The 262,962-nt window shown below is 44.0% G+C and overlaps 6 protein-coding genes, 1 long non-coding RNA gene and 1 other non-coding gene across 9 annotated transcripts in view; 5 read left to right on the forward strand and 3 right to left on the reverse strand.

Annotated features, from left to right (window-relative positions):
* The window catches only part of LOC128408521 (monoacylglycerol lipase ABHD6-like), an 11,546-nt gene extending 4,741 nt beyond the window's left edge, over window positions 1-6,805 (forward strand). Inside the window, exons 5-8 of the mRNA XM_053378386.1 lie at window positions 308-465; window positions 2,100-2,154; window positions 5,121-5,221; window positions 6,360-6,805. Of these exons, the coding sequence (XP_053234361.1) occupies window positions 308-465; window positions 2,100-2,154; window positions 5,121-5,221; window positions 6,360-6,536 (491 nt within the window). The 3' untranslated portion in view covers window positions 6,537-6,805. The remainder of the gene's footprint in view (window positions 1-307; window positions 466-2,099; window positions 2,155-5,120; window positions 5,222-6,359) is intronic.
* Window positions 6,806-19,327: 12,522 nt separating this feature from the next.
* LOC128408525 (monoacylglycerol lipase ABHD6-like) lies at window positions 19,328-25,925 on the forward strand. Its single transcript, XM_053378396.1, has 5 exons — window positions 19,328-19,457; window positions 19,922-20,037; window positions 20,960-21,014; window positions 22,398-22,498; window positions 24,521-25,925. The coding sequence occupies exons 1-5, from the start codon at window positions 19,379-19,381 to the stop codon at window positions 24,695-24,697; spliced, it is 528 nt and encodes a 175-aa protein (XP_053234371.1). The 5' UTR covers window positions 19,328-19,378; the 3' UTR covers window positions 24,698-25,925.
* Window positions 25,926-48,923: 22,998 nt separating this feature from the next.
* Window positions 48,924-67,810, forward strand: LOC128408528 (monoacylglycerol lipase ABHD6-like). The gene is made up of 8 exons (XM_053378401.1): window positions 48,924-50,157; window positions 56,108-56,264; window positions 57,131-57,247; window positions 58,167-58,299; window positions 59,423-59,583; window positions 60,527-60,581; window positions 65,138-65,238; window positions 67,543-67,810. Exons 1-8 carry the CDS (start codon window positions 50,036-50,038, stop codon window positions 67,717-67,719), a joined length of 1,023 nt encoding a protein of 340 aa, XP_053234376.1. The 5' UTR covers window positions 48,924-50,035; the 3' UTR covers window positions 67,720-67,810.
* Window positions 67,811-96,333: 28,523 nt separating this feature from the next.
* LOC128408719 (monoacylglycerol lipase ABHD6-like) lies at window positions 96,334-117,294 on the forward strand. The gene is made up of 11 exons (XM_053378743.1): window positions 96,334-96,443; window positions 97,165-97,321; window positions 99,130-99,243; window positions 99,651-99,783; window positions 100,145-100,302; window positions 101,842-101,896; window positions 103,231-103,331; window positions 110,435-110,456; window positions 111,884-111,901; window positions 116,051-116,116; window positions 116,519-117,294. Exons 1-11 carry the CDS (start codon window positions 96,334-96,336, stop codon window positions 116,695-116,697), a joined length of 1,113 nt encoding a protein of 370 aa, XP_053234718.1. The 3' UTR covers window positions 116,698-117,294.
* Window positions 117,295-119,241: 1,947 nt separating this feature from the next.
* On the reverse strand, window positions 119,242-206,379 carry PRKAR2A (protein kinase cAMP-dependent type II regulatory subunit alpha). Its single transcript, XM_053378384.1, has 11 exons — window positions 205,584-206,379; window positions 179,224-179,259; window positions 149,907-149,959; window positions 148,034-148,117; window positions 138,179-138,285; window positions 135,128-135,281; window positions 131,886-131,987; window positions 130,989-131,063; window positions 129,815-129,880; window positions 126,702-126,840; window positions 119,242-123,593 (listed from the first exon to the last, which is right to left on the reverse strand). The coding sequence occupies exons 1-11, from the start codon at window positions 205,846-205,848 to the stop codon at window positions 123,460-123,462; spliced, it is 1,215 nt and encodes a 404-aa protein (XP_053234359.1). The 5' UTR covers window positions 205,849-206,379; the 3' UTR covers window positions 119,242-123,459.
* Window positions 206,380-206,479: 100 nt separating this feature from the next.
* Window positions 206,480-210,825, forward strand: LOC128408529 (uncharacterized). 2 transcript variants are annotated; one of them, XR_008329119.1, is made up of 4 exons: window positions 206,480-206,704; window positions 208,223-208,335; window positions 209,270-210,188; window positions 210,560-210,825. It is a non-coding gene; the product is annotated as an uncharacterized LOC128408529 (long non-coding RNA). The 2 variants fall into 2 exon arrangements; XR_008329118.1 differs by having other exon boundaries at window positions 210,589-210,825.
* A 6,588-nt stretch (window positions 210,826-217,413) lies between these two features.
* Window positions 217,414-217,488, reverse strand: TRNAA-UGC (transfer RNA alanine (anticodon UGC)). Its single transcript has one exon. It is a non-coding gene; the product is annotated as a tRNA-Ala (tRNA).
* A 12,447-nt stretch (window positions 217,489-229,935) lies between these two features.
* Window positions 229,936-246,935, reverse strand: SLC25A20 (solute carrier family 25 member 20). The gene is made up of 9 exons (XM_053378402.1): window positions 246,708-246,935; window positions 241,132-241,224; window positions 239,557-239,684; window positions 236,485-236,575; window positions 234,316-234,433; window positions 233,615-233,687; window positions 232,524-232,633; window positions 230,896-231,020; window positions 229,936-230,798 (listed from the first exon to the last, which is right to left on the reverse strand). The coding sequence occupies exons 1-9, from the start codon at window positions 246,822-246,824 to the stop codon at window positions 230,736-230,738; spliced, it is 918 nt and encodes a 305-aa protein (XP_053234377.1). The 5' UTR covers window positions 246,825-246,935; the 3' UTR covers window positions 229,936-230,735.
* Between the last annotated feature and the right edge of the window lie 16,027 nt (window positions 246,936-262,962).

Raw genomic sequence — 262,962 nt, forward strand, 5'->3', positions numbered from 1 at the left:
ATGAGGTAGCCACCAGCAATATTCCTTGCTCCATTAGCTCACTCCAGTCCCAACTTCTATTCCAGACATTACCAACTTGGCCTTGCACGATATTTGCTGCACTACAACTCCCATCAGCCCTTGCCAGCATGCTCTTACTGCCTGGGGCTGATGGGAGTTGTGGCCCAACAACATTTAGATGGGGCCAGGTTGGCAAAGGCTATTGAGGACTTTCAGCACTGTTCTGTGGTACCAGACCTTCCATTTATAGCAACCGGTTGACCAGTAACTACATTTCTAAGCCACACATTTTCTCCCAACTCTTTAGGCCTACGGTATGCAGCAGATAATGAGTTCATCAAACATATGAAGGAGCTGCGGAAATCTACCAACTCACACAGCAACCCTCTGGTTCCTTTGACCGTAAAACAGGGAGAAAGTTTGCTCAGACTTGGCTTATACCATCCCAGCAGTACAAACATGCAGGTGAAGAGGTAGCACCCTGAAAAATTATAGGGCTCTGGCCTAATAGTTTGTAGCAATGTTCCAGACCTTGGCAAGCTTGTCCACCTGCCTGCCTGCCTGTCTTCTGCAGCATTTAGTGGTACAGGCAGGAGAGGCACGAGACGAAATCTGAAACAGAAGGGTGGGTAAATAGACTGTGTTTGGTGAACTTGCAACTTTTCATTTGTCAGGGATTCTTAAGCTCAGTTGGTTAGAGTGTGGTGCTGTTAACGCCAAAGTTGAAGGGCAAAAGAAAGCATCTAACCAGAATGGCAGTGCTGCCAGTTAAGGTCACTCCCCTCTCCGTCCATGTTAATCCATGTCATTCCCAGATCTTGTAATCTGAGTCTGCAGTCTCTGCACTTTCTGTTCTGACACTTTCTGAGCTCTCCGTGTCTTTGGGGAAGGGGGGGGTGGATACTCTCCAGAGACTGTGAATCTGTTAACTCTCTCTCTTCTAGTGTTTCTTCTCCTAGCTGTTCCCCCATCCAGTATTTCCCAACTTCTGCCTTCTGAACTATGCCCTTCTGCAAACCACGGTTCCAAGTCTATACTGTCCTCCTGCTCCTGGGAAGACTCAGGATCAGGATCAGGGGGGAGGGGGAGGTTCCCACCATTCTTCCTCAGTGCAGCCCTCCTCAGCAAGGTCCCTGACTGCTAGATGATCCTCAGGGTCTCTTCCAACTCCACAATTCTATGAATCTATGATTTTTAGCTGTGATTGCTGTATCGCAGAGAGTTGGACTTCTTCTTCTTCTTCTTCTTCTTCTTCTTCTTCTTCTTCTTCGTCTTCATCTTCGTCTTCTTCATTCTACCTCACCCATCTAGCTGGGCTGCCCCAGCCACTCTTGGCCACCCTTGGGATCCCTCACAAGACTACATTTCTATGCTTCTAATTAGGAGAGAGCTCCCACATCCCTTTCTCCGAAGGAACTGCACTGGAAACTTCATCCATCCATTCTACAGTGCCATCAATCTGCATGATGCTTTACAGAGGACAGGTCTCTGTCTGAAGAGCATAAGACAATATAAACGGCAAAATGGCAGGAAAAGGGGGCAAGTGCAGTCGGACTTAAAAGTTGCATGTGTTGAGGTTTGGCTTGGAACACGCGGAAGCAGCCTTATTTTGGTCAGACCATTTGAAGAGGCACATAGTGAGACCATTGATCCCCTGCTGTTGAGGCTCGCTGACCTCCCGGAAAAGCAAAAGATCATAAGACAAAGATCATAAGACGACCCGGATGATCGCCAGATTCTGTGTACAGATCTGTAGGCGCAGACCATCCCTCAACCCAAACTAGTTCGTTAAGAAAATCCCCAAACTCAGTTCCATGGATGACTCTGAGTCATCTCTCTGTGGTAGCTTAGTTTTAAGTGTCTATACGCTTATCGCATTTATAAATTTTTAATTTATTGTTGTACATTGTTTTAAATGTCTTCTTTCCTTCTGGGATTGTACCGCCAAGCGTGTTTTATAAGCTGGTCTCCGACCGTAATAAATTATCTATCTATCTATCTGGTTAGACCATTGGTGCGTGTAGCTCAGTTTTGTCCACAGGGGTTGCCAACTTTCCAGACCTTCTTAATTTTTTCCCTTTTTTTCTTCGTCCCCTTAGCTCCTAAAGGGATATCTGAAAGACAGGAGGCCACACAAGTCTTTCTTCTTAAAATGTAAGTTCAATAGCATTGCCTACGCTCTGCCTGGGGAATTTCACAGAGGCTGATCCTGGTTTCCTATCAATATGCTAGATGGAACAAAGATATGCAGCCCAGCCCAGCTGTTGTCTTGTGTTTTGTTTTGTTTTGAAATATATTTAAATTTTATTAACATATAAAACACATACAAATACATTTACGCAATACACATACACAACACGCTACCTTATTTTCATAACATAAAACATACCTACATTACTCTATATAATACCTACCTATGCTATACATATCAACATACCTACACACCTACCCCACACAGACACCCACCAAGGGACTTGACTTCCAGCCATTCTTGTTACGCTACTTTATTTTTCCAACTAGCTTAAACACATTTCATTATTTCTTTAATCTCTTCTTCTATCTTGACTTTACTCTCCTTTCACTCTAATCATTTTCTGGATTCACTCAATATCTGTCAGAAGTTCTACTTTTTCCACATAAATTTTGATGTACAGTGGTACCTCAGGTTACATATGCTTCAGGTTACATACGCTTCAGGTTACAGACTCCGCTAACCCAGAAATAGTACCTCAGGATAAGAACTTTGCTTCAGGATGAGAACAGAAATTGTGCTCCAGTGGCGCGGCAGCAGCAGGAGGCCCCATTAGCTAAAGTGGTACCTCAGGTTAAGAACAGTTTCAGGTTAAGTACGGACCTCCGGAACGAATTAAGTACTTAACCTGAGGTACCACTGTATTCCTTAAAGATAGCCCCCTCCTTATTCACTTTTTGTACCATATCTCCTCTTATCCTCCCTGTTAGTTCGGCAAAATGGAAGCTGTTGTCTTGAGGCAGCAGATTTGCTCTTGTACCACGTTTAACAGTCAGGTGAAACTCCTGGGAACTGCAGTTTGTTAAGGATGCTGGGAGTTGTAGGTCTGTGAAGTCAGTAGAGGGTGGTGTCTGTTGGGATAAGTAGAGTGTTAGGCAGGAGGCCAACAGTAGGTGGAGCCAGAGCCAACGGATCAACTAATTCTAGTTTTGCCCCTTCCCTTCTCCCTGCTTGAGTTCCACAAGGACAGTGCTAAGACTTAAGGTGAAGGAAACTGATAGCAGGTGCCACCCTCTGGACTGGTTGTAAGCAAGAAGGCAGATTTGTCATGAAAAACAGAGTTAGGTTCCTTTTTACCTTTACCGGAGCATTTTCAAGGAAGACCAAATGACACAATTACAGTGGTACCTCGGGTTAAGTACTTAATTTGTTCCGGAGGTCCGTTCTTAACCTAAAACTGTTCTTAACCTGAAGCACCATTTTAGCTAATGGGACCTCCTGCTGCCGCCGTGCCGCCGGAGCCCGATTTCTGTTCTTATCCTGAAGCAAAGTTCTTAACCTGAAGCACTATTTCTGGGTTAACGGAGTGTGTAACCTGAAGCGTATGTAACCCGAAGCGTATGTAACCCGAGGTACCACTGTAATTTAATCAGTTCTATATCTGTAATTCAATAACGTCTTTATCCTTGATTCTTCAGAGCCCAACCATCTGGTTCTCATTCCTGCTTCAGACATTCATGTCCATTCATATCTGCATTGAGACCCATCAAACATAATATAAGCAATTATAAAATGAGATCACATTTGATTCTCACAGACCATTCCTGTGACTTAAAAACATCTTAGTAAATCACATATATTCTGTAAGAGATTCAGCATATCCCTGAACATTAGGAAAATGCATGTTGTTCTTTGATAGTTTGGGAAGCCTGAAACCAACTGTATTGAAATAATACCTTTAATATTACCATAACACCTTTATTCACACACAATTTATAAAAAAAACAATTTCACCCTCACAGATTGAGGTGGGTGTCAGTGCCCCACTCGACCAGTTTCCACTGCACTCTTAACAAATTACAGTTCCCAGGATTCCGTAAGGGGAGGCCATGACTATGAAAGCGGCCTAAGAGTTCGTTAAATGTATAGTGTGAATGTGGCCTTGCGCAGAGGCAGATTTAGGGCAGTGCAACCAGTTCTGCTGCACCGGGTGCCAAGCCTAGGGGGCGCTGCAGGACATCCCAACTATGAGGTAATTAATTAAGCAGAACAGAAGGTTAGAGGGGATTTTGACCTTGTACAGGGCTCTGCTGAAATCTGAAAGACCAAAATCTGTCCCACCTTGCACATTTGTAAATAAACCCAAATATTACAAAACGAAAACAAAAAAAAGCCATACGTCTCCAGATGTCATTAATACTTGTTAAGTTGTGGGTGAACATATCAGACGACACAGCGATTCTTCAAACAGCTCTTGTTTATTCACAGGCCAGAACAGAACTGAACTGAAGGGTTTAGTCAGCCTGCTTATATAGAGCTTCAGTACAACGTAACTGTAACAATTTTCTAAAACTATCCAATCACTGAATGTCACTTTTGATCCCTTATTTGCATAACTATCTACAGTATCCTCCTGCTGGCCCAGGGTGAGAACTTCAGTACATAACAATACTCCAACTTCCATCAGCCTCAGAGAGCACGGCCAATGATAAAGGATAATAAGAACTGTAGTCCAGCAACAGCTGTGGGGAGAAGGGGGCACAGGGTTTTCAGGCCTGCTGACTTTAGGCACTCCTTTGCTTCGTCACAGAACAGTGTCAGGACTGCACCACATAATCACATTTTATGTCTGTAGCAATCTCTAAAGAAGGGTGCTTATCTGCATTTTCCCACCAACAATAAACAGACCAGGGGGGCAATGCACACAGCATTAAGATAGTACACACTTTTTCATGTGTAGAGCTGGTCCTGTGTTTCTAAGAAGACATGCAAAGTGACTCTCTGATGATTCAACATGGTTGCTGGGCTTCTGGGTTTCTCTTCTGCTGCAAAACAGACGCACACCTAACTTCAGGGCAACAAGCCTAGAAATGCTCAAGGGTAAAATGACCACAGAAACAGGCCTGACTCTGCTTCTTTCTTGGAAAAGGCTTTTTAGACATGTCCAGCAGGGAGTCCAGGTACCGCTTGCATGACAGCATGAGCAAGATCAGGGCTCCAGCGCAAATCATCTGGGGAAGGGAGGACAAGGTAAGCTAACTGGTTAAATCAGCAAGGGTACACTGGGCTAAAGATTTAGGTCATCATATTGACACAGCCTCATGGGAAAAAACTGTGGAGAGCGGATATGAAATTTACAGCCCGTTTTACTTTAAAGGAAAAAATTTATGAAAATGCTATACAGGTGGTAAGGTAAAGGTAAAGGTACCCCTGCCCGTATGGGCCAGTCTTGACAGACTCTGGGGTTGTGCGGCCATCTCACTTAAGAGGCCAGGGGCCAGCGCTGTCCGCAGACACTTCCGGGTCACGTGGCCAGCGTGACATCGCTGCTCTGGCGAGGCAGAGCTGCACACGGAAACGCCGTTTACCTTCCCGCTGGTAAGCGGTCCCTATTTATCTACTTGCACCCGGGGGTGCTTTCGAACTGCTAGGTTGGCAGGCGCTGGGACCGAACAATGGGAGCGCACCCCGCCGCAGGGAATCAAACCGCCGACCTTTCGATCGGCAAGCCCTAGGCGCTGAGGCTTTTACCCACAGCGCCACCCGTGTCCCCTATACAGGTGGTATTTAATGCCAAATAAATTAGCAAAGATGTATGGAGAGTGTCCAATAAACTCTGGAAATGTAAACATAAGGAATGGACAAAGCAAGATGTATTTGTACGTAGAGTTAGACGGATGTAACAAATTGAGAGAACTGTTCATGAAATGGTCCTGAACTGGTCTCCTGTAGTGTGCTTTGGTAATAATAATAATAATTTATTATTGATTATTGATTAGAATATTTGTGTGAGATTGTACGGGGAAAATACGGAATAATAGATACAATCTTGCTTAAAATGTATATAGGAAGTGCAGTGTAAGCGATGGAAGTCAATCAATGAAATTTTATTATTATTTTCATATTGAGATATTTGTAGAATAAATTTGGAAGAAACTCTTCCAACTTTTCTTCTTCCTTTCTCTTTATTTTTTCTTCTTCTTTTACCTTTTCTTCTTCTTTTCTCTTTTGTTCCTTTTTTCATATATATGTGCTTATTTGAAAAATATATTTATGTATGTATGTATTTGCAATATTTTGCTTATATTTTGTAACAATTATGTTAAATAAATAAAAAATTATTAAGAAAAAAAAATCGAAACAATGCACACATTGTTTTGTTGTTTAGGTGATGGATCCTTCCGGGGCAGAAATGTTAGCCAAAGCCATCCCTGCCTCCCAAGTGCATATACTGGAGAAATGTGGACATTTCATCACTCTCGATAGGCCCAGGAAACTGTCAAAACTTCTTCTGGAATTCCACTATTCAGTCTGTGGCACAGCAGAGAATAAGAAGATGGCGTAAACCTCGCCAAGGTTGGAGCAGCAGCTCATGAAGATTCAAAGCAACTTGGTACCTCAGAAAGGACAATGTGGAAACGACATTTTGAATGTTCCTCTCCCCCCTGCATTTTTCACAACAAAAGGTTTATGGAATATGGTATATGGGCTCTCCACAGGGCCTAAACAGAACTGAGGAATTTGCATGCTTCATTTTCCATGTCACAACTTGTAATTAGGTCACATCGGTGGGGAGAAACCAACCAACCAACTTGTGGGTATTAGATTTCAGATTGCGATCCTATCTAGGGGCGAGCCCCATTGAATGCACTAGAAGATATTTATAAGTAAACACGTGAAGGGTTGCACCAGATGGCTGCAATGTTATGCTTACTTAACTGGGAATAAGTTCTCTTGAACTCGATGGGTGTAACACTGCAGAAAAAGCATTAAAACTGTGGAAGATAAAATAGGTTTTCTCAATCTAAGGAATAATGTTTTGAAATACAGTGGTACCCCGAGTTACATGCGCTTCAGGTTACATACGCTTCAGGTTACAGACTCCGCTAACCCAGAAATAGTGCTTCGGGTTAAGAACTTTGCTTCAGGATGAGAACAGAAATCATGCTCTGGCGGCGCGGCAGCAGCAGGAGGCCCCATTAGCTAAAGTGGTGCTTCAGGTTAAGAACAGTTTCAGGTTAAGAACAGACCTCCGGAATGAATTAAGTACTTAACCTGAGGTACCACTGTATGGTGAAATCACCTAAGCTACATGGCATTTTTGAACACTTTCCCCCATTTTAAAACTGGACTGCATCCACTTTTGAAATCTTTGCTTAATTTTGACCTGTTGCCAGCAAGGCACCCAGCCGCCTCCTATGAATATTTGACTTATGCATCAGAGCAGGAGAACGCATTAGATAAAGGTGAGTCCCAGGGTGAAGTGGGATACTGCAGAAAGAACTGGGGTTGGTCAGAGGCAAAGCTGGGTTTATGCAAGATGGCATGATTTGAAGCAGGGACCCTTGATGTGCTTTGTGGTGCCTTGATGATGCAGATATTTTAAAAAATGCTGCAGACAAGCATCTCCTAAAAGTGAACATACCTGTCATTCACCCAAAGGTCCCAGAGTGGGTTACAACAATTAAAGCACAAACAAGTTACAGAAATGAGGTGAGTCCTAAAAATATGTATCTTGGGTGTTAAAAGCCAGGGTAAAGAGGTATGTCTTCAGCATTCACCAAAACCTATACAGTGGTACCTTGGTTCTCAAACTTAATCTGTTCCGGAAGTCCATTCCAAAACCAAAGCATTCCAAAACCAAGACACTCTTTCCCATAGAAAGTAATGCAAAATGGATTAATCCGTTCCAGCACTTTAACATGAATTTTACTATCTAACAAGACCATTGATCCATAAAATGAAAGCAATAAACAATGCACACAAAGTCACACAAGCAAGCAATCAATCAGTAGCTGAACTGGGTTCCACACAGTCACAAAAACAAAAAAAGAGCTGCAAAAACAAAAACGCAAAATAAATAGCAAAAACAGACAGACCTCGGTGTAACACTCAAAACGGAAGTGTGACACTCAAATCGTCAGTGTAACACTCAAAAAGGAGCATGCTCAGCTTCAGAAAATCATTCACAAACCGGAACACTTACTTCAGGGTTTGCAGTGTTTGGGTTCCAAGTTATTTGAGTACCAAGGCATTTGAGAACCAAGGTACCACTGTATAATGAAGATGCCAGACAACGCTGTTCTACAACATAGGGGCTGCCACAGAGAATGCCTTCTCCTGGACCACAACTACACTGTCTGAGGAGGGTGGAACAGCCATTAGGGTCCCCTTTGCTGAACAAAGCACCTGAGGGGATCTGTAGGGAAGGAGGCAGGCTTTCAGGTATTTAGGACCATATCAGGGTCAGATGATGGGGAAGGAGGACTGAACACCAGAACAGAGGGAGAGCTCCACTGTGACGGACAGGCCCAGCCAATCAGAGAGAATGCTTGTACCTGGAAATTTGTCTATTTGTCTGCAGGTAGGTAAGTTTCTTACCCAGAGGCACCTCTCTCACATCCAGTTTTCAGAGCAGTTGCCTACTAAAACTTTAATAATCCCTAAATCACAGGGAAACAACTGCAGCTATCTTTCTGAGATTTGGTAGGATTCTTATCACCAATTATTGCCTGGAAATGTCATCCAGTTCTGCTGAAAAATGAAAAGGGAACATGTACCTGCTTTATTTTTTTTGGGGGGGGAGACACATTTTAGAGGTGTCCAGTGTAAAAGCCCTTGGACCTATTTGCCTATTATTAAGTCAGGATTTATCCAATGGAGAGGAGTGGGGAGTACTTTGCCTGCAAATTTTATCCACTTCTGTCAAAATGGAGGAAGTGTTAGCCATTCTTTATTTGTTTCCCTATTGTGAAAGTGGGGGAATTGGAATAGACTCCAAAACTGTAACACCTGCTCTTGTTGGGGAAACCACTGCAAATTTCTAAAATTTGACAGGATTCGTGTGTATAGAAGGAATGACATAGTCTGCAAATTTCATCAAATTCTATTTTTTAAAGGGGGGGGGAGTGATACCGATTTTTTTTTTAGTTCCCAATAGTGAATGAGAGGGAAAAAGAAGTAGATATGATTGCCAAAGTGATGGATATTGATAAGCATAGAAAAGCCAGGAGAAGGCACCAAGCACAGAGAAAAGGCAGATGTGAGAGAGAGTAAAAAAAGATTCAAAAGATTTACAGGCTGCTCCCATACGTACCCTGCTGTGATACTGTTATACCAAAAGGATTTTTGTCCACCCTCCCCCCCAAATGTCCATTTTAAAGTTATTTTTTACTGACCACGTCTGCAGATTCCCTGCTTTGTTACGACCTCAGCTCTTAGGGTTGGGGCTGGCATGTGGGTAGCAGAGCCAGCCGGCCCATGAGGTGATGTAAGGCAGTCTCCTCAGTCAGCAGACCTGGCCTCCTCCACATGTGCTCATCTGCCGCTGCAGCCGCCTCCTCCATGTCCAGCCACTGTCTCCATGTACACCCAACCTCCTCCCCTGTGCATAGCCTCCTCCTCTGTGCATGCGCGCACATTGTGGCATCAGCACTTTCAATTGCTGCTGCCTTTCCACGAAGTCCTGTTTGTGGGCATCACAGAGACCTCTGTTTGAAAGGTTGTCTGGTCTACGTTTGGTTTCAAGAACCATAAAAACGGACAGCAGGGGGCCTTGAACCATTAGCACCTAGACATCAGATCAAGCAGGCACAAAGGGCAGCCACAGGCCCCATCCACACTACACATTTAAAGCAGTATCATACCACTTTGTTTGTTTGTTTATTGGTTTTCACATATTACATTACAATACAACTGTACCAAAGCCAACACCATTTCCTCCCCATCCCCCCATACATTTACATTTATATTTCCTCAATCTATCATATTATTCTTTTCTCCTTCCTCCCACTTCCCTCCACCCCCACTCGATTTCCTCCACATTATACAATTTACAATAATCTTTGCATTCTACAGTCTTCTCAAATCATCTATATTCTTATTATCTTTCCTTACTAATTTTTCTTTCATCCAATACTTCACATTTTAATTTAGGCATATTAGCGTATCTTTTTTTGAGCAATATTTTGCCATATATTCATCAAAACATTTCCACTCCTTTTTAAATTTTTGATTTGACTGATTTCTTATTATAGAAGTTAATTTTGCCATAATTAAAAATCATTTAGTTTACAAATCCATTCCTCCTTTGTGGGTATAGTTTGTGACTTCCACCTAGCAGCAATCTGTAAGCCAACCTTTTCCTGAAGTTCTTTTTGCTCTTGTTCTTGCATATTTTTTACCGTAAGTTTTGTCTTTTCCATATTCATTTTAAAGCCAGACCCCTTGCCAAAGTCATATATTAACTTTATTGCTTTAGCAATACTGGCTTCTGGTTCTTCTGTTGTTAACAAAATACCATCCGCAAAGGCCCTGATCTTAAAAACCTCTTTTCCCAATGTTATTCCTATAATCTCTTTGTCTTTCCTTATTTCCGACAGCAATATTTCTAATGTCAATATAAAAAGTAAAGGTTAGAGGACACCCTTGTCTGGTGCCCTTCTCCACTGGAAAGCATTCTGTCCTGACACTATTAATTATTAGACTAGCCTTCTGCTTCTCGTAAATCGCATTTATACCTCGTATCATACCACTTTGAACAGCCATGGCTTCCCCCTCCCCACAAATCCTGAGAACTGTATTTGTGGCGGGTGCTGAGAATTGTCTGGAGACCTCTATTCCCCTCACAAAGCTACAATTCCCAGAGTTCCCTGGGAAGAGTGGTTGACTCTTAAATCACTCTGTGAAGGGAATGGAGGGGTCCCCAAACAATTTTCCCCGCCCTTAACAAATTACACTTATCAAGAATCCTTTGGGGGAAGCCATGAATGCTCAGTGGCATGAGAGGCAAATGGGGTCTCCGTCTTCCCTGCAATGGTGAGATGGGTTGTCAATTCATAAATTTGCATCTATACATAGAAAATAGCACATGCAAGTTGTATGTTTATCTACTTCCTCCAGTGGCTTTGCCACTCTTCAGGCGAACAGCACAAAGCAGTTTAATATAAATGCTAAATCAAGTAAGCAACACTTATTGCTACATAATAATGCCTGCCAAGGAATTGCTTTGGGTGAGATCACTCTTCAACAGATTGCATCACCAATGAATAAATTGGGTCCATATTGGAAATGGAATCATCACTTTCTCTTGGAGAAATGAACACCTGGTCAGGTAATGGAAGAAACAACTGAATATTGTAAAACCAGTTTAAACTGTAGGGTTCCTGTGTGCTCTCAGTATACAGTGGTACCTTGGGTTACATACACTTCAGGTTACAGACTCCGCTAACCCAGAAATAGTGCTTCAGGTTAAGGACTTTGCTTCAGGATGAGAACAGAAATCATGCTCTGAGCTTATCTTCATCTCAAAAGAAATCACAGCAAAAGGAACAATGATCTATTTGGAAAACATCAGAGAACCTGAGAAATTGCATAAACAAAGGAATAACAAAAATATGAGCATTTGGAATTGGAGAGGAGGAAACAAGATTTGTTGTTGTTACAGTTTATTTATATAATAGGGTGTTGTTGCTGTTGTTTCTATACTACCCTTCATCTGAGGAACACAGAGTAGTTTACAATATAAAAACACAAAAATACGTAACATAGTAACAAATAAAAACAACACACACACTTAGTTCAAAAGGCCGTCGTTTGTTTAATTAGCCATAGGTAGGCCCTGAGTGCTCAGTGGAAGGACAGGTCCTGAAGCTGAGGCTCCAATACCTTGGCCACCTCATGAGAAGAGAAGACTCCCTGGAAAAGACCCTGAGGTTGGGAAAGATGGAGGGCACAAGGAGAAGGGGACGACAGAGGACGAGATGGGTGGACAGTGTTCTCAAAGCTACCAGCATGAGTTTGACCAAAGTGTGGGAGGCGGGCTCTGGTCCATGGGGTCATGAAGAGTCGGACCCGACTAAACGACTAAACAACAACAAAGGCCTGGGAGAAGAGGAATGTTGTTGCCTGTTGCCTACAGATATGCAACGAAGGTGCCAGGCGAACCTCCCTGGGGAGAGCATTCCACAAGCAGGGAGTCACCACAGGAAAGGCCCGTTCTTGTGTTGCTGTCTTCTAGAGGCCTCTGGTGGAGGAGGCAGATGAAGAAGGACCTCAAATGATGACTGCAGGGTTCAGGTTGCTTCATATGGAGAGAGGCAGTCCAAACAAAATCTACAGTAGCATACCAAAAATAGGCCCTGAAGCAAAACAATCACAGCAGAAATCACAACACAGGATGGCAGGAAGAGAATCTTTTCCAAAGGACTGAAGGATCAAATTGCACCCAGAACATTTTGTGGCAGCTTACGCAGATAATCTATGAGATTTAAAATATGCCTGCAGGCTACTATCCGGGAAACATTTTCAGAAATTCAACTTGGGAGCCTTGGCTCTTAAGATTTGTGTGAATGGGGTTTCTACCACTGAAGGTGGCATAAGAAAGACCTGGGAACAATTTAGAATTTGTTAATAAAATTCTGGCAAGGTTGCTCAGTGCCTTCCCTTTGTTATGGAGATTAACTGATGGATCTCAGCAGGCCCGGATTTAGGTTTGATGAGGCCCTAAACTACTGAAGGTAATGGGGCCCTTTATATGTCCAGCTGTCTTTTGTCAAGCTGTTTTTGGTGTTGAATATATGCTATATGGTAATTTATGGACCTAATAGGTCCATATACAATGCAAAACACTGTTGCTGTATGTAGGTTTTATTTTATTTGTTTTTTATCTTATATTTTGGAAATGTACATCCAGGTTTGTTTTACTTTAATGTTTTTGGGTGGGGGGGCCTAAGCTATAGCTTATATGTAAATCCGGCACTGGATGGCTGCTCTGACAAATAATCTTACTGGGATTCCTGTGCAAGGAGACAACTGCTTCTGCTTCCTGGGGCTGATGGATCTTGTCATCAGAAGGCAACTACAGGCCAGTTAGACCTGATGGGGGTTACCACATATGACGAAAATGCGGGCCTTATTTTAACAGATTATTCTCCTTTTTCCAAACCACGGGGAAAAGAACATAGCTGATTTTTGGCAAATACTACTGCCTCTACTACATAGGTCACCTAGAGCCATGTTCTTCAATTTTTGGTCCCCAGATGTTGTCCATGGTGAAATAAATGTATTTGTTGCAGGATTTGATCCTAGAAAAGAAAAAGAAAAACCATAATATTGAGTAACTGAGTCTGGATAATTCAGGAAACTGAACAGCAGTTAAAAGATCAAGTGTCTGTCTCTGAGCAGGGCAAATACTTTAAGCCAAGCGGCCTCAACCCGGGGGCTTCCAGATGTTTTTGACTACAGTGCCAAAACTTTAGGAAGTCATCTGGCTGGGGAAGGCTGCAAGCTCACCCCACCCCAGTCTTTGTGTGTGTTTCCATCATCTGATTAAAAGTGCTTTTGTAGGTATGTTTATGCTATAGTGATGAACGGTGGCTGCTACTTCTCAGAATATTTATTTTAAGAAATGCAGGGAGAGCTATGTATCAGCAGTATGATAAGGTGTGTTCCAGGGTGATCTCTGCTTTGGGCAACCTGGTATTTTGGAGAGCGAATTTGGTTCATTATTTCATTCATTTTGACTATTGGGATCCACTATCTATTTGTTGGATCTGGACTGGCTTTGACTATGCATTCATTCACATGGTTTTTTATTTTGTTACCCACGTTAATTTTCTAATCTTTTCCCCTCGATGGGGACAAACTCCCTGTGCTGGCCATTTCTGTAAAATAATCTACACTTGACAGCCTAAGTTTTATTTACAGAGAGCCTGAAAGCAATTAAGAAGTTCAATATGTTAGTCAAATAATTTGTGACAAGGTGCATACTCTGGTAACTCATGTTCTATTGAGCAAAACTGGAATATTGGCTAATTGCTAATTAAAGTGAGCAGCTGCCTAGCCCTCATAATTAAACTATAACCCTCTCGGGGAAGCATTGGTGACTTGAATCTTTGCCAGTGGCTGTATCCTGGGCAATACTGTCTCAATCTGGTAGTAAGTATTATATTTCTCAGTTCCTTTGACTGGAAATAAACTTTGGTGTACATGAGTGGGTTGTTTCAGATGTATTGTTGTAAGAGTCTAATTTTGCTTGCCTCTTGTTTCTGCTTGAAGTGGTTGTATAGCTATGGATTTTTTAATTCTTTAATATGCATGATAAAGCAGGTAATACTTGTTTACAAGCAGCTAGATCTCATCCACTCATGGTTTTGTTTCCCTATAGGAGCAGGCATTTTAGAACGGAGTATTTTAAGACGCATTGTTATTTTGTCTAAATCAGGGATGGGGAACCTGTGGCCTTCCATATGCTGTTGGACTTCAGCTAGTGTTTTCAGAAGATTTAGCTTTATCATACAGCAAAGCATTTCAGGAGCAAAATCTGAAATCTTTGTGAACAATGTTTGGCTAATACGCACAGCTTTTTTCCAGCTGGAACTCAGTGGAATTCAGTTCTGGCACCCATTCTAAGAGGACAAGGGAGGTGTTCATGGTGAGTTCCGGCACCCCTTTTTCTAGAAAAATGGCACTAATATGTTTGTTGTATGATGGGGTAGGTTTTAAGAACAGTAGATTTATAGGCATCCTAGAAATTGAAATGCTGACTGATTTAAATTATTTTGATGACAAAACATGAGTGTTCAGGTTTCTTTGAATGCACTGTATTCTTGGAAGCAACTTTACTGTTGCGTGTCAAGTGCACTAGGATCTAAAACAAATATGGTAAAGTTTCGGTCTATACAGATGGTTATTACAGTGGTACCTTAGTTCTCAAATGCCTTGGTACTCAAACAACTTGGAACCCAAACACTGCAAACCTGGAAGGAAGTGTTCCAGTTTGCACACTTTCTTCGGAAGCCAAACGTGCTCCGTTTTGAGTGTTACACTTCTGATTAGAGTGCCACACTTCCGTTTTGAGTGTTACACTGAGGTCTGTCTGTTTTTGCTATTTATTTTGGGTTTTTGTTTTTGCGGCTCTTCTTTTGTTGTTTTTGTGACTGTGTGGAACCCAGTTCAGCTACTGATTGATTGATTGATTCATTGCGTGACTGCAGTACATTGTTTACTGCGTTCATTTTATGGATCAATGGTCTTGTTAGATAGTAAAATTTATGCTAAATTGCTGTTTTAGAGGTTGTTTTTAAAAGTCTGGAACAGATTAATCCATTTTGCATTCCTTTCTATGGGAAAGTACACCTTGGTTTTGGAATGCTTTGGTTTTGGAACGGACTTCCGGAACGGATTAGGTCTGAGAACCAAGGTACCACTGTACTTTTTCTTTTTCCTTAAAAGAAGAAAGTAGATCTAAGTGTAATCCAAAACATCGCTACTCAGAAATAAGTCCATTTGGGTCCAGTGAGGCTTACTCCAAGGTAAGTGGGTATAGGATGGCACCTTAGTCTGACTGGTGGCCCTCCAGATGTTGGCCTCCAACTCCCAAAAGCCCCCCTCCAGCATGGCCAGTGCCAAGGAATGATGGGAGTTGGAGTCCCACAACCATCTCCCTCAGGAAGTTGTGGACTCTCCTTCCTTGGAGGTTTTTAAGCAGAAGATGGATGGCCATCTATCAAGGGTGCTTTAGCTGAAATTCCTACACTGCAGGGGGTTGGACTAAATGACCCCTGGCGTCTCTTCCAACACGGCAATTCTATGATTCTATAAACATCTGGAGAGCAACAGCTTCTTCATCCCTGGTACAGGTGTGTACTAAAATAGTTATACCCTACAACATGGGACATGTTTGCCTACATTGGAAAAAGTGGCTACAGCAACACATATGCTATGAACATGAATGAATCACAGGGAAGAATATCAAGGGCGCCCTTGCTCCTTGCAACAGGCCATCGTATCGTAAGGAAAGGGTGGGAAATCTGTGACTCTTCAGATGATGTTGTAATGCAATTCCCACTATCCCTGATACATTTCCAGAAACTTTGAGCAACATGTCAACGGTGCATTATTTTGACAACACCTCTAGGAAGTAGTTTCCTTCCAGTGGATCCAGACAACAAGCTGAAACACGGCAGGACAGAGTTAGTGATTATTAGAAGTCCCTGTGAGTACTGTCACAAAGCCCTGATTTAACAGTTATGGCTTCATGGGAACTGTGGCTTGTTAAGGGTGCTGAGAGTTGTCAGGAGATGCTTCAGAGCCACAATTCCTAGCACCCTTAGCATATGAAATAGTTCCCAGGATTCTTTAGGGGAAGCCATGACTGTTAAAATGGTATGTGTGCTTTAAATGTATGGCGTGGATGTGACCTCACTTACTCTTAATCCAGTTTTGTTAAAAATGGTACAGTGGTACCTCAGGTTAAGTATTTAATTCGTTCCGGAGGTCCGTACTTAACCTGAAACTGTTCTTAACCTGAGGTACCACTTTAGCTAATGAGGCCTCCTGCTGCTGCCGCGCTGCTGAAGCACAATTTCTGTACTCATCCTGAAGCAAAGTTCTTAACCTGAGGTAATATTTCTGGGTTAGTGGAGTCTGTAACCTAAAGCATATGTAACCCAAGGTATCACTGTATACTCCTTGTACTACTCTTCCTTGCCTCTCTTTTGAAGAAACATCTAACGGCAGAAGACATTTAGGTGGCGAACCTTAATTTTAATACACTGCCCTCTTTCCCTCCCATAATAATTAACCATATTCACTTAAACTATTACCCAATTCTTTTATTTGTACAGGCAGCAAAGAAGAGCGTTTGGCTACCCAGCATGGAGCTCTCTCTGGCCAATATATTCTTGAAGATTGTGAGCATCGTTGGATTAATCTCTGCACTGACCCTTGTCACAGTGTGCCACCTGCTGCCTAGGGCAAAAATATCCAGGCTCATGATATGGTGAGTGTATCTCTAGGAAGGTATATGGAATGATTTCCATGTCTTAGGTTTAGGTTAGGTTTATGACATTTGCACCTCCCACAACCAAAATGTGGGATGTCATCCACTGGGAGCAGTCAAATTCCTTGTTTTCCTAGAGGACGGGAGCATCTTTCTTTTTGCATGGGCATGACCTAACCTGTCCAGGTAACAAAAGGACAAGGCATGCTGCCATTCTCTCCTTCACTTCCTTCGTCGTTGGACCAGCTTCTTAGCTAGCAATGCTTTGCACTGCAGAAGCACTGGGATTAACCCCCCCATATGGGGTAGCTCCACATGTACATATTTGTAACTAAGTCTGCCTTCAGGGATCCAACTGTGAACTGATGTGAGTAAACTTTTATTGACTTTAAATAAGATTGTTGTGTCTTTATTCTTTTCAGAGGGATAAAAGGGAACTTACCAGGATCATACAACCCAGTACTGAATTGTATGATAGTGAGAGGCTTACACAAGCCTGCAACCAGCTATCTGCTGTGCATGTAAAAGGGAAATGTAAACTCTGCTACGTGAAGGAACTTGCTAACGAAAGTTAGGAAGGATATTACTAAACAATATATCTTCTCCTGCCTCCCTGAACATTCCCACAAAAAAAGTCCCAAATGGATTTACAATGAGGATAAAAGACAAAAATAAAAAATACATCAACATAGAATAGAAACAGACAATCACTGCCCAAATGTCCAGGAAAACAATTAGTTTGATGGCTGGGCTGAATTATACCCATTTCGCAGATGGGCAATCCGATGCAAGCAGTAGAGCTGCAGAAATCCTAAAGCCCCTACTTTAATTGGAAACCACCGCAAAAACATCCCTCCAGTTGAAAATCCATTGTCCATTCATTTTGCTTCTCTTTCTGCTTTTAGGTACAAACGTCAGAAAAGGGGTGTGGCAGTGAATTATGTTGAGCATGAGGGCTACAGGTTCTGCTACTTCTGCCGCGGGGAACCCCGACTGCAGCCATCTGTGTTGATTCTTCATGGATTGGCTTTCAACAAGGACATATGGTTAAATACAATCAAAGTATGTTTCTGTCCTTCTATTCAGGCAACCATGGTTGCCAAATCAAGGCTAGTGCAAGACATATTGTGCTGGGGGCAGGGGAATCCTGTGCTTTTCCACAATTGTGATTTGTTTCAGTTGGGCTAGTGTGGGAGATCATTCCACCCAGTGCATTGTGCTAGAGGACAGGGCTAAATTAACCCTACGGCTTAATAGGAGCTGTCCACTCCCCTATTTTGCCACTATTTAATGGCCTCCCGGTCAGGACTCTGTGCAACGTTTATACACTTATACTGGAGAAACATCAGGGTGTTCTTTGACAACAAAGAACTTCAGCTATTATTGCTTTGATTCCTTGGCGTCATCACTGATTTGACATCCTTTCCCAGTTCCTTCCGAAGGACCTCCACCTGGTCTGCCTTGACATGCCTGGTCACGGTGAAACCACATGTCTGCTGAGAGAGAGTTACGCGGCGGTTGATCAAGCTAAAAAGATACACCAGGTACGGTCCAGCTGTCCTCAGGTGTGCCTTGAAACCTGGGAAGTGAGAGGTTGCCAGAAGATGTCCTCTTTTTGTGTGGTGTGGTGGTGGTGAGATGTTCCCTGACCAAAAATGAAGCATTGCAGTTGACTGTGGTTACTGAAAGGTAAAGGTAAAGGGACCCCTGACCGTTAGGTCCAGTCGTGGACGACTCTGGGGTTGCGGCGCTCATCTTGCTTTATTGGCCGAGGGAGCTGGTGTACAGCTTCCGGGTCATGTGGCCAGCATGACTAAGCCGCTTCTGGCGAACCAGAGCAGCACACAGAAACACCATTTACCTTCCCACTGGAGTGGTACCTATTTATCTACTTGCACTTTGACGTGCTTTCGAGCTGCTAGGTGGGCAGGAGCAGGGACCGAGCAACAGGAGCTCACCCCGTCGTGGGGATTCGAACCGCCAACCTTCTGATCAGCAAGCCCTAGGCTCAGTGGTTTAGACCACAGCGCCACCCGTGTCCCATTTTGTGGTTACTTAAACTAGGGTAAAACCAGGTCTGTTGAGCAGCATTGGCTGGCAGGGCAGTGGGGTGGGACTGCTTTGATGACCTGGCATCCTAACCCCCACCCAACCATCTGTGGCACTTGCCAAGGATGGGAGTGGTAAGCTTTGCCACTGTGAGAACAAGATACTGGGCTAGATGGGTCATTGCCTGATTGCTGTTCTTATGGTCTTCTTCAGAAGTTCTTACAGAGACCTAGGACTTTCTTGGAAAACGTCCCAAAACCAGAACCTCTCAGCAATACAACCTCTCTTCATTCACATTTCAGTTTGTTGAGTGCATTGGTCTGAACCAAAAGCCTTTTCACCTGGTTGGAACGTCCATGGGAGGAATGATTGCTGGTGTTTACGCAGCTCAGTATCCATCTGAGGTATCCGGCTTGTCCCTCCTTTGCCCACTTGGTGAGTATTTAGATTTTCAAGGGAGATCTGAAGCCGATTAACTCTGAATAAAGAAGACATGATAATATGTCTGAGAATAACAAGGGAGAAGGGGGTTGTTACTATGGGTTGTAGCCAATACTCGTCCTTCTCAAAGCAGATTCATTGAAATAAATGAACTTAGGACTCCCAAATTCAGTGGCTCTGCTCTGAGTAGGATCTAACCCCCCTGGTGCTACCATTCTGTAGCATGTTCCAGACCATGAATGAACAGGCATGATGGCAGATCCGTGATTACAAACACCTTGGACAGGCCACCTTTCTGTCCTCACATACCCTCACTTAGTCCCAGCATGTGCATAACCTCCTCAGCCGTCAATCATGCCAACACAACCCTGACAAGCAGCAGGTCGGAATCCCATATTTTGGAGCTGGTTTGCCGCTATATTCCTTCTCTCAGCTGTGCACTCTTTGCCACCTCTTAGGGCTGCGATATCCGGACGATAATAATAACGCCTTCAAGCGCCTGAGGGAGCAATCGATTAAGTCGCATGATGTCTTCAAACTTGGCTTATATCATCCCAGCACAAAAAACATGCAGGTGAAGAAGGCAGCTCTCCAAAGATGGTAGTCCTCTGGCCCAGGGATGTTGCTTAAAAGAATTCAGCTAATTTTGACTCATGGTAGACCAGATGTGGTGAACCTTTGGCCTTCCAGATGTTGCTGCTCATTCCTGTTCATTCACCATGCTTCTTGAGGCCGATAGGAGCTGTAGTTCGACAACACCCGGAGGGCCAAAGGTTCATTATGTCTGTCCTTGACCCACTGAAGTTAATAGCCACGACTAACTTAGGTCCATTAATTTCAGTGGGTCTCCTCTAAATAAAACTTAGTTGAGTACAACCCCAAATGCTTACATTTGCTATATGCACTTGAAATATAGAAATAATGCAGCCCATCCCTTCAGGGCTTGCGATCTAAAGAAACAGAGGGCACATGAGGGAATCACATGAGGGAGGCCCTGGCTGAAGAGGATGGGAATGGCTTAGAGGCTCAGGGGAAAGAGATTGGGGTAAGGAGCTGTTGTACAGCAGCCCCAAGCATCTATGCCTGAAGGAACCATTTTATATGAACCAAAACAAGGAGATTATCACCCCTCCCTTTGCCTACATCATGGGTAGGCAAACTAAGGCTGGGGGGGGGGCGCATCTGGCCCAATTGCCTTCTAAATCCGACCCATGGACAGGCCCGGAATCAGCGTGTTTTTTACATGAGTAGAATGTGCCCTTTTATTTAAAATGCATCTCTGGGTTATTTGTGGGGCATAGGAATTCGTTCATTCCCCCCCCCCAATATAGTCCGGCCCCCCACAAGGTCTGAGAGACAGTAGACCAGCCCCCTGCTGAAAATGTTTGCTGACCCCTGGCCTACACTGATGGAACTGCTACGTCCTGTTGCATGATGGGGTCCTAATTGCCTTGCACTTCCTGTGAATGACTCACCTCTTTCCCCCCTCTCCTTAGCTGCTAAAGGGATATGTTGCCAACTGGAGACAACAGAATGCTTTTTTGGTAAAATGTAAGTACGATAGCAATAATATTACTGTTGTTGTTGTAGTGGTTGTTTATTACAGTGGTGCCCCGCAAGACGAATGCCTCGCAAGACGGAAAACCCGCTAGACGAAAGGGTTTTCCGTTTTGGAGGCGCTTCGCAAAACGAATTTCCCTATGGGCTTCCTTCACAAGACGAAAGCCCATAGGGAAATCTCCGGGACAGCGGGGAAGCGCAGCGCGTCTTCCCCACTGTCCTCGGACCTCCTCCGAAGGCTGGCAGTGGGGTGGAGAGACCTCCTCCCGCCGCCAGCCTTCGGAAGGCTCCTCCGAAGGCTGGCGGTGGGGCGGAGAGACCTCCTCCCACCGCCAGCCTTCGGAAGGCTGCTCCGAAGGCTGGCGGTGGGGCGGAGAGACCTCCTCCCGCCGCCAGGCTTCGGAAGGCTGCTCCGAAGGCTGGCGGTGGGGCGGAGAGACCTCCTCCCGCCGCCAGGCTTCGGAAGGCTGCTCCGAAGGCTGGCGGTGGGGCGGAGAGACCTCCTCCCGCCGCCAGGCTTCGGAAGGCTCCTCCGAAGGCTGGCGGTGGGGCGGAGAGACCTCCTCCCGCCGCCAGGCTTCGGAAGGCTCCTCCGAAGGCTGGCGGTGGGGCGGAGAGACCTTCTCCCCGCGCCAGCCTTCGGATGGCTGTCCTGAAGACTTGCGGTGGGAGGAGGGTTTTCCTTCCCACCGCCGACATTCAGAATGCTGTTCTGAATGTTGGCGGTGGGGAGGAAAAACCCTCCTCCCACCGCAAGCCCCGGGAAGAGAGGAGAAGCGCTGTGCGCCTTCCCCTCTGTTCCCGTACCTGTCCTGAAGGCTTGCGGTGGGGAGAAAAGCCCTTCTCCGCACCGCCAGCCTGGCAAGCGGTCTCCATAGGAACGCATTAATTGATTTTCAATGCATTCCTATCGGAAACCGTGCTTCGCAAGACGAAAAACTCGCAAGAAGAAAAAACTTGCGGAACGAATTAATTTCGTCTTGCGAGGCACCACTGTACCTGCCCTTCACGTTCTGAGGCTCCAGGGTGGGGTAGAGAATAAGACTCTTAAATCTCAAGGTTGTGGGTTCAAGCTCCACACTGGGCAAAATATTCCTGCATTGCAGGGGGTTGGACTAGATGATCCTTGTGATCCCTTCCAACTCTATGATTCTAATTCAAAACACAACAGTAAAAACGGTTTAGGAGCTACTTAAATTCACAAGGATAGAGTGGGCCCCAAAAATATACATTTCAAGTTTCAAAGGCTATGGTAAAAGGATGTGTCTTCAGCAACTGCCAAGATCTGTCTAGTGAACCCATTTGAAATGCAACAGTAGGAATGGTGCCTTCCTGAAAAATCTTCACTCTACCTTTTTGGTTTTTGTTCCAAAGGTTTTTTAGATCTTTCCAACCCAAAGTCCAAGTACAGCCTTCATGACAGTATGAGCAATATTAGCGCTCTGACACAGGTCCTTTGGGGAAAGGATGACCAGGTAAATGCTTTATATTCACGTGGCTTCTATAGCTATAATTGTAACAAAACAAAAAAATCCATTGTTTGGATTTCATAGTAGGGCTTGCCTACCTATGAGGCAAGCTGAGGCAACTGCCTCAGGCGGCAGGATCCACAGGGGCATTGCTGGTCTCCTCCCATCCCTAGGGAGAAAATGGTGTGGGCTGCTCTCTGTGGTCTCCTGGTCTCTGCACCCATTAATTAAGCCACCACGTGTTGTTGTCTGTGCATGTGCATGTCTAAAATGTACACACTAAATTGCAGCTAGGAAGCCAACAATACTGACTCTTTTCTTGAAATTAAAACAATGTCCAAAATATTCAAAAAAAGTTTACTTGCAGCACATATGGCTAAAGAGGAATATATGCAAAGTATTTACATTCAGCTGCTTATCCAAGCATGGGCTTAGTTCTTCTTAGCTGAAGATTGCAGCTTCTTCCTTAAACATTCAAACAAGCTGTGTCTTCCTCTCTTTCCAGCGCTTGCACTCAGCCTTCTGCGCATTGCCCAACTAAGCCATGCAGTTCCTTCTGAGAGGTTTCCGCTTTCTCCTCCCAGCAAACTTCTCTTTACTGCTTCTTTGGGAGAACATCAACTTCTGTACTTTTCTCTGTCACATGCACTCACACAGAAGCATTGGCACCGCTCTCCTCTATTGCATTTGGAGAGAGAGTTATCTAAGGTTGTCTCTTCTTCGGTGCTCATGGAGATGCAGCCATTACACTCAAGTCACTCACACAAAAAACAAAATGGAGAATGTAATAAGATGCCCCCCATGTGACCAGAGTTAACCAATCACACAAGAGTTACTGGGGAACATTCCAGAATTAAACACACAACAAAACACACATTTAAGCATTCCCAATTAAATCACTATACTTAACAAGCTTAACTCTTACGTACATTTTCAAATTGGGTGGAAGCTGGTTTGAGGGGAAACAGCAGTGTATCTCAAGAAACTGAAGGGCACAGATAGATTGTGCTGAGCGCTACATGTAGTTTTTTGTTGTTTCGAAAAAGAACTCAAAGCGGCTTACAGCAATAAAATATGCAGACAACAAAACCAAATCCACAAAATGCATTAAGCAATTACCCAAAACAGCAACATTATAAAATCCAACCAGTTTTAAAATTTAACAACAGGAGGAATTCAATGTTGCATTGCGCCCGGGAAAGGGAAAATGGGAGTCAACAGACACTCAAGGAATAGTTTCGGAGAAAAAGCTTTATTTCTACCATCCATGAACTGGTAGAAGGAGCAAGTGTGATAGTTCACAAACAAGCACGAGTTCACAGTCATTTGCACAGAGCATATATTCCCCTTCCAGTTCCCTCCCCTTTCTCCTCCCTCAGGAGTTCTGCCCCATGAGTTCCTCTGAGCATGAACAGAAAGCTGTCTTGGGACTATTGTGGACTCTTGGCACCCTTCCCAGGAAAGGGGAATGAGAACGGTTCAGCATGTCCAAAGATGTTGCAACTAGAATGAGATAAAAGTCAGTTCTCAGACCTGCTTTGAACAGAGCCTATTCATTAGCTTTTTGAAGCCTTCTTGTGCTGATAAAAGTAACAGTTTGCCTATTCACGTCATCTTGTGAGAAAACAGAGGAAAACTTTAGCTGTGGATTTTTTAGAAGACAAAAGGAATTTTGGACAGTTTTGAGGCCTGGGGTGATTATTGAGGGGGGATGACTTTGGGCCTAGGTGGGGTCACCTGTCCTCACCTCCTTCAGCATTATGGCAATTGTGCTGACAGTGCAAGCATTTCAGCTTGTCAGACTGAACGATTCCCACTCTCCTCCTCCTTCATGCTGCTATGGGGGTTCTCCTGGGGGGGTTGGGGAACAAGGGGAGGAGGGCAGAAGCCCTGTTGCTCTAGCAGAAGTATTTGCAGGGGCTTCCACTAGTTAGTAGGACTCATTGATTGACTCCTGCCCCTGCAGCAAAGCACTTTGCAAGATGTGAATAGCAATGGGAGGAAAAACACCGATTCTTTGTTGTTCAGGTGGCTGACTCGTCTGGCGCAGAAATTTTAGCCCACGCCATTCCCAACTCCCAGGTGCATATGCTGGAGAGATGTGGGCACATCATAGCATTTGAGAGGCCCAGGAAATCTGCAAAGCTCCTCTTGGAATTCTACAATTCAGTTTGCGACAAAGCGGAGAATAAGAAGTTGGCATAAACCTCACTCAGGAGTTAAGACGCTGATGCGTTCCAAGCGACTTTCTACTCTGGAAGGGAAAATATGGATCTGATATCCAGGATGTCTGTGATGGTTTCCTTCACTGGTCATTAAAAAAGAGGCTGTTCGGTGTACAGTGGTACCTCGGGTTAAGAACTTAATTCGTTCCAGAGGTCTGTTCTTAACCTGAAACTGTTCTTAACCTGAAGCACCACTTTAGCTAATGGGGCCTCCCGCTGCCACCGCGCCGCTGGAACACAATTTCTGTTCTCATCCTGAAGCAAAGTTCTTAACCCGAGGTACTGTTTCTGGGTTAGCGGAGTCTGTAACCTAAAGCGTCTGTAACCTGAAGCGTATGTAACCCAAGGTACCACTGTAATTTGTTTATTTACTTACCTTACTGTCAAGTCGTCTCCTTTACTTCTACAAATTTTCATACTGGTGAAATGACCTACGGGCACAGAATGCAAAAAATATTAAAATTGTGGCATTTTTTGTAGTAGGTGACTACTTTAATCATTGGAACAGAAGTGGGGAACCTGAAGACCAGGACACACTATCTGGCGCAGCCTCAGACCAGAGCCCTCACTTGTCCTCCCTCCATCATGCCTTCTGTAGTGGTCAGGTGGGATTACCATGAGGAATTATGGAATATGGAGCAAGCCATTGTGTCAGCAATGAAAGCATTGTGTTGACTGGGTTTGATTCATTGACAATAATTTCTGATCAAATCCCACAAGCCTCTGCATCTCTGCCATTTGCTTTCTCTACACCTGCCAGGCACGCATAAGCATTCTAAAACACAGGCCAGTTGCTTCATCAGGCATCCTCAGTACATAAAGAAAGTAGGTTACTTTGATGTAGTTTAATCTTTAGATAGATCTTAAGGGCCAGGAAGAGAGTTAACAAGGAGATGGTAAATACTGCCATCTTGCCTCTCCTGTTTATGACCTCCGGGGTTTTGCTGAATGCATTCCTCCTTTTTAGTCCTGTTTTATTTACCCCAGAACATATGCATGCTCAAGTAGGAAATAGTTTCTTTGTCGTTAAAAGAATTTCTTCTGATCTGACTTTGTCCCACATGGCGGTTTTGAAATGCTCAGAGGAAATCTGATTGGTTCTTACGAACACTGTGTAAAAAGTTCTTTTGTGAATAAAACGACCTGGGCCAAGGGGTGGACAGAATTATTATTATTATTGGCACCTCCTCCCAGAGTCTTGCTGGTCAGGCCTCGTGTGTATTTTATTAATCAGAGTCCAATCCTTCCTTGCTTTGGGAACTCTACACCTTCCTAAAGTTCTTGTTCAACATAGACTTGTAGAGTTGGAAGATGTTCAAATTGACCAAATTTGGGTAACTAGTGGGATGGCACCAAGGATAAAGAAAGTGGAAATCTGCCCAAAGACTTGCTCCGACCATAATGCCGTAAAGATGGAAATGAACATAACAACAGCTGGTTCTTTTAGATGGAGGATGAATGACTCCCTATTTAGAGATGAAGAGGTGTACAAAAAGGCCCAGAAAACTGTGAAAGATTATTTTGAGATAAATCTGAAAACAGAGGTGGAGAAAAGAACAATTTGGGACGCAAGTAAAGCCGTTATGCGAGGATTTTTGATACAGCAGAACACTTTAAAAAAGAAGAGACAGAATGAAAAGAAAGATAAGATTTTGGAAAGAATAAAAGAAGGTGAAAAAAAACTGAGATCAAAGCCAAAGTCTCAAGAAATTTTAAGAGAAATTAAGTTCTACCAGAGACAGTATATGGAATTGATGAACCAGGAGATAGAATGGAAAATAAAGCAAATGAGACAAAAGACATTTGAATCGGCAGACAAATGTGGGAAACTTCTGGCATGGCAATTGAAGAAAAGACAAAAACTGAATATGGTTACAAGCTTAGAGGTTGAAGGAAAGAACATCTTTAGACCAAATGAGATTAGAAACTGTTTTCAGAGTTATTTCAGAAGACTTTATGCTCAAGGGCCGGTGGATGAAAAAGAGATAGAAGAATTTCTTAAAAAATATGGATTACAAAAAATATCTGAACAAAGTAAAGTGATTTTAAACCAGAAAATAACTGAGCAAGAAATAGAGGGAGCCATTCAAAATATGAAATTGGGAAAATCTCCAGGACCAGATGGATTGACTTCCAGATATTATAAAGCTTTGAAAGATTGGCTGATACAACCGTTTAAGGAAGTCTGCAATGAAATTTTAGAGGGGAAGAAGGCACCCGAATCGTGGAAAGAAGCATATATTACACTTATACCAAAATCTGAGACGGAAAAGAACCAGATTAAGAACTACCGCCCTATATCATTGCTTAATGTGGATTACAAAATTTTTGCAGACATTTTGGCTAAAAGACTGAAGAGGGTTTTGGTGGGTGAGATTCATAAAGACCAGGCTGGCTTTCTCCCAGGAAGACATTTATCTGACAATGTGAGAAATATAATAGATATTATGGAATTACTGGAAACTAATATTAATACTAAGGCAGTATTAATATTTGTGGACGCGGAGAAAGCCTTTGACAATATCTCTTGGAGTTTTATGAAAAAGAATCTTAAAGGAATGGGGGTAGGCCAAGGTTTTGAGAATGGTATAGGTGCAATTTATTCTGAACAAAAAGCAAAATTAATTGTAAACAATGTGGTTACTGAAGAAATTGCTATTGAAAAAGGGACACGACAGGGGTGCCCAATATCCCCATTACTTTTTATATCTGTTTTGGAGGTGTTATTAAACATGATTAGAGGGGACCAGCTGGTTAAAGGGATTCAGGTCGGAGCTAAACAATACAAACTGAGAGCGTTTGCAGATGATCTAGTATTAACCTTACAAGAGCCAGACACTAGTACAAAAAGAGTTTTGGAGTTAATACAAGTTTTTGGTCGAGTAGCAGGTTTTAAGCTGAATGAACAAAAAACGAAGGTATTAGAAAAAAATCTAACAGTTGCGGAAAGAGAGAGGTTTCAGAGTGAAACCAGATTAATGGTAGCAAATAAAGTGAAATACCTGGGGATTAATTTAACACCTAAGAATGTGAACTTATTTAAAGACAATTATGAGAAATGTTGGACTGAAATTAAGAAAGATTTAGAAATATGGTCAAATTTGAGACTTTCCTTGTTAGGCCGAATTGCTGTTATTAAGATGAATGTTTTGCCAAGAATGTTGTTTTTGTTTCAAACATTGCAGATTGTGGACAAAGTGGACTGTTTCAAGAGGTGGCAGAAAGATATATCTAGATTTGTCTGGCAGGGCAAAAAGCCCAGAATAAAATTTAAGATACTAACTGATGCAAAAGAAAGAGGGGGGTTTGTCCTGCCGGACTTAAAACTGTATTATGAATCAGCGGCTTTTTGCTGGCTGAAAGACTGGCTACTTCTTGAGAACACAGACATTTTGGACTTGGAAGGGTTCAATAATAGGTTTGGTTGGCATGCATATATATGGTATGACAAGGTAAAGACTCATAAAGGTTTCAAGAGTCATATTGTTAGGAAGGCACTATACAATGTCTGGATTCGGTATAAAGACTTGTTGGAAAATAAAACCCCCAGGTGGTTGTCACCAATGGAAGCAAAGGAAGTGAAAAAACTTAATATGGAATCTAAATGGCCAAAGTATTGGGAAATTATAGAACAAGAGGGGGGAAAGGTGAAACTACAGAGTTACGAGAAATTGAAGTCTAAAGTAAGAGACTGGCTTCACTATTACCAGATAAATGAAGTATTTAAACAGGACAGGAAAATCGGCTTCCAGGTGGAAAGATCAAAATTAGAAACAGAATTGTTAGAACCCAATACTAAGAATTTGTCAAGAATGTACAACTTGCTGTTGAAATGGAATACACAGGATGAAACGGTTAAGTCAGCTATGATTAAATGGGCACAAGATATTGGTCATGACATTATGTTTGCTGACTGGGAACAGTTATGGACCACCGGTATAAAGTTCACGGCATGTAATGCCTTAAGAGAGAATATTATGAAAATGATTTATAGGTGGTACATGACCCCAGTCAAGCTTGCAAAAATCTATCATTTGCCCAATAACAAATGTTGGAAATGTAATGAAACTGAAGGTACTTTCTATCACCTTTGGTGGACGTGCCCAAGGATTAAGGTCTTCTGGGAAATGATCTACAATGAAATTAAGAAGGTGCTTAAGTGTACCTTTCATAAGAAACCAGAGGCTTTTCTCCTGGGCATGGTAGGCCAATTGGTGTCAAAGAAAGATAGGACGTTTTTTATGTATGCTACAACAGCAGCAAGAGTTTTACTAGCAAAGTATTGGAAGACACAAGAACTACCCACGCTGGAAGAGTGGCAGACGAAGGTGATTGACTATATGGGACTGGCGGAGATGACGGGCAGAATCCGTGACCAAGGGAAAGAGACGGTGGAAGAAGACTGGAAGAAATTTAAATTTTATCTTAAGAACTGTTGTAAAATTATTGAGTGTTAAAATGTCATGGGTAAGGTAAAGCAGATTTGCAGCGATAAATGATTGGATAAGAGAAAAAAAGGTTAAAGAAAGGGAATTATAAGTAATTAGATCAGGGGTTGCTGAAAAAGTTCAAAACAGGGATGCAGAAAAGGGAGGCATGGGGAAGTCAATGAAATTGGGTATAAGGAAAAAAGGTTATGAAATTATACATGTTTATATGTTTGTTTGTTTTTGTATTGTTATTTGTAATGTCTTATAATATATGTTGGAAAATCAATAAAAATTTTATATATATAAAAAAGGAGAGTACAAATACAAAGCTCGTTTAGTGGCTCAAGGATACTCTCAGAGGCCTGGAAAAGATTATGACGAGACTTTTTCCCCTACTGCTAAGGGGGACAGTGTAAGGCTGATTTTAACGCTTGGAGCAAAGAGAAAACTCCTCTTAAACCATTTTGATATCCAGACTGCATATTTACATGCATCAATATCAGAAGACCTGTATCTAGCCGAACCGCCTGGTTATGAGACAGGTTCCAATAGAGTGTTGAAATTAAACAAAGCTCTATATGGTCTTAAACAGGCTGCAAGATCTTGGAACAAATGTTTCCATGAGGCCTTAGTGTCATTTGGTTTCAAGCAGAGTACAGCTGACAATTGTGTTTATGTACGTGGTACAGGCAGTGATCAAGAGTTTTGTCTGATTTATGTAGATGATGTATTGTATGCCTGCAAAACAGATAAACAAACTAAAAGGTTTGCCAAGCAATTGTCCAGTAAGTTCAAAATGAAAGACTTAGGCCCGGTTAGGACATATCTAGGGTTGGAAGTGTGCTGGGCCCAAGATGGCAGCTGCCTAATTAGTCAGCAGAACAAAGTTAAACAACTACTGACTACATACAGGATGCAGGATTGCAAAGGGGCAGTGGTGCCTATGCATCCAGGTTTCATAAAAACACTTCATATAGATGAGAGTCCTGAATTTGAACATCCTGGTGTATATCATTCTGTAATTGGAAGTTTATTGTATCTAGCACAGTGGTCCAGACCTGATATTAGCTATGCAGTAGGCATATTAAGTAGATTGGTCTCAAAACCCACACTAAATGCCTGGAAAGGGGTAAAACAAGTTCTGAGATACCTCAAACAGACAATTGGCTATATGTTACAATTAAATTCTTCAGAGGATGAAATGTTGAGTTGCTACTGTGATAGTGACTGGGGAAATTTGCCGGATAGAAAATCTGTCACAGGACTGGTCATAATGGTCGGTGGAGCTTTAATCAGCTGGCGGTCACGTAAGCAAGACGTTGTAAGTGTGTCATCAACGGAATCAGAGTACGCCGCGTTGAGTGAATTGTGCAACGAGGTGATTTATTTCAAGCATTTGTTAACAGATTTAAATGTAAATTGTGTAGAACCAGTACAAGTTTACATTGATAATCAAGCTTGTATAACCTTAAGTAAAACAGAGGGTTTCAAATCGCGTTCCAAACATATCTCTGTAAAATATCACAATGTGCGTTGCTGTGTACAAGACAATGTAATCACCTGTACTTATGTATCAAGTGAAGAAAATGTAACAGATGTGTTAACTAAACCATTGGCAAAGGTAAAGAACAAGCGAATGTGCAAGGGTTTAGGTTTGCTGGAAAAATAATCTCCTACATAGGTGTATTTGATGTTAATTGTCCAGCAGAATCTGTGAGGGGGTGTTCAGTTTCTGTTAATTGGTTCTCATGGGAAACTTACAGATTCTGGCTTCACACAATTAACTCAAGGCAGTGTCAATTTACTCTTGGCAGAAAGCCAAGGTCTGCTTGACCTAGAAACTACTTACTCTGATTGGTTAACGACCAGCACTCAACTCTGTTATCTAGGGATTGCTAGCACAGTGTGGTGTTAGGTGTGTTAGGAGTTAGGAGTAGGAGTGCTGTGTATGGTTAAGAGAGAGAGAGAGAGAAAGGATTTATTTTGCTTTGTTTTGTATGCAGAAACTCTGCTGGTTTTATTTTTCCTTTTAATAAATCCTGTAAATAGTTATTCTGAGTCTAGCTGACTAGTCATTTCCACCTCAACTAGCTTCTTCGCTGTGCAGGAAAACTCTGCTACGTTTGGGCTAAAGCCATTAGAGCTATGCCTGACACTTCAAAGTTCCATGAGAAGAGACCCTGAGGATAATCTAGTCCAATCCCCTGCAATGCAGGAATATGCAGCTGTCCCATACAGGAATCGAACCTGCAACCTTGGCGTTATCAGGATGTCCATTGGGCCTCGGGGCTGTCGTCCTCTATTCAGCAACCCAGCAGTGGCTTCCTTCCTTTTCCACAATAAATGAGACAGAATGTACTTTTATTCCACCTACAACACAAGAATATCTGTGGAGAGGATACTTGTAATTGATAATAAATAAATGTATTGCTTGTGTACTATATACTCCGTATGAAACTTAGTAATAATGTTGTGCTTGTATTTAAACGAAAAACAATTTAAAAAATTGGGGTTAAATGTGGAGCTGCCTGAAAAAGGTGCTTTCAGAGACAACAGCTTGTATTGTGGCCTCAAAGCGACCCTGTGAGCTCTTCAAGGTGCTCTGGATTCCTACCTTGAATTCGACTTAGACCATGGGTAGGCAAAGTAAGGTCCGGGGCTGGATCCGGCCCAATTGCCTTCTAAATCCGGCTCACGGAGGGTCTGGGAATCAGCATGTTTTTACATGAGTAAAATGTGTCCTTTTATTTAAAATGCATCTCTGGGTTATTTGTGGGAAATAGGAATTCATTCATTATTTTTTCCCCAAAATATAGTCCAGTCCCCCACAAGGTCTGAGGGACAGTGGACCGGCCCCCTGCTGAAAGAGTTTGCTGACCCCTGTCTTAGACTATTGATACGGCCAGGCCTCCCCTGCAGGCCTTGAGCATTCAAAGGACAGGACACTGGACACTGACTTGGCTCTCCAGCTGTTTTTGGACTACGGTTCAAATAGTGTGCATGCATAGCATCCTGTGATTGATTATGTGGGGCAGGGCTTATCTGCCCCCCCCAGCAATATTTTATTCAAGTTGACACCCCTCCCTCCATGTATTGTAAGCCTTGTGGAAGTAAATCAAGACGATTGCTAAATAAATAGGTCATCAGGAGGAGCCCTGGCCCACAACTACCTTGACCTTCTCAGTGAAAGGAAGATCAGTACAGTGGTACCTCGGGTTAAGTACTTAATTTGTTCCAGAGGTCCGTTCTTAACCTGAAACTGTTCTTAACCTGAAGCACCACTTTAGCTAATGGGGCCTCCTGCTGCTGCCGCGCTGCCGGAGCACGATTTCTATTCTCATCCTTAAGCAAAGTTCTTAACCCGAGGTACTATTTCTGGGTTTGCGGAGTCTGTAACCTGAAGCGTATGTAACCCGAGGTACCACTGTATCTGTTTACACCCAGAGGACACAGAACAGGATGTAGTGTAGGTCAGGACAGGGGCCAAGTCTACCTACGCCAACGGTTTATGAAGTGATTACATTGAGAGCAGCCTTTTCATGGTCACCCTAAGATTTCATGGGTGTAGTAGCACTCATGGGTACCATGGTTTCACTTGGTGGTGTTGACCTTTAATGCGCCACACAGCTTTGGCCCTATATAACTGAAGGAGAATCTCCACAACTTCCATCGTTCAGCCCAGACACTGAGGTGCAGCTTTGAAGGTCCTTTTGGTGGTTCCCTCATGGTGAGGAGCCTGCTCACCTTTTATGGTGTGGCAGCATTGTGAGCTGGTGAAGGCTTCCAAAGAACCCAACAAGGGAGTCTCAGGTGTTGGGGTCCGAGCTGAGCAGGCTGGGGGCGACATAACACTCCCTACGCCTATCCAAGCCTGCCTGCCATATTGGCCAATGGCAGGCAAGCTTGGATGTGGGGCTGAAGTTGGGGGCAGAGCTGAGGGACATTTAAGTAGCTTGCACCTGAGGTTACAGGGTACTAGGCAGAGGGTAGTGGCGCTTGCCCTGTGGAACAACCTCCTGTCAGATGTCAAAGAAATAAACAATTATACAACCTTTCCTAGACATCTAGAGGCAGTCCTGTATCTGGACATTTTTCATGTTTGATGTTCTGTTGTGTCTTTGTATATTCTGTTGGAAGCTGCCCAGAGAGGCTGGGGCAACCCAATCCAATGGGTAGTGTACCCAAATAAATATTATTAATAGTATTCTTATTAGCCGTGGGAGGGAAATTAGGATAGGCCGGGGATCCAGATGTGGGAGGATAGAATATTCATACCTCTGTATACCTGAAGAACTCGTTTCCAAGCTGTATACCTGAAGAACTTGTTTCCAAGCTCCTCCACTCAGTGCCAAGCTGCTGATAGCAACAACTTTCACCTCAGTAGAGAAGTAAAATCGTGGAGAGAGTGTGTTGCACCTAACAAGTGACAGGTAAGACTCAATCAGCTACTGGGGGTTTCAGAGGAGATGGTTTATCTAGATCTATGTCAGTCTGGTTTCAGGCTTGGTTATGGGACCGAGACAGCTTTGGTGGATGATGTACAGCAGGAATTGGCCAGAGGAGATGTGTCCTAGCTGGTTCTGCTGGACCTCTCGGCACCCTTCAGTGCCGTTGACCAAGGTGTCGAACAGAAGTCCACCAGAACCACCTTCTGGGTTTGCTCCTCCAGGAAGGAACAAAGCCATTGTAAAACAGTGCCTCCGAGTCTCATCCTAGCAAAGTAGCCTTCTTGGGGAGTGCTCCCAGACTGGGGAAGTCCTTCCCTAGAAAAGTTAAACTGGTTCCTTCTTTGTTGTCTTTCCACCAGCAAGTGAAGACTTTGTTGTCCCAACAGGCTTTTGGGAACAGACTAATTGCAATGAAATGGCTGGTGCCATGCTGTTTTTACTGTAATTATCAGTCTGTTTTAAATTGTGTGTGCGTGTCTACACACTTATTATTATTATTATTATTATTATTATTATTATTATTATTATTAATAACCCGCCCATTTGGCTGGGTTTCCCCAGCCACTCTGGGCGGCTTCCAACAGAATATTAAAATACAATAGTCCGTCAAACATTAAAAGCTTCCCTAAACAGGACTGAGGGACGCGGGTGGCGCTGTGGGTAAAAGCCTCAGCGCCTAGGGCTTGCCGATCGAAAGGTCGGCGGTTCGAATCCCCGCGGCGGGGTGCGCTCCCTCTGCTTAGTCCCAGCGCCTGCCAACCTAGCAGTTCGAAAGCACCCCCGGGTGCAAGTAGATAAATAGGGACCGCTTACCAGCGGGAAGGTAAACGGCGTTCTGTGTGCTGCGCTGGCTCGCCAGATGCAGCTTGTCACGCTGGCCACGTGACCCGGAAGTGTCTGCGGACAGCGCTGGCCCCCGGCCTCTTGAGTGAGATGGGCGCACAACCCCAGAGTCTGTCAAGACTGGCCCGTACGGGCAGGGGTACCTTTACCTTTTTAAACAGGACTGCCTTCAGATGTCTTCTAAAAGTCTGGTAGTTGTTTTTCTTTTTGACAACTGGTGGGAGGGCGTTCCACAGGGCGGGGGCCACTACCAAGAAGGCCCTCTGCCTGGTTCCCTGTAACATGACTTCTCGCAGCGAGGGAACTGCCAGAAGGCCCTAGGCGCTGGACCTCAGTGTCTGGGCAGAACGATGAGGGTGGAGGCACTCCTTCAGGTATACTGGGCAGAGGCTGTTTACCTTTCCCCCCCCCCTTTTTAAATTAACATATAAAACACATATATTTTCATTTACACAATACACATACACAACACACTACCTTATTTTCATAACATAAAACATACCTACATTACTCTATATAATACCTACCTATACTATACATATCAACATACCTACACACCTACCCCACACAGACACCCACCAAGTGACTTGACTTCCAGCCGTTCTTGTTATGCTACTTTATTTTTCCAACTAGCTTAAACACATCTCATTATTTCTTTAATCTCTTCTTCTGTCTTGACTTTACTCTCCTTTCACTCTAATCATTTTATGGATTCACTCAATATCTGTCAGAAATTCTACTTTTTCCACATAAATTTTGATGTATTCCTTAAAGATAGCCCACTCCTTATTTGCTTTTTGTACCATATCTCCTCTTATCCTCCCCGTTAGTTCAGCAATATGGAAGTATTCCATCATTTTAGATAGCCAGTCTGTTTTAGTTGGGACCTTGCTGCTTTTCCAATTTTTGGCAATCAATAACCTTGCCGCCATAGTCGCATACATAAATTTTGGTCTGACCGTTCTTTTTATTTCCTCTGACATGATACATAGGAGGGTTCGGTTGGGCCCTTATACCTCTAATACGCTTAAGACTAACACAGGAACACCACAGGGATGCGTACTCAGTCCGCTCCTTTATATTCTCTACACGTACAATTGTGTCGCTGCTCACCCTAGTAATAGGGTTCTCAAATTTGCAGATGACACAACCGTGATTGGGCTCATCCCTGAAAGGGAGGGTGAAACGGATTATAGAGATGAGGTGGAGCGGCTGACAGAGTGGTGCAGAGCTAACAACTTGCTCATAAATACAAGGAAGACAAAGGAGCTTGTGGTGGACTTCAGGAGACAGAAGAGCAATGTCCAGCCACTTTTGATTGATGGGGTCTGTGTGGAGAGGGTAACAACGTTCAGATTTTTGGGCATTGAATTACAAGAGGATCTGTCCTGGAGTGTCAACACAAGGGGGCTTGTGAAGAAGGCGCACCAGAGACTGTACTTTTTGAGAAAAACCATCTTCCGCAGAAACTGCTGCTTGCCTTCTATCACTGTTCCATTGAGAGCGTGCTCACTTATGGCTTATGTATGTGGTACAGAAGCTGTACTACCCAGGACAGGATGGGGTTGTGCAGAGTTGTTAAGGCAGCAGAGAGCATTGTTGGCTGCCCACTCTCCACCTTAGAGCAGATTTATGCCACAAGGTGCCATAGGAAGGCACTGGACATAGTAAAAGATCCATCGCATCCTGGTCACTGTCTCTTCGAGCTCCTGCCGTTGGGACGGAGATACAGGACGATGAAGACAAGAACGAGCCGTCTTAAGAACAGCTTCTTCTCCAGAGCGATCTCGTCCCTGAATGGGAAGCCTGGACTTTGAAAGTCATCTAATCTTCCTTGCTGTACTATACTGTATTGTTTTAATTAGTGTTTTTATGGAGCAGTCAAGTAATTTCGTTGTCCCAGTGGGGAGAGCACAGGTCCTCCACTGCCCACACCCACCCTGCGCAGAAGACTTCCTCGCAGGGAGAGTAGGCGGAGACTTGGCGTCAAAGAACTTCTTTGCTGGAAGAAGTTCAAGAAACGCCCACTGTCGGATTCTGCCAGCGACTGAGCAGCCACGAAGTGAGGGGCTGTCCAGCCAGGAAAGGTTTAACCAGGCCACCTACCCAGGAGTGGCGGCAACTTACGCACGAGCAACCCCTATAACCATTACAGCAATCCGTCAGTCACCGACGTTGCTTGTGCGCAGCTACAGGCAGGCAGCATAATGAATCAAACCAGAGAAGCCAGAGAGACGGAACAAGCAGCTGGAGTGCAAAATCTGGTGGAGAGGAACCGAGATTTGGAACAGCATGTAGCTCTGCTGACGGCGCGGCTAGAAGAAAGGCGGGCGCAGGATGGACAGGTCAGAACCACCCCCATCGCAAGGAAGGTACCGGGACTGGTACATAAGTTTGGGGGGAAGCCCCAAGACTATAACGCGTTCCGGACGGAAATAGAGTACGCTTTGGAACTGCAGCATAATGACTTTGCTGATGATGGGGAGAGGGTCGCATATGTCATTGGGCATCTACAGGATGGCGCCCGGGAATGGGTGAGGCCCCTAATGGCGACGCAAAACACTGCCTTGAAGGACCTTAGGAAATTTTTTGGCGCGATGGATGCAATGTACTCCAGCCAAGTGGAGCAAAATGTGACTCGCCGGGAACTGATGGGGTGCAAGCAGGGAAATGCCAACGCTTGGCTGCCGATCAGCGGGCACAGCAGCCAGGCCAGCAACTAATAGAAGTGCCCCAGCCAGACCCCCCCAAGGCAGCAATAGCCATAGAAGTGGTGCTAGAACTCCCGAATGGGCACCCAGTCAAGGTTAAGGCGCTGCTGGATTCAGGCAGCTCCTGCAATTTCTTTAGCAAGGACTTCGCTCTGGGACACCAACTCCACCTGCTGCCCCTGGATTTCCCCTTGCAAGTGACCACCATAGATGGCAGAGAACTTCTGGGAGGGGAAGTGACGCACCAGACCCCACCAATGAGAATGAGGGTTTCACGGCACACGGAGACCGTTGCCTTTCACGTAGCCACACTGGCAGGACCCCCAATAATACTGGGAATGAGCTGGCTGTAACTGCATGATCCAGTAGTGGCATGGCATCAGCGGACAGTCACCTTTGGGTCAGCTTACTGCTTGGAACATTGCATGGGGGGGAAACCCCAAGGATGACAGTGGCCAGGGTGGCGGGAATGGCGGTGGAGCCAAAAGAGAAGGTGCCACCCCAATATGCTGACCTGCAGGAGGTCTTCAGCGAGAAGGAGGCGGATAGGCTACCCCCCCATAGGCCCTTTGACTGCCAAATCAACCTACTCCCAGGGGCTCAGCTGCCAGTGGGTAAACTGTATGCCATGTCGGACAGGGAGATGCAGGAGTTGCGGGAATTTATCGACAAGAACTTGAAAAGAGGTTTCATAAGAGAATCAAAGGCGGTGGGGGGCAGCCCGGTGTTCTTTGCGGACAAAAAGGATACAAATCAGCCCAGGCTCGTTGTGGACTACCGGGGCGTCAACCTGGTGTCAGAACCCGCGACCTTCCCAATGCCCAGGATTGACGACATTTTAACACAGGTGAGGCAGGGGAAAATTTTTACCAAGCTGGACCTCAGGGGGGCATACAATTTGATCAGGATGAGGGAGGGGGACAAATGGAAAACCACCATGTTCACCCCCCTGGGAGCCTTCGAATACTTAGTTATGCCATTCGGATTACAGTCCGGCTCCGCCTGCTTTCAAGCTTTCATGCACCACGTGTTGGGGTCCCTGCTGTACAAAAACTGCGTAGCCTTCTTGGACGACGTCTTAATTTATTCTGACAATGAGAAGCAACATGTCAAGGACGTCAGGGAAGTGCTAAAGAGACTGCAGAGGCACCAGTTGTGGGTCAAGCTGGAAAAATGCCAATTTCACACAAGGGAGGTCGAGTTTCTGGGGTACAAGTTGTCAGACAAGGGTCTAGCTATGGACCCCAGCAAGGTGCAGGCGGTACTGGAATGGAAGGCCCCCAAGACCCGGAAGGACGTGCAGAGGTTCCTAGGGTTCAGCAACTTTTACAGGAAGTTCATCAAGAACTTCGCTCATTTAACAGCACCCATCACAGACTGTCTCAGCAGCAAAAAGAAGTTCGTCTGGACGGAAGGGGCCCAGCGATCCTTTGAAAGCCTGAAGAAAGCATTTGCGTCGGAAGAGCAACTCCTGCACGTGGATCTGGAGAAGCCCATGAGGCTAGAGACCGACGCGTCAGACAGGGCCATAGGAGCCGTACTTTTGCAGCCCGGAACCCAGCAAGAGTGGAGGCCGTGCGCCTTTTTCTCAAGGAAGCTGAACAAGTCGGAGCAGAACTACACGGTGTATGACCGCGAACTGCTAGATATCTATGCTGCGTTTCGCCGGTGGAGACATCTGTTCATAGGGGCGCGGGACAAGATCCAGGTTCGCACGGATCACAAGAACTTGGAGTACTGGAGGACTGCGCGAGTACTCAACCAGAGACAGATTCGATGGGCACAAGAGTTCTCCAAGTTTTCCTTCGAGATCCAGTATATGCCGGGAGCGGAGAATGTTAGAGCCGATGCTCTCTCCCGGAAGCCGGAGTACATGGAAGGAGAGGGACCGCCGGAAGCCCGACACGTGTTCCCCGAAGACAGATGGGTGTGTGTGGGAGTGTTGGTTGGGAAACGGGAACTGGCCGGTCTCACCAGGGACGACGAGTTCGCCCAAACTAAAATCAGGGCACTACGGGAAGGAAGGGAAAACCAGGGAGAATTTGAGGAAAAGGAAGGGCTACTGTACTATAAGGGAGCGCTGTACATACCAGGGGAGACATTGAGGGGAAGGGTACTCAAACAACTCCACGACAACCCAACAGCAGGGCACTTTGGTCAGCACAAGACCATGCTGCTTGTCACCAGGCAGTTCTGGTGGCCAAGGGTGAGGGAAGATGTACGGGAGTACGTATGGGGGTGCGACCGCTGCCAGAGGGCAAAGGGGGAGAGGGCGGCACCTGCAGGGTTACTGGAACCCTTACCCACGCCGGGAAGACCCTGGGAGGTGGTCTCCATAGATTTTATGACTGATTTGCCCAAATCAAGAGGGAAGACAGCAGTCATGGTAGTAGTCGACCTACTGACAAAAATGTGCCATTTTATAGCTTGCTCGCATGCGGTGACGGCAGAGGAAACGGTCAGATTGTTTGTAGATCACATATTCAGGTTGCATGGGGCTCCCTCGAGGGTCATCTCAGATCGCGGGAAACAATTTACTTCAAGGTTCTGGAGGAAGCTCATGAGCTTGCTGCAGGTCGAGGTGGGGTTCTCAACGGCGAGACACCCGGAAACCAACGGACAAGCGGAACAAGCGAACAGTATACTCCAGCAATACCTACGCTGCTACGTCAGCGAGAGACAGAACGATTGGGTAGAGAAACTAGCGCTGGCTGAATTTGCATACAACAACGCTGAACACGTGTCCACGGGAATGAGCCCGTTCATGGCCAATTATGGGTGTCACCCCTGGGCCTTCCCGGGGAGAGGGGAGGAAGGGTGGAGCGTACCTGCAGCAGAGCACTTTGTGGAAGAAATGGAGCCTTGCACCAGCAACTCCAGATGAATTTGGAGAGGGCCAAAGACATTTACAAGAGGCAGGCAGACAAGCACCGTCGGGAAGGGGAGACCATACGAGTGGGGGACCGGGTGTGGTTGTCAACCCGAGGGTTACCCTTTAAGGGAGGGTGCAAGAAGTTGCAGCCGAGGTGACTGGGACCTTTTGAGGTAACACAGCAGGTGAACCCTGTGGCATATAGGCTCAAGCTGCCAGACAGCATGAAGTTACACCCGGTGTTCCATAGGTCCCTACTCTCTCCATACAGGGAGGGGCGGGAATTCCCGGGATGGGAGGGGGAAGTCACCACACCCGCAAGTAGAGGAGAAAGAACACCACAACCAAGCCACGGAAATACTCAATTCCAGGTGGCGGGGGTGCAGAGTAGAGTACTTGGTCACTTGGGAGGGGGAACCCCGGTCTGAAGACACGTGGGTTCCCGCGGAGGCAAGCAATGACGGGTATCTAGTGGAAGAGTTCCACAGTCGGTTCCCACGCAAACCAAAACCACCAGCGAGATTCTGGGAGGAGCAATTTGGCACCACCGACGACGAGGAGGAGTTCGAGGGTTTTCCTGACTCCGAAGAGGAGGGAGGAGAAGCGTCGGAGAGGGAGGATTCAGACTGGGAGGCCCACCCTGCGAGGAGAGATCAGAGAGGGTGGGAAGCGGGTTTTGAATCCTCTGAGGATAGCGACAGCTCCTTCCGAGGATTTCCCGCATTGTCGGCCGAGGACCGGGACGAAGTTGGATCCAGAGGTGGCGCCGGGGGTGGAGGGGGTTCTGGGGGGGAGATGGATGTCAGGGAACTGTCATCGGAACGAGAGGAGGAGGAGAGGCTCCACGACGATGCTGGAGAGGGGCCAAGTAGGGAGAGAGGCAGGTCTCCTGTTGGGGAAGAAATTCAGCGCGACACCAGGGATGGAGGGGGGCCAATGGGGGAAGCGGAGAGCAGGCTCAGAGACTCTTCACTGGACACCAGCAGAGAGAGCACAGGTCCTCCGCTACCCACGCCCACCCTGCGCAGAAGGCTTCCACGCAGGGAGGCTAGGAGGAGACTGGGCGTCAAACAACTTTTATGTTGGAAAAGGTTGAAGAAACGCCCACTGTCGGATTCTGCCAGCGACTGAGCAGCCACGAAGTGAGGGGCTGTCCAGCCAGGAAAGGTTTAACCAGGCCACCTACCCAGGAGTGGCGGCAACTTACGCACGAGCAACCCCATAACCATTAGATCCCTCTAGATCTATCACATCAGTATCCTTTAATTTACGTAATCCACTCCCTTAACCAGGTCAGACCTGATGCAGCATGATAGAATTCCAGGTCAGGTAAGGTCAAATCCGCCTCTCTTTCTCCGATCAATTTATAATTTATTCTAGATTTTTTCCCATTCCATACAAGCCCGGCTAGATCTCTTTTCCACTTCTTAAAGCAATCCATACCTCCTAGAATCAGCATGGTTTGGAATAGAAATATCATTCTAGGTAATATATTCGTCTTTACTGTTGAGATACTGCTGCTGCTGCACCGTGAGTGTTGGGGAAGGCCGCTCCCTTCTCAGGCTAATTCTACCAAGCCTAGGGGGCGGGGCCCACACTCACCTCCGCCACAGTTTAAGAGGCCTCATGAGGCACTGGGACACTGCTGCTGCTGCACCGTGGGTGTTGGGGAAGGTCGCTCCCTCCTGCAGAGCCACTCCACCAAGCCTAGGGGGCGAGGCCCACACTCACCACCGCCACTGCTTTAAGGACACTGGTGCTGCTGCAGCAAATGTTAAAAATGTTTTTATATATTTTAAAGTGTTTTAAAGGTGTTTTTACTTTTTACTTTGTTGTACCACCGTGAATGGTGGTTTTTATTTATGTATTTTTATTTTGTTCCGTTTTATTTTGGTTTGGGGTTGGATATTGAGTGGGGTGGGGATTGGTTTTGTTTTGGTATAATTGTTTTTGGTTTGTTTTGTTTTTCTATTTTGTAAATGGAGGCTAGTATGAGGCTTGGGATTGCTACCATGGAGGGGCAAGGGAAGTATGGCAGTGGGGGCAGATGTCATAGGCGAAAGGGATCGAGATACGGATACGCTCGTACCCCTTCCAATCTGTGCCTCATCCCGAGGGACAAGGGTAGGGTGAGCAAGGATTACTCACCTCCGTCACTGGTGTTGTGCAATGCCAGGTCCATAGGCAACAAAACCGCCACCCTGCGAGATTTCTTCATCTCGCAGGGGGTCGACCTGGCTTGTGTGACGGAGACCTGGGTGCGCGAAGGGGAAACTGTTACCTTACGAGAGATGGCGCCCCCGGGTTTCTCCGTCCTCCACCAGTCACGGACTGTGGGCCGGGTGGGAGGGGTGGCATTATTAATCTGGGAAGATTGTTCTTTCAGGGCTCTACCATCGCCATCGATCCCTGGCATTGAATGTGTTGGCCTAGTGTGGGGCTCTGAGGTGAGCTTGGCTGTCTGGCTGGTGTACCGGCCAGCTAGCGCACCAGCAGCCACCCTGTCAGGCTGATCCCACATCCATGCTGATGCCACTCCCTCCTCACAGGCTCTGGACCTGGTGTCTTCCATGGTGACACTAGGGCTCTCCCAGTTTGTTTCGGGCCCCACACATCAAGCAGGCCACACGCTGGATTTGATCTTTGGCGTCGGTATAGATGTGATCATGTCTCCTTCGATGAAGGTGCCACGGTCAGATCACTATGCTCTGAAAGCCAGGATTGACTTTCCACCCCCACCCTGCTTAGGTGGCGAGCCGATGGAGGCTGATGGACCCTGATAGATTCTGTCAAGCCTTGCAGGACCTTGCTCGCCCTGGCGACTCATTGACTGAGCTTGTTGAGGGCTGGAATATCCAGCTCCTGGCAGCCATCAATGAGATTGCACCTAAGCGCCCTCTGCGACCCCGCAGAAACCAGGCTCCCTGGTTTAGCGAGGAGCTTTGGAAAATGAAGCGGGACCTCAGACGGCTAAAGCGAGTATGGCGGGGTGCCCATGACGGAGCCTCAAGAACATCTTATAGGGTTTTTATGAAAACCTACGAGATGGCAGTGAAGGCCTTTAAGAAGTCTTACTTCTCGGCCTCCATTGCATCCGCTAGCTCTCGCCCGGCGCAATTATTTAGTATAATTAGGTCTTTAACATCCCTTGAAGGACAGCCAAATTTAAATACAATTTTACACAGCTGTGAGGCATTTGCCAGCTTTTTTGCGGAGAAGGTCCTGTTGCTCCGCCATGACCTCCCTGCCAATTTGGATACAATAAAGGAACTGGAGGCCCCTCGACTGTCCTCAGGTCCAGTATTGGACCACTTTGACCGGATATCCCCAGCCGATGTGGACAGACTCCTCCAAGCTGGAAAGCCCACCACCTGTCCTCTCGACCCGTGCCCGTCTTGGCTGATTAGAGCGTGTCCAGACGAGGTGCGGGCCCCCCCCCCGGGGGGATATCATCAATTTGTCCCTTGGCACTGGGATATTCCCAGGGGAACTGAAGGAGGCAGTGGTGCGCCCGCTCTTAAAGAAAACATCATTAGATCCCTTAGATCTATCCAATTACCGCCCGGTTTTGAATCTTCCATTCCTGGGTAAGGTGATTGAGAGAGCGGTTGCTTAACAGCTTGGCAGGTTTCTGGATGAAACATCGGCTCTGGATCCATTCTAGTCTGGCTTCTGTGCTGGTCATGGGACCGAGATGGCTCTGGTCGCCCTAACAGATTGTAAAGGGAATTGGGGGTTGCTTGTGCATAAAGGGTGCTACAGCTCTAGGCAACGTTGCCTGGCTAAACCTTTCCCTGGCTGGACAGCCCTTTCTCCATGGCTGTGTCAGTCGCTGGCAGAATCCGTCAGTGGGCGTTTTCTGAACTTCTTCCAACATAAAAACTCTTTGACCCCAAGTCACCTCCTAGCCTCTCTGCGCGGAAGTCTCCTGCGCAGAGTGGGCGTGCCCAACGGAGGTCCTGGGCTGCTCTCTGTGGAAGAGTCTTGGAGCCCTCTCTCCGCAGTCTCCCCTTGCTTCCTGGTGTCCCTCCTATTTCCTTCCTCAAAGGAAGTTTGCTCTCTCTCCCTGCTGGTCCCTTCTCCTGCATCGTTAGGGAGCCTTACCTCCACTCTAGGCTCCGATGGCAGTTCCCTGACACAGATGATCTCCTCAGGCAGCTGGATCGAGGCGGGTCAGGGCTGCTGATTCTTCTAGACCTGTCAGCAGCCTTCGATCACGATCACGAACTCCTGGACCACCGCCTTGCCGACGTGGGGATCCTGGGCACAGTCCTTCAATGGCTGCGCTCATTTCTCTCTGGTCGGGGACCAGAGAGAAAGCCCTATACGGCCTAGGACCCTCGTACCTACGGGACCGCCTCTCTTGGTATGCCCCACGGAGGAACTTACGGTCTGCAAATAAAAACATCCTGAAGGTCCCAGGCCACAGAGAGGTTAGGCTGGCCTCAACTAGAGCCAGGGCTTTCTCGGCTGCGGCTCCAATCTGGTGGAACGCTCTGTCACAAGAGACTAGGGCCCTGCAGGACCTGACATCTTTCCGCAGGGCCTGCAAGACAGAGCTGTTCCACCAGGCCTTTGGTCAGGGCACAGCCTGACTCCCTCCTCTGGCAATCTGCACAGAATTTTGCTTAATGGTTGCCATCAATTTGATTTTAATTAATTTTTATAATGAAATGTTTTTAGAATGTTGGATTATTTGATTGTTGTTAGCCGCCCTGAGCCCGGCTTTGGCTGGGGAAGGTGGGATATAAATAAAATTTATTATTATTATTATTATTATTATTATTATTATTATACGGCCCCAAAATGATAAATGTAACCTATTCCAAGTTTCTAAATTTCTCTTTATCTCCTTCCATACATAAAGTTGAAATAGGTCTATATTTTTTGTTGTCATCCATATGCCGAGATATTTCACCCTTTTTTTTTTATCTCCAACCCTAAGATTTTTTTGTAGTTCACTTTTTTCTTGATTCCCCATATTTTTAACTAATAGATTCGGGGTTTTTAAATTGTTTATCTTAAAGCCAGCTAGGTGTCCAAATTCATTTACACATTCCATTGCTCTTGGGATGCAATGTTTAATTGTTTTCTAATTATTGTTCTCCCTCCTATGTTCTTAGCTATTCTTATTTTCTCTCTCTCACACACACACACTTTTTTAAATTTTCTGTTTTACAGTTTAGAATACATTTAAGCAACTTTAAAATGTCAGTGACTTTCCTTCTTCTCTTTCCATGGTTCATTTTTCGTATCATAAATCCCTGGATATTTGACATAAACTAAACCGTTCAGTATTCCATTATTACATCCATCAAAACTTATTTACACTGCTGGATTTATCTTAATATTGCCAACGTTTTCAAGTTAGTTATTCTTATTTTCATTTGTAAGCTGTCCTGAGTTCCTGTCAGGGGGAAAAGTGGGGTGTTATAAATATATGATGATGATGATGATGATGATGATGATGACCACCTAGTGATTATAGTTCAATATAGGTCAACAGTAAGAATGCAACAGCATTATATATGTTTGTTTTTCATGCAAGCCTCTTTTAAACAAAAAACAAACAAACCCGACTCCAATACATATATGAGAAAAGACAGACTGAAAAATATGTTGAGAAAATATGAATAATTTAAGTGCACAACTCATAGGCTGTGGCACTGTGCTGAACTCCTCATACTATCTTAGAGAGAGGCTTCTGGGTCATAATATTTGTTTCTTGTTACTGCTGTAATTTATATAGTTCATCTTATGCTGGGGGCTATCACTTGACTTTGCATTATTGCAAGATGGTGGAGGTGATGAAACTTACAGGGGAAACAGAACCTGCTGCTATAACAAGCTCAGACAGGAATAAACACAGTAGTGTCACTAAATTGATAGTTAAAAGTCCTGCATTTCTAGAGTCCTAAAAGGCATCTGAAAGTCATTAATCAGCCTAATTTATAGTTGTGCAAAGTTTACTGGATATTAGGAGCATAGGGCTGGAACCAATCAAGTTCTACTCAAAGTAGACTCATTTAAGTTAAGTGGCCTACTCTAAGTAGGACCAGTGTCAGCCACAACCCATTTGGTCCCAGGCAAAACAGATTTCAAAATAACTTCCCAAATAATAACTTAAAATTTAAGAAAGGCAAAAATAGCAGATGATTATATATGAAAACACAGGTCTCAAGAAGGAAAGAAGGAAACACAGAACCATACTAAGGCTGTAATGTAAGTAGAGATAGAAAGTAGGTTGGGTTCCAGGAAAAAGCATTAGCTGCTTTCTAAAAAAAAGTGTTGTGAAACTGTCCCTAAAAGGAAGAGGAGGAGGGTTGGTGATCGTGCAAGCACCAGACAATCAGCGCTGACGTCTCCTGTAACTTGTAGAGCTGGTGTTCGCTGAGGTCAGCCAAAAGAAGAAAACCATTTCATACCCGCCAACATTTATCCGATGAAAATAAGGACGTCCTATTCCATAATAGTAATTTTACTATTTATACCTCACCCATCTGATTGAGTTGCCCCAGCCACTCTGTGCAGCTTCCAACATATATAAAAACATATATAAACTTCCCTATACGGGGCTGCCTTCAGATGGCTTTATACCCGCCAACATTTCGCTGATGAAAATAAGGACTGCCTACCATACCTTCCGATGTTTCTCTGATGAAAATAGGGACGTCCTAGGGAAAAGCGGGATATTCCAGTATCAAATCAGCAACCGGGAGCCAGTGTGGTATAGTAGTTAAGAGCGGTGGACTTGTAATCTGGTGAACCGGGTTCGCTTCCCCACTCCTCCACATGCAGCTGCTGGGTGACCTTGGGCTAGTCACATTTCTTTAAAGTCTCTCAGACCCACTCACCTCACAGAGTGTTTGTGGGGAAGGAAGGGAAAGGAGATTGTTAGCCATTTGGAGACTCCTTAGGGTAGTGATAAAGTCGGATATCAAATCCAAACTCTTCTTCTGTAAATCCGGGACTATCCCTGGAAAATAGGGACACTTGGAGAGTCTGCTATTTGTTTGAACAGGATGCTGTGAGCCTGGCAGCATTTTCAAAAGTGTGCTGTTGCCAAGTAAATAAAACAGAAATAAAGTAAAATCCCCCGCCCCACAGTAGCATTACTAAGAGTATGCAAGGAGGACTTTGTGCTGAAGCCAAAGCTTTCATGGGACGCGGGTGGCGCTGTGGGTTAAACCACAGAGCCTAGGACTTGCCGATCAGAAGGTCGGCAGTTCGAATCCCCGCAATGGGGTGAGCTCCCGTTGCTTGGTCCCTGCTCCTGCCAACCATGAGTTCGAAAGCACATCAAAGTGCAAGTAGATAAATAGGTACCGCTCCGGTGGGAAGGTAAACGGCGTTTCCGTGCGCTGCTCTGGTTCGCCAGAAGCGGCTTAGTCATGCTGGCCATATGACCCAGAAGCTGTATGCCGGCTCCCTCGGCCAGTAAAGTGAGATGAGCGCCGCAACCCCAGAGTCGGCCACGACTGGACCTAATGGTCAGGGGTCCCTTTACCTTTACCTTTAAAGCTTGTAGGGATAAGAACTTGTTGAACCAACAATCTGAATTGGAATACAAGAGGGGGAGGTGTGGGGAAGTCAGGGAAATATGTTATTGAAAATAAGGATTGTGAATTCTATGTGTTTTTAAACTTTTTTGTTTTTTGTTTTTTGATTTTTTAATGTATTACAATGGAAAATCTTAATAAATATTTTTTAAAAAAAATAAAGCTTTCACCTCGGCCGCAGTAGTGAGGCAAACAATTACAATTCTAGGGGGAGAGTTTCACAAATGGGACACCATGACTGAGAAGGCCTTTCGCCACATCCTGGTATGCCCCACAGAGAAACTTATGGTCTTCAAATAAAAACATCTTGAAGGTCCCAGGCCACAGAGAAGTTAGGCTGGCCTCAACTAGAGCCAGGGCTTTTTCGGCTGTGGCTCCGACCTGGTGGAACACTCTGTCACAAGAGACTAGGGCCCTGCGGGACTTGACATCTTTCCGCAGGGCCTGCAAGACAGAGCTGTTCCGCCAGGCCTTTGGCCAGGGCACAGCCTGACTCACTCCCTCGGCAATCTTCGCGGAGCTCTGGCCCAATGGTGGCCAGTGGCTTGAATTTAATTAATTTTATAATGAATGATTTTAGAGTGTTGTTTGTGTTGTACTTTTGTATTGTTTTATTGTTGTTAGCCGCCCTGAGCCCGGCTTCGGCTGGGGAGGGCGGGATATAAATAAAATTTATTATTATTATTATTATTATTATTATTATTATTATTATTATTATCACACCACACAGCAAACTGCACCAATGGGCAGGACTTTGAGGAGGGCATCCTCAACAGTTCTTAAAGCCCAGGTTGGCAGATACCAAGAGACGTGCCCCTTCAAGTAATTTGGATCTATGTCCTCTGGGGATTTATATGGTAATACCCGGACCTTGAATTGGTCACGGTAGCATACTGGTAACCAGTGCAGTACATATAGGCCCACTGTTAAGTGGTCCTGCTTAGAAATATCATTAGGGCAGCAGCAATCTGCACTAGTTGAGGCTTCTGAATTGTCTTCGCAGGGACATCTAAGTAGAGCAGATTGCAGCAATCAAAGCCCTGGGTGGTGAGAGCACGGGTAATTGTGGTCAGGCTATCCCAGTCCAGGAATGGTCATCGCGGGCACTACTTGTCATGGCCATCACTAGGTCTTCCAGTGGAATCCAGAAGGACCCCTAAGCTATAAAGGTGCTTCTTCAAGGAGAGCTCTACCCCATCTAGAACAATCTGCCTCCCCAGATGCCAGACCCAGGAACAACCCACCAGCAGTGGGAGCAGTCTTCTAAGGGACACTGACCTTTAACTGAGTTGATAATTAGCTACTGTTGTTTTCTGCTAGCTAACATGTCAGTGTTAACCTTAGATCAGGTCTCAAAGGTATTAGGTTGCAAATCTCCATTTGGAAAGCCTTTGGCTTTCGTTCCCAAGCTCTGTGGAAATAAAGATGTGTCAATGGCTCTTTAGGGAAGCAGGTCCAGGCAAAATGGAAGCTGTAGGGAGAGACAGCTTTGCTTATAGGTCTGTTTGGCATTTTCTTTTATTTCGAAGATGCTGAGCCTGTGCTGAACATCACAAGATATTGTATGGATATTTTGGAGGTATCATTTGATGTCTTGTGTTCTGTTATGAAGAAAGTTCTGCAAGTAAAGTTTTTGAATGATATCTCATGTGTCTCGGTAATGCTACGTTTCAAAAGGAGTCGGACACTTCAAGCTGTGCAATATTAATATCTGCAATAATTGAGACTGGGAGTAGTTTGCCTAAGGCTACCCAGTGAGTTCATAGCAGAGGTGAGGTTCAAAACAAAACATCCTTACTCAAAACTCAATCTCTTAACCAGCATGCAACAGATTTTAGTCATAAAATACTTTGATCATTAAATGATCAAAGTACTTTTAGTCCAAGCTACACAAGGAATACAAAACAAAAAGAAAAAAATAATCATATAAATGGGGAGGAGAGATTGCAAACACACAAAAATTGAACTAACCCCATTTTGCAAGAGAAGTGTATTTACTGGTGTCTGTTACAGCAGAAACCATGTTAACTGTTATGTACTGAGTAGAATAGGATCCAAAATGCAGCAGTCTGATTGGTCCTAGAACAATAGGATTCAGAAAGCAATAGTCTGATTGGTCCACAGGAGCCACCCAATCCAGCTCCAGGTGGAAGTGAATCCACAACCTGATTGGCCTACAGGAGAATCCCAGAATTAGCCAATCACGTGCGGCCCATTGTGTAAATAATGTATATAAAGCAGACATTCTGGGGGAACTCCCATTCCTCCTCACCACTATGAGCTGAATAAAGAGCATGAAATCCACTCTCGACTCCGAGTATATTTCATTAACCTTAATATTACATGCCCTGTCCTCTTCCCCTTTCATCATAACACTTGGCTTTAGTCCTTTTTATCTTTGATTATTATTGTTATTTTTACTTTTCAGGTAGAGGATAAACTTAATATCACAAACATGGATTTTGCTCTGATCAAGATATTCTTGATAGTCATAGGTTTCACTGTGGGGATCTTATTGACGGCTTTTCTCACAATATACTTCCAATGGCCTTCACTATTGATCAAGATAGCGATACGGTAAGTATATTTCTTGGAAAATGTACAGAATGATATGCATGCCTTGCGCAATTAGGTCAGCGGTAGGGAGCCTCTGGCCCGCCAGGTGTTGCAGAACGTAATCCCTGTCCATTGGCCATGTTTCCTAGAGCTGGTAGGAGTTGTAGTCCAGCGACAACTGGAGGCCCAAAGGTCCCGCAGTCCTCAGCTATGTGGTGTCTCAACTGCACACAGTAATGCTGCAAGATCAGAATCTAAAAAGGTGGATTATAGAAAGCGGGCATTGTCCTGATCGGTACCAAGAGGGGAGACCACACAGAGATGTGTGTAGTTCTGAGCATCTTCAAGAAAGTGTTTGGAAACACATTGAGGGGGGGGTGAAAACCAGCTACAGATTGCAAACAACAGGAGCAAAGCATATCAAACAGATCTGCAACCAACTACCACTTCTAAGAAGGCTTCAGCTGGGCAATTTCGAATGGGCAGCAAACAGAGGCATAGCATGGGGGGTGCCGGGGGTGCCATGGTCCCGGATGCAATTTGGAGAGGGGTGCAAACAGGTGCCCCCACCATAGCTGTCAACCGTCTCTTATTTGGCAGGAAAGTCCCTTACCCCAGCACCGTGTCCCACTGCTGTCCCTTATTGATGATGTCCCTTAAATTTTCCAGGTTTCAAAGGAAGCAGCTCTTCTCCCTCCTCCCTGCTGGCCAGAGAGGAGGGAGGCTCCAACTGTGTTGCTTGGCTGCATTGCTCACCCAATAAGGAGTCTAAGAACGAGTAGGGGGTGGAGCTTGCATGCCTTGTGCCGATCAAATCGGCCGTGTTGCCTGGGGACTTGCCTTTGCTCAGCGCTTCCCAGCAGAGAGGTGACGGTGGTTTTCCTTGCTGCATCCCCTTTGCCGGGTTGCTGCACTGTGGGAACCACCGCTTGAGGCTTTGTTTGGCTGCTGGCTGGGCTTTCTGCCTTTGGCTTGGAGGGGCTCAGAAGTTGAACATACCTGTGCTTGGAAAATCCTTTATTTTGGCTGCTGATCCCTTATTTTCGAGGCTGCTGGTCCCTTATTTTCAAATCTGTAAGTTGACAGCTATGGCCCCCAGAGCAGGCTCGCTCCGTGCCAGAAAGAGCTGCGCCTCGGCTGCAGCGCTTGTGCCTGGCACAGCTCCATAGGATCCTCTGACCTGACGGCGGAGAGGAGGAAAGTGGGCAGCAGCTTCCCCAACCCTCTCCTAACCCTGAACTGTGACACGCAGAGAGCGCCCTCTGCGCCCTGCCCTCCCCCCGAGGGCATGCCCTGCATCCCTACCCCAGGCAGCGTGGGCATACGCTCTGCCGCTAGCAGCAAGGTCAGTTACAGAGTTCACCCAAACCAGAGAAGAAGTCAAGTTACGTGACATAAGAGTGATGCTAAGGGTAGGCCCAAATTTAGGTTTGATGAGGCCCAAAGCTACTGAAGGTATCTCTGCCTGGGGAGAGCATTACACAAGCAGGGAGTAACCACAGGGAGTAACTAAGATCCTGGCCACTGGTCCCATCACCTCCTGGCAAATAGAGGGGGAAGAAATGAAGGCAGTGAGAGATTTTACTTTCTTGGGCTCCATGATCACTGCAGATGGTGACAGCAGCCACAAAATTAAAAGACTCCTGCTTCTTGAGAGAAAAGCAATGACAAACCTAGACAGCATCTTAAAAAGCAGAGACATCACCTTGCCAACAAAGGTCTGTATAGTTAAAACTATGGTTTTCCCAGTATGATGTATGGAAGTGAGAGCTGGACCATAAAGGCTGATCGCTGAAGAATTGATGCTTTTGAATTATGGTGCTGGAGGAGACTCTTGAGAGTCCCATGGACCGCAAGGAGATCAAACCTATCCATTCTGAAGGAAATCAGCCCTGAGTGCTCACTGGAAGGACAGATCCTGAAGCTGAGGCTCCAATACTTTGGCCACCTCATGAGAAAAGAAGACTCCCTGGAAAAGACCCTGATGTTGGAAAAGATGGAGGGCACAAGGAGAAGGGGACGACAGAGGACGAGATGGTTGGACAGTGTTCTCAAAGCTACCAGCATGAGTTTGACCAAACTGCGGGAGGCAGTGGAGGACAGGAGTGCCTGGTGTGCTCTAGTCCATGGGGTCACGAAGAGTCGGACACGACTAAACGACTAAACAACAACAACAACATCCAGTTTATTTTTTCCTTTGATTTTTTTGGGGGCCCCAAGAGAGTGGGGCCCTAAGCTATAGCTTGTTTAGCTTATACGTAAATCACTGAGGGCAGCATGCAGGCTGCAACATCTGTCTTAAAGCGAAGATACGGATCTGGCAATGATAAATGACCTCTACAAAACCATCGCGTTGATTCCCTGCAAAACATCCTTCCTGTGCATTATCTCCTTTATCTTCCTCTCTTTTCTCTCTTTACTTGTAGGTTCAAACACTGGCAGACCGGGGTGGAGGTAAAATATGCCACCTTCTTCTTCTTTTTTTTATAAGATATTTATTAAAGTTTTCAATTTTTTATGCAAACAAAAAACAAACAAAAAGATTAAAAAAGACATATAGTTCATAATACATACTTTTCAATAACATATTTCTCTGACCTCCTCATACCTCCCCTTCTTGTATTCCATTTCAAATTATTTGTTCAGCAAATCCTTAACTTAAAGCATTACAATACCACCTTGTTTTCTATCCAAACCGTTTTTTCATATTCCTTTATATCATTACAGCTAGAAACCACTCAATTTCAATCCAACATCATTCAACCCAATCTCGCACTTTATCTTTTAATTTCTCAAAACTCTGCAATTTCAGTCTGTCCCCTTCTTGCTCCAAAATTTCCCAATATTTTGGCCATTTGGCCTCCATGTTAAGTTTTCTCTGAGCCTTAGCCTCCATTGGTGACAACCACCTTGGAGTTTTATTTTCCAATAGATCCTTATATCTAATCCAAACATTGAACAGTGCTCTCCTGACAATATGGTTTTTGAAAGCTTTGTGTGCTTTAACCTTGTCGTACCACAAATATGCATGCCACCCAAATACATTGTTAAAACCTTCAAGATCCAAAATGTCTGTATTCTCAAGAAGCAGCCAGTCTTTCAACCAGCAGAATGCTGCTGATCCATAATAAAGTTTGAAGTCTGGCAGGGCAAATCCACCTCTTTCCTTTATATCAGTTAATATCTTAAATTTTATTCTAGGCTTCTTGCCCTGCCAGACAAATTTAGAAATGTCTTTCTGCCACTTCTTGAAACAGTCCACTTTGTCCAAAATTTGCAGTGTTTGAAACAAAAACAACATTCTAGGCAATACATTCATCTTTATAGCTGCAATTCGACCCAACAAGGAAAGCTTCAAGTTTGACCAAATTTCTAAATCTTTTTTCACTTCAGCCCAACATTTTTCATAATTATCTTTAAACAAATTCCCATTTTTAGTTGTCATATTAATCCCCAGGTATTTCACTTTCTTAACCACAGTCAGTCCTGTTTCATTCTGAAACTTCTCCCTTTCAATCGGTGTTAAATTTTTCTCAAGAACCTTAGTTTTTAGCTTGTTCAATTTGAACCCTGCCACCTGACCAAATTCTTGAATTAATTCTAAAACTCTTTTGGTACTAGATTCTGGCTCCTGCAGTGTCAAAACTAGATCATCTGCAAATGCTCTCAATTTGAACTGTTTAGCTCCGACCTGTATACCTTTAACCATCCGGTCCCTTCTAATCATATTCAGCAAAACCTCCAGGACCGATATAAAGAGCAAAGGGGAAATTGGGCATCCCTGTCGTGTCCCTTTTTCTATCTTGAATTGTTCTGTAACCACATTATTTACAATTAGTTTGGCCGTTTGTTCTGAATATATTGCACCTATACCATTCTCAAAACCATGGCCTACCCCCATACCCTGTAGGTTCTTTTTCATAAAACTCCAAGAAATATTGTCAAAGGCTTTCTCCGCGTCCACAAATATCAAAACTGCTTTAGTATTTATGTTCACTTCTAGCTTTTCCAAAATGTCAATTATATTCCTCAAGTTGTCAGAAAGATGTCTTCCCGGAAGAAAGCCCGCTTGGTCCTTATGAATCTCCTCAATCAGTACTTTTTTCAGTCTCTTAGCCAAAATATCAGCAAAGATTTTGTAATCCACATTTAATAAGGATATGGGACGGTAGTTCCTAAGTTGAGTCTTTTCAGTCTCTGTTTTTGGTATTAGTGTAATATAGGCTTCTTTCCACGATTCTGGTGCCCTTTTCCCTTCCAAGATTTCATTGCAGACTTCCTTCAAAGGTTGTAATAGCCACTCTTTCAAAGATCTGTAATAACTGGAAGTCAACCCATCCGGTCCTGGAGACTTGCCTAGTTGCATATTTTGAATGGCACCTTCTATCTCCTGGTCAGATATTTTGCAATTCAACATTAATTTACTTTCTTGTGAAATTTTTTGTAATCCATTTATCTTCAAAAATCGGTCTATGTCCATTTCGTTCTGTGGCCCTTGTGCATATAATTGTTTAAAATACTTCTGGAAGCAATTTCTAATCTCAATTGGGTTATGTATATCTTTTCCTTCTACTTCTAAATTTGTAATAGTATTTAATTTTTGTCTTTTTTTCAGACTAGTTTTTTTCAGACTAGCTAGTAGTTTCCCACATTTATTCGCTGATTCAAATGTCTTCTGTCTCATTTGTTTAATTTTCCATTCTATTTCCTGATTCATCAATTCCATGTATTGTACTTGAAATAACTTTATTTCTTTCAAGATCTCCTGTGACTTTGGCTTTACTCTGTTTTTTCTCTCCTTCTTTTATTTTCTCCAGAATTTTATCCTTTTTCTCATTTCGGCTTCTCTTCTTTATTGCATTCTGTTGAATCAGGAACCCTCTCATCACAGCTTTACTAGCATCCCAGATTACTCTTTTTTCGACATTAGTAGTCATATTTATTTCAAAATAATCTCTCAAAGTTTTTTGGGCCTTTTTGTATACTTCTTCATCTCTAAATAGAGTGTCATTCATCCTCCATCTAAAGGAACCGGGTGTTATTTGCTTCATCTCCATCTTTACAGCATTATGGTCTGAGCAAGTTTTAGGGCAGATTTCCACTTTTTTTATCTTTGGTGCCATTCCTCTAGTAATCCAGATTTGGTCAATTCTAGTCCAGGTCATCTTAGCTTCAGAGAAGAAAGTTCCCTCTCTCCCTAGGGGGTTCTTAGTTCTCCAAATGTCGATCAAGTCCATATTGTCAGTCAATTCAAAAAAAGTCTTTGGTAATCTACCATCTTTGGTGATTACCTGTTTTTGTGCCTTGTCCATATTTGTGGAAACAACTCAATTCATATCCCCCATCAAGATTATATTATAGTCCATATAGTCCAGAAGAACCTCATGCAACTTCTTAAAAAATTCAGATTTCCCCTTGTTCGGTGCATACACCCCTACAATCAGAAATTTCTCTCCTTGAAGTTGAATTTCAATAGCCAAATATCTTCCTTGTTCATCCTTAAAGATTTGTTTCGGTGAAAGTTTCTCCTTTGCATATATCACCACTCCTCTCTTTTTGACCTTGTCAGATGAAATAAATTCTTGTCCCAATCTCTTATTAATAAATATTTTCCTGTGTAGCCTCATTACATGTGTTTCCTGTAAACAGATCAAGTCCAGTTGTTCTTTTCTTAATATATGAAAGACACTTTTTCTCTTTCGAGGGGAGTTAAGTCCATTACAATTCCAACTTAGAAGTTGCAGCGCCATGGTGAGTTACTTGTTCTTCCCTCCAACTGCACTATAGCTTGTTTAGCTTATACGTAAATCACTGAGGGCAGCATGCAGGCTGCAACATCTGTCTTAAAGCGAAGATACGGGTCTGGCAATGATAAATGACCTCTACAAAACCATCGCGTTGATTCCCTGCAAAACATCCTTCCTGTGCATTATCTCCTTTATCTTCCTCTCTTTTCTCTCTTTACTTGTAGGTTCAAACGCTGGCAGACCGGGGTGGAGGTAAAATATGCCACCTTCAAGGACTACCGGTTCTGTTACTTCTGCCGTGGAAAGCCTGGACCCCAACCAGCCATGCTGATGCTTCATGGGTTCTCTGTCAGCAAAGACATGTGGTTAGGCACAGTTGAAGTATGTTCCCATTTTGCTGTTCAGGGCCTGGGACCTCCTCCTCCTCCTCCTCCTCCTCCTCTTCCTCCTCCTTTTATTTATACCCTGCCCACGTGGCTGGTTTAACCCAGCCATTCTTGGCGGCTTACAGTAAATAAAAAAATTGTAAAACATTAGATATTAAAATTTTCCCGATACAGGGCTGCCTTCAGATGTCTTCTAAAAGTCAGATAGTTGTCTATTTCCTTGATATCTGATGGGAGGACGTTCCACAGGGCAGATGCCATCACCAAGAAGGCCCTCTGCCTGGTTCCCTGTAACCTCACTTCTTGCAGTGAGGGAACCGCCAGAAGGCCCTCGGAGCTGGACTTCAGTGTCCGGGCCAAACGATGGGGGTGGAGACGCTCCTTCAGGTACACTGGGCCGAGGCTGCTTAGTGCTTTAAAGGTCAGCACCAACACTTTGAATTGTGCTCGGAAACGTACTGGGAGCCAATATAGGTCTTTCAGGATCGGTGTTATGTGGTCTCTGCAGCCACTCCCAGTCACCAGTCTAGCTTCTGCAGATCAGGGCTTCAGGATCCTGCCCCACTAAAAGAGGCCACAATGCCACCCTTCAAATTAAGGGTCAATAGCCTAGGTAAAGAGAGAAGACAGTGCAGAAGTGATTTCCAGTATATGGTGAGAGAAATGCTCAGAACCAGCCCTTACACAAGAACCTGTGTGGTTCTCTTCCTTGCTGTCTGCAAACCTGTGAAAACGCAGCCCTCTCTCATGAGCAGTTTTCAAGACAAAGGCTCCCCAGGTGTTTTCTTGTTTTAAATTCTCACTTATCAAGGCAAATTGCTTCGATTGCTTAGTTTCTTTCCTGGTTCCATCTTTCCACAGCTCTTTCCCAAGGATCTCCACTTCATTTGCCTTGACATGCCTGGCCATGGCGAAAGCATTCACTTGCAGGGAGAGGAGAGCTACACAGCAGCTGCTCAGGTGGAAAGGGTACACCAGGTAAGTCTTTGCCCTTAGCTGTCCACAGGTGCACAGCCCCTTGAAGGCTGGCAAGTGAGAGGTTCTGGTAAAAATGCCTGCCTTCTTTTTATTTGCTGGAGGGGAATCCTGTTTCTGCATCACTGTAGTGTCAAAATTCCTGCAAAGAAGATTACTGCTGCCGAATTAACTTTCATCTGTTGGTGAAACCACTTACATGCACTATTCATTGCAGCTTTGCCACTTTAACTCACCAGTTGGTTGATTCCCCCCCCCCCAGGGAGAAACCAGTAGGACTCTGGTCCCTGGTGGTCTACCTGAACCAGGGGTCAGCAAAGTTTTTGAGGTTTGGGCCATTTCACAGTCTCGCAGACGCCACAGTGGGCTGGAGGGTGTGAGTGCGCGCGCACACAGGAGCTTCCTGCAGCCAATGGGAAGGTGGTCAGCGTCACGGAAGGCGGTCCCCGCTCTGATCTGCGCCTGGGATATCTGGGGAGCAAGCAGCATTGCGCAGCAGGCCTTTGAGTGCCACCACTTCCGCTCTCCCTTTGGCATCCTGGGAAAAGCAGTACAGTGGTACCTCGGGTTACATACGCTTCAGGTTACAGACTCCGCCAACCCAGAAATAATACCTCGGGTTAAGAACTTTACCTCAGGATGAGAACAGAAATCGTGTGGCGGCAGCAGGAGGCCCCATTAGCTAAAGTGGTGCTTCAGGTTAAGAACAGTTTCAGGTTAAGAATGGACCTCTGGAACGAATTAAGTACTTAACCTGAGGTACCACTGTAGAGGCAACAGTAGGATCTCCCACGTTTTCCCAACCCATCTTATGTCAGCTAGAATCTGTGACAAGAGCCCCAAGTCTTCTTGGGAGTACCTGCAAAGAGTGCTGGAGAGCTGGAAGACAGCACAACATCTCCACCCGTGTGTCTTCTTTCAGTTTGTTGAGTGCACTGGTCTGAACCAAAAGCCTTTCCACCTGGTTGGCATGTCCATGGGTGGAATGATTGCAGGCACTTATGCTGCTTGGTATCCATCTGAGGTCTGCTGCTTATCCTTCATGTGCCCAGCAGGTGAGTGTGCGCCGCTTATCCCTCCTTTGCCCAGCAAGTCTAACACTGCAAACAAGTCCCACTGAATTCAAGGTGATTTATATCTGATTAGGTAAGCCTAGGGTTGTGCCATAAGGCTGCAATCCTATACAGTGGTACCTCGGGTTACATACGCTTCAGGTTACATACGCTTCAGGTTACATACACTTCAGGTTACAGACTCCGCTAACCCAGAAATAGTACCTCAGGTTAAGAACTTTGCTTCAGGATGAGAACAGAAATCATGCTCCGGCGGCACGGCAGTAGCGGGAGGCCCCATTAGCTAAAGTGGTGCTTCAGGTTAAGAACATGCATAGGATTGCATTTGGGGTATTGTTTAGCTTCTTCCTTTTTTGTTATTTTTGCCCTCATTGTCTCAATTGTTTTTATGAGTTTCAGTTAACAAGGCTCAAGGATGTGGGCATAGTGCTTGGATCAGTCAGGGTGACCCCTTGCGCTCTGGACCCTTGCCCATCATGGCTGATAAAAAATAGCAGGGAGAGGACAGCTGGCTGGGGCAGGGAAGTATACCTGAAGGAGTGCCTTCACCCCCATCATTCAGCCCGGACACTGAGGTCCAGCACTGAGGGCCTTCTAGTAGTTCCCTCACTATGAGAAGTGAGGTTACAGGGAACCAGGCAGAGGGCCTTCTCAGTGGTGGCACCCGCCCTGCGGAACGCCCTCCCATCAGATGTCAAGGAAATAAACAACTACCTGACTTTCAGAAGACATCTGAAGGCAGCCCTGTATGGGGAAGTTTTTAATGTTTGACATTTTATTATGTTTTTATATGTGTTGGAAGCCATGCAGAGTGGCTGGAGAAAACCAGCCAGATGAGTAGGGTATGTATGTATGTATGTATGTATGTATAAATGCCTCCTTGCGAGGAGGGTGGTCCTTGCCTGCTTGAAGGAGGTTGTAGGAAAACCACTCCTCAAGAAACCCTCCCCGAATTTGGAAAATTTGGAAAAGCCAGTTGCTAATCTCCCTTCCTTGGGCAAAGTTCTTGAGCGGGTGGCCGTGGACCAGATCCGGGATCTCAATCTCGCCTTCTGGATTTGTTCGCCCGCAAATTCAGCCGTGTGCTTTATCTCCCGAACCTTAGGTCTGCAGTATGGCACAGAGAACGAGGTTGCCAAGCAATTGTTGGAGCTGAGTAAGACTAAGAGCTTGTGTAAGATACCTTGCCTTCCTTTGACTGTAAAGGAGGTAGAAGAAACCATGGCACTCTCCCTATACCACGTTCCCAAAAATGTAAACAAACAGGTAAAGAAGCAGCTGTCTGCAGTTGGTAGTTCTCTGAGCTAAATATCTCTGCAGCCCTTTCTCCCTTCCCTGAACTGTTTTGTTGTCATAGTCAGAAAAGCCACAGGCTGAAATCCAAAAGGGAGAGTAAATAGGAAGGGTGACCAGGGGGCGCGTGCTGAGACTGTTGGCATTTGAGTTGAATGCCCAGCAGAAGCCAAACTGAATACAGAGTCCCTGCTGGCGGAGCATGCTTCACCCTGGATACCATCACACTTAGACTCCAGGTTTTGGAAAATAAAAAAGCTAACGTTTACTGTTGGAAATACACGTTTGCTAGAATAAGGATCTTAGATGGAGATACAATAAGCTATGCTTGGATCTCCCAAGTATGTCTGCTATCATTAAGGAGGCCTGGAGAAGGAGGAAAGGAAGGAGGAATTGAGGTCAGCAACCCTAAGATTATCAGTCTAATCTGAAGATCAGCACGTCAGGTGAAGGAAGACAAGTCTAGGAAGCTTGGAGGTTTTTCTGGCTGGGGCTGATAGATGTTGAATTCTCAACCCCTGATTTACACACTGCAAGTTCATACTAAGTGAACTATCGTTTAACTGCCTGTCACATGTGTTAGGTTGTGGGCGAACATATCAGACGACACAGCGATTCTTCCAAAGCAGCTCTTTATTTTGTAAGCTGGAACAGGACTGAACTGAGGAGCTCAGTCAGCCTGCTTATATAGAGCTCCACTAGAATGCAGCAGTAACCATTTTCTGTAACTAGCCAATCACTGAACGTCACTTTCGATCCTTCATTTGCATACAAACTATCCAATCACTTAACGTCACTTTTGATCCTTAATTTGCATAACTATCTACAGTATCCCCCCGCTGGCCCAGGGTGAGAACTTCAGTACATAACAATGTGCTTCCTGTGACTCTGACATCTCTTTGTTTTCCCTCCATAGTTCATGCAGGGATTTCTGGACTATCAGATTCCACATTACGCAATATTTAAAAAATGTAAGTGCAACAGTGACCAAAAAAAGGCTTCTAGTGAGATAACTCCAAATATGCAATTGCAGCCAGTCACAGCTCTTTGACTTGCATACCTGACTGACATACATGTTGATGTTTCTCATATTCATATCTTAAAAGTAATTTCACATAACTAAACAGCGAAGCCTCCTCAGAGACTTCTTCCCACTATTAGAGAAATACTATGTTATCTTCAGCTCTGTTGTCGTGAATGAATCACACCAGTAATGATGCCAAAATGGATAGTTTATTGGTTCAGAATAACCATCTCCACAACTCATAACACTTGTCCATAAAGCCAGTGTGGTGTAGTGGTTAAGAGCGGTGGACCCATAATCTGGTGAACCGGGTTCGATTCCCCGCTCCTCCACCTGCAGCTGCTGGGTGACCTTGGGCTAGTCACACTTGAAGTCTCGCAGCCCCACTCACCTCACAGAGTGTTTGTTGTGGGGAAGGAAGGGAAAAGCAGATTGTTAGCCACTTGGAGACTCCTTAGGGTAGTGTTAAAGCAGGATATCAAATCCAAACTCTCTCTCCCTAACAGAGGGCCTTCTTGGTAGTGGCGCCCACCCTGTGGAACGCCCTCCCTTCAAATGTGAAGGAAATAAGCAGCTTTCCTATCTTTAAAAGACATCTGAAGGCGGATTTGTTTAGGGAAGTTTTTAATATTTAATATTTAACACTTGATTGGGAGCCACCCAGAGTGGCTGGGGAAACTCAGCCAGATGGGTGGGGTATAAATAAATTATTATTATTATTATTATTATTATTATTATTATTATTATTATTATTATCATCGTACAAGAACTGCGTAGCCTTTTTGGACAACGTCTTAATCTATTCTGACAATGAGAAGCAACATGTCAGAGACGTCAGGGAAGTGCTAAAGAGACTGCAGAAGCACCAGTTGTGGGTCAAGCTGGAAAAATGCCAATTTCACGCCAGAGAGGTCGAGTTTCTGGGGTACAAGTTGTCAGACAAGGGCCTAGCTATGGACCCAAGCAAGGTGCAGGCGGTGCTGGAATGGAAGGCCCCCAAAACCCGGAAGGACGTGCAGAGGTTCCTAGGGTTCAGCAACTTCTACAGGAAGTTCATCAAGAACTTCGCCCACCTGACAGCGCCCATCACAGATTGTCTCAGTAGCAAAAAGAAGTTCGCCTGGACAGAGAGTGCCCAGCAATCCTTTGAAAGACTGAAGAAGGTGTTCGCTTCGGAAGAACAGCTCCTGCACGTGGATCTGGAGAAGCCCATGAGGCTGGAGACCGACGTGTCAGACCAAGCCATCGGAGTGGTACTTTTGCAGCCAGGGGCCCAGCAGGGGTGGAGGCCGTGTGCCTTTTTCTCGAGGAAGCTGAGCAAGTCGGAGCAAAACTACACGGTGTATGACTGCGAACTGCTTGCAATCTATGCAGCATTTCGCCGATGGAGACATCTGTTAATAGGGGCGCAGCACAAGATCCAGGTTTGTACGGATCACAAGAACTTGGAATACTGGAGGACTGCGCGAGTACTCAACCAGAGACAGATTCGATGGGCACAGGAGTTCTCCAAGTTTTCCTTCGAGATCCGGTACGTGCCGGGAGAGGAAAACGTAAGAGCAGATGCTCTCTCCCGGAAGCCGGAGTACATGGAAGGAGAGGGACCGCCGGAGGTCCGACACGTGATCCCCGAGAACCGATGGGTGTGTGGGGGAGCGTTGGTTGGGAAACGAGAACTGGCCGGGCTTACTAGAAACGACGAGTTCGCTCAAACTAAAATCAGGGAACTCCGGGACGGAAGGGAAAACCATGGAGGGTTTGAGGAAAAGGAAGGGCTACTGTACTATAAGGGGGCACTGTACGTACCGGGGGAGACCTTGAGGAGAAAGGTACTCAAACAACTCCACAACAGCCCAACAGCGGGGCACTTTGGACAGCACAAAACCATGCTGCTTGTCACCAGGCAGTTCTGGTGGCCAAGGGTAAGGGAAGATGTACGGGAATATGTACGGGGGTGCGACCGCTGCCAGAGGGCAAAGGGGGAGAGTGCTGCCCCCGCAGGGTTACTGGAACCCTTACCCACGCCGGGAAGACCCCGGGAGGTGGTGTCCATCGATTTTATGACAGATTTGCCCAAGTCAAGGGGGAAGACAGCAGTCATGGTAGTAGTCGATCTACTGACAAAAATGTGCCATTTCATAGCTTGCTCACATGCGGTATACGGCAGAGGAAACAGCCAGGTTGTTTGTGGATCACATCTTCAGGCTGCATGGGGCTCCCTCGAGGGTCATCTCGGATCGCGGGAAACAATTTACTTCCCGGTTCTGGAGGAAGCTCATGAGCTTGCTGCAGGTCGAGGTGGGCTTCTCGACAGCGAGACACCCGGAAACCAACGGGCAAGCAGAAAGAGCGAACAGTATACTCCAGCAATACCTACGCTGCTACGTCAGCGAGAGACAGAACGATTGGGTTGAGAAACTAGCGCTGGCTGAATTTGCATACAATAACGCTGAACATGTGTCCACGGGAATGAGCCCGTTCATGGCCAATTATGGGTGTCACCCCAGGGCCTTCCCGGGAAGGGGGGGGGAAGGATGGAGTGTACCTGCGGCAGAGCAGTTTGTGGAAGAAATGGAGGCCTTGCACCAGCAACTCAAGATGAACTTGGAGCGGGCCAAGGAAGTTTACAAGAGGCAGGCAGACAAGCACTGTCGGGAGGGGGAGGCCATACGGGTGGGAGACCGAGTGTGGTTGTCCACCCAAGGGTTACCCTTTAAGGGAGGTTGCAAGAAGTTGCAGCCGAGGCGGCTGGGACCTTTTGAGGTAACACAGCAGGTGAACCCCGTGGCATTCAAGCTCAAGTTGCCTGACAGCATGAAGATACACCCGGTGTTCCATAGGTCCCTACTCACACCGTACAGGGAGGGGCGGGAATTTCCGGGGCAGGAGGGAGGAGTCACCACCCACCCGCAGGTAGAGGAGAGGGAACACCACAACCAAGCCACGGAAATACTCGATTCAAGGTGGCGAGGGCGCCAGGTGGAGTATTTGGTAGCTTGGGAGGGAGAACCCAGGTCAGAAAACACGTGGGTTCCCGCGTAGGCAATCAATGACGGGTATCTTGTGGAGGAGTTCCACAGCCTGTTCCCAGATAAACCAAAACCACTAGCGAGATTCTGGGAGGAAGAATTTGGAACCATAGACGACGAAGAGGACTTTGTGGGTTTTCCTGCCTCTGAAGAGGAGGGAGGGGAGGCGTCAGAGGGAGAAGAATCAGACTGGGAGGCCCACCCCACGGGAAGAGATCGGAGCGGGTGGGAAGCAGGTTTTGAATCCTCAGAGGATGGCGACAGCTCCTTCCGGGGATTCCCCGCATCGTCGGCCGAGGAAAGGGACGAAGTTGGGTCAGAAGGTCGGGCCGGGGGTGGAGGGGGTCCTGGGGGGGGAGGTGGATGTCAGGGAACTGCCATCAGAGCCAGAGGCGGAGGCAAGGCTCCAGAGCGATGCTGGAGAGGGGCCCAGCAGGGGGAGAGGCAGCCCATCTGCTGGGGAAGGAAATCAGCGTAACACCAGGGGTGAAGGGGGGCAGATGGGGGAATCGGCAAAGGGGCTCCAGGACTCCTCGCCGGAGACCAGTGGGGAGAGCACAGGTCCTCCGCTGCCCACACCCACCCTGCGCAGAAGACTTCCGCGCAGGGAGAGTAGGCAGAGACTTGGCGTCAAAGAACTTCTTTGCTGGAAGAAGTTCAAGAAACGCCCACTGACGGATTCTGCCAGCGACTGAAACAGCCACGAAGTGAAGGGCTGTCCAGACAGAAAGGGTTTAACTAGGTAACCTAGCCAGGAGTGGCGGCAACTTACGCACGAGCAACCCCTATAACCATTACAATGTCTTCCTCATATTCCTCCCTGCCCCACAAGCCTCTCTATCCCCCACAGTCTGTCATTTTCCAATGGACTCTGTCTCTCTCTGCCTGTCACTCAAACTTCTCCCAACATTCCATTCTGCTGGCCCCTACTGTCCATCATTCTTCTAGCAGCTGTCCTGCCACAGGTGGTTTTCCAGAGTTCTGGCATCAAGGACCCTGGAAATCGCTGGCTTCCCAATGTTCCCTGGCACCTTGGCAGAGCCAGGTTTCTTCCGGGTGCTGGCGAAAGCGAGAGGAAGTGGTTACAGTGAGCCGCCCTGCGGCTTACCATGGCATGCAAACTAGGCCAATGGATGCAGTTATCTCTGCAGTATTTGTGGCACACCCTTTCTGAACAGCTTTCGATGTTTTAATAGACATTTTATTCATTTTATTTTGAAGTGTCAGTCATAATGAGAATGAGAATAAGGACAACGGTTCGCCAGGTTGCGAAACAGGCACACACCTTAGGAAGCAAAGGGTTGTATTCGGCTAAGATATATTCAGAGCAGACCCACTGAAATCAATGAACCCGAGTTAGTCCATTTCAATGGGCCTGCTCTGAGCAGGACAAATGTAAGAGGCAACCCTAAAATGTGCAGAGAAAAATGTGGTGACTGAAAGAAGTCTAATTTTGCTTTTTTTACTGGGAAAGGTTTGCTGGACTGTATCTCTGAGGAGTCCAGGTACACCCTTCTTGACAACATGAGCAAGATCAAGGCTCCCACACAGATTATTTGGGGAATGGACGACAAGGTTAGTGTGCTTGTGTGTGTGTGTGTGCTCTGCTTTCTTTTGCTGTGCTAATGGCTGGGTGCAGCTTAAAAGCCAACAATCACTTTAAGTCCTAGCCGATATTTTGAATTACTCCATTGTTACTTTGAACTGTTCTGCGAACTGTTATTCTCTGCATTCAGAAAAGCAGCTAGTACATTCCATAAGCAGCTGAAAAGCAAAGTCCCCAGCCCTGGGGGGGGGGGGAGAGGCTCTACAGGGTGTTACCCAGGTATGGTGGAGGTGCTCATTGGCACTGCTATAGACACACATTCCTTGAATGCATGGAGACCCAGCTAGCACTTCCAGAAGGAGCCAGGGCTGGAAAACAAAATTTGAGATATTGTACAAAGAAACACCCACCCACCTTGCGGCTAGAGCCATGTAACAAAAAATGAGAGAACCACTCGTCAATGGAAGTTTGTTGGTTCCAGAGGGTGTTGCTGTTAGGAGCTAGGGCAGCGAGAGATGCTTAAGAAAATGTCTGGCTGCTGGTGGTTTCAGTCTACCGAGCGGAGATGCAGAGGTCACATTAGAAGTTCTTGTATGGGGGGTGTGGGTGGCGCTGTGGTCTAAAACACTAAGCCTCTTGGGCTTGCCGATCAGAAGGTTGGTGGTTCAAATCCCTGCAATTGTCGGAATCTCCGCTACGACTGAGCTACTCCTCCGGTTGAGCCTTTGGAATCTCCTCCGATGATGATTAACGACCTGAGCCTTTGATAAGGCTCCAGGCACGTTCACCATTCAGTAGAGTATCAAAGCAGCAGAAGGGATGAGAAATATGAGCTACACTGCCAGGCTTTATCTCTCGCTGTGCAGACAGAAAAGAAATATGCATGCTCTCTCTGTGAAAGCAGAGAGCAAGTGGAAAACAAAGGAACAGGAAACCAGTAACATCACATCCGTCTCCCGTGAGACTTCCAACAGCCTGGAATGGCCGGAATGCAAAACAGAGTCTTGTGACTCCAAGCACTGCACAGTGGCAACAAACAGAAACCAACAGCAGTGGGGTGAGCTCCCATTGCTCTGCCCCAGCTTCTGCCAACCTAGCAGTTTGAAAGCACACCAGTGCGAGTAGATAAATAGGTACTGCTGCGGCGGGAAGGTAAATGGCATTTCCATGCACTCTGGTTTCCGTCATGGTGTTCTGTTGCGCCAGAAGCAGTTCAGTAATGCTGGCCACATGACCCAGAAAGCTGTCTGTGGACAAACGCCGGCTCCCTTGGCCTGAAAGCGAGATGAGCGCCGCAACCCCATAGTTGCCTTTGACAGGACTTAACCATCCAGGGGTCCTTTACCTTTACCTTGATGTTCTTCTGTGCTTAATCAGGGTACTTTTCTATGTCAGAGGACAGCATGTTCAGATGTACAAGGAAGAGAGGCAGGAACTCATCAAGTCTGACACTGGCACACAATTCTTCTATAGATTACAGCCCCATCCAGTTGTGCACCTTGTTATTACAGCAACCTTTCATTAAATGCAGATACAATTGCATAAGTTTGTAATCATGTGGCAGTGAGTCAGCCCAATCAGCATTTTGCTTATATCTTAATCCCTTGTATAAGTTCTTCCAACCCTGGTGCTCTCCAGATGGTTAGGGCTACAGCTCCCATCCACCCCAGCCAGAATGCACCATTGTAGTCCAAACCATCAGGCTGGAGCATCAAGTTGGAGAAGCCTGCTTTATATCTTCCTATATACATAAACATGCAAGGCTGTCATCACACATCCTCATTGGAGGATTTGTGGTGCTGCAACACAATCCTGGGTTTGGGGTAGGGAAGCCAAAGAGAATGTAGGCTGAACAACACCAGAGGCTATGGCAGGGGAGTGAGATGGGGAAGTGGTGATTTAAAGTAAGAGCTGAAGTTTGAAAGCAGTTTGAAAGCACACCAGTGCAAGTAGATAAATAGAGACTGCTGTGGCGGGAAGGTAGATGGCATTTCCATGCTCTCTGGTTTCCGTCATGGTGTTCTGTTGCGCCAGAAGCAGTTCAGTAATGCTGGCCACATGACCCAGAAAGCTGTCCGTGGACAAACGTTGGCTCCCTTGGCCTGAAAGCGAGATGAGCGCCGCAACCCCAATGTGGTGGAAATGGCAAGGGATTAGCGAGCAGAGCAAGTAGGGACACAGCCTGTAGTTTTAAAATAAAGATAGAGGTGGTCATCTTTATCACCCCCATGAATGCCTGGGAGCAATGCTATGTCACTCTGTCCCGGAATTTTTGGCTGGGCTGCTGAGAACAATGTGGGCATCAGACATAAATTTCTTTTCATTTCTTTCAGATCACTGATCCTTCTGGAGGAGAAATTTTAGCTGCCAGCATCCCCAACTCCCAACTGCATATGCTGGAGAAATGTGGACACTTCATGATGATGGACAGGCCCAAAGAATCCGCCAAGCTCCTTGTGGAATTCCACAATTCAGTCTGTGGCAAGGTGGAGGCTAAGAAGTCAATATAACCCTCACTAAGGAGTCAAGCAGATGGAGCATTCGAAGCAACTTTCTTGCTCTTGAAAGAAAAGGGGCCTCAAATGGACACTGTGGGTGTCTGGCCTGTATTTTAATATTTTGCTGGAAGCCGCCCAGAATGGCTGGGGAAACCCAGCCAGATGGGCAGGGTATAAATAATAAATTATCAATATTATTCCTTTGCAACAGAGTTCCCTCCCCTACTTGCAAGGAGGTAGGAGAGACCCCCAACAAAGGTGTGCAAGTCCCTATAAAGACTTTATATGACGTCTGTATAAAGACTTTTGAAATTGCCCACCCCTTAGCCCAAGACCACTCCAAAAACATCAAAGAAGGAGGCGGGTTTGCACATTCCTATGACCCTTGGGAGCGAAGCCGTCGGTGGTCTCATACTCACAGCAGAGTCACACAAGCCGTGTCATCGGAATAGGGCCTTACTGTGAAGACTGTGCGTTGGTCAGTGTGCACTGATCTACACACATTAAAAAAAATCCATGCACAAGTGTCTTCCAGAAACCCATCCCAAACACAAAAAGTCCCATTGCGATCAGCAAATGGTAACAGGGGCAAGACCGTGAAATCTGGAAGACCCCTAGTCATGAACCAGCCCATGGGTGGTGGATACAGATCCAGTCGTTCTGACTCAAGAAATGAGGCAGTTGAGTAGCTTGGCAGCTGTATCCATGCAAAACAAACCAATTACCTCCCCCTCAACATGTCTGAGTCTCTCTCCTGTCTCCCCTAAGGCAACTTCTTCCTAAATGCCAAATAATTTCTTTTGCATTCTGTCCCACACAAGTGGCCCTCCAGCCAGAAATTATGAGGGTTGCAGTCACCTAGAAGGCTACAGGTTAACCACCCCGGCCTCTAGGGTCTTAACATAAGGATTTGATGGGCAGGCCAAGCTTGACAGGTGAGTGGGGCTCTCCTCCTGTGAATCCCATGTCACAGGGATCTCAGAGGAGCTGCTTTCACCCTGTGCTGATCGCCGGGGCTTCGAAGTGCCAGCTCCAAAGTCGGAGCTCTGGTTTGTTAAGGGTGCTGTGAGGAGACTCCCTCTTCCCGCTCGCAGAACTACAATTCCCAGCATTCCCTGAGGTAAGGGGTTGATTGCTAGACGATACTGGGAACTATAGCTCTCAAAAGGGAATAGGGCAGGCTTCCTCAACCTCAGCCCTCCAGATGTTTTGAGACTACAATTCCCATCATCCCTGACCACTGGTCCTGCTAGCTAGGGATCATGGGAGTTGTAGGCCAAAAACATCTGGAGGGCCGAGGTTGAGGAAGCCTGGAATAGGGGATCTCCTAACAACTCACAGCACCTTTAACAAACCACAGTTCCCAGGATTCTTTGAGGAGAAGCCATGACAGCTTGTTGTATCCTAGTGCTTTAAATGTCTACAACAGCTGAGGCCTTCCCTGGATAAGCAATTGTGTCCTTCCCTTCACAATACCCAGCGACCATTCATACTCCTGATCATCTCAAATCCATTCACAGGCTTATGTCAAAGCTTGTTGGCATAGCTGCCTAGGCCCTATCTGTGACGTCTCCACCAATATTGTTCTTGTTGGATGTGCGTCTGCAAATTTAGCCTTTTGAGACCTGGATTATTTAGGATTTAAGGATTATTAGAAGAAAGAAGAAGACTGCCGAACAATAAAAGGGGTGGTGGAGGAAATACTGCCGCAAATTGATTACTCCTACCACTGACACAGTGGTCCTTAGAGTTCTCATTACATTAACGTGATTTTTATCTCGATTTGCTGGACCTTCTGCTTGGCATTTGGGTTACAGGCATTAGTTTCTTTCACACCATATTTTTGTGCCCGTAAAACTTAAGACAAGCAAAACATGATCGTCCACAAAATAGGTTAGGTCACACCTCGAGGGCAGAAGGTTGGTGGTGAAGTCTGGGTTGGGAACTCGTTGTTTATAGAGATGTGGTGGCAGACAAATATGTTTTTGTGTTTAGCAATATCATCAAAGCATGAGAAAGAATCATAGAATCGGAAGGGGCCGTGAGGGTAATTTTTTAAAAAATATATATATTTATTGAAATTTTCAAAAAAATATAAAAGAAAAACAGAAAAGAAAAAAGAGAGAAGAAAGAAAAAGAAAAAGCAACAGTTGAAAAAGTTTACATTACTTACTTTCCATACCCAATTTCCTTGACTTCCCCACACCTGCCCTTCTTGTATTCCAATTCCAATTTTTAGCTCAGCAAATTTTTGTCCCCACACTTTACCTTGTTTCCTCTGATTCATTTTACTTAACCAATTTTAACTTATAAACCTCAATCTTTATATTCCAAAACTTATTCTTAAAATACTTTTCCTAAATTCACCCCATCAATTTAATTAACCCATTTTAACTTAAAAACCTCAATCTTTATACATCAACACTTATTCTTAACAATCTTTTGCTAAGGTCGGCCCCAAATCCCTTCCCCCAAATCCCCATTTTTATGTTAGTGGCAAAACCAACTTAATTAAAACAAAATATATTTGTACACCCTTTGGATTCCCGAAGCCCTACCACCCCCTTTCCCGGTTTCGATCCCCAACCAAAGTCCATCAGTCCATCTGAAATCAGCCTGGCGACCTCACATCCGAGGCACTTAACTCTCTCTCAATTTCTCTCTGCCGGTTTTTTTGATAGTCCTTTATTTTAAATTCCGAATCTCGAAGAAGCTCTGTTCCAATAAGGTCCATATTTCTTCCAGCCAGACCTCCATATTTAACAATGGAGCCAAGATCTTGTTTCTTACTTCTCATAAGTCCAAATGTCCCAAAGGCTCCAAATTCCACATTAGCCAAATTTGTATTCCATATGTCTTCAGATCCCCATATGAGGAGATCTCTCCAATTTCCATTCTTCACTTCCAACCAAATTTTCATCATCCTGTTCTTATTTTCCTTTATGTCCAACTTAACAGGCCTCTGGCTCTCCTTAATCGTCTGCAGCATCACAGCACCTCCTTCTTTTTCCTTCAGATCCTCATGTTCCTCTTTAAACACCTCCTCAAATGACTCAAATTCCTTCTCTTGTTTGGCTGTAAGGATTTTTGGATCAACAACAACACTTCCCTGTTCATCTGCAGGAACTTGAATCATATCCCTTCCAGGCTCAGCAACTTTATTTACTGTTCCCTTCATTATTGTGACATTCACAGTCAAAACATTTGTCTGCTCCTGCAGTTTTTCCAGGAGAGAGAAAGTCTTTTCCAGTTCAGCCAGTATTTTTCCACTTACAGCCATTTTTGTAATGTCCTGCACCCCCTCTAGAGGGATTCTAGTTACTTAATGTCTTCCAATTCCCACCCAAAAGCCAAATTAACCTTTTCTTCTTTATTTTAACAATTTGTTGCCAAATTGTAGCAAATATAACCAGCAAAGTCAGCAAAAACAGAGTTTCCCTTTTCTTCCAACTTTGACAGCTAATTTGACAGCTTCAAAATCTGTATACCTCTTCTGCAGGCTCTCTCACCGATCGCTCCCGGGTCTTGGGGGAGGGGTGAATTCCGTTCTTAATGTTAGCTCTTATCCTCCAGCACAATCACTTAAATTGCCCCAACGTAAAGTTAATTGCTTTTTTCCACAAAAAAGAAAGGTATTCTCACAACCTTAGTAATAAAATCCTTGCTTTACGATGTTTACAAGGCGGGTAGGCATACTTCCTTTTAACACCTTGCCCAATCATGCCGAATTCCCAAAGATAAAATTTCCCTTTTAAGTCCAATTACCGTGTTACTCACGGGTCGTTACTTTTGATCCAAATGTTCAAAGGAAGAAGTTAGCGCTCTCCGTCCATGGCATGCGGCTTCACTCAGCAGGGGAAGCAATTGAACTCTCAGCACCACGCCGCTCTCCGTCCCCCGTTCCAGAGCCTTTAAAAAGGCTCCTTTACGGGTCGGGGGGCGCAAATGGTGCCCGACGAGTCACCAGGTCCACAGGCTTCAGCGCCTGTGGTTTCTAAGGGTCCCCGCGTCGCTGCCGCGGCAGAACCCAACCCCTGTTGAGCTGATTCCCTCCGGAGCTCGGAGGGAATCCGCCATTAGACGATGGCGCCAACCCGGAAGTCAAGGCCGTGAGGGTAATTTTGTCCAACCCCCTGCAATGCAGGAATCTTCCACCCAACGTAGCTTGAACCCATAGCTCTGAGATTAAGAATCTCATGCCGTACCAACTGATCTACCCCTCAGGGCTAAGAAAGCAACGGTGCAATATAATTAGAAACTCTTATATCAGAGGTTTGCAAGGGCTGGGAAGGTTGGGTTTGGCTTGAACTCCACAGTTCGCACATTCAGGGTGTTGTAAACAAAATCTGCCCTTTTTCCCTTATGGGGTATCCAAGAGCCCATATAGAGTCCTTACATAGGTTCCCTGTTGGTAGGAGAAAATAACAGAGGCCAACCAGAGAATATTGAGAAGCAAAGCAGCTAGTAAGCCTGGTCTTTATTGATCTGTTCCAACAGGGTGCTCCCCTCACATGCAGGAAAGGAGGAGGAACCCAGAACAATGGCGGCAAGGCCTTATATGGACTTTTGAAATTGCCACCCTGTAGATCAAGACCAGGGACGTGGGTGGCGCTGTGGGTTAAACCACAGAGCCAAGGACTTGCTGATCAGAAGGTCGGCGATTCGAATCCCCGCGATGGGGTGAGCTCCCATTGCTTGGTCCCTGCTCCTGCCAACTTAGCAGTTTGAAAGCAGATCAAAGTGCAAGTAGATAAATAAGTACCCCTCCGGCGGGAAGGTAAACGGCGTTTCTGTGTGCTGCTCTGGTTCGCCAGAAGCGGCTTAGTCATGCTGGCCACATAACCCGGAAGCTGTACGCCGGCTCCCTCGGCCAATAAAGCGAGATGAGCGCCGCAACCCCAGAGTCGGCCACGACTGGACCTAATGGTCAGGGGTCCCTTTACCTTTACCTAGATCAAGACCACCCCCAGAAACATCATGCATACATCACAGAAGGGGTGTAACCTAAGACCACCCCCCAGATACATCATACCTACATCACAGAAAATGCGGTCTAAACAGAAATTTGAATGTTATTTTTTCTGTTTGCCAGGTTATCTGATTGCCTTTCCTGATAGTCTGTCACCCATTAAAATGCTGATTACTCAATTCCTGAGACAATGGGAAGGCTCCCTGACACCCCCCCCCCTTGCAGGGAAAACATTTGGTCAGTTTGGGAATCAAAATGGTTCCAGGTCAGTCTTCTTGTGCTGATCTATGTACGTGCTTGGTTGGTACACTTATGAACATTACCATATATCTAAGACCTCAGAATTCCTATCACAAGGGTCATGGAGTCTGTCGGTGTCTGGGTGCAGACAAAAAAATCAAGATGTCTCAAGGCTGTGGAACACCATATTTAGAATCTGCCAGCATCTCAAATGTGGAGCTCTCTTATGCGGTGAAGCACTGGACTGCAGGCTAATGAAAAACCTTCTGTTTCTAGAACTGAGGTCACATCCACACCACAGAAGTGGTTTCAGGGTAGCGCAACGGGTTCGGCCACACTGGGTGCTGCGCAGCAGGGGGCGCCACAACAATTTGGAGCACAAGAGATGGGGGGAGCTGAATTTTACAATCACACTGGGAGCCGCTGAAATTTGAGAGCCTGAAGTCCATCGCTGTGCACCACACATCAAAATCAAAGAATCCTGGGACCTCAGTTGTTCTGCAAACCACCACCACCACCGCCACCCTGACAAAGCTGCAAAAATCCTGGAATAATTGTTCTGGTCACCTCACCTCAAAAAGGAGTTGCAAAAAAGGGTTCAGAAAAGGGCAACCAAAATGTTCAAGGGGCTGGAGCAACTCCCCTGTGAGGAAAAGTTGCAGCCCTTGGGGTTTTTTATTTTTAGAGAAAAGGCAAGTAAGAGGAGATGTGATAAAAGTTATGGGAAAAAGCAGATAGGTAAAGCTAGAACTCATGGACTTACAACAACAACAACAACAACAACAACAACAACAACAATTATTTATTATTTATACCCCACCTATCTGACTGGGTTTCCCCAGCCACTCTTGGCGGCTTCCAACAAAATATTAATGATAATAATAATAAAGCGATAAAACATAAAACATTAAAAACTTCGCTTGTAGATAGTAATCTGGCATGGGGTGAAGTTTTCCCTTCACAGACATCCCCCTTCATAGATGGCCGTTCAGTTGTTCCATACCCTTGCCGCTTTGGAAACAGCCTTGTTACTGGAAACAGCCACAGCTCAGCGTGAGAGCAAAATCCTTGGCTGGGAATGTCTCCTGTCTGAGTCTCTGGAGAGCTGCTACAAGTCAGTGCACACATTAATGAGCTCAACTAAACAATGTTTTTTTAAAAAAAAAAAAATTGGCATAAGACCGCTTCGTACACTCCCTCATACTGTATTGATTTGCTTTCGTTGTCTTCTGTGTTCACAATTGGTTTGTGTACCTCCCCCTCCCCCCAATTGTTGGAAACCACATTGAGATCTTTGGGCAAAAGAATGTTATAAATAGATAAGTGCACATTAACCCAGAGGCATCAGGATGCTGACATCAGAAGTCTGTGATGAATATTGGGCAATTACAGATTGATGCCAAAAGGATGGATAATACAGTGGTACCTCGAGGTCCGTTCTTAACCTGAAACTGTTTTTAACCTGAAGCACCACTTTAGCTAATGGGGCCTGCTGCTGCTGCTGTGCCGCCGGAGCACAATTTCTGTTCTTATCCTGAAGCAAAGTTCTTAACCCGAGGTACTATTTCTGGGTTAGCAGGGTCTGTAACCTGAAGCGTGTGTAATCCGAGGTACCACTGTATTGGAGAGAATTTATTTTTTTAAAAGCAGAGGTTGAGGAATGGTAAAGGAAACACCAGGAGGGGCCCCCAATGGACAGCAGAAAGAACAGAATGAGGAAAACAAATTACAGTGGTACCTTGGATCCCGAACGCCTTGTGAGTCAAATGTTTTGGCTCCTGAACGTGGCAAACCTGGAAGTGAGTGTTTACAAACGTTCTTTGGAACCCGAACGTCCAACGCAACTTCCGTGGCTTCTGATTGGCTGAGGAACTTCCTGCAGCCAATCGGAAGCTGCGCCTTGGTTCTTGGTTTCTGAACGTTTTGGAAGTTTAACGGACTTCTGGAACGGATTCCGTTCAACTTCCGAGGTACCACTGTATGGCATCACTGAAGAGAGAATCAAGAAGAGAGAATCAAGAATGGAATTCTGTCTGTCTGTCACCTGCCCTTGTCCCAGGGCGGGTTACAGCATTAAAAACAACTTACAGCCACATCAATAATATAAAATCCATATTTTAAAATATCAGGTATATTGAGAAGCAGACAGAGAAAATGCCTTTAGAATGGGCTCTCAGAAGGCATTTCAATTATATCCCACCTCTCCCCATCAGGCAGAATTCATACAAATGCAGACAGAATACTGAATAATTTAATTGCTGCTACTGCAGCAGCTAACTAACCTTGACAGAAAATAGTTAGTTGTTTATTAATTGTCGCTGTTGTATTTTTTGCTGCTGGCAGAGGAGGAGAGGTGGGTTTGGAGATTATCTCTGTCAGATGCCAAAATAGCTTGACTGGCCTTGGACGCTAGTGCATGCCTTCACTTTAGGAGTGATGGTGCCAGTTACTGATCAGCTTCAGGCAGCAAAATGTCTTGGACAGGAGAATTGCCTGCCCTCAGAGCAGGAATGGGCTAATATGTCAATTTATGTTTCTCGTTTTCCCATCTTGAGTTTGGTTCTCCACACCTCCACAACAGTTTGCCCAAATGTCCTGTCGCGGTTTCCCACAACAGGAAAACAAATTGTTAAAACAAGAAGACAATTAAAACAAATCAGTACATAGGAAGCTGCCTTAAACCACTGGCCACAGAACTGCATCATGATACTTGAATGCAGCTGGCTAACTTAGGGGGCAGAGGGCTAGCTGGTTTAGGGAACCAGTTCCTGCTGCCCTCTCTCAAAATGTCTGCCAACTGAGGCGACCAGCTGACAGGGTTATTGTGAAGATAAAACTGGGGCAGTAAGAACTAGCTCTCTGAAGGAAGGGCGAGATTAAGAATGCCATAAACACAACAAGAGTAATGTCTTGGATGCATGTTTGCTACGCATGTATCAGACAGCGAAGCTTTATCATTTACAAATTACCAAGATGTGTATCTGGGCCCATGATCTTATCTACTCCCCTCCCTAGATGAGTAATCGTGACAGAAGGAATCAGACCTCCACATGTAACTTGCCTTTGGCAAGTCACTCTGCCTCAGCCTACACAAGCACACAGGAAATTGGTGTGCTTAAAATGGGCAGCAGCTGCATAAGAGCATAAGAAGAATGCTGCTGGATCAGCCAATGGCCCATCGAGTCCAGCATGCCTGTGGGAAGCCGACAATTTCCCCCCTCCCTTCCCCACAGGTGGCCAGGGTTTGTGGCACCGAGCGGGGCTCACCTGTGAGGTTGCCACCCACCTGCTTGGGCCAGCGTTTGACCCACCCTCGGCCAGGGAGGACAATGGCCGGCCGGCCGGGGGTGGGCATAAGGCCAAAAGAAAAGAGACTAACTCTGTTGTCCAAGCCTCTTTCGATGTTCTTCCTTCCAGGATCACCCACCCACCCTCCCTCAAATTACCGTATTTTTCGCTCCATAACACGCACCCGACCATAACATGCACGTAGTTTTTAGAGGAGGAAAATCCGTAGGCATGCCACCCGTAGGCATTTCCTCCATAACACGCACAGACATTTCCCCTTACTTTCTAGGAGGAAAAAAGTGAGTGTTATGGTGCAAAAAAGACGGTAATAATTTCTTGCCTCCATAATTTCATCCTAGGTCAGCGGTCTTCAAGTTAATGATTCTTTTCCTTACAGGGTAATATTTTGCGTTCCATGTCAACGGGCGCTGCTGCAGTCGTAAGATGGTTGCTGTACAGTGATACCTCGGGTTACATATGCTTCAGGTTACAGACTCCACTAACCCAGAAATATTGCCTCAGGTTAAGAACTTTGCTTCAGAATGAGAACAGAAATTGTGCAGCAGCGGCGCAGCGACAGCAGGCCCCATTAGCTAAAGTGGTGCTTCAGGTTAAGAACAATTTCAGGTTAAGAACAGACCTCCGGAACGAATTAAGTACTTAACCTGATTCTGTATTCAGAACCGGGAAGGAATTTTCCCTGCATTGGCAGGTTTCACCTTCCCCGTAGCATTTCGTCAGAATTTTGGTGGTTTTAGGCCTTGGCAAGGTATCCTTTAGTATAACATCAACTCGGGGGGGGGGATGCATCCATGCTCCCTCCCCATGTGGCGGCGCTTGCAGGGCCCGTTAAAGGGCAGAAACCAGGGGTCCCTGGCCCTAGAGCAGCGGCATATAGGTCAAACTCCTGGGACGGTGGAAGGGCATGCTGTATAAGTTTGCGCTTTGCAGTCCCCTCTCACTGGACCTCATCTGCCTGCATATCTTCAGCCAGGCGGGCTGAGAGGGTTACCTGCCAAGGCCTGTGCCACGTTTCCCATTTCTGAAGCTCAATAAAGTTGTGGCCAATTTGAACCCATACTCTGGTCTCTTGTCTCATTCTCTGGGGAAAAGGGGTAGGCACCACCAACAGGGTTTAGCACGTGTGCCAGCAAGCAGGACCCAAGCACAAGAGTACCCTCTCCTCTTGCGTTTTCCAGCAACTGACATTCAAAAGCAGTACTGCTTCCAAGCAAAGAGGCAGAAGACAGTCATGAATGGCGAGTAGACACTGCTAGCCTCACCCTCTGTGCATTTGACCACGTTGGTGGTCATCACTGCCCCTGTGGCAGTGAGTTCCACAGTTTAACTATACACAGAAAAAGAGAGTGAGGGAGAACTATGCATGCAGCCTCTTTGAGCTCCTTGGAAGAAAGTTGGGATATAAATGCTGCAAAATCAATATGAAAAAATAGGAGATGGTTGCTCTCCCCAGATGACGAGTTTGGGGTTCCCTGGAGTCAACCTTCTCTCTCAGCTTTGTGACAGTGGTTCTCTTTGCATGAGTTAGCCAAGCAGCCAAGGCAAGCAAATTGAGGCATGCACAGATATTTTGGACATGACTACACGTTACTTGGGTGTGCTCCCTAGAAGCCGGCGCTGTACTATTAAAGGATAAACAAAGAAAAGGGGATGTGTGGGTTTTCTGGAGGAAAGTATCAGAGGCTGCTTCTCCCGCTGCAGCACCCTAAAATATCCTTCATGAAATGGCAAGCATGGCTTTATTGCATCTCCAACTTAGCCAGACGTCCACAGGGAGCCAGGCAGACTAGATGCAGCCATGCAATGAGCGGTCGCTGTGAGAATTGAACCCGCAGCCTTCAGTACATTTCAAACATTTGGGCCTAATTCTTTGATGTTCTCTCCTTTTGTGAGTTTCTTATTAAGACCGATTAACGTACTAAAGTTTTATTGAGTGCCAGCAGGCTGTACTTGCTGAACCAGTTGAAAGGGCAATGGACCTCTCTTTTTAACTGCATGTGTGCCTGGTTGTATCCAACAATAAACTTTAAAGTGAGTACAGTGGTACCTCGGGTTAAGTACTTAATTCGTTCCAGAGGTCTGTTCTTAACCTGAAACTGTTCTTAACCTGAAGCACCACTTTAGCTAATGGGGCTTCCTGCTGCCGCCGCGCCGCTGGAGCACGATTTTTGTTCTCATTCTAAATCAAATTTCTTAACCCGAGGTACTATTTCTGGGTTAGCAGAGTCTGTAACCTGAAGGGTATGTAACCCGAGGTACCACTGTAAATGGTTTGCGTGCATGTGAAACAGTGTGAAAAGCCGTCAGGATCTTGGGAGTTTCAAAAACAAGGAACATTTTCAGCTAGCAACCATTCTCACAGGAAGAAAAGATTATAAGGTTCTATAATCGTAAAGTTATATAGGCAGAGTGATTAATAACATAAGGTTAAATTACTACCTTTGTACTATTATTAAATACGTCCATAAAGCCACATAATCCTTGTCTATTATTATAAGACATATTGTTTTAATTGTTCCATTCATTTTTGTGAGCCACCCTGAGGGGGCAGTATACTTTTTATAATTTATAACCTATAAGAACATAAGGAGAGCCTGCTGGACCAGGCCAATGGCCCCTCTAGCCCAGCATCCTGTTCTCACACTGACCAACCAGATCGTAGAATTGTACGGTTGGAAGGGAAGGGACCCCCAAGGATCATCTAGTCCAACCCCTGCAACAAAAGCACCCATGACAGATGCCTGTTATAATTCTGCGAGAAGGACCTGAGCACAAGAACTCTCGCCTTCTACAGTTTCCAGCAACGGGTATTCAGAAGTAAACTGCCTCTGACTATGGAGGCAGGGCATAGCCATGGAAAAGGCACATCTTCCCTGAATTCATCTGATCCTTTAAATAAATAAATAAAAAAAGCTATTCACGTTGGTCACCACAGCCTCCTGTGGGGGGGGGAGTTCCACAGTATAATAATAATAATAATAATAATAATAATAATAATAATAATAATAACAATAATAATAATAATAATATTTATACCCTGACCTTCTGGCTGGGCTTCCCCAGCCACTCTGGGTGGCTTCCAACAAAATATTAAAATACAGTAATGCATCAAACATTAAAAGCTTCCCTGAACAGGGCTGCCTTCAGATGTTGTCTAAAAGTCTGGTAGCTGTTGTTCTCTTTGACATCTGGTGGGGGGGCATTCCACAGGGCGGGTGCCACTAGCGAAAAGGCCCTCTGTCTGGTTCCCTGTAACCTCACTTCTCGCAGTGAGGGAACCGCCACAAGGCCCTCAGAGCTGGACCTCAGTGTTGGGGCTGAACAATGGGGGTGGAGACGCTCCTTCATATTTACTGGACCAAGGCCGTTTAGGGCTTTAAAGGTCAGCACCAACACTTTGAATTGTGCTCGGAAACGTACCAGGTGAATTCACACCTATAGAAACTATATCTATACGAACTGACAACAGGGGCAAACTAGAAATGACTGAGTGTCTCCTCAACAGAGATCCAGAAGCAGGGAGGAAGGATCTGCAAATATGAAGTGGAGAGTGTCATGGGGGGGAGGGGAGTGCTTAGCCCTTTCTCCTCCTCCCAGCCTCTTTCTCAGTTAAGGGAACAGAACCAGGATCTTTCACACAAGCATTTATTCCAATGCTCATTTACATTCTCTAGGGCAGAGGTTAACAACCTTTTTTGGGTCCAGGGCTCCCTTGACCAACTACATTCTTTCTGTAGCATCCCTGTGGGGCTCACTCAGGATCCCTGTTACGTCACCCCTTGGCTGCGGAGCCGACAACCCCTCACCGCTTTTCGAACACCCTCCCTTGTGAAGTGTTCCCTCAGCTGCCTCTCCTCTCCGCTCTCCTTGGGAGTCCTCTGGGCAGCCACTGCTGCCGCCCCTTGTCTCTGAGCTGCTCTCCCTGCCCCAGAGAGAGGTGTCTCCTCACACTGCCCCACAGGGGCCTGGGAAGCAACCCCTGGCCAGCCCCAGAGGCACAGTTCGCCTGGGGAGCTTGTGGCCAGGCAGCTGCAACAAACAGATGGGCAAGCTTTTGGGAGGCAGAGACTGAAGAGGGCATCAGAGCAGGGAAGGAAGGAAGGAGAGAGGGACAGAGGCACATAGCTGTCAACTTTCAGATTTGAAAATAAGGGATCAGCAGCCTCACCTGTCCCGGGGACAGTCTACAGGATATCTAACAATCCAGGATAGCAGCGGAAGCAGTAGGAAACAGTGCTGCAATAAGGGAATTTCCCGCCAAAAAAAATGGAAGGTTGACAGCTATGCAGAGACCAGTGTTGCCCATGGCACCCCTGGCCATCATTTAAAGTACCCCAGGTTGCCACAAAGCACTGCTCTAGGGAATTAATCTAGCTGGGAGAAAAGTCCCACAAAAAGGAACTGCAGCAAGATAAGGGGTGGGCAAAGGGACAAGTCTGAGGTTCTCAACCTTGTGTTTCTTTTTAATTGGTTAGTGCTTTTTGGTTTTGTTTTTTTATTAACAATTTCAACATAACAAATTATCAACACAAATCATCTTCATTATTTTCCCCCTCCCACCTCCCCAGCAAAACCCTCTCTGATTTCTCAACCCATATTAATCTCTCCATATTGTAAAATTGTACACATCCTTATATTATCTGTCTACTATATTAACCCTCAATAAATTTGTGTATGTTTATTCAAAAACTGCCAAGGAGTCCAATTCATTTTGTTGTCTTTTTAAATAATTTGTAAAAGGCTCCCATTCTCTTTAAAGTCACAGTCGTCCTTATCTCGCAATTTTCATGTCAGTTTCGCCAGTTCTGCATAGTTCATCAATTTCTCTTGCCACTGTTCTTTTGTCAGGGTTTCCTCATTCTTCCATCCTTGTGCAGTCAAGACTCTTGCCACTGTTGTAGCATACATCAATAAGTTCTTTATTTTCCTTGGCAGGTCTTGTCCTACAATCCCTAACAGAAGTGCTTCTGGTTTTTTTACAAATGTCATTTTAAACATTTTCTTCAATTCATTATATATCATTTCCCCCAAAAAATAATTTCTCTACATTCCCACCACATATGGTAAAAGGTCCCTTCCTTTTCTTTACATTTCCAACATGTGTTTGACCTGGATTGGTTAGTGCTTGTTGTGTCTTTCTTTGTGAATCGTTTCACAGAACACATTGACTGAATTTGTATGAAGAAAAAATGACTTCTGGGAGGATAGAAGATATCTGCAACTCTGAGCTCCTTTGGGAGAAAACGTGGGATTCAAATAAAGCAAGCAGAGACATAGGAACTGCACCTTCACATCTAGCTTTGTCCCCCGCTTTTGCTATTCTACTCTACTAGAACAAAATAAGAAAAGTCCCGTCCGCCCGTTCATCGCCCCGACATATGTTGCCACTGCAGGATGATTCTGCAAGGCTTTTCCAAATCTTGTCCTTCAGCTGGAGTAGAGAAGCTTGTTGAACCTGCAGCTGCTGCCTTCTACTCAGGCCCAAACTACAAATTACCGGTACATTCCACAACTACTACTCCTTCTCCCTTGTAAAATGTTATTAGAGGAGATGCTAGACGTGATAGATGAAGAGGGGAGAGACTTCTCTGTCTCCCTTTCTGTCTCTGTTTCCTGCTTCTTGCTTCTAGAACAATGTTCAACATTCAACAACGGAAGCGAGCTGCAAAAGGGTCTGGAAGATTGTGCCTGAGGGGGAGGGAGGGGGAAAGAGGCTTTTGCAGGGGGAAAGGGATGAGGCTTGGAGGCTGACAGAGGTGTCAGGAGTTCAGCCTACACTCGAGTAGGACCCTGGCAGAGACACATGTCCAACTGGCATGTTCCCTCACTCGTGGTCGATCGTTCGGGAGCTTCACAAGCTTTCTTCAGCCCGAACATCACAGCGACCAATGCCAACCGACACTGACACACTTAGAGATCCGCAGAGTTTGCGCACCTTGCATGACAGACCTCAGCAACTCAGCATTTTGGCTAATCTACTTTATTTACATATAAACACACGGAGCACTGCAACATGGCTCCCTCTCTCTCTAGCATCAGACAGCAAAGAGAAAAAGAACAAAGGACAATAGTCCCACTTCATGGAACAAAGTAACACAAACATCCTGTCTCCGTCACTTCCCACTCTGTGGAGTCAAAACATATACCGTCAAAAATCCCATGACTGCAATCATAGATCAGGAATTCTAACAAGAGGTTGGGTGGGGATCAGGCAGCCTAGCCTCCCTGACAACTTTACCTTGCAACAGGCACCAAGGCAACTCAGATCGGCTTGGAAGGGAGTGGAAATAGCTGAATATGCAACACAGGAAGCTGCCATATATGGAGTCTAACAAGCTCAGGTGGCTATGGGGTGCAGTGCTCATCTCGCTTTCAGGCTGAGGGAGCCGGCGTTTGTCTGCAGACAGTTTTCCAGGTAATGTGGCCAGCAGGACTAAACCACTTCTGGTGCAACTGAACGCTGTGATGGAAACCAGAGCGCATGGAAACACCATTTACCTTCCCGCCACAGCGGTACCTGTTTATCTACTTGCACTGCTTGCTTTCGAACTGCTAGATTGGCAGGAGCTGGGACAGAGCAATGGGAGTTCACCCCGTCGTGGGGATATGAACTGCCAACCTTCAAATCAGCAAGCCCAAGAGGCTCGGTGGTTTAGACCACAGCGCCACCCGCGTATTGTCTTACACTGACTGGCAGCTGCTCTCCAGGATCTCAGATACTTAGAAGTTCAAAACCCAGAAAATGTGTCTTCAGACCAGAGCAGGGAAATGCCTTAGTGTGTGTGTGTGTGTGTGTGTGCGCGCGCGCGCACAATGTAGCTCAGCCGTAGACCATCTGCTGAGCATGTAGAAGGAACCGGTTCAACCCCGGACCTCTACAGCTTGGGCTCGGAAAGGCAGCTTCCAGTGTGGTGTAGTGGTTAAGAGCGGTAGACTCGTAATCTGGTGAACCGGGTTCGCGTCTCCGCTCCTCCACATGCAGCTGCTGGGTGAGCTTGGGCTGGTCACACTTTTCTGAAGTCTCTCAGCCCCACTCACCTCACAGAGTGTTTGTTGTGGGGGAGGAAGGGAAAGGAGAATGTTAGCTGCTTTGAGACTCCCTAGGGTAGTGATAAAGAGGGATATCAAATCCAAACTCCTCCTCCTCTTCTTCTTCTTCTTCTTCTTCTTCTTCTTCTCCACAGAATCCCACAACCATCACCTTAGGATTGTTCTTCCAAGATGGAACGAGGAACGAACCAAAAAGGAAAAAGTGGCCGCAGTGCTACAAAACAGAAGAGCTTTTCTGGGACGGACATTGCAAGTGCATCGGGTAATACCTGACACCGGTGTGTTACACAGTGAAAAAGTGCTTGAGGCCTGGGTTGACTTGCCCTTTCGTAGACTCATGGCCATTACTGTTAATTAATTGGTTGTATTTTTATTTGCAACACCTACTTAAGAATGAAATAAGTAGTATATTATTGCCAGCCAGAGCCTCCTCACCTGTAATTGAGGCCTCTTTTCTGGCTGCCGCAGAGAAGATGCAACTGTTCAGCCCCAGTTGGCCAACCTGGTCTTGCTCTCCCCACACCTTGCCAGCAGCAGCCGTTTGAGAGATGCTCTGAGGGCAAGCTGAGGCGAAGGTGTTCGGAGCCCTTGGTGGCCAATAAACAACCAGACGTTGTCTCTCTGTCTCCCCATCTGCACTGAGCATTTAAAGCTGTATTGTCCCACTTGTCAGTCTGCCAATGCTTCCCCAGAAAGAACCACGGGATTTGGGAAGGGTGCTGAGAGTTGTTAGAAAGCCCCAATTCCCCCACAGTGAGCTACAGTTCTCAAAGTGGCTTCACAACCAAGCCCTCGTTACAGGAAACCCTGGAAACCCTGCAGTCTGGGTGAGCCACCCTACGGACACTGCAAACCCTCCAAGTGTCCCATTTTCCAGGGACAATCCCAGATTTACAGTAGCCATCCCGGCTACTGATTCTGATTCAATTCTGGAATGTCCCACTTTTCCTTAGGATGTCCCTGTTTTCATTGGCAGGTCTGGAGTTATGTGACAACCAAGCCAAGGAGATAAGTAACTATACAACGTTTAGAAGCATCCGACGGCAGCCCTGTAAAGGGAAGATTTTTTAAATGTTTAATGTTTTATTATTATTCTATAGATGTTGGAAGCTGCCCAGTGTGGCAGGGGCAACACCATCAGATGAGTGGGGTATTATTATTATTATTATTGTTGTTGTTGTTATTGCTATTGTTACTATTATTATTATTTAGATTGCCCTATTTTCATAATAATAATAATAATTTATTATTTATACCCTGCCCATCTGGCTGGGTTTCCCCAGCCACTCTGGGCGGCTTCCAACTGAACACTAAAATACAATAGCCTATTAAATATTAAAAGCTTCCCTAAACAGGGCTGCCTTCATTTCATTGGAGAAATGTTGGAGGGTATGACACTGGCATTGCTCCTGTTTGCCTGGACCCCTTTGCCACCCTGCCCTGCCCCAGTCCCATGGCGTCAAGCAGCAAGGATGCCTTTATGAGGAGGCCAGCTCTGCCCCAGCTACTGCTGCTGCTGCCACTTCTTCTTCTTCTTCGATCACTCGTAGCAGAGTAAGATTGTCTTCCATAAACACGGTTTTAAAAATGAGTCCGTAAGTGATTGTGGAGGCCAGTTCTGGATCCACAAGTCCTTCCACAGTGGGGACATTGGATTCCACCACAAAGGATGAGCCAGTCCGTCAATGTCAGTTTCTTGTTTTTCCAGTCTTCAGTTCAGTCCTCTACATTTCCATGTCAGTTTGTGAAATATGTGTATATTTTTTCAAAAGCCCTCAGGATGCTCCATCAGCATTTCAGTGCAAAATTCTCCCAATATACACATTTCTGCCTGCAATTCTGCCCAGTATACACAACTTTGCCAAGCAATTGTCCCTAATGTGATGCATTTTGATGTGTAACTTTCACCGATTTGTATGCACGCTCTACCATGACATACGTATTTTTCTGTTTGTACACCTTCCTTGGACTGGAGAACTTGTGCTGCCAAATCCAGAGAAGAACAAATGTCAAAGGATGGGTCTGCTTCGGTTTGCGTATTGTTTCGCAAAGTCTGAATTAGGTAGGTCCACCTTTACATGGGGACTGAATTGATTTTCTCCTGTTGCTACTGGCCATTGCTGCTTCCACAGAGCACAGAATTTGAAGGAGAAAGAGAGAGGGAAGGTTGAAGAGGTGCTATCCTCTGAACTTTTGGTTGGTTTTTAAAAAGTGCTACAATACAAGACTGGTGCTAGCCGTGGCAGGTGGCATAAGTCCTTGGTTCTCAAAAGAGAGGCCCAGAACACCTGGAAGGGAAAATGACCTTCTGAGGAGGAGGAGGATCTTTGGAGCCTCTCCACCTGGTCCCTGACCAAGATTTGACAGCAATGACTACCTTCAGAGAACGGGCAAGGAAGCCCTGGTGTGATGAGGCAGGAGATGAGGCAGGAGATGAGGTTTACGAGAGGGAGAGGACTCAGCACTCCACCCCTGCCCTCAGCAGCTGAGGCTCTGTGTCACAATCACCACCCATTCAATGTTTTGGGAAAGGTTCCATGCCCTAGGTGGAAGTGCTACTGGCCCACACACTATGCACCAGAGTGCAGCCTCATGATATTGTGCAAATATCTCTTCCTCTGCTGGTCTTGGGCAGATGAGAAAGTAAAGCAGTTTCAGAACTGGGGGGCAGAGTGTCTCCAATTTCAAAGTTCGAGAAAGGTGTAAGCAGAAGACAACTCTCCAGGCAACCACAGAAGACGATCAAGGATTGTGTACGGGTGCCTCCAGATGATCCGTATTTTGCAAGAGTCATTCAAGTACAGTCGCACCTTGGAAGTCAAACAAAATCCATTCCAGAAGGCCATTCGACTTCCAAAACATTCGAAAACCAAAGAGCTGCTTCTGATTGGCTGCAGGAAACTCCTGCAGCCAATCGGAAGCCATGGAAGCCCCATCGGACGTTCGGCTTCCCAAAAAAAAGTTCGTAAAACCGGAACAGTCACTTCCAGGTTGGCGATGTTTGGGAGCCAAAACGTTTGGGAACTAAGCTGTTCAAAAACCAAGGTACAATTGTTGGCAGAAATGACTGGCAGAATCCGAGACCAGGGAAAAGACTCGGTGGAAGAAGATTGGAAGAAATTTAAAGACTATTTACAGAAATTTTGTAAAATTAATGAATGTTAGAATGATGTTGGATAGAAATTAAGTGGTTTCCAGCTGTAATGCTTTAAGAGAATATGAAAAAAGGCTTATAAATGGGTAAAAGCGTAATGGTAAGGATTTGCTGAACTAATAAATCGAAGTAGAATACAAAAAAGGGAGGTATGAGGAGGTCCGGGGGAAATAAGCTTAAGGAAAATAAGTAACGGAAAATCAATGTGTTTTTAACTGTTTTTATTTTGTATTTTTCTTTTTCTTTTTCCATTTTCACTGTAATATTTAAAAAAATCTTAATAAATATCTTATAAAAAAAAGAAAGAAAACCAAGGTACAATTGTATATAATAGAACTTCAGGTTTGCACAGTTGAAGTGGATTAAGGCTCTGTGGATTAAGAAGAAGAAGAAGAAGAGTTTGGATTTGATATCCCGCTTTATCACTGCCCTAAGGAGTCTCAAAGCGGCTAACATTCTCCTTTCCCTTCCTCCCCCACAACAAACACTCTGTGAGGTGAGTGGGGCTGAGAGACTTCAAAGAAGTGTGATTAGCTCAAGGTCACCCAGCAGCTGCATGTGGAGGAGCGGGGAGGCGAAACCGGTTCACCAGATTACGAGTCTATCACTCTTAACCACTACACCACACTGGCTCTCGCCATTAAGACTGTTGCCCTAGTACAGTAAATTCACTCACTCACTCACTCACTCACTCAAGGTTTTGCAGTTTGGAAAGTGACTGGGAAATGTACAGACATATAAATCAGGACAAGTGCAGGATGAATGCTACTTGTCTAATTACTGCCCATAAACAAACCCAAAGGCTCTATAAAAACCATACTGGACTAAAATTAGTGTAAGAAAATCAGGATGAAAGCTGTGGTCCACAGAGAGTTCATGTTTGACATTGTATTATGTTATGCCTGCCTTTTTCCTTTGGCAAGCTGGGAACGCAAACAAACTCATCTCCTTACCAGAAGCTCGATTGCTGCAGCATTTAATTTGCACTAGCTAATATATTAAATGTTTATCTGTGCGAACGAGATGAATATGCTTGGCTTACCCGGAACGAAGTCTTGCTGGTTTGCTCACAAGAAAGGTTTGCCAACCAAAATGGCTTAAGGCATATGTAGAAGCTTGGTCTCAACAGGACAGGAGTTTATTTAATAGAGTTATCTCACTACTCCTCCCGGATTTAGGGCAAGCTACTTGTAGTTTTAGTAAGTAAATATGCATTTTCTAAAAAACGTGTCTGCCAGGAGGGATGGGTGACTTCGTTTATTTCCATTTCTCTCTGTTTCTTGTCCAGTTCTTCACATTTCTATATCTGCGCAAAGCTGCTTTGAGGGTTTCTCAACCCACCCTACAATCAAGTGGTATATACATTTTATTAAATAAATAAATAAATAAATAAATAAATATGTGCATTTAAAGAATCGTCATGAAAATTACTCAGCATTTTAGTGCAAATGTCTCCTTGTTTTGTATACAATGCTGCTGAATATAGGCATTTGGCAAAGCAATTTCCCCTAATATAATGCAATTTTCACTAATATATCCATCTTTCTGCACATGCATTTGTTCGCACATTACCTGGCTGGAGAATGGCACTGCAAATTCATAGCGCAAATTTTGAAGGATTGCCTGGGTCAGGGTAGACCCATTAAAATATTGAACCTGAATTGGCCCCGGAAGGATTTCCCCAAGGAGTCTTATCTGGCTCCTTCATTACATATCTTTAGGCACCGGGGCAAAAACGTTTCTCTTTGACCATTTGGCTGATTAACATTCTATTCCCTTTTAAATGTAGTTGGGGGAGGGGGCCGTTATTGGTTTGTTTGGCTTTCGTTTTACAGTGGTACCCCAGGTTACTGACGCTTCAGGTTACAGACTCTGCTAACCCAGAAATAGTACCTCAGGTTAAGAACTTTGCTTCAGGATGAGAACAGAAATCGCGCAGCAGCGTCACAGTGGCAGCGGGAGGCCTCAATAGCTAAAGTGGTACCTCAGGTTAAGAACAGTTTCAGGTTAAGAACGGACCTCCGGAATGAATTAAGTTCTTAACCCGAGGTACCACTGTATTATGCATTTTGTGTTTTTGATTTTGCATTTTTATGGTGTGAACTGCCCCATGATCTTTGGATGAAGGGCGGTATACAAATTTAAATACCGTATTTTTCGCTCTATAAGATGCACTTTTCCCCTCCTAAAAACTAAAGGGAAATGTGTGTGCGTCTTATGGAGCAAATGCAGGCGAGAGGCTCTGCTCTTCTCCCTCCTTGGGGAGAAGCCCCTAAGAGCCGCACACACGCTCCATGCGCTCTTTAAAGGGAGCGCGGCTCTTGGGGGAGCCTTCATCCCACTGCCTGGGAGAGGCTGCTTGCAACTATCCCAGAAGCCAGAACAGCAAGAGGCTATCCCAGAAGCCAGATCCCTCTTGATGTTCTGGCTTCTGGGATTCAGAATATTTTTTTTCTTGTTTTCCTCCTCCCAAAATTAGGTGTGTCTTGTGGTCTGGTGCGTCTTATAGAGCAAAAAATACGGTAACAACAACACTAATAAATGTCCATTGCCTCGAATGAGTCTACTCAAGAGTAGGGCAAATATTGGCTACAACCCTCTCTGTGTTCTAATTCACATATTGTTCCAGAAAATGCCTGCTTACTTGCACCTGGACCAAGGTGTGGCAGTGCCCATCAGCTGCTCTGTCCTTAGTCTCAGTGTTGTCCTCCTCCTAACTTCTACAAGCGACGATGGGGAAGGAACCAGAATGAGTTGGCTCTGCTTGCCATTGGCTCAGGCTCCACATACTGTTGGGTCCCCTGCCTTCCACCCCACCAGCCCCAAAGGGCACCGGCCAACACCGATTGGCCTACCTAGAACCCCAAGATCTACCAACCAGGTCCAAGCACCAGGTTCGTTCCTCACTATCTCCAGGGAGGGATGGAAGAGACTTCTGGTTGAGTGTTGATGATACTGAACTCGATGGACCCATGATCCCATTCAGCAGAAGGCAGTTTCTTGTGTAACACATTACCTATGCAGCCTACTTCCAGTTCACCCCTGACCTGGAACAACAGAAGCACACATTAGCTCCACTGTATATGGGACAGCCCTTCAAATAGTTGAAGATGGCTATCTTGTTGCCTCTTAATTGTCTTTTCTCCAGGCACCTTCAGCCCTTCCTTCTAGGACTTGGCCTCCAGGTTCCTCCTTGCTATTGCTCTTTTCTCTAGGGATTCCCTGATTGGCAGGGGGGGAGAGCCACAACCTTCATTCACCTGAGTCTCCTTTGCCTCCAGAGCAGCCAGCCACCTTTAACCGTCTTCGTGCAATGAGGCTGGGCACCTAATTACAGCAGGAGGCTGCCAAGTTAGAGAGGAACGAGCCCAAAGGTTCCAGAGAAGTAGCAGTCATGGGCCCTGAAGTGTTTCATCACAGAACCTCTGGTGATTTCAAGGCGGCAGTGTGTTTGTGTGTATGTGTGTTGGGTGGGGAGTTGTGATGAACCCGGCTGCAGAATGCTCCTTCGGTGTCCAGGAGGCTTTAGATGTGGGAGGAAGGACGTCCTTAAAAGACTCCTCCACCCAGCTGGAAGATGCAGATACCAAGAAATGAGGCAGCAGTGAAAAGCGAGAGTGGACACCTGTGCACAACTCCCCGTCCCAGGTAAGACTCCATGGAAGAAACAGGGAATTGGAGAGTTTGCGAACTGCTTTGTATATGTGCACAGGTAACTCAAATGTGTGCATGGAGCAACATCTAAACCAGGCATGGGCAAACTCTGGCTCTCCAGATGTTTGGGACTACAACTCCCATCATTCCTAGCTAACAGGGCCAGTGGTCAGGGATGGTGGGAATTGTAGTCCCAAACATCTGGGGGGCCAGAGTTTGCCTATGCCTGATCTAAACAATCTATTGCACACAGCGCTTTGATCTATGCCACGCATTCCTCTTACTCTTTTGGCATTCTGCTAAACACAGAGTGGTATACATAAGGAGGAATGCTAGCGTACATAAGAAGAACTTGTTACTCTTTGTCATGTTTGCCAGTCAGTGATACTATAATTTTCCCTTTGATGGGAGTTTTATATTATACCATATATATCTTTTAATCAGTATTATATTGTATTGTATTATATTATATTATATTATATTATATTATATTATATTATATTATATTATATTATATTATTGATGTTGTAATTTTGTGTATTGAACCATGCTGAGATCTACAGATGACAGGCAGTATAAAAATTTTAAAAGTTTTTTTTTTTAAATTACTAATATTTAAAAGATTGATAGCCTACTCTTCATTGGTACCAGTACCAGGGCAGGGATTCAAAATGAAACATTTATTATTATTATTATTATTATTATTATTATTATTATTATTAACCCATCAGTAAAACAAAAAACAAAAACAAAAAAGCAATTCTAAAAGCATCAGCAAAGGCACCGAAAGAGAACAGAACAAAGAGGGCTAAAAGTCACTTGCGAAGATCAAATTAAATCGTTATAATAAACACCTTAGAAGCCTGGGTGATCAGGTGATCAGTGCTGAAATCATAGAATTGTAGAGTTGCAAGGTAACTGAATCAACGAAAAATGTATGATGAAGAGCCAGTGTGGTGTAGGGTTAGAGCAATGGACCTAGGAGAGAAAGGGTCGAGTCTCCACTCAGCCATGAAGTTCACTGGGTGGCCATGGACCAGTCGCTGCCTCTCAGCCCAGCCAACCTCACAGGGTGGTTGTGAGGATAAAAAGGGGAGAAGGCATCTTGGAGGAAATGGGGGGGGGTAAAACAATAATAAATAAATAACTATCCAAATTAAAATTAGATCTCAAGCTTAACATGAGTCAACGGTGTGATGCAGCAGCAAAAGAAGTTAACACTATACTAGGCTGCATCAACAGAAGTCTAGTGTCCAGATCAAGGGAAGCCATAGTCTTGCTCTATTCTGCCTTGGTCAAACCACACCTAGAATGCTGTGTCCAATTCTGGGCTTCACAATTTAAGAAGGATGTTGACAAGCTGGAACGTGTGCAGAGGAGGGCAACCAAGATGATCAAGGGTCTGGAAACTAAGCCTTATGAGGAACGGTTGAAGGAGCTGGGTATGTTTAGCCTGGAAAAGAGGAGACTGAGAGGAGATATGATAGCCATCTTCAAATATCTTAAGAGCTGTCACATGGAAGATTGAGCAAGCTTGTTTTCTTCTGCTCTGGAGAGTAGGACTTGAACCAATAGCTTCAAGTTACAAAAAGGAGATTCTGGTTAAATATTCGGGGGGAGGGGGAATCTATTCAGCTGAGCAAATGGGCAGGACCTTTGCCTTATAAAGTCAACTATTTCCTTATGGATAAACCTTCAGAAGAGTCCAACTGCATACATATTGTTACACGCCACTCCCAATCTCCACAGCAAGGAGTTCCAGGCGCTGCCTGGACTGAGCTGGCAGTAAATTGGACTGTGCAAGCTGGAGTTAGCAATAACACGATCTGCACAAGCTTGATGGTGTAATGAGCCCAGCAGTTCATCCCCAGTAGGACTCGACCAATGGATCAGTTGCAGAGATGGAAAGTCCCTGCTTCCTCATAGCCGTTTAAGCCCCCTCCTCTCCAGGGCTTTCTCCAAGCAATCGGACTGTGCCGGTGTGGAGAGTGTCACTGCTCCACCCGTTTTAGCCCTCTTCTGGTTCTGGGAGACAATGGGGAGGGGAGTTTGTTGCCGCAAAAATTTTTCACCAACCTGACTCATCTTTGCCTCTTGGCCTCCCTCCTCTCCTGCTTCTGCTTCTGCCTCTGCTTCTGGTATTCTCTCTGGCACAGACTCTCCCAGCTCACTAAGCCCCGTTACCTCTTCAGCTTCTGACACCTGCTCCTCCCAGTCTGCTCCCTCTTCTCCCACATCGTTGTCCCACCACCACTCCCCGGGTTCTGATCCTTCTTCCCTTGGTGTTTCCCCATCTGGCTCCTCTCACTGTTCCTCTGCATCCAACCGGTCCATGACAGGCACTTACCTAAGGCCTTTGTTTTCTTTTTTTGAAATGAAGCACAGCAGAGACTGTGGTGTCTTTATGATCTATGGTTTATTTACACATATATACAACCTGAGCCTACGTAGGAATGGTCCACAACCAGGTTGTGGCTTCTTCCATAGCTACCATTGTTTTCAAACGTTGCTCTTCATCTCTCTCGCTCTCTCTCCAGCACGCTGCTACCAAGCTTTGTTGCTTAACTCCTCCCTGCAATGCCAAAACTCATGGCTTTATCTCTGGAGTCAAAAGGGCCCCACCTCTTTGCTCTCTGTGGCGAGTTCCTTTGATGGATTGTTGTGCATCAAATGGCTCATTACCCCACAGGCTACCACCTCCGTGGAACTTAGTCAAGAGTAAATTAGCACCCGCTTGCCTTATTCAGCCTGTAACACGTGCTAATTCCAGGGGGTTTAGACATGTCTAATATGCAGGTCAAATACACACATGGGTCTAGCTATCACCTCACACCGGGTGTGAGGAGAGACTAGCTTTCAACACCTCAAGTCTTAATTAAATTCTAGCACCTATAAACCTATTTTTATTCATTTATTTATTGAATTTATATACCGCCCTATACCCGCAAATTTCAGGGTGGTTCACAGAATAAAATCAGAATATAAAACCACAAAATACATAATAAAAATAAAAACAACAACCCAATCACTCCCCCCACAAAAAGAACACCACATTTTTAAAGGGCATAAGATGTCAATCAAATCAACCAAAGGCCTGGATAAAACGGAACATTTTAAACAACAACAACAACAAACAGCAGTCAGGAATGGAGGGAGTTGTAGTTCCAGGACATCTGGCTCCCCCCACACACACCTGCTGCACCCTCCACAGTCCACACTGGGGTTTGTAGTCCCCAGGATAAGCAGCCAGAATAATCATGGGAATAGTTGCTTCTAATCTGCCGGAGGTTCAAGTGGGTTTACTTCTGCCTGGGAGGTGATGATGAGAGAAATTATTTCCCTTGGCTCAGGAGCTGCCCAGAACAGTTTCACTCAGAGCACTACTGCATCTTTCAAGATCTGTTTCAAGATCTTGTGGCGAGCTCTCCAGAGGTTTGGAGCCAGGTGCATCAACCACACACTCATAACACACAATTGGGTTGCAATTCATCAACACCTCCAGAAGCATTTGTCTTAGTCCTAAACAGGCTTTTGGGATGAATCACGAGGAGGACAAGCTGAATCCGGGCAGAAGAGGGTTGATGAGAATAGAGCACAGCTAGATAGCAATGAAAGAAGACATGGTTTTTCCATTCCCACTCTGTGTCTGTCACATGCAACCCTGTTCCTGTTCTGCTGCAGTTCATCTTCCACCAACACGTACATGATTATCTCGCTGCCAATTCTGGTGAAACTCTGTAACTTACGGAATTTATGTAATAATGAAAACTGCGTTGCTATAACGTTACTCCATACCATTCCTTCAAATGCAAGGGAAAAGCAATGCAAATGGCGGGCGGGTGGAGGAGATGCAATAAATGACATACTTTTTACCAGACTGAAAGCAGCAATACCTATCGTAGTCACTGGATTGCTTTCTGTTTCTCACATGGGACAAATAAGCAAACACATGCAGTTTCTGTTTGTATTGGAATACACCAACATCCCTAAAGGTTGTTGTTGTTTAGTTGTTTAGTCGTGTCCGACTCTTCATGACCCCATGCACCAGAGCACGCCAGGCACTCGTGTCTTCCACTGTCTCCCGCATTTTGGTCAAACTCATGCTGGTAGCTTCGAGAACACTGTCCAACCATCTCGTCTTCTGTCGTCCCCTTCTCCTTGTGCCCTCCATCTTTCCCAACATCAGGGTCTTTTCCAGGGAGTCTTCTCTTCTCATGAGGTGGCCAAAGTATTGGAGCCTCAGCTTCAGGATCTGCCCTTCCAGTGAGCACTCAGGGCTGATTTCCTTCAGAATGGATAGCTTTGATCTTCTTGCAGTCCATGGGACTCTCAAGAGTCTCCTCCAGCATCATAATTCAAAAACATCAATTATTTGACGATCAGCCTTCTTTATGGTCCAGCTCTCACTCCCATACATCACTACTGGGAAAACTATAGCTTTAACTATACGGACCTTTGTTGGCAAGGTGATGTCTCTGCTTTCTAAGATGCTGTCTAGGTTTATCATTGCTTTTCTCCCAAGAAGCAGGCGTCTTTTAATTTCGTGGCTGCTGTCACCATCTGCAGTGATCATGGAGCCCAAGAAAGTAAAATCTCTCACTGCCTCCATTTCTTCCCCTTCTATTTGCCAGGAGGTGATGGGACCAGTGGCCCTCATTGACCTTCCCTGAGTGTTTTCCATGCATGGAATGTGTATTTGTACGCAATAATATCTCTGTCTTGCCTTGATGGAGTGTGTGGCAAGTGTAGAGATTTTTGGGTTTTGTATAGCTGGAATGTAGCCTACTGCACAATGGATTACATACCTGTTGCTCTGCCTGCTATTTGCCTCTGATCCTGCCCACCCCTGGTATCTGACCCTCCAAGAGGCTGCCCATGAGGGAATGTAGCTGTCATAGAAAAGCCTATCTCCTGAGGCACCATACAATAAGCCACACTTTTTGATGGGACAACTCATCAGGCCTTCATTGCAGAATGTAGGGCTTGGGTTGGCAGATATGGGGAGAGACACTTCTTCAAGTATTTGGGTATTAACACCTTGAACTGGGCCCAGTAGCAAATAGGCAGCCAATTCAGCTCTCTCAGGACAAGTGTTATACAGTCCCTCCTTGCCTCATCACATTCTGCCCTAGTTGGAGCTTCTGGACCGTCTTCAAGAGTAAGCCCCACTTAAGAGTACATGGTAGTCTATCTAAGCAGAGCATGGATCACACTGCTAGGCTACCCAGCTCCATTTGTATTAACTTTAAGTATCTTTTCTTCCAATTGCCTTGTTGATGAAACACACCGAGACGAAGGCCTCCCAGGCTTGTGTGTTGAGCATGCTGCTTTATGGAAGTGAGAGGTGTGCAACTTACAACCATCAGAAGCAATGTCTCAACAGCTTCCACATACACTGTGTCAGGAGGATCTGGGGCATCACATGGCAGGACAGCATCTCAAACAAAGATGTGCTCCCCCTAGCCCACATTCCCAGAATGTTCGCACTCCTGTCTCAGCAAAGTCTGCGCTGGCTTTGTCGTGTCCACAGAATGGAAGATGGGAGGATCCCCAAGGACATGCTCTACAGGGAGCTGGCTTCAGGCACCAGGCTTGTTGGTGGAACAACTCCCAAGACAGACGGATGCCAACAACATGAGAGATTTGTCCCCATCACCTTCCCTGCTGAGGCAGCCCTGATACTGTGGCGGAGGAAGCTGGCAGCCAGTGCTCTCCTCTGGACTGGTTATAAGATCTTATTCAAGCAGGTGGGGGCTGGTTGAGGTTGATGGGACAGTGTCACATTTGATCAAATGAAGCAGCCTCTATATAAGAAATCAGCTTCTGGTATTATAGTGGTCCACTTCTAACACTAATGTTATACTGGCTGCTTTCTTTATGGATGCATTAACCACACCGCATGTCCATCACATGTGAAGATTATTTCCTCTTCTCTTCTGACATTCCTAAAAATTAACCTCAAATGTACCTTTGGAATAATATAGCATCTGGTCATAACCTGAAAACAATCTTCTTTCCAACGAATGCAGAATGAAATTTTTTTACCCTACTTCAAAATATATCCCCAAATATCTAAAGAAACAGGTCTCTCAACTAATCCTAAGATTTATTTATTTGCTCTTCTGGGAAATGAAATTCTAGCAGAACTGCAGGCATTAGGATTCACGTCCTATTAACTGACTTTATTCTTTTCTTTGATTGTCTGATTGGTTTATTACGTGCAGACCGCAAACAACCTTAACTAGCAGACATGGATCTCACCGTGATCAAGACGATTTTCCGCATCCCTATGACTATCCTATCAACCCTTTTCGTGCGGTACCATGCGTTGCCTTCACTAATATTCAGGACCATGATGTGGTGAGTGCATAGCTCAGGTTATATACAGAAGTGGTGGGGAATCTGTGGCCCTCCAGATGTTGTTGGACCCCAGCTCCCATCAGCCTCAGCAGGAATGTTCAAGTGTGATGAGTGTTGGGAGTCCATCAACATCTGATACATGAACTGACTTCCATCTGTGGTCAACTATGCAGTGTCCTAACCAGGAAGCAGTATCTGTTTGGTGCAAGTTCAGAATCCAGCTTTAAATGTATAGTGCAAATGGGGCCTTGGGCACTCAGCTGTTATGTAATAATATCTGATTATTTATATCATAAACCAAATAGATATTAATATACAGTGGAACCTCTGGTAACGAACTTAATTCATTCCGGAGGTCCGTTCTTAACCTGAAACTGTTCTTAACCTGAGGTATCGCTTTAGCTAAAGGGGTCTCCTGCTGCCGCCGTGCCGCTGGCATGTGATTTCTGTTCTCATCCTGAGGTAAAGTTCTTAACCTGAGGTACTATTTCTGGGTTAGCGGAGTCTGTAACCTGAGGGGTTTGTAACCCAAGGTACCATTGTAATCAATTCCGATGGCTGAAGATCCTTCAGAGCCCTGGAAACAGAGAGGGTTGGCCACAATATGGGTTAGACAGCAGGCCAAAGCAAAGCTGGTGAGCAGCAGAAACTCTGCCACCCTGATGTCAACTGGAAGTGCAAAATCACTCTTGCCTCATCTTGCTTCTCTCTATACTTTTAGGTTCAAACGTCATAGAAGGGGTGTGAAAGTGGAGCACGTGGATTGTGATGGCTACCGATTCAGTTACTTCACGCGGGGGCAGCCCGGACCTCGGCCATCCATGCTGATGCTTCATGGTTTCTCTCTCGACAAAAACATATGGTTAAATACAATCCAAGTAGGTTCCTATTTTGTTATTTGGACAATGCCCGATATTTGCCCAGGGAGCTGCTTCAAACTGGACAACTGGCACCTTTGCAAGTGCCACAAAAATGCTCATTCTGCACTTGTAAGGAATCAATCATTTAGCGTGGCGACAATAACACTCTGGAACTCTCTGTCCCTTGACTATATTTATTTATTAAATTTGTATCTCACCTTTCCTTCCTTCCCTTGCTATATTGTTTTGTATGCAAATCATATTTTGTTTAGGCAAGTCTACTCAGATATGTAAAGCTGACATGTATTTTAATATGTAATTTTAATTGACCATATATAGTTTAAACTGTTGCTTATTTTGATTATGGTGCTTTTTAAGGTTAGCTTGTTTTTAACTCTGGCTTTGATTGGCAACAACTTTAATATATATTTTATGAAAACCACTTAGAGGCTTTTTCACAATTAAGCAGTATACAAATTCTGTTAGATAAAGGAACAAAGCAGCTCCATCCACACCCTACATGCAAAGCACTCCCATACCATGTTGTCATGGCTTCCCCCAAAGAATCCTGGGAAATGTAGTTAAGGCTCCCCTAACAGACTTAACAAACTACAGCTCCCAGGATTCTCTGGGGGAAGCCATGACAGTTTAAAGTGGTCTTATACTTTCAATGTATAGTGCAGCTGAGGCCTTTGTTAAACTTCTCTACAAGTAGATAAATAGGTACCGCTCCGGCGGGAAGGTAAATGGCGGTTCCGTGTGCCACTCTGGTTTCGCCAGAAGCAGTTTAGTCATGCTGGCCACATGACCCAGAAAAACTGTCTGTGGACAAATGCCGGCTCCCTCGGCCTGTAAAGCGAGATGAGCGCCACAACCCCAGAGTCGTTCGCGACTGGACCTAACGGTCAGGGGTCCTTTACCTTTTTTTTTTTACTGCCTTTCTGCCCAGGCACCCAAGGTTGTTTAAAATCTTAAAATACTAAAACGAACAAAAGATATAAAATATAGAGCAACAGAGTCCTCTCAGGCTGACTGATGGTGTCTCCAGAAGCTGATGGCATAAGCTCCGAGGCCTGGGCCTCCCTCACTTCTGCCTTCCCTCAGGTCACACAGGTCTTTCTTAAGCAACCCCAGGCAAGGTGGGGAAAGCAGCTATCCTAACAGCTCTCTTGGGCTGTTAATGGTTCCAGCAAGAACTGATGGTTCATATGCTCCCAGTCTGTACACATGAGACGGGCCTGCTAAAAAAAATGCCACCTTAACCACACCACCCTTCAGCAATGAAGGGGTCCAGTTATGCAGTTGGTAGAGCATGAAACACTTACACACTGGGCAAAAGATTCCTGCATTGCAGAGTGTTGGACTAGATAGCCCTTGTGGGCCCTTCCAGCTACAATTTTATGATCCTCTATGATTCTATGAGGGACGCAGGTGGCGCTGTGGGTTAAACCACAGAGCCTACGACTTGCCGATCAGAAGGTCGGCGGTTTGAATCCCCGCAACGGGGTGGGCTCCCGTTGCTCAGTCCCTGCTCCTGCCAACCTAGCAGTTTGAAAGCACATCACAGTGCAAGTAGATAAATAGCGGGAAGGTAAACGGCGTTTCCGTGCGCTGCTCTGGTTCGCCAGAAGCGGCTTAGTCATGCTGGCCACATGACCCGGAAGCTGTACACTGGCTCCCTTGGCCAATAAAGCGAGATGAGCGCCACAACCCCAGAGTCGGTCACGACTGGACCTAATGGTCAGGGGTCCCTTGACCTTTACCTTTATGATTCTATGCTTGTTTTGATTCCTTGGTTTTGTATGAAGAATGTCATCTTTCCACAGCTCTTTCCTCGTAACCTCCACTTGATCTGCCTTGACATGCCCGGTCATGGAGAAACCACTCGACTGCTGGGGGAAAGCTACACAGCTGCAGCTCAGACTAAACGGATACACCAGGTAAGGCCTCCGTTTACCCAACAGAGACCCATTCTATCTTGAAGGCTGGCAAGTGAGTGGTTCCTGGAGAAGACCTTTTACTGATTGGTGGAATGTGGGAATTGTCATCATGGCTGACTGTGTGATCGCTTCAACTGGGGCCAATGGCCTGCTTAGAAGAAACCAAGTTGGGAGTTGAACCCTGGTTTGCAGGTTGTGGCCCAACACTCTAGGAGAAGCCTGGTTTTGTGTGTTGAATAACTGACCAATAAAACAGATCACCGTATTCTCTGGAAAACACCCTGCCTGGCTTAGTTGCTACAATAGGGTCATAAAACTGCCTAAATATATGTAACACGATTTCTCTTTACCTGCACTGTATAAAAATAAGAAGTAACAATTTAATAATAATATTTTTATTATTTCAGTTTGTTGAGGCCATTGGCCTGAGCAAAAAGCCTTTTCACCTGGTTGGCATGTCTATGGGAGGAATGGTTGCCGGCGTTTATGCTGCTCAGTACCCATCTGAGATTTTCTCCTTGTCCCTCCTTTGCCCAGCAGGTGAGTACCAAAATTCTTCAGATCTCCTTCTCCAGTTGCCCTTCCAAAATGACACAGGTGATTATTCCTAGAAACTCCGAACTAAGTCATAGCATCGCAGAGTTGGAGGTGATCCCAGGGGTCATCTAGTCCAACCTCCTGGAATGCATGAATCTTTTGGCCAATGTGGAGCTGGAGCCCATGGTAATGGTGACCTTCTTCTGGAACATTCTCCCCAGCTGGTGCCTTGCCATTTGCTTCTGAAGTTGCTTTGACTAGTTGATCCTTTCAATTCTGCGGCCATCTTGTCTGTTTAAACTGGGGTTGTGCCACGAATTGCTTTGGTTTGTCTGGACATTCTGCATTGTCTCCCAACTCCTAGGTCTAAAGTATCCAACAGAAAACGAATTCTTCATGCGCTTAAAAGAGCTGATTCAGGCCAAGAACCCTGAGGATACTACTCTTATTCCAGTGACTGACAAGCAGAGCAAACACTTGTTCAAACTCTGCTTGCATCGCCCCAACATTATAAACACACAGGTGAGGGAATCTGTACTCCAAAGAATGCCCAATCCTTTGCAGTGATGTCTCCTACCTATGCCAACATCCTATCCCCACTCCTCAAAGCTGCTTAAGCAGGAAAGGCACAGGCTGAAATCTGAAAACTATGGAATTAGCTCCCACAGTATAGGTAGATATGGCTCCCAACTTGGATGGCTGTTAAAAAGGACTGGATAAATTTCTGGAAGAGGATATCCACAGCTACCAGCCACAATGGCCTTTGGATGCCAGTTGCTGGAGACCACAGAAGGGGAGAGCGCTGTTGCACTGAGGTCCTACTTGTGGGCTTCTCAAAAGATATCTGGGTGGCCACTGTGAGTAGGGGATGCTGGTCCGGATGGGTCTTTGGCAAGAGAGTGCAAGTTCCCTGTAGGTAATACCAGGATGCCTTTCACCTGCAACTGGTAAATATGATAGGAGCTGGGCCCCCAAAGCCAGCAAGGCTGCCTCATCCCTATTTTGAAGTGAGGTGATGCATGTTAGCATCTAAAGACCACCAATCCATTAGACCGTGATAACCAGAGCCCAAAATTACATAACTACACCATTGATTAATGAATGCGGCAGCTAGACTGCTGACTGGGAGCGGCTGCCTAGACCACATAACACCTACACTGGCTCCCAGTACGTTTCCGAGCACAATTCCAAGTGTTGGTACTGACCTTTAAAGCCCTAAACGGCCTCGGCCCAGTATACCTGAATGAGCGTCTCCACCCCCATCGTTCAACCTGGACACTGAAGTCCAGCTCCGAGGGCCTTCTGGCAGTTCCCTCACTGTGAGAAGTGAGGTTACAGGGAACCAGGCAGAAGGCCTTCTCGGTGATGGCACCTGCCCTGTGGAACGGCCTCCCATCAGATATCAAGGAAATAAACAACTACCTGACTTTTAAAAGACATCTGAACCCTGTACAGTGGTACTTCAGGTTACATACGCTTCAGGTTACATACGCTTCAGCCCTGTTTAGGGAAGTTTTTAATGAGTGATGCTTTAATCTATTTTTAATCTTTTGTTGGAAGCCACCCAGAGTGGCTGGGGAAACCCAGCTAGATGGGTGGGGTATAAATAATTGTTATCATCATTATGGTCTGGCAGCAGCAGGCCAAGAATGAATGTGTAAATACCGGAATGAGCAACTACCACTACAGCTTCTCTACTGTAACAGCCATTTTGCCAATTCGCAGCCGATAATTCCTATAAACTCATAAAAGTGGAACAGTTCTGAGGTGAATTCACTTCCGTTAGCCTCATTTTCATAGCAATGCTTTATTAATTTATTCACACGCTGTAAAAAAAAAGGCAACAGATTGTACTTCGCATATTGATATGCCTTGTAATTCTTTTTAAATGTCAATATGCCAAGTTTCCATCCGGTCTATGAAATACATAGCCAGAGAATCCAATGTATCACCACCAGCAGCTGCCTTAAGAAAGGAACAACATATCGTTCCCTGACTCGAACCTCACAGCCTTCCGATGTTGTCATCTTTGACTCAGACCTTCTTGTTTTCCATGCTTAGCTGCTGAAGGCTTATCTCGATGATCGGAGACCACATAAGATGTTTTTCATAACATGTAAGTAGAGAAACCAGTTGTGGAGTCATTCTATGTTGCTTCACACATTACATGGAGTTAAGCCAGCTGAGAATCAGGAGCGCACTCGGCAGCGGACAAGCATACCTGCATAAGTCTGTTGCATTCACACATTCCAGTTTTCTGAAGAAGCAGAAAGTGGCTTGCTAAATATCCTTGAGAGGTGCTCATGCATCAGAGAAAGGGGAAGTTATGGATTCAAGCTATCACTGGAGCATAGAAAGATGTCTTATTGCGTCAGACCATTGGGTCCACCTAGTTATACTGACTGGGAGTGGCTCTCCAGGGTTTCAGACTGGGGACTCTACCAGCACTACCTAGATATGGCCATCAATGGCTACTAGCTATGATATCTGTTATGAGACACACCTGAAGTTTTGCAGTGAGGGCCCAAGTAGATGCATGAGTGAGACATCCCTGGTTGTGGTACAGAGGGGTTGCTATTATTCACCCCCTGCACTCCTTTGAAAGGGTGGGATAGAAGTTGAACAAATAATATTTGTTTTTACTGTACTGCCCCAAATATAAGACACACTTCTTTTTTTCCAAATTCTGACTGTGAAAAGTTAAAAGTGTGGCTTATATTCGCGACCTTACAAAAATTGGCTTGGAGCGGGCTTGTCCCTGGATGTTGCCTGGTTTCAGCTGGGCCCTGCTCCCAAGATGGCGGTGCAGCGAGGGGGTCCCTGAGAGGGGGCCAGAAGGCGGGGAGGAGGAGGGAGGGAGGAAGGGAGGAGCATGGATGGATGAGAGAGAGAGAGAGAGAGAGAGAAGATCTGCTAGGAGGAGGAACAGGAGATGCAGCCAGTGTGCTGGGACTGGTGCTAGCCCGAGGTGCTGCCTGGCTTTAGCCAGCTGAGGGGCGCGTGAGTCCCGCCAGCCGCCGCCTCTCTCCGCCCGTCCTGTCAGGGGGCCATGGTGGTGCTGACCCTCTGGAAGTGCTGCTGCCCACTGCCACCGGAGTGAAGGCGCTGCCTCCTTGGCCCCTGCTCCTCCTCAGATATTGTCATTTCCTTTCCCCCCTTTATGACTTATATTCGGGGTGCAGCTTATATTCGGGCCAATACAGTAAATGCAGCTGCATGTTTCCCCCCAAAAAGCAAACTGCAGCTGGGGATGGGGGAGATTAGGAAAACAGCTGGGGAGGCAGCTAAAGGTCCTTCCTTTGTGGCACAGCCCCTGATCAAATTAACGCAAGCAGGTAACATTATTTTTTAAAGCTGAATAAGATTGTTTTTACAGATCCCCTCGGCGTATCTAGTTCCCCCTCTGCGCATGACAGAAACAGCCCTAACTCTGCTTCCTTGTTGCTAAAGGTTTCTTAGACGTCTCCAGTGCTAAGTCCAGATACAGCCTTCACGACAATATGAGCAAGATTAAGGCACCTACACAGATCATTTGGGGACGGAGTGACAAGGTAAGTTGTGCGTGCGCATGCTTGTGTTCCTAGGGAGCGAAGCAAAAACAGTGAGCCATTTCGGTGGCATTTCATTTCCCGAGGTTGTTGCTGTTCTGAATGGTTCGTTTATTTAAATTTGGCACATTTACGTTCCCACCTTTCATAATGGAAATCATAGCAGCATGCATGGGCTTCCTAGACAGTCTCTCCTCCAGACACTGACCAGGCCCAGACCTGTATTTTCTTTAGCAAGGTGGCTGCATCACATGCTCTCAGACCATGGCCTAGGTTAGCTCAAAACAAAGAACTTGGTTCATGGCCTTTATTAAGCTGGACATCTAAGGCAGGAAAAAGAAGTGCAGCAAATAATTCCTTTATGGCTTCTACAAACCTAACTGAACCACACATCCTGACACTACAGCCACCAATCGTTAAAACAGATACAAACAGGCACATGCCAACCAACAAACTACCATGTCAGTCCAATCAATATTTGTTTACACAGTAATCTGAAATTGAAGGCACCTGCCCTGTCCTAAGAGAACAGGTAATATGGATGCCCTGGGGAACATAAATTCCCACTGAAGGGATGACATGCTAAATCACATTGGAGTTCAAATTTAGGAAGGTGAATACAAAATGGGGTGAAGACCCAGAGTAAGGTGAATAATATTACAATAACTGTGCAATGAGCATTCTTTAATGATTCTGTATTTTCTTTGTTGTATTGTGAATTTTACTATTATATGAAAGTCAATCTGAGATGCTTGTGCAAATAAGCTTAATCAGTTGGTCAGTAGAGTGACCAACAGAATTGGGATTCAGCTTGTCACTAAGTACCACTTAGCAGTTGCAAAGTTACTGTGCAAGGCGAAACCTCTCTGAATGGAGCAGGACTTCCTCTCTCCCTCCCATGTCCACCGCCCCACAAATTTGATCTTGGTTGTTCCCCCAACCCTTTTTAGAGCAGATTTGGGGGCAGGGGTCCACAGGAGGATGAGAGGGAGGGGAGATTTGTTGGATTCAGTTGTGACTGACTACTGATGATGGTGATAGTCATATGATAACACAATATAGATTTATACCACAACTCACCAAAGGTTAGGGATGCTATCAATAGTCACAGGTGAGAGATTTCCTCCCAGTGCCATGCAGACACCAGGGGAAAAATATATACTCATTCTTTGTTGTTCAGGTCTTCGATTCGTCCGGCGCAGAAGTTTTGGCAACAGCAATTCCCATCTCCCAAGTGCATATGCTGGATAAATGTGGACACTTCATAGCATTCGAGAGACCCAAGAAATCTGCAAAGCTCATCCTAGAATTCTACAATTCAGTTTGTGACAAAGCAGAAACGAAGAAGGTGGCATAAACCTCACTGAGTCCGGCAGCTGGAGTATTTAAAGGGACTTCCTACTATGGAAAGAAAAAACTGTGCTGGCTTCCCCCATTTGTTACAAGACGGTTATTTATTTATTTCTAAAGTTGGTTCTGTCCCACCTTTCAGCCCTGGACTGACCTTAAGGATTCTGAAATGTTTCTTTCCTTCGATATATTGGAACCCGGAATTAAATTGCATGGTTTGCAGTACAGTCCTATGCACATCTATTTAGAAGTTAGCCTCATTGAGTTCACTGGGGCTCACTCCCAGAGAAACGGTACAGCAGAGGTGGGGAACCTGTGGTGTTTGTTGTTGTTGGACTCCAAATCCCACCAGCCCCAGTCATTGCCAATGGTCAGGGGTGGAGGAGCTGGAGCCCAATAGCATCTAGGGAGGGCCCACGTTCCCCATGCTCGTGTCACAGCCTTCAATTATAAAACCAAACTGCGAGCCGTTATGGAATCATATTGTGTTATTTTTACTTGATGCCTGTCACTTCCCCTCCACCTTATTTCAAAAATAGGATGCACTTCAGAAACGGACAGATCTGTCAAATGCACCTTGCTATCTCAACAGACAGCATATACATTTTAAAGACAAACTTTAGGCTGCTTCCGAGATTCAGCTGAGATGGTGGTGCCAGAAAGACAGGTCCCTTTTTAAACAGTCAATATTCCATCTGCCCCCAAATCCTTATTCAGACACTTCTCACAATATGTTGCAAAAATAGAAACGCTGCCATTTTTCTCCATCCCTTCATGAAATATACTCAGAGTCGCAAAGTGATTTCATGCTCTTTATTCAGCTCATAGTGGTGAGGAGGAATGAAGGAATGTCCCCTCAAAGTACCTGCTTTATATACATTATTTACACAATGGGCTGCACATGATTGGCTAATTCCGGAATTCTACTGTAAGCCAATCAGGTTGTGGATTCACTTCTATCTGGAGCATGATTGGGTAGTTCCTGCCAACCAATCATACTGCTGCATTGTTCTAGGACCAATCAGACTGCTGCATTCTGAATCCTATTGTTCTAGGACCAATCAGACTGCTGCCTTTTGGATCCTATTCAACTCAGTACATAACACCTCAATAAAGCTCTGGCCACATCTCCTTCCTTGTCTGATCTCAGTCCTTTCACCTTTTAACCAAACTGAGCATCCAATCAGAATTTATCTCTCCATACTGGGAAGTCTGTGATGCCCCTCCTCAAATTTTACAAAGTCCCGTGCCCTTCCACATCCAGCACAACTGCCTGGTCTTTCCTGTTAAAAGCAATCCAAGCTTCACAAACTGGGCTCACTCCTCTCTGCCTTATATTCACCATTATCTCTCTGCTTCCAATATTCGCTGGCATTTCCACCACCATCAAGTTGCTCAGAAACTGCAATGGATCTGCTCGGTTTTGGTGCCATTTCTGGGATACTCCCCTTGGATCACCTGCATAGTTCTCTACTTCTTGTCCTTCAATTCCTTCCCCCAAAGTGCACATTTTACATACAGCATATTGCTTAGCCTCTTAAGTCCACATCTCCAAGGGAAAAATGAAGCTCTGCAGAACAGACCTATGAATGCCAATCAAAAGAAAGGCCAGCTGTTTCCAATGGTGCTTAGTCCAAAATTAGTCTTTAAAGGATTAAAACTTGCCCATTTAACCATGTTTGTTCATATCCCTAGGAGCCCTTGTCTTTTCATCATTCCTCCAGTGTTGACATTTATATTGTAAGCTCACTGGGGTAGGGACCTGGATTTTTTCCTTTCCTTATTCCTCTTTGTAAAGCATCATGTAGCACAGTTTCCAGCAATCCTGTGCCCCTCGGAAGTTTTGGACTACAACTTCTGTCAGCCTCAACCAGCCTATGCACTACTAGACAGTGGGAATTGTACATGAGGATGTCACATAGAGAAAGATGGGCTATAGACTCTGACATGACTCAGAATTGCTTCTCTCACTAGAATGTGATGAAGGTGATTGTTGATCCGTGGGTAGCACCAGCAAAGAGAGACAGGCATTAGGACTCGAGGTTCTAATCGTCCAAATCATGTTTTCCTCCTGTTATTTGGGAAAGTTGGTTAATGGGCAAGAGATCTGTGCCCTCCACACTCTTTAGACTTAGCAGAAAGAGTAGTCTAGAAAGCAGGACATCATCAAAAGAAAATCCTCATTTAAAAAGTTGTGAAAGGGACAGTCTTCGCCACCTCTGAAGGACATAGCATGTGTTTCTGTCATGCCGTTTAGGAACATGCAAGCGGCAAGGTTATTCTTCCATGGTATACTTCCACAGGGCTTCAAGGAACTTGGCAAAGTAGAGCTTTCTTGTACAAACATAATGCTGATTATCCTGTCAATTATGGTTCAACATTAATAAGCCAAACTGAGCATGACTTGCTGGCATTATTAAGGAATGCTTCCCCAGGAAAATGTGCACGCAGTCCTTCAACTGGAGAGCTTACCTTTACTTCCCCAAGCTGAAGTTGACAACAGCATTAAAGCTATTCTCCAACTGTACCGAACACTCCAACATGAAACAATCCCCATGTTTAAAAATGAACAGAAAAAACAGAAACATGGAGGCATGACAGAGGCTTACAAACACTTTGCAGATAAGATAGGTACACACGCTTTTCTCCCATCCTTATAAATTTTGAAGCTTTGGCTTTTGAAATGTTTGATTGGCATTAGGCTCAGGACAGCTGTAAACTTCACATAAAACAACTGATGGAACTCACAGCCACAAGATGTGGCTATTAACAGGTGGCTTTTTAAAATTGTCATACAAATTCATGGAGTATTAAGTCAATCAATAGCTTATCAAGTAACTGTAAGGTATGATAACTAAATCTATGGACCTATTAGGGTAACCAAGGGATGGTTTATTACCCCTCATGTCATGTTTTAAAGCTGGGCACTGTTAGGAAAAAAACATACGTAGTACAAGAAGGGCATTTTTTCTGACTGAGGCGTCAAAAACAGGCTCAAATAGAGACACTGGCTTTATAAACTATTATAACAGTGCTGTTATTATAACCATCTGCTGCAATTCGATGAGTAAAGAGCTCCATTTCCGAAGGATCTGAGTTTTCATTTTAAAGAAGTTCCTAGAATTACTGTATTTTTTGCTCTATAAGACTCACCTTTTCCCTCCTATAAAGTGAGGGGAAATGTGTGTGTGTCTTATGGAGTGAATGCAGGCTGCGCAGCTATCCCAGAAGCCAGAACAGCAAGAGGGATTGCTGCTTTCACTGCGCAGCGATCCCTCTTGCTGTTCTGGCTTCTGAGATTCAGAATATTTTTGTTCTTGTTTTCCTCCTCCAAAAACTAGGTGCGTCTTGTGGTCTGGTGCGTCTTATAGAGTGAAAAATATGGTATATGGGTGGAAGCTAAAGATTTCCTGTTGGCAAGGACATGCCTCAACCACAATTATGCAAAATGAGAAGATACTAATTTGCTTAGTTTGCATAATTTATACAAGTCTCAGAAATGGGTTCATTTCTGGGTGAATTTGCTGTAGAACTACTCCCCCCCCCCAAAAAAAGTCAGTACACACAGAGACCCGAATATAACATACTCTAACAGCAAGCTCTACTCTATTCCAGCTTTCTACTGGCAAGCAACAGAACACTCAGCCCTGCTCAGAGAGACTGAAATAGGCTACATTACTTTCAGTGCCCTTTCTCTTACATGTTCCTAGAAATCTATGGAACAAAGCTTGCTACTTTTTGCCACTATATAACTGAATCATTGGTGCTCCTAGGTCCTAAAATTTGCTTTGTATTGAAATGATGTTTTAAAGTGAACTGCAAACGCAACTCAAGTGGCAAACAAGAACTCGAACAAATTAAGACAAAACTTGCATTAATTTAATGAGAACCATACGGATCATCCTTCCTGGTGGCAAGGGGCTGTTTCCTTTTCATGCAGATCTATTCTCCGTAACAATAATCCTTAAAGCCTTCATAAGCTCAGCTTCAGATATCATAAACAGCTCAAAAAATAGCACTATAAAAACAGCAGTGCCAGCAGGCATTGGACCAAGAGTCAGGTTGGAAGTGGAGCGCTCAAGACAGCCATGGGTTGTGGGGCTTCCAGTGACCCAGGTGAGTTGGTGCGGCTTGGCAGCGAGAGCTTAAAGGGTTTGCAACAGAGCAGCCAAGAAATGATGTATGGTACCACAACCATGGACGCAGGTGGCGCTGTGGTCTAAACCACAGAGCCTAGGGTTCGCCGATCAGAAGGTCGGCGGTTCGAATTTCCGCGATGGGGTGAGCTCCCATTGCTCAGTCCCAGCTCCTGCCAACCTAGCAGTTTGAAAGCACGTCAAAGTGCAAGTAGATAAATAGGTATATGGCGGGAAGGTATACGGCATTTCCGTGCACTGCTCTGGTTCGCCAGAAGAGGTTTTGTCATGCTGGCCACATGTCTGTGCATAACACCAGCTCCCTTGGCCAGTAAAGCGAGATGAGCGCCGCAACCCCAGAGTTGTCCACGACTGGACTTAATGGTCAGGGGCCCCTTTACCTTACCACAACCTTGGTGAATAATTTTTGCTAAGGGCTACTGAGGAGAGTAGTGGTTTATCAAGAAAGCTGGGAAGAGTTGCACAAAAACCGCTTGGTATGGGCAGCACTTCTCATCACGCTTAAGGGTGTGATCAATCAATCCTTGGACTTTGGGTGGAAGCGGGGAATTAGACAATTAATTGGTCCTGTTACGCCTTAACTGTGGGAGCCAAGGTAATCTAATGAGCTGCCCTGATCCACTTTGATTGATCTAGTGTGGGGGTACGCAGCTTCAATTTTTTTCCTTTTCTTTTACAGCTTGTCATAGTAAGTTAACACTGAGGAGTGCACGTTCAACAACACAATGCTTATTCGCCTTACGCAGGCGGAGCAAATTGTGTTCAATCAAAATTCCTGCACTTCCAAGAGGCAACATTATCAGTAAGAGAGAAATGAAGCAAGGAAAATGAACGCTCTGCCGTTAATGCGGCACACTTTTTGTTTTATTACTCATTACAGTGGTACCTTGGTTTAAGAACAGCTTAGTTTATGAACAACTTGGATTAAGAACGCTGCAAACCCAGAAGTAGGTGTTTTAGTTTGGGAACTTTGCCTTGGAATAAGAACATGTTCCGCTTCCTGTTGAGTGTGTTCCATTTGTAAATTGAGTCCCCCGCTGCTATGGGAAAGCACGCCTTGGTTTAAGAACGCTTTGGTTTAAGAACGGACTTCAGGACGGATTAAGTTCGTAAACCAAGGTACCACTGTACTAGGTAGTGTAGGAGAGGTGCAGGCTAGCCATCAGTGACAGTCCTGCCCACCTTATTCTGTTATTGAAAGGCACTACATCTCTTTTTGTCAAACAAAGTAAGATTCCAGGGCTGGATTGAAAGACTGTGTATCGAATTTGCATGCAAAGCTCCCTATTTCTAAAACTGGATTCTAGTTGAGTCTTAGGGTGTATGAGAGAGGTGTGGTCAAATGTAGCTTGCAGAATCAACATGGGAGCCCAAGAGTTGAGTTTTAGCCTAGTGAAAGACAAACACTGACGCTGACAGAAATCAAGGAGAAAAGCAGCAATTTCAAGCAAATTATGCCCCATCTCTAGTTGTGAATTTGGGTCCTAGAGTAGCTAAACAAGCGGAACGGCTGGGATGCAGAATCTTTAAGTAAAACCAAGCTGTGTTTTAGGTTTCTATAATCACCTCCATTCACATTGCATAACATTTATTTTCCAGGGCCACCAGAATGTGAAGAGAGGTAAGATATAAAAGTAGTGAAAATTGTTACTCACTTGGTAAAACGATGAATGAGAGTTAATTGAGACTTAATTCAATCAACACAAATCTGTTTGTTTAATATAAGAAAAATAAAGTTCTAAGAATGCTTTTATCAAATCAAAGACCGTAGAATCATAGAATCTGTAGAGATGAAAGGTACCCTGAGGGTTATCTGATATAACTCCCTGCAATGCAGGAATCTCAAGAAAGCATCCATGACAGATGGCTACAACTTCTTCCTTTCCCAGTCTTAACCAGAATTTGGCATTCTCATCTTAACAAGGATTTGAAAGAGATCAACTCTGGTTAAGAGGGAATCTGGTTGGCATTAGCTGGTGCAGATGTAACGTTAAACCACTGTTAAAGAGGGCAGAGGGAAAGAAGGGAAAATTTGCTCCAGAAAGTGGAAGAGGAGGAGGGACAGCACGGAGCAAAGTATTTCTTAACCATAGTTAATAAAAATGCCGTAATGTAAGGGTTATAGCATTCTGCCCAAATTTCTTCAAGGTGAAGGAATGGCAACAGGATCCTGGGATATCACCCAGAAAGCCCTTAAAAACACATGAATAAATTACACACAATCACACAGGACTACAGAAAAACAACCACGTGTACACACCCATGTTCACACATCAAATTAACCATGGTTTATCATGATTTCCACAAGAAGCATTGAACTTTATAGATTCCTGCACTCCTCCTTCCACCTCCCTTTGTGTCTGGGAAGAAGCACGCAGGAGCTTTTAGTTTCACTTTGAGTAAACCATGACTTCCTGTTCCAGCTGAATCTGGAATTGTAGATCAATGCTACTTTGATCAATTTCAAAACAAGCCAACTCCAAACCTTGGGTTATGAAGCTGGTTTGTTTAAACCCAGAGTTAGCATTAACTCATGATCCCCAGTTTGGACAAAATGGAAAGTTGTGTTTTACCGAAAGTGAAAGCATCTACAGTCCTTGTTCCAGTCACAGAAGAAAGAGGAGCAGGGAGGAGCCCAAGGGTTACTAGGGTTGGACACATCACAATAAACCTTATCATGATATGCAAACTAGGTCACTGTGCAAACAACTCCAGAATGTCAGGTGTCACACTTTCACAATTAAATGAGCTTAGAATGACACTCCCATTTAGTGCCAAGTACTATAATTATAAACAAATCATTTCTCTTTCATCTACTCTTTTGATCAATGACACATTTAATCCAGTAAAAGCCTTTTAATCAAGAAAGCAATCTAACCAATTAGATAACCAATCACTGCAGCTTTCTGCAAAATGCCACTTGAACATTCATATATGGTGCAAAGGCTTTTGAACTAGTGTTTAAATATGATTGATGAACTCATTTAATGCAATATGCCACCAACAGAAGCAAGCACTCATTAAAATGTTGTTTTTCTTTTGGTTCAGGGCAGAAAGTGAAGGCAGGTAAGTTGTGTTGCAACACACACACACACACACACACAATGTAAAGTGTCCTTACTCGTGTTAATAGGAACGCAAAGCCACAGGATGGTTAGAATTTGTTTAAAATTATTATTATTTATTAAATTTGTTAGATGCTTCATCTTGCCCAAGGCAACCCAAAGAGACACACCACCAGTACTAAATTAAAATGTGGCCTTTAAAAAGGTTATCAAAAGAAAATTATTCCAAGTGAATAAGCAAGCAGTAATGGGTAATGCTGGTGTCACAGCTTCACAACATAGTAGCTAAGTTATGAACTACAAACCCAGATGTCCTCAGTTCAAATATTGCTTCCCCTAGGAGCTCACAGATCTACCTCCTGGGAAGTCACTCCTAGGCTCAGTGTAATGGGGCTTTCCCCCTCTACCTCCCATGCCACTCCCACTGGTATGCAGAGGAAGGAAAGGGTGGGCTGTTAAAGGGCGTAGCCAGGCTTTATTGGGGGAGGTTTTATGGGGGAAGGACAGAACCAAGTTATCTGTGATGTGATTGGTCAGTTTTTTTTCTATTGACTTAATTTTGGGGGGCAGCTGCCCCCTTGACTATACCCATGGGGCTGTTCTAACTGGCAGCATGCTGAATTTCTCCCACAGCACTGTGGGATGTAAACCACTGAGAGCAGTCAAGTACAACATTCCTTGTTTTCCTAGAGTGGACATGCAAGGGAATGTTTGGTCCAGCCAGTCGAAACTTCCTCTTCCTCCTGGCCTGGAGCATCCTTCCTTGCATGGGACTAGTGGGTGGGCCTGACTTTTCCAGACCTGGTAAAAGGACAAGGCATGCTGCCACTCTCTCTCTTTTCCATCTTCTTTTCGTCCTGCGAACTTCCTGAAATGAACTGCTGGCTGCCAACCAAGCAGTCCCTCAGGTCATCTCCCTTATGGGGTAAACGTGTTTTTATACATTTGTAACTTTAAGCCTAAAGTCTGCCTTCAGGGATCACACTGTGCTCTGCCTGATCGTGAGTAAACTTTCTTTTTATTGCTTATGAATAAGACTGTGGTGTCTTTATTCTTTTAGGGGGGATTCAAGGGGTCTTACCAGGAAAATATTAGAACACATTTCAATCTGGATAAGCCAGACTGAATTGTGTATTGTCTTAAGAAACTCACACGAGTTTGCAACTAGTTCTTTGCTGTGCGTGAGAAGGGGAATGTAAATTCTGCTAAGTAAAGGAACTTGCTAGCGCAAGTTAGGAAGGATATTAATAAACAATATATCCTCTCCTGCCACCCATAACATTTCCACAAGCACTAGAATATATGGGTGGTATTCAATGCGAGTCCTGCTTGTTCATTTCAATGGGTCTTCTGGGTAGCACTTAGTTAAATACTGGCTTTAGTGCAGAAGCAGTTTGCATGGATAGCAGTGTTTGCCCCCTCCAATATGGTCAGTTACAAAATATAACCCTATCCCTACACCCTTTCATTTTGACTTATGCTCATAGCTGTCAACTTACAGATTTGAAAATAAGGGGCCAGCAGCCTCGAAAATAAGGGATCAGCAGCCAAAATAAGGGATCAACAATTACTTTGATAAAATACATATTTTGTTGCGTGCAAATGGCTTTAGATACCTATTAGGTCCATAAATTACCATATAGCATATATTCGACACAAAAAAACCCAGCAACAATTTGTTGTTGACAAAGGACAGCTGGACATAGAAAGGGCCCCATTACCTTCAGTAGCTTATTTAAGGGACATCATCAGTAAGGGACAGCAGCGGGACATGGCGCTGGGATAAGGGACTGTCCCGCCAAATAAGGGACACTTGACAGCTATGCTTATGCTCCAATTCTTGTAGACCCCACCTAATGGGGAAGTACCATAACATATTTTTGATAATTCTGTGACTGAATCCCTGCGCTTATGCTCTACAAGAAAGAAAGAAAGAAAGAAAGAAAGAAAGAAAGAGAAAGAAAGAAAAACATGGGTGGGGGAAAGAAAGGAGTGGGAGTATTACAGGATAGACACACTCCACAATTTGGCTGCCAGCTCTTGTACCTAAGTCGTGGAACAACTCAATAGTGGTACCGATCTTTAAAAAAGGTGATAGGAATTGCCAAGAGAACTACAGGCCTATAAGTTTGTTACCATGCATAAGTAAAATCTATGCCAAATCTCTGCTTATTAAATTGGAAGAATGGATGCTGACAAAAGGTCTACCTGGTAAAGAGCAGGCTGGTTTTAAGGCAGGCTCGTCAACTCTTGACCAGTGTCTAGTGTTAAGTCATCTTGTGGATAAATATGTCATGAGAAATAAACGAAAACTCTTTGTGGCATTTGTGGATTTAAAAAGTGCCTTTGATTCGGTCGACCGCAATAAACTATGGACTAAACTAGAACACCTTGGTATCAACCCATATCTACTTACACTGATTCAAAGTTTACATTTTAATAACCAAATATATGTTAAAGTATCAAAAGATGGTAGACTTGCAGGTCCTATTCTGAATAATCGAGGAGTTAGGCAAGGCTGTATCTTGGCCCCTACCCTATTTATTTTTATCTGACCTACCATTATTTCTTCAAAACGCAACCACTCATACTCCTTATTTAAACAATAGCCCACTCTTTTTATTACTTTATGCAGATGATGCTGTAATTATTTCACTCTCTGTTTTGGGTTTAAAAAAATTATTTAAGAGTTTCTCAAACTATTGCTCTCTCAATAATCTCAAAATTAATTATGATAAGACAAAGATTATGCAATTCAGAAAGAGAGGGAACCCAAAAGGCTGTATAATTAATGGACATCTAATACAGGAAGTTAAGCACTTCAATTATCTGGGAATCACATTCAAAAATAATATGAATTGGAATACACATATATGTGCTGCAATAGCTAAGGCCAAAGTGACAGCCCACCATATTAAATCCTATTTTTTTCTCCAGTAGGAAACAGATTTATTCCAGCTGTATTGCAATTGATTGACATGAAACTCTGTGCCCAACTTCTATACGGCACACCAGTGTGGATTTCAGGTGACCTCAAGAGGTTGGATAAATTTCACGCATCCCTTTTGAGGTCATTATTAGGACTTGCAAACTCTGTAAAATATGAAACAATATGTTGTGAGCTGGGAATACTGCCTTTATCAGTAAGAGCATGGCTGAGGACCTTGAAATATTGGATCTTCCTCCATTATAGAGCCCTATCCCCTAATTCTATACTTTACGATCTTTTAAGTGATAGTGCAATCTACAATCTATCAGTGATTTGTAGGAGAAAACTGGATTCAATAGGGCTCACTCTAACTGATTTTGAAATCTCTGATCCCAAAGATATATGGGAAATTATCAGGAAGACCCTCACAGAAAAAAGTGTTCTTGCCATGCTTGAGGTTGCAAAGCACAGCACCTGCTCTCCTATCCACCTAAATCTCTCTTTGTGTAGAGATTTCCAAAAGGGATACATGACAAATCTGAAGAAACATGAATCGTGTAGGCTGTTTATGTTGGCCAGATTTAACATGTTTCCCTCGGCGGTAGTGAGAGGAAGATACTTAGCTATCCCAGAATCAGAGCGTCTCTGTAAATGCAGAAAACAGGAACCCGATACTCTAGAACATATATTCTTTTCCTGTGATTTTGGCAGCTATGCCAGAAGACAATTATTTGAGGCCCTAAAATTTAATAGACAGTTTTTTACACAACCAACTGTTCAGGACCTGCTGGTGGACAGCGATGATCAAATTACTTTAATAGCGGCCGAATTTTTAAGTGCTGTCCATGAAGAAAGAATGGGCCATGATAAAGAGACTTAGTGGTTTTTAATGGTAGGTGATGTTGCTGTGTTGTATTATATTATTTATGTACATCGATTTATTTTTTGGAGTTAAGAATAGGACTGGGATAAATTGTGTTCGCTGAGCCCGTATTTTATACAGTCTGTATATGATGTTTGTTTGTTAATGTGAGGTGTGATATGCCTAATAAAGGAATTTGGCTGCCATCTACAGGACTATAAGGACTTTGAGCTCGCTGCCCTCTGCTATTAGTAAGGATCACACATTAGTTGAAATTCATCTACTATACCTCAGGGTTCCTGTTTATCAAGCTAACCTCCACTATATCTCTTCCTTACTACGACAAATGAATTGTTTAGGCCGCCAACACAAAGCACTTATGTTGGACAAGGATCAAAGGCAGATATTCAAGAGGAAGTTAATAGGTTGGTATCTTTCCCCAGCCCTTCTGTGCTGTTCCTCTTGCCACACAGCATAACAACACATCATGTTATGTAACGTTACTTGATTCCTCCTGGCTTTCCAGCATCTAATGCAAGCATAGGAGAGGTGGTGGCGTGTGTAAGATTCATATGCAGACAGCTTTGATACAGAGGCATCAATGGAGGCCTGGAAAGACATGCAACAGAAGCATTTTTAGGAAAATGCTGCTGCTTTATAAACAGAGGTGAAGGAAGTCATACACGCCTATACTTTGCTTTTCTGTTTGTCTTGAGCTAAAAATAGCTTAATTCCATCAAAACCATCTGTTCTTTGATTTTATGGTGGTTGGTGTGTTTTTTAAGGGTACATTACAGAGCCAATAAATGTTTCTTGTCTCTTATCAGCCTGGAAAGAAAGTCATGAGAATGGAAAAGCTGATTCCCAATTACCTGCTGCCTGGAACATTTTGCACCTTCGGTTATACAAAATTGAAAAACGAAGCAAAACAAAATCCTCGGTATTTTGCTCAACGGGAAATTTGATTGGCTGCGGCATACTGACAATTGCTACCAGAATTGATTAAGGATGGTTGTAACAGAACTAGGCTAACCCAACTGCATCCAAAAGACTTGGGGTGAAAAAGAAGAACAGCTCTGTAAAACCATAGGCTTAACTCCTGCATATCAGTCAATACCAGTGTAGCACCACAAGAAAGCCCCACAACAACCTCTTTGGGACAGGCTTCCCACAGCTATAGGACAGGTGCTGAGAACATCCATCTGCATGCTACAACTTGACGTGGGAAGAATGAGCACCAATTTCTTGCCAGATCAGAGATTGTATAATAACGAGTCTTTTTGCTAAAGTCGGGAATACCTCATGTTGTAACAATGCCGTGTGGAAATATGGGGAAAGTGTTAGAATATCAGATACAGTGGTACCTTGGGTTACATATGCTTCGGGTTACATACGCTTCAGGTTACAGACTCTGCTAAGTCAGAAATAGTACCTCAGGTTAAGAACTTTGCTTCAGGATAAGAACAGAAATTGTGCTCCGGTGGCATGGCGGCGGCAGGAGGCCCCATTAGCTAAAGTGGTGCGTCAGGTTAAGAACAGTTTCAGGTTAAGAATGGACCTCCAGAACGAATTAAGAACTTAACCCGAGGTACCACTGTACAGTCACACCTCGAGTTGAATGTGCTTCAGGTTGAGCACTTTCAGGTTGCGCTCTGCGGCAACCCGGAAGTAACAGAGCGTGTTACTTCTGGGTTTCGCCACTCGCGCATGTGCAGATGCTCAAAATGACGCCACGTGCATGTGCGTAAGTGGCAAAACGTGACCCGCGCAGACGCACCGTCGCGTCTTACGTTCCATTCAGGATGCGAACAGGGCTCCGGAATGGATCCCGTTCGCATCCCGAGGTACCACTGTATATAATCTAATGGCCCCTTAAACCTATGTTACGGTCGTCATAATGCAATGTCTAGGTACCATTCCCTGCCCCTGTGGGATGATTGTTGTTGTTCATTTCTATGCTGCTTTGCATTTTAAAGAACAAATCTCAAACCGGTTTACATAAAATATCAAATAAAACAATCCAGAATAAAACAAATTCAAGCTTCAAGGAAAATATTTCAGATCCTTCTCTGACATTCTGCTTTCCTCAGTCACCAACTGCCTTCAGGACTTATTGTAGTGGGAAGGTGGGACTGAAAAATTTTAAACAAATAAGAACAATGGTATCTTCCACTGGTTTGCAAATATTTGAACTTTTCAAGGCAAGGACTCTAGAATCAAGTGTCCAATCTGTGGCAAAATTCATACAATGGTTCAACCTCACAGAATACTGTTACTTACCTTAAGGTGGTCATGCTTGAATAAAGGAACTTCAGAGAAAGATTATGTAGGGTGAATCCAGTGAATTATAATTTATCAAGATTTCAATTCTATCACCCCAGAGGCCTGAGATAATGGTCTTTAATCCTCAAAAGGTGTTAATTAGCTTACCAATGCTAGGAAGTTTGTGTTAATGTTGCTTTGTGAATTGTGAATAATCATTTTTGACAAAATCAAACTTTAACGTAATTATTACCACCTTTATTATTTGCATTTCTTTCTTTTCTGATGTTACTGCTAACTTTTCTTCTTCATTCTCTTGAGACAGACAGATGCCAGCCAGCCAGCCAACCAGAAACACCCACACCCACCTTAGGATATTATTTCATGCAGCTGGTGGATTCTAATGCACTGAGGTTTATGCCTTTTTTATTGTGGTGTAAGACATTACCTTATGATTCATAAATCAACCTTCTATAATAGCTACAGTTCGCCCTACAAATAAATTTGTAACTAAAATAAAAATCTGCTGTTCTGTAACCTTCATTTAGTAGCCAGACACTGAACGAGTTATTCCACCTGCACACTTTAATGATTCCTCTGGCATAAAAACCCAAATGCAAATTCTGGAGAGAGAAAGTAATACGTAAAAATATGGGTCTGTGTGCTTGGGAAGAACAATTGAGTTAGTAAGCCAGGTGTTCAACCTAAGTTGGGAATAGTGCAAGACTGACTTTTGAAAGCGTCTCTATGACTGTGGGGGCTAGAAATAATAATAATAATAATAATAATAATAATAATAATAATAATAATAATTTTATTCCCCACCCATGCAGCTTTTCCTGTCTGGCATGCTAGCAAGGAGTCTGACGTGCAAGAGCATTTGAGCACCTGTTTCTGACCTGCAATCCAAGTGATCTCAGGAGGGCTGCACCGGGTCAGACTACTGGTCCATCCAACCCAGAAGTATGCATTCTCTCTGGCAATGACTGCCCAGTGTATATCAGACTGAAAGGTCTTTCCTAGCACCTGCCACCTGAGACTTTTTAACCTGGAGATGCCAAGAATTTGACTAGGGACCTTCTCTGCATGCAAAGCATGCCTTCTTCCACTATGCAATGGTCCTTCTTCTCCCCTCAAGAGTTACTGCACCAAGCAGTCATGACCTTTCAGTATTGCCTGTTTTCAGTACTGCACATGGCTCAAGCTGAATTGTCTCTTTTAATTTGTAAGCGTGGGTAAGTATCGCGTTCGCTGAAGTTTGAAAAGCAGACTAAGACACACAAGAAGGTAATCAGGAAGGCTGGACATGGCATGTCAGGTTTTATTAGTCGGAAGTGTAGTCAAACCCCAGATCAGATTGACACCAGCATCTCATATGGCGGGTGTACTCTCCCCCACCTTGGGCAATACTATAGTGCAAGAACTGATCCCTCTGCAAATCTGCCCACACTTTTTGAAAACAAAACAAGGACAAAAAAAAATCATCAAAAATTAGCTGTAAAAATGAGTTAAAACAGGCCCCTCCCCAACAGATCTAAAAAAACCCAAGAGAACATCCCACATACTTAATGCAACAGAACTTATCATAACCAGTCTGTGGAATTCTCACAGGCAAGACACATTTACAGCACTTGGAGCCTTGAGGTAGCATTTTTAAGCAAAATTGAAATTACCTTTGCGACCGGAGAAAAGCATTCATAGCACATGGTTTAAGATTTAGATAGGCTCAGAAAATTTGTGCCACGTGCCTAAGAGATTAGGGACCGTTTTCTGCTTCCTGGGTGATCAAGGCGCAACATAGCCCTACAGCCTGTACAGGGAGAAACCACATAGAGAGAAGGCCTCTTCAAATGAATCATGTGGTTGAGCAACTGGAACACACTGACTTCACCAGCAGTACTGACAACAAAATATAACGGGGGGGCCGGACCCAGAAAAGTTGTATTTTTGGCAAGACTAGTATACAAATACATGTCAATAACAACTGAAAAGAAAATGGCATTTAAAGGGGTTACCTTTTCTCCTCTGCAAACCTGCACTTCACATATTAACATTTCGTTTCTTACATACATTTAGTGAAATTTGTGCTGTGACATTAACAGAAGTATAACACAGGGACACTGTAAGCTCTTCCTACCAGCCTCAAAAATGACAAGCAGAAAGCTGTGTTGTTGTTTTAAGAAAGGACCATATGAAGAGATATCACTCTCATTAGTCACTTTGCTGCTGAGTTCTCTTATTAAAGCTAGACATCACCAGTGATCATACGCAAACTATTTGCAGATTTCTTTCCCCCCTTGATAAAGAGCAATACCAGAAGCAGAAACAAAATGCTTAAAATACGTTCAAATGTCATAAGGAGTTAATGCAGCTATGGTAAAGCAGTGATCTAAAAATGGGAGCTGAACCACTCTCGGTCAATATTGCTAGACTCCAGGGAGACTGGGGATGGAGGCATGAAGGGGAAATAGTAGGTGTCAACATGATTCGTCCAAGTATCTTTCACTCTAAGTATTTCACAATACATCATTTTACAAATAGCCAAATCATTACCACTCAGACATATAAAAAATGGCTCATTTTAAAAGTAATGTTGATGTCTTCAGTGCGAGGAGCAATCCACACGGCTACAAACTGGACTTGTGTTTAAATCCAGCCAAAGAAAGAAGACTGTCCTCCTTGAATGTTCAGCTGGGATTCCCACACAACTTATCACAGGAACACCAGAAAATTGTGGCTCTTGATAGTGAGTCATATGACCAGTCCACCATCCATAAACACACAGAGATAAATCAGTTTTGCACAAAAAGGAACGTCCAATTTTGGGATTGTGCATTTGAGCCCTTCAACTTGCCTGCTTTCAGAAAAGTATAGAAAATAATTTTCAGCAGGTAGTCTATAGATCAGTATAGCTAGTCTGGCCCCCACCCACTCTATTTCCTGTAAAGCCATTTCCCTTCGCTGTCATTTCTTTCTAATGCAGCAGAATCCTCTACAAAACTCCAACAAACAGAACCCCAGAACTTCAGCTTGGCCAGGTTGAGAAGGTGCCATTTTGAGTAACCTGTTATGAACTATAAAGCAATGTTATATAGGACAAACACAAACGCCTGCAGGGTTCCAGTGAATAAGTGCTCAGCATAAGAAGGGAAGGCCTCTACTGGCTGGAAACTGTGGGTCTAGAAGGAATTTGGCTCGCCTGAAATTTGACGAAATCTTAAGGAAAACTTGAGAATGGCTTGAATGCATACCTGCTCTGCTCAGCTTACAAAGGCTCCACAGTGACCTTTTTCAACCAATCCCCTTAATTAGATCCACAACCTAAAAGAAGTTTACACGCTGAAAATCCTACAATGAAAAACAATATCTTTGGTGTAAAATCTTAAGATGAATGAAGCATATTTTTCTTCTGCGCTTTTGTAGCAAACATGTCTCCTACAAGCAGAGAACGCACAGCTGAAATGGAGGTGCTGGGGGAAGAAACGCAAGATACAATCACCAGAGCTTGGACGTCTTTTCCATTGGCTTTCATTACATTTAAAAAAGTCCTTTTGCCTTCAAGCTAGTACAGTATCATTCCCTGATTCAACAACGTATTAAAAATTATGTCTTAAATTGCTAATGTAAAAACATAAAAATGAGACAAACTGGGAAATGTCTACTATGAGCTAATTTGTGGTTTAGATCTGTGGCATTGCCAAGAAGGAGGAATTATGAATGGTGGAATTATTTCAGGTTTAAATGGCTGGGCCACAATGAGTGAAAGGTTTTAATCTATCATTGCAAATCCATAATTAGTGGAAATCTCTCTCCAAAATGGTCATGTTTATAACACACTGAGAAACACTGATAGTGAAATAGTCAAAGCAAAATGACTACTTACAGGTTCCAAAACTTTTTTCCTTAAGAATGTTCTTTCTAATGCTATAAAGAGAATCGTTTTAAAATCTAATTGCTGTAGATATAATACTTGGATAACATTTAATCCAGATTTTTGGCCGAGATCAAATATAGTGAGAGCAGGAGGCCCCACAAGCAACAGGGCTTTTCCTTCCTCTCTCCCAAAATCTGCGGGGGAATTGGGGGGATTGCCAGAGCAGATTTTTAGGAGGAGTGCACAAGGGATAAAATGAGGGAGAAGAGAAAATCCCAAGTTCTATTGTGCAAGCAGATTTTCATTGCACAGGTGATGAACATCACTGGATGTTGCTAATTATTTTAAGTAAGCACTAAGATAGAAAGAAGATACTTTTTTAAAAAAATGCTGCTGACTTAGGAAGTGTTTTGGAGAAATGTCGTTAACTGAATCTGAGCTCAAAAGATCCCTCCAGCCACAACATCAATTGTCCAGGGAGTGAGATTTTTTCATTTTAGGTTTCTTTCTTTTTTTTTAAAAAAAAGAAATCATTCTCGTTTGAAGTAAGTTTCCAAAAAAGATTTAGCAAACAGACTTGGCAACTGGAAAGTTTATACCTAATTTTGTTAAAGAATGCTGTAAAATATTACAGTAGAAGGGAGCCCCTTAAGTACATAAATATAAGTTACAAAAAAAACCAACCCTCCTTAAAAAAAGAGCATTAAAACTGATTCTGCGCAGGGCAGTGCCATGCAAAATTGAAGTGTATAAAGAATCCCCACAAACAGGAACTCAGGTTACGTACTTCTGTTTCCCATCAGACCACAGATTAAGTCTTAATCAAGGAAACAGGTCAGCTTTTGGAGGACAATATTGTTGCAACACTTCTGGCCACTGGATCCCTTGACCTAATATTCAAATTCACTGTAGCCTAAAAATATAAAAAACCTAATTCCGTTTTCTGCTAGATACTGCTCAGAATTCAGTATTTTGCTTCATTATTCATCGACTGGAGTAGGTCCACCCTTGGACCCAGAAGCTTTAGAAGCTGCAGTACCTGCCATTTGCAGCAGATGGCAGGGAAACCTCAGAACTCGCTAGCTCCAAAATCTTCCCATGCCCTTGACATTATCAACTATTTCAAATCCAAGTACAACATCTGTATTAAAAGCAGATTGATACTCTGTCGGGGGGAGGAAACGTCAAAAGGAAGATACTGTAAGGAGGTAGCTGTCCCTGAAAGAAGGAAAAGCCACCTGCTATTCCAAATCACAATTACAAAGTTTTCTCTCGCAATGATTTTTGTTTAAGCAAGAACAAATAAGAGGGCTCCACATCTTTCGTATCAGGCACTTGAATTGTTGGAGAGACATGCCATTCTGAATCAAGGAAAGTGAAAGGAGGATTAAGAGACTCAGCAGTAAGCTAGGTCTAATAATGAAATTTCAGCAGCAGCAAAGCAGAGGCCTGGAGCAAACCTTGACCTGTCCAGCTGTGCTGAGACCTATGTAGGTTTCTAAAAAAATGCCCAAGAAGACACCAACAGCCACTGTCCCATAGTGTCCTTCTTTCATTTGTGTGGTGCTGCGCTGTTGCTAATAGGAGACTTTTCTGTGTCTTGAACTGAGAAGGCACTAAGGTACTCTGTGCCTAATTGCCTGGATGGGTCAGGTCCAAGCTAGAACCAAACAACGCTACCAGCTGCTCTTCGTAATGGGTTATATTCCTCTTCATAATGTCCATGCAGGGCCCAAGTAACCTTTCGAATGCTTGCACATCCATAACTGCACAGAAACACAGGGAGACATGGAAAGAATGCATCAAAATAGACTTCAAGGGAAATCCCCGCCCCCGCCTGCACCTCCAAAGAAACTGGAAGCAGAACAAGTTAACCAGGAAAACAGGGAGGTATTGTTCCGTGAGGTTTTTATGGTTGCTCCGAGAGCAGCCACCTGTTTTAGGGAAGTTTTTAATGTTTGATGCTTTATTGTGTTTTTAATTTCTGTTGGGAGCCACCCAGAGTAGCTGGAGAAACCCAGTCAGATTGGCGGGGTATTAATAATAATAATAATAATAATAATAATAATAATAATAATAATGTTGTTGTTGTTAATGGTTTGGACTGCTGTATCAGCAGCATGGTAAGTCGCAGGGACAGAAGGAAAGTGGCACAGTTGATCTGAAGGATGGATCCTTTCCAAATCAGATCATTTCAACTTTTCACAGACAGCAAACTTTTGCCTGGTATTGCTATTTACTGTGGATCCCAAGGCTATTCCAGAAATGTATCTAATTCTAGACTGTAGGCCGCATCCAGCAGAATGAACAGAAAACAAAGCCAATGAGAACAAGTCAGATCTATTAATAAGCTGGTTTCCAAACTTCTCACCAACGTAACTACCCAAGCAAACACAGAGCCAAACTGGAGAGCAACTTTTCTGAAAACAGTATGCCTCCAGTATCATTGGTAGGGAGTACGCGTGAGAGGTCTTTGTCGCTTGTGTATTTGACTGAAACTTACTGATGGGAAGAGATGACCTTCTTAGTGTCTCCCTTAATATCTTCTGGACACCAGGCTTTTTAATCTTTCATGGAAACTGTGTTAATATTGCTCTTTTAGATTTCAACTGTTTTATAATTTTATCACTCTATTGTAAACAACCCTGGAATTCATTTTTTAACATAGCTGTAAAGGTAAAGGTACCCCTGCCCGTACAGGCCAGTTGTGACCGACTCTGGGGTTGCGCGCCCATCTCGCTTAAGAGGCCGGGGGCCAGCACTGTCCGAGGACACTTCCGGGTCGCGTGGCCAGCGTGACGAAGCTGCTCTGGCGAGCCTGCACCAGTGCAGCACACGGAAACGCCGTTTACCTTCCCGTTATAAAGCGGTACCTATTTATCTACTTGCACTTGGGGGTGCTTTCGAACTGCTAGGTGGGCAGGAGCTGGGACTGAACGACGGGAGCTCACCCCGCCGTGGGGATTCGAACCGCCGACCATACGATCGGCAAGTCCTAGGCACTGAGGTTTTACCCACAGCGCCACCCGCGTCCCATTAACATAGCTGAGTAGAATATAAATTTACAAAATAAAAATGAAACTGAACGCCCTGTCAGATTTTGAAGCAAACTGGAAGGAACTGATTTCAACTAGGATATCCCGTGATTTAAGTATATAATTCTATGTTGCTTTATCCCCAAAATGTAAAACGCATCAAGAAATTTGGAAATCGCTTTGTTACAAAGCCACCAGGCACTCATTGGTTTTGCCTTCTCTCCATTCTGCAAAGTCAGAGGATTTAATAAATGTGTTCTGGAGAACACCAGAGTTCCTTGGAAGCATTTTAAGAGATTCAAGAATATCAAGGACCCTGAATGTTGGCTTGCCTGCCACTACTGATCTTCCTGTGCAACATGAAGCCACAGAGGAACGCTAGCCGGAGGTACACCTTTATCTGAATAGGACACTAGTGAGACTCAACAGTTGTGATGTGGAGTGGCTGTGTTCAAACATAATTCTAGAACAAGTTTTAGTGCTATGTGCATGATCTGGAAGCCCAAGTGAAGTTTCAGGCTCACACAATTTCCTCTGCACAGGCAGAGGGATTTCACAAGCATTTAGTTTCAGTTTCGCAGACTACTTGCCACACCATGTGGAACAATGGTGTGGTATATCACAAACTCTAGTCAGTTTCAAAACAAGCACACTCTAAACTATGGGTTGTGAAACTGTCAAGTTTAAATAATCAGTTTGTGATAAACCACAATCTCTGGTTTTGCTTAGCAGCTACAATTCTTGATTTTAAATGACAGCTCACTTCCTCTTGAGCAGATAATAAAGTTTCAAGGGAACTTTCTAAATACTGATATCCTTAGATAACTCTGTTGGTTAACATGACCCCTTCATTATGGGGCCTTGGGTGTCAAGTAAAGACTATCTTTTCACCTCGACTTTTGAAAATAATTGCTCAAGTCAGTTTGTATTTTTGTTATTTTAACAAAGCTGCATTGCTGTTCATCAATGTTTACTTAACTTTGCTTTTTATGCTTGTAAACCTGAATTTTATTGTTTTAACTGATTTACTATAAACTGCCCTGGGATTTTAAATTGATGGCTGGTTTAAAATAATAAATAATATAATGCTAGAAAGGAATTACAGAGTGTTCATTCCATCTATGACTGACTTGGTTCACTCACAAATCAGCATATTTGTCCATAAAACTGAAGTCCATTCACTGCCTCCTATTATGGAAACGAATGTAGTTGTTCACCCAAGATAAGAGTGAAGAATCGGGAAACTGTAATTTTACTAGGTAACACTGACTGAACTTCCAAGTTGCTGTCTTGGATGAAGAAATCAAGGTCTCAAGTTCACTTTGGATTCAAATTATGTAAACAGGCCCAAACGCAGGTACTTGCCAAGGAAAGAAAACAAGTCCTTGGAAACAAATCTTTGCATAGCTCATCTCCTTTTGCTAGCAATCTTCTAACCAGCTGGGATCACCAAAAGCTATGCAGGAGGTCAACTCAAACATCACAATTATAACATATCGGATCCTTTAAGAAAGATGCTGTCATATTTTCAAGATTTTCTTCACAGGGAAAAGAGCTAGAAACTCAATGGAACTGATTTTCTCACTGGTGGTGCTAAGGTATTTTATTCTTTGAACCGCCCTGGAATCTCTTGATGAAGGGCGGTATATAAATTTAATAAATAGTAATATAATAATAATAATAATAATAATAATAATAATAATAATGATGATGATGATGATGATGATGAGGTACCCGAACAAAAAGATTATGGATCCAAACAAAAGTGTGCAGGAAATGGAGCCGCTGGTGGTACTTGATCAGGAGGAACACATACAAGGAGAGAGAAAGAGTTCTTACCTAAACATTTGACCTCCCCAACTGCATAGGCAGAGGCTGCTCTGGGTTTGTTGGTAACAAGTGCAAGTTCTCCAAAATACTGTCCTTTTTCACATCGAGCAATCTCCACCTCTTGGTTTGCGTCCTTGCCTGTGACGGTCTGCATTAGAAACATTAACACTTAGAAGTGATTCTTGTTCCCCTTCAAACCCTTCTATGCAGCGACACTACTTGAGTGCCCTGCTGTCAGTTCCATGGCTATCAGAGTGAAGTATCACAAGCTACAGAGGCTTTTCTGTGGTGATGCCCTCATTGTCAAACTCTGCTCTCAAAGAAAGCTGGAAGGCAGCATTGTCTACATACTTTTTAAAGTTGGCACACACAGTATTTATTTCAACAGGACTCTGAGGAATGAGGTCGGTCCAGCTAGGACCCATACAATGACAACCGTTTTCTAAAAAATATTATTAAATTGATATTGAAACTATTGATTGATTTCACTGTTACCTAGAGGATTCTGTACAGTTCTGTTTGGAGGAATTAAAGTACAACAGGTTCTCTAAGGGAAAGTGCCACTGTAAGAGGCAAGTTCTGGGTGTTCTAGCATACTACCGTATTTTTCGCCCCATAGGGTGCACCGGCCCATAGGGCGCACCTAGTTTTTTTGGGGGGGAAATAAGGGGGGGAATTATTTCCCCCCCAGGCGCAGGGCTGGGGCAGGGGAAGCCCGAGCTTCCCCCGACTCCAGCCCCCAGAACAGGCTGCTCTCCACAAGCCGTGGGAGCCCTCCCACGGCTTGCGGAGAGCTACCAAAAGCCCAGGCGCGACTGCTCAGCGGCCCAGGCTTCGGGGTGCAGGCAGCTCTGCGCAAGCTGTGGGAGGGCTCCCACGGCTTGCGCAGAGCTACCCGAAGCCCGGGCGCAACTGCTCAGCGCGCCCAGGCTCCGGGGTGCAGGCAGCTCTGCGCAAGCTGTAGGAGGGCTCCCGTGGCTTGCACGGAGCTACCCAAAGCCCGGGCGCAACTGCTCAGCGTGCCCAGGCTTCGGGGTGCAGGCAGCTCTCCGCAAGCCATGGGAGCCCGGCGGGAACTCCCGCGGGCTCCCCAGGCTTGCGGATAGCTTCCTGCGAACCGACCCCTCTCGCTCTCCAGGCTTCAGCGAAAGCCTGCATTCGCCCCATAGGACGCACACACATTACCCTTCATTTTTGGAGGGGGAAAAGTGCGTCTTATAGGGCGAAAAATACGGTATTTGCACCGTAGTTCTCTCAGCTATCACACCTATCTACTTAAATCAAGGCTGACTTAACAAGAGGCTTTGACCCCTCAAAAGATCTCTGCAGCTGCATAATGTGAACATGGATTTCACTCAAAAGCAATAAGTGCACTGCTGAGAAGGCAAAGCACTAAGGTATTGAAAATTGCATTTTTGTTGACTGCATTCTAATACTGCTCCACTAGGAAACATAATATTTTTTGTTGATAGCCAGGGTACATTGTGACTGTCAGCATACAGTATAATTTATATGAAAAACTTTTGGCATGGTGGCCCAAAGCAGATTTAACAGTAGGAGTGGGACATGGGTTCATGCACACCCTTTCTCCTCCTCTCTGCTGTACACACACTTCCTCCTTTCTCTTGTCTGTAGATTACAATGCATTAATGCTAGGAACACTGAGCTTTTAACAAGAGGTGTGCACAAGCCATAAGCTTTGGTCTGGACCCTGTTTCAGTGCTTCAGAAAACAGCCCAATTTAACTCAAGACCTATTTAGCGTCTGTGTAATTCAGATCTGAATTTCAAACCAGATTCAGGAAAATCAAAGCTAATCACTATTTTGAGAAATTAAAAATGTGATAAACTACTTTTTTAAACAGATAAAAGTTGCAGGTATATTAGCTGCGCCTGCCAAGATAAAATATCGGTTAATTTCATTGTACACAGGTTGTACATTGACAATAAAGGTATTATTATTATGCTAATTTCCACACAAATTGATCCAGGAGTTTTTGTGCTGGGCATATATAAGCTAAACACACACACACACCATTTTTTATTTTTTTTACTAAATGAGATTAAATTTCCAGGCTTAGTAGCCCCTTCTGGGGGATAAATACTGCCAAATTTCAGAAGGGTAGTTGTATGTGAACCAGCCCCATGGTTTTCTCTGACTTATGGTATATTATGACCAATTCACATAGGACAATTCCTATGTTATGTTTAATACCCTTTCAAACGTAACTTTCCTTCTTATACTAAAAGTATTTCTGTAAGGTGAAACTAATTAAGAAAGCTATGTGTAGAAAATGTGCATATAAAAATGTATGTCTAGAATATTTTTGTGTGCAAGAGACACATGCATGGATTGTTCACACATAAGTGTATATGTCTCATTCCTACACAGAGAATATTGCAGCATAAAAATGACATCCTCTGTAGATTAGCCCTGAACTCTCTCCCTGGTACTGTACATTAACCTTTTCCCATTCAAATGCATATTAGCTGCTTTATTTTAAACTCATTTTCACAAATCCATCTGTGTGCAAGGTAACATGGAAGCAACAGCAATCTCTCAGTACATTTCCCCCTATGATATTAAGTCTTGAGAATTCACTAGCAAAGGCAATTCCACAACTGGAAATTATAACCAAACTAATACGGACCGTAAGCAAAGTAAAACTGAATGCAGAAGAGCGAGAGCAAATCTCTTCTTCCCATAGAAAGAGATTTTTAGGCTTAATTGTTTTTTTTTAAAAAAACAACAACAACAACAACCTAGTCTGTACTTTCTTTAAAGATACATATATAATGTCAGAGGGATTCCTTTTCACAACAGGATAACTTAGATTTTCTTACCAACGTATGTTTCTAACTATGGCAATTCACAGCTTTAAGGCTTTGCAGTGGTCTTGCTCACAGCCTACATGAACTATTGCTGTCCTAAGAAACTGTTAATAACTTCACACAATTGCTTCCCTGCTCCACCCTCCCACCCTAATGGTAACTTTAGAGTAAAATAAGTAGCAGTTCTTATAGCAAGATTCTTGAAAATGATTGCTTTTTACTGGACATTTTTCTTGATATTTGTATTTACTAAATTTTAACCAATCAGCACCACAGCGTATTTGGACTCACCTTGCTTTTAATCAAGATCTTTACTTCACCAGATTCTACAATGTAAAAGCTGTCTGCCTTATCACCCTGTGAAGACAAGAAGTTGTTTTCAGATTTGTTTTCATTTTCTGAAACCCTGTTCAGCCCACTGACTTGGGTGGTGGTGTTGCACTGCTTTATTGTTTCACGGAAAAATTTCTGTTTCATAAGTTCATTAGTAACAACAAGTGGATGCCATGTGCAAATCAAATATTAGACAAGCTTAACGGTTTTGAAGTTGTTAGCTATAATAATAATAATTTATTATTTATACTGTGCCCATCTGGCTGGGTTTCCCCAGCCACTCTTTGTTTACTAAATACACATAAACATACTAAATTATCTCTCTCTGTGGCATTTTCTGATATAAATTTCCCTAAGTTGCATGGAGGGAGGGAATTCCAATTCAAACTATCGCTGATACAAATACTGGCATCAAACCACAATTGCGCTAAGTTCCGGAGTAAGGTAAAGGTAAAGGGACCCCTGACCATTAGGTCCAGTCGCGGACGACTCTGGGGTTGCGGTGCTCATCTCGCTTTATTGGCCGAGGGAGCCGGCGTACAGCTTCCGGGTCATGTGGCCAGCATGACTAAGCCGCTTCTGGCGAACCAGAGCAGCACACGGAAACGCCGTTTACCTTCCCGCCTATTTATCTACTTGCACTTTGACGTGCTTTCGAACTGCTAGGTTGGCTGGAGCAGGGACTGAGCAACGGGAGCTCACCCTGTCGCGGGGATTCGAACCGCCGACCTTCTGATCGGCAAATCTGATCGGTTCAACCCACAGCGCCACCCGCGTCCCTAAGTTCCGGAGTAGTTCTTATAAAATGCAAACAACAGCATAGAGGGAAAATAAAAGATCCAGGTTGAATGACAAATAAGTACATCAGCAGAACCATGAAGTGCCACAGCAATACCACAGCACTTTGGTCAAGGGAAGAAGAAAGGTGCACATAAATGGCTACATTGCTTAAAACCCGAACATCAGTCACCCTAAAGGCTTATATTCATTTTACTTTCTGTATGCTGGTTTGGGTGACATTAAGTAGGTATGATCAGCTAAAACAGGGAAGAAGAGTTCATGCTGATAATGAAGTCATGCTAAACCTGACATTGTGAGATGAGTGTGTTGTGGAAGAACCGTGTCCACGTACCTGAGCAATGATACGTTCCCCATCTTGAAACGTTTTCTCCCCTATTACATCAACAATTTTCATTCGCTCTGAAGGCTGGAACAGAAAGAGAAAATGAAATCCACCTCCCATAATCCTTCCTCTGGCATAACCTAACCAAATACTGTAACAAGGCGACCAAAGTGCCCATATGTGGATATGTTAAACCCTTCCCACAGTATTATTTGCATAACTTTGTCCAAAACAGCACTGCAGTTTAAGGCCAATAGGCTGTTCACCCATTCACTGTTTTGTCACCCATGCTTGCCCTCAACCCTACTCCTTCTGCTGCTTCCCTGACAGCTCAAAGGAAGTCTGTTTCTCCATCCCTCCCCACATCATGAAACTGGACACAGCAATTGATGCCTGTTGTTGCTTCTAGTATACCTGGAAGCCAAAGAGGAAACGGCAGTGACAACCACAAAAGCGCCACGTAGAGCTCTTCTGCCTTCATTTTAAATTAGTAACTAGAAAGGCAATAGGGAGAACCACGCATGCAGCTCTTGGTGACAGCATTTCGTAAGCTGCCAATTAGCTCAAGTCATCATTCTGAAGGTTCCATTAGCATTTTCCCATTAGAAACCCTTTAATACTGGGAAGAGAGCCACACAAAGCCTCGATAGCTCGGCATAGTTTGTCCTGCATAATTTGTCCTTTCCTCACCTTGGGACAATTTGCCAGACAAATAGCAAGGCTGGCTGAAATAGTTAATGTAGAAATACAGCACGGTTCTAAAGGAGTTGCTGTTACAAGTCCAATCCAAGCCTGGCAGGTTCAGCCATTCACCGAATATTTACAACGCTGAAAAGTTAAGTATAGCAGTGCCCCTAAATCAATTTTAATCATTCTTTATGGGTCACCTCCAACAAAATACTTTACCTCCAGTGACTTAAGGATGGGCACTGACTCAATGAATAGTTCATACGTCTTCCTTTTCCTTGCATTGTTTTTCACGATAATTCTTCTGAATGTCACTCGATCCTTTAAGAAGCAGCATTAAAGTGTAGGTTATTTACCCAGACAACTTCTATCCGAATTAGTCAAACAAGGACCTCTTCAATTGAAACAAGGAGCTCACTCCTGTAAAGTTATAATTACGTTTCAATTCTTTGTAAGAAGTGTCACATTTTTTTGCTAGTCAGGGCTCTGGTACTAGCTTTTGAAATGTCCACAAAGTAATGTTAATACTGGAGAGGAAACAGGAAGAGAGAAGAGAGGGGGAAATGGCTCTTTCCTAAACTGGTTTCTCTACATGCACTTTGACTGATGCAGAGAGGATACATTCAAAAACTGCTTTTTGAAAATGAGCAAACATTTATTTAGCTCAGCTCACAAGGACCCATTAACTGCATACTAAATATGGAATTAAAATGTCCACATGAAATTTGCCAACCTTTCTGCAAATCCACATAAGGCAGTTCACAGTTTAAGATGGCAGCTTGTCATTTGATAAAAGCAATACATTAAGGGAAAGGGATAGAAAAGGAAGAGGAAATAAAATTCAGGCCCAATGTCCACTGCACAGGAGTATGCTGGGAGGAGAAAAGCCAAATGGCAAGTTATCTCAGCCACAATAATGGAGGGAGCATCACCATCTCAGATGCAGCTGGTGGGATGGATGATGGAGACAATTTGGGGCGGGCGGGCTAAATGTATATTAAGCATAAAAATCAAACAAATGAGAAACCTGCACCACATGCTTGTCATCTCTGCCTTAACGCCATACTGTTATTCTTTTAACATTTTTTAACGTTTTATGTACACCACTTAGAAATTCTCAATATTAAGCAATATATAAAGCCCTGAAATACATAAAGTCCTGAGAAGACCAGCTCGACCCTGCTTTCCTAGTTACTGATAATTGCATTAAGAAAATGCACTCAAATATCATGGAACTGTAGCCCTGGAAATTGCTTAAAAACATAAAGGAAAATTATTCTGAAAACAGCCAGTCTCTGAAACAAAAACAATTGGCTGGATAAAGAAAGAGTGTCTTAATATGTTTGGAAAGGAAGAATTTGTTTGCAGCTGGATATATAGCTATGTTATCTTTCCAGAAACAGTAAACTGTACACTGGGGGCAACAGAAGACAGAATCTGTAATGGCTGTGCAATAACTACAGAAAACAGTAATTCAGTTTCCCATTTTTGTCAGCACAGGCTTGCAATGCTGCTCATGTTTAATTTCTCTAGCGTGTGGCAGTGCTGGGGAGAGCCTGTCATTCAAGAATGCCCCCAGGGCCTAATAAGCAGCTGTGAGACAAAGTAAGGTAACTGAGAAAGCTGCTCCAACATGATGGCAGCATTTCGAGAAAGGAAAGAGACATAAGAAAGAGAATCTCTGGGAAGCTGAAAGCAATGCAGATAATCAGGGAGAAACCTAGTTTATGTCCAAGAAAAAAACATGTCGAGGGCATGGGCAGTGAAGCTGTTTTCATTTCATTTCAGTTCTCTTTGGACACTCGTTTTTAAAAGGGATTCACAAGTAACATCATGAATCTGATAAGGTATCTGGAATAAAATGCTACCTTTTGTTTTGCCCTCCTCTAATCAATAAACTCACATAGTATAACATAAAGGTAAATGTAAAAAGACCCCTGACCATTAGGTCCAGTCGTGACCGACTCTGGGGTTGCAGCGCTCATCTCGCTGTATTGGCCGAGGGAGCCGGCGTACAGCTTCCGGGTCATGTGGCTTCTGGCAAACCAGAGCAGCACACGGAAACGCCATTTACCTTCCCGCCGGAGCGGTACCTATTTATCTACTTGCACTTTGACGTGCTTTCAAACTGCTAGGTTGGCAGGAGCAGGGACCAAGCAACGGGAGCTCACCCCGTCCTGGAGATTCAAACTGCCGACCTTCTGATCAGCAAGTCCTAGGCTCTGTGGTTTAACCCACAGCGCCCCCCGCGCCCCCCTATAGTATAACATATTTGGTATCAATTACTTAGACGGTCATTTCCAACTAACAGCAGGGAAAGTGGTGGCAAATGACCAAGCCCACAATGGAGGACGCACCTGCTTAGTGGTGGACAGAGTTTGATCAAAGCCATCCCTATCAGACGGACTAAATACTAATTGCCATGAAACTTGGTAGATACAGCGTACATACACATAATCCATGACACTTCAAAGGGCTCTATGACGTCAGAGGAACCAAGGCAAATTATTGCAGGCAACTATGAAGTGACCCCAGATTAGCAGCTGCAGATTAGTGCTAGAAGGGAAGTTCCTCATTTTGTAAGTGTATCCCAGAAAAAGCAGCAATGCTCTCAGTCAGCTTTGGGAGCCGCACTTCAGGAGCTCTTTGCACTCCCCTCTTGGGGAGAAGAGAATCTATAAAGGCATTTTCCAACTCCATATGTAGGTATACCAAGGCCGATGTGCAAGAGAGGCAGTTGTTCACTGGAACCAAATAACTGGTATATTTAATACTAGCAGGGATCTAAATAATTGCATTTCTAGTTTGACATGCCAAGGGGACTCTGGCTATCGTTTTTTGAACAGCAGTCCCTGGTGCTGCATGGCAAATAACTTTGGAAAATGAGGCTTTCAAAAGCTGTTTGCAATAGGACATGGATAAGTGTGAGCAGAAAAAATAAAAATATTTTCCACTAGGCATGGAACCAAGACTACCAAATACTCCCTTAAGCAATATCAGCCATCTTGTTTTTTTACATGCTGCCTTAGGTAATTTTCATTGGAAAGGCAAATGAACTCAGTGAGATGAAATTAAATGAATTAGCCAGCAGTCAGTACTGTCAGTTCCCAGTCCACTTTATGTGGTAAAGAAAAGGACTGGTGTTTAGAAAACAGTCCACCAATAATGTAAAATCTCTTACAAGGAAGTGACTATCTGGTACAGAGAGCCTTTCGTACAGAAAGCGAGTTCTCAGAAATGAATTCTGTGAAGCGACAGCATAGCTAGCTTAACTGCTAAATGGCCAAGGCTACGCTAGATCTAATATACACAATTCTGAAAATAATAGATAGCAAGCCCTGCCAAAACCAGGAATAGCATAAAGCCATTGGAAGGGGACAACATCTGATAAACATAATGCCTATAATAGTACAACAAACAAAATGTAAGTAACTTTCCCACCACGCCCCAAATAAACTTACCAATCCCCAAAGGGATCCTTCTGTTGTGGCAACAATTGTCGCAGCTCTAGGAGTGTTGTACATCAATGCCAGTTCCCCAAAACTGCCATGATTATCGTAGCGGCCAACACAGCGAGTTTGGCCATCTCGTGTTACAAAAATATCATACAATCCCCTAGAATGACGGGAAAACAAACACCACGGGCATTAGACCAAATATAACACTGCTAAAAAAACTCAACTTTGGCAAGAACACAAGGAATAAAATAAGATGGTTTCCGAATCTCTCCTCTGTGGTTTGGAGAGAATATACTCTGCCAACATGTATCCTGATCTGCCCTCAAAATAACTTGGCTATTTCCTTTTCACTGTGTTAGGTCTTTATTTGGAATTCCTTTTCTCTTGCAAGTGCTATATATATATTTATAATTTGCAAAATATTGTATATTTTTTATTTACTGCTCTCAGAATAATATTTTGAAGTAGGTCATTATTATTTCTGTTTTACAGATGAGGAAATTTAAGCAAATAAAAAAATTACTTGCTCAGAAGGCACACACTAAGTGAACAGTTGAGATGGGATAGTGATATATGCCTTAGAAGGAATATGTTAACATATCGCAGTGTCTATCAGTGATGTAGAGACTTTATTTTTTCATGGAAATACTTCTGTTTCATAAACTCTAAGTATGAATGCCAACTGCAAATGGTAGTTTCAAAGCTTTTAGTTTTTTGAAATAAAATAGATATGCAAAATTAGATCACAATCTATGCTACTAGAGAAATTTCTGACGCAAACTGAAAACTACCCTAAGCAAATTACCCTGTACTCAAATGACTGCAGTTGTCCATGAGACTTAATTTTGACCCCAATGGTTAAATTTTCCAGCTACTTAATCATTCAAAATACTACTAGTTATGATCTGGTGTTCTCTTTATCTCAAGTGCCAGTCTAGTCAACCTCTGTATGTACCATTTGAAAAAACCTGCACTGGGAGCCAATTATTTATATCCCACTATCACTCCAACTGCCAGGCGTAATTACACACACACACACACACACACACACACACACACACACACACACTGTTACAATGCCTTGAGATATACTGAAGAACATTTTGTAATCTGAGTCCCCAAGGTACCATGCTATCCTAATAAAATACACTAGCACAGAAAGGATTATGATCTATCACTACAAAAAGAGCAATGTTACTACTGAGCCCCTAGAGGATTTTGTGTCTTCAAAGGGTTTGGGGCTTAAATGAGCATGAAGTTGTCAGAGTTTATTTATTAACTAAAACTTTATTTTAGAACAGCAGTGTTCTAAACTTGAGTTGAAGCCATGTTGCAACTTCCAAGACACCTACAACAGTTTTATAGCTGGTCTAGTTCAGTGGGGCTGCTACTGGATAATACAGATCTTAGCGTGCAACCCTCACAACTCCAAGTTAGGATTGTTGATTTCTATGTATTAAACTATAGAATAGAGGGAAGAAAGCATGCTCTCCAACTAAGTTCAACTTGGAGTAGACACACTGAAATTAATGTCTGTGCACGACTAATGTTGGATACAACCTTGATACTACAATATTGCCTTATGCTAATTGCTGAAGCTTTAATGCTAAAGACATTAACATTTTGGGAGAGCTCTACTTTAAAAGGCTATTTCGTAAGTGACAAGCTAAACAATACCAACTGGTTACATTTTGCCCACCATTTTTATTCCATAAGAATATGAGTATGCAACGTTTTCCCTTCATAACAAAGTTAAATTATCACATATTTTCAGCAAAATGCAAGAAAAGGAAACACGTGAAAGTTGTCATCACTGGAGAACAATACATGAATTGGGGATCGTTTTATACACTGATGGTGAAAGCAAAGGGGTTCAAGCTCTGGCGTGGGCGGCCTGGGCTTGTGTTCAGGCTCTGGCCCAATTTCTTAATTTGGGGTTCAAAAAAATAAGGGTCATCTTATACATGGGGGCATCTTATACAGGGGAAAATATGGTACATTTTTATCTGCAAAACTCCAAAGAGGTACATCTTCAAAGTTGTTTCAAATATCTTATTCAATCTTTCAAATATCTTATTAAATAGTTGTTCTATCTATGTGAGATTCTTATGTGCTCTTTTTAGATTTCAGATCCTCCCTTTTAACATTTTAAACTTTAAAGTTTTAGCTTTTAAACATTTTATTGTATCTTTGATTTGTGCTGTAATACACTTGGAGATTCATTTGAAGAGTTATATATATATATTCCTATAGAAATGAATAAATAGATAACAAGTCCTTGTTAAAAATTTTGTGCCATCTTAAGACTGTAGCTGAGCTGAGCTCTTAAGAGACTTTATTCCCACAGCCATTTATCCATTGGTTCATCAGTCTTATTATCATCCTCGTTCCACAGGAAACCATAAATGTTCATGTTTCACTATTATCTGTAGAAGAATTAAGTAGGTGTTCATCAGTAAAACTGTCAGGATAATAATATTTAAGAGGGAACATTACATGACAGTTTTAGACACTTCAAAAATGATATAAACATATTTCATGACTAACGCACAAGCTTCACAAAAAGACCATTCTTCTTACTTGGAGATAATGTCAACATAGTTAAAGAGATAATGTACAAAATCAACTTAAGAGTTACTATAACTCTGACAAGACAACTGCCCCAAAGCTTCAATGAAGAATCAGGCTATGCACAATTAAACTGCTGGTGTTTTACAGAAGAAGCATTATGAATCCTATGAGTATTGTTGATGGTTAGCTAATGTAATGCGCATTTTGTACACCTACACTCAAAGGGATCTTTTGACTGCATCTGCCATTGACAATTAATGAATGAGCCATAAAATGAAGGCTGAAGTATTATCCAGGTATCATGTGCGTTTTCAACCATATCGTGTTTGTAGAACCCTCTTCTCCAGTATGCACCCTGCTTAGAAAATTCCATTTCCTAGCAAGGCACTCCTAGGTACTAAATTACATTTCAGAATACCATTTTCTACTCAGATAAAAAACCAAGTCCTAAACCCATGATAAAGCAATGCTTTAGCATCTTACCGTTCAATTACATAAAAGTTGTCTCCATCATCTCCTTGGTCGATTACATGATCCTGAGGTTGAACTTTCATTTCAAACATGGCATCAAGAACCTGTGATAGTTGCTCCTGAAAGGACAATAACGCTTGGGTTATTTTTATGCCCCAAATCATCCTGTTTGTGCCTACAGTCCCATGTTCCATGTGAGGAGAAAAGTCAAGTAGCCATTGTAAATAATGGCTTCTTGGAAAAATTCAAGCTTATTTGCACTTTCCAACATGGCAACTATCTCCATGAAGGGAAAATCTATCTCATGAAGCAATCCAACTATTTAACTCTGAAAGCAGACACTTATTTTAAACATTTGCTGTGGGGATCAAGCAAGCAACCAACTCGAGGCACTTGTACTAATGCAGCTCTTATATAGAAGTACATTTTGCGCATGACCACCAACGCACAGGTCCCTTTGGACCCACAAGATGGCAGCACAGGGGCAGAGGGGGCAGAACAGGCTTATGTGTGCTCTGCTAACATGTGTGAGGGCCAGGAACAGATCCTGTTGCTGCCTGCATTTACACTCCTTTGCAACACACACGTGAGGATAAGAAGTGAAGTAATCAAAGCACCTGCACACTAAATACTTTATTATTAAATGGGAGTAAGTCTTAGCAGACAAAGCCAGAAAATGCTTTGTTACAAAAACCTGCTTCAAACATTATAGTGTAAATAGCACACAGAAAAGAATGAGTGTCTAGGCGGTGGGCTTCATTAACACAGAGTACTTTTTTATCACAGCTTGTATCTGTATTGATTCTGAAATTGTTTTAACTGGGTTGTATCCAACTAAATCATTGTACATGCAGGACTACTTTTGTGAGTGCAATGAAACTTCCCCCCCCCCCAAAAAAAAAGAACTGCTTTGGGAGCTCCTGAAGCCAATTTGCAGATGGCACAGGGAGCAGAGGAAGGAGAAATTCCAGTGCACTCATGGTAGACATTTAGTTGGCTAGAATCCATTGTTTTTATATATTGTTTTAATTGTTGATGTTTTTACAGTGTTTTTACAGTTGAATCACTTTAAGATAGGAAGCAATTCATAAGTTGAAATAAATAATTTCTACACATTTTAATCAGCTCTGAGTAGCAAGAAAGAAGTGGGATTGAAGACATTACTGAAAGGATTTTTGATTCAGAGGAAGGGATTCCCTTAACTGAAAAAAGGCTCCAGAGCAATATAACTTTCATTTAGTAGCTATTATCTGGAAGTACTTCACAATACTGTGAATTACAAAATGAAATGGCACAAACTGTTTGGCAATTACAAAATGTAATTGCCAAACAATTACAAAAATCGTTAAGTAAAAATAAAGCATCTCTATGAAAAATCAATTAAAATCAATGCAATTATTATTTCTATCACAGACACGAAACAGTTGTAAGAAACTATATTTTCAACCCATAATTTTATTTAATTCATGTGAGAAACATAATCATCCATTCGCAACTTGCAAAAGTGTTTGACTGTACAGAATTAAAATACTGTGATGACACTGAGACCAATTTTATATTAAATTTTATGTTCTCAAAGCTGTCATCTTATTCCTCAAATAGGACACAAATATTTCTTATCATTAACATGCAGAAGGCAAATCTGTTTATGTCCTAATGCAACCTTTCAACTTTGAATGATGCTTGCTAGGCAGTGAGCCTGCAAATACATCCTTTATTACCTTAGTGTTGACCAGCCTACTTAATAACACATATTTTCCTTTCTTCTATAGCAAGTGCTGTTTAGTGACTAAGAACCACTTTTCAGCCGCGCAAGCAGTTCACTGTTACACATACACCCAAGTCTATACTATCAGTTACTAAAATTTTGTTTGATACTGACACATATGAACTCTGTTCTCAGTTGTAGCTTGTTTGCAGTATTACTGCTTTTTGAATGATTAAAGCTGAAAGTGCTACAGTAAACATTTTGAAAGCACAAGGGATTATCTCAGAGCTGCTGAAAAACAAACTCTGGACCACCTTCAGTGCGAAGAGGGGGTGGGATTTGAAAAGGTTTCAAACTACAGTAGTTTGGGGAGCTGACATTCAGACAAAAGGTTGTTCCTCCCTGTTCAAATCCTATCAAAGGACGTTCTAGGGCTTTCATCATACCAGGATTCCCGGTGCATGCAGCGTTTCTGAATCATCATTAAAAGGATGCAGATAGTAGCTAAGCAACCTATTAACAAAGCAAAGAAAACCTAGAGAAATAAAGGTTTCAAAAGGTTTTACAACGCCTCTATAATCATACTTTCTAATAGCGGGCAAACAGATGGGGCAAATCAAGCTGGGTCACAGGATGGAATGAATATCTCAAGGGCTTCCATAGGTTTGCACAAGAGAATAAACTCCTCTACTTCTGATTCACCACTCCATTCATCACCATCACTATCATCCTCTGGCAGATGATCAGAGTCAAGGTCTTCAGGGGAAGCAAAGTGTCTGGGCAGGCACTGTGTTCCCCTATCCTGAAGTGGAGGGGCAGCAAAAACCCTGGGCTGGGAGTGAGGAGCCCTGTGTGAAGGTCACGCTCTAGGCCAGGGGCAGGCAACCTAAGGCCCAGGAGCCAGATGCGGCCCAATCGCCTTCTCAATCCGGCCCGCGGACCGTCTGGGAATCCACGTGATTTTACATGAGTAGAATGTATACTTTTATTTAAAATGCATCTCTGGGTTATTTGTGGGGCATAGGAATTCGTTCATTTCCCCCTCTCCCCCCCAAAAAAATATAGTCCGGCCCACCACATGGTCTGAGGGACAGTGGACCGGCCCACTGCTGAAAAAGGTTGCTGACCCCTGCTCTAGACTGCCTGTTGGAGCTGGAGGGAGGAGCAGGGGCAGCAGATAAAGATTGTTGATGAAGAAGATTTGGAGACTGAGAGGGCATTGAGGGCAAAACTACCGTATTTTTCGCCCTATAGGACGCACTTTTTCCCCTCCAAAAATGAAGGGGAAATGTGTGTGCGCACCGACCCCTCTTGCTCTCCAGGCTTCAGGAAGCTATCCGCAAGTCTTGCAAGCCCGGCGGGAGGTCCCGCGGGCTCGCAAGGCTTGCGGGCAGCAGCCTGCAGCCCAAAAGCTCGGGGGACAGCGGGGAGGCGCAGCGCCGCCACCCCGCTATTCCTCGACCTGGTCTGGAGGCTGGCGGGGGTGGGGAGAAGCAAGCTTGCTTCTCCCCCCTGCCAGCCCCACAAGCTCGGGGGATAACGGGGAGGCGTAGCGCCACCACCCCGCTATTCCCCGACCTGATCTGGAGGCTGGCGAGGGGGGGGGGGGAGAAGCAAGCTTGCTTCTCCCCCCCGCCAGCCCCACAAACTCGGGGGACAGCAGGGCAAGCCGCTGCCCCACAGAGGCTAGAGAGGCTGTCCCTGAAGGCAGAAGAGGGAGACGGAGCGCTCCGTCTCCCTCTTCTAGCTTGGGGATGGCTGCGCAAACCTGGGGGGGGGGGGAAATAAATTTTTTCCCCTTGATTTCCCCCCCAAAAAACTAGGTGCGTCCTATGGGCCGGTGCGTCTATAGTGCGTCCTATAGAAATACGGTACTTCTGTAGCTAGATCTACTAGTAGAGCCTCCTTAAGGTGGTGCAGTAGAACTGGATGAAATTCCGGAATTAATAACGCTGTATTCTGAAGCAGAGACTGCTGCTTGATTGTTATGTAATGATGCTGAAACATTTGATTCATGTTAGGCCAAACTGCATGAACACCTTGACTCAGAGAGGTTTCCAGGGAATGAGGAAATTTCTCTAAGTTCAGCTGAGGAAGAGCTTCCCTGTTAAGTGATCTAACTTGTGAACTGCATGCTCTCCTTCACCAGGAATAGATTGTGTTGTCCTCCTCTCTTTGCCTTGTGAGTGCTCCTAAACCAAAGCAGAGGTACAGTCACCCCCCTAATAATTGAGAAGGAATTGATCTCTCCCCCCGCCCGAGGGAGGAGGAGAGGCTGGCAAACCAGGAAGATCTGTCATAACGGAGCTGAAAGTGGTAAATACTGCTACTGGGTGGCATCTAGAGCTAAAACTTGAGTAGAAGCAGAGCTAGCTGTAATCATGTCTAGTTCCTTTACGGGCTGTAATTTTGCTGCTGCAATTTGTTCCTTGCAGGAACGTGTGGATTTCTTCTGTGTCTTGATTGTTAGCAAAAAATGCAAAGAAACTGGCTAGCCCCCCACTAAGCTAAGGTCTAGTGGTTTGAAAAGCCTTACCTGTACTGAGCAAAATGCTGGAAGCAGGAAGGAGGCTAACTAAAAGCAGCAAAAATGCAATAAAGAGTCTGAAGAGATTGTAGATAAGGAAACCAACAACTGAATTGGCCTTAAAAAATGAGTGGGAAAACACCAGAGCGCTGGATGGAGCGCTGAGAAGAACCAAAATGTGGCTAAACAGAGAGAAATTCAACAAGAGGTAGAAGAAACAAGGAAAGAGCCAGCCTGAAAGAAGTTTCAGGAAGAAAGAACCGCTTTCTGTGACGCAAAGTAAAAAACCAAAGGAGGAAATTGCGGGGAGGAGCTAAAACAGCAACTTCCTGTTTGAATTCTTTATTTTTATAAGCTTGCAATGTTACCTATTGCCCACCAGGCAGTTCCAAACCTAAATCTCAATCTAGCCACAGCTTTTGTGGGATTCTCCAGAGTACACATCCATACTCTCTACCTCTCCTTTAAATCAGAACCAGTGAAGGCAGTGAAGGTCCTGTGTGAGTGCCTGGAGGCGGTTGGAGGATGGATGGCGGCTAACAGATTGAGGTTGAATCCTGACAAGACAGAAGTACTGTTTTTGGGGGACAGGGAGCGGGTTGGTGTGGGGGATTCCCTGGTCTTGAATGGGGTAACTGTGCCCCTGAAGGACCAGGTGCGCAGCCTGGGAGTCATTTTGGACTCACAGCTGTCCATGGAGGCGCAGGTTAACTCTGTGTCCAGGGCAGCTGTCTACCAGCTCCACCTGGTACGCAGGCTAAGACCCTACCTGCCCGCAAACTGTCTCGCCAGAGTGGTGCATGCTCTAGTTATCTCACGCTTGGACTACTGCAACGCGCTCTACGTGGGGCTACCTTTGAAGGTGACCCGGAAACTGCAATTAATCCAGAATGCGGCAGCTAGACTGGTGACTGGGAGTGGCCGCCGGGACCACATAACACCGGTTCTGAGAGATCTGCATTGGCTCCCAGTACGTTTCCGAGCACGATTCAAAGTGTTGGTGTTGACCTTTAAAGCCCTAAACGGCCTCGGTCCTGTATACCTGAAGGAGCGTCTCCACCCCCATCGTTCAGCCCGGACACTGAGATCCAGCGCCGAGGGCCTTCTGGCGGTTCCCTCATTGCGAGAAGTGAGGTTACAGGGAACCAGACAGAGGGCCTTCTCGGTAGTGGCGCCCGCCCTGTGGAACGCCCTCCCATCAGATGTCAAAGAGATAAATAATTACCTGACATTCAGAAGACATCTTAAGGCAGCCCTGTTCAGGGAAGTTTTTAATATGTAATGCTGTACTGTTTTTAACACTGATTGGAGCCGCCCAGAGTGGCTGGGGAAACTCAGCCAGATGGGCGGGGTATAAATAATAAATTATTATTATTATTATTATTATTATTATTATTATTATTATTATTACTCTCAGCTAACTAGTGGAACTGCTCAATTATGTAGGGTTGACATACGTCTGGAATTTCCCGGACATACCCGGAATACTGCAGTCGAAAGCAGTGTCCGGCGGAAATCGGCTAAATGTCTGGACATATGGCAACCGCTGTCAACAGTGTCGTTTTCCCCAATATTCCTCAAAAATAGCTCTAAAACATCCAATTTATTTGCGGTTTTGCAAAAAAAGCTCAATAATATGGCACTCCTAAATTATGGAACAGCTTGGGTAGGTGCTACCAGGTTTGTTCCAACCACCAGTACACTTGGTTTGGTTTCTGACTTCCATGATTAAGACTTGCAAAGACACAACAGCCCGAACATTTTCAACAGGTGAAGGAATGTGCCCCAGGCAGTACTATTTCTTGTTCCTTCTCCTAGCAAAACTACCTCTCAGGCATTCTGCTGCTCAGGAAGGGAGAAGAAATCTGACAGCACCATAAATACAGCCTCTGGTGAGAGCTAACTTGTCTCCCTTCGCTCAGCCTCACTTCTGCAAACACCTGACTATGAATTCCCCTTGTTGGAATTTAATGAATAAAGAGCAGTCACATGTAATTTATGAATAACCTTGAAATTATGGCTACGCTTATAAGAAGTTCAGCACAATTAAGGCTACTGAATTCAAAGACAGCTTGTTCCAGTTAGGTTAAAAAGCTGTTTCACAAAGTTGAAGCTAGAATGACAATCATTCTTCTTGGGTGCATCACAGAACAGAGTGGCAAGAAATGGTGAAGAACATTATAGACCAAGACTGAATTGCTGTATGAACAGTAATGCTAGGGCAATATATTATCCAAACATAAATGGCAATTAAGAGCGGATTGAACTCTGTGTTTGCACAAAATGACAGAGAGATAAACAGATGCCGCCTGGATTCTTCATTTTGGAATGGTGAAGCAGAAAAAAAAGCTGTCATGGCATGCTAACCTTGAAACAGGAAACTACGTTTTCACCTTTTATCACTGCACCATTCCAAAGAATACCTACAGAAGGGTTTGCTACCTTATTGAATTCTAACCTTTCACTGCTCACTGACACTTGCTGATCCTGGACTGCCTCTATAAGTAGCACAGGCCAGCCTTTCATAACCTGCCCAAGTATCAGGTTTTATACTGACTGCACTCATAGCTTCCTTGCACTCTCTTCAGGGACTGACAGGATGTTGCGGAAAATCTGAAGTGCCCAAAGTGGATCCCCATGTAACAGAGCAAAGCAAACGTTGGGTTTTATATATATCTGAGTGTTATGGCACTGGTGGAAAATCACTGGTGTTATAGGAACAGCCTTTTTTGTAGCCTGTGGTGCATCACTGAGAGCACAGGGGGAGAATCTCTTCATCTCTCTATCATTCTCAGGCTGAAGAAAGGGATATGTCAAAATCCCTCTCCCAGGCAGAGAAAACAGGAAGAGAATACTAGGGAAGAACAGATCATAAATTTTAAAAAAACTTTTAAAACAGCTCTTTCCTTTTCTTATTTATGTCACTTAAGACACCAGTACAAATGACAACTTAAATACTACCATAAATATCACTTTCCTGATGCCTTATAAGGTTATTTGTTAGTAGATGCACTGGATGAGCATCAACGCTTTTGCAAGAGCTTCGGCTTTGTTCACTGTTTATCCTAGGCATAAATATCCTTCTTTGGTTGCCTGGTGTGTGCAGAGTAGCAAATATTTTCTCCAAAAAGCCAACTGAAAAAATGTTTTGTGACAGAATAATGCATCAGTAATTGACTAGCAAAAATTAGCTGGTTTGGATAGTAATTTGGTCATTTGACTGGAGTGCTTTAACCTAAGGATTGATTTGCTTTTTTATTCTTTTCAATTAGTGTCCCATTATCCTATCCATTAAAAACTCTGGGAGTTCCTTAGTTAATTTATATTCAATATTTGTAAATTCCCTTAGATGACAGTGTTCAGAAAGTAGAACGATATAATATTTCTCACTCTGCCATAAACTAGAACTTCCAGTGGAATCAATTAGCAGTAGGCTCAAGACATAAAACAAAGGACTTCGTAAGACAGTGCATAATTTAAGAAATTCACTTTCACAAAATGTCCCCAAAGACTGAACCAGCTGCTATTAGCCATGGAAGCACTATGCTGTGAGGCACCATGGCACCTACAAGCCCACAGTGGGCAAGAGTAAGATGGACTAAATAGACCTTTGGTCTGCTGTGGCATAAAATTATAGAGTTGTAGAGTTGGAAGGGACCACAAGGGTCATGTTCTCATATACTTGGTCTAAGGCTGAAGTTCTATGTACAATTTACTAGTGCTTAAGTCTACTGGACTCAAGGGGCTTTCTTCTGAGTAAACAGGCACAGGAACTGGGCTGTGGCATTCTATTTTTTTTCTTTCTAACTAATCTATAGCAGGTGTGGGGGATCTTTCATTCTCCAGATGTTGCTGAACTGTAATGCCCATTATCCCTGACCATTGACCATGCCTGCAAGGACTGATGGGAGTTGTAGTTCAGCAAATATCTAGAGAGCCAAAGTTTCCCACTTCTGCTCTATGTGGAAAAGCACGGATATGCTAACTGATTACTTTAAAAAAATACTGCATTTGATGGGTAAGAGAAGAGCAGTTAACATTAGCTGATTTCAGGCTGATTCTCTGCATTGTGAGGTTAAAGCCAGAAAATCGTTTTCAAAAGTTTTCTTACAGATTCGTGGAGAATACCTCTTAAGACTGCAGCACCAGAGTGGTTACTTCCTGCTAGCAGACCAACTACCGTATTTTTCGCTCTATAAGACGCACCAGACCACAAGACACACCTAGTTTTTGGAGGAGGAAAACAAGAAAAAAAATATTCTGAATCTCAGAAGCCAGAACAACAAGAGGGATCGCTGCGCAGTGAAAGCAGCAATCCCTCTTGCTGTTCTGGCTTCTGGGATAGCTGCGCAGCCTGCATTCGCTCCATAAGACACCCACACATTTCCCCTTACTTTTTAGGAGGGAAAAAGTGAGTCTTATAGAGCAAAAAATACGGTATTTAAAAATGTCAAAAAGAGTAACAGAGTTTTGGTCTTTAACAGCTTTTAAGCAGTTTGCTAAACCTTAGAGTTGAATTTTTAGGGCAGCTGGCAGTACAGTGGTACCTCGGGTTACAAACACTTTGGGTTACAGACTCCGCTAACCCGGAAGTAGTACCTCAGGTTAAGAACCTTGCCCCAGGATGAGAACAGAAATCATGTGGCGGCGGCACAGGGCCCCATTAGACAAATGTGGTACCTCAGTTTAAGAATGGTTTCAGGTTAAGAACGGACCTCCGGAACATATTAAGCTCGTAACCAGAGGTACCACTGTAGCTTGAAATTACAGCAAAAAAGACCATTGGCAATGCTGCTGATAGATGTGCTGAAATGGCTCCACTGTGCCACGTTTTGTGGAATAAGTAATAAACCAATTTTATAGTACACCTACTTATACCAGATGAAAGTACAAGTTTCTAGCAGCAACAATAGAATGAACAATGCCTGAAAAGTGATTTTTCCTCTTCCCAATTTCACTTGCCAAGGAAGGACTGATACTGACCTTCAGTGAGAGTTCAATCTGGGCCCAGGGGTAGCAACTCATACCAAAGTAAGTGAGCAGAGGCATTTAGAGTTACTGTAGAAAGGTCCAGCTTTCCAGAACACCAGCTACGCACTCCTCCTTACAAATACAGTGGTACCTCAGGTTAAGTACTTAATTCGTTCCGGAGGTCCATACTTAACCTGAAACTCTTCTTAACCTGAAGCACCACTTTAGCTAATGGGGCCTCCTGCTGCTGCCGCGCCGCCAGAGCACGATTTCTGTTCTCATCCTGAAGCAAAGTTCTTAACCTGAAGCACTATTTCTGGGTTAGTGGAGTCTGTAACCTGAAGCATATGTAACCTGAGGTACCACTGTACTGACAATAGACAAGGCAAGAGAATGCACAAGGCCTTAATACAGCAAGAGAAAAAAGGCACTGAGGTGGCTGAGGCAGGTTCTTCCCCAAGTGGTACCAACATGAAGCACTAGGCTATCGCTATTGCCAAGGTCATTCACCTAACGACAAAGGCGCAAGAATTCTTGTGAATGTGCTGCTCTTGAGGAGGAAGAACAAGGGGAACCTCTGAGTCAACAATGATTATGTTGCAAAGAACTAACAAGACAAGACATCAAATAAAAGGAGTCAACACAACAAAAGCAATGCTACCTGATCTAGATTTTTGAAGAGGAGGATATCTTTGCATGCTTCTTGCAATCTGCATCTCTGCTCATCTGTTTTGGGATTTACTACCTGCAAAACATAACAAAGGGAAAAAATTATAGGAGAATAACCCAGCTTAAATTTAGAATATACCATCTTACTTTAAATCTGAACAGTGAAAATTCAAACATGTGTACAGAAATACCGTATTTTTCACTCTATAGGACGCACTTTTCCCCCTCCAAAAATGAAGGGGAAATGTGTGTGCGTCCTATGGAGCGAATGCAGGCTTTCGCTGAAGCCTGGAGAGCGAGAGGGGTCGGTGCACACCGACCCCTCTCGCTCTCCAGGCTTCAGACAGCTATCCGCAAGCCTTCGGAGCGCGGCGGGAGTTCCCGCCGGGCTCCGAAGGCTTGCGGATAGCAGCCTGAAGCCCAGGGAGCACAGTGCCAACTCCTGCTGTGCTCCCCAGGCTTCAGGCAACTATCCGCAAACCTTCGGAGCGCGCCCCCAGCCCCACAAGCTCCGGGAGCGGCGGCAAGGCTGCGCGCAACCTTGCTGCCGCTCCTGGACCAGTTCTGGGGTTGGGGGAAGCTCGGGCTTCCCCCACCCCAGCCCCGAGGCTAAAAACGAAGCCAAGACCACGAGTGGGATCCATCCTGCTCACAGTCTTGGCTTCTGCCAAAGCCGCGCGCAGCCTCTCCTGGCTGGAAGCGGAAGCCAAGACAGTCAGCAGGATGGATCCCGCTCGCTGTCTTGGCTTCTTTGCTCTATGGGGCTGGGGGTGGGATAATTTTTTTCCCCTTTATTTCCCTCCCTAAAAACTAGGTGCGCCCTAGGGAGCGAAAAATACGGTAGGTACCAAATTTGATCGATAGATGGGTGTGTGGAAATTCCACTTGTGGAACAGGGCTTCCCAATACAAACATGTGGGACCACCACCCCCGCCAAAAAACCCCAAACTCATCCAAGTTTCAAAGGACCTTCTGGAATGAGTAAAATGGGAGATTTTGGCAGGGTTCCCTTGCACAAGTGGAACTGTATTTCTGTTCACACAATACATCTCTGTTTGGTATCCAATGATTAAATGGATACCATTAAGTGCACCTCAGTAAATTTCATGCTCTATGTTTGTTGGAGAGTACTCTGAAAATACCTGTGCTAAGGAGCAAGTTTTCCCCATTGCTATCTAGTTTGTTATTCATTTTTAAAAACTTTAAATAACTTGAGAAAATGAGTGAAAGAGAATGCTTGTTTACAAGTGTAACTATATTTGCTCTAGAGAGGTTTTCCCTATTTGAAAGTATGGACTTATCCCATGAAAAATATGAATGTGTGAGAGTATGAACAGTTTGTTAAGTAATACTGAGCATTCTCTAAAAATAACTGCATCTGAAATCCCAAACAAGCCTATCCACACTTTTAAAAATTGTATAAAACAAATGTTTCTGCTTTTTACAGCATGTGGAATAATGCTGGGAGTTTTTAGGGGGATGATAGGTATCTCCTACTATTAGTCAAATTCTTGAAAAAGTAATGCATCCCACTTCTACAAAGAGGCATTGAAGAGATGTGAGGAAATCTGGGTATCAATTTTACTAATTTTACATGCCACCACAAGTAGTATGATTAAAGTCTCACAGATAAAAGGTCTTCAAGTATAACTGTGAAAACCCTTTGCTGTTCAGTCTGTAACACAGCTGCAATGCCCTACAGAACAAAGTGTTGCTGCATCACTTATGACTTCACTTTGTAAACCCACAGATCCATGTTATAATGAAGCCAGGTAGCACACACAGAACTGCTTGTTGTAGAACCAACAGTATCTGTCCCACAAATCTGTGCAAAAATCAGATACAATTTGTTCATTATCCCTTACCCTTGGTTCTGTGTCTTCCTCTTCTTCATCTGGGTTGAATGCTTCTGCACAGACTTGAAAGAGAAGAAAATATTTTTTTAAAATTATAAACATGCATAAAGAACAATAAACTTGTGTGTGTGTGTATGTGTGTGTGTGTGTGTGTACATACACACACAAGCTTGCCATGCTGCATTGCAACCTATTTATTGTGTATGAGGAAGATGTACTGGTATCTTCAATTATGTTATTGCTCCCAGTTTTGGCTAACTGTTCGGTAGAAAACACACTATCGCAATTGTCTAAGCCAGGCATGTCCAAAGTCCATTTCGGGGCCCTAATCCGGCCTGCCAGTCAATTTAATCCGGCCCCCATGGCAGTATATGTCCTGGGGTAAAATCCTTTAAAAAGCTCAGCAACTTCAATCCTTGATCAGTTCACTTCATCATCTTTGTAAAACGTTTGGGCACCCCTGGTCTAAGTAAAGCAAAGGCTTCTTCCTCAATTGCATAACCCCCAATGGCTGGCTTGGTTTAGCCCATTAAGTCAAAGTCACTCAGCAGAAAGCTAGGAGGGGGAAACTGAAAGCTTTTTCTGTTGGGGAGCTGAATAATATTTCTCTGACCTTATCACCTTCCATAGGGTAAATTCAAATTATATATACGCATGGGAATTAACATGAGGATGAGGAATTAGTTCTTGTATATCTGTCACTATTATATTTGTATGGTGACTGCAGGGCTATGCCCTTCAAGCTATAAATTATAAAAAGTGTCATTTACTGTAGTTGTCTTGTTGCACTGGGACTAAAGCTGTTTGCAAAGAAGCAACTTTGCAATATCCAGCACCTTGGCACATTAGAGGAACATTTGGACTGGCTGACTCTACAGTTTGCAAACCAGAAATGTCTAATATTCTTTCAGACTATTGTGTTGTTCACGTGTTAAAAACAAATTACTTATGCATTAAACTCCTTTTTTGTAAATAAAATTTTATTGATTTTACAATTTCAGTTTCAACAATTATTTTCCATCCTAAGAAAAAAAAAGAATGAGAAATACAAAATATCCAACGCAAAGTATAAGAAGTAAAATAAAAAAATAAACATCTTTTTGGGGCTTCTCTTTAACGTTCGGACTTCCCTCCATTTCCTTTCCTGGTTCATTGAATATATATATTTTCTGCATAATTATACTTAAACCTCTTTTTTCTTATCCTTATTATTTTATTCTAATTACATACCATCAGTTTTTATTGTTTCAGTTCAAATTTCCTTCCATAAATTTTATCTTATTTTAACTACTTGCAAGTGTTTGGGTCAAAGCCTGCCAATGTTTCTACTTGTTTACATTATTTTTGTACATATACAATAAATGCCTCCCATTTTTGCATTAAACTCTTTTTAAGCATCTGCTTTTATTGCATAAATATGGCTGCATCTAAAATAAATTCCCCCCACTTTAACTATTCACAAGCTTTATGCCACCTAAGTCCCACAGGACCTACACAGCCAGAAGTTACAAACACTGCAAGTGTGCAAACACAGATTACTGCAATTACAGAAAATTGGGATTTGGTCTATATAGAATTGTTTCATTAAGTGATACTGATGCTGGAGATCTATGAAGAGATTAAAAATGTTGTGGAACTGAATGGTACAATAGTTAAAATCCAAAAAATAAAGGGAAATGGTCCGGACTCCTGGTGCTGTTTGGAGAATAGGAAAGGAGCGCAGGAAGCAGAGACTGCATGGAAAGTGGGACATATATATGTCTGTGGATGAAGAGGTCACAACATTCCTTTGGGTGGAAGCAGATACTATTGCTCAGGGTTACACTTGAACTGTCCTATACTGTCCCCATATGACAACTGGGCTTAGAGCTACGTATACTGATTAAATCTTTGGTTAGCAGGATTGCCTGAGGGCCTTAACTAGCCCTGCTTAAAGGGGAAAAGAACTAGAAATTACACTGGATACAAAAATCCTGCTTTATGGGGGGGGGGGAGAGAACTTCATTCTCACTGAGCATGGATGGGGTACACTCTGCATCAATATAACCACCAATACTAACAAAATGATATTATGGATCTGTATTTGCTATCCAGAAAGAATAAGGGTTCCGTATACTGTAAAACTAAATATTTAAACTGAAGCTTGTGAGATTTTATCAACCCAATCTGTATTAAAAGAAGCAAGTAAATTTTATAACTAAAGTTAAGTCATATGCAGAAAGATTACTTGAACAGGATACATTAAGTTAATGATACCTCATTTTCTGGTGCAGCATAAAGCTCCTAGGGAAGTGAATAACCAACTCTAAACACAAATTAGTAATCCATGTATCTCCTAAAGCAGGCATGTCCAAAGTCCATTTCGGGGGCCTAATGAAGCGCTGGACAGCTTAATCTGGCCTCTGTGGCAGTTTATTGTTTATTTCCTGGGCTAAAATCCTAAAAGAACTCAACAACCTCAAGCCTAAAAAACTCAAATCTGGCCCTCTTTGAAAAAAGTTTGGACACCACTGCCCTAAAGCCTTCCAAAGACATAGAACAGTCATTTTCAACTTTGAAGGGTCTTTTTATTCTACTATACCATTATACTGAAACAGAAAAGCAACTCAAATTTGTATTCAGAGCAATTAAATGTTGTTCCCAACTATACTGAATATAAATTTGAAAGTTTAGCATTTTAAAAATTGGTGTGGCTTTCTGCAAACATTGGGCTGTAGTCAACTAAATCCTGTATCATTCTCTACAAAGAAAGCCAAGTGCTGTAACTCTCCAACGGTTTGACTTTACCCCCTTAGGCTCACTCTTCCATTGTCTCACGAAACAGACGGATGCCAGCATTAACTTCAATGGGTCTACTCTGAGTAGGACTAGCATTAAATGCCACCTAGGGTTTCATCCAATGCCAGTCCTACTCAGAGTAGATATAGTCAACTTAATGAACCTGACTTTGTGCTCAATGCACCCAACCAGCCCTGTCTGTAGAAGACCTGTGCAAGAACTTCCGCTCGCGCAACAGGGCTTTCCCCCCACTCTACTCCCACTGTGAGCCCCCCAAAACTGCAGGGGGGGGTCATTTCACCTAGGAATCAAGAATGTTTGCACAGACTGGAAGAAGCTGTTACAGTTTCAAACAAAACAGTTGTCTTTTTCTATTTAATTTTATCTCTCCTTGCTTATTCTAAAATTTTTATGTAAACAGGTTTGTGGGGTCCACCTGAAAAGCGATATACCGTATTTTTCGCACCATAGGACACACTTTTTCCCTCCTAAAAAGCAAGGGAAAATGTGTGTGCGTCCTATGGAGCGAATGCAGGGGGGAGGCAGGCGGAAAAAGCCCCCAAGAGCCGCACACAAGCTCCGTGCGCTCTTGCGGGCTTTTCCACAGGAGGGAGAAGGGACTGACTGGCCGCATCAGTCCCTTCCCCCACCTCCCAGAAAAGCCAGGAGAAGCCGCAATCTCTTTAAAGGGGTGGCGCGGCTTCTGCGGGCTTTGGGGAGAGGTGAGGGAATCCCCCCACCTCCCAGGAAAGCCAGGAAAGCCCTGCGCAGCGTCTCCCGGCAAGGAGAGGCTGCACGGGGCTAAAGGGGAAGCCAAAACAGCAAGCGGGATCCATCCCGCTCGCTGCCTTGGCTTGCTCCATAGCTGCGCGCAACCCCTCCGGCAAGGAGAGGCTGCACAGGGCTATGGATTCTTTAGCCCTGCACAGCGTCTCCTGGCAAGGAGAGAAGAAGAAGAGGAGTTTGGATTTGATATCCCGCCTTTCACTCCCCTTCAGGAGTCTCAAAGCGGCTAACAATCTCCTTTCCCTTCCTCCCTCACAACAAACACTCTGTGAGATGAGTGGGGCTGAGAGACTTCAAAGAAGTGTGACTGGCCCAAGGTGACCCAGCAGCTGCATGTGGAGGAGCGGAGACGCGAACCCAGTTCCCCAGATTACGTGACTACTGCTCTTAACCACTACACCACACTGGCTCTCTGCACGGGGCTAAAGGGGAAGCCAAAACAGCAAGCGGGATCCATCCCGCTCGCTGCCTTGGCTTCTTCCATAACTGTGTGCAACCCCTCCGGCAAGGAGAGGCTGCACGGGGCTATGGCTTCTTTAGCCCTGCGCAGCGTCTCCCGGCAAGGAGAGGTTGCGCGGGGCTAAAGAGGAAGCCAAAACAGCGAGCGGGATCCATCCTGCTCACTGCCTTGGCTTGTGCAATAGCTGCGCGCAACCCCTCCGGCAGGGAGAGGTTGTGCGCAGCCTGTACGCTGCTCTTTGGGGCTGGGGGGGGAAAAGTTTTTTTTCTTGATTTCCCCCCCTAAAAACTGGGTGCGCCCTATGGTCCGGTGCACCCTATGGTGCGAAAAATACGGTACACCATATTTCACTGCATAATGGTCGCCACTGCGTAATAGTCACACCCCCTTTCTTTGGTCCCTAAAATCGGTCCCCAAAGCATTCATCGCATAATAGTCACAAGGTGTAACTCTCATCGTGTGCATTCTCAGTACCAAAAACAAGTACACCTACCCTGAAATACTACTGTAGTAGAATCTCAAACTACAACTAGGAGAAATGCCTCTTTTCTTACCTTACAGTTACAAACAGCTGAGAGAATTGAGATCCTATGTCACCTGTCACATGGCAAGGTTGGAATGGTGTTGAGTCCTCCCTTCCTTGCCATCCTGCAATTCATTTTACCGTAAGAGATTCACCTGCTACTTCCTCCTTTCTAGCTGGAATCTATGTGTTTGGAGCCAAGCCAATCCCATTAGTTCCTTGTTCAGATCTGAACTTTAATTAAGGCTGCATTAAAAGATGAATCTATACCTTCTACTTTGCTTTGATTGCAAGACTAAAGAGAACAAGTCTGAAGGGGGGAGGATTCTCCTATGTGAGAATCAGTTGTAAAGTTATTTTGAATGAGCTGATATGCGGTGAGTGAAGTTTAACTGCCCCTCCCCGACCCTACCACTCATCCTGAAACCATTCACAAAATTTAAAAAAGTCCTGGAGGCAGTGAAAGGCTCTATGCAGCCCTAAGCAAGAACAATAAAAGATTTATAAAAAGAAATCATGACCAGTATTGACAGCAAATATTCTTTCAAGAGAATATATTACGGTATGCTCAAGTCATTCAGTGAAATTGATCAGGAGAAGGTTCTTGCCCAAACAATTTATTCATTCCACACATTATGTGGAATGCACTGCTGCAAGGTGCAGTCGTAATCACTAGCTTAGACAGCTTTTTAAAAAGATATGTCCTCTGTGGATTTGTCTGAATAGATATTTAAACATGACAGCTAAAGGTGCTGTTCAATATTTGAAGGCGGTATACGTCCAATTAGCAGTTGCTGAAGACAAATTGGCACAGGATGCTTATCACTATACCATGCTGCGTGTTTCCCAGGAGCACACAGCTAGCTACTCCAAGAGACAGTGGATGGCCTAGATGGCTCATTGGCTGGATCCAGAAAGGCAGGTATTGTTGGACTGACCTGGAAAGTGCCCTCAACTTTATTTATAATTTGTTCCCTTCTCACCTTTCTATAGCAACACTCAGGTCAGTATACAATTAAAAGAAGCGCAACAAAATATACACTCAATTATCCTTCAAGGACAAGATGTTTCTGGTCTCGCCCCCCCCTTCTCTTTTGTAAGTATAAGGTAAAGGTAAAGGTACCCCTGCCCGTACAGGCCAGTCTTGACAGACTCTAGGGTTGTGCGCCCATCTCACTTAAGAGGCCGGGGGCCAGCGCTGTCCGGAGACACTTCCAGGTCACGTGGCCAGCGTGACAAAGCTGCATCTGGCGAGCCAGAGCCGCACACGGAAACGCTGTTTACCTTCCCGCCAGTAAGCGGTCCCTATTTATCTACTTGCACCCAGGGGTGCTTTCGAACTGCTAGGTTGGCAGGCGCTGGGACCGAGCAACGGGAGCGCACCCCGCCACGGGGATTCGAACCGCCGACCTTTCGATCGGCAAGCCCTAGGCGCTGAGGCTTTTACCCACAGCGCCACCCGCGTCCCGTTTGTAAGTATGGTTGCTTTCAAACCAGAAATTTCTTGCCTTTTTTTGGAGTCTGCTTACATAGTGAAAGTAAAGATGCCTAAGAACAGCAAAAGATTAGGAGTCAGAATTGTTTTCACCTTACTTTGTTCCTCTTCTGTTTGTGTTTTGCTGGAGTCTACACCATTAAGAATTTTACAGAGACACTCATTTGTACTCTATTCACTAGCCTGACAGTACAAAACTCTTGGAACATTGCCCAGCTTATTGAAGTGAATAAACCTGAGCAGAGAGAGAAAAGCAAGCCTTTTATAAAATCTGAAAGGAACCCCAGAAGCCTGCAAGTCACTGGAGATCAAAGGTTTATGCAGTTTCCTAGCCACATTATGCATAAATGCAGCATTAGCTGAGATACTTATTTGTACTCTCCTACAGAGAAAAAGTACTGTGTAAGTAAAGCATTGTCACTCTGCCAGTTAAGCATTCATTCAGGAATTAACACAACGCATTCTAACATCAACAAACATAAAGCTGAGATGAACAGCACTACAAATATCATGTCTTCTTTTTTTCTATTTCCCCCCACAATTAAGCAAAAATCAAACAGATGGAAATGTGCTGTTTTATATATAATGTCAGGCAGGATTTGAGATAAAAGTGCTCTTAGACAAAAAGTCTCAGCATCTAGTCTTGTAGAAATACATTCCATGTTTTACTTTGCATTTGAGTGAAGGAAAGGCACAGAATGCTAGACAGAAGCAGTGTTATCCTCATCTGAAGAGAAACTCATTAAAAAGTGGAACAAGGGTTTAAAATCTCCTTAACAGTGGTAAAACAGTAAATGAAACAAAAGAGTACCCTCCACTCAGAAATGAGTTACTACTGTATTTTGCTTTCTTTATAGTCTTCCTAGATGATACAAGGTCTGAACTGAACTACAATGACCGTTTCGTGGGGGGGGGGGGTTCTATTCCCGGCCCCCTGCATGCATCGGTGGAGCACACATGAGCACACCATACCCCGTAACACTCTTTTAGTGACATGTTTAATGATGCTTTCATGTCACTTCCAGGTTCAGCTCTGTGCACACAATCGCGCATCATTCTGACGCACGTTAATCGGTCCTTGCCAGTACTTTACATTATTGCTCAGATGACAGCTGTGGTAAATGAGTTCAATAACTGAGGGGAATTAATGATATGAAGGAAGGGACACAGGTGGCGCTGTGGTCTAAACCACAGAGCCTAGGACTTGCCAATCAGAAGGTCGGCGGTTCGAATCCCCGCAATGGGGTGAGCTCCAGTTGTTCGGTCCCAGCTCCTGCCAACCTAGCAGTTCGAAAGCACATCCAAGTGGAAGTAGATAAATAGGTACTGCTCTGGCGGGAAGGTAAATGGCATTTCCGTGTGCTGCTCTGGTTCGCTAGAAGCGGCTTAGTCATGCTGGCCACGTGACCTGGAAGCTGTCTGCGGACAAACGTCGGCTCCCTCGGCCAGTAAAGCGAGATGAGCTCCGCAACCCGAGAGTTGTCTGCAACTGGTCAGGAGTACCTTTACCTTTACTGATACCTTTACTGCAAGTTCCTGTAAGTTACTTGTCATTTCTCTAGTTGGTTACATGAAAATAAAGCTTGGAGGCCTATTCCTTCTCTGTTGCTTGTACAGTGGTACCTCGCAAGACGAATGCCTCGCAAGACAAAAAACTCGCTAGATGAAAGGGTTTTTTGTTTTTTGAGCTGCTTCGCAAGACGATTTTCCCTATGGGCTTGCTTCGCAAGACGAAAACGTCTTGCAAGTTTGTTTCCTTTTTCTTAACACCGTTAATACAGTTGCGACTTGACTTCGAGGAGCAACTCATAGAACATGGTGTGGTAGCCTTTTTTGAGGTTTTTAAAGACTTTGGTGATTTTTGAAGCTTTTCCAAAACTTACCCGACACCGTGCTTCGCAAGACGAAAAAAATCATAAGACGACAAAACTCGCGGAACGAATTAATTTCGTCTTGCGAGGCACCACTGTATTGGTGATTCATGCAAGATTGCATTATCAGTATTACAGCTATGGTTATTGTTACCAACCATTGATATCAGCTTTGAAGTCAGTTCACATGATCAAACAACAAGAAATCTGGGTTCCAGAACATATGCCTACAAACTGCTATGCATTCAAAGTGACATGTTCGACAGCCACATTTTTGTAATTCTACCTCACCAGTATGGCAGAATAGTAAGGAATTGGTTATTGTACACTGACCTGCTGAATACACTGGGCAAGTTCACAAATCACAATAAACCACAGTTAAAAACAAAGTATGGTGTAATGTCAACAAGCAGTATGCTACTCAAAAGTGTACTCTTTCTCCATTTGTCCTACTGCTGACATGTCATGGTCAAAAGAAGCCCAAGCATCTGGTGGGCTGTATGATCCAGAACTAGACTTACATGTTATTGAGCATATGGGATTTCTGTTTGGTCAACCGTGGGCATCAGACTTCCAGACAGAGTAAAGAGACCCACCAAAATGGTATCTCAACTTAATTCCCTTGGTGTCTAAAATAATCTAGTTAAGTCACTAATGGAAATTAACAGAGGGGATGCTCTTTATGAAGACCATGATTGTGTGACCAGTCTATGAGACATGAGATACTAAGATACTACAGCAGTAGCATGATTAAAGCTGCACAGCCTCAAATTCCAACCCTTTTCACTGCATTTAATCTTTTAATTCCCTTGTGTAGCTTCCAAGACTAAATGTTTTCCCCCAAGCTCTACAATAGTTATTTTCCACCCATAATTGGAAACACACTCCTAAGTATCTTAACAGTCAACATAAATATAATTTTATGAGCAATGAAATGAAGCTTTTAAATCATTCTGGTCAATATTTTAAATTTTCATTATATTTTCATTGGGTTCTTCTTTCAACAGCTTCCCCCCACTCCCAGGGAAGTATTTCAAAAACTTCCAAATTAAAAAGCACCACCAGAGTCTGGTGATTCAGAGAACAGAGCATGAGATGCTGATAACAACTGGAATAAAAAGCTGGTGTTAATGTGACCTTGCAAACTGCAGGATCAAACAGGTTGCAGATTGCATATTTCATCAATATGTTTCCAAGCAAAGTATTCTGAGTCTACACTTAGAATCTTTCATTATTATTTTTTAAGAATATATATGTTGCTGCAGAAAAAGCAGAGCGTTGAATACTACATTAAGGAAATAGTAGTATAGCACAAAGTTGCCTGTCTTGCTTGGCTCTCCATGGGAACACAGAGAGAGAAAAGACTCAGCATAGGACAGCACATTCAGCTGAGGCTGAAAGCAAAGTCATTGCTCACCATTGTTTCTAGACAGAATGAAAGCTGGAAAAGGCAAGTGCTGTTCCTCCCACTAACCTTGTAACGCTTGCAGTCAGATAAAGCACCCTGACAGCTACCCATATGGCTTGGATACATGGGCATAGCCAAGCGGGGGAGCCAGGCCCCCTAAATCAAGTAAATCAATAAAAATACTTAACTGAGGTTCTGCCCACCCCACTCCCTGCAACATGAAACCTGCCCCCCCAACTAATCCTGGCTACGCCCACGCTTGGATATTTACTTTACTACCCATTCTTAAGGTGGTGTACTGTTACTGCAGAATTTACGTGGTTTTTTTAAGGGGGGAAATGTGCAATGAAACCCCTACATCTATACTGCAGCCTTAGGCTCTTTACAGACAACAGTATGTCTACTAAATAAAATAAACATGCAGCATCAGGACATCTTTCCTCAATGAAATGCTTCTCTTCCAGATCTGTCATATTTTCCTCAGCACTCAGTTTTATTTTCTCAAAGGGAAACACGTGCAATCTCATCTCTCTTTAATGCACCCACTGCTACTGAAAATATTTGGTTTTATCCAACTAAACCATGTGTGAACAGAGTGACTTCCACAAGTGCTACAGAACAAAACCCCCCCACACACACTTTTCTCCCCCTGCACACCTCCCAAATCTGCTCTGGGCATTCCAATTCTCCAAAAATTTGGGTATGGTGCAGGCAGTGCACAGGTGGGAGGAAATTCTGTTCTGTTCATGAAAGTTCTTCCATGCACACAATGATTTAGCTGGATACAATTCCAAGTAAAATCTATGCAAATAGCATTGACCTTATTGCACAACTTCTGTTACATCACTTGTGGCAATGCGTGATGCCTACAACACTTTGGGGTCTTCAAGTTTTAGGTTAAGAAGATTCCCACAAAGCAGAACCTACTGCTGCAGAGATTTCATGAGCCTTGAGGTGTTTTAGTTTTGAAGACTCTGCCCTTTTTAACCTCAGTATAGGAGAACACGTCAGCTCTTTTTCCCCTCTGTATTTAAATATTAGTACACTCTTGTCAAAATTAAATAAAAAATACCATTTTTTAAAAAGCAAGAATGGGGAACCTGTGGCCTGTTACTATACTACAATTCCCAGCAGCCCCAGCAGCATGGCCAATGGTCAGAGTTGAGAACTGTAGTCCAAGAGTATCTAGAGAACCACAGGTTCACCACTATCCTTTTAAAGCAGCTACTGATTGTCCCTGGGTGGCACTGTGATCTAAACCACTGGCCTAGGGCTTGCCGATCAGAAGGTCGGCAGTTTGAATCCCCACAACGGGGTGAGCTCCCGTTGCTCAGTCCCTGCTCCTACCAACCTAGCAGTTCAAAAGCACAAAGTGCAAGTAGATAAACAGATCTACGGGATCTGGCGGGAAGGTAAACAGCATTTCCATGCGCTACTCTGGTTTGCCAGAAGTGGCTTAGTCATGCTGGCCACATGACCCGGAAGCTGTACGCCAGCTCCCTCGGCCAGTAAAGCAAGATGAGCGCCGCAACCCCAGAGTCGCCCACGACTGGACCTAACGGTCAGGGGTCCCTATTTCAACAACACAGATAACCTATTATTTTGTGGAGCCAGGGTATCAGATCTTACATAAGTTTAGCATATATTTTTTAGAATAAAAGGCAGCTTTATTTTTACCAGCGAGAAATGCCCTTATTCTAAAATACAATCATACTGGCTCTGTAAGGTCCCCATGTTCAGAGCTACAAATCTCCTAATAGGAATGTTCTATCAGCACCAGTATCCTCAAATCAATTAGAACAGCTGAAGCACAAACATTCATTCATTTATTCATTCATTTCACTTTAAAAAACGCTTGCCTTTGGTACTGCGTGGCATGTTACAGGCAAATCCTTAATCTTGGGCACGTCTAGATATGTCAGAGCCGTGAACCTGACGGAAAAAAAGCTGATACAAATATAGAACACACAATGGCTGTTGCATTGACTATAAAGAATACATAGTCTTTGGTCATAGAATTTTAGAGTTCAAAAAGACCCAAGGGTTATCGAGTCCAACCCCCTGCAATCCAGGAATCTCAGCTAAAGCATCCATGACAGATGGCCATCCTACCTTAGCATAAAAACCACCAAGAAAGGAGTCTACCACCTCATGAGAGTCTGTTTGCCTGTTAGGTATTTTGACAGTTTCCTTTTCTTACGATTGCTATTTTATCCAAACTCTCAGATTGTCCTTTATATTTTCAGGCATGCACTCATGAAGCAGTCACTAAGATTTATCACTAGATTGTTTCCAATGGAAAATTCCACAAAAGCATTGCACTATTTTCTCCCACTTTCCCCTTGGAACAAGTTCCCATATCAAATCCCCAAATTTTGAACATTTTACTTCACATGTATTTAAGCTGCTTTCTGTTAACACCTTTAACACAGAGACGTGACAGTTAGAACTAGTTGTTTGAACTTCATGTTCCTCAAAATATAACAAGGAAAGAACAGTGGAAGGTAAACATGTTAGTTGAGCCTATGCCAAGTCACTGCACAGAAGGAGAATTTCTGAAGAGGCTTTTGGATAAGATACCTGCCCTAAAAAAGATCCACTGGAAAATATGAGTCATTCACAACCACTACTTTACAATTCAAGGCAAGGCCCCCACTTTTAGGAATATCCAATGTTTTCACATTGTTTACTTACATAATAGTTTTAAAATATCAGATCTGTGTAACTAAGGCAAATTTAGCAAGGCACTGAGCACCAAATTATGTCACTGTCTCAAAAATAAGCAGTAACGTTTGTCATGCTAAGAGCAGGGGTGGAGAGAAAAAGGATATATGAATTTTACTTTAAGCCTTTTTTGGTACAATGCTTCAGGACTCCCAGCAAGTTCTAACAAATGACTCAGGCTGTATTGCCACAATCAGTATGCAGTTTTTACAAAGGTTGTTAAACGCAAGTACTTGGCAGGAAAATACTCTTGAAAATAGACACACACAGGGAGAGAATTATATTCTACAAATAGGGAATCTTGTTTGAAATACAGTTTCAAATTAAGCTGTTCCTGTTTCATTTAAAAAAGAATTCACTGAGTGGTTTATTTCAGTTATGAATGGAGCAGAAAGAAAACCATACTCCTTGTTCTGTGATGACCAGCCAAAAGCATACTTTTGTGCACCTATTACCCAACAGATTTCCCCAACCAGTGGAAAATGAGAGGTTGTTCCAACAGCCTCCGGAGAGGCATCTGTCATAGAAGTACTGGTGCTTTGCATCCCCCACCTGGTAGAGTGTTTGGGACTGGAGGAAATCAGGATCCAAATGGCTATCACCACGCTAATTCATAGTTATTAACATCACACAAAATTATTATTTCTGTCATGAAAGAATTATGATCACACACGCGAGCTATATTTTAGGAGGCTGCCCTGGAAGGCATATTTCACGTACTCTACGAACTTGTAGTCTTATAAAGATTATGCGTATTTCATTCTATTGAAAGAGCAAAAAGTAATATAGTCATATCTTGGAAGCCAAACAGAATCCGTTCCGGAAGTCTGTTCGATTTCCAAAATGTTCTAAGGGGGAGCTTCCAAAGAACGTTCACAAACCGGAACACTTACTTCCAGGTTTGCGGTGTTTGGGAGCCAAAACATTCGACTGCTAAGGTGTTCATCAACCAAGGTACGACTGTACGTACTAGGAACACAAACCAATTTGCAATCAGAACCTACCATTAATGAAATCTGCAATGAATATAGTCACTTGCAAACAAAAAATACAGTTCTGCATCTGCCCTCTGGCCTATAAGCGATGCCACTAAAACATCAGGATATATTGAGACTTCCCCCAGCCACACTATGGAAGGAGACAGGAAGCCTGGTCACACATAAATCAACTTGATGAATTACTGAATATATTCAGTCCCCACTGAACGTTTGGGTTGGTTTGCTGTGAGCAAGTGATTAATAGAAGATTGTTGGTTAGTGGTTTATGAAACAACGCATTAGCAGTTTAGACACAGCTTGTTCTGTATAGGTAGCTAGAACAAAGTCTATTTTTGTTGCAGCAATGTTCATTGTTAATGGTCCTTGAAATTCAGAATAAAAATTAGACACAAGCTGAAGTTGTGTAATATATGGGTCATAAAACCCTCAGGCAAAAATTATCTATACTGGATTTTAGGGGGGGGGGGAAATGAGCTGGTCAGGTTAAGCAGGTCAAGCCATTTTTTTTAAAGCCTCATCCATCCTCTTCTCCAACAGCCTGTTTACTGATGTGTATATGGTTTATTACCTTATGTGCATTGTATACCACAGTGAGCATGCAGCAGTTGCACCTTGTCAGAACTTGTCAAGAAATGTATATTCTGACAATCTGTATTACCATCTTAAAATTCTCCAACCCAAAAATTGAAATATTTGAAAAAATCCCTGACTATAAGCATAACCTCATTCATACTTTATCCTTTTCTGATGTGTTTTAAATGAGCCATTCTTTTCACAACCTCTGTCAACTATTCATCAATACCCATTGCCAATAGTGGTGGTTTCTCTAAAGAGATGTCTCCCAAGTTCAATTCTCCATCTCATCAGTCACTTTTAGAGGGCCAGACGTTGCATTTAACTGGAGCTCCCAGAACCCAGGTAATATGCAGCCAACTCCATTTTGAAACCCTTCACATTGGCTTAAAGCAAACATTTCTTTACGTCTTAGAACCTAACTGCTATTCCAACATCATCAAGCAATATAGAAACAACTTGCCAATGGAAACTTGTATTTTACTATTTGGTACTGTTCGGCCAGCTTAAAGTATTTGTTCTTCACTTCAAGGTTTAAATAAATACAATAAATTTATTTCAGATTTTGTGGGAGGGGGTTGTGGGGGAGAATCCTGCTTTACCCCACAATGATGCAGCACATGATTGCCATGGTTATTTATTCATTTATTCTTTAATATTTCTAAGTTATTTAATATTTAAAATTTTTCCAAGTAGTGTATGCAAATAAAACCACAAAAACAATATCATAAATGAAAATGCCATACAAAAATCCAGTGGTACATGGTCCCTTCTTATGCATCAGGGAAAGCCTACACAGGAGTTTAGTTTGAAAACATAATGGCAAAGGGGTTAAAAGGAATGGGAGATGAGACGGGGAAGAAAAGAAACCCAAAGACTTTAAAAGCTATTGTTATTATTTTAAAAGATAATATTTTTAAGAGCTGACTCAAGTTCCACATTTGAGGGTAACAAGTAAGTATGATGTATACACTAGCTGTCATTTGGCCCCCACCAAGCTCACTGAAATGCTGTGCAAAACTTAATTAAAGGTAAAGGTAAAGGTACCCCTGCCCGTACGGGCCAGTCTTGACAGACTCTAGGGTTGTGCGCTCATCTCACTCTAGAGGCCGGGAGCCAGCGCTATCCGGAGACACTTCTGGGTCACGTGGCCAGTGTGACAAGCTGCATCTGGTGAGCCAGCGCAGCACACGGAAACGCAGTTTACCTTCCCGCTAGTAAGCAGTCCCTATTTATCTACTTGCACCCGGGGGTGCTTTCGAACTGCTAGGTTGGCAGGCGCTGGGATCGAGCGACGGGAGCGCACCCCACCGCGGGGATTCGAACCGCCAACCTTTTGATCGGCAAGTCCTAGGCGCTGAGACTTTTACCCACAGCGCCACCCGCATCCCACACTTAACTTAATTACATGCAGGCAAATATGCAAGTTCCAAGCTGCTCTTTAGTTCATGAACCTGTCAATGGGGGCCCTCACAACTGAAAGAGTTACCCACTCCCAATTTGCAGTTACTGTATTTTTCCAAGTAGGTATTAGAACAAGATGCAGCTTTAAAACTGTCAGAGGAAGAGTTGTTCCTTTGTGAAGCTTCCCAAGCTGTTAATCTATTACAGCCTGAAAACAAGCGCTTGCTATAGCTCAGCTAAACATCCATTTGTCTTTCGAACTGGAGCAGGTCACAGTGTACCATCTGATCCAGCCCATTTCTGCTAAACTCTACAGAAGTAACTGTGAAAAGGAGAACCACCACCCCCAACTGGGTGCATAGGACAACACGAATCAACTGGGGTGACTGGGTAGCAGGAAGAGCTCTCTTTAATTATTATTAACCTCTGTATGGTTATATACATGATCTACATACTAAAAACTGAAATGCTTTTGTTTGTTCCTCCGTAACTGTCATAAATCTTTGCTTAGGTTACCATGACATTTAGAGCAGCCCTGGCAAGCCAGTGACAGGTACAATAATACACTGCTTTTATTCTTTGAATGCATACCAACTGCTAGTCGAGATATAAATTTGTTTCAGTCTTATGTATGTGAAAACTAACTGACTCATCACATGCCTTTCTGGAATGAAAGGTCATCTTATCGCTGCAACAGGACTGCCTACAGTATAGTGAGTGTATCCACATTTACATAACCTTGGCCTTAACAATGGAAAAGAATGTCAGTATACCAATATGTGAAGCAGAAATTACAGTGGTACCTCGGGTTACATACGCTTCAGGTTACATACGCTTCAGGTTACAGACTCCACTAACCCAGAAATAGTGCTTCAGGATAAGAACTTTGCTTCAGGTTGAGAACAGAAATCGTGCTCCAGCGGCGCGGCAGCAGCAGGAGGCCCCATTAGCTAAAGTGGTGCTTCAGGTTAAGAACAGTTTCAGGTTAAGTACGGACCTCCAGAATGAATTAAGTACTTAACTTGAGGTACCACTGTATTCTGATTTGTGAACAGCTAAACTTGAATCTGACATGCAAAACAAACCATTCTTACACTTGATGAAGGATTTTCCTACAGGTGTACAGGTCCGAATCTATAGACATACCTCCGGAGCCCTAACTAGGCACCTTCTATCTGCTCCCCAAAATAAACATACCAGGCAACCCTGGGCACATTGCAGCTTCAGGCATCAGCACAGTCAGGGAGCCTATTTATGAACTCTATTCTCAGACAAAATTATCATCAACACTCCAACTTATATACAGGACACCATTGACTGTCTGAAGAAACTACAATATATACTATTGTATATTATTTGTACTTCTACCCCACCCTAAACAGGTCCAAGGGCAGATTATAAAAGTAGTACAATAAATCATAAACAACTACAAAACAACCAATGACAAAGCAGCATCACAGAACAGCAATGAAGGAGGAAAAACATTCACTTAAGTAAAGACAAAGAAGTATTAAGAGGTGGATGGAGAAACTTCCAGCCCAGGTTTTCCCATAATCCCAAAACTACTCTTATGGTAAATGGAGTACCTGTGCATACTGTGAGTTGATCTGTGTATAATACTAAGCTAAACCATGACTTAGCATACATACATAATGACTCCAAGTGAAGCGATTGCAGCTATGTGCTCTTCCCCTAGCTCTCCTGCTGCAAGCTAAGACATGGTTTGGTTTTGGGCCAGGGTGACCCAAGATGTTTTGATCCTGAGGCAAAATGTCCCACTGCTGCCCCTGCAGTTTGCCAGGGGCATGAGGCTCTGCAAGTGCTTCCCCTCAAGGAAAACCCTTGTAAAGCCTTACCACAAAGCTCCACACGAGAGTGAGGCATTCTTCAGAGCTTTGGCACTGGTCTCTCTCCACCTCTAGGCCACAGAAGTGGTGGGGTGGGCAGGGCACCCGTAGAGCACCACCTCTTGCATTTCCACCACCTGAGGTCTGAGCTCCTACTGGTGCCATCCTAACCTGAATTTGCCTGTGCATCTTCTCTGCTTTCCCTCAGATGACCCAATGAAGTAGCTTTATTCCAGTAGGTCCTATATAAGGAGGATAGTATGAAGGGGGGGTGAGGGGGAAGGCTATGTACATGGGTATTCTCCTGTAGTTTAAACCCAAATCCAAGTTGACAGCACGGGGGTGGGGGGGGGCTTGTTGAAACTCATATACAGTGGTGCCTCGCAAGACAAAATTAATTCGTTCCGCGAGTTTTTTCTTCTTGCGAGTTTTTTGTCTTGCGAAGCACGGTTTCCCATAGGAATGCATTGAAAATCAATTAATGCGTTCCTATGGAGTCCGCTTGCCAGGCTGGCGGTGCGGAGAAGGGCTTTTCTCCCCACCGCAAGCCTTCAGGACAGGTACGGAAACAGAGGGGAAGGCGCGCAGCGCTTCTCCTCTGTTCCCGGGGCTTGCGGGGCTTGCGGTGAGGAGAAGGGCTTTCCTCCCCACCACCAACATTCAGAACAGCATTCTGAATGTTGGCGGTGGGAAGGAAAACCCTCCTCCCACCGCAAGTCTTCAGGACAGGTACGGGAACAGAGGGGAAGGCGCGCAGCGCTTCTCCTCTGTTCCCGGGGCTTGCGGTGGGAGGAGGGTTTTTCCTCCCCACCGCCAACATTCAGAACAGCATTCTGAATGTTGGCGGTGGGAAGGAAAACCCTCCTCCCACCGCAAGTCTTCAGGACAGCCATCCGAAGGCTGGCGCGGGGAGAAGGTCTCTCCGCCCCACCGCCAGCCTTTGGAGGAGCCTTCCGAAGCCTGGCGGCGGGAGGAGGTCTCTCCGCCCCACCGCCAGCCTTTGGAGGAGCCTTCCGAAGCCTGGCGGCGGGAGGAGGTCTCTCCGCCCCACCGCCAGCCTTCGGAGCAGCCTTCTGAAGGCTGGCGGCGGGAGGAGGTCTCTCCGCCCCACCGCCAGCCTTCGGAGGAGGTCCGAGGACAGTGGGGAAGACGCGCTGCGCTTCCCCGCTGTCCTGGAGATTTCCCTATGGGCTTTCGTCTTGCGAAGGAAGCCCATAGGGAAATTCGTTTTGCGAAGCGCCTCCAAAACGGAAAACCCTTTCGTCTAGCGGGTTTTCCGTCTTGCGAAGCGTTCGTCTTGCGGGGCACCACTGTACATTTTGAAACTAACTTTAACAAGCCCCTGAAGTTCCTTGCATAGTTTAAGCCAGATTACAAAGGTAGTAAAACACAATACTATATGCAATTATACAATGTTCCTTGATCGTCACACTTTGCCAAAAAATATACTGCTAGAGTTGGCCAATCAAGGAGCACACAACAGTGGCTGGCATAATTATGTTTTCTTCTAGACAAGACTTTCATCAAGCCATCTTTTGCTTAAGCATCCCACTGGCCAGGCCGGAATGCAGATGTTGACAGAGTCCTGAGCGTTCAGCAAAATACAGCCATAATATTCAACATCAAGTGTTGTTCAAAGCTGCCCACTCTACCAATACCAACTTTTTGATCTATGTAGTTAATGCTTCACTTCAAAAGACATTAGCACTTGATGAAGTGTCCTAATGCTATGAAGAAAGACCACATGTGCTCTCTAGAAGTTCAAGTTGAACAATAAGGCCATCATGCCTGAGCAAACACAGGGGAAATGTCACGTCTCAGTCCACTTCATTTAAAATGCACAATTAACCTTTTGTTCAAGAAATGCCGGAAGCAAGTTCTCTTCATCATGTAGCTATGTAACTAAGAAATTTTGCAGGGCAATTATTAATGGCTTCAACCCTTCCTTCATGAAGAAAATACCCAAGTACCATTTGATAGTTTTTAGTCTACTAACCCACTAGTCTGATTTTTGCAAGCTTACTATAATAAAACTATGTTTATTGGATCCTAAGCCTAAAATCTGTTCTCTTACAAGACTGTATGTGCATTCTAGCACAGTTGTCTTAAGATACTGACATGTCTATTATTTCTATACAAAAACAGGAGCTATTTTCCCTTTATGCTACTACTACTCCAATTCACTTACAATATCATGGTAAGGATACAAAAGTAGCATATGGAGAACTGTGAAGAGCCTTGCATCCTTTGGCGTGAGGGGCAGAGAATATAACCTTTTTCCATAATTACAGCTGCTTCCTTTATTTCTTTACAAGTCAGTGGAAAGATGAAATACAGTGGTACCTCGCAAGACGAAATTAATTCGTTCCGCAAGTTTTTTCTTCTTGCGAGTTTTTTGTCTTGTGAAGCACGGTTTCCCATAGGAATGCATTGAAAATCAATCAATGCGTTCCTATGGAAACCGCCTTCAGACCAGGTCCGGGGACAGTCTGTCCCCCGACCTCTTCTGAAGGCTGGGGGGGGGGGACAAGGGCTTTTCTTCCCACCGCCAGCCTTCAGAAGGCTGTTCTGAAGGCTGGTGGTAGGAAGAAAAGCCCTTCTCCCCACCTCCCGCCCCGCAAGCTCCGGGGACAGGAGGGCTTTGCTGCCGACCGCCAGCATTTTAAAAGCCCCCGGGACAGTGGAGACTTCTCCGCTGTCCCGGGGCGATTTTAAAATGCTGGCGGGCGGCAGCGAAGCCTCCGCTGTCCCGGGGGCTTTTAAAATGCTGGGGGTCAGCAGCGAAGCCTTCGCTGCCACCCGCCAGCATTTTAAGATCGCCCGGGACAGCGGAGAAGTCTCCGCTGTCCCGGGAAGGCAGGCGGGGGGGAGCAAAGACTTTTGCCCCCCGCCGGCCTTCAGAAGGGGTCCAGGACCTCTTTTGAAGGCCGGCGGTGGGCGAAAGTCTTTGCTCCCCCCCCCGCCTGCCTTCAAAAGCCGTCGGGATAGCGGAGAAACGCGCTGCGCTTCTCCGCTATCCCGGGAAGGCAGGTGGTCGGGAGCAAAGACTTTTGCCCCCCGCCGGCCTTCAAAAGAGGTCCTGGACCTCTTCTGAAGGCCGGCGGTGGGCGAAAGTCTTTGCTCCCGACCGCCAGCATTTTAAAAGAGGTCCCCGGAGATTTCCCTATGGGCTTTCTTCTTGCGAAGCAAGCCCATAGGGAAATTCGTCTGGCGAAGCACCTCGAAAAACGGAAAACTTTCTTCTTGCGAGTTTTCCATCTTGCGAGGCATTCGTCTTGCGAGGTACCACTGCATGTAAGTTTGAAACGGTGGGCAGCTGTTGCACAGCATGGGCAGTCTCTGCACTGCCTTGAGACCAGCAGGCCTAAACAAAACACATGCAACCTCTGTGTGTAGGAGAGTAGGTGGGGAACTACTCGACATTACAAAGCAGTGGGCTCAAAGCCTGTTGCTTCAGCTATGTAATGCAGATGAAGAAAGAACTCTTTGTGACCTGTACCCATTACAACATATGCAACAGATCTGGACTACGGAGCAATGTTAAAATTTTAAGAACTGAGGATTATGCAACAATTGTGGCAAAATCTGCACCCTGATCGCCTTCAACAAAGTATTTGCTGAAAGGTCTAGAAAAACTATTTCTACAAAAAGCAATTACCTTAAGAAGGCTCAGTTGCACTCTTATATTGACTGCATCGGGTGGACGTACCCTTAGAAAACTGAAACTGGTTAAGCATGGATGGGTTGGCTCTTTGCTATGAAGGGCCACTGACTACAGAGGAAAGTCAATCAAGTCCCAAGGGAAAGGCTAGACCATAGGTAGGCAAACTAAGGCTCGGGGGCCAGATCTGGCCCAATCGCCTTCTCAATCCAGCCCGCAGACAGTCCAGGAATCAGTGTGTTTCTACATGAGTAGAATGTGTGCTCTTATTTAAAATGCATTTCCGGGTTATTTGTGGGGCATAGGAATTCGTCATTTATTCCACACACACCCCAAAGAAAAATACAGCCCGCCTCCCACAAGGTCTGAGGGACAGTGGACCGGCCCCCTGCTGAAAAAGTTTGCTGACCCCTGGGCTAGATCAAGGGAAGCATGTGCTGTTAGGTGCTTTCAGGCAGCTCCCAACACTACCATCCCATGCAGTGTTTTTTGTTAGGAAGACTACGTGGACAAGACTGGTATATTCACTAAACATGGTAAGCCAGATGAAATTCTGCTATGGACCCACCCACAGACCAAAGGTTCTCCCCTCTCAGTGGTAAATGATTTCAAGATCTACCACAGGACATTTCGCGCTCCAAGGAGAAAGTAAGCTTACTTGGAAAATCTTTGGAAATTTAAATAGGTTGCCAAAATGAAAATGAGGGGAAAGCTATTCAAGGAAGTAAATGATTTATTATTTATTACTTATTATAAAGGATGTTTTGTTTTATCATCTTGATTTTAGTGGTTTCAAATAATGCTTATAGATAGATTTGTAATTTCCAGAGATTACAAAAATTTTGTTTCACATTCTAGTAAAGTGGGTTAGATAAAGTAGATAAAGGTATTAATATCACTAAACAGATGAAAAATATAATCATTTTTCATCAATAAGTAAAACATATTGAACTATATAATACACTTAATATGTCAGTACTACATGTACTTAAATATGCTATGTTACTACTAACAGCATTTGGGGCATGTGCAACAGGAGAGCCGTAGACCACATCTTGCCCCAGGCCCCACATTCCTCTCTGTGACGCTGCCTGCATATGCAAGGAAATTCACTTTTGAGCAAAAACATTTACGGTAAGTTGTCCCTTGAATCAAAGGTTGGAACAAAAATGGTCTCGATAGCAATTTTAACAGCTTTAAAGATTATCTTAGACTAAAGACAGCATAGAAGACTGAAGAAATCCACAATGTACTGACTCCCCCAAAGTACTGGTTTCATATGCTTAACATTCATTCTGACTTAGGTCAGTACTGAAAGCAAACAATGGCAGGTTCTTCAGTTAGCCTAAAATATAGATTTAGTCTAGGTGGAAATTCTGGCTCAACTTAACTCCTTGCTTTTAGGACACCAGAACACCTTGTTTACCGTAATTCAATTATGTCCCAATTTAGTGTTTCTGAATTAATCTTTGTTCCAGCAATGCATACAATCAGGTTTGAAAACACTCTGTTCCCTTGAACTATTTTTAAAATGCTGTGCATCTGAAAATAGACTTCACCATAAGTAAGTGTGATAGTTTGGGGCAATGAAGTAGTTAACATCAATTTTTAGCAGGAAAATGGGAAAAATAAAAGCTACATAGATATTCACAAGAACTAGTAGTGCAATGTCTCATCTCCACCAGATTTATGCAAATACAGTGTGACCACACTTAGAATACTGTGACATTTCTGCCCCACATCTAAAAAATGTATTGTACAGCTGGAAATTGTTCAGAAAATTTCACTGAAAATTATCAGGAGGCTGCAGCTACTCCCGTACGATGAAAAGTCTTGTTGTGTGGACTTTTCAATTTTCCATTTGTGTCCTATCTTTCTAGATTGTCAGCCTGAGGGCAGGGATTGTATTTTTTGTGACTTTCACGCAGCTCTGAAAGTTTTTTTTTTGGCTGAAGAAAATTAAACCAAAAAAAATTATGTAAAAAATCATATGAAAAATTAGCTGGTCCAGACATAGCAAGTAGTATTCAACTACTGCATCTCATCAATGTAAGGATTTTCCTTGCGAAATGGGTGTATGTATGTGTATGTGTATGTGTATGTGTATGTGTATGTGTATGTGCACTCTCCGCTAATCTGCTCTAAAGGGTTGGGGGAACCCTTAGGACAGTTCTTGGGACACACAGGGGGGAGAAGGAGAAGAGGAGACGGGGGAGCATGTTTCATTGTACAAGAGCAAATCCTTGCACTGATGGAACTAGAGTCTTAGTGCTATGTTGATTCCTCCCACCCTGTCCAAGACAACCCTGCAGATTTTCTCAAATACATTAAGTTACCCTTCATTCTAATACTTCTATTGGTTAGCTTAAATAAGGAAATACAAATTGTGGGGGTATGTAGCCACAGGTATTGCTATTGCTGTACAGTATTATTGCATCTTTGCAAACACAGAACTGCAAAGTTTACCTGAAACAGACTGCAAAGATGGAAATCTCTTTTAAAAGAAGAAGTCAATTTAAGTACCAAAGAGGAATTGTTGTTGTTTAGTCGTGTCCGACTCTTCGTGACCCCATGGACCAGAGCACGCCAGGCACCTCTGTCCTCCACTACCTCCCACCGTCAATTTAAGTACCAAAGAGGAATACATTAAATCAATTTATCTTCCTTGAGTTGTGCCCTAATCTACCTTTACTGTGGTGGTGGTGGTGGGGATTCATGTTTTCAGAAGACACAGACTAAAAGATAACATGATTTTTTACTGCATGTTTAACAAAAGGCAAGCACCTTTGTAAGAAAGTGAAACGATCCTAATCCTAAACACTATTGACAAAAGGCAGCCAAATTAGGCGTTCAAATCCCAGAAAGCAATTAACTTGACAGCTGAGGTCTTCTTACACAGCAGGGAGACACGCACAAAAAACTGAGGGAGGTTTCTGAAAATTTCTAAGCATTGCAAGAAGAAGAAAAGGCGCTGTGCCTTCGTGACTGCTGGCAGCCTACCCAGCCTAAAAGATTGTCTGATAATTATGCTATATACAAGACATGCAAATACAGCAAGGAAGGAGAGCATTTACCTTATGAAAGCATACAACATAAAAAGAGTTCACATTCTGGTGCCAAACTCATTATAATGCTACACTAGTTCCGTTTAAACCACTGTCGTGTTGAATAGATATATAAAAACAATATTTGATTCCCTCCCCCTCTTTCATTTTTCCTTTCTCCTTCTGTGATGGAACTCCTATTTGGGGACTTCCCTGGCTTTTTTCTGGCCCATGTAGGACCAGTCTGGATAGTTAGTCTTGGTGAAGACTTGACGTTTTCATCCCCCCAAAAGTTTTTGATTTGAGTTTCCATTGAAATGAGGCTGTATTTTAATGTTTTAATGCTGTATTTTAATCTTGTTTTAAAGTTGTATTTTAATCAATTGTTTTTATATCGAGTGTTAGCCGCCCTGAGCCTGGTCTTGGCTGGGGAGGGCGGGGTATAAATAAAAATTATTTATGATGATGATGCAACTTGTCTTGATGGTGTCACAAAATGAACTTTCAAGGCTGAAAAGAGAAGCCAACTCAACCAGGATAGTACCAGTATTGGTCATGTGATGACCCTGACCTAGCTTTGACATAGCTACTTGACACTTTAATAAAATGTTCCACTTCCATTTGGGAAATGAAAACTTGCAAAGAAAGCAACCAGTTCAATCTGAAGTATGTGTATGCTTAACATCCTGTATCTGAAACCTGTTCTGCCCCCTCCCCCACACTTGGTGCCATTTTGCAGACTGTCTACTGGACCCTCATACTTTTCTCAGCTTAAATGTTAATAAGACCTCATCTACACATGCAGCAGAGTAAGTTGACCCAGAATAGTACCAATTCAGTTGGCAGATGGGAGAATGACAGTGCTGAATGCTTTCCCATGTAGAACAGTCGCTGCAAATAAAAACCTAGCATATTTGGAGGAGGGATGCTAGCCTAACCATTACCTTCTAAGCTATTACTATTTGTTTTTTGTTTGTTTGTTTGTTTGTTTTTACATAAGTAAAAAGTGACCTTTCCCCATCTGGCATGATACAAGCCCATTCTGACAACTCGGAATTTTTTCAACTCTTTCAGCTACATATGTAGAATATGCCTTCATTTGTTACTAGGCAGAAATGTAATTACCGTATTTTTTGCACCATAACACTCACTTTTTTCCTCCTAGAAAGTAAGGGGAAATGTCTGTGCATGTTATGGAGGGAATGCCTACGGGTGGCATGCCTATGGATTTTCCTCCTCTAAAAACTACGTGCGTGTTATGGTCGGGTGCGTGTTATAGAGCGAAAAATACGGTACCCATTTCTGATGCAGGCTACAGTTCCCTGTTGTTTGCTGGAACTTACTGACCTAGAGGCATAGATAATTGATCCTGTTATAAAATGTAGGAGTATTGTTTTAAAGAGAAAGAGGCAGGAGCATTAGCTTTCTCCTACTGCTCAACTGGCACGCAGTACTTAGCTGGAGTTACTTCAGGCTAAAAGCCCGATTCTGAACCCAGATTTTATTAAAATATCTGCCAATGTTGTTTACATACTTTTCTAAAAAGGGCTTCATGCCCTTTAGAAAGAGGAACCCAGAATTTGCCTGGGGAAAACAGAATGCCCTTTTCAAGCACTTGTTCCCAGCAGCTTGTAATTGTTTATAGCAGTCTTCTGGTGTCTGGTAGCAGGCACCAGGTTGGGGGAAGCTGGTTTAGGGGTATGTCCAAGCAGGCTTGATAGCAGAAACTGTTTCTCACAAACTTAACAGCTTATACAGCCATTAAGTGACAGTGGCCTTATTAGGCAAATCACTGCCAGCCCTTACAATATGGGGACAAAATATTGAACTTTGGCAGCTTCAGTCAAATTGTTCTCTCTGAATTATCCTAGCACCATGCCTCAATAAGAGCTTGATAGTCCAAGAGCAAGGACAAAAAAATCTTGCCATGTGTGAAGAATAATGCTGACTGCGATTTCTGCATGTTAATATTGAACAACCTTACAGGGTTATTCTAAAGTGTACATGAAGTGCTTTGAACTCTCAAAAGTCTTATGCAAATGCTAAGCATTACTAATACTACAAGAGTGTATGGGGTGTTAAAGGAGGGGTAGTGCCTCTGGTGAGGGGACACATTGTGCTCCTTCTGGGGTTGTTTGCCCATCTTTGGTCCCCACCCTGCACTCCACTCTCACCCGTGGCTCCTAAAAGCTGCCAGCATAAGATAGCAGCCACACCTCGTGAAACGGCTTTGATGGCTGGCTAAACCAGGTGAGGATAGCCAATGGGTCTCAAACCCTCAGTGAGTTAGAGACTTCCCTTGGATGCGAAGACAGGCTCTGGCAGATTGAGTGGATAAGACCAATAGTGGGTCCAACGGTCAAGAAGGCAGTTACCCCACATGCTGTAGAGGGAAATGAGGGGCAGACAGGGCTCATCAACCTGGGAAGGTAGCTCTTCTGGGAGAAGGAAAATTTAAGCCTCCACTGCCTTGTGGCTATACTCATTCGCAAGAAAGTCTTCAGAAGTGAGGAAGAATGCATACCCACTGCCATGCAGGACATCTTCGGGGGGAGGCTAAGGAGCGAACCCTTAAAAATTCTGGTGGAGTCCCTAGGACGGGTGGGTGGGATCTTATACACCACCTTCTGGAAACTCCTGCAGCCAAGCTGGTGCCAAATGTATTGCTCTGCTTTCCTCTGGAACACAGTATTAAGGCCAAGAGGGAGCGGATCTTGTTGTCTGGGCAGCCCAGGACCTCCATACACACTGCCCAGGCTTGTGCCCCAGAGAGGTCACTTTAGTGTTGCTAATGCAGCAATAACAACATGGGAAGCAGCAGTTAAGAGTTATAGGTCTCTGTAACCGTAACAGGTGCTGTGATTCTCCAGCGCTTTGACAATGTAACATACAATATCATAAAGGAATATGGCAAACTAATCCAACTACAACTAATATAAGATTAAATCACGATATACATAAAAAGTTAAACAAAACCAGAAGATACTGTAAAATCTTAAATAATGCTTTGAGATTGACTGAAGTAATAAAAATAATTAAACCTTAACTTTGGAATATTTATATATCTATAGCATCACCTAGTGGTATAAGCGGTGTTATTTTTTCCACAGGTGAGCCCAGTTCACCAAAGAAGAGAGGGTTAGGAAAGTTATGTCAACCATACAATACAACGGGTTGGTGACAGAAGATTACATTGTTCAGCTATACTCATAAAATCTATAAAGTCAACTCATTCTGCAGTGAATTTGTCTTTTTAAATTTGTCCGTGTGCAGGTCCAATTTATTTGTCAATTTTCCAAATACTTTTTCAAAATTGTTTACGGCAGTCAAATATGAACATTTACTTACTTTCTCTCTTGTGAGAAACATAATGAGGCCAATAACTACAGTCCACTGCCTCTGGAAATGTGAGTAAAATAGAGGTTTCCTGCACCTTCTAAAGAATCTGTGGCATAGATGGTATCTGAAGAACTGTATGTTGAATGTTCATACATCAGAACTCCCTGCTTGGGGGAGGGGAAGCATGCCTGGGAACAGGCTCAGAGTCAACCAGTCTGTTTAACTTATGTGTTCAAATCTTTCTATTCAAGTAATATTCATCAACTGCATTTCTGAAGATTCCTAGGTTTTAAATGTTCAATATAACTGAGTATTCTAAGCAAATTTATGTTTCGCTAGGCCACTGTGAATCTAACAGTTAAAAACATTCCAAACACTCACATACACTATCACAGATATGAGATTAAAATAGTTTAGAGGACAGGTTTTGCCTCATAAAACTTGGTGTAAAAGTTTTATCACTTATAGCAATACAAACAACAGCTGTAGTAAAAGAAATTCAAAGCTGCAAAGTGTGGTTTATTTTGGAACATGAACATAGTAATCCCATGAAACCAAGACCATCCACTCACTGCAGCTTAGATCCTAAGAGACAGGCTTGTGAAAAGTCAATCCAGGATGCTTATACAAATAAGGGTCTCCATTCTGCGTGCTAAATGTTAACTACATGCTATTAACTGCACTAAATCCCTGTACAGACACACATACACCATATTGGGAACTGCCTCACTGCATGTTCCCTACTGACTGTGTCTTCCATGCTTTGGGACTGAAGATCTGAAACAGGGAGCTTGCTCAACACAAGTACTCTCCTGATATAGTTTAGAACCCTGATTGCACACATCACTGTAAACAGTCCCCCTCCCCGTAAAGGCATGGCCATTTTGGGGGTGGGGAGAGAGCCAGCAAAGACATGAAGGGAGAAGGACACTGTAACAGCACGCATCACCTGTTAGTGCAGGCAGCAACAGCATACGTATTGTTGGACTCCAGATGATATTTAACTCCCCCAAACCCAAAGATAAGCAATAGGCATTGAAAAGCCACCAGCTAGGGGAAACAAGCACATTTCTACAATGAAGGAAGTCCACATAGTACCTACTCTCTTGTGAGTTAGACATCCCTGCTATACACCATGAAGTAGTCTGGATAGGGCTTCCAAACACTTTTCTAGAGCACATATAAGACATTCAGAGTAAATGACCAATAACCAACTGAATTGGTGTTATATGAGTGTTATATGAGTGTTGCTACATGACATAATTTTAGACTGCCTTTTGAACAGTTCAGCTCTATTGGATTGGGCCTTTTTTGTTTTTACATTTCATTATTGTATGTAAAGTGCTTCAGTAGCAATCTGCCCTGAAAGACAGCACAATTTTTTTTTATAGATAATTAGGTAGATACAAGCCTATTTTGTTGGCATTCCATCATGATTTCAACAGCCCTCACTGAGCTATACTGAAGGAAGCTAGGCAGCAAGCAATTTCTCAGCTGCATTGTAAGATACTGGTTTCCATGTCTGCTAGTCCATACAGCCATTCAACTCAGCCCTCTCAAGGCCACTCCGCTGCTTCATAACATTAAATATCCCCCTCCAAGAGCTCAGTGACATATTGCAAAAAATATGCTACTTTTAATTCTATTTTGAATTGATTTTTTTAATTAAAAAAACAAAGTATAAAAGCCAACTAACAGACTCCCTGATCAAAACCTCCAAGTCGCAAGCACTCCAAAGTTCATCTGTCCTGCTATCTGCAATCACAGAACATTTAACATTTTTACAAGGAGCTCATATTCTAGTTGGCCCTTTTCCTTATTCTCCCTCCATGTCTCATGATAGCAATTCCTATTAAAATTGTAAGCTAAGCATCCAGAACAGAGAATTTGAGTTTTTATACAAATATGGTACATGTATATGCTGCCCTTAAGCTGGCAACTCCCCCCCCCCTTATTTTTACAATAGTTAAAGCTGCCTATAAAGAGGGAAGAGGGTACAGCTTAGTGATGGAGAATATGCTGTGTATTCTAAAAGGTGCTGTTTAATTCTTTCAGTTAAAAAAAAACCTGTCTTGGACAGCACTCTCATAAATTTTGCCTGGTTTGAATGAGAAACATTCAGTATAAAAACCCTTAATTACTTGGATAAATAGTGTAAAATACAATATTGGTAGGGTATAAAAACAGAGAACAACAATACAGCACTACACATATGGTTGTTGCAGTAAGATTGTAAGACATTAAAACCAAGCTATTAAAAATATTACCTTTTTAGGATGGCATATATACACATCACTGCTCTCAAAGCATGCCCACAGAATTTGCCAACACAATATAAACATATATGCACACTGAGCTGTTTTTTAAAACAATTGACAATTGTTTTGAGTTACGTTAAAATATGGAAAATCTTACCTGATACTCTTCTGTTGAATCTGTTGATAACAGGAGCTGCAAAAAGAGGAAAAAAGTCCAATAAGCTAGGAAATACTTGGTTGCTGAAACTACTAAGAACACAATACCATACTCCAGTGGTTTTCAGCCAGTGTGCAGTGGCACCCTAGGGTACCTTAAATCAGGCTTCCTCAAATTCGGCCTTCCAGATGTTTTGAGACTACACTTCCCATCACCCCTGACCACTGGTCCTGCTAGCTAGGGATCATGGGAGTTGTAGGCCAAAAACATATGGAAGGCAGAGTTTGAGGAAGCCTGCCTTAAATGGTGGTGAGGGGTACCGTGGGCAACATTGGCCTCTGTCCCTCTTCTTTACCCTCCCTCCTCTGATGCCCTCTTGTGTCCCCGCCTCCCAAAGGCTTGCACTGCTATTTATTGCAGCACCCCTGGCTATAAGCTCCACTGGCAAATGGTGCCTGGGAGGTACCTCTCTTTGGGGCTGGGGTGGGGGGAATGGCAGCTCAGAGACCAGGGATGGTAGCAGCAGCTGCCTGGAGGACTCCAAGGAGAGGAGGCTGAGGGAACACCCCACAAGGGAGGGTGTTTGAAAAAGGGTGAGAGGCTGCCAGCTCTGCAGGCAAGGGGTGACATAACGGGGCTCCTGAATGAGCCCCACAGGGGTGCTGCAGAAAGAATGTACCGGTAGTTGGTTAAGGAAGACCTGGACTCAAAAAGGTTGAAAACCTCTGCCAAGCTCTGAAAATGCCATGCTCTGAGAACAGGGAAAGGGAAGGGTGCATAAACCTTTCCCTGTTCACCACTTTTCTGCTCAAAACTGAACATCACATATGACTGCTTTTTCTCATGCAGGATTCAAAGCTTCCATTTCCCTCACAAATACATGAGCAGCTCAGAGAAAAGAAATGCCGTGGTGCAGCAGCACAACCGGACGCCTTCATCTGCACCAGCTGCAACAAAACATGTCTCTCCTGTATCAGTATCTACAGCCATAGCCGGCACTGTAATTCTGCAACAGTTTGACTTCACTCACAATGGCACATTCCTCTATTATATCCTGAGGCAGACAGATGCCAACAACTAATATGCTTAGATCCTCAAAAGTGAAAAAAGTGCCTAAGGGACTCTCGAGTATAATCATTATTTAATGCATAGCTCCTTGATCATTTTTTGTGTGTCAAGATTTCCTTATGCGTAATGGAACTTAAATGCTTTGCAAAGTGCTAGAACTTATTTTTTGTTAAAAGGTAATCAGATGCGCACACCCGACTCTGCAACAGAAATATGAGAACCTGTTAGTAACTAGGGGTGAAGGTATATTTATCACTTCTGTTAATTAACACACTAATGGGATGTTCTTTGTAAATTTTGATGTCCATGTTCTAAACATCCCAATCAACATCCCATACAAGAACATATTAATGGTATTTATAGAAATTCTAATTATAGATTTCAGTTGTTAAAAATGGGCTCTCAGTGAAGTAACTTATCTGGTATTACATGTTATTCTTCAAATTAGGCATCCAAGCAAGCATTTGATCCTTCCTCAGCATTCTCAGAACTTAATGCCTTGTTTCCATAGCTTTGGAATTTACATCATATATCAGTGGCAAACAAACCCGTATTTTCAAGAAGACGTGTGCAACAGCTCGCACTTCTTAGTGCAACTGCACTAAAGCTACTACTATCAAGCACAACCTTAAATACTCACAAACCCTCCAACCAATATATAGTGGATGAATGGATGCACAATTTAGAGTGATCCAAAGCTTATAATGGGGCACACTTCCCCAGTTCTTTATTCATTTCTACATATATTGAGTATTCACATGGGGGTGCCATGCTTGAAAGCATCTTGGTCTCAGTGCTGGACTGCATGCAGCACTATGATATGTGGTAGACACAACTCCTGGAAGTTTGGGAATTATCTTGGGTGGTTCAAAGCTTATTGTGGGGTCCACACCCTATTTTGTCCCAACTGGGCACTGTGTTATTTGTTACACTGCCCCTTAGTCTCTGCATTTAGAATGGTCAGGCTTTGTTGTCCGTTATTATTGCATTTACAGGTTGTTCTTATGTAGACTCCTGCTTAAACTCGTTTCCCTCAGAAAAGGAAGTCTCTCCTCTGGGCTTGTTGCCTGACATTCTGAATTGCAGCCTGGAAGGCCTGGCATTTATTTATTTATTTATTTATTTATTTTTGCCTCACCTCAACCATACACTCTCTTTACCTTAGATTCAACCTTCCTTTAATCCTCCTCCTACAGCTACGTATTTGATCTTTTGCATTTGCTAGCTGTTTGCTATTCAAGCTGCATTAGCAATAAAGTTGAAGATAAGATCAATGTACTTGAAACGGTGAACTGGATCCAAGTTTAGCTGCCTGGATAGATATACAGTACAGTATAATGTGTGTTGTAGGAAAGAACATACCGTTGTTCATTAGGTGTTACTGGCATGAATGTGTTATGCTTGTGAAGTGTCTTGTGCCCCAATGAAGCACTTAGCTAAAAACAACATTTCAGTAACTTTTACAAGACACAGCTCTGGATGTGTGAGTGACAACACAAAGCACCCTCGGTCTTGTACTTCTTTCCTGCTGGTGCTGTCATAAGCAAGGCACTTCTCCTTGCTGCATGGCAGAGTTAGATTTATATAAACCATAACAACACACAAAATAATTTAAGTGCTGCAGATCTATAACCAATTTTCCTTGCCCAAAATCACATTCAGCATTATTATTCACATATGGTAAGATGTTTTTGTCCTTGCCTTTACTGCAGCACAGTCAGAGGACAATTCAGAGAGGCAAACTACAATCTGACTGAAGCTGCCAAAGCAAATGTTAGCGATACTGTTCTAAATCTTGCATGTTTAACAACACAAAACCACTACAGAAGATAGTAATGAGGAGAAATGCATGGATCTCATCTCAAGAAGAAAAAGAATAACTATCGACAGATCAAGAACTGCCAGCTTTCCGCGGGGGGGGGGGGGGCCTGGAATAGCTCAGAAGTAGCCACCACTCTCTTCCCAAGTGGTAGTAAATGAATGTAATAACCTTTTCCACCAGACATATTTAGAGGTATGACTGACTTGCAGAAGCAGTCCCACGTCAAAGAACTGGAGTGCAAAACTGCCATTATGACTGACAGCTCAGAACAACAAACAAGTTAATGAACAGCTATAACCACACTAAGGCCGTTCCGAGAAAATTTTACTCAGCAAAGTGAGCTACGCCTGCTTTCAAAAAAGGGGGGAGGGCAAGCAACTTACAGTATTCCTTAAGAAATTATATTCTATTTTTAAAACTGAATATTATAAGAATAGGAATCAGAAACAAATGGAATATGAATGCGCTGATATATATTTGAGGCTTACATTCTTAATTCCTCATGCAAATACTTCTAATCTATGCAATCAGGATTTTTTTCCTAATCTATACAATCAGGATTTTTCCAAATGACATAGGGTAGCACAGAGCACAAAACTTGACAGCATCTCTGTCAAATCAAATGCCCTCAGTGTGCTTGTGGTAGAGGGTGAATGGAGCCAAGTGAAATGGCAATGCTACAAATTTTAAAATGTAATACAGTGGAACCTCATGTTATGGATGGGATCCGTTCTGGAGACCCGTCCATAACATAGAACTGACGCAAGCTGAAGTGCCATGTCTGCGCACGTGCATGGCGCGATTTAGCACTTCTGAGCATGCGCGAGCGGTGAAACTCAGAAGTAACCCGTTCCGGCACTTCCAGGTTGCCGCGGGACGCAACACAAAACAGGTAACCTGAAGCTGACGCATCATGAGGTATGACTGTATAGTCCCAGTGGATCAGAGAGAAGATTAATCTAGTGCAGCATCATGCTTCCCATACTGACCAGCTAAATGCCTCCAAAATACTAACAAGCTGGGCAAGAAAGGCAGGAACAGAGGTATACCACCTCAAGATGGAGGATACCCAGAGATTTTCATGCCTGCACAGGGATATAAACATGGTTTCCCACTACAGCAGGCATAGGCAAACTCGGCCCTCCAGATGTTTTGGGACTACAACTCCCATCATCCCTGACCACTGGTCCTGTTAGCTAGGGATGATGGGAGTTGTAGTCCCAAAACATCTGGAGGGCCGAGTTTGCCTATGCCTGCACTACGGCATACCTGTTTTCGTGATGTCTGTGAACCAACCAGAATTTAGAGGGTAAGTACACATTTGGCTGCCTCTAATATGCCAGCAAATTAAAGTTCAATCAAACCTTGAATAAAATAATTGAACTGGAGTACCCAAAGTGAAGAGGGAAGGGGTAAGCATAAGGCTCTTTCTCACAGCACCAGATCATTGTTTGACATTGCAATAAATCAAGAATTCAGGTTCAGTTGTACTAAACTAATCATTAAATAAACTAGAAGTCTCTCAATAAATACAATGGCTATTCCTATTATCATTCAAGCCACCTTTTATTTAATATTTAATAAAATAAGGAAAATTTAATAATTTTCCTAATTTTCATTTTAGACATGTAAATTCAAGTGATATTTCTGAAAAGCGGCAACCATTCTATGCATGCTGCTGTTTGTTTCCTTCAAAAATGTTGCTCAAGAACAATACCAAAGGAGGAACAGTGTGAGGAGAATACTAAATTATGGTTGAATGAAGTACATGAATAACACATTTGCAAATCAGCTGGTACTGTCAAATAAGAAAGACAAAACATCTCCACTTTACCATACTGTCAAATTTCCTTAAGTGCTCTTTTACATGAAAACATGCTAAACTGTGAAGCAAAAAAAATTAAACTGCAAATTTATTTCAATACCTATTTTTGATGATATCTAACAGTGCCAACTTTAAAGCAGTCATATTCATTTAACTTTTCTATTACTGTCTTGGGTCGTTGTGTGTGTTTATTTCTTTGCTTTTGGTTCACAAGTAAAACTGGAAAGGAAATTTCTTAAGAATTAGACATTAGTCTGAAAATCCTATCAGTGATTAAGGAATAAAATGCCACTCTAAGCTGGACAGGGGAGAATTATTTAGCAGGGAATAAAAACACTTCAGTGGCTGTCACCACTTGATTTCACCATCTTCTGATGTCTTATATACTTCACTTTAGCTAATTCAGGCAAGAAAGGCATGACACGCAGAACAGGCTTTGTCAGTAATCCTCTCACTTGAGAAATGCCCTCTCAAAGCTCAGTGCCACAGTACAAAAAGACTGCTTCATATATGAAGCTTCATATATGCTATTCTGTAGCTGTGGAGAATGGTCAAGGACTGCAGGTAGAATCAGGAATTTGAATATATTTTCAACAAACTGTGCTGCAATTTCTTTCTGACTTCATTCAAGGCTATGTTGCCCATAGTGCTTTTGTTATTAGCTCTAGTGCTTTATTGTGAAGCCATTACATATCCCAAAGTCTGTCACATTTCTCTTAGTGTGGAAATCAATCAACACTCTGCCTCACCATCTCATTGTATCCCCTTTCCTACAGCTATGCAAACACACTAACCAGAACTACGCCATGGTTTGACTTACATTAAAAACTAACAAACCACAAACTAACTAATGTTTCTTCTTGGTTTACCATTCATGGTTTATTTGGGGGAGACAAACCATGAGCCAAATTTGTTTTGATAATTGAGGGAACTGCCATACTGCATGATGCATCAATAGGTGATAAGAAAGTGAGAGTGAACTATGACTGTCAAGTGATTTCCACATTCCAACAGGATGATAAACATCCAACTGCACACACTGAAGAGGGTGAGAAAATCTGACAGAGAAGTTAAGCAGCTCCCAGATAGCAAATGAACAGTCCAGCCAGTTCACACCATTTCCTTTCAGAACACACAGCTCTGCCAAGAAGAGCAATGAAATCTTGCTGAAGAGCTCTTCCAATCAAGTGCAATGTATAAACAAGCCACGTTCAGTTTTAAGAACAGCCCACAATATAGACAGAAAAAGACCATTCAAATTAGCAGCCTGCAGTTCAGGTGAAGACCTTTGTTGCAGTAATGACAAATGTTTCAATACCAAGCTAAGGTTGCACACAGTACTCAGGGTGAAAGTATCAAGACAACCCAATTCAAGCAGTCCTGTTCAGTTCAATGTCATATCCTGTCTTGTGCATCCTTCAGAGATCTCTCCTTAACATTCTCCTCATAATCCACAAGAAGTACATACATTTATTTGTATAATGCACTGCTACAAAGTTGCTGAATTTCTGCAGTTTGGAGATCAAGTTTAGATCATTTTTGCCTGACTTTACTGTTTTGTTATCAATGTTTTAAATATATTTGGAGTTTATTAAAAAGCAGGAAGGAGCTGCCGTGAGCCTTTCGCTCGCATGTTCCCTTCCCTTTCCTCCTCCCACATGACCAGAATGATAATTGGCATGGTTTAGTTTCACTTTTCATGAAGTCCCACTAGTTGTTACATAAAACAAACTCTGGTTAGTTTCTATATAAGCAAAAGTCAACCACGGGCTATGAAGCTGGTTTGTTAAATTAATCCCAGTACATTTCAGAGGACAATTCCAAGTGTTGGTGCTGACCTTTAAAGCCCTAAAGGGCCTCGGCCCAGTATACCTCAAGGAGCGTCTCCACCCCCATCGTTCTGCCCAGACGCTGAGGTCCAGCTCCGAGGGCCTTCTGGCAGTTCCCTCACTGTGAGAAGCAAAGTTACAGGGAACCAGGCAGAGGGCCTTCTCGGTAGTGGCGCCCGCCCTGTGGAATGCCCTCGCATCAGATGTCAAAGGAATAAACAATTATCTGAAGTTCAGAAGACATCTGAAGGCAGCCCTGTATGGGGAAGTTTTTGTTGTTTTTTAAATGACTGATGTTTTAATGTATTTTTAATCTCCTGTTGGAAGCCGCCCACAGTGGCTGGGGAAACCCAGCCAGATGGGTGGGGTATAAGTAATAAATTGTTGTTGTTGTTGTTATCAGAGTTCATTTTAAATCACATCTATGGTTCGACAAGCCACATTTTTAGGCTTGTGTCAAAATCTTTCCTCTGGCCACAAAGGAAGAGAAGGGAATGCATGCAAGCTTCATTTCTGCATTTGCACATAGCACTAAATCATGGTTTAGAGTTACATGCAATCTGTAGTTTCTTGTAGCTTGCTTCAAGCCATTTTTCAAATGTGAAACAGTATGCAGCTTCCAGCATGCTCTGTATGCTTGCCACTCCTGCACACGTTAAGAAAATTGCTTTCACTGAACATTCAAAGATTCTGGAAATGTCACACTATCAACTTTCTAATTACCAACTATTACAAATAGCAAAGACATTCTCCTGCACACTTTAAATCTTTCATAAGCTATGTTTATTTAGTGAGTGTAGCATCCATTTTACAAGTGCCCAACTCACTTTTACAGCATGTCATGAAACAAAATGTACATACATAAAGGAAAATTATTGTAGACAATTATATGCAAGGTTTACATTTCTTATTTACACAACAGGGCAAAAATCCAGTTCAATGCTGAACGTAACATTTTCCTAACCTACCACTAACACTGTGTTAACACTGCTGAGCATGCTATGTTTATGGCAGGGTTGTAACATTTAACTCATTAACTCAATTAAAAAACACTTTTAATCAGCTAAGGCATCCCCAATTAGCTGGGCAGCATACTTTTTTAAAGTGCTAGCACCATCTGAAAAGGCATTCTTCCTTCTCTCTAAACAGAGGGAAATCTCTCCTGATCATGCCTGCTAAGACACACACATGTACACCTCTATAATATATGCTTTGTTTCAATCACACATGATCAACTGAAACTCTCATGATTAATCAATTAAAATTCTTTCAGATTAATTGTGGTCCTAAGGTTAAAGGATTCCACAGTTTGAATGTCGTGTGCATCAGTATTCAGAAGAAGTCTGCAATGTACCTTTGGAATGATGCCATAGCCATCACCACACAACAGTGTGAGTGTGAATACTAGACGCTAGCTGTTGGCATTTGCTCAAGAGGCTTTATAATAAATGTCCATCTGAAAAATTGATGATCTATTTAAATAATATAATGTGAGGATCCAGAGGGCAGGCAGAAAATTAAACTTTTAATATCCTGGAGCAGTTTTGATCCCATCTGCTTCTAACACGCTGTCTGCCAGTGCTCAGTGGCTACAAGTAGTCAATTTTATATTGTATTTCCAAAGCAAGCAGGATGATGCAATGACTCAGTACCTAGCCTCCATATTTACGTGGACAATACCTATTGTAATTTTATATGAACACCCTGTGATTCCAATGAAAGACAGTATATTAATATTTCACATAAATAAATAAAAATAAATATTTAAGGAAACAGGTTCAGCTATCAGAAGAGTGGAGCTGCACTATAGCAAAACCCAACTGTATTTTTAAAATCTTGGTACAGAGCTACATACTGCAAACACAATGACCATTTATGTATTTATGAAAGTATCCATATACTGCCCTATCATGCAAAGCAACTGACTAATGTTGGTGGGCATGAAAATGACATCTGCACTGCCAAAACACACAAGGAAAATTTAAGCCAGTTTCAACAGCTTTTGTACTGTGGAGGATATTGATACGTTAAAATAAAACTATTTAGGTGACCATAATACTTTGCTTCTTAACTCAATTATTTCCATTGTTTTCCTTACAACAATGGTTAAACAAGTGCCAGGCAGTTTTTTCTGCAGCATAGAGCAGGAGTTTGATGCAAGGTTTGGTTGCGATGTGAATGAGGAACTTGCCCCACTCACATAAGTGATAGCCGTGAGAGAGGCCCCTCGAAGATTCTGAACTTTGCTCTGCATAGGTGCAGAACCTATAAATGACACCAAACAGAGGCCATGAAGAACATTAAGCCTACTGGGTGACCTTTGGTGAGTCACTACGTCTTAGCTTAATTCACGTCACAGGACTGCTGCAAAGATAAAGCAAGGGATAAACTAGGTATGGCACCCTGAGAGAGTGGGAGGAAGGGTGAGATGAAAGTGAAATAAGTAAATAAATATCCAAGCAGCAATAAAAAGACACTTTCCAATTAATCCCTATGCCTCAAGACAGACCAGCTGTTTTAAATCTCAGCTAAAGCATCCATGACAGATCCAACCTCTGCTTAAAAACCTCCAAGGAAAGAGTCCACCACATCTCATGGAAGTCTGTTCCACTGCCAAACTGCTTTTACTGTCAGAAAGTTTTTTCGAATGTTTAGTCAGAATCTCCTTTCTTGTGACTTGAGGTTCAAGTCCTACCCTCCAGAGTAGGAGAAAACAAGCTTGCTCCCTCTTGCTAGTCTACTAGAAGTTAGAAGGCGCATGTTGCTGGTGCCATGTGGTGGAAAATGCTCCCAGCAGAGGTTCTGGATTCTGACTTTCTGAAATCTCTTGAAGATCTCTTTATGCTGACAGGCCTTTGCAGCTGTTGAGTGGTCAGTCGGTTTAGTGATTCTCGGTATTGTTTCTTCTGGTGCTTCACATTTTATTGTGAAAAGCTACATAGACATTTTATGATATGATATAGAAATATTTTTATAAATAAGTAACTGCCAGGAAAAATCTAACTATACCCACACATTACCTGCTATCATTCTAAGAAAAAGTTGGTGCCAGCCTAAGTCACTAAGTCAGGCCTACTGGTCGATCCTGGGACCCTCAGCTAATTACTCCCCCCCCCTAAAAAAAAGGTCAACATCTCTGCATCTCTGGCTCCCTAAAAAAACTCAACAACTTTGGTCAATCCAATGGGTAGTTCACTGAAGTTTTTATATAGCAGGAGTAGATCACAGTCTCTTGGAAGTTGGACGGCCTGAACTAAGTCATCAACATAATACACAAGGAAAATTACAGTGTGTGAAATAAGCCATCCTGTTTTACATTCAAAGATCCAGGGTAGCTTTTGATCACATAAATTGCAATGGGGAACACTGATGATGGCAAATGACCATGGCTCAATAAAGACAACCTGTTGCAGAGGTCAGTATGGTTAAGCAGTTGCCAAAAGCGTGAGAGCTTGAAAGGGCCCATCATCAGGGGTTCCCATATGGTATCCCCAGTGCCAATGAGTCTCTGACCATGGATCAGATCCAGGTAGCAGCTCATCTTCCTCCTATTCAGAACAGTCACTGCCTGCAAGTAAAACACATCTAGAGTACACAGGTGACTGATGGCTACAAATGTTGGTACCAGCAAACCAGATAAAAAACAAAGGATTTTTGACCAGCAGTGTGGAGATTTCCCACGAGCCGGTGTTTTGATTAAGGGCAAGAAATTTACTTTATTATTTCTGCATTTAATTTAAAATTTAGTTAAGGGTTTCAAAGCCATACAGAGTCTAGGAGAAACAGACTGCTTGCTAACAAGGGCCTGATGGTTTCCCTAAGCAACAATCATGTTCAAGTGGAATGTATTGGGGGGGGGGGAAGAAAAGAGAACAGACTCTGCTTGCTATCAAACAGAAGCTGATTACACTTCCTTTTCCAAAACTGAATACGATAGTGTAATTGATATGTGATCAAATAACCAATCAGAAAATTCTGGTGAATGTTGCTTTGCTAGCTGACATGATTCACTCTCCTCGGTGCAGTAGCAAAATGACCGAGGAAAAAGCAGTCACAAATGTCTCTCCAGCAGGCTGCAAACTCACATAAGTCATGCTAAGCCATGGTTTGGCCTAATGTGGTATGAAAATAGCACAAAATTCCAAAATAAGGAGTAAAAGGAAAGGAAAAGGTTTCCATTTGCAAAGAACTCACATATGAGGAAAAGTGTGTTTGGGACTTGTGACTATGGGAGAACTTGGTAGAAATACTCTGAGTCTGAAACAGTGAAAAGCAGGAAAATGTTTTTTTGTCTGAACATGACATTACTGACCTGCAATAAATTGATAGGTATTAGAAATACTAATATTAGGTACTTGAAATTCATAATTTACAGGGAATTCCACTACAACTAGATGTAACAGCAACTTCTTTAGATGGCCTTACCAAGATGATTAGACAAATTTATTAAGAAATGATCAATCATTGGATAATAACCACAAAAGGGTGTGTGTGTATATATCTATACTCTTTCTTCAGAAAACTATAGCCCAACGACCAGATGCTGAGGACAAATCACATGGGATCAATTATATACAGCACAAATGCATATTAGACAATTTATAAATAATACATTATGATGGTCATTGCTAGAGACAGAATGCTGGCCTAGATGGATCTTTAGTCTGACCCTGAACACATTTCCTCAGGATCTCTTGGGAAGAAAACAAAAGAAACCACCTCATGTATAACTAGCATACCATGTGGCCTGTTGAAGTGGCATAGACAGAAAAAGACAAGCTCAAAACACTAGGGAACAGTTTAAACAAGTTTTAAAATCTCTTTAGCTTGTCTACACCACACAATAGTACAAGATACCGTATTTTTCGCCCTATAGGACACACTTTCCCCCCTCCAAAAATGAAGGGGAAATCTGGGTGCGTCCTATGGGGCGAATGCAGGCTTTCGCTGATGCCTGGAGAGCGAGAGGGGTCGGTGCGCACCGACCCCTCTCGCTCTCCAGGCTTCAGGAAGACATCCACAGCCTAGGCAGCCCTGTGGGAGTTCCCGCAGGGCTGTCTAGGCTGCGGATAGTAGGCTGCTTCCCGGAGCGCTGGGCGTGCTGAAAGCAGAGCTCCCGGCGCTTCGGGAACACATCTGCAGCCTAGGCAGCCTTGCGGGAGGTCCCGCAGGGATGTCTAGGCTGCGGATAGCAGCCTGCTTCCCAGAGCGTCGGGCGCCCTGAAAGCAGAGCGCCCGGCGCTTCGGGAACACATCCGCAACCTAGGCAGCCCTGCGGCTGCGGATAGCGGCCTGCTGCCCGGCGGACTCTGCTTCAGGGTGCCCCTCACGCCGGGCATACATCCGCAGCGTGGGTAGCCCTGCAGGAGTTCCCCGCAGGGCTCCCCATGCTGCGGATAGCAGCCTGCCGCCCGGCGGGCGGGCGGGGCGCCCTGAAGCAGAGCGCCCCTCGCGCCGGGCAGACATCCGCAGCGTGGGGAGCCCTGCAGGAGTTCCCCGCAGGGCTCCCCACGCTGCGGATAGCAGCCTGCTGCCCGCCGGGCGGGGCGCCCTGAAGCAGAGCGCCCCTCGCGCCGGGCAGACATTGGCCAGCCCCACAAGCTCGGGGGACAGCAGGGAGGCGCAGCGCCGCCATCCCGCTGTTCCTCGACCTGGTTCGGTTTCCCCGACCCGGTTTCCCCCCCAAAAAACTAGGTGCGTCCTATGGGATGGAGCATCCTATGGGACGAAAAATACGGTAAATCTCAAGTAACAACTGCTGTCATACGAAGCACTTATTCATGGCACAAATGCTAGAACAGCTTTCTAGTGAGATGTATGTGGTCACCACCAATCTCATTCCCAGCAACCTCTGGGATGCACAAAGGGCTTGGGGGTTGGATGGGGTTTTCTTCCTTTTGTGTGGGATATGCAGAAAGTAAGAAACAGTGGCAGTTTCTACTGGACAGGACTTCTGGTTCTTACTTGTTCAAAATCTGTTCTGGAGAAGAGAATTTGTGGGCTGCTGGGTTTCCTGCTTTCCGGTTTCATAGCAATGGTGGAGATGCATTCTCATGCCTGATTCTGAATGCTCCATTTTATTTTTGAAAAATAAAATTTCTTGCCATTTTGACTTTATAGAGAATGAAACACAAATAAGCAGTGTACTACCCAAGTGCATAGTATGTAGGAAACCTACTCCTACCTTCTAATATCCTGAACAAAAAGGAAATGTGGACTTGGTAGTATTTTAAAAATTACATACTCCATTACAAGTACAGTGGTACCTCGGGTTACATACGCTTCAGGTTACAGACTCCGCTAACCCAGAAATAGTACCTCAGGTTAAGAACTTTGCTTCAGGATGAGAACAGAAATCGCACGGCAGTGGCGCAGCACAGCAGCAGGAGGCCCCCATTAGCTAAAGTGGTGCTTCAGGTTAAGAATAGTTTCAGGTTAAGAACGGACCTCCGGAACAAATTAAGTACGTAACCTGAGGTACCACTGTATCTAGGTTTTCAATGCAATGGGTTTCTGATTTTAACTCTTCAGTCCCCCCCACTCCAAATCCTAACTCCGCTATCACCACACAAAAGGCCTGCCAAGCTGTCTGCCCACACAAATTTAACTGATAGGATAGTTTTAATAACTGGCCTAAACTACTTACTGAGAAGGAATTGCTACTTGCCCTACTCACATGACAAACTCTGACTGACAAATTGTAGGGAAGGTTGTGTTGGGGCGCTTAGAGCTCTTGGAGACGGAAGTTAAAGGGAAGGGCAAAATCCTGAAGTGGTTTCTCTGCCCCATAACAGAAGATCCTGTCATGCCCCTGCAAAGTGATTTGAGAAGAATAAAAAACCAAAGATGATTTCTTCTTGTGTTTCTCTAAACAAGGTTGGGGGGTGGGGGCAGCTGCAACCTAATTACATGCAGCACCAGGCTGTCTGTACACAGCTACATGCAAGGTTCGCTGCACTTTCAGCTGTGGAACACATGACTGGTGATGCATTGGGGGGGGTCAGGGAGTAAGCTTGGGGTGGAGGCATCCAGGTTCAAAACATTTAAAGAAGCATTGGGCTAAATGCAAAGTTGGTATAACAGAAACTTACAAGTATAATTCATAGGGCTAAAAACATCAGTAAAAAAATGCAAGCAGGGAAAACCAAAGCCCATCAATTCTGGCATTAAGACAGAAGAATAAGCAAGGCCAAGGAGGATTTTGAGGAATAGCTATTTTAAAACCTTTAGAAACTGGACGATTGCCAGCTGCTTCAGTAATAGGGAGTAGCATGCATAATAAGTATCACATATATTGGTGCAGCAAGCACACATTCAAAGCCACTTTGCTATAAAAGAATCCAGAATATTGGTGTAACAATATTTGTCTTTTATATTTCAAAATCAAAAGTTAACAAAATCTTCACCTAGTATTCCAAGATAAAAGGTGACAGTAAATGTGGTACAGATCAGGGGGATCTAAACTGATTACTTATATTCAATCATACCTGTAGTTGGAAAGCAAGATGGTTTTAATCGAAGTTTCAACATTTTGCTCGTGAGTCACCAAGTTCTCCCAGCAACAACCCAGCTTTAACAGAACATTTTGTCCCAGATTTCTTATAGGTTCTATGAAACTTTGGGTGCTTTGAAACAAGCAGTAAAAAACCAAACAGAACTTGATTCTGAAGGGAAGAAAAGAAACACTGATCTCCCAACTTTCCATCACAAAAACGTAGTACACTTACTTTTCTAAACACTGCACTTTAGGAGTCAAAATACTAGATCACACATATATATGTATGGATTTAAGATGTTCTTCCTCTTCCCTCTCCTTTTCAGCTCTGGTTAACAGTGTCTTTATTCTTGTGTAGACAGAATTTTATAAAATTGGTTGGTATCCAAGAACTGACTAGTCATGTATGTTTAACCAGCAAGGCAAAAAAAATCCCTCTTCAGCTAACAACAGCTATTATTTCTTGGTAATTAAGCAGCTTTGTATTCTAGGAAGACAGCACCTATCTTGCATAAACTACAGAGGTCAGCTCTTCTAAGGAGATGAGAGATTAGGACAGAATACTGCCATGCAAAAACAGCTGGGTATCTCGTGTACAAGAAATAAAACAAAACAAAAATCCCACAATTTTGAATACTTCCCCAGATCAGTATTATAGAAAATATTTAAGAACCAAGAGAAGGATATCTAAATAGTCAAAGAAAAAGACAAGTGGTGCCCTTACCACAGGCCTCTTGGCATAATGCAAAGCCTTCAAAAAGAACATTACAAAGAGCCTTGTGATGCCCTAAAGACCAACAAATTTATTTTGACATAAGCTTTCTTGGGTCAGAAGCAACTTTGTCACACTTCTGGCAAAGTACACTCTAATCCTTCACAATCTGTATACCCTCACTGCATCAGGCTATCAGAAATATGCTGTAGTTAACAAACACACATAATAGTGTAGAAAAAATACATACAAATGCCAATGTATGTGTCAGGGAACTGCCATCGGAAGAACAGGAGGTGAAAGGGCTCACAGAGGTTGGGAGAGACTTATTAGCTGAGGAGGGAACCAGCAGGGGGAGAGAAGGAGCTCCAAGGGAAAGTGAGGCGGAGGGATGGCTCAGAGACACTTCCAGCGAAAACAGTGGGGAGGTTTCAGGACCTCCTATAGGGACACCCACTCCTCGCCGGAAACTGTCGCGCCGAGAGTCCAGAAGGCGCGTTTCCGTTAAGGAGCTTTTATGCTGGAAGAAATTCCGTAAACGCCCACTGTCGGATTCTACCAGCGACTGACGGAGCCATGCTTAAGGAGCTCCGTTACAGACAGAGGTTTGTGGACTGAGCCAAACTCTGAGGGACTAGGAATTTCACGCACAAGCAGCTAATCATCCCATCACAGTATGTAAATAACATTCTAGGAATATCTGTGAAACATTCACAAAACCAGAAGCTGTAGGTGTTAGAGTAAATGTTGATGAAAATGATCTGTTGTCTTCAAACTAAAAATACAGATATAATTATTATTCAGAAGGAAAGAATACTATCTTTCATGTATGATCTGAGACCGTATTTATCCAAAAAAAATTTAAGTCTCAAAAAAACCTAACTTGGACATTCATATTTTCATTATACAATTTATTTTTTAAATAAATACCTATAACAGTTTCATATGCCGCAGGGAACACTGATAAAATTGAGAGAGTAGTTCCATGCAAACATAGAAGTGCCCATTTTGTGCATGACTCTGTTAGTTTAGAACCACAGGAGAAAGTCTCAGCAAGCCTTTGCTTTGTGCACTTCTCCCACCTGGCTTTTTAAAAACATTATTTGAACTTTAAACCAGCCTTTCCCAACCTTAAGACCCCATATGCTGTTGGACAAAAATATCATTACCACCAGCCAGTATGGTAGCCAAACAACATCTGGGAATACAAGGTTAGGGAAGGTTGGTAAACTAATCAGTTTTTCAGTGGTTCAGATACATATAAACTCTGGTTAAAAGCAAAACTGGTCTCTTTCTTTTGGCCAAGTGAGGAGAGGAGAGAGCCAACCTTGGGTTTTCCAAAGCTCATTCCATAGCATTAAGTCTGGGGTGGCCAAATTCTGTATCAGGAACACCATGTTTTGCAGTTCCCAGTATCCTCCCCAAAATTTTTGATCGGCCTAACAAACCCTGCTCTCTGCAGCTGTTTGGCCTGCAGGTAAATGAAAGCAAAGGGGAGCACAAAGGAGAAAGTAGTACTTAATCTGCCACACTAAAGGTTTTTCACAGGGCACTGAATTAATGGGAAGTGCCAATGAAAGAATGAGAGCAAGTAATAAGAAAAGAAAGTATGAATAAAACTGAAGCTTTAGGCCAGGCATGTCCAAAGTCCGTTTCAGGGGCCTAATCTGGCCCACCGGTCGGTTTAATCTGGCTTCTGTGGATCTTGGGGTAAAATCCAAAAAAAGGTCAACAACTTCAATCCCAAAAAAAGGTCAACTTCATCAAATCTGGCCCTCTTTGAAAAGAAGAACTTGCATTCACTGTTAAGATGCAAATACCAGTGTCTTATCTGCAATGCATCACTCACAACAAAGAAAACCATTTGAAACACTGCTAGGAAACAATCACAAAGAATATTTAATGAGAATACCAGAATTAAGGAAAAATAAATTAAACTACATTAAAGAAGTCAAACACACTACTTTCAGCAGTCACTAAAGAAGATGACTCAAAGACTAAAGCCTGTGTTGCTATTACATGGAACATCACTCATGCTAAACAAATTCTGATTGAAAAATTGTCAACAAAATACTGCAGAAATGTTGTGATTTTAGATTCAAACACAGCAAATTCCAATACAACACCACGCTACAGAGGCGAATCTTCCAAATCAGTGCTAATCTTGCTGACATGATGCATAATTATCTGAAGAATTCTCTAGCAACCAGGAAACAAGCCACAGTAGTGAAGCAAATAATGCTCATGAAAAGCACTGACAATGGCAATGTACTACAGGATAAACTTCAGAGTATTGCAACACATGGAAGACCTGCAACAGTAGAAAGAAAGGAAAGTTCCTATTGCTACAGTTGGCATCCATATGTCTGAAGAGAGACAATGGAAGAGTGCGCCATCAAGGGTCAAGTCAAACAATTGGGAGTTACAGTGCCTGCTGTGACTCTAGAGACCAATATAGGCTTGGGAGAGAATATCTTTGCTTGAGACTCTGTTCTGCCCTGTAGTGCCCAAAATCTTCCTGATGCAGTGCACATGGTGTTGTGGCATCGCTCCTGGTGGGTGTAAGTTGCCCATGACTCACTTACATAAAGCAGTATGCTCAACATACAAGTCTGACAAACCCTCGTCTTGGTATTGGTTGCTAGCATCACATTCTCCCAGACCCTTTTGGAGAGGTGAGCCACTGCCATAACTGCCTTACCAATACATTTCCCTAGCTCAGCATCAATGGAAAGGTTACTGGTTATGGTAGAGCACAGGCGAAATTGTCTACCACCTCCAGCATGTGGTCACCAAAGCTGATAACATGGAGTGCTGGCAAAGTCATGACCAAAGATGTCTTAATGTACTCCTGAAAAGTGGTCCAGTTTCCAGATTTTCCCCATGTTGGTTGCATCGTCCACCGTGAAGATCTCATTTGTGGATATATAAAGTAGGAAAACAGTGCTGGAAAATGTCAGTTTTATCCATATGACTGGGAGCACTCATCCCCAGTTCACTTAAGAGGTGGCTCCAGAAGACAAACCTAGTTATGTTTCTTTCTACTGTGTTGGGACATACAGATCAGTCAGCAATGCCTTAAATAAATTTGTTGAACTGCTGAAGCCTAGCAGTACTTTTATTTTTTTAAAGGAAAAGTCATTATCAGCTAGAGGGTAAAGAATAAACACAGGATCTGACGTTAACTCAGTATTTGCAGAATCTCCATTTGGCATTCCATGGTAAAGACAGAATTATTTCTGTCCTTGCACTGACACACTTCATGCTTAAAGCTTTGGGCTCAGAGCCATAGCATCAAAAGGCTTCAAACACTTTCCTTTTTCCCATGAAGTGGAAGTGAAAAATCACAAAATTAGGAAATTGAGATCCTGCTTTGCCTTTCCTGTAAATCTATTTAGGAATGATATAATCTGTGGTGGCTGTCAGATTCACAAAACCATGGCTATAGAAACATGAATGGAACTGCTGGAACATCAGGAGGACCAGGCTCTATGATGCATAAATCAGTGTCAATAATCATGTTCTGGGAGCAAGTGCCAAGTGTTAAGTATCATCTAATTAAGAATGCTAAACCGTGGTTTACCATTGTGTGCAAATGCAGCCATGGCTGGCCTTGGGCATCTCTCAGTCTCCATGATCCTCACCTATAAAATACAAAATTTTAATTGACTGCGTTTGAGCCTTTGTTGAGCTCTGCCAGTCATGTTGCGTAGTGTGATTTGATGCTAGAATCCCCTTATTTGGATTAATTCTAGATTAATGTTTTCAAATAACCTATCATCACAAAAGGACGCGGGTGGCGCTGTGGGTAAAAGCCTCAGCGCCTAGGACTTGCCGATCGTCAGGTCGGCGGTTCAAATCCCTGCGGCGGGGTGCGCTCCCGTTGCTCGGTCCCAGCGCCTGCCAACCTAGCAGTTCGAAAGCACCCCCGGGTGCAAGTAGGGACCGCTTACTAGCGGGAAGGTAAACGGCGTTTCCGTGTGCGGCTCTGGCTCGCCAGAGCAGCAATGTCACGCTGGCCACGTGACCCGGAAGTGTCTTCGGACAGCGCTGGCCCCCGGCCTCTTGAGTAAGATGGGCGCACAACCCTAGAGTCTGTCAAGACTGGCCCGTACGGGCAGGGGTACATTTTTTATCATCACAAAAGGATCTAGTGATTTTGTATAATTTAATTTTGGGGAAGGTTCATCATATGTGGTAGAAGTAGAAAATAATCATATTTTGAGTGTACCACCAGCATTGAGAGCTATTATTCTAAGCAGTCAGCCTGGAGTCAAATATCAATTACACATTATTTTATAATTATTCTCCCTTAGGTTTTGACAGATTCCTCAGGCTTCACCTTTTATAAATATGCAATACATTTAAATGATTATTTAATTTATGTTATACTTTGCCATTGTCAGTGAATTATCTTGAAATGTTGCTATGTTTTATTATGTGCAGTTTTCTTATGATGAGCCACTTTCAGCATTGTTTACCATGTTAATGGGACATTCAAATAAAAATGATGATCTGATATATGAGGAAATCATTTCCCACCACCCATAAGCTTTTAAAAAAACACTATCACAACTGTCATCAACATTTAATAGTAGACTATAAATTTTGACAAATTCTTTAAATTAATCTGAAAAAGGAAATACTTTGGAGGGAGGAATGATGTTGGGTAACTTAGAGGTGTGGGCAGGTTTTTCAATTCTGAGTTGAATAGACGCTATGCACTGTATGAATTGAATTATGGTTCTCTTTGAACCATAGGTAGATCACACAAGCCTGAAGTCTGCCCATCCCTGATGTATGATGAAATACTTGCCAGGGACAATGTTTTCTACTTTTGAAGACACATGCAGGGACTCATGTCGTCTCTTCTATAGGTCATTCTCATAAATTCTGTGTGGGAAAGGTGGGACAGTTTTCTACTTGCACTGTTGAAAGGGAAAAGAATTCTGCATGCGCTCAAAGAAAATTTTACTACTCAGCGTATAATGGAGATAATTATTGGCTATGAAGCCTGGTCACAACTTGGCAACTTAAAAGCATGACTTGAACAGCAGAAGATGACTGAACAATATTTCAGCAGTACACATGCTTAAATAAGTCTATAAAAGTACATGCCTGTGCTAGTTTGCGCAGAAGTGAGCCACACTTGGCTCAACAGAGCTTACTCCCAGGTAAATGCATAAAAAATGGTATCCTTCATACTGTTTGCCTTTTCTCCCTATATCGAGTTTGGGCCCATGGATAGATTCTGAAGTTTAGATTTGTGTGATATCGAACCAAAGCTACATCATTTGACACTGCCAATTACCAGAGGCTGCGCTCAACAACTTTGGCTGGGTGCTCCCCCCTAAAAAAGGGTCAACAAATTCCGGCACCTCTTTTTCTAGAAAAAAAATGAATACACTGCTCAATTGTAAATGCAATTGTATACAAAGCAAATAAGCCTTTAAAGAGAAAAAGAGTGTATAGCAAGTTATCACCAAATTAATATTTAGGGGGAAGGGAAAGAATGCATACTGAGTAACTGGCAAACCCTAGAGCGGAATGCCCACACAGATAAACTCTGACATGTAAATGGGACATTCTATGGCATCATAATGGCATTAGGTGATTGACATCTGTCAAAGTTCAAAGAAAGTTGCTGTAACAGCTGACATTGACAGATATAGTAAGCACCTTTGGTGCTAAAAGTGTATCTTTAATCAGTTAATTGGCAATGAGAACACACTTTCAAAGAAGCTCCCTGTAACCACTGGGTTATAGAAAAGATAGGTGCCAAATGGCTTCTGGGACCTGGGTTGTGGGACCAAAACAGAATGTCTAGTCACCACTGGGGTGTGTGTCGGCAACACTTTTTATTTATTATTTTGAAAAGCATGAACTAATACGCAATTTACGTAAGTGACACATTGTTAATATCACATTTTTAGCAGCAACTGTTAATAGATGATTAATTGGGTGCAATAAAAAATTGTACCATACTTCAGTTTTCAAAACACCCTACTCTTTATTGTTAAACTCCTTAAAATATTGTCTATCCTTAACATACACTTCGAGGCTTCAAAGCAAAGTAATCCTCGAGTGTCAGCCGGGCACAAAAATAGCACCCAGAGTTTTTCAGGCTCTCACAAATGGAGAATCTTTAGATGCAAAATGCGCCTGGCGCCCTGCTAATTTTGAACCCTGATAGGGGAAACGTAACCTTGGGCCCATAGGCCTGTCTTGGCCCTGCCATGATTCCCCATTTGGCCTGCAAGGCCTTTTTGGGAAAGGCACTTCCCTCAAGACAACTAACGCCATACAGGTAAGGACAGGGCTTGTCAAAAGCCTATTTTCTGTAGCTCCCAAAGCACTTGACAACCAGCTGGTTGTCATGAGCCTTTGAAGCACTGCACAAAGCAGGAACTCAAGAGTGCATGAGAGAGTTATCAGTGAAGGGAGGGAGAGCAAGGCTGCTTGGGTTCAGGTGCACCAGAAAACTCCCTGAAAACTTTATTTCACACTGCATATTTAGTTATAAGACTAACCTATTCCACATTTCCATATATGTAGTGACTTTAAGGTGGGTAACGAAGTCATATGGCCACAAAAAAGATTTAAAAGATTAAGACATACCTATATGGGGGACTAGGAGGTCAAAATTGATTATTTCGTCTGTCCAGATATGGTGGTATCTTTGTTACCTATTCTCTCGTACTTTAGGATTTTGTTGTGTATTGTAGTTGCTCACTCTGTATTTTAAACTATTTCTGATTTTATAGACTTTCCACAGCCTCTAGTTAGTACAATAAACTTATGAACTAAAAAAAGTGGTAAAATAAGATGTTTCACACACAAAATAAAATTGTAGTGACAATTCATTTTGGGCTGAGCGAGACTTATCTTCAATTGGAGGATAAAATATGTTGTGTTAACATGACTATATCTCCTTTCAGCTAAAAGGCCCCCACTAATTAAACCACTGATGAAAAAACAGTAATCACTATATTATATACTGAAGAACAACACAGAAACTAGCCTTAGAAAAGGTGGTGTGGGGAATCAATCAAACCCCATCATTGGAAAATACAGTATTCATGAGAAAATGAAAAAACCAAAGGAGCCAAATACATCTCCCACAGCCTAGGTACCACCACCAAAACAAGCCCCACCCTGTCCCACTAAATCACCAAGACAGTAGTGAAACAAAGAACACGCCCTCATCTCAATAGAACAGGCTACAGTAAGTCTCTCGGAGAAAACCAAAGTACAAACTATTAAGAGTTCTAAAAGGGAGCAAAGTGGGTTCTGAAACAAACCAGGAGACTGAATGAATAATACTCAGTAATATATTCTGAGTAACCAGCCTCAGGTAAAACCTTGATGGCAATATTGTAAACCATTTGTGATTTCCAAGGTGTCTTCAAAGTTGGTCCCACATAGTCTCAAATATATTAGCTCACAGTTTGGTCACAACTGCTCTGAATATGGAAAAAACTGATTGCAGTTATAACATTAACTGCTATATAAACCAAAGACCACCACAGTGACCCCAATACAAAGGAAAACAGATTAGCAGAAAATTATTTATAATAAATCTATACTTACTACATAAACAAATCTAACTGCTTATTTTATTACATTTGCATTTCACCCTTCCCTGAAGGAGCTCTGACCACTACACATATGGATTATCCATTTTATCCACACAGCTCTTGAGATTGTGACTGACAAGGTCACCAAATAAGCTTCGTGGCTCAGCCAGGATTTGAAATGGAATCTTTCTGGTCCAAAACTGTAGCTATTAAACTCTCAGTTGGCTCAAATAAGAACTTGGGAGACAAAACACATTAGCTTGGAACCTAAATTACTCTGCTATTAAAGTAAGGGGGGGAGTTTTAGTCAAAAACCCTACATGCCCTTGCACCACATTGTACATCATTTCCAAAGGTCCATCAATCCCCTGGAACAGATTTTCAAGGGACAGCAAAGGGAAGGGGGAAGCTAGAAATCCCTTTCCCGTTAATGTTAAGTCTGGTCCATTCATAGAAGGAAAGTTGGGAACTAAGTTACTGAGTATTAACTCCAAATTCACAATTTAGTGTTAAGGAGTATTAGATACAAGGACAGAAGAGCTTGGGCTGACTAGAAACATCTAACTATGATGAAAGACAGGTAAGTTATATATAAAATTTAAATAATCTTACACAATGTTCAAAATTAGCTGGGCGCCAGTCACATTTTGCAACTGGCAACCAGCCTTTTATGACTGGATGGAAATATCTGGGCGCCAACTTTTTGCGCTTAGCATCTCCATCTGCTTGGTTGCAGTCAGTTGGTCGGGCACTGTGTGCTACCCTGCAAAACACCTGTTTTCCCGAGCAGCAAAAGATGCATCTTTAAAAAAAAAATGCTGCCAGGTGAATCACCTGGTCTGGTACCATGGGGGGGGGGAGGCACCTGGACATGGCTCCTCTCTTTCCTATCCCAGTTTCTAACACAATGCTACAGGTGAAAGTGCAACCTGGCAAGGCAAATGGATCACTTGAGAACTCCTTACCTCCACACTTGCACTGCATCTTCTGGGGGAAAGGGAATGAAATTTATTTGAAGAGATATTTAGCTCAGGAAGTTAAAGGAATTAATTTAAGAGATACTTAACTTAAACTCACTTGCATTTTTAAAATTTCAACAGCATATGTCACACTAAGAAATAAATCCTACATCATGTCAAGTCTTCACCATGAAAACTGGTTATGCTTTACTGCTGGTTTCTGTAACACCTAATCAATTGATCTAAAACTCAACAGAAAACAATTTCCCCACAACCCCAGCATTCCATTCAACCCTATTTTCTCTTACAGTTACTTCATGCATATTCCCTCATTCATCCCCACAATGCCGTACAACCCTTCTTTGCTCACAACACTCCCTTGCTTCTTAAACCAGAAACTAAATCTATATTTAAACTCACCATTTCATGATCCCTATCCTAAACTTAAGAATGCCAATTCCCTGCAGGATTTCCCTGTTCTGCCTTTTATCATACAGTATTCTGAAATTAAGAACAGAGCAACTCACATAAAGAGAAGGTAAAGTATCTGTCATGGGAATAAAGCACTCCAAGGCTGCACTCATACCAGCATTCATAATTATTGTGGGAAATCAAGTGTGTGTATGTGGTAGGTAAAGTATATGAGAAATGATCAAATTGGGTATTCACTTACATAGGAAAGCCACCTTCAACTATGCAACTGGTAGAATTAATGGTTGAGTTTAAGGATTAACTGCTTAGATCCAGGTTTAATATTCAAGTAGTTATTATTTAGGAGACACTTAGTATTTAAGAGTAATCACACAGTCTTAACAAATTTAGTCCTAGAAAGCCATAATATTTTGTTAGCTTTTAAGGTGGCACAAGGCTCTTTGCTGTATTTGCTGCAACAAATGAACCCAAATATCCTCTTGGAATTTTCTATTTAAAAAAAAAAAAAAAACACCCGATTTTAAAATCTGTAATCACCGACTGCTTTTGATGCGGCTAGACATCATTGTAAAGGGATGAGGGAGCTCTCATGATAGCATGACAGTCCTGACCCAGACTCGTACATAATCTTAACAAACACAAGCCTTACACAGTCCGAACTCTCACTCCCAGCAAAAGTGTATCACAATTCAGGAAGTTACAGTACCTTCTATGAATGTTTCAAAAAAAAAAAAAAAAAGACTAGGGAGGAAAGAAACCTTCCTTACTTTTTCCCTCCTCTCAAGAATGGCAAATTCTTCTCCAACATATCCAGAGTGTGCCCAGCCTAAATGCTATTGTGGGAATCTCCAAAACGTTACCTACATCTACTCAAAGAGAAAGCCTGTTGTTTGTTGTTGTTGTTGTGCCAGGCACTTCTGTCTTCCACTGCCTCCCGCAGTTTGGTCAGACTCATGTTTGTAGCTTTGAAGACACTATCCAACCATCTCGTTCTCTGTCGTCCCCTTCTCCTTGTGCCCTCCATCTTTCCCAACATCAGGGTCTTTTCCAGGGAGTCTTCTCTTCTCATGAGGTGGCCAAAGTATTGGAGCCTCAGCTTCAGGATCTGTCCTTCCAGTGAGCACTCAGGGCTGATTTCCTTCAGAATGGATAGGTTTGATCTTCTTGCAGTCCATGGGACTCTCAAGAGTCTCCTCCAGCACCATAATTCAAAAGCATCAATTCTTCGGCGATCAGCCTTCTTTATGGTCCAGCTCTCACTTCCATACACCACACTCCAAAAGTTAGGGTCATCTCCAGGGGTTCTGCCTTCTCATACATCACGAAAGAACCTACTACTTGCACAAACAGCTCTGCTCCAAGAATGATGGATTCACTTCATGCTCCTCTCGTCCTTCCAGAAACATAGCTGAAAGGCTAGGATCACACTACCACACACACAAAAATGGGTGCTGTAAATCCTCTCCACTCTACCTCACATTCCAGAATGGAGAGGAGACTCCTTCAAGCCACTCCCTCCACCCTCCTGAGATTTCCTTGAAAGCTTTCTTCCTTTCCAGCCGTAAATCCCTCCCTCCCCCTGCTCACAAGAAGGCTCTCATTCATTTAAGACTGACTCAAGCAAGGCAAATTACTCCCACCCATGCAAAATGCTTTTATAAAAATATTTATATACCACAAACTTAAATAGGACTCCACAAGCTTTGCTTTCACATGCCTTATCTCTTTGCCAGGGGGCTAAGATTCAAGTGCAGACATTCTAAAGCAACTGGCACGTCTTCTGAACAATTAACTTCAGTTCCAGTTGTGTGCAAGTACCCTGGTACTAGGACAGACAATGCAATGGCTGGGGACAAGATTAAGCTGCTATTGCAACCGCACTGTCAACAAACCCATAACAATTAATAACCCACTTTGGCAGGCGGAAAAGAATAAAGACAGAAAGGCTCTCTATCTTATACACTGCACCTTCTTTCACTGCGCACGCAAGGTCACACCTACTCCGTGTACGAGAAAGCCACGCACACCCTTGTGCACTCGCTGTTATCTGCAGATCCTTTCTGGCATGTTTATCTGTCGGGCACGTTTTTATGTCTCGCCTTTCTCCCGTCGTGGAACTCAAGAAAACTGCGGTGAGGATCCCCACCCACCCCCTTGGCGCAGAAACAAGCCGTGTAAAGCAGCGAGGGAGAGAGAGAGGATTAAGCCCATCTTTCGCTGATCAGACTAACAAGGGCTGTAATGCGAGCTGAAAAGCGCAACCAGTCCCGCGTTAAGCGATCCTTTTGCAGAAGCCGCAGGCGCGTGGAAGGGCAACTATAATAATAATTAATAATAATAATAATAATACATTTATTATTTGTACCCCGTCCATCTGGCTGGGTTTCCCCAGCCACTCTGGGCGGCTTCCACAAAGACCAAAAATACACTAAGATATCACACATAAAAAACTTCCCTGAACAGGGCTGCCCCTATTGTTTCCTACAGTTCCTGGGGTCTGGGGGCAGTAATAATAATAATCTTTACAGCCTTTAAAACACAACCCCCCAACCCACCCCCACTTGCAGGCCAGGCAGAGGACGGGGTGGAGGGCCACCCCACCCCCAGGCCGCCCCCTGACCCCGACCCACCCCTCACTCACGCTCGAAGTCGGAGTCGGAGTCTTCGTCCCTGCGCTCTTCCTCGCCGTTGGACTCTGTCTGCATGGGCTCGGCGCCGAAGTTGACCCCTTTGCCCCTGGCCCCCACGCCAGCCTGAAGCTCCCTCTGCTGCTGATCGCGGGTTTCCCTCAGGCGGCCGAAGTACTCGGCGGCGAAGGCCAGCAGGTCCGGCGGCCGGTGCCGCAGCACCTCCACCGTGTAGCCCTGCAGCAGCTCCGTCAGACCCGGCGGGATCTCGATGCTCATCTTGCCGCCGAGGCGCGCGGGAGACTCAACGGACGGGCCCGGGAGAGAGAGACAGACAAGACGGAGAGAGAGCGAGAGTCCCTGCTCGCCGTCGCCGCCGCTACAACTACTGTGGCGCTTGGTCGTGGTCGCCGCCGCCGCCGCCCACCTCTATCTATCTCTCCCCCTCAGCTTTCTACGCGGGCCTGGAGCTGGAGGTGGGGGGTGGCCGCCGCCGCCGCCGCTTTCTCCGCCTCCACGTCCTGCCTCCTCCTCCTCGAGCCCTCCGTCAGCCCTGAGGGAACCGTTGCGCTCGCCTCGCCGCCGCCGCCGCTCTCTGACACGCGAGAAAGAGAAAGGAACGGAGCGGCGGGGGAAGGAGGGGCCGGAACGGAAGCGCGAGGCGAGCTGCGCATGCCCAGCAGGAAGCGGCGGAGAGCGCCACAGAGAGAGAGAGAGAGAGAAGCAAGGGAGGGCGGGGAGTGGGCGGGAACACGCTTCATGCGTCACAATAACGGACAAGAGGCGCTCGAGGGATAGATTAGGTGGATAGATAGAAAGCTATCCCCCCACACCTCCGCCCGAGGTGGGCGGGGTGGGAGAAAAACGAATGGGGCGCGTGCATAGAAGGGGGCGGGGACTAAGGTTCGTCCTCGCGCTCTCCCCTCTCCATGTTTGGCATGAGGGCTTGGAGGGGAGGGGGCGAAATGGGCGCGAATTCGCCACCATTCCCTCACATTGACTTTTTTTCTTTTTTTGACTGAGAGAAATATAATAACACTGAAAGTTTCCCTCCCATCTGGGTTTCGTGAGGAAAACATGCCTCTGAATGCCGGCTGCTGGGGCCCACGCAGGTGTGGAGCAGTGGCATAGCAAGGTCAGGTGCTACCCAGTGGGGAAAATTTCTTGTCATCCCCCACACACAACATTGAAATTATCAAAAGAAGGAAAAATAGAATATAAGTATTCAAGTGTTATTTTCTGGTTTATTTACTTAACATTGGGAGCATAAGCACTTAAAACCTTCCCCTCCCACCACCTAACTTTGTTCTCTGCAAATTTTGAAATCAATTCCTTTCACTACTTTGTTTTCAGTTGACAAGATGGCTAAGCCAAAGAGCCGAGCTTGACTCATAGCAGCCACATTTCGTTGCGTTTGTTGACTGAACGAAAAAGTTTCGATACGTATTATGCTGACTTGTTGAGGTTAATTGTCAGACGAAGTTATTAAACTTGTTTTAAATAATATTATTTAATAATAAATTATTATTTTTTAATGTGAGCCCAATTTTTTTAAAACAAAACATATTTTTGCCATTTTGTCACACACACCCTCAGTGCTGACACCCAGGGCATCCCGCACCCACCGTACCTCCCTTCCTATGCCACCAGTGTGGAGAAGGCTGTTAGGCTCATGTCCTTCAACACAGATTATTGCACTGCTAAAAACACAGTGTTTAAAACAGAAGCATAGTGCATCCTGAAAATAGGCATCTCAAGCATCAAAAGCCAGGTCAAAGAGGAGCATCTTCAGCATTCTGTGTAATGAAGGCCACCTCTGTACCCCACAGCTTAGGGGGCCCTCCATGGGGAAGGCCCTCTTCCAGGCCACTATCCCCTCTGCCTCTGAGGGCCGAGGAACTACCAAAGGGAATCCCCTCTGCCAAGCTCAGCACCCAAGAGGGTCTGTGGGAAAAGAGACAGCCTTCCAGATATTTGGGCCAGATACCTGGTTGGCAGCTCATATAGATGGGCCTTTGGCCTGATCCAACTGCATAGTTAGAATCGTAGAGTTGGAAGGGACCATCTAGTCCAACCCCCTGCAATGCAGGAATCCCAGCTAAGGCTTCCATGACAGGTGGCCAACCTCTGCTTAAAAACCTCCAAGGAAAGAGAGTCCACCGCCTCCTGAGGGAGATGGTTCCTCTGCTGAACAGCTCTTACTATCAGGAAGTTTTTCCTGATGTTTAGTTGGAATCTCTTTTCTTGTAACTTGAAGCCATTGGTTTGAGTCCTACCCTCCAGAGCAGGAGAAAACAAGCTTGCTTCATCTTCTACAATTCAGGGGTAGGCAACCTAAGGCCCAGGGACCAGATGTGGCCCAATCGCCTTCTCAATCTGGCCCACAGACAATCTGGGAATCAGCGTGTTTTTACATGAGTGGAATGTGCCCTTTTATTTAAAATGCATCTCTGGGTTATTTGTGGGGCCTGCCTGGTGTTTTTACATGAGTAGAATGTGTGCTTTTATTTAAAATGCATCTCTGGGTTATTTGTGGGGCATAGGAATTTGTTCATATATTTTTTTCAAAATATAGTCCGGTCCACCACATGGGCTGAGGGACAGTGGACCGGCCCACGACTGAAAAAGGTTGCTGACCTTTCCTCTTTTCCAGACTAAACATACTCAGCTCCTTCAACCGTTCCTCATAAGGCTTGTTTTCCAAGCTTGTCTCTACTTTCATGAGCATGCCCTCTTCAAAATTACCAAGACAACAGTTCAACAATTGTAAGTAAGTCTGTTGTTGTTGCTTTAATTACCATACCTGTTACTACAGTTGCGTGAAACTTCCAGTGTTTTCTGGGGCAGGGCAAAGGAATGTATTTCCACCTCAGTTGTTGTCCTAAGGTAGCCTCCTTTTGGGAATCTGTGTTCAGTGAAATTAATTCAGCACAGGACTTATTACTAATGCCCTCATTGGCACTGCTAAGTATCTGGGACAACCAGAACAATGATAGAAAAAGCAGAACGTCAGTCATATTTTGGGGGCAGGGGGAGGGAGTAATGTCTGCAAGGCTATAAATCCCTAGACATTGGTGGGCCTCCCTACGGAGGTCATTGTAATCATAACATGAGAAGGTGTGGTTCCTGACTGTCTTGGAGAAGTGTAACTATTTAGGGGACATAAAAACACAAAAACACCAATTGCTGTATACAATTTGGTTTGACTTTTTTGAATATATCCAGGATCGGCAAGTATGCACTTATTTGAAACCAATGTCAGCCACCTCCTCTCTTCAGAGTTCAAATGCACTGGATGGACACAATGAGTCATGATTTATCAGACATTTCTATAAAGCAACAGACAGATAACAATTCTATTTTTTAATTTTAAATAAAAACAATTTAACGAGGTTTTCTTCCATATCCTTGAAAGCGGAAATTAACTTTCTAATTAAAACTAAAGTTATAATTGTGGACATTTTTAAAAATTGTCTTGTAATGTCATATTGGTGTGTGTAGATAAATGCTAAAGTCAGTTTGTATTGTCCTAATAAGAGAAGATGGACATTTCTATCACTGCTTAGTAACGAACAACTCATTATTGCACATGGAATAATACTTGGAGAAATTAGAATTATTATTTTAACCTTCACCCCACTTTCCCTCCAAAATGCTGTGGACAGCCTATATAGGTCCTCCCTCCTATTTTTCCCCACAGAAAACCCATCATCCTTGACATGCTAGCTGAGGCCGAAAAGAGTTGGAAGCCAACAACCCCTGGAGAAACACAGCTTTCCTTATCCCTGCATTAAAGCAACATTTCATAGCCTTGTAAATAGAATTATGAAGCATATTAGACCACTTATGTTTTTACAAGGTCAGTTATTCATACACCTATTTCATTCATTTGTGATACAGTTGAGTGATACAATTGTATCCCAGTTAGCAGAATCTCAGTTTGGTTGCCTGGAGACAACTCTGGCTACCGCATCATAAGTACCCTAAAACCTGAGATTCAATAGGTAGGACTTGGTGATGTCACAATAACAGGACTTGTGATGACACATAGTGCCAACTATATTTTTTCTCTCCTTTTTATACTCATACTTGACATTGCTTAGGAAACCTAGTAGCATATTGTGTATTATTATAGTGATGTTTCCCCCCTAATTAGATAACTTTAAAATGCAGTATGTAACATATGTAGATTTCTTTCCCTAGGAGTTAATGTTTTCTATACAGGCAAGCAGAGAGGCAAGTATTTAAGTATTTACATCTCATGGGTAAATGGGAGTGAATGTGCATTTGCACAATCTGTGGCTTGTGTCCTTAAGTCTTTTTTTTTAGTGCAACATCTTATTCCTGTGCACAGCATTAGAAATCAATATCTAATATTTCTAAATATGAATACAAAAGTCTAGCAAGCAAACAAGCACTTGGCACCGGCCTTCCTGTAAGACGTTAAATCACCAGGTGACGTACAGACTGTGGGTTTGGTGACGTCACTCTGTGTTGCCAGTGTAAATGTTTATGTGCTGTTACTCTGGTTTCAACAATAGAAAGAGGAAGAAATCAATATTTATTTGAATTGCAGGTTCTACTCACTATTATGGCTTGGGCTGAGCTTGTCAGATACAGTATGTTTTTTATTCCTCGCTTAATGAAGTTTTCAACTGCTTCTCCACTCCCATTTCCCAGTCATTTCCCTAAAATAAATACTTAACTCTTTTATGCATATTGATTGAGAACAATAAGTTCCCTCATTAATAATATTTGTTGAGATTGTATGTTTCTGTTGCAAGAGGGGCTGACTAAACGTTTTCTTGGTTTTATTGAAAATGAAAAGGGAATGGCTATGTGTATTCATGTAAGCTTTAACATGGGGGTTTTCCAAGGGACTATATTAAAGCCAAGAAGTGCTCTCTGAACTCTTTGATGAGTTGATAATTAACTATTGTTTCCTGCTGGCTAACACATGAGTATTGAATTGCTAATCATCATTTTGAAGGGAGTTGCTTTTGGTTCTTTTGCTCCCAGGCTCCATGGAATAAGGACGTAAATGAAGCTCTCCAGGAAAACAGCTCCAGGCAAAATGGATGCTATAGGAGAGAGACCTTTGCTTATACAGTAGATCTGTTTGGGTTATTTCATATTTTGTAAGGTGCTGAGCCTATGCCTTGGACTGGCATATGTCTTGTGGAGCTGTTTAGATGACTCATTTGATGTTTTCACTCTGTTATGAAGAAAGTTCTGCAAGTAAAGTTTTGAATAATATCTAATGGGTCTGGACAATGCTTCATTCCAAACAGACTCAGTTTTCATGCATCCAGTCACTTCAAACTGCACACTATTAATATCTGCAATAGCACCACTATCTCTTGGCATTATGTTCACTAGCAGTGTTACTTTCAGAGGTCTGTGTGCAGTACATTTTCTGTTGGTGTACTTTGGAGGCTTAAAATTGACTTCTACTGGCAGCATACACATCCTCAAAACCCATTGGCTTAGTTGTTGTTATGTCATGGAATGTTTACAAACACTGTAGCAATTGAGAGAGAGGGATCAATATAATACCACCAGACAGTGAAACTGCAGTCTGGGTATGTCATGAATCACTGAAGGAAACTATTTATATGGGACCAAGCTCATGTGGTTTATTTTTATACTGTTGGCGAAGAGGTCAACAATCAAGGGAGCTTGGAGAGCCAATAGAAATGTGAGTCATGGGGCCAAGAGGCCAGAAAGCCACATGAAATATTTACATTTTGATTGGATATAATCAGCCATATATTTGGCTACTGTACATCGTTGATTAAAAGAAGCATAAACACAAGATAAAAATAAACTTTTAGAAAATATAGTAAGTACCTTGGAGGATGCAATTTATAAAGCAGAGGGAATTGCTTTGCCTTTGTACCATTCTGAATGTTTTACTATTCCATTGAAAATGGAAGATGTGGGGAGACAATTTAAGAAACTGAAGAAAAGGCAGGTTCTTGACATGTCCCCTCACCTCACTGTAGCCATGTTTTTCTGCTGTGCAGGTAAGCTCATATCAAACACAGAACTTCACGGCTGAAGGGGTCAATGTGTGATACAGAGGCAGCCCACTCATGTTGTGGGGTGAAGCCAGCAGTGAAGAAGCCACCTTAGGCAGATGAAACACCTCTGGCCACCCACCCCACCACTTCTGCCACCAGCGGAGAAGCAACCCAGGTAAGGGAGACAGTGGTCGCAGAGCAGCACAGTGTTCTGCTGGTCTCTGGAACACCACCTTCTAACCAACTTTCAGCAAGAGGGAGGTCTCCCATCACTCCACTTGGCCACTGGTCTCCCCCTGTCCCTACTTTACACAGAGTTAGACCATTGGCCCATCTAGCTCAATGTTGTGTGCACTGACTGGCAGAAGCTCTCCAGGGGATGGGGGGACTGCTCTTATATATGTCCATGGCTAGCTATAGGAAGGGCATATGGGATTCTACCCAAATGGTTGCAGGGAGAAAAGGAACAGCCAGGCCAGACCCAACCAAACCACTTTAAGCTTCAGTGAGTTCCTCTGCCCTGTTTCTCAAGAGAGAGAGAATCAGCTGACATAAGGATTTGAAAGCACTTGTGTTTATCCAGCCATGTTGCAGTAGTGTTGGGGATGAGGTTGATTATCCGTGGGTCTGAGGCAAAGATTTCCCAGCTCTCCCATAATGAGATCCCCTAAGTCCCCCTAAGACCCTGTCCCCCCTAAATGCCTGGCAGATAAGCACAGAGCTTGCACATAGTATACATGTTTGTCCTCAGTTTGAAGGTAAGGAGGTTTAAATAAAAGAGAGCGAGAGGTTGCACATTTTGGGAGGAGTGTTTTGTAAGCATTGCTACAACTGTCTGAAGCCTGTGCTGTCACCTTACTAATCTCCTGATGATGATAAAACACTCTCTGAGAAGTCTGATGAACACACACACAAAACAAAGCATCAGAGCCAAAGAAAACAATTTAGAAAGGTGAGGGAGGTCAGGGTACAAGCTCTGTTCTCTTGACATCGTCTTTGAATTCATATATTAAGTTTGTGACCAGGGATGTTGCTAAGGCAGCTGACATGCTGCCTTGCATATACTTTTGGACTCCAACTCCTATCATGCCTGAGCACTGGCCATGCTGGCTGGGGCTGATGGGAATTGCTTGGTTGTGGATGGCTAAAAGCAGCAGCAGAGAAGTTCTACAATGATGAGCAAGCTTAGGTTCTCTCTCTGGGACCAGAGAGAGGAGAGTTTACTGAACAAAGGACTGAACCCCATTGCTTGCTTGCTTGCAATGTATTACTTGTAACATTTATCTTATTGTAACTATTATTTAAAGCTGTTCTGCAGTAAAGATTTGAAGCACATTCTTGTGGTGGAGAGAATTCATTCCCACACAAGGTCTTGATCAGGGATTCTGCTGGACAACTCTTAACAGTCCCCAATCTGGGTCTTCTGCTCTGGGCCCTAATCCTGCTGCCCCTTCCCTCTTTTTAATCAAAGAATAAATACATTTTCCTTACCGGGCATCTGGCTGTCAACCACAATGCCGGTGACCAAACTACCATCCATCTTAATTTGCGGGGGTGGGTGAGAGAGTGATAATGGTGAAACTTTTTCGGGGAACCATAGGTCAATATAGGTCCTGTACCCTAAGTACACAGCAATGCTCCTGTTTCTAACTAATTTGCTGCTGACATTTTAATCCTAAACATCTTAATACTGCTTGTTCCGTGCAACAGCATCGTCAGGCGCTTATCTGTAATATTTGACATATTGTGGAAATTCAACAAAAATACTCCTTGCAAAATAATAATAATAATACTGCTTGCTCAGAAGCCTTCGGGGAAATACCCTGGAGTTTTCAACCTGAGCTTGCTGGAAGCATTTCAGTCTGCAGCCTCAGGAAAAAAGCAGAGGTTTTCATTCTAAAGAGAGCAAATTGCTTTCTCCATCCAAGTCTCTTACACAGCAGCCAGACACTTGGCCAACTCTAATGTCTGGCACCAGCCCCGTCTTGGTCCAGTTTTGCATGTTTGTTGATTATTTCTATTTGTATTTTGTATATAAATCTGGTTATTTATACAGGGAAATAGACATGTTGCCAGTAAATATGAGCAAGGCTCTGAAGAACTGTGCAGTGTGCTCTTTCTGTGTATATGTCCATACATGGAGAACAATGAGCTGCACTGAAGCAAAAGGCTTGAGCATAAACATCACTTTTTCTGTTGTGTCCTTGAAGGTCATTTAAACACAAAGCCAAACCCACATTTTATTCCTCTCCTTTGGTCCCCTTGTTAACAAGCATTACTGCAAGGGTGCTAGTGATGTGCTGAAATCTGTCCTCCAGTTTCTCATAAGTTTCCCCCCCTGGGAATAAATACTATTTTTTTTCTGCCACATTCTCAGAGCACTTTAGAATGTCTTCAGAACTGTACTGAGTGCAGAAGTTTGAGCTTAGCTTATCCTTGTGGTCGTGGGTAATTTTTTTCTTTACAGTTAAAAAAATTAATAAAAATCTTTGTGGCCTCCTTGGCTGCCCATGCTTCCTGGTTTGAAAAAGTTCCACTTGAGGAACTATGTTATGATATATTCACCCAGGTACTAATTGAAGCACAAGCCCCCAGGAAGGCTCTAGAGTGTAGACCACTGGTGAGATGATTTGCAAAATGCAAGGAAGGACACTTGCAAACACCTTTCAGACTCCCCAGAAGTAAGGTAGGCATGAGATGAGATTTTGATCAAAGTTTTCTCTCCGCTTTAGTAATTTTTGTATGTGATTTCTTTTATCGATAGACACGCACAGAGAGAGAAAGAGAGATGTGGGAAGAGGGGAGGGGAGGAGAAGAACTTTTATAAAAATGTTTTTATTACATATTTTATTGGGTTATAAAAGTACATACAGCGTCTCTATTTTCAGATTGTAAAGTCCATTCAACAGATCAGTTATATTGGATGTGAGTCACTAATGTAGACAATAGACAATATAATGTTGGGGAAGAAGAGAGGTGGGGAGAGAGAAGGGGAGATAGAAAACTTTCATTCTTTTACATAGTGTAGTAGTGTCAGGTTTTTGAGTCAGTGTAGGTTCTATTTCTATTCATTTATTAGTTTTCCTTGGTGGTGAGAGAGGTTGGGGACCCCAGAGCATGGCTGGTTGACTTCAGTTGGCTGCAATGAGTTTTGTTTGCCTGTGTGAGGCAGAGGGGTTCTTATGTCAAGTTAGCTATACTCTCCAACTTTTCTCCGATGAAATAGGCATGTCCCATTCCATAATGATAATTTTACTATTTATACCCCACACATCTTATTGGATTGCCCCAGCACTCTGGGCAGCTTCCACATATATAAAAACAGAATAAAACATTAAAAAAAAAATCTTCCCTATATAGGATTGCCTTCAGACGGCTCGGGTTGGATAACTCCATACCCTCCAGCATTTCTCCAATGCAAATAGGAACATCCCAATGAAAAGCGGGACATTCTGGGATCAAATCAGAAACCAGGACAGCTTCTCTAAATCAGGGATGTCCCTGGAAAATAGGGGACAATTGGAGGGTCTAAATTAGCCATATCAATTCATATGCTGTTGGTGGGTTCTTGTTGTTGTTGGGCTGTGATATAATGAAGGGAAACATGGGTGAAGGTGTCCTCTTTTGTTTGTCCCCATGCTAGTTTCAGTTTGTTGCCCAGCAGCAGTCAAAGCAGCTTAACCCCAGGCAAATCTCCCATCCTGGCAATTTATGGGACTCAACTTCCTTAGCTTCAGCAACAGAAATGGGTGTACTGTTATGCCACATGCAGAAAAATTACACCTTTGCTTGCCAGAATAACTGTCACTTGATGTCATACTCAAGTCACATATGCAACCAAGCATCCTCACCTATGTATTCTATTGGGGGGGGGGATATATGCTTTTTAAAACACTGATTTTATAACAGTAGCAAAAAGCCATTCTGGAGTAATGAATCCCTGTGTCCCTGTGTATGGATTCCTGGAAACGTAATTCTTAAATCTCCAGTCAGGCCTTGGTTTTAGCTCCAGGACAGGCTGCCTCTGCACTCCTATTTGAGTGCAAGCAGGTGATGATCTGAAGAGCAATAAGCATTGTCAAAATCAAGATCAGTTAACTGATCTGGCAGGCAAAGAGCCAAGAGCCAGAAGCAACAGAGATGGCCATAGATGAGCTTCAGATCAGGCAGACAAAGAGCAAAGGGCCAGAAGCAATGTAGTCAGAGTCATACAGGTTAAGCTCCAAGACAGCAAGAGCAGGCTGAAGAGGCTGGGTGAAAACCTTTAAACTCAAGACAAATTGGTCAAGCTGGTAAGCTGGCTTGGCTGCAAGGGCTTTATAGGGCCTGTTGTGTCTCAAATGGGTTAGAAAGCTGATTATCCGACTGCAGCCTTGAGGGCACTGTTCCCCTCAAGACCTTGTCTGAAAGTCCAGAATCGTGGGAGTGGAAGAGGTGAAGTGCTGGAGACAATCTGCTGGAGGCATTGATTCAATCCCCTTAGCATGTGGTTAGAATGTTGACCTTGAACCTTTGAGAACAGGCTTGTTATCTCAGCTGAGTGACAAAGCACTACGATGCTATGCAGTCAGTTCTACACAAGGTCAAAGACGGAGGCATACTTCCCTCAGGGCTATGTGGAGTCTATTAAGAGGACTCTCTCTCTCTCTCTCTCTCTCTCTCTCTCTCTCACACACACACACACACACACACACAGGGGGCGGGAGGGAGTGTATATAAATGTTCCTGTTGTATCAGCTGAGGAAAGAGCAGAGACAACAGTCTAATTGGAAGGGATCCACTAGTGGGAGGACCCAGATAGAAAGAGTTGTTGTACAGTCAAACGCTAAATGAACCAACCACTGTAGCCCAGGCAAATGTGAGAATGGGGAACAAGAATGGAGATGCACATGCAAGAGTGGAAAAAGTCAAGTATCCTGTCTTGCTCTCCCAACCATAAGCGATGGCTGGCAAACATGTTGTACCATCTTCTGAGTGCTCCTCCTCCATGATCTGCCTATGACTAGCCTCCATTTCCACCCATGTTGTTATGTACTGAAGTTCTCACCCTGGGCCAGCAGGGGGATACTGTAGATAGTTTTCACTCAGGTCCACATATGCAAATAAGGGATTGAAAGTGACATTCAGTGATTGGATAGTTACAGAAAGTTGTTACAGTTGCGTTGTACTGGAGCTCTATAGAAGCAGGCTGGCTGAACCCTTCAGTTCTGTTCTGGCCTGTGAATAAACAAGAGCTGTTTGAAGAATCACTGTGTTGTTTGATATGTTTACCGACAACTTAACACATGTGCTCTATTATTTTGTTGGTTGATTTATGTTATGCAAGGTCTGGTCTCATTCAGACGTTATTTCTCCCGTGTTGCCCGTAATCACTTTGCTATTTACTCCTTTCTGCTTGCACTTCATCAGTTTGCAAGAGCAGCCTTGAACCCCCTCTTCCATTTCTAATCTGTAGCACATCAACCGGCAATGACAGTAATCTTGGACAAAGTTAGCCTGCTAAAATCCCCTTGAGTCCACTGGAATTTCACTTGCCTAACTATGTGAAGGGTTATAAACAGACACCCTAACACAGCAAAGGAATTCTGCCCACAGAAGCAGACTTTCACACATGCATGTATGTCAGTATGAATATATGGATAAGAATTAACCGTGATTCCTGCATTACAAGATGTTGGACTAGATGGCTCTTTAGTTCCCTTCCAACTCTGCTGTTTTATGATACTATGCATACTGAGTCAGACCATATAGTCCAGTACTGTCTATTCTAATTGGTAGTAGCTCTCCAGGGTTTCAGACAGGATGCATTCCCAGGCCTATTTGGAAATACCAGGGATTGAACCTGGGACCTTCTGCTTGCAAGGCAAATGCTCTACCACTGAGCTGAGGTCCTTCCCCACCATCTGATCAACATTCAAAATTGCAGTTCTGTATGCCTCACTAAATTATTGCTTATATCCTTTAATGCGTTGGAAGGTTTTCAGCTGGAGATTATGCATTGCAAAATTCCAAAAAGTACAAATTTCAAAGGACAGCTGAATTTTGGTTCAGGAAGAGTGCATTAGGAAGGTATATTCAACATTATTTCCAGGTCCATATTTCCCGTCTACTCTGCCTTTTGGTTCCCATGCTCTAATCATGAAGCAGGAGACACTGAATCATTTCTATGAGGAAAACATTAATAACCTCTCAATAGCCAATTGAAAATTGGCAGACATGAAGCAGACTCAGTATAAAGTGCTTTCTGGGTGTTGTGTGGAGATTGTGCCAGATCAAGATGAGGAAGAAGAAGAGGAGGAGGAGGAGGAGGAGGAGGAGGAGGAGGAGTGTGGACTTGATATCCTGCCTTTCACTCCCCTTAAGGCAGGCATATCCAAAGTCCGTTTTGGGGCCCAATCCAGTCCGCCTGTCAGCTTAATCTGGCCCCTGTGGCAGTCTATCTCCTGGGGTAAAATCCTAAAAAATGCTCAACAAGTTCAATCCTAAAAAAAAGTCAACAACTTTGGTCGGCCCTCACGCATGTTCACTTCATCAAATCCGGCTCTCTTTGAAAAATGTTTGGGCACCCCTGCTAAGGAGTCTCAAAGCGGCTCACAATCTCCTTTCCCTTCCTCCCCCACAACAAACACTCTGTGAGATGAGTGGGGCTGAGAGACTTCAGAGAAGTGTGACTGGCCCAAGGTCACCCAGCAGCTGCATGTGGAGGAAGCGGAGACACGAACCCGCTTCACCAGATTACGAGTCCACCATTCTTAACGACTACACCATGCTGGCATGTGAGGAGTAACTGATTTGTCAGTAGTTCTGTCCCCACTATTTCCTTTGGGCCATAGCCCCCTGGGAAGCTCAGCAGGAAATCCCACAGAGAGTACCAGGGTAAGACAGATGAGGGCGGAAGCATCTGCCAGCAGCAATTCTCTCTTTTGTGAGACACAAAACAAGTCCTCCCTTCTTTAGCTGCTCACAGCCTATGCATGCAGCATGTGAAAGAGGCAGCCTAGCACATGAGTGGACAGTTCCCCTGTGCAAAGTCCACCCCAATTAAGGAAGATTGATTTAGGATCAGAAAAGAGGAGTTGCATCCAGTTTAAACAGGTAATAAGCAAAAATAAAACAGCATAAAGGCTTAAATTCCTTTTTTTATTTGTTGTTGTTTGTAACGTTTTTATTCATCTTTAAACTGTTGAACACAGTTGCATTGATATATATCTTTGTTTACATTAGAGCATATGACATGCAGCAATTACATAAAAATAAAAATAAAACAATAAACATAAAATCTTAAATCCTAACTAGCCCAGAAGAGTTACAAGCAGCATCTAGATCCCCATAATACTCACACACATGATGTCAGGCAGGGTTCCCAAAGGGGTTGGGCTAGATGATCCTCAGGCTCCCTTCCAACTCTACAATTCTATGATTATATGATTCATGTGGGTGGTATTTTAAAATACAATTTAAAAAATCATACATGTGGAACAGTAATTACCATTGCTACAACAGGCAGAAAGATCCTTAGGTGGTCCTCCAAGACTCTCAAAAAATTTCAACTGTCCATTGGTAGGGGTGGAGTTTGGGAACCAGTGATGTAAGGGAAAGCTTCAGGTATTCAGGAAAGTTGAAAGTCTGACTGTGGGAATATTCCAAAATTTGGAAGAAGTTATAGGGCCAGTTGAGGGGGAAATTGATGGGACAGAGAAAGGACCTACCATTGCATATTGAATGGGAGGCAGTTTACCCATGATCATGTGGCTTCTTAAAGGTTTGACTCCTCCTCTGGTTTGGAAGGTAAGGTCAAAGAAGAACAAGCTGGAATTGTTGCTGAGCCTGAAGGGGAGGGAACCTCCCACTAATTTTGACTCTGCCTTCAGTGAGAGAGTGAGGTTAATTCCAATTACGGTATGTCACTCCTGTGGGTGCAACGGTAATTTGTTGTTTTTTTAATGCAGGCAAAAGTGGCTTCTTTTATCCTCAGTCATCAGCTGGATTTTCAACTAGGCTTAATATTTCTTAAAATTCTTCAGCTAGTCCCCCCTCTATTCCTTATGTTGTTTTTCAGAATTTTCTAGCCAGTTAAGTGATTTAAGTACCTGCTTTTCTTCTCCATGCTTCAGCCACATTTCTTAACGTTGCTTTGCTATACTTTAAAACAAATGTCGATAAAATAGATGTTTGTTTGCTTAAAGCAACTTCAGTCACTGAATTTTGTGCACTTCTCCTTTGATTTTGGAGGGGCACATGTCCAATTCCAGGCATCAATTCCAGTATACCTGTTAGTACTTACTTTAATTACGCTTGTGGCGCAGCATGCTGTTCAATTTAATGATAATTTAGGAAGCACTTTTCTATCATTATAGTCGTCCCCACCCTACCCCGAGAATATTAGCAAGTGTTCCCTGGAGCTTTGCTTCCAATAGCCACCACCTGCTGAGTTTTTAGCATACATAATAAATTTGGAGTATCTGTAGGTAAATGAATGGCTCAGAGGTTTTATAATGGAGCATGGAGCTTCTACTCCTTTGAATGCAGCTCAGGTCCCTAGCTAACAAACATCATTTCCATCCATCTATTATTCAAAGAAATGTGTTTAGAATCTAATTAAGTTACCTAATGAAGGAGGTAAAATATCAGTAACTACTGCTGATTGGCCACAATAGTCTGGAAGCAGAAACACAGGCTCAGAGCATCTCCAAAGCCATGAAAAGCTGGGAGAAAAGAACAGGGAGATGAATGAACTCATTTATATCCTTCCTTGTGTTCTGAACAGGCTTGCCATTATTAAGATGCAGAATACTGAATTAGACAGACAGTAGAAGTGATACTCAGGGATTGTCCTAGTGTTGGAAGCCTCAGTCAAAAGAAAATGATGTTCACACAGAGCACAGTAGGACCAGTTTGTCCACTGGATAAGCTGGTATTGGGGTTTGCAAGTACCACACAAAGCCTGGTGTTCTTGTTGTCTTTAACAGCCATAGGTGATCCATTGGCCTTTTCAAGGTTCACAGGATAAGGTTTCTTGTGGCTGTTAAGTAAGTGTAGAGCATGTCCCCAAACATTTCAGGTAGAGTGTAGGGTGAAAGAGGAGAGCGCAAAATATGGTTTGAAGCTCAACATCAAAAAAACGAAGATCATGGCCACTGGTCCCATCACCTCCTGGCAAATAGAAGGGGAAGAAATGGAGGCAGTGAGAGATTTTACTTTCTTGGGCTCCATGATCACTGCAGATGGTGACAGCAGCCACAAAATTAAAAGACGCCTGCTTCTTTGGAGAAAAGCAATGACAAACCTAGACAGCATCTTAAAAAGCATAGACAACACCTTGCCGACAAAGGTCCGTATAGTAAAAGCTATGGTTTTCCCAGTAGTGATGTATGGAAGTGAGAGCTGGACCATAAAGAAGGCTGATCGCCGAAGAATTGATGCTTTTGAATTCTGATGCTGGAGGAGACTCTTGAGAGTCCCATGGACTGCAAGAAGATCAAACCTATCCATTCTTAAGGAAATCAGCCCTGAGTGCTCACTGGAAGGACAGATCGTGAAGCTGAGACTCCAATACTTTGGCCACCTCATGAGAAGAGAAGATTCCCTGGAAAAGACCCTGATGCTGGGAAAGATGGAGGGCACAAGGAGAAGGGGACGACAGAAGACGAGATGGTTGGATAGTGTTCTCGAAGCTACCAGCATGAGTTTGACTAAACTGCGGGAGGCAGTGGAAGACAGGAGTGCCTGGCATGCTCTGGTCCATGGGGTCACGAAGAGTCAGACACGACTAAACAACAACAACAACAACAACAACAGAGTATAGGTACAGCCTGGAAAATCAACTCTCATCAACCCTTGCTAGCATAGCCAATGGTCAGAAATGATGGGTTGTAGTCCAATGGGAGGTTCAGGATAGTGCCTCCTTGCATTAGAGCATACCAAGGTTTTCCCCCCGTTCTTGCATGTTCTTTCCTGAGAGCCAGGCTTCCAGAGAAATGGGTGAGTAACTGAAGCTATGAAGTGAAACATCAGTGTAAATAAAAGTGGAAAACATGGGGCAGTGATGCTGTTGTGTGGTGTGTCTGCTTCGCCACATTCACCAGATGTGAGCTAAGCAAATGAGTTCAGCCTCTCCAGCTACTGGCTGCCCAGTGTTTACTGCTTTTTAAGCGTTAACAAATTAACCAAAATCGTGACATAAGAATGTCCCCCTCGGAACAGAAAGCTTTTGTTACCTTAATGATGTCTGGGTGGCGCCTCTTCTTAGATTTAATAAGGAACTCCAGTCTCCAGGCTTATTGGCCAAGTACGTTCTGCTGCCACAGAAACAAATACAAATAAATCCCTGTTTCTTCTTCTTCTCTTCTTAATGGTGTTGTGCGCAACCTTTAGTGCTGCAGTTTCAGTTTGTCTCTCTGTTGACATCTAGTGCCCTGTGCTGAAAGAGCTTCATTGAGGCATGTCACCCAAAGGCATTCCATTGCATTTGGCTTGGTTGTAATATTTACTTTTGCAAATCTTAGTCAACAACTTTTCTTCTCTGTCACCACTTTTGTCAGCAACAGTATAACAAGGGGTTATCAGTATAACCCTTCTTATACAGTTTGCTGAAAATTATAATCTGCTAACATAGGAGTAATGTAATAGGAGTAATAGAAATGTCAGGTGAATTGGTACTCTGGAGTTCTAAATTCAGGACTTCAAAACCCCTCATAGACAGCAAGGCACTGCTAAAATGAAGGGGAGAAGGCTTCGTTTTAGCAGGAGTTTCAGTGCAAACCCCTTGGCTTGATCATGAACTGAATTCATGCACTGAATTAAATCAAGCTGAGCAGGATCAAACTCCCTGCTCATCAGCAGATGAGTGCCAGTTAAAATTTGCCACATTGACAGCATGCATCAGTTCCCTGTGAGGAACTGCTGCATACAGTCAACACAAAAATTATTCCTGTCTTGCCCATTAGTTGACGTCACCTGCCCATTGGAGTATTATCAGCTGATTGGCAGGTGGGCCTAGTGTTGGGGAAAATGGCCTCATGGGCCAAATTGGAACCTCTGGTTGCCAAAATTGGCCTGTGGGCAGCAGGTTCCTTACCCATGTACTAATGCAGGGATGTCCAACCAGTAGATTGCGATCTACCAGTAGATCCCCAGCTGATCCTGGTAGATCGCAAAAAGTTACGGGGGGAAAGCTAAAAAATTCTGTGCAGTCCTCTCCCAATAAAGCTCAACAACTCCTGGTAGATACAAAAAGTTACAGGGGGAAAGCTAAAAAGTTCTATGCAATCCTCTCCCAATAAAGTTCAACAACTCTGGGCAATCCACCGACCCATGCACACTCCTCCTCCCTCCAATGACAATGGGTAGATCACTGCCAGTTTTCTTATACTGGGAGTAGATCACAGTCTCTTGGGAGTTGGACATGCCTGTTAATGGATTGCATAATGGCGGAACCTAAAACATGTCCCAATCTACTTTGTGCATTAGAAGGGTTGTTTTCCTTTCTGCCACACAGAATATATACCGGTCTAACTACAGTGTCCTCTGACGTAGGCTTGGTTGTTTGGAGAAGAATTTTGCAACACCTTCAATCTGTCCTGCCCCAGTCTTTCCTTTAGCAAGCTTTTCCTGATTTATTTAAGATTAAAGCTAAACTAGATACACTAGGGATGGACAAATTTCTCTCTCATTTTTCTAAGCTTAAGTTCAGTTTTCCACATCTTCACATCAGTTCAAATTCGTACATGTTTGCAGGCACCTTTCTCCTAATACAGGCATTTCCCTACACATTTTTTTCCCTTCATATATGCCTTTCTGCAAGGAAACTTCCAAATACAGCATATAGTTTAAATGTTGGCTGTTGACAGTGAAAGGGCCCTGTACTGTAGTCCCAACCCAACCCAGCAATTCCTGCATCTGCATTCTTTTGTTGAAGAAGAAGAAAAGAGGTTAGGAGTTCTGGTCACAGGATTCCCCTCTCAGATTAGAGATAAATCATTTTACCTACCTAATGCACTCTTCCTGAACCAAAATGCAGCTATACTTTGACATTTGTACTTTTTATAATTTTGCAATGCAAGCAAAAAAAACGCCTGCACAAAAGTGTATATTACGAGAAAGTGCACAGGAAAAAATGTGTATATTGGTGGAAACAATGAAAAAATCCATTAATTCTGTTGCCTTAGCTGTGAGTTGTTCCTGTTATGATTAACTGAAGGCTGATTCGCTATTACTGCCAGATTCCTAAGCAGAAACAAATGCCACAATATCTATTTTATGAGGTGGGGGAAGAGTGCTGAGACAAGAGCTCCAGCTACTACAATAGAGACTTCCACCCTACAAAACTTCGGGGCTTCCCCCAGAATATAATGGGATAGGAAGTAATATAAGTGTTCTGAAAATAGGCACATCAAAAGATGGCTGCTCCATATCTTACATGGGACCACATCTAAGCAGTAAAAAAAAGCACTGACTCACTTCTGGTCTCCTTGAAGTACAGTTTTGTTTCAGGTATGTTGCTTCGCAGGTCTGCTTCCATCAATATCACAGGGTGTGGGGCCACCACTGAAAAGGCCCTTTCCTTGTTACCTGGAAACCTGATTGATCTTAATGGCATGGGAGAGAACAGACTACATGAGGCACACCATAGTTCATTTCTTATTTTGATTTATGGGGTGCTTTGCCATATGAATATGCACAGAGTGGATCACAACAGAACTTTGCTAGTGTTTATAATACAATGCTTCACACTAGATTTTTGAATTAAAATTGCAGCTGATCCACAGATGTTTAGTGGAGATAGGTTAATAACAAGAAAGCCGAAATCCAAACAGCCAATTGGATCGTTCTGAACTCTGGGTCACCTCCTTGTCATTAAAGTCCTATGAACACAAGTCCTCACCACTTTCCAGACAGGCGCTACCTCTCGTTTTTCTCCACCCCACATTCCAATATAGAACCGAAAGATCCCAGCAGACACTTATTCAATTGACTGAAGCAGCAAACAGTCAAGTGCATCGTGTTGCCATGCAACTTGTGTCGGCTTCCCTGTGGATGGGTTTGGTTTTTTTGGTTGTTGTTACCTTGGTGACAACCAGCTGAATAGTCGTGGCACACGAAATTGTCTCTTTCTTCCCTAAGAGTGAACATGGGCTAATTCTGTTCTTCAGGGGGGTTCTAGAAGCGAGCAGAGGTGGATGGATTTCCAGCACAAGATGATAGCAGGTACTTTGCTTCCCAGGTCAAGGATGTCTGTGAGCAACTTCACTCTCCCCTCCCCACTTTGAAATTGCATGTGGAAGCAGCATTTGGTGGAAAGAAAACTCTGCAAATCTTTTGAGCTACCGGAATCTTTCTCAAGGTCTGGAACGAACAACTGCACTGGAGAGCAAATTTCCCAGAGGCTATGGATGATGTAATACACGTCTGAGTGGAAAGAGCAGGCCTTTGCAAACCATTCCATCTGTAGCACTGACCTACTTGGGCTCAGCCGAGTTCTCAGTGACCTGGGAGGAAATAAAGTAGATGTAATGAATGCACAATCACACCTGATTGGAGGGAACCAGATGGTGTGAAGTGCATTTAATTATTCACATCCATGCTACAGAAATGTGGGCTAAGTGACTGCCCTGGTCTTTCCTTGTTTTATCATCAAGGGCTGCTCTAACAGCGTCTTTCCTTTGCGGCAGCTGTCTGCCCATAGCACAGTGCTCGCTAATGGTGCTGGGACTTCAGCCATCAGGGCCACAATCTTATTATGGACTTTTGTTGAGCCTGCTATGTGGGCATCCTAATGCTTGCTGGCAGATGATGCATCATAAATGGCGCTTGGGGTCCTTGGGCATCCATTGAACAGAGCAGCCGAAACCCAGAACACATGTTCCTCAGGCTCTGCACATCACATCACTGAGCCGGCAAGACTGCAGACAGTACCTTGTTTTAACTCTGCCTGGCAGTCTGAAGGAACAAAATGTTTACAGCGTGGAAACAGGACCTTGTTCGCAGAAGGCATTTGCTCCTCCCACATGCAAAAATAGGAGCGGCACCATGTTTCCTGGCAGAGCCGCAGGCAGAAACCAGCCAGGTAAAGCTTACCTTCATCTTTGTTTCTCCGTTGCGTCTCACAACTTCTCCACCAGAGGAAAGGTTTTTAAAAAGGAACGGAATCTCTATGTGATTTGTACTTTCATTTTGTACTTTCCTCATTGAAAATCACTTTCATCCATCTCCGATTTTAATAAGCCTCTCCTCCTCCCAGAGGGGAGGGATTGTGATCGGGAACCGATTCCCGCGCTGCGCAGGAAGCGTTCCGGCCCCTGCCCTGCCATCATCACTGGCGTGCCACACCCCCCCCCGGAGGCGTGGTTTAGCCGCTCGGAGACGTGGTTTAGCTGCTCAAATGCGGCCGGCCAGCTCTCCCCTCCATTGCGCTGCTGATTTCTTCGAGTCACTCACCCACCAACCACTCCCTTTAGTGCGTAGCTTCTCGCTTGACCTTGCTATGGACCTATGGTTGGTCGCCTTGGTTGCCCAGGGGGCCAGGTAGGTGTTTTTTCCAATTGGCAAATTGGCACCGGCCTCTTGGTTTTTTTCGCCTACCTTGTAGCAATCGTCACAACTTTCTCGGTATTTGGTGGTTAGGCACTGGAATGTGTTGTTGATGTATGGAAGGGCAGGGTGTGGCCATCGCCTACCCCTTCACTTATGGGTATTCCGTTAAAGGAATCCGGCGGTCGTGGATCCTGTCCAATGCCCTGCGTGGCTGGGGGCCATGGCATGACCCCCGGTGACATCAGGGGAGAGCTTATAGTTGTATTTACATCAACAGGCTCCCCCTACTGGTGGTTAACCCTCGTCTAGACTCACCCCTCTCAGAGTGGGTGGAGTCAAAATTTGCTGTTGTCCAATGCCTAAGCCAATACCTCTCACATGATGTAATCAAAAAAGTTGTGGCCTTTTCTTGCCCGTTAACCTAATATACTGTGTCCACGTGTCTTTATTATTCCCAAGCGGGGGGCGGGTCCTCGAATCACAATGAATGTATGACTATAGGAAGAAGCCTGCTGAATCTGGCTAAAGTCCTATCTTGTCCAAAATACTGTTCCTACAGTGACCAGCTATATGCTTCTGAGAAAACCCCAAGCAGGACAGGAGCGCAATAGTTCTCTCCTACTGTTGTTCCCTGGCAACAGCTATACAAGAGCATACTGCCTGTAATCCTGGAGGAGGTACAATAGCCATTATGGCTAGTAGCCATTGGCAGCCTTATTCTCCATGAATTTGTCAAAACCCCACTTAAAGCCATCCAGGTTGGTGGCCATCACCACGTCTTCTGAAAGTGAATTCTTTTAAAGTGGCACTTAAGGGGGGGGGGGACATAATTTGACTGGTAGATATGAAAATTAAACTGTATTGTCAATTCCAATGCATTTGTTCATATCCTTTACAATTCCTTTTTCAATTGCAACATTAAAGACTATAATTTCAGCAAAACAAGAAGACTGAACCAAGAAACCGTAATCTCTATTAGACATTTGGAGACAGGTCCTGCTGTCCAAGCTTGCAAATGATTTCGAGCACGTCTTAAAGAGACTGTACTAACAGGCACAAAACCTTTATTAACAGGTGCAAACCAGTTAACAGTATGCCTGTACTGCAAACTGTTTATTTCTCCACCCGCCTGCAGTGGTGAACTAGTACTGAGTTACTAAAATGGCATGTAAGAAATGGATGTAATTGTAATGAATGAAGCCTTAATGGGTTAATTTCATCAAAACAGAAGTTTTATATTCATTCATTCACCCAGAGTGCAACAGCAACAGCTCTGCCATAAACTGAGTGAGGCGACAACAGCAGACTATTTAGAGAGAGGGCTGGAGGTTAGCACTAGACAACCTGTTATTGGGAGCTAATTATGCACAGTTGGTTAATTTACATGCCTTTCTGGTTGGTGTACTTCCCACTTCCTTTTCCAGAATTCTGGGCAGCCCTTGCCTTCTAGAAATGGCTATCAGACTAATACTACATACAAAGTGATGGGATCAGAATGAGCCGTTGTCATAGTGGACAGTTCTCTGAAACCATAGGGGTGGGGAGCATATTAAATGCCAGGAAAGAGAGAAAATAAAACAGCAAGCACCATTATGCCACTGTATAATAAATCTATAGCATGGCTACATTTGAAGCACCGTATACAGCAAGGGGTGGCTTTACACATGTCATTAAACTCCCAATTCTTATCAGCCCCAGCCAAGATGAGAGTCCAGGCATAAGGGGAGTTCTGGTTCAGCAACCTATGGAAGGCAACAGGTTAGGCACTTTTGGTATATGATACTGGTCACCCAACTTGAAAACGAGCACAGAGCTGGAAAAAAACCAATTAAAATTATCAATGGAAATGAAAAGCTTCACTATAAACATTTCAGTTTTTTGGGGGGGAGGAGGGAGAGACTTAATAAAGAATATGAATGGAGTAGAGTGAGAGAATCCTTCCCACCACCATCACTTGTAATCCTAGAGACTCGGGGTCACTCAATGCGGTTGACTGGCAGCAGATTCAGGAGAAATATGCTCTGTGCCTTCATTTTCTGCTTGGGAGCTTGCAGGAAACTGTGACTGAGTGCTGTCAATAGCAAGGCTGGTGTCAACACCTAGCATCCTTGGGCAGGTGTGCCAGGGCCATGGCTCGCCATCAAGGCCCACAACCAATGCCTGCTCTAATCCCACATTAAAAAGAAAATCCTCCTGGTGCTCCAAGCAGCCATTTTAATCCCTTCAGCACTATATTCCAGAGCAACAGCACTAGTAGAAAATTCAAATGGCAGCTCAGCTCTTGATGTCCGCAGTTGTTTCCTGCTGCTGCAAGGTTACCGGTAAGTCCATTAAGGCCTGCCAGGGAGCATTTTGAACAGGGCTTCCTCAAACCTGAAGCCTGCTTTAGTTGGAGCTTTGGTTTGATGCAGCAGGGCACAGAATCATAGAATGGTAGAGTTGGAAGGGACCCAAGGGTCCAACCCCCTTGCAAGGCAGGAATCTTGGCTAAACCATCCATGACAGATGGCCATGTATTGTTTTAATTAATAAGGCTGGTTCAAGGACTAGCAACCCTGAAGAGGGGTTGCGTTTTGCAAATGTTCTGAGAAAACTAGCCCCTTAAAGCCCCCACTCCCCAAAAAGTACTGTTCCGGGGACAATGAATTACTAATATTTAACCATATGACCTAAGCACTGAATGATGCAATATACTGCAAAGGAAAGCAATCCTTTGTCTTAGATAGGAAGGAAACGACCAGCTTAATGTGTTAATGATGGGCATCATGAAGTAATTTATTAATGTTTTACAAGAGATGAAACCACCATCATAAAACTATGCACATGATCTTTATTTTTTTTAAGGGAGCAGTTACTTTTTCAAAAGCTCATAGGCAGCTTGTGCAGGCTTAATTATCTTACTTTGGTAGAGGAGTATATTCCAGAGAGAGGATTTCTCTTTGGAATGCCTCAAATATACAAGACACAGTGAGAAATGAGCAGAACGACTGACAGCCAGACAGCCAATTTTTAGTTAAAGCAGGATCTCAACTGTCCTGAGGAAGACCTTCAGTCCCAGCAGAGTTAAAGTTCAATTTGTGTGTTTAACAACAGATTCTCACAGACAGCAACAGATACAAAACTATACACCAAGAGAACACGAGCAGCCTTTAGGGGTTCCCTGGAGAAGCTAGTATAGAATTTGCATTCCAAAAGAATCTCAGCCCTTAGAACAAGACTCTGGTGCTCATGATGGCAGAGGCTATTTTTAAAATAGCCTGGCTGATGTCTATGAAAAGGAAGATGGTGTAGTAACTCCAAAACGGAAAGTAAACAAGAACCACCAAGACCAAATTCTGGCTGAGACTCAGCAAATGTATAGTCCTGAACAGGATAATTTTATCCCACTGAAACACTTTACAGATCAATAATCCTGCCTTTACTGCCTGAGCATGGGATGTGCTTCAGCTAAAACACACCAGGCATGCAATAAAGTCCTCCTGAGGAAAAACGGCAGTGGAAACAGTCACTCTGAAGTCGTCCTATTTCAGGTTCTTTCAACTTCCAGTTTTAAAACCTCTCTTGACTTTGAAACCACCACAATACAAGCACAGGTACCATATGTACCAGAATTCATCATTTGGCACCTCAGATATAACCATGAGGTTGGCACTTGTGAACCGGTATCACTGGTTACCAGAAAGCACCTACTGAAAGAGTATTTTAGGGGGAAAGGGGGCTTGAAACACCTGTGTTTCTGTGCTGACCGCACTTTCTAGCCAACTGCAACAGGATCTCTGAAGAAACCTGGAGATTACTCCCTTATACCTGAAATTTGTCAGTTTGAGTTTATTAGACATTAATACAAGATTCTGCAGCTCTGTTAATTTTATATCTGTTGCATCCAGTTCTTGAGCTTTCAGTGTGTGAACTAGTTCAAACCAGCATGCTGCACCACAGTGTGGGCCATACACCTCAAGGTAACAAACAAGAGACTTAAAACCAGTACCTGCCATGACTGAGTAATGCACAAGCCCCACTGAAGTTTCTGGGACTGCTGAAGTAACATCTGTGTTCATGTGCAAGTCTCATTCATTTCCATGCTGCTTACACAGGAACTTTAGTGACAGACTGTGTAGTGTCTGTAAACCAAAGCTAAACAATCTTCTTACGTGCTTGCATGCACTTAAGTGTGAAGTTTATCCTGAGAATTAAATGCACAGTGGCTAGATCTCCAACCCCACCCTCCACCTGGTACTATCGCCACCATCCATGCAGTTCTTTACTAAGATTAAAAAATGGGAAATTAAAATAGTCCTTCTTTATTTCCAAAAGAGGCGAATAAGAAGAAATTTGACACCTATTAATAGCAGTAAGGTTTTCTACGAGCAGCTTTACCCCTATGGTAACTTTGGGTTCAGAAGGCAGGTATGCATCTCAAACTCCCAACAGGGATGAGAATTGGCTCGAGATTCCGAATGGCAACAACAGCCTCCTCCAGAGGTAGCGAGTAAGGCAAAAACCGGTTATTAAAAAATAAGTCATTTATACAGCTTATTTTGCTTCCATTTTGCTTCTCTAATGCAATTGCCTCCTTCCTCTTGTCCTCAGGTTCCCTTAGGAACACGTCCTTCACAGACTTGGGGCGAGCCAGTTAAGGAACTTCATGGCGACTTCAAAACCAAGGAAGCAGGCCTGGAGGAAAACACACAGAAAAGAATGAAATGATCCAAATGGAAACAGGGCTTAAAAAAAATTCTACCATCTGTCGATGAGCCCACTGTTCACTTACTGCGTTGGCTGGGAAAGCCCTGATCATCACAGCGGTAAATCCCTTGTAGAGTGACGCCACTCCTTCCTCTCGAATCAGCTCCCGCAAAACGTCTCTGAAGCCATTGGGATACTTGCCCGGAGGAGCTGTTGAGAAAGGTAAAAGCATGCAAGTTATGGTTTAAGTCATCTCATGAGCCCCAGTCACTGAGAAGCCCTGGCCTGCTAAGGCAGCCTTGTGCTCCACCTTCCTCCCTGTTTGCCCAGCAATCACTCTCCCTCCTTTCTGCACATCCTCAAATGATAACTACCGCTATGGGAGCACATTTTCTGCAGTGGTAAGTACTGCATGGAGTTGAGGGTTAGGCCAGGAATAATGGAAGCTGTAATCCAGCAACATCTCAACATCTACAGGTTCCCATCTCTAGTTAGAGACCGTGATGCGAGCGACAATGTCCCTGCCTTGTGGGGTGGGGAGAAAGGGAGCTGTTCCTTGAAATCAGCCTTGAAATTAACCACTTGCCACTCACTCAAGGCTGAGTAACTTGCCAGATCCACTCTACAAGCCGCACTGTGGCGAAGATGCTCAGGCAGGCAAAACTTTCAGAACTTATCTGAATGGCTTGTTGAGTAGGCAAGGCATGGCTGTGGTGAAGATGCTGAACCAGCTTTACAAAGGAGTCCAGGAATGTTCTGGCCCACTTCCCACCTGTCCCACTGACTAACCCAATCTAATGAGAAATCATTAGAGCCATACCAATGGCCTGAAAATACCAACTTCCTTTATCAGACAGGGATGGGGAAACTTGCATGATGCTTGCACTACAACCCCCAGAAACCACACTGGCTAGGGCTGATGGGAGCTGTAGTCCCCAAAGTGCCACAGGTTCCCCTCTCTTTGGATCCCTGCTCTTTGTTTGCAGGCAATTATATTCACCACAGCTGACCAGGCAAGCAGCTATTTGCCTCAACAGAAAGCCAGCACCAAGTTTCCTCTGGAAAAAACTTAATAGAAAGCCTCAAGGAGGCTGCAAAATGGGACCATACCCCATTTTGGTTCCAATTCCCATAGTGAATAGAGTTGCAGCTACAAAGCCAACAATTAGGAGGGGAGAAAAGTGAGAATTTGTGCCGCACTAGCAACTCAATGGCCACAATGGGAAAGGGCAGTCATTGCACAGCGAAGAAAGATGCAAATGTCTCATCAAGCTCCGGATTAAACCAGAGTGTGTGGCACGGGCTGTTGCCCAGGAACGATGCTCAGAGGAACTCACTGAAGAAGACAATGTGTAAATGAAACCTGAAAGAGCTAATCCTTCAATGTGCATTCTCTTCCTAAGAATATTGTGGAACTACAGTGGAACTCGGGTGGGGAGAGCCATGGGTAGTGTTAGCCACACCTCCATGTTTTCTCTAATTACTCTAAGGTGAAATTAGCAATGAGTCACTCAAGATGCACGCAATTTTACTGAGCGCTCATTGTTCCAATTTGGTTTCCCTGCTTCATTCTCAGGCAGCCACCTGCCAAAAACAATTCTAACAGGGGGAAGGACTGGATCTCTTTGAATCAGGCATTTCAAAAAGTAATGGAAGACAAAAACAGCAATCTCCCAAGAGCCCACCTTTAGGTTAGAGACCAAGCTGACTCACCCGTCTGGAAACGAGACTTCAACACATCTGGAGGGATCGCAACAGCCCAGTTAAAAATCCCTGCCATGCCACCTGCAAACAGAATCCTGGGTACACTGAGGTCACGGACACTGCAGAAAAGATTAAAAAGAGGAAGGGAGAAAGAGAGAGAGAGAGAGAGAGAGAGAGAGAGAGAGAGAGATTCTTCAGAATCCTCCATCACCAATTACTTCTGTTGTGAATGATCACAACGTGCTTATTATGCATAAATTTAAGCTTTATCTGCATTGGCACAGATTTTTTTGTTTTTTGTTTTTGCATTTTATCATTATTTGACACTACTGTTCACAGGGTGGTGGTTGTTCTATGTTTCTGCATTCCGAGGGCAACATTTCACATATCTGTAACCCATGAAAGTGCAAACCGTAGACTTCAGGGTGCCACAAGACCTACTTTTCTTTTCAGTTCCTATTTATGAAGATCACAACTTCTTGGGACCAGAAACGCAACAGACACCAAGGCAGAGGGGAGGCGGCGGGGAAGTTGGCACAGTGCAAGGGCGCCAGTAGGGCCAATTCGGACTTTTCCGTTGGTGCACCTGCACCGCACAGGCTCCCCACTACCTCACCCCCTGTAGTATCACAGCTCTGCTCCACCCAGCAAGCTGCTTTTGTTGTTGCGTTCCTGCAGCGCGCTGAAAAAAGGGAAACTTTCCTGCTACAACTCAGGTCAGAGAAAGACGTTCTGTCATAATTATTATGTGGATTCCTGCACTCTGCCCCGTGTCATACTACAAGGCACATACAACGACGAAGCCACTTAGGCTTACTTTACAGTAAGGTTTACTGTAACAGAACATGTTAAGGGCTTTGATCACTTCAAATCCTTGATAGAAATGTAATCTTATTAGTAGTAGTGCATTTTTTTAAAAAAAATGGCTTTCCTGTAAACAAATGCAACAAAACTAAAGAACACGTAACCAAGTATTTGAGCATTTCCCTGGAAACACTTGCCCCTGGTGTTTTTGATAATTAAGTACACAAGATTATCCTTACTCAGCAGCAGGAAGAATTTCTTAGATGTACTGGTGGGAAACGTAGGGTTTTACTCACCTCTGCCCTTCAGGTGTCAGAATATGTTTAAGCCACTCATAGGTCATGAAGTACATCCCACTGGCTGGAACATCTGGTAAAACAAACGCAAATTCAGACTTAGAGAAACCAGAGGCGCAACTGGGCCTGACTTGCAAGGAACCTTCTGCAAGGAAGGAAATGGCACAGAACATTCCACCAGGCCCCAAAGCAGAACAAAGTGGGCTTGACTCCTTGATTGAGACAGGGGCAGAGCTGGGGAGAAGGGGTGGGGAGAGAATGGAAAGACAATATCATCTGTGATTATAAATCAGATTATAAACTAGACAGAGGGCGTTCTCGATAGTGGCGCCCGCCCTGTGGAACGCCCTCCTATTAGATGCCAAGGAAATAAGCAGCTATCTTATTTTTAAAAGACATCTGAAAACTTCAGGAAAGTTTTTAATATTTAATGCTGCATTGTTTTTAACACTTGATTGGAAGCTGCCCAGAGTGGCTGGGGAAACTCAGCCAGATGGGCGGGTATAAATAATCAATTATTATGATTATGATTATGATGATTATGATGATTACTTACAAAAGGAGCCATTCGGTGCCAACCTCCCCTCTCCCCCTTTAACAATCCAGCTACTTTTATTGTTATTTTAACAAAACTTTAAGAAAAAAATAACATTTACAACATTCCACAAACAGGGCTTTAGGGGCACTTGACCAGCAATTACCTCTCATGAGGGTGAGCACCGTTCCTTTGTAAACACCTCGAATGCCAGCCTCGCGATAAAGCTGTTTGGCACAGTCCAAAGGGCCTCCGTATTTAATTTCACCAGAGGCTGCCTGGATCTAAGGGAATTAAAGAATGGTTTTCTCATCAGCTATAACTACACGGTTGTACAAATGCCCCTAAATCTAGAACTCCTGAAAGGCAGCTCTGCAAATTTGATTCCTCCCTCAGACGTCAACTGTGAGATGTGAGCCGCAGGATGTCAAGTGATGACTGCGCACCAAAGTGGCGGAAATTGAAATCCACTTGATCTACAGTAAATATTTATTGCATATATTTATTCCATAGGCCATCACAATTGCATAAAAATATACAAACGAGAAGGATAAGACAAAGTCAGAATGAAAATCAACTTCAAAACTTCTTGTGGTCGCTCTTAGTTTTAGCTTGCTCAAATTAATGAGTCGCTTCTGCAAGCCTGGTGTGAACGTTCTGTTCAAAAATTCACTCAAATTGAAATTGAACAAACTATCAGCTGCTCTGCCTGCATCCTTCTTCCCCTTCCAGCTCTTTAACATCTCATTTCCTTACCTAGTCCAAAAAGAGCCTGCAAAAACTTCCATAAAGTGTATCATTCATAACAGTAATCAAATGCAACATTTAGTGACTTCGCCTCGGGGGGTAGTCAAGCTGTAAACGGATGTATACTTGGAAATAAAAAGGCAGGGGAATGAGAAATGAACCTGCACATTCAATATGTTCAGATAACCACAGGCTGGATAACGGGCCTGTTACTATGGGGAGCTTTCAATAAGGTCTGGAGGTCCAAGGCTCTTGGGAAGCCAAGAGCAGATATGCCTGGTGTGAGCTACCCCCATTTCCCACCCTGATCCACGGAAACTGATCTTGGGGAAAGGGGAAGAGACTATTCTGGTCTACAAGATAGGGCCCATCAGAAGTGAGAAGTCCTCTGGAGAGAGTTACTTGACAGCCAGGAAAGTGTCAGGGTGCACAGCAGTTCCCTGACTGTTGCCTCTCCAAGAAGAGAGTTCAGATGTAAGAGAATTTCACCACAAGGAACTCCAGCAGGGGGGAAGGGGGCTGTAATAAAGTTGAAAAAGTGCTGTCACTGACACAGAGGCAGGTTGCGTCTTTAAGAAAGGCCACAGGCCAAAACTGAAGCCTGAGGACCAAGGAGAGAATTACGTATCAGTATCAAATAGGACAGCAGTAAGTATAAAAGGTAAAGGTACCCCTGCCCGTACGGGCCAGTCTTGACAGACTCTGGGGTTGTGCGCCCATCTCACTCAAGAGGCTGGGGGCCAGCGCTGTCCGCAGACACTTCCGGGTCACGTGGCCAGCGTGACAAAGCTGCATCTGGCGAGCCAGCGCAGCACACGGAATGCCATTTACCTTCCCGCTGGTAAGCGGTCCCTATTTATCTACTTGCACCCAGGGGTGCTTTCGAACTGCTAGGTTGGCAGGCGCTGGGACCGAGCAGCGGGAGCGCACCCCGCCGCGGGGATTTGAACCGCCGACCTTTCGATCGGCAAGCCCTAGGCGCTGAGGCTTTTACCCACAGCGCCATCCACGTCCCTAGCAGTAAGTATAGGACCCTTGCAAATATTGTAATAGGCCCGTCAACCCTATTGGGAGAACACTGTCCTAACCAGTTCAGCGTAAACATGCTAGGAACCTCCTGCAAGCTATTGCAGGATGCACAAGCCTCTGGCCAGATGACTGGACCTCTGTTCCACCCGTCACTCTCCTCCTCCTGCACTCTCTTCGCTCCTGCACTCGTCACTGCACCCCACTTGTAGCACTCATATGAGCAGTATCATTAAGAAAACTTTGCTGGTGGGAATGTGATGTGCCAACGGTTAGTAGTTAGAGGCAGGGCATAGTTTCCTGGCAATTTTAGCATCCTCTCTCGTTTGTATCTATACACACTTCCGCACATATGTCTTTTTACACACACATGGATATGCTTAGCCAAGTGGACTGGGGGAAAACTTTATATTTACATGGTGTCCTGCTAACCTCAGACTGAAGGCTAGAGGAGGACACCCAGCGATAAGAAGGAAATATGAGGATGCAAAGCTTTTGCTAGGGCACAATGGCCAGACAAGCTTCCTGGAAAGGTTGGGTGGCTTCCTGAAGCCCCTCTTACCTGTAAAAGGCACTTGATTCTCTCTCCCGGGGCCATGATTACGGTGGTGAACACCCCAGAAAGCATGCCTGCAGCAAAAAGCTGGGGATATCTGCATAGGGATGAAAGGACATTAATCACGGGATTTGCATTTTCCTAAACACAAAGTCAGGGAGAGATGTAGTGATGACTCCCAACGTGGATGGTTTTTTTAAAGTGAATTAGATCAGTTCATGGGGATAAAGGCTCTGAACATCAGTTGCTGGGGGTCAGAAGTGGGAGAGGGCTATTGTGCTCATCTCCTGCTTGTGTGCATCCCAGAGACACCTGCTTGGCCACTGGTCAGCCACCCGTAGGGTTCTTGAGTCCTTACTAGGCCTTGCCATGCCACTGTATTAAATCAACAACTGCTCAGCAGTGCGGCATTTTAGACTCTGCTCTTTCAAAGCCCCTTCCATTTCCAGAACAAAAGAACTAAAAATGCCAGCCAACTATTAAAAATACCTGTGCATATTATGAGGGCTGTTCCCTGTCAACGTTAAAAATTCCAATTAAGTGCCAAGAAAACTAACGTTCTGAGCAAAATGTAATCATGCAATTAAATGATAATTTTGTCGTCTTTATTTCCCCCCCAATTTACATCTCACCAGGTGCTTCAGAAAGAACCTCAGAGCAGCTAACAACAATTTTAAAAAATAATAAAAGCCAATTAAAAATATAAAGGCAGCATGAGCAGTCATTACAGAACCATAGCAGCAGCAGATTCAGATAGATCACTATAAATTTGGAACAATATTTGCATATTCCCCCACTTTACCGCAGGGGTAGGGGAGCCTCAGGCCTCATGCAGGCTTCAGTCTAGCCCTTGGGACTCTTTCACGGTCACATCTCTCTCAAGATCACATACAGTGGTACCTCAGGTTAAGAACTTAATTCGTTCTGGAGGTCCGTTCTTAACCTGAAACTTTTCTTTACCTGAGGTACCACTTTAGCTAATGGGGCCTCCTGCTGCTGCTGCTGCTGCTGCGCCGCCAGAGCACAATTTCTGTTCTCATCCTGAGGTAAAGTTCTTAACTCGAGGTACTATTTCTGGGTTAATGGAGTTTGTAACCTGAAGTGTCTATAACCCAAGGTACCACTGTACCTTGCTCTCTTTTCCTCAAACCCTCCTTGAGGTTTTTTACCTTGCTGGAATGTGCCCTTGAACTCCAATAATGCAACTTTTACACCTGTTGTTCCACCCACCTTTGCCCCTGGCCCCATGCACCATGTTAACCAGGATGCAATGTGACCTTGGTCTATCTGAGGTTCCCCGCTCCTGCTTTACTGGCGTGATAGGTGGGGGAAACTGCCTTAACCAACCTCAAAACAGCCAAAATGAAGCACACCAAAGTGGACCTCTTCAGAATCTCTTTTGGTTTTAACATCCCTGAAGAATTTAGTATCATCAGCAAACTTGGTCACCTAATGTCAGAAAAGCCAATGTAGGTGGTTTCAAAAAGAGATTAGACAGGGTGGGGAAGACTCATCCCCCCCGCCCCCACTGTTGATAAGCTGAATACCAGCAGAGGGTCTTCTCGGTAGTGGCGCCCGCCTTGTGGAATGCCCTCCCATCAGATGTCAAGGAAATAAGCAACTATCTTACTTTTAGAAGACATCTGAAGGCAGCCCTGTTTAGGGATGTTTTTAATGTTTGATGTTTTATCACTTTAATAATAATCATCATCATCATAATATTCTGTTGGGAGCCACCCAGAGTGGCTGGGGAAACCCAGCCAGATGGGCGGTGTATAAATAAATTATTATTTATTATTGTTGTTATTATTATTATTAAGGTGGGGTTCGGTCCTGCAGGGAATGTGCTGGCGAAGGAGACCTCTTTTCCCCACCCCTGTGAGTCCACTATGAAGAAGAAGAAGAGTTTGGATTTGATATCCCACTTTATCACTACCCTAAGGAGTCTCAAAGCGGCTCACAATCTCCTTTCCCTTCCTCCCCCACAACAAACACTCTGTGAGGTGAGTGAGGCTGAGAGACTTCAGAGAAGTGTGACTGGCCCAAGGTCACCCAGCAGCTGCATGTGGAGGAGTGGAGACACGAACCCGGTTCACCAGATTACGAGACTACCGCTCTTAACCACTATACAGCACTGGCTCTCCAGAAGGCTAGAACCTCCTGCCTATCTGTCACTTGATATCATCACGACACCAGAGGATTAATAGGTGGGCAACTGCACCCAGCTGTCAAAACTGGCCCATGGGAAGCAGGGAGAGATAAAAGATCTGGCCCACCAGGCCCAAAAGGTTCCCCACCCCTGGATTGGACAAACTCATGGAGGAGAAAATTTACCAATGGTGACAAGTTATGATGTTACCTCCAGGGTCAAACGATCCTGTGTCAGAAGACCAGTCGTTGGGTAACGACTATAGGGGAGGGCAACTGCCCTCACATCCTGCTTGTGGGTTTCTCGTAGTCATCTGACAGACCACTGTGGGAAACAGGTGCTGGACCAGGTGGGCCTTTAGCAGGGCTGTTCTTACGTAAGTCTGCAAAGAGCTGAGGTATGAGACAAATTCTGGGAATCCAGCATGATCCGGATGCACTTAGCTATTTGGAGAACTGAGGGCATACCAGAAAGATGTGTATGTCGTGGGAAGGTCGGGTTATGTACATCACCAAGTGTAGGCTCAGTGAAAGTCGTCTCGGCATATAAATGGGGTTTATGTGCTCAGGCCCACTATTACGAGGAGGTGTTACGAGCCTGCCATTATGTAACACACACCACACTAATCTCAAATATAATCCTTCCTAAATAGATGCAAGTTTTGCCTGGGAAGGAAACTATGCAGCAACAGCCCACACAGTGTCTGTTTTCAGCCGGTGCAATCAATCCCACGCTTCCAGGAGCCTTAAAGCTTGCCAGATTTATTCATTTTGCAAAAAAAAAAAAAAAAAAGCCCCTATGTATATTTATAACGGGGAGGGAAAAAATAACACGGTTCTTGGCTGCAGTGGTGGAATGTGCAATTTTATACGTCACAGTAGCCTGGAATGCCTCGACAGCCTGTTGCTAGATTATCGGAAGTCACTCACGTCAGAACGTCATCGGGTGTCCTCTGCTGGAGTTTTTTCCCCAAGCCAAATCCAAAGAAACACACAGCAAACATGGGGGTCACACCAACAATCGGAGCTGCCATCCCTTTGTACAAACCACGGACTCCCTGCAAGACACAGCAAGGCAGTGGATTACTTTAGCTTTTCTGCAGCCCTTCACAGGGGATGCTATTTCACCATCGGATATCAGCGGCAGACCCTATTCAAGAGAGCACAAGTAGCTGCTGGGTTATTGTGAAGGGACGCCGAATTTATCTGCAGCCATACTTTCTTAAGAAATGTGTCAGAGGCTCTGTTCACGCATCATGGTAAGACATAAACCATGGTTCATCATGCATGAGCCGATTGCATCCGCTTTGTGCTGAGCTGTACAAACCGCACTATATCTAAGCCAGGGGTGGTGTTTCCTTTCACTCAAACAAATCACAATGGTGACCTAAGAACCAAGGTTTGGCAGAAACAACTTCTCCCATTCCTAGTCTTAGCCAGAACTTGGCATTCCCATCTTAACAAGGATTTGAAACAGATTAAGAGGGAATCTAGTTGGCATTAACCACGGCAAGAGGTGGTGCAGATGTAACATTCAACCACTGTTAAAGAGGACAGGGGAAAAGAAGGGGAAATTTGCCGCAGAAATTGGAAGAGGGAAGAGGAGGAAGTAGAGCAGGGAGCTATAGATTTCAGAACTATAATTAATAACAATCCAGTAATGGAAGGGTTACGATATTCTTCCCTATTTTCTTCAAGGTAAAGGGATGGCAATAGGCTCCTGGGATATCATCCAGAAAGCCCCTAAAGGCACTGGTATAAATTACACATAAATAACCACACATGGCTACAGAAAAACCATTACGTGTACACAGATTGTACATGTGTTGAATGTAGCAGCCATATTCACACATCAAATAAACCATGGTTTATCATGATGTGCACCAGCTGCAGTGAGCTTTAGATTTCTGCCCTCCTCCTTCCACCTTCTGTGTTGCTGGAAAGAAGCATTCAGGAGCATTTATTTTCACTTTTAGTAAGCCATTACTTCCCATTCCAGCCGAACCTGGGATTGTAGATGGACACGACTGTTTCAAAACAAGCCAAATCCATAGGTTATGAAGCTGGTTGGTTTAATCAAACCAGAGTTAGCATAATCCATGATCCCCGGTTTGGACAAAAAGGGGAAGTTGTGTTTTACCAAAAGCAAAATCCTTGTTCCAGTCCCAGAAGACAAGGGGAGCAGGGAGGAGCCTAAGGGTCGCTATGGGTTGGGCACAACACAAGAAACCTTATCATGAAGTGCAAACCAGCCCCCAAATGTCAGGTATCGCATCTTCACAATTATATGTGCTTAGGAGTTGGACAATTACCTTTTACCTTTACAGTATAGCTAACTAGTTCTCCTGTCAAAAATAATTTCCCACTGAGTCACTTGAGCATGAGTCATTTGGTCTGATAACCCAAGAAGCTCTCCATCTTCAGCAAGACATCATTCTGACACAATTTGATTTGGAGAAGCAAGTGATGTTTCTGACAGGCATGACAACTGAACTGACACAATACCTCGGCGACAAGAGTCTTTCTGAAGCAGTCAAACGTCCCAGAGTAGAGTGCAGGCTGCCCAGGCAAAGGTTTCGGTTGAGTCTGTAGCCTGACCTGCAAAACAAGTTGAAGGGGGGAGGGAATGCAATGAATGCAAACATTCTCTCTTATTTTTATTAGGAAATTGGTTTCTAATAGAGACGGCTAGCCACCCACCCAAAGCTCTGGTTCCCTCAGGCACCTTTCTCCTAACCCATCACATGCCCCTCGTGTTTTCCATCTTCAAATCCACCCCTTACCTGATGAAACAGAGTGCTGTGTAATGGGATTGAGGGGCGGCAGGCCTAATAAATTGAGACTGACAGACATTCGGCTAATTATGCGGCTGAATAAGAGCTGCAGAGATAACGTACAAAGTAGGCCGAAGAGACAGCCTTCCTCTGTCAAGGTTGGGCCAGAGCCTAAGGGCAGGATCTCCTGAAACTCAGACCTGGGAGATTAAGGATTCGTGTAGATTTATTTCTGGATAAGGCGGCTAACATGCTCTGTATTACTGAGACCTAAGGTGGTGAGCTGGGAGGAGATGATCTCTCTCAGCTGTGCTCACTTGGGCAGTCAGTTCAATACCAAATCAGGCTCAATGTTCAGTGAGAACCTAGTCCTCTCTAGGACTCCCATCTGTCTCGCTCAGTTTCCTGTCAAGATGAGCGCCATCTTTGAATGCCTGATGCTGGGTAATCAGGGCAGATTAGGATTTCCACTGATGTACCAACAATCACTGCAGGTTCAGAGTCTCCCAGCCTGACCTGATGCGGGTTACTGCTGAGGACCCTAGGCAGATTAATCATCTTCATCATTATCATCAGGGCTTTTTTCTGGGGGTACGCATACCCCTAAACATTTTGTGAATCTAAGTTTGGCCTCATTGAGGGGCAGTATTTCAATATGAGTAGGAAAATGAGAGTACCCCTAAACATTTTTTTAATAAAAAAAAAGCACTGATAATAATAATTCTATTATTTATACCCTGCCCATCTGGCTGAGTTTCCTCAGGTTGCCATGGGCAAGCTTGACATCCTCCTTCAGGCTGCCTTAACTTGGTTTTTGGAATCCCCACAATGCTTTCTGTTCCTTGCGACCATTGTAAGAAATTAGCTCATTAAAATGGCCGACTACGGTGGAACCTCGGGCGGAGGCACGCACGCAACCCGCAACGTCCGCATCTTGAAGTGCCGCGTCTGCACATGCGTGATTTGGCACTTCTGCGCATGCGACGAAACCCAGAAGTAACCCGTTCCAGTACTTCCGGGTTTCCCGTGGTCTGCAACCCAAAAACACATAACCTGAAGCAGCCGTAACATGAGGGATGACTGTACTTTTGACATTATTTGACCCATCTGTTGAAGGAGCGTCTCCACCCCCATCGTTCTGCCCGGACACTGAGGTCCAGCGCCGAGGGCCTTCTGGCAGTTCCCTCATTGCGAGAAGCAAAGCTACAGGGAACCAGGCAGAGGGCCTTCTCGGTAGTGGCACCCACCCTGTGGAACGCCCTCCCATCAGATGTCAAAGCGATAAACAACTACCTGACATTCAGAAGACATCTTAAGGCAGCCCTGTTCAGGGAAGTTTTTAATGTGTGACATTTTAGTGTATTTTTGGTCTCTGTGGAAGCCACCCAGTGTGGCTAGGGAAACCCAGCCAGATGGGCGGAGTACAAATAATAAATAATTAATATTAATATTAATATTAATAATAATAATAATAATAATAATAATAATAATAATAATAATAAATGAAACCCCCCCAGAGAAAAACTGCTTGAGAAAACAAGAGCTGAGGTTTTACACTTTCACTGGACAACTGCACTGGGGTTCCTGAGACTCATCCGCCACCCCCTGACGAGGTTATATCGGGCAAATGCCAGTGCTACTATTGATCACTACTCTCAGCAAAAGGACTTGCAGCTCAGTGCTTTGATTGCAAAAGTCCCCACGTTTAATCCTCGGCATCTCTGGGTAAGGCTGGAGAAAAACTCGTGCCAGAAAAGCAATTAATTAAGAAGCCTGCAAATGCACTGATAAAACTGCATATTAGGATTTTGCAAACCCAATTATCAATGCTAATAAACCAGGAAGTTGAGTGGGGGGAAAAATTGATAAAACAGAAAAACTTTGAATTTGCTAACAAACCAGGGAAACTAATGGTGTGGTAATTAAAGAAGAAGCAAGGTCTAATTTATTTAAAAGACCATTGTAAACAGTTAAAATCTTTGGCAGGGATGTACGGACACTTGTAATGCGGAATTGTTTTAATGATAATTATGGCTAGATAATAGCTAGATAAGGGTAAAAGATGCAGTAAACTTAATCTTAAAGAAGGAACCTATGGAGGGAGGGAAGGTGGTCGAAGGGTTCAAAAGAACTCAGTATTTTAATGTTTAATATGTACAAAAAATGTTTTTTTAAAAACTTAATATTTTCTTTTTGACAAAAAGAGAAAGACTCATGCCAGAAACCCTGGACAGCTGCTACCAATGGTCTGATTCAGTATTATGAAGCTTCCTTTGTATTAAAACTATTGATTTTGCCTGGGCTAGGGCAGTGTATCAGTTCAGTTTGTGGAAGTTCTGGGGTACAAGAACTCCTCCACTGGTCACATTCGTCTCAATTCTGTGTGTGACCAAGCCAGCATACAAAGGGCAAGTCCTCCACTCTCCTTTTGATATCTGCCCTGTTTAAAACAGTATGCTAGAATCTCCTGGTCTAATGATTAGCAGAAGGACGCATACAAAGGCAAAGTCCATTGTCCTTGGTTTCACAAGGATCAAGAACTTCCAACTCATCCGATTAAGACATAAGATACATTGGAAACGGGACTATAAAAAACAGGATTAAAGAGGCTTCATCCAGGTTGCAAACCAGCGAGGAGGAGAGACAGAACATTATAAACTGGTAGATGGGAAGGCACCGTGACACTGCAAGCAGAAATATTTTGCTGTTAGCACAAATCTGGACTAAAAAAAAGCTGGAAAAACCGATTTGCACACATTTGCTTTGTGCACACAGGTCATGGGGAAGGACGCCGGGAAGCTATGGAGAGCACAGCCTGAAAATCCTACTTATTACCCACTCATACATTTATCTCCTCTAGAGACCTCAAGGCTGTATGTGCAGCTCTTCCCTGCCCTATCCATGGTATTTTCACAACAATTAGGTAAGGTTGTATGGCTGAATGGGGATTTGAACCTGGGTATCTCCTGCCAACGTAGTATTTTCCTGCTAACCTAGCAGTTCGAAAGCACGTCAAAAGTGCAAGTAGATAAATAGGTACCACTCCGGCGGGAAGGTAAATGGTGTTTCCGTGTGCTGCTCTGGTTCGTCAGAAGCGGCTTAGTCATGCTGGCCACATGACCCGGAAGCTGTACGCCGGCTCCCTCGGCCAATAAAGCGAGATGAGCGCCGCAACCCCAGAGTCAGTCATGACTGGACCTAATTGTCAGGGGTTTCTTTACCTTATCTCCAGGTTTAATCCTGCACAAACCATTATAATACAGTGGTACCTCGGGTTACAGATGCTTCAGGTTACAAACTCCGCTAACCAGGAACTGGTTGTTCCAGGTTAAAAACATTACCCCAGGATAAGAACGGAAGTTGTGCACCAGTGGCAGCAGGAGACCCCATTAGCAAAAGCACGCCTCAGGTTAAGAACAGACCTCTGGAACGAATTAAGTTCTTAACCTGAGGTACCACTGTACTCTTCAGCTGCCCTCTCCCAGTTTCTGTGATCTCACCAAGCATTACCCATATACTTTCAAAACCTATTTTCACACCTGTAAGGGTTAGAACTTTAGTTAAGAAAAGAAAAGCGAACTAAAATTCTGAGAAGCTGCTGCATTCAGTACCCTGTACCAAATTCTTCTCTAGTGTAGAAATCCCAAGGTCTTGCAAAATGACTGGCAACAAATATCTTTATCAAGATTGGCCTCCCTAATGCTTCTCCTCCCAAGGCAGGCCACAGTATAACCCATGACCACATTTCAGAGAACAGGTATATCTTGTTCTACCTCCATGGTTTGTAAAATAACTAGGAGGACCAAGCTGAAAGATTCTGTGACCCAAAGCAATTTCACCATATGCCCCATGCATATGCCTACATGGTTAAGAGACCTCTAGTGCAATGCTATGTTGAAACAGTTGGCAGGATATTTTTTACTAATTTTTATTGATCTGCCATAATGTACACACTAACACATAAACATGTGAACAGAAACAGAACCACACACGAAGCAGATTCAGTGTGTGTGTGTGTGTGTGTGTATTAATAGATAGAAAAGTTTTCAAGATCAGTCTGTATAACCCAACCACGTAACTTCTGGTGTTGCTGTTGCCAGTTCACAGTGGCAGTGTTCAGCAGTATTATTATTATTATTATTATCTATTGAATCTGTATACCGCTCTTTATCCAAATATTACAACATAAAAAGACAAGATGAGAATACAAAACGAACAATAAAACCCATGCTGTATCTGCTGGGAAGTAAGGGCCAATGAATTCATTGGAACTTACTCTCAGGTCATTGGGGGGAAAACTGCGGCCTAAATGAGGGAGGAAGAAAATTAACTATGAATATGGACCAGAGATCTTACCACTGGTATTTTACTGGTTGCCATTTTTATCGCTTTTTATGACTCAGGCTTTCACAACGTTGCCACCCGCCCTATCACAAATAACCAGCTTGCAAAATTACAACTGGCATGTAGGCAAGGCCCTACCTGCGTGCAATTAAGCTGGCTCTCCTACCAGAGGCCAAGACGCATCTTCCCTCCCCCTTGCAAAGGGCACAAACATTTCCACTGCAGTTCCCAACACCAGCAACGCTCCATTACTCTTCTAACACTTTATGAACTTTAGGAAACGTCAGCAGCAGCAGCAGCAGCAGCAGCAGCTCATACTGTCCATGTTGCTTTCATAGCTTTTTATTTAGGTACTTTTGCATTTTAGTTACTAAACGCACGAGTTTTGTAAGCCGCTTAGAGGACTTGATTGGTGGTACAAAAAGTTGTCATACATTTGAAAAATAAATATTGCATTGCGAGGAGGCGAGCCCGAAAGCCACCACATTGCAACTTCCAACATTCCCCTAAGAACTCCCTGTAGCATCAGTGCAGGGCGCTTTGCAGAAACAGCGAACTTCAAAACTCCTTTAAGGGATCCCTGTGTCCGCGATGCATGCTGGGAGTTGCTTCCAAGTCTTCCCCCCCTTCTGCTTCGCGCGATGCATGGCGGGGGGTGGAGTTTTTTTGAGCCCGCGCCATTCGAAATGCCATTCATTCTTGGGGAAGGGGTGCAATACCGGGGGTCACGTCCATGGACCAGTCTATCCGAGCCTTTCTCAAACTTGCATCCCAAGACGGTTTTTTTTTTTAATGGACTACAACTCCCATCATTCCCAGCCAGGACGGCCAGCGGCAAGGGATGATGGGAGTTGTAGTTCAAAGACAGCGGGATTACCCCTCCCTCCCTCGCGAGCCTCCCCCCGCGCGGTGCGCCCTGGGGCTTGTAGTCCCCAGGTCCCTCTCCTTCGCCCCGCTCCTCACCTTGATGGTGTCCAGCGGGTGCCCCACGAAGACCAAGCAGACGCCCCCGAAGCCGCCTGCGAAGAAGTTCTTCAGGGGGCTGATGGGCGCCTGGGAGGGCCCCTTCTTCTCCGCCATGGCTGCTCCGGAGGCGAGGTCGCCTGTCCTGCCCCGTCCTGCCCTGCCTCTTGCTTAACTACTCCGAGCGACCTTTACCCTCCTTTTCCCTCCGCAGCCAGTCCGGACTCAGAGCACAGAGAGAAGCCTCCGGCGCGCCTAGAGAGGCCGCAAATGTTCCGGCTTCCGTCGCCAACAGCAGCAGCAGCAGCAGTTGAACCTAGAGATAGCAAATGTAGAGTAGGCGCACTTCCCCCCCTCCACTTACTTGCGTTGTTTTGAACGCCCATTCATCCTTGTGGCAGTTCCGATCCTGTATTTTGTAGAATTGCCATAGAGTTCAGTAGGATTACTACTACAGTGGTACCTCGGGTTACATACGCTCCTCCACATGCAGCTACTGGGTGACCTTGGGCCAGTCACACTTCTTTGAAGTCTCTCAGCCTCACTCACCTCCAGAGTGTTTGTTGTGGGGGAGGAAGGGAAAGGAGAATGTTAGCCGCTTGGAGACTCCTTAGGGTAGTGATAAAGGGGGATATCAAACCCAAACTCCTCTTCTTCTACCAAGTTTTCTCATGTCATTTTGTATATCACAAACGTAGCATAATAAATGTGGGGAGGGAAGAAGAAGAAGAAGAAGAAGAAGAAGAAGAAGAAGAAGAAGAAGAAGAAGAAAGCAATAGGACATGAAGCAGATCAGTTCCTGGAAAGTGTGGGGCAAAAGGTAAATGTGGATAAGCCCTCAGTTGCAGAGCACATGCTTTTGCATGCAGGAGGGTACCAGGTCTGATTAAAGAGAAGACTGCTCCTTCTCTTCTTTGCTCCTGCCATGGCTTGTTCACTTGGACAGGGCAATGAACAAGCAGCAGTGGCAAGTGGGCATAGCAAGTTGAAGGGGCTCAAGAGGTTGTCCTTATGGCTTTGGCAAGTGCCCAACAATGCTTTGTAATCTCGTGAAAACTGGGAACTCTTTTCCTTATACTCCCAATATTTGTTTTACAGTGGTACCTTGGGTTACAGACGCTTCAGGTTACAGACTCTGCTAACCCAAAAATAGTACCTCAGGTTAAGAACTTTACTTAAGGATGAGAACAGAAATCGCACGGCGGCGGTGGGAGGCCCCATTAGTTAAAGTGGTAACTCAGGTTAAGAACAGTTTCAGGTTAAGGTTAAGTTCTTAACCCTAGGTACCACTGTATTTTATTTGGAAAGCATATACCCTCCCCAACCCTTCCAGGGCATCTGAGTTACTCAGAACAGCTTACAATAACTAAAAACAAAGCAATCCCATAAAATAAACGAAACAGACTAAAAAGGGAGGCATGCTCAGCACATGAAAAGACTCCAGAAATGAAGCTCTGCAAGGCAAATGTTTGCTGGAACGGAAAACTTTTAAACAGTTGGCAGAAAACAGGAATTTTTCAGGCTGCACAGCAAGGTTCTGGTTTGTAAAGCTGACTGCATATTTTATCTCCTCCAGGAAGTCTTTTCCTTCCTCATTTCCATGGGTGCCAGCTGTCCCTGCATCACAAAATATTCCTATAATATTTTATGCAACTTTAATTTGCACGGCTTAACAGAACACATGCATATCATTTGCCTGTTGCATTTATTGTGTTGGTATCTGCCGTTCCACAAAGGAGTCTAGGACGACAAAAAATCTGTTCCTTCAAAAATGGGGTAGATTAGAGATACTAGACAGCACCTTAAAAAGAAGAGACATCACCTTGCCTACAAAGGTCTGTATAGTTAAAGCTATGGTTTTCCAAGTAGTGATGTATGGAAGTGAAATATACTCAAGAGTCGAGAGTGGATTTCATGCTCTTTATTCAGCTCATAGTGGTGAGGAGGAATGGAATTTCCCCCAAAGTGTCTGCTTTATATACATTATTTATACAATGGGCTGCACGTGATTAGCTAATTCTGGAATTCTCCTGTAGGCCAATCAGGTTGTGGATTCACTTCCATCTGGAGCTGGATTGGGTGGCTCCTGCAGACCAATCATACGGCTGCATTGTTCTAGGACCAATCAGACTGCTGCATTTTGGATCCTATTCAACTCAGTACATAACAGGAAGTGACAGCTGGACCATAAAGAAGGCTGATCGCCAAAGAATGGATGCCTTTGAATTATGATGCTGGAGGAGACTCTTGAGAGTCCCATGGACTGCAAGAAGATCAAACCTATCCATTCTGAAGGAAATCTGTCCTGAGTGCTCACTGGAAGGACAGATCCTGAAGCTGAGGCTCCAATACTTTGGCCACCTCGTGAGAAGAGAAGACTCCCTGGAAAAGACCCTGATGTTGGGAAAGATGGAGGTCACAAGGAGAAGGGGACGACAGAGGACAAGATGGTTGGACAGTGTTCTCGAAGGTACCAGCATGAGTTTGACCAAACTGCTGGAGGCAGTGGAAGACAGGAGTAACTGGCGTGCTCTGGTCCATGGGGTCACGAAGAGTCGGACACGACTAAACAACAACAGAGATACTAGCTAGGCTAGCATTCCCTCCAGGTGTCCTCCAGATGTTCTAGACTCCAATTCCCATCAGCCCCTGCTACATGGCTAGCAGTCAGGGATGATGGGAGTTGTAGTCCAACAACAGCTGGAAAGCACCGTGCTGTGGAAGGCTGATAAAAGGCAATTAGATCAATGTAAATGCAAAAATAAGAGGACACAGACTCCATTTCTGTTGGATTATCATGCATCTAATATTCCTTTCAGTTTTATGTTCTGACAATGCTCTGCTTTAACTTCTGATGTAAATTGCCAGTTGTGTGGAAATACAGTCCATAAATGTTGTAGCTAGAATGATTGAAAATACCGGTAAGTATCGTATAGTTTCCTCTGGGATCATAGCTATAGCCATGCTAGGAGGATGTGGCAAGTCTATGAACTATGTATTTTTGGCTAGAAGAGGTACATAGGAAAGATATGTGGGTACTTATGCTGAAGGGCCTCTTATTGGCAGATAAGGAACATTGTAGTTGGCACCTGTTGGGGAATAAATTATCGAGTGGGAACCAAGGCCAGCCCGAAACTTTTTGCTGGATGTTAGCAGAGCAGTGAATGTCCTGCTTCAATACATCTCCAGCTAAAAGCATCAGGAGCTGATGGTAGGAGAGGCTTCTCTGTCCCTAGAGAACCTCTGCTACTCTGGCAGTATAGCCCTGGGAGGCCTTCTTCTACATTGCGCCATCAGGAATCATATGCATAGAACAGGCCTTTTCTGTGGTGGCCCCCTGGCTTTGGAACTCCCTGCCCTAATTTGCAATGTTGTCATTTTGATGCCAGACCAAAACATGGTGTTTTTTCTTTACAGTTTTACATATATTGAATATGTTGCTGGTGTTCAGTGGAGATATGTAATAATAATAATAATTTATTATTTATACCCAGCCCATCTGGCTGAGTTTCCCCAGCCACTCTGGGCGGCTCCCAATCAGTGTTAAAAACAGTACAGCGTTACATATTAAAAACTTCCCTGAACAGGGCTGCCTTAAGATGTCTTCTGAATGTCAGGTAATTATTTATCTCTTTGACATCTGATGGGAGGGCGTTCCACAGGGCGGGCGCCACCACCGAGAAGGCCCTCTGTCTGGTTCCCTGTAGCCTCACTTCTCGCAATGAGGGAACCGCCAGAAGGCCCTCAGCAGCATATGTATGATATGCTGTAGGTTTTATGTTTTTTAATTGTGATTTTTTTTTATTACTGCCCTATTTTAATGACAGTGTTGCTCCCAGGTCTGTCATCTTCAGATTAAGGGTGGGATATAAATAATAATAAACAAACAGACAGACACCACTGCCTAGATCAGCCTTAACCAACTTGGGGCCGTCCAAATGTTTTGGACGGCAATTCCCTGCAGCTCCAGCTGACTGGGTTGATGGGCATTGTAGTCCAAAATATGTGGAGGCCTAGACAGACGGATAGTGGGACCTGGTTGGCAGAAAGCAGCGCTCGATGGTCTCTGTTTTAGCTTTTTCAAAGGTGCGAGTGCTTCATTTCAGCATGGCCCCAGAACTTACAAAACATGCTCAGCCATGGAACGTCTGCAGAGAAACGCAGTTAATTTCTAAGATTGTTCTCATGGACATTTATCACTTTATAACAGGAGAAATGCCAGGCCTCAAGCTGAAAGCCGCAAACTTAGACCAGGAGGTTCTGTGCCTCAATAAATCACACAGAGAGATGTGTTGTTCAACAGTAAGGGAAAAGCACTTTGTATGTGCTTAGAAATTATTTATTTTATCCCCCCTGCCCCGTTGAAAAACGCAGGAAGAGACACAATACTCTTTAAGCCTTGCTTCCAAAAACAAGATTAGCAGCTGTAGGGCTCTCCACTAACTGTTCTAAAATTTATCTCGTCCCAGTCACATTGGGAGCTGGTAGCAGCAGGAGGAATCTACGTGCGGGCAAGGCCCCTTCTGCTTTCTCCACTTTCGGTGGATTTCCAGGAAATGCTCTTCCAAGCAGCTGATGCTGTTGCAACTCACACCCTACAAGTCAGAAAATAAACAGCCCCTTTCCAAGCACCAAGTTGAGCCTCTTACTAATGGTGACTTTTCCCACCGGTTTAGTAAACTGCTGCAACCAAAAGGCAACCGAGAAATATTTTCAAAACACCACACTTTGAACAGATTGATTAGACACAAAAGAGGATAGAAACTCTGGAATCTTTTATAGTTTGTTTCTTAAAAGCTTTTTTTAAAAAAGTTGAATATATTTCAAAAAAACATTATATAGTTGAGGGTTGGTTGTTTTTGTTTTTTTGCTTTTCTGCTGAGATTCCTTCTTCCTGCACCCATTAAAAGGTGCAAGAGTCCCGTTAGCCTTTCAGGGCCGGTCCTACCATTAGGAAGGTGGCAATAATGGCAGCCTCCCTGGCAGTTTTTCCACAACTACTGGTAATCACCACCTCCCTAGTTCTAGTCAACTTTACCCCAAAATTGTCATTTTCCTAACCGCAAAGTCTTTTTCTCTTTCTAAGGTAGGTTTGTTGCACTAGGACAATGAGGTAAATCAGTAACAGCTACAAGATGGTTGAGGAATTCAGTTTCAAGAGTCAAAACTGTCGGAGTGGTGCATCCAAAATACTATGCAAACGGTTAATGCTGTAGCACAGAATCATGTCATATACTGAGGCAGTCCCCTTATTTGAGTTTTCAACTGTGAGCGAGTTTTAACTATTAGATCAGCGAGTGTAGGTGTTATGCTGCCGCCTGCCTCAGAGCCAGTCTGTAAATATTAGTCGGATACATATTCATGTAAATATGTTTCAGTAACATAAGTATTACACACCTCTCTTGTACATTCAATCTGACAAGAGCAAGTACAGCCCATAAAAGTCATATGTTATCATTAAACTTTACAAGCAAGTGTTGTGTGGTTTTTCTAGGGAAAAAAGAAGTATTAAAAGGGGGCAACTTCTGCACAACTCTTTAAAGTACAGTGGTACCTCAGGTTCAGAACTTAATTCGTTCTGGAGGTCCGTTCTTAATCTGAAACTGTTCTTAATCTGAAGCACCACTTTAGCTAATGGGGCCTCCTGCTGCCGCTGCGCCGCCACTGCACGATTTCTGTTCTCATCCTGAGGTAAAGTTCTTAACCTGAGGTACTATTTCTGGGTTAGCGGAGTCTGTAACCTGAAGTGTCTGTAACCTGAAGAGTCTGTAACCCGAGGTACCACTGTATAATTACCACACACACACACAAACTCCCAACACTGTTGGGAGAGAGTGCCTGTTGCGCTCAGGTCCAGCTGATGGACTTCCCTTGGGCATCTGGTTGACCATTGTGAGAGCAGGATACTAACTAGAAACCAACATGAGCCAGCAGGGCTCTTTTTATGTAAAGCTGTATTAAAAAAAATTAATACACTCCACCATGTGGTGGAAGCAGAAAGTGCAGAGAAAATGTGGTATCTGAATCAACATGCCCTCATTTGCATGCTGGATAGAATCACACTTTATGGGGAGGAAATAAACGTAGCACTATGGAGATCCTCTCATCAGAGCGAGCATTGCCGCTTACTTAATGGAGTGATTGCCTCTCTCCTTGCTCTGTATGGTCTTCTGCGGGGTGGGGGGTGTAATAAAAAATGTAAGGTTATATATATATATATGTCACCATCTGCATTGATCATGGAGCCCAAGAAAGTAAAATCTCTCACTGCCTCCATTTCTTCCCCTTCTATTTGCCAGGAGGTGATGGGACCAGTGGCCATGATCTTCGTTTTTTTGATGTTGAGCTTCAGACCATATTTTGCGCTCTCCTCTTTCACCCTCATTAAAAGGTTCTTTAATTCCTCCTCACTTTCTGCCATCAAGGTTGTGTCATCTGCATATCTGAGGTTGTTGATATTTCTTCCGGCAATCTTAATTCCGGCTAGGGATTCATCCAGCCCAGCCTTTCGCATGATGTATTCTGCGTATAAATTAAATAAGCAGGGAGACGCCTGCTTCTTGGGAGAAGGGCAATGACAGGCCTAGACAGCATCTTGAGAAGTAGAGACGTCACCTTGCCAATAAAGGTCCGTATAGTTAAAGCTATGGTTTTCCCAGTAGTGATGTATGGAAGTGAGAGCTGGACCATAAAGAAGGCTGATCGCCGAAGAATTGATGCTTTTGAATTTTGGTGCTGGAGGAGACTCTTGAGAGTCCCATGGACTGCAAGAAGATCAAACGCATCCATTCTTAAGGAAATCAGCCCTGAGTGCTCACTGGAAGGACAGATCATGAAGCTGAGGCTCCAGTACTTTGGCCACCTCATGAGAAGCGAAGACTCCCTGGAGAAGACACTGATGCTGGGAAAGATGGAGGGCACAAGGAGAAGGGGGCGACAGAGGACGAGATGGTTGGATAGTGTTTTCGAGGTTACCAGCATGAGTCTGACCAAACTGTGGGAGGTAGTGGAGGACAGAGGTGCTTGGCGTGCTCTGGTCCATGGGGTCACGAAGAGTCGGACACGACTAAACGACTAAACAACAAACAACAAAATATATGTATGTATGTATGTATGTATTATAATGTTCATAAATGTACCAACCAAGCACGTACATAGATATGTGGACCACATGTCTGGAGCAGCACAGGAAGACCGTCCTGAAACCATTTTGACTTCCAAACTGACCAAATGTTTTCTCTGCAAGGAGGGAGGGGGTGAGGGAACCTTCCCATTGTCTCAGGAATTATGTAATCACCATCTCAAAGGAATGGCCAGACTACCAGGAAAGGCAATCAGATAAGGCATTATCAGATAACCTGACAGACAGGAAAAACAACAACGTTCAAATTTCTGTTGTAGACCACCTTTTCTGTGATGTAGGTATGATGTTTGCGGAGGCTGGTCTTGAGCTCCAGGGCAGGGAATTGAAAATGTCTATATAAGGGCAGGCACACCTTTGTTCTGGGTCCTCCTCCTTTCCTGCATGTGAGGGAAGCTCCCTGTTGCAACAGTTCAATAAAGATCAGGCTTACTAGCTGCTTTGCTTCTCAATATTCTCTGGTTGGCCTCTGTTATTTTCTCCTACCGATAGAGAACCTACAAAGGACTCTGTAAGGACTCTTGTGTCCCCCATAAGGGAATAAGGGCAGATTTTGTTTATTACAGGTGTCTCTAGACTCCCCCACCAAGGTGGTTGTTGGGTGAGCAGAAGGAAGTGGAAGCCCCATGGCGCTAGCAAAAGTCCTTGCACAGGCTTCCACTAGTGCACGGGTGTCAAACACAAGGCCCGCGGGCCAAATCCTGCCCGCCAGACCTCGTCATGTGGCCCATGTAGCCGCTGCCGGCCGCCAGCCTTCTCTTTTGATTCTCGCTTCTTCTTTTTTTCGACACAAGAAAGCCGCCTCTTCAGCGCATGCGGAAGCACAAGGCAGCGGAGAGCCCAGCAAAAGTCGCACCTGGGATGCGGTGGGCGGAGCGGCTGCCTGTTATTGCCTCGCTTCAGGGCGAAAAGCCCCCGGGCGAGAGCCACGCCCCCCCCACAGGTACTAACTGGCGCCTCGTAGCCCCAGACAAAGCCCCCGCCAAAGGCGACCAAGAGGGCCGACAGCAAGCGGAGGGGAAAAGGCCCGCCGGACTCAGAACTTGTTGCTCTCGGCGGAGCCCGTCCAGGCTCCACACAGAGAACTAGCACCTTAACTTTGACAACAACATGCTCGGCGCCCACCCCCCACCCCGCCCATTGTTTCCCCGCCGCCTCCCCAGGAATCCCAGCGCCGGGGAGGAGGTCGGAGCTGCTGGGGGAGGCAAAGTGGTCTCTCTCTTTTTCTCTCACCTCTCTCGCCCACTCGCCGAGGGGCCGGGAGACCACCCAAGCAGGTCTCCCTCAGAGGAGCCAGCTCTCGCCCCGACTCCGTTGCCAGGGTGATGCCCGCCGGGCCCGCCTTGACTACAGCCCCGTCGGCCACTGGCCGAGGCGGGCTGTCAATCACGGGGCCCTCGGCTGGCCCGACGAGCTGGCGTGGCGGGAGGCGGCAGTTTTCGAGAGACTACAACTCCCACCATGCCCCTCCCCACCCGCCCGCCGCTCGGAGGCCCCGCCGCGTGAGGCCTGGTGGGAAGTTCAGTCCTTGCCCCGAGTTTTGAGAGAAAAGGCGGAGAAACGCGCTTGGCTCGCGCGCACCCCCCCCCCCGACAAAGCTGTGGAAACAGCCCCTTTTGACGTACGTGCTTCGAAAATAATGACAGGAATCGCCACATCGCACACATTTATTCTCAGACCGAGGGTTAATTTTGTCGTTGCTCGTTTTAGTTTTGAAAGACTGCACAAAACTACTCCGAAGAGAAGTGCCTAGTCAGCACTTTAGGCCAAGGCCCCAATCTCATCCAGCATCCTCGTCTCGCAATGGCCGGGCAGAGGCCCGTGGGAAGCCCATAAGCAGACACAGGGTGCAACCACCAGGGTCTCCCTGCGTCTCTCAGAAACCAGCATTCAAAGGCACCAAGGGCAGTGAAGGCAGAACCACTGTGGCTAATAGCCCAACAGCCTTGTCCTCCCTGGATTTGTCTGATCCTCTCTTAAAGCCATCCAAAAAACAATAATAATTGAATGCAGTGACAATAATTTATGATAATAAAGAGTGGACACATAGTCCTATAGATACAACCGGCCCTTTGAGGGTGACCAAACTGCTGATGCGGCCCCCCGATGAATTTGAGTTTGACACCCCTGCACTAGTGGGACCAGTTAGTTGAATCTGGCCCTATGTTTTACTGTTAACTGTTGGAATAAGTTAATGAACAGGTTACCTGTGCTGTACTTTCTTGCCAGCTAGTTACTCTCTGTAACTGCTAGATGCTGGTTTTCCCCAAACACAAGTGGCCTCAGGAGAGCAGCGGTCAATATATGCAGTCAGGGAGAAGGATCATGGAACTTTGAAGTGTCAGGCATAGCTCTAATGGCTTTAGCCCAAACGTAGCAGAGTTTTCCTGCACAGCGAAGAAGCTAGTTGAGGTGGAAATGACTAGTCAGCTAGACTCAGAATAACTATTTACAGGATTTATTAAAAGGAAAATAAAACCAGCAGAGTTTCTGCATACAAAACAAAGCAAAATAAATCCTTTCTTCCTCACTCTCTCTCTTAACCATACACAGCACTCCTACTCCTAACACACCCCACATCACACTGTGCTAGCAATCCCTAGATAACAGAGTTGAGTGCTGGTCGTTAACCAATCAGAGTAAGTAGTTTCTAGGTCAAGCTGACCTTGGCTTTCTGCCAAGAGTAAATTGACACTGCCTTGAGTTAATTGTGTGAAGCCAGAATCTGTAAGTTTCCCATGAGAACCAATTAACAGAAACTCAACACCCCCTCACAGATTCTGCTGGACAATTAACATCAAATACACCTATGTAGGAGATTATTTTTCCAGCAAACCTAAACCCTTGCACATTCGTTTGTTCTTTACCTTTGCCAATGGTTTAGTTAACACATCTGCTACATTTTCTTCACTTGATACATAAGTACAGGTGATTACATTGTCTTGTACACAGCAACGCACATTTTGGTATTTTACAGAGATATGTTTGGACGCGATTTGAAACCCTCTGTTTTACTTAAGGTTATACAAGCTTGATTATCAATGTAAACTTGTACTGGTCCTCCACAATTTACATTTAAATCTGTTAACAAATGCTTGAAATAAATCACCTCGTTGCACAATTCACTCAACGCGGCGTACTCTGATTCCGTTGATGACACACTTACAACGTCTTGCTTGCGTGACCGCCAGCTGATTAAAGCTCCACCGACCATTATGACTAGTCCTGTGACAGATTTTCTATCTGGCAAATTTCCCCAGTCACTATCACAGTAGCAACTCAACATTTCATCCTCTGAAGAATTTAATTGTAACATATAGCCAATTGTCTGTTTGAGGTATCTCAGAACTTGTTTTACCCCTTTCCAGGCATTTAGGGTGGGTTTTGAGACCAATCTACTTAATATGCCTACTGCATAGCTAATATCAGGTCTGGACCACTGTGCTAGATACAATAAACTTCCAATTACAGAATGATATACATCAGGATGTTCAAATTCAGGACTCTCATCTATATGAAGTGTTTTTATGAAACCTGGATCCATAGGCACCACTGCCCCTTTGCAATCCTGCATCCTGTATGTAGTCAGTAGTTGTTTAACTTTGTTCTGCTGACTAATTAGGCAGCTGCCATCTTGGGCCCAGCACACTTCCAACCCTAGATATGTCCTAACCGGGCCTAAGTCTTTCACTTTGAACTTACTGGACAATTGCTTGGCAAACCTTTTAGTTTGTTTATCTGTTTTGCAGGCATACAATACATCATCTACATAAATCAGACAAAACTCTTGATCACTGCCAGTACCATGTACATAAACACAATTGTCAGCTGTACTCTCCTGTCACCAGAGGTTTAAGTTTGTACACCCACCTGCAGCCTACAATCTTTGCCCCCTCAGGCGCTGCTACTGGTGTAAAAACCTTGTGCTCATTCAGAGAGGACATCTCTTCCTCCATTGCCTGCTTCCAGAGCTCTGCCTCCTCTTTTGGTAACTTTAACACCTCCTGAAAACTCTTGGGTTCTGCAATCACACTAAACACATTTGCAGTATCTGGAGAAAAACGCACTGGAGGCACTCCTTTGTTTTGTCTTTTAGATCTTCTGGGAGAAAATTTTTCGTCTGACCCACTTCCCTCCTCAGAACTATGACCTCTCTTTTGTTGCTTAGCAACTGGTCTCTGGCTAATTCCACTTTCTTGAGAGCTCTTATCTGAACTTTCCTCCCCCTCAGACTCTGATTCTCTATATTTACCTTCAGAGTCATGAAGCTCCTGGGAAGGTTCAAACCAAACCTCAGTATTGGCATGTAGTCTCTCCCAGCCACTATGTTCACAAAAACTGGCATTCCTGGAGATCACAATGCCATTTGTCCCTTCAGCAAAGCGGAAACCTTTTCCTAGCTCCTGGTAACCCACAAACACTAACTGTTTGGTCTTAGGATCTCCCTTCTTCCTCATTTGTTTTGGAATTAATACCCAGGCTTTTGATCCAAACACATGCAAATGGTCAATTTTGGGTTTTTTCTGAAACAATTTAAAGTACGGAGTTGTACCTATTGTTTGATGAAAGAGCCTATTTTGGAGATAACACGCGGTGAGCATGCTCTCCCCCCAATAAGACATGGGCAAATCAGAATCATCAAGCATGGCAAACATCATGTCTTGTAAAGATCTGTTTTTTCGCTCTGCAACGCCATTCTCCTCTGGGGAAAAAGCGTTCGTTTTTCTATGCCCAATGCCACGCTTTTGTAACCAATCTCTAAAAGCATTTGACATAAATTCGCCACCTCTGTCCGTCTGAATCCTTCTGAGTTTAGTGGACAGAAATCTTTCCACAGATGCCACCCAGCCTTTAAACTTAGTGAACACGTCACCCTTATTCTTCATGGGAAAAACCCAAGAATAACGTGTGGCGTCATCCACAATTGTTAATGAAAAACGCGATCCACCCCTGCTTACAGCAAATGGACCAATTACGTCCATGTGAACCAGCTGTAGCGGTGACTCACTAACTCTGTCACTTCTGGGGTAAGAGACTCTGTGGGTTTTAACCTTTTTACAAACGTTACAATCAAGGTACTTGTTACAACTCTTTAAATTACCCCCATCAGCCAATTCAGACATTTTTAGTACACTTTTCCAGCCAGCATGCCCCATTTTCCTATGCAATAAGTGCACACAGTTGTCATGTATAGCTTTGTTATTCACTGCAGGCTGAGATTTACTGACTACTGCTGCAACTTGAGATCCTGCTTTAAGCCAAAACAAGCCTCCCTCTGACTTAGCAGTGCCTAAAATCTCACCAGCCTTCTTAATAATGCAACTGTCTCCTTCAAAATACACTTTAAACCCAGCTTTTAGCAAACAATCTACAGACATCAGATTGCTCCTTAATGAAGGCACATAAAGTACATTTTGCAGGCATTCACGAAGACAAGGAACAAAAACTGCACCCCCCGAAATCACTTCGGAAGTACTTCCGTCTGCTAGAGCCACCTGGCTGCGCTGTGCTGAGTTCTTGGAAACAAACAATTCATCTGAATTTACGATGTGCCGAGATGCTCCCGAATCGACCACCCAGACAGCTTGTTTCTCATCAGCAATCTTGACCTCGGCGGTCACCAGTTGAGCCGACTGTTTTCGTTTGAAGAATTTCTTTTTACGCTGCTGCTGATCTCGTCTCTGCTCCTGCACCGGCAGCTGAGACTTGACCAACTCAGGACATTGTCGTTTTAGATGCGCTGAAGACCCACATCGGAAACAACGCCTAACAGCAAACGCTGACTCCTCACCGGTACGCTGCTCTTGCTTCACCCCTGGCACGGCATGAGAACTCCTTCCAAACCGCCCGCCTGTAGAAGCCTCTGCAGCCAACGACCTTTCTTGCCTCTTCTGCCACTCTTCAATCAAACGCCCAGTAACGTAACTGATTGATAAATCACGCTCCTGTATGCCTTCTAGAGACAAAACTAAATTATCCCAGCTTTCCGGGAGAGAACTCAAAATAATAGCCACCTTCTCCTGCTGATCTAACGCACAGTCTCTTTCCTGTAGCGCAGCAAACTTTAACTGTAAACTGTGTAGGTGTTCCTGCATTGTAACCCCAGGCTGTAACATTGCCTTGTACAATGCCTTGCGAATGAACAGCTTGGAAACCGCTGTCTCACGCACATGGAGTTCTTTAAGTGCTTGCCACACACCTCTAGCTGTCTTGATTCCCCTCACATACGGCAACTGGGAATCTTCCAGCCCCAAGACAATTGTGGCCCTTGCTCTTTGGTCTTTATCGAGGTCTTCATCATCAGGCTTCGCAGGAAACTTACTCACCACTTGCCAGAGACGATCCCTCAGCAGCACTGCCTGCATGCGTTCCGACCACAGCAAGTAATTGGAGTCATTCAGACGCTCAAAAGCCATCTGAACTGGTTGTGAGGCCATCTTGAGAGCGATGTCCCTGGAACCCGGAACCAGCTACTCACGACCACTGAGAGAGAAAACAGGAACCACAGCACCCAGCACTCACACGCTGCAGCTGTTGTCCTTCTGTCCGCTGCGTCACCAGCTCACCACCGCAACTCAGGCTGGCAGCACATTACCCATAACCTCATGGAACTTTGAAGTGTCAGGCATAGCTCTAATGGCTTTAGCCCAAACGTAGCAGAGTTTTCCTGCACAGCGAAGAAGCTAGTTGAGGTGGAAATGACTAGTCAGCTAGACTCAGAATAACTATTTACAGGATTTATTAAAAGGAAAATAAAACCAGCAGAGTTTCTGCATACAAAACAAAGCAAAATAAATCCTTTCTTCCTCACTCTCTCTCTTAACCATACACAGCACTCCTACTCCTAACACACCCCACATCACACTGTGCTAGCAATCCCTAGATAACAGAGTTGAGTGCCGGTCGTTAACCAATCAGAGTAAGTAGTTTCTAGGTCAAGCTGACCTTGGCTTTCTGCCAAGAGTAAATTGACACTGCCTAGAGTTAATTGTGTGAAGCCAGAATCTGTAAGTTTCCCATGAGAACCAATTAACAGAAACTCAACAAAGGATTCCCTTTCTCTTCGCAAACAGGGGAGAAGACTGGAGAGCTGAACTGTTCTGCAGAATGCTTGAAAAGGGCAAATGGCATATTCTCGCCTTTCCACCCTTTGGCTATTAGTGAATATACCAACGAAATTGGAATGGCAGGCAAAATTATTGGATGATGTAGAATTGGCAAAAAATGACAGGGAGAATCAGGAATCAATCCGATCAAAGGTTCAAAAGAGAATGGGATAAATACAGATTATATTTAAAAGAACATTGTAATCCTATGAAATCTTTGGCAGGCTTGGAATGACTCCTGCAAAGTTATATAAATTATGGATATTGTGGATAAAGGTAGATAATAAATAATATGCAGTTGATAAAGAAAACTTGGAACCCGTGATGGGGAGAGCGGAAGTCATTATAGGTGGAAGGAATATTTTATGTATAGAAATGTTTTCTTTCATGTATGTTATTTGTTTTGTTATACTGTTGACTGGTGATATTAAAATCAATTTAGAAGAAAAAGAAAAGGACAAATAGTCAAATCATGGGTGGCTGAAATCACACCCAGAAGGAGAAGTGCCGGGCTACCCGTAGGACCTAAGACTTGTCCAAGTACAGTGGTCCCTCGGGTTAAGAACTTAATTCGTTCTGGAGGTCTGTTCTTAACCTGAAACTGTTCTTAACCTGAAGCACCACTTTAGCTAATGGGGCCTCCTGCTGCCGCCACGCCGCCAGAGCATGATTTCTGTTCTCATCCTGAAGCAAAGTTATTAACCTGAGGTACTATTTCTGGGATAGCGGAGTCTGTAACTGAAGTGTATGTAACCTGAAGCATATGTAACCCGAGGTACCACTGTAATTTGCATTGGCTTAGAGCTGCAGAGCCACAGTAGCCTCTCTGCTGCCACCTGCTGGAGTTTGCTCTTGCAACGCACCAACTGTTGCCGCTTCAGCCTCTCTGCTGTCACCTGCCTGGGGTTACATTTATGTTTTTCAAATCACTCAGATAGCTACCAGTTTATCCTGATCTGCCACCTGCTACCTATGTTAGAGAGAGAGAAAGAAAGGGTGCAAATGAGTGACAATTCAAAGTAAGCTTGATAAGGAAAGTGCAGAAGGTAGCCAAGAGCTCAGCAACAAGGCTGTTGTACCAGCTCAGTGTTAATGCAAACTGATGTCTTAAATAGTAGCTTTCAAACTTTCCTGACTTTTCATGGATTTGTCAGCTGAGAATCTTCTGCAGAAGATTCCAGGGCAAATCCTACTTAGTTAGTGGAGGGGGGCTAGCAAGTGTAACTATAGTTTGCATAAACTAACCCCGTGCTCTGGAATACACTACACTCTCCTCAGACGAAGCGATGAAGATGGTGGATCAGCCATTTAAATGGTGGGTAGCACACGTCAAAAGCACATGGCTTTCTCCCTAAGGATCCTGGGAACTATAGTTCACTCCTCACAGAGCTATAACTCCCGGTATCCTGAGCAAAATGCAGTTCCCAGGATTCCTGGGGGGAGGAAGTAATAATAATAATAATAATAATAATAATAATACCAATAATACCCCAATCTGGCTGGGTGTAATAATAAAACATCAAACATTAAAAACTTCCTGATACAGGGCTGCCTTCTGTTCCCAATGAGTTTTGCCTATTATTGCACCCAGGGCACATACAGTGGTACCTTGGTTTACGAACTTAATCCATTCCGGAAGTCCGTTCTTAAACCAAAGTGTTCTTAAACCAAGGCATACTTTCCCACAGCAGCGCGGGACTCAGTTTGCAAATGGAACACACTCAACAGGAAGCAGAACATGTTCTGCTTCCAAATCAAAATTCCCAAACCAAAACACCTACTTCAGGGTTTGCAGCGTTCTTAATCCAAGTTGTCCATAAACTAAGCTGTTCTTAAACAAAGGTACCACTGTATTCCCAAAGGGCCTTTAAGGCAGTTAACAGGTTCTGTTGAGGTCTGGATCAAATTAAACCTTTTCAATGTGCTGCTGAAGTACAGTGTGGATATTATAATGTTCTGGGTTGCTGGGGAAGTATCTAGGGTGAGATCTGGGGGGACAGGCATGGGA

Source organism: Podarcis raffonei, chromosome 2 (assembly GCF_027172205.1).
Source record: "Podarcis raffonei isolate rPodRaf1 chromosome 2, rPodRaf1.pri, whole genome shotgun sequence".
Classification (NCBI taxonomy): Eukaryota; Metazoa; Chordata; class Lepidosauria; order Squamata; family Lacertidae; genus Podarcis; species Podarcis raffonei.

Bases quoted from the DNA above. Each gene is read 5' to 3' on its own strand.
- LOC128408525 (XM_053378396.1), top strand. From the start codon at position 19,379: ATGGGAGGAATGATTGCTGGTGTTTACGCAGCTCAGTATCCATCTGAG. The intron at 20,038-20,959 runs GTGAAGAAGGCA...CCCTCTCCTTAG, and splicing joins CCAGCACAAAAAACATGCAG to CTGCTAAAGGGATATGTTGC. The intron at 22,499-24,520 runs GTAAATGCTTTA...TTTGTTGTTCAG, and splicing joins TTTGGGGAAAGGATGACCAG to GTGGCTGACTCGTCTGGCGC.
- LOC128408528 (XM_053378401.1), top strand. From the start codon at position 50,036: ATGGATTTTGCTCTGATCAAGATATTCTTGATAGTCATAGGTTTCACT. The intron at 50,158-56,107 runs GTAAGTATATTT...CTTTACTTGTAG, and splicing joins TTGATCAAGATAGCGATACG to GTTCAAACGCTGGCAGACCG. The intron at 57,248-58,166 runs GTAAGTCTTTGC...GTCTTCTTTCAG, and splicing joins AGGTGGAAAGGGTACACCAG to TTTGTTGAGTGCACTGGTCT.
- LOC128408719 (XM_053378743.1), top strand. From the start codon at position 96,334: ATGGATCTCACCGTGATCAAGACGATTTTCCGCATCCCTATGACTATC. The intron at 100,303-101,841 runs GTGAGGGAATCT...TTCCATGCTTAG, and splicing joins CCAACATTATAAACACACAG to CTGCTGAAGGCTTATCTCGA. The intron at 103,332-110,434 runs GTAAGTTGTGCG...TTTATTTTCCAG, and splicing joins TTTGGGGACGGAGTGACAAG to GGCCACCAGAATGTGAAGAG.
- PRKAR2A (XM_053378384.1), bottom strand. From the start codon at position 205,848: ATGAGCATCGAGATCCCGCCGGGTCTGACGGAGCTGCTGCAGGGCTAC. The intron at 148,118-149,906 runs GTAAGGGATAAT...TATGTTTTGCAG, and splicing joins AGGAAGACACAGAACCAAGG to GTAGTAAATCCCAAAACAGA. The intron at 126,841-129,814 runs GTGAGTCCAAAT...TTTCTAATGCAG, and splicing joins AGATCTTGATTAAAAGCAAG to ACCGTCACAGGCAAGGACGC.
- SLC25A20 (XM_053378402.1), bottom strand. From the start codon at position 246,824: ATGGCGGAGAAGAAGGGGCCCTCCCAGGCGCCCATCAGCCCCCTGAAG. The intron at 233,688-234,315 runs GTAATTGCTGGT...TTGTTTTACCAG, and splicing joins GGTGCTCACCCTCATGAGAG to ATGTTCCAGCCAGTGGGATG. The intron at 231,021-232,523 runs GTGAGTCAGCTT...CTTTCTCAACAG, and splicing joins GAAGTCTCGTTTCCAGACGG to CTCCTCCGGGCAAGTATCCC.